The 288358-nt window shown below is 42.6% G+C and overlaps 6 protein-coding genes and 1 long non-coding RNA gene across 16 annotated transcripts; 2 read left to right on the top strand and 5 right to left on the bottom strand.

Moving 5' to 3' along the window:
- The first annotated feature begins 13510 nt into the window (after positions 1-13510).
- Positions 13511-32281, top strand: LOC127610728 (inactive pancreatic lipase-related protein 1-like). Its single transcript, XM_052081193.1, has 14 exons — positions 13511-13602; positions 13816-13905; positions 13999-14053; positions 15232-15383; positions 15503-15619; positions 16482-16616; positions 20318-20426; positions 20632-20751; positions 21890-22006; positions 23902-24020; positions 28770-28899; positions 30030-30144; positions 31582-31749; positions 32168-32281. The coding sequence occupies exons 3-14, from the start codon at positions 13999-14001 to the stop codon at positions 32235-32237; spliced, it is 1407 nt and encodes a 468-aa protein (XP_051937153.1). The 5' UTR covers positions 13511-13602; positions 13816-13905; the 3' UTR covers positions 32238-32281.
- An 18143-nt stretch (positions 32282-50424) lies between these two features.
- Positions 50425-124293, bottom strand: hspa12a (heat shock protein 12A). 7 transcript variants are annotated; one of them, XM_052081066.1, is made up of 13 exons: positions 123937-124284; positions 103649-103725; positions 98848-98975; positions 83394-83580; positions 81864-81968; positions 80808-80924; positions 75544-75715; positions 75419-75433; positions 71446-71535; positions 65627-65731; positions 65281-65539; positions 61651-61754; positions 50425-59265 (listed from the first exon to the last, which is right to left on the bottom strand). In XM_052081066.1, the coding sequence occupies exons 1-13, from the start codon at positions 123965-123967 to the stop codon at positions 58634-58636; spliced, it is 2022 nt and encodes a 673-aa protein (XP_051937026.1). In that variant the 5' UTR covers positions 123968-124284; the 3' UTR covers positions 50425-58633. The 7 variants fall into 7 exon arrangements, with proteins under 7 accessions (XP_051937026.1, XP_051937024.1, XP_051937023.1 ...); XM_052081064.1 differs by having other exon boundaries at positions 65281-65731; positions 98848-98972; positions 123937-124293; XM_052081063.1 differs by having other exon boundaries at positions 65281-65731; positions 123937-124288.
- Positions 86254-91718, bottom strand: LOC127610746 (uncharacterized). Its single transcript, XR_007965018.1, has 5 exons — positions 91644-91718; positions 91197-91268; positions 90303-90374; positions 89847-89924; positions 86254-86320 (listed from the first exon to the last, which is right to left on the bottom strand). It is a non-coding gene; the product is annotated as an uncharacterized LOC127610746 (long non-coding RNA).
- Positions 124294-148190: 23897 nt separating the features above from the next.
- On the top strand, positions 148191-185858 carry eno4 (enolase 4). Of its 2 annotated transcripts, XM_052081083.1 has the most exons (13): positions 148194-148489; positions 149163-149291; positions 156821-157005; positions 160068-160201; positions 163819-163985; positions 164302-164430; positions 167940-168008; positions 168529-168693; positions 168802-168927; positions 175605-175779; positions 176096-176157; positions 185018-185135; positions 185573-185858. In XM_052081083.1, the coding sequence occupies exons 1-13, from the start codon at positions 148328-148330 to the stop codon at positions 185629-185631; spliced, it is 1680 nt and encodes a 559-aa protein (XP_051937043.1). In that variant the 5' UTR covers positions 148194-148327; the 3' UTR covers positions 185632-185858. The 2 variants fall into 2 exon arrangements, 1 of the variants encoding a protein (XP_051937043.1); XR_007964989.1 differs by lacking the exon at positions 176096-176157 and having other exon boundaries at positions 148191-148489.
- Positions 185859-191612: 5754 nt separating this feature from the next.
- Positions 191613-225940, bottom strand: shtn1 (shootin 1). The gene is made up of 16 exons (XM_052081103.1): positions 225721-225940; positions 223236-223288; positions 221848-221908; positions 217224-217318; positions 212251-212413; positions 211760-211857; positions 209883-209964; positions 209618-209712; positions 209354-209500; positions 206810-206963; positions 204386-204509; positions 198296-198375; positions 197110-197210; positions 193026-193076; positions 192539-192659; positions 191613-192236 (listed from the first exon to the last, which is right to left on the bottom strand). Exons 1-15 carry the CDS (start codon positions 225773-225775, stop codon positions 192540-192542), a joined length of 1479 nt encoding a protein of 492 aa, XP_051937063.1. The 5' UTR covers positions 225776-225940; the 3' UTR covers positions 191613-192236; position 192539.
- On the bottom strand, positions 192221-287762 carry vax1 (ventral anterior homeobox 1). Of its 3 annotated transcripts, none has more exons than XR_007964998.1 (4): positions 286362-287762; positions 284922-285109; positions 278865-279509; positions 192221-192230 (listed from the first exon to the last, which is right to left on the bottom strand). XR_007964998.1 is itself a non-coding variant. In XM_052081155.1 (3 exons), exons 1-3 carry the CDS (start codon positions 286573-286575, stop codon positions 278979-278981), a joined length of 933 nt encoding a protein of 310 aa, XP_051937115.1. In that variant the 5' UTR covers positions 286576-287761; the 3' UTR covers positions 277654-278978. The 3 variants fall into 3 exon arrangements, 1 of the variants encoding a protein (XP_051937115.1); XR_007964997.1 differs by lacking the exon at positions 192221-192230 and adding an exon at positions 236896-236905; XM_052081155.1 differs by lacking the exon at positions 192221-192230 and having other exon boundaries at positions 277654-279509; positions 286362-287761.
- Positions 226505-265163, bottom strand: atp6v1ba (ATPase, H+ transporting, lysosomal, V1 subunit B, member a). Its single transcript, XM_052081099.1, has 14 exons — positions 264915-265163; positions 251479-251534; positions 251050-251148; positions 249133-249226; positions 245787-245864; positions 244877-245016; positions 238942-239043; positions 237678-237775; positions 237436-237559; positions 229920-230070; positions 229138-229220; positions 228948-229052; positions 227951-228080; positions 226505-227387 (listed from the first exon to the last, which is right to left on the bottom strand). Exons 1-14 carry the CDS (start codon positions 265018-265020, stop codon positions 227245-227247), a joined length of 1509 nt encoding a protein of 502 aa, XP_051937059.1. The 5' UTR covers positions 265021-265163; the 3' UTR covers positions 226505-227244.
- Positions 287763-288358: the final 596 nt, after the last annotated feature.

The following is a 288358-nucleotide window of genomic DNA, read 5'->3' as shown; positions in this document are numbered from 1 at the left end:
ATATGTCATTGAAACTTAAGCTGCAGTTTGCATCAGAACATCCTTCCAGAGTACATATACCTGTATTTGTAACATGACTAATCAAATCAGGCGGCCCGGTAGTCCAGAGGTTAGCACGTCTGCTTCACAGTGCAGAGGTGCCGGTTCGATTCCAGCTCCGTCCCCCCTGTGTGGAGTTTGCATGTTCTCCCCGGGCTAGCGTGGGTTTTCTATGGGTGCTCTGGTTTCCTCCCACATTCCAAAAACATGCATGGCAGGCTGATTGGACGCTCTAAATTGTCCCTATGTGTGAGTGTGGGCGTGGATGGTTGTTTGTCTCTGTGTGCCCTGCGATTGGCTGGAAACTGATTCAGGGTGTCCCCCGCCTACTGCCCGAAGACGGCTGGGATAGGCTCCAGCACCCCCCGCGACCCTAGTGAGGATCAAGCGGTTTGGAAAATGGATGGATGGATGGACTAATCAAATCTCATTCTTACAACACGAACACTTGCCGTTTATTTTGTTGATATATTCAGCGACACAAATATGAGTACATTTTGGGAAACAGATTTTGAGAAAGAAAATGGCTTTTGCAGGGTAACTATGATATTTTGCTATTCGTATGAATAGTTTTGAGAAATGCACTGTTTTCCAAATTTCAAGTGTGATCTAAGAAATGTACTAAAGCAACTGAGAAAAAGTGGAAGACAAATTCAAGACACCCCTAATGAGTTATAAATGAGAGTAAATCTTAATAAATAAATAAAAAATCAGAAATCATGAAGGGTTTGTAGCAAAATGAATACTGGCCACTCTCACCAAATACAATAAAATGAAAACAGGCTCCTCTAATTAATTTTAAACTTTTGTTTGTTTAAAATCAAACATATTGCTCATAATGCCCATTTATGTATTTTACATAGCTTGGCCAAAATGTAAAATAAATTGTAAAATGTATATTTTATATTAAACATGAGCGAGCTTGCATGGATGACAAAAAAATAAAAACACCCCAAACAATATTTTGATGAAAGGAGCTCTAAAACATAACAATTCAACAAAAACATTTTATTTTAACTCACTAATGTATACTGTCAAAGTGATCATTTTCACATATTTCATAAATGATGATACATTTATTCAACTTGTATTTTCCACCCTTGATTAAATACTTACTGGAGATCCAACTCAAATACTGGCAGTGGGTAGTTTCTCAATGCTGAATTGTGGTCGAAATCATCCCTAAGGCCCAGAAAGAAACTCGGTTTGTGGAGTGAGGTATGGCGGTCACACTATGTGCTCCTCACTGTTAAATGCCACATTCTAGGATCAATATTCCACCAGAGGGAATGGGTTTGCTGCTGTCTCCGTCTCAAAAGTCAATAAAGGAACACCGACATCTGAAGAAAAAAAACACACAGTAGTTCTAATGATTCCCTCAGAGGATGGTGTTAGGAACGAACTGAGTGTAAATATGAAAACCTGGACACCCTCATATGTACTTTGAGACGCTCCAATTGTTTATTCAACCTAAAAAAAAGCGTGCACTATTTAAAAATGCTGTGCAGTTAATGTATGCATTATAATTTGTACATACACAAAACAAACTTTTTTTTCTGGCAAACAGCCACATAAATAAACATGAGAATACTCGGACGTTGCACCGACGCGAACACCCACAGATACACACAGCTGCTTGCCAGCAGCCCACCAGACTCCGCATGCCTTTCTTGAAAACATTTTTTTGCCATGAGTAGACCACATTTTGGTGATGGTTTTGTGGCAAATCATTTTTACATGATTTCTAAATATATTATTTTAAATGGTCAAACTAAAAATGTACATGACATATGATATTGACACCACTTTGAATATGAGCCAGACAACATCATGTCAACACAGAGGTGACGACTTATAACTGAGATGTTTTACTGCAATCGGATCTGATGGAAGCCTCTTGGGGCATATCAAGGACAAGATCGTTTTTCACAAGTCACACCAGGCTGCTGTAACATTTCCCTCTGCAACGAGTCAACAGTACGGTATAGTACAGCTGACTGTCAAATTATTGGAGCACACTGGGAGTGGCATTTATAGAACTCCGTGGGCAGTGAACACAGTTTTCTGTCACACTTGCAGCTATTACCGGTAGTCTATTTTACAAATATACACACACCGCCAGCTTGTGTCATTATAAAGATAATGGACTTGACACATAAAGTACTGGTTAAAATATGAAACTGTTTATCGGATTTGTAAAATTGAACTCTTTCAGAAATGTTCCAGTGAACGGACGTTTAGTGGCTTTTTCCTTCACATGTACAATATTTCCATGGCTTGGTTTATTATAATTTCAGGAATTACATTCTGTTTGCATTTCATCACTTGCCATCCTTCATTTGACAGATTATTGTCTCAGAGGAGTTGGACTTTTACAATATAATTAGGATTCGAGCTGAAAACACCTTCACAGTCATTACTGTTGCAAACAAAGTGAAGCAAAGTCATTTTCTCCTGACTGTTTGTTCCTGCTAGGGTAGGGATTACAAAAAAATGTGAACAGGTTGATACTTGCTTTTCAAAGTTATTAACGAAACAAAGTGACTTTTGGAGATACTTTTTATGAACTGTTTGTTCAAGCTATTGAGTCTTAATTATGTCAGGAGCTACTTTAAGTTGGGGGTGGGGGGGCGATGAACATGTGACGATAAGAAGATGAAAAAGGCCTATTCATATTTCAGTTTAATTGCTTTGGACAAATCTAACATTGTCACAAAGTCCAATCATTTATTACACTTGGAAATGACAATATTAGTTATAATCTGTTCAATACTAGTCATAAATATAGCCAGAAAAGAGATTGGGGCTGATGGCTGGACCTTCACATTCAACATGTGAGCCTTCACCGGGTCTTTGAGTCTTGTCTGAATGTTCCCCACTATTCTGCCAAGCCATTGCAACTGTCGAAGTTGTTTTCACAACAGCAATGTATTATTTTAACGACATTTAACTACCGTACATTATTTCCTTTTCTCTAGTTATTCCCTAGTTTTTCTCAGCAAAAGTCGAAAAATCCTAAAAGTAAAGTAATTTGAAACTGTCATGATTTGGCTTGGGACCAAAAACACTGTAGGGCTCCCCCTACAGCTGCACACCTGTTGGTCGTTATGTAATTAGTAGTTGTATAAGAGGACTCCCGCCCGAACACCCAGCGTCGGGTCATTGTTGCTGTTGGCTACTGTCATGTTTGTTTGTTCAGTCATGTTTCGGTCATGTTTTTGTTATTGAGAGTTTTTAGTTTCTGCCATGGTTTTGTTTGTTACTTTGGATTCATTTTGTTCTTTGGACTTTGTTTTGGTTTTAGTTTTCTGTAGTGATGGGTCCATGAGGCCTCATGAGGCGTGTCGACACACTGACACACTGTGTTGATACTGTGCTGATACTGTGTCACTGACCACTGCCACCTGCTGGACCTTCAAGATCCCTGCAGCCAACCCACTTAACAGACTGAACTGAATGATACATTTATTTGTATATTGAACATATAAAGATACAATTCGGTAATAAATTGGCAAAAAGTGAAGGTAAGATATAAAAAAAGGAAAAGAAAATAGTCATCATCACAAATATGTGTTCAAAGGAGTAGAAAGAAGTAAAAAACCTACCCCGAGTCCTACCCCTTCTTATATATGAATTGATCATTTTTCAAAATAGGAAAGAAAATCTACATATCAACAAATGCTTTTACCCTTATGTATGCTGTACTTATACATTTTTACAACTTTAGGTTTGTACGGTATATACAGTACATACTCATTGGAGCACATGTATATGTCGATTTTCTCATATTCATAATGGATGCTACATTTCATTAATATATTAAATCTCATCAATGTATTTCTGATGTATTGCTATATTTCATGAGTGTATCGAATTTATCAGCTTAATTCTGATTTGTGTAGTTGTCTTGTACTACTCTCGAATTCATTTTTAATCTCAGCAAGAGAGTTACTCATTTTACTGGTCCATTTCAGAATCATTCCACAGATTTACACCTATTACAGATACACTCCTTTGCGTGATGTTTGTTCGTGTTTTGGATTTTTTTGTATAGGTTAGTACCCCTTAAATTATGACAACTTTCTCGAATTTTAAAAAGCTTCTGGATGTTTTGGCAAAGGAGGTTGTTGTGTGCTTTGTACATTAATTGAAGTCAACCAGGTCATTGTTTAATTTGATAAACAGTGGATGTGTGGGTTCTGTCTATTTGGAGCCAGTGATTGTTCCGATTGCTTTGTATTGTAGTTTTAAAACAGAGTGTGTTTTACTGGCATTTCCCCATATTTCCACACAATAGGTCAAATATGGAAGTAATAAAAGTATAATGTGTACAAGGATCTCTTATTCAGCACATCCTTAGTTTTTGGGAGGATCCCTATGGTTTGGGATATTTTTCTTTTACCTATTATGTAGCTGCCAGCACGGTTTTGCCTCTACAACTGTTCCAAGACATTTTCATAAGGTCATTCATCGATTTGCTGATGAAGTGTATACAATATCATTCACATCCATGCATTCATTTTGCAACATTCAATGTGTTCAAATAATTATTAAGATCATTTGAATGAGGATGCTTGTGGGCTTTGATTTCACATTTTTATTGAGAAAAATAAGATGCTCCAATGTTTTAAACTTCAGCCTGTTGCGTCTTTTACAAGCAATTTCTCCTGCTGTGGAGAACACACGCTCACAAGGGACGGATGAGGCTAGCGTACAAAGGAACTCCTTTGCGAGGTGGGAGAGGTTTGGGAAAGAAGTGTGTTGGTCCTTCCAGTACAGCTGCTTCCTGGAACCTTGATTGTCAAACATGGAGTGGAGAGTGAACCAATAATAATTACTGATTGTCAATTAATCATCAACATAGCAACCGTGAAAAGATGAGTGAACGTTTGTATACCTGGCGTAATACTGGGTGTATCGCGAACTTCATTCTCATGCTTGGCCCGATAATGCCTCTGCATGGTGGAGGTGCTTCTTTTAGTGTATGACAATTCGACTTGGCAAATTCGACATTTCACCTGTAATGAAATGTGAATAAGTAACTAAGAGTTACCTTGAAATGTATTCGGATTAGAATGGTACAACACATGTCAATAATCTGAGAGGCACTCGGCGAGTGCCTCTCGCCGAGATGCTCTCGGCGACAGAAGGCGATTTCAATAAATAAATAAATAAATAATACCTTATTCTCCAGGACATCAAAATGGTCCCACACGGCGTCTCTGCTCCATAATCGGCAAGGAAGGCAAGGCACGAACACGAAGTCTGCACTGACACGAACTTCGACAAGCGAGCGTGAGTGAGTGAGGTCTGGCTTGTTTCGGCAGGTGGCATTGTGTCGCCAAACGCACTTCCTTATAAACACTGTGCGGCGGGCTTTTGCTGCGTCAACGCCCTCTGCACTGAGTCGACGCCCCCTGGACTAAGTGGCGCAGCCTGGACTGTGCCAAGCAGCCGATGCAGTCTAAACTGCACCGGTGTAGTTCACGTGTCAATTAGCAGCCTGGACTGTGTCAACGCAGCCGATGTGTCAATTAGCAGCCTGGACTGTGTCAACGCAGCCGGTGTGTCAATTAGAAGCCTGGACTGTGTCAACGCAGCCGATGCAGTTCACGTGTCAATCACGTGACGTAATGAAGCAGCACATGCATCGACACGTGGTTTGCTCTGTGAGCCCGCGCGCATGTGTCAATGCATCGGTGTCGCTGGACCCATCACTAGTTTTCTGTTTTAATACAATTTGTCAAGTGCACCACCACCTCGCAAACGTCACAGAAACAGGCCAGAGTTAGAATGTCTCATGTTGCCTGCCTACACAAAAAATAGCCTCTAGTCAATATTTCAGAATGCTTCTCTGTAGTGTGTTCGGGATATATATATATATATATATATATATATATATATATATATATATATATATATATATATATATATATATATATATATATATATATATATTTCTCACAAAAGCTTCAACCAGATGGTCGAACAATAAGTGACAGGAAAACGAACAAAGAAAATACCTGTGTGTGTTCGAAAATATTTGTTTTTTTTCTTCCGTGTGGCCGACGAAATACATATTTAAATCTCTGGAAATATTTTGTCTTGACACCAACCATCCAACAAATGCATCATTTTACTTCTCTAATAAAAACACTTTTCATTCAATCCTTCAAATTGGCTGTCAGACAGGCCATAAGTGCTATCGTTTCACAAATACTTCTCGGATGTCTTTTTCTTCCTAGATCTCCACACACGTTCACACAACAACAACTAAGGTTACTCTGTAATTTCTTAAGGATTTGCCCAATGTATTGTGAGGCCTTAGGGCAGCACATGTAAACAAACTTCCACTTGCAGTGCTTTTCTCCTCTCACCATCTCAGCTTTGTCTTCCATTTCATTCCTCCCCCACATGCCCAGCTCAATTCAGGCCCAAAGCAGTCTGTGGTTCTACTCATCCTCCAACTGTAATACATTTGGAGGATTAAAATTCCTACAGTAAGCCTCAGCAGCACAGACCTAAACATACCAAGCTTTTCTGTGCTCACTCTCTTAGGACGCTTCAACTTGTGTGTTTGCTTTAAAACTTCTGCACCGTCCCAATACAGTAATCGTTCGCAGTATGAATGTGAGAAACGTACAAAAGGTGAGTTGGTGTCAATATAGTACAGCTAGTTCAGGTTCCATTTGTAAGAGATTGGACTGGTTCAGAATTGTACCTATGTTGATGTTAAAATAATTATTCCTTTCTTGTGTGATTTCCTTGCGGGATTTTCTGTTTTGGTACATTATTTTTTTATTTTCTTCGTGCCATTGAAGGTATCATTAATTTACCTTTTTCTGAGGTAGTCTTTGGCACGTTGTGAAACCTGATTGTATTCGTTTGGGAGTTTCAAGAAGATAATCAAGTGTATGCCTAAAAGACAACGCTATTGCTCTTTTCGTGTCTGAGCTACAACACATAGTGTAATGATTGTTAAGCTTTGAGTGTATTTTTCAGTTAAACTCTTGAAAAAGATTATATTACATGTACAAGCTATTCACTGTCGTAGCCCGCCGGGGGTGGGGTGAGGTGCAGTCCACTCCTGGAATCCGCTTGGACACCCACAGGTACCACTCCAGATAATTCAAATGTCACAGCAACTGTACCACGCAGATCATTACTTCCACAGCGTGTCAACTCGTTCAAATGAGTAATCAACATAACATCAACAGTGGTCTATTTTCTTTTAGAAGTAACAGCAAAAAATTGGGGGTTGGGGGGGTTGGGGGGGAGGTCGGTGGACAAGCGAAGTGGAAACAACACACATTACAGCCTAATGTATTGGAGTATGTCAAAAAAACTAGGAGTGGATCCCGGAAATAGCAGACACAGGAAAAGGTTTGTCAGAGAACAAAGGGGGTTTAATACAAACACAAAATACCTGTCCGGGCGAACATCAAAAAGCGCTGGTCAAAATAAAGACCAGGAAATAATTAAGGAAACAACAGAAAACGCTTGCGGAAAAAATAGCAAGAAGAATCTATAGGTGAACGAGATAATCTTACACGAGCGAATATAAAGACGCGCAATTACAGCCACAAGGCTTCAAGGCAACGAATGGATTTAGGAATAAGCGAGAGAATTGGCACGGCGTGGAATACTCCGGCAGTGAGTCGACTGCCAGAGCGCCCAAATAAAGCATGTGTAATTAGTCCCCAATGGGTGACAGGTGTGCAGGTGGCAAACAGGGCCTGCCCCCTGCTGGCAAACACGGGACGTGACAGTACCCCCCCTCAACGGACGCCTCGCGGCGGCCTACCCGGTTTGGACGGATGAGCTGCGTGGAAGTCGTGCAGAAGGGACGGATCAAGGATCCAGGAGCGGGGGACCCATTGCCGATCCTCCGGCCCGTAGTCCTCCCAGTCGACCAGATACTGGAACCCTTTTCCCCTGCGCCGAGAGTCCAGGATGGCCCAAACTGTGTACACCGGGTCACCATCGACGACCCGCGGAGGAGGGGCCGGAGTGGGAGACGGAGCCAAGGGACTGGACGCCACCGGTTTGAGCAGGGAGACGTGGAAGACGGGGTGAACATTCAGGGTGGCCGGCAGCCGGAGCTTGACCGTGACGGGGCTGACGATGGATTCGACCACGAACGGTCCGGTGAATCGGGGCCCCAGTTTTGCGGATGTGCCGACCAGGCGAAGGTCCTTCGTCGCCAGCCACACCTCCTGCCCCACCACGTAGGTAGGTGCCGGGCGCCAACGACGGTCCGCGATCTGCCGGTTCCGGGTCGCCGTGCGGGACAGTGCAGCTTGGGCCTCCTTCCACACGCGGTGGGCTCGCTTGAGGTGATGCTGTACAGATGGGACCTCCACCTGTCCCTCCTGGGACGGGAACAGCGGTGGTTGATACCCGTAGGCCGTCATGAAGGGGGACCTACCAGTGGCTGAAGAGACGAGGGTGTTGTGCGCATACTCCACCCAAGGTAAGTGGTCGACCCAGGAGGAGGGACTCTGGAGACACACACAGCGGAGGGCCGCCCCCAAATCCTGGTTGGCACGCTCGGCTTGTCCGTTAGACTGTGGGTGATATCCCGAGGTCAGACTGGACGTGGCCCCGAGGGACCGGCAGAACCGCTTCCAAACACGGGACACGAACTGGGGCCCCCGGTCTGATACAATGTCCAACGGGATGCCATGCAGACGGAAAACGTGTTTGATGAGGAGGTCGGCGGTCTCCAACGCCGACGGCAACTTGGACAGGGGAACAAAATGGACGGCCTTAGAGAATTGGTCCACGATTGTGAGAACGACGGACCGCCCACGGGATGGAGGAAGGCCCGTGACAAAGTCCAGGGCGATGTGGGACCAAGGTCGCGGAGGGATGGGTAAAGGCTGGAGAAGTCCCGCCGGAGGCCGACGTGAGGTCTTGCCGCAGGCGCAGGAGGAGCAGGTGTTGATGTAGTCCACCACATCCTTCCGGAGTTCCGGCCACCAGAACCGCTGAGGAATGAGATGCACAGTCCGGTTCACCCTAGGATGACAAGCCACCTTGGACCCGTGCCCCCACTGCAACACCCCCGAACGCAGTGGCGGGGGCACGAACAGCTTCCCCGCGGGACATTCCGCCGGGACTTGGATACCATCCTGAGCTTCTTGTATCCGCCGCTCAATCTCCCATCGTAGCGCTCCCACGATGCACTGGGCTGGGAGAATGGTCTCGGCGTCCGGTCCCTTTCCGCGGGGTCGTGGAGACGGGAAAGGGCGTCGGGCTTGGTGTTCTTGGATCCTGGAGAGTATGTGAGAATGAAATTGAATCGAGTCAATAGAAGGGCCCACCGGGCCTGACGGGAGTTTAGTCTCTTGGCAGAGCGGAGATATTCCAGGTTCTTATGGTCTGTATATACAGTGAATGGCTCTTTAGCCCCCTCGAGCCAGTGGCGCCATTCCTGCAAGGCGGCGACCACCGCCAGCAGTTCGCGGTTGCCCACATCGTAGTTTGACTCGGCTGCACTGAGTCGACGAGAGAAAAAGGTGCAGGGGTGCAGCTTCTGGTCGACCGGGGAACGCTGGGACAGCACCGCCCCCACTCCCGAATCCGAGGCGTCCACTTCTACAACGAAAGGGAGTTCAGGGTTAGGATGTTGCAGCAAGGGAGGATTAGTGAATACCGCTTTTAAACTAGCGAATGCTGAGTCCGCATCTGAGTCCCATCTGAAGGGGATTTTGGTGGATGTCAGACAAGTCAATGGGGAAAATGGCAATTTTTAATTTTTGTCCTGCAATTTCTACATTTTTGACCGATTCTAATCATTACAACTTCAAACTCTTCACCTTCTTGTATTGGCGTACACAATAACATTGCCATCTTGGCCAAAATATTAGATACAACTTGGTTTTGCTCCTCTGTTTCTAGCTTTCTTGCTTCCTGGTTTCCTTGTGTCCTTGCTTACCTCCTGCATCGCTTGTTTGTTTCCTTTCTTCCTTGTGTGGAGCATTTTAGTTTCCTAACTTTCTTGTTTCCTTGCCTTCTTCCTTTCTTGCTTTCTTGTTTCATTGCTTACTGTTTTCAATGTTTTAAAATAAAAGTCTAAATAAAAGTATTTTTACTTTTGACTTCAATTATATTTGTTTGGCTGATGCTGTTTGTAATTTAGTCAAATCTATTCACACATTTAAAACAAGGCCATTCCAAAGACCACAAATATTTTGTTTCACTAGTTGTTTGTAATAGAGCCGTTATCATGACACAGTGAACACTTTTGGATGCTGTGCAATTTAGGAAATGTAAAATAAAACAAGTCTGTTTATTTTTATTTCAAGCTTTTACAATGAGGAAATCACACACACACACGCATGCACGCACACACAAGCACACACACGCACACGCACACGCATGCACGCACATACAAGCACGCACACACACACACACACACACACACACACATACACACACACACACGCACACACACACACACACACACACATACACACACACACACACACACACACACCATCTCCAACCAAAGCCTGACACTTCTAATTGGCAGATATTTATCCAGGAGCTGAGAGGCATCGAGCTGTTTTCACATGGGATTAACCCCGGTCCAAATCTTAGCTCACTTCATTGAGAGCACCACAACACTCCAAAGGCATCATCTGGTCAAGGTTGGCCCCTGCTGGCCTGTTTATCTAGTATGACTCCCTCTCTGCTGATCTCCTGCAGATGTCGCGTTCATTGTTTGAAAGATATTAAAAAACATATAGCCTATATACGGTATATGTGGCTTATCTTTTGTACGTGATGTCAATGAGCATTGAAATAGATATGTAACGAATAGCGGTAAAGACACGTGTAAAAACAAAAATGTCAGCATTTTATTTTTATGTCTTCCCATGGTGGAACAGCCACGCTTAATGTCCTATTATAAAATGTTGGGTATTCAAAGTAGAGGCAAATATAGAGCCAATGGACTACATGAGCCCATGACATCAGTGAGGCCATCGTGCCACCCATATTGTTTCACTGCGTAAAAATTATCAGCAAAAGACCTTGTGTTAAATAATGTAGCGGTCAAAGGTGTACTGCTTATGTACAATTTACTCCACATGTAAGACAGAATTTTGAATTGTAGTTTTGTGTACATTTGCAAGTGCAAATCTTTGGAATAGAATAGAATACAACTTTATTGTCAAATGTGCTGTATATGTGTAACTTACAGCACAGATAAAATTTATTTCCTCTCAACATAAAACAAGAGGAGCCGCTGCGCAGGTCTGTGCCACCATCAACTAATTCAAATAGGCATGAATAATGTAATCAGTATTATTGAGAAGGGACCGGATGATATTTCTTTACTAGTATAGGATAGATAGTATGGTGGAGTAAAATTAAACAAACAAATAAACAACAACAACAACAACAACAACAAAACATCTAGCCTATATATCCAGGTATTTACATTTGCATTACAAAAAAAATCAGTCTTACTCGTAAAATATATCAACAACAACAAAAAAATTTCAAAGCGACCAAGACATTACACCTGAAATTGACTTGGCCAGTTAAAAACCTTTCAATGGTTTGTCAAGTATACAAAGAAACCTTCAACCTTGCCCTCTGGAGGTTGTTGCTGATGTGTGAAATCAGTAACAGTTGTTTTTGGGTCAATCTTGCCAGCTCTCACAATACGGTTGCTCTCAGCTGCGGCTGTTTTCTTTCATCTACTTGTTCTCTTTTTAACACGTTGATTACACAACTAACTAGTCTTAATGTAGTCTTCAAAAAAAAACTAATCCCAAAAAGAGAGAAGAGGCGATAAGTGTGATTTCTGTCAGCCACATGTTCCAGAGTTTTTGTTCATATGAAAGTGCAGTAGATGTTCCCACATTCAGTGGCCCTGGAATGACACCTATTGGGCATATTTGGAATGTACAAAAATCTGAAGTTCCAAGGTATTGAGCCATCTTTCACCAAGCTTCTTCTGTCATGAACAAGAAAAAAACCCTCAGTGAATTAGTCCCCCCCCCTCGCGTTTTACATTCGATACTATTATTATTATTATTGTTATTATTCTTCTTCTTATTGTTAGTGGCAGTGTGAAAGAAGAAGCTTTCGAGATATTTTCAATTTTAAAAAATCCTCCTTTTTCAATATTTCACGTCATTATGGTGGAGTGTTTTGAGTTCTGAGGAACTAAATTGCCAGGGATGGTTGTATGCCTATGATAAGAGTCACCCAGGGCAGACAGGTCCTAGATGAGGCACCCAAGAAATCACAGCTCTGAAACTCCCATGACATAAAGTCCATAATGTAATGGGATGGGGTGTAAGTTAGTTGCAAGGCATAGGTAACTTTCACATCCGTAGTTCGCAGACCTGAGGCACTGGACAGGGGCAGAGGAGCTCAGAGTGGTAAAGGGGGGCAAGGCCATTTAAAGATTTGAAAATGTAAAAAGAACTCTAAAAGTATTGTGAGCCAGTTGAAAGGACGCCCGAGTAGGAGATATGTCCCCGCTCTTCCGAGTACCAGTCAAGAGGCGAGCAGCAGAATTTTGGACCACCTGGAAACGCTTGATGGAGGAGTGTCTGACTCCAAAATAAAGTGCATAATTGTAATTCAGCCAAGATGTGACAACGGCATGAATTGCTGTTTTACAGTGCTGTTAAGAAAGCTTTACTCTAGCCAGCTGCCTAAGATGAAAGAAGCTGGATGTAACAACAACACCAATTTGCTGGTCCAATTTAAAATCACTGTCCAGTTTAAGACCCCAGTTTGAGACTGTTGGCTTTAGACATGAAGCCAGGAGTCCCAAGTTAACAGGATGGGTTGCAATGTTCCTTCTAATTTTTCATGCCTCTGAGATTCACACAAACATCCCGGAGCATTCCTTGGACCACGGTGAGCAGACATGCACACGGCGGTCAAACCCCCCATCACAACTGTTTAAAACCTGCGATCAAAACAAGCTAAGTGATTTAGTATGTTATGAAAAAATTCAAATGACCTTTATATCAAGACAGAACATAATTGAATGGACATTTATGAAACAAATAAAACTGCCCCGATTTTGTTACTTTTATTGAAGCACACTGGTTATTTTAAGCATACTTAATTAAGCTAGTCTGTAATAACTATGGGCGGTTAGCACGTCGGTTTCACAGTGCAGAGTTGAAGGGTTCGATTCTGGCGCCGGCATGTGTGGAGTTTGCATGTTCTCCCTGTGTCTGCCTGGGTTTTCTCCGGCACATCGGTTTCCTCCCACATTCCAAAAACATGCGTCGCAGGCTAATGGAACATGCGAAATTGTCCCTTAGGTGAGTGGGAGCACGGATACGGATGGTTGTTTGTCTCTGTGTGCTCAGCGATTGGCTGGCAACCAGTTCAGGGTGTCCCCCGCCTACAGCCCGAAGACAGCTGGGGTAGGCACCAGCACGCCGGTGACCTTCTGTGTTTGTAATTTCTTCTTGACTTATCTTAGAAGTACAAGCTCTTTGCTGGTTCTGTGAACTTGATGCTTGAGTCAATCAATCAATAACTGGAGATAAGAAGTTTGACTGTATACAAGCAAATAAGGTACGATGGCATACAGTGCATCCAAATTGATGCAATACTCTGTTACGTGCATTATTATGTACGTTTGTAGGTCGGGGGTGCTCACTACAGGTTTCTCCACTCCGCACTGATTACTGTGATCCAAAGTAGAAGGTTGAGACATGTATGAAGCCCATGAATAATTACGTTATATAAGTTGACACGTTTTTCTGCCATCTGCCCGTTTCCCACTAGCTCATGTGAACTAATGCATCTGGCTGCAACATTTAAAGCAGCCCAGACTGAAGACAGTGTTGTTTTGCAGTCTTCTTGCCTGACTTTACGGTAAATGAATTCCATTATTATGCATTGCTTCATCACTTACTTATTTTTTTTGTAAACAAATAACAAAATAATATCCTGTCAATTTAATGTCAGATGTCGCCATTGTGGAGTTTAAGTCTGCTCTGCTTACTTGCTGGTGCATCTTTTGGTAAGTTATCTCTTGATTTTACGAGCCAGAAACATATGATGTTTTTTATTTGTTTGTTTATAGTACAGGTGGATCTCAATAAGTTAGTGTTTTTTAAAGAATTTGAAAATGTGTTGATTCACTGCACATACATCAAAGGTAAAGAATGTTTTCTTTTTCAGACGACTTTTGAGATCGATTTATTATTTATTTATTTTTTTAATCATTGGATTATTATTATTTTATCATTGGACTGTTTGTAAACTTGCAACATTGTAGTTGTCTTTGGCTTTTGACTCAGCATGACTTAGATTTGTTCTTGATTTTACTGTTTGGTGCTTTCTACCGCCTTTATTACCGATTTGTCTTACTGTTTATTGTGCATGTTATCTATCTGAGCTCATCCGCCCCTACACACCTGCCCGGCGCCTCAGGTCTGTGGACCAGTCTTTGTTAGAAGTACCAAGAACTAAACTGAGGCTCAGAGGGGATCGAGCCTTTTCTGTTGCTGGTCCCTGTCTCTGGAATGACCTCCCACTGAACATTCAGCAAGCCTCCTCGCTGCCCATCTTTAAAGCCCTCCTCAAAACCCACTTGTATTCTTTGGCGTTCGACTCAGCATGATTTTACTGCTTGGTGCTTTCTACCGCCTTTATTACCATTTCGTCTTACTGTTTATTGTGTATGTTAAATCGCTCCATGTACAGCACTTTGTATGCAGCGATGGCTGTTTGAAAGTGCTCTATAAATACTGTTGACTTGACTTAATAATTTTCCTATCCTGTTTACACTCACTCGAACAATAATTAAACAGGCAACAAACAAATAGTTGACTGATTTCAAAACTAGTCAGCGATCAATTTATTTTTGTGTGTGTGTGTACAATAATAATACGATGTGATGATGAAAAGTTAATTGACTTTTTGTCGTCACGTCCCTCCGAGGGATGACGTAACTCCAAAGTGTCCCGCAACAAAAATGAGTTGACAGCTGTGTTGTAGATTATTCTACTTAGCAACTATTAAGTGATGTAGTCTTCCTTTTGACTGAAGTTGGCTGGAATAGGACTGTGCCCTGATAAACCAAAACAGACTGAGGGGTATAGAAAACGGATGGTTAGTTGGTCTACTGAGGGCCAGAAACGGACTCCCGCATGCTGTTAAATTTCTGATCTAGCTACTTGTGCTCCATATGTGTAGCTGCCGAGGTCTGTCTCGGTGAGCTTGGTTGCTTTAATGACCAGCCTCCATGGGGGGGAACCACCCAAAGACCTGCCAGTGTCCTCCCATGGGCTGCTGAGAAGTTAGGCACCCGCTTCCTTCTCTTCACCCAAAGAAACCGTTACTACCAGGCAAGGAGGGTGCTCCTCTTCATTTTTATTCCTTTCTCTTTTGACAATATGACAACATGATTCCTTTACCAAGTTACCAGCCCTAAAGCAGGTTGCTAAGCTGTCACTGAACCTTCCAGGAGATCAAGACTGACAATATCCATGCGTCAAACTATGGCGGTATGAGAAAGACTCGATTCATCATTCCTGGTTATCTGCATAAAGGAGATGAGGACTGGCCACAAGAGATGTGCAAGGTTAGAAAACTGCTCGAGTCACCCAGTTGGGCCTTGAATTTCACTGCATGTCACTCAGCTTAAATATATGCCGTTTGAAATTGAGTTTACATGAAAAAGTTGAAATATATTAGATGAGAATAAAGTCAAAACATTTTTACATAAAAATCTTGATAGGATGGGACATGAGCTTGATAATTAAACTAACCCACCATAGGGATTTCTTAAGAACACCATTAACATATTTATTTCATTTCCTAATGTTCTCTGAATTGAATTGAATGTGAAACTGTGTCATTATATTTTTTAAAAAAGCATGTTTTCCAAGGCTATTTTTATTCAAATAATTCTCCACAAATGTCCACAAAATCATATTTCAGTTGGCTATGTGCATAATTTGGCAGGTCTCGAGAGGAAAACAACAGCTGCTCAGAATGATGCACTTACCATTGTGATGGAATTCTACATCCATGTGTTTCAATTACGACTATTCCCATAACATATTGGCGTTTGGGGGAGGGATTATTCCTTTTCCTAAATAAAACTCGAGCAGTGTTCAAGTGAAAAGCTCGACTCTGCGTGTACAAACTCACTTTCCAAAACTGCCAAATCTGTATTCAGATTTTAAAATTAGATTCAGGTTTTTAAAACGGAAAATACAACACAAAGCAGCAGGAGTAAAGTGCACTTATGGAAATCTCATGATATGATGTGATTGTATCTACTGGTCTTTGAAGTATGAATCAGTGAAGTGGTGCATGCCTTTTAGGCAGACTCTGCAAAAAGTTTGGTTGTGTCGTTTCAGTGAAGCAACCCACTTCATACCTAAAAGTAAAATTTTAATATCGCTTGAGGAAAATGACAACTTCCTTCCAATATCCAGGTTATGCTGAAGTGGGAGAATGTGAACTGCATTGCTGTGGAGTGGAAAAAGGGTGTGGGGACTCAGTATGCCCAGGCTGCCAATAATGGCAGAGTGCTGGCTGCACAGGTGGCATTTATGATGACATTTCTCATGGTACATTCTCTGACCCTTCACACTCACAAACTGCACAAACTATTATTCTGGGAGATTATTTTTCATGAGAGATTTATGGGGAGATGTGAACATGAACTAAATGAATGAAACATTGGTAAAAGCACATGGCAAATATATTTTTGGAATAGTACGACAATGTCAGAAAAACAACTAAACTCATCAGCCATCGCTGAATACAAAGTGCTGTACATGGAGCAATTTAACCTATATAATAAACAGTAAAACAAATTGGTAATAAAGATGGTAGAAAGCACCGAAACAGTATATGCAATGAAAAAATAACATGAATCAAAACATGACTGGAGTCATCTAATCAAACCGAATCATTTCCATCCATCCATCCATTTTCACATCTGCTTATCCTTACGAGGGACGCGGCCGTGCTGGAGCCTAACCCAGCTGTCTTCGGGCAGTAGGCAGGGGACACTCTGAACTGGTTGCCAGCCAATCTCAGACCGCACATAGACAAACAACCATTCACACTCACAGTCACACAGAGGAACATTTTAGGGTATCGTATTTTCCGCACTATAAGGCGCACCGAAAAGTCTTCCATTTTCTTAAAAGCTCACGGGGGCGCCTTGTGTATGGTCATTATGGTAATATGTCAACCCCAAGATGGCTCCTTGCTGGAGACATGCTTACAATGTTATAACTTGCTGTTGGTTCAATGAACTGTGTTGCAGCTCCAGAAAAAGGAGAGTTGTGGTGTTGTTTTTTTTAAAACGCACACTTTATTAATGGTTTTTACAGTCTCAACAAATACAGGTACATCTTTGTCTGTCTCCGTTGCCTTCTCTTCTTCTGTTCGACTCGAGAGGCGTTCTTGACCGCCTCGGAAAAACGTTAATTGACTATTCCTTCAATGAAACTACGAAAATTTAAAATAATGCATCAACACAGAAATTCAAGCGAGGAAATCACAAAATAAATTTGATAGCCCCACTACAGAATTTATTTTGTGATTTCCTCGTTTGTGAAGACAGTACACAACAAAGGAATAAATAACAAACACTTCTGAGACAGTCCAGTCTACCCCATTTTACTGACATCTGATCGTTCTGTTGCCGCTACGCTCAAGGAAATGCCGAAATAAATTCTGTCGGGGGGGGGGGGCTATAGAATTCATTTTGTGATTTTCTGTTTTGATGCATTACTGTATTTTCCATTTTCATAGTTTCAGTGAAGTAATCGTTGATTTTCGTTTTTTGGAGGTGGTCATGAACGCCTCTCGAGTCTAACGAAGAAGAGAAGGCACGGAGACGACAAAGACAAAGACGTACCTGTAGCTCTATCTAGTGGATGCATTGTAGATTGCACAATATAGTCCAGTGCGTGCAATAAAAATAAAAAAATTACAAAATAGGCTTTTCATTGAAGGTGCGCCTCATAATCCAGTGCACATTTTAGTGCGGAAAATACGGTATTCAATTAACCTAGCATGCATGTTTTTGGAGTGTGGGAGGAAACTGGAGAAAGGCAGACTATACCCTGAAGTGGTCACCAGTCAGTCGCAAGGTTGGCAGGCTGATTGAACCCTCAAAGTTGTCTCTAGGTGTGAGTGTGAGTATGAATGGTGGTTTGTCTATGTGTTCCTTGCGATTAGCTGGCACTCAGTCCACGGTGTACCCCGCCTAAGCTCCAGGATGACCCTCGTGAGGATACAGCAGTTCAGATAACGTGTGTGTGTGTGTGTGTGTGTGTGTTTGTGTGTACGCGTGTGTGTGTGTGTGTGTGTGTGTGTACGCGTGTGTGTGTGTGCGTGTGTGTGTGTGTGTGTGTGTGTGTGTGTGTGTGTGTGTGTGTGGATAGTGTGCGTGTAAATAAATATATACACACATGCACACGCACACACATTACTCACAAAAAGTGAGGGAGATTTGGCTTTCAGGTGGCATTTCAGGACGAATATAAAATGCATTCAAATCTTTACAGGTAAACTTAAGTTGACCTTTTCTAAGCTTATGAATACATTGAATGTTCAACTGTTAAATGTTTCAGGAGATTTGCACAAGTTGCTGTTGTCTCTGTTCATGGAAAGATTCAAATTCAGGTGTTTGATCCTTGAATCAACCAATAAAAGTTGTGGTTCAACTAGAGCTGGTGTTTAAACAGTCGCCGTCACCCTGCTGTTCCCATTTTGACGTCATAAGACCAAGACGACACCTAACGATGGATCAACAGTACCTTGACATTGTGATGCTTCCAACAGGACATTCTCAGACGGAAGTGTCACAGAGTGCCATTAGCCGGTTGCAACAGAGATACCGAGAGACTGGAAGAGTCACAGAAAGATGTAGAAGTGGACATCCTTTGGCTACATCCCACGCTACATAGTGCACAATGCCCTGAAAAAAACGGATGATGAATGCAACTCAACTCCACGGTTGTGAGAGCACCGAAGTTTCACGTCAAACCATTCGAAACCATTTCCATCAGCGTGGTCTACGTGCTAGACGACCTGTAAAGGTACTTGACCACACCACCAGATGCAGGCGTCATCGTCTTGCATGGGCCAGGGAGCAGAGAGATGAGAAACCAGTGGCCCCTCGGTGCATTTCTCTGATGAAAGTTGATTCGACATTGAGTAGAAATGATGGGTGCCAACCATGTTGGAGATGTCAAAAAGAGCTCTATGCATCAGCTACTGTTGTCATCAGATGAGCTTTTGGTGGTGGCTTAATTACCATGTGGGCAGGTGTGTCCGGTCGGTAGAGAACAGGCCTACACTTTGTGAATGGTACAGTGACAAGCCCATACTACCCGAATAACATTATTAATCCAGTGATTGCACCCCGGCATGAACACCACAAGCCTAATTTCATCTTCATGGACAACAATGCTCTCGCTTAGCACAGTCACATCATCAGGGAACGGCTGTTGGACAATGGTATACCTCCAATGGAATGGCCTGCACTTTCTCCAGCCCTGAGTCCTATTGAAAACCTGTGGGATCCGCTGAGTCAGCATGTTGAGGCTCGAAACTCCGCACCCCAGAATCTCAATGACCCAATTGTTGCCCTTCAAGTAGAGTGGGATGCCATGCCTCAGCAGACAATAAGTCGACTTGTGAAAAGCATGAGACGTCATTGTCACACTGTAATTGATGCTGAATGGCACATGCCGAGTTATTGAGACAATGATTTTTTTTGTTATGGTACACCCACCATTGTTGTTAACTTTTGTTTCAATGAATTATTTGAGATGAGGAAATCATCAGTGCACCCTTCTACTAAAATGTCCTCCTTTCATAATATGATATCACTGTCGCATGAACTTTTTACATCTTCCATAAATGTCACCTGGAATCCAAATATCCCTAACTTTTTGTGGGTAGTGCGTGCATTTATATAAACCTATTATGACAAATAATGAATATACAGAATTCTATAAAATATTATATAAAACATTAGGACATTTCAGTATTTTGAACTTGGATGGCTGGATTTACCCACTTTTAACAGCAATTCTATTTCATCAAAATCAATTTGAGTTCTGCCAATTTACATCTTTATTTTCTACACTGTGCATACATTACACATGTATGCTGTCATAATGATCCCAAATTTGATTGCAAAACAAAACGTAGGGATTTTCAAGCATAAAGAAAGGTTCAACAACATTTTGTTGTCAACAGCTGGTGGTACAGTATGATTAACTTCAATATATTTCCTGGCCAGAGCAACTACAAGCAGACAGCGAATCAGTTCCAAATGATTGGTCATAGCCTTGGCGCTCATGTTGCTGGAGAAGTTGGGAGCAAAATCAGCGGCCTTGCACGCATCACCGGTAAACCCATCGCACACACAACCCCATTCTTAGCTTCTTTTTTTTTTAGGTCTATACATGCTCTGCATTTTGTTCATCTAAAAGGCAGTCCCTGTCCATGTTAAAATTATTTGGTAATACCAACATTTGTGAGTAAGAGAACCAGAGCAATGCCAGCGTGTGTCATGATCTGCTTTCTTTTTTTTTTTTTTTGGTCACTCCGCAGGACTGGACCCAACTGAGCCATACTTCCATGACACAGATGCAGCAGTGCGCCTGGACGCAACTGATGCCACCTTTGTAGATGTCATTCACACTGACGGACATCCTTTTGGCACAAAACTTGGTATCGAATTCATTGATAGAAATGATGAAAGTGGACATTGGGTTTATGGATTGGATAAATATGAATCTATTTACTCGCACAATGTGAGTACTTAATTTAGTGACGTCATTCCAGCTTTTTTGCGCAAGTTCAAACAGACTTTATATTGAATAAGAACCATACTCATAAGACAGTATTCATACATTAAGGAGTCCTAACTTCTGCCTCAACCAACAGGTTTGCGAGAGACACATTTGGTAGAGATGAGAATATGTTGTGATAGAAATCTGCACATTGCGATAGATTACCCGGTGGGATGGATATTATGTTTAATGATATGTAACACTTTAACAGTAAGGTCAGACAAGTTTAAATGTCCTTCCTAATCTTTAGAATGGTTTCACAGGGACTCTCAAGCTGAAGGTTCATGCTCCTAACTGTTTTTTTTGGAGACTCAGAAAAGCACAGACAGATGATCTGACTTCTAACATCGCTTCTTGTGATTTTTGTTTTTAGAGAGTATTTAGAGACTTCTTGTAGCCACAGCCTGAAAAATGGCAGTTTAAAAAAAATGATAGGAGTCATTGGATTTGAAATTGTCTTCCTTGACTTCTGTTATGTGCGGGATTTACTGCTCATGTCTTGATCCAAAGACATTTTTGATTCTTTTTAAATAAAAAAAAAAAAAACATATACAAAAAGAGCGGGCGGCCCGGTAGTCCAGTGGTTAGCACGTCGGCTTCACAGTGCAGAGGTACCGGGTTCGATTCCAGCTCCGGCCTCCCTGTGTGGAGTTTGCATGTTCTCCCCGGGCCTGCATGGGTTTTCTCCGGGTGCTCCGGTTTCCTCCCACATTCCAAAAATATGCATGGTAGGCTGATTGAACACTCTAAATTGTCCCTAGGTGTGAGTGTGAGTGCGGATGGTTATTCGCCTGTGTGTGCCCTGTGATTGGCTGGCAACCGATTCAGGGTGTCCCCCGCCTACTGCCCGGAGACGGCTGGGATGGGCTCCAGTACCCCCCGCGACCCTAGTGAGGATCAAGCGGTACGGAAGATGAATGAATGAATGAATGTACAAAAAGATGAATAATTACACTGCTCTAAAATGTAATTGATCTTAGTTTATGTATTCATTTTTTTTTTTTTCAAACGTGCAGGTCTTGGGATGTCCCAACCCATTGGCCATATTGACTTCTACCCCAACGGAGGAGAGCTGATGCCTGGCTGCAAAGCAAACAAAGGAAATCCAAAAGACCTGGATGCTATCTGGGAGGGTAAGTTGAACTGACATGCAAAACACAAAAATATTCGTAGGAGCTGGGAGCTTAATGGGCTCACTTGGAAGAAAATGATGAGTTTGTCTTTTCTTTTTCTTTTCTGTTTTTAAGCCAACAAATCATGTTCAATACTGTTTTGTACAGCTAATCCAACGGGTCCACAAAAGTACAACATTGAAGTTGTGACTTAAGACTCACAACATCAATTAATTATCGTTGCTGCAACGAGATGAGAAAATATTTTTTTAAAAAAGGGGGTGAGGGTTCTTATGTTTTGTGCTGAGTCAGTACCTTGGGCTGGGTGTTTCGTGTGTATCGACTTGTTCTTTGTTAGCCCCAATTCCTCACGTGTCCTAGGTACAACTGCCTCTCAATTAGTGCATCCAAATTAGTTCCTCACCAGAACCATCATCGATCCATTTCATTCGTGTCCACTATTCAATCGTATGTTAAGGAACTTCACCATACTTTGTTTTGATTCATTCATTTACAGTATTTATTTGGGCTGTACCAAGGCAGTGGGAATTTGGGAGTATTTACTCCAATCGTGCCATATTGTGTCGTGTGAACGCTGCGATAGTACTCGCTTGTCCCCCTCGTGATATTACTCGCTTGTCACCCTTGTGATAATACTCGTGTTTCCACCATGTGATAGTACTTGCTTGTCCTCCTCATGTTAATCCTCGCTTGTCCCCCCCGTTATTGCACTTGCTCGTCTCCCCCAGTGATAGCACCTTATTTTCTGCACTATCAGGAGCTTTGGATTCAAGGTGCACCTTCAATGAATGGCCTATTTTAAAACTGTTCATATATAGGGTGCACTGCAGTGTAAAGCGCAGAATAGAAGCTACCATAGTGGCTGCGGTTGCGCGATGCATCCACTAGATGGAGGTGTGCTAAAGGGAATACAATACAATCCAACAAACTTTATTTATTTTGAGCCTTCATAACCGCTGTAGCTGTAACAAAACCATGAGAACTAGTCACAAATAGACACTGCAAAACGACAAACACAAAAGTTCCGAAGACAATTTAAAAAAAAGGTACATAAACCTCGTGGGCTCATATCCACAAGGGGCTAAATATCCTTTGAAGTCTTGCTTGTCTCCTTTGTCCTTCATTCCATGTTTTATGTTATGTGTTGTGTTTATTATTTTATTTTATATTAACTGTTTTGTGAAGCGCTTTGTTACAGCTGCCGCTGTTGTGAAAGCGCTATATAAATCAGCATGTATTGTATTGTATTGTATTAAGTCAGTAGTTAATGATGCTTTTGGGGTTATCTTCGTTTCATCATGGCTGTGCAGAGCTCACAAAGTAGTTGTCTGTCTGAGTGTGCGTTGACGAATGCACATGACAATTAGTGTCAGGCAGAACTCTTTATGCTCCAACTGGTTCCTGCTAATAATCCCCACTACATGGCATAGGAACACTAACAGGGAATCAACTCAATGGGGAATATGAAGAGACTGTGACACCATATATTGCATAAATCGGATCAGATTATTGGGCGCACTGGCGGCTTTTGGGAAAATAGGATGCTTTTAAGTGCACCTTGTAGTGCGGAAAATATGGTACTCGTACCCAGCCCCACCCCGCTGATCGTACACGCTAGATACTCCAAACCATGGTAGTTGACCAACCACTATTTGCTCCTCCCCAACTCCCAGACTTGTGCTAGACTCTTCCTCAGTCGCCATCATGAGGAAGTGTCGTAACGCTGTGTCCCTCAGCTCCATCAATAGGCTTGACCTTTTCAGACAAGGATTTGGAATTTGCAATTGGTCATCATGTGCAGTCTTCAAACACTGTGAAAACCAAAAAGAAATAAACCGACTTACTCACTTACTTTTTTGCCCTCGCGGCGCTCTAATATATCTTTTCTCTGCCAGGTACGAACAGGTTTGATGCCTGCAATCATATCCGTGCCTACCAGTACTACGAGGAGAGTATTCTTAAATCTCAAGGCTTTGTTGGGTTCCCTTGCTCCGATGCAGCCACTTTCGCAGCTGTAAGTATTTTTACTCAAACTGACCCATTAAGGGATAACGCTTACCGACTGTTTCCAGGGGGTTCGCTGTTTATGGCACAGTTAGATTTTTAAAGCAGCAACCTAACCTGACCCAAATGTGTACAGACCATAAATCGGTGCACGCTTTGGTGCAGTAGTAAAATCATACCTACAGGAATTATCGGCATAAAAACTTGTAGATTATAAATGTAAAGCAAACAAATGAAAAGCAGTCAGTACAGTCTGTAGTCAACTGTGTGTGTTTTGTGCCACGTGCTGATATGTTCTTATGCCACAAAATGCCCTAGCAAGGGATCGGCATTAACCGAGCATGCCCAATACATTGTATCTTTTGTCATATCAAATGCTCAACAAAATAATCAATATATTTATTTAGTGCTTCTTCATCAATGACCACGAACTCTTCCACATATATATTACCTAAATCAAGTCCTTGTAGCACATGAATTGTTCTTGTAAAAGTTAATTTTATGTTTAGTACGGTATTTGCAAATCTGTGTAAAATATCTGCAAGCATCTACTTTTCTCCAACCACAGACAGTGAGCGTAGGACTTTATTGTTTTTTTTTACTTTCATTCCTTGTAACTTGAACTTTCAATATAGAAACATTAAAGTAATTACTAGATATTGTAATATGGGGTGATATCAGCTGCAGATGAGGATTTTTTTTTTACACTGGCCAAAGGTAATTGGTCACCTTATCATTACACCAAAGACAAATGAAAATAGAGGAAAGTTGAATAGGTTTGTGCTGCGATACCTAGTGCCCTGAGGCACAGCCATGCTGGAACTGAAAGAGTCCGCTCAGCAAACAATTGTCCAAAATGTCTTGGTATTCTTTTGGATGAAGCAAGATGTGGAAATTAAATGCATCTCCATACTTGGATTCATTCTGTGTCATTTTGGCTGCCCGTGTAAAAAGTGTGTCCGAGCTTTGTGAAAGAATTGGAGAAGAGTGGAAGGGTGGTATGTCCATCGCAGCGTGTTTATGGAGCCACCACCTGTTGCGGTAATGTGACACCGATACGGCTGTGAACAATTTATTTGCTTTTAGAAGTTGATTCGGTGAGGTTGGATTTTTGTTGCAGCAGAGGGGAGATATAAACAGGCTTCCTTTGTGTCTTCCATTGGGACAACTTGTATCTGCAGCTGTTGGTGATAATGGCACTTTATCCTGCCTTTGATCAAAGCCAGCATTGTGTATGCTCCATGTTATTCCTCGAAGCTGGGAGATGCTGGGCAAAACATATCCATTGGGTTCCCACACAGTTACTGTACATGCAATACATGGAGAAAATAAATTGATGACTTTGTCAGTTAGTGTTTGCAAAGAACATTCTTGTGCAGCACACCAAGACAGAAAGGCCCTTTTCTGCTTCAGCGGGGCTACGCCATATCCGTAAAGACGTTAATCGATGACTAACCCTACCTTTTAACTCACCTCACCATGTTCTTATAAAGTCAGCCCTGAGTGTAAATGCTTTTAAATCCAGGTTATAAATGATACTTCCCCTACCCCCGGAGCTGTGATTAAGGGGTAATAAAGCACTGTTCATTCTTTTGGTCATTTTTGGAAACTATCGTATTTTCTGCACTATAAGGGGCTTCAGTTCATAAGGCGCACCTTCAATGAATGGCCTATTTCAAAACTGTTTTCAAACTTAGGGTGCACTGTATTTCCAGGTGCATAGAAACTCAAATGTTAATATTAATAATAATAATAATAATAATACATTCATTTATAAGCGTCTTTCAAGACACTCAATGATACTTTACAACCGAAACAAGAACAATAAAACCATAGATACAATTATAAATAACAAAAGGAGAGATGAATTTAAACTGAATATGCGATTTTAAATCACAATTTTAATAAGATATCCTTTATCCTTTATTCGTCCCACAATGGGGAAATTTACAGTATACAACATACAGGAATATAAAGAGACTGTGTAACACCATGTATAAGGCGCATCGGATTATAGGGCGCACTGTCGGCTTTTGAGAAAACTAAATACTTATAGTGCGGAAAATAGATTACTTTTTATTTCTAGACTTTGCTTTTAAATGTCTTCAACACTTTTGTTTGCAAATGCTTTTAAATGTATTTTTGATGATGTGAAGTACATTGAAATCCCTTGTGTGAAATGTGCTCAATAAATAAAGCTGCCTTGCCTTATCTTTCCAGGGAAAATGTTTGTCACATTCCGGTTTTTCGGTCTGGCCAGCAGGTGGCAGGAGCGGTCTCCCTAGCACACCTGCTGGCAATCATTAATCAATAGAGACACTATTTAAGGACTCCTACGTTCTACACCTGTTGTGGGAGTATTGTTTATGGCATTGCTTACCTCGTTGCTCATTGACTAGTGGCTTTTGACCTCGTCGTGTTTTCGCGTGTAGTCTCGGTACCAAGTTTGTGTGTAAGTACCATTTTGTTTTGATGATCTGGCTTTTCTTGCGTGTACAAAGTGTTACATAGTTTTTCGTTCGTAGTTTGTGGCTTTACTTTCCTTTTCTTGCTCTTTTGTGCAAGCTCCTTTTGTTAGTCGTTTTTGATTTACCTCCTGGTCCTCATTGTGGACCAGCGCTTTATGTTCTCGCTTATTTTCGATTCGATTTGGACATTAAATTGTCTTTACATCGGAGACCTTGTTTTTGTCTACGTTTTTTGGATCCCCCTCCCTAACTCGGTTTACCCGAGTTCGTAACAGAATACTCCCACACCAAAATGGATCCTGTAGACATTAACAAGATCATGACCGCCTTGACCAGCCAGGGGCGATTAGTGGGCCAGCAACGACAGGAGCTCACGGAGCTCCGGGAGGCAGTCGCCGTCCTAGCCCAGCGGCTGGAAATATTGTGTTTTAATATTGATTTTAAATCACAATTTTAATAAGATATCCTTTATCCTTTATTCGCCCCACAATGGGGAAATTTACAGTATACAACATACAGGAATACAAAGACTGTGTAACACCATATATAAGGCGCATCGGATTATAGGGCGCACTGTCGGCTTTTGAGAAAACTAAATACTTATAGTGCGGAAAATGGATTACTTTTTATTTCTAGACTTTGCTTTTAAATGTCTTCAACACTTTTGTTTGCAAATGCTTTTAAATGTATTTTTGATGTGAAGTACATTGAAATCCCTTGTGTGAAATGTGCTCAATAAATAAAGCTGCCTTGCCTTATCTTTCCAGGGAAAATGTTTGTCACATTCCGGTTTTTCGGTCTGGCCAGCAGGTGGCAGGAGCGGTCTCCCTAGCACACCTGCTGGCAATCATTAATCAATAGAGACACTATTTAAGGACTCCTACGTTCTACACCTGTTGTGGGAGTATTGTTTATGGCATTGCTTACCTCGTTGCTCATTGACTAGTGGCTTTTGACCTCGTCGTGTTTTCGTGTGTAGTCTCAGTACCAAGTTTGTGTGTAAGTACCATTTTGTTTTGATGATCTGGCTTTTCTTGCGTGTACAAAGTGTTACATAGTTTTTCGTTCGTAGTTTGTGGCTTTACTTTCCTTTTCTTGCTCTTTTGTGCAAGCTCCTTTTGTTAGTCGTTTTTGATTTACCTCCTGGTCCTCATTGTGGACCAGCGCTTTATGTTCTCGCTTATTTTCGATTCGATTTGGACATTAAATTGTCTTTACATCGGAGACCTTGTTTTTGTCTACGTTTTTTGGATCCCCCTCCCTAACTCGGTTTACCCGAGTTCGTAACAATGTTTCCCGTGCGCTGATGACAATAGTGGCTGCAGTTGCACTATGCACCCACTAGACGGTGCTACGCTAAAGGGAATACAATACAATACAATACATCTTTATTTATATAGAGCAGGGGTCTCCAAAGTTGGTCCTCAAGTCCGCTGTCCTGCTTGCTTTGGAGCTCTCCCAGGAGTAACACACCTGATTCAAGTACCGTAATCAGGATCGTTCGAATGCTGCCTCAGAGCTGGCTGATGAGATGATCATCTGAATTAGGTGTGTTGTAACCGTGAGGGCTAGAAAACAGGCAGGACAGTGGCCCTCCAGCTGAACATGCCTGATATAGAGCCTTCACAACCGCTGCAGCTGAAACAAAACCGGTCCCAAACACGGTCATGAAACATATAAATACAAATGGCATTACAAAACAATAAATGAAAGACAAAAGCTATGAAAACAATTGATTCAATAAAAAGGCAGACAAACCTCATGGGCTCACATCCACAAGGGGCAGTCATGCTTGTCTCCTTCGTCCTTGGTTTAGTCAGTAGTTAACTATGATATTTGTATTATCTTTGTTTAATAATGACTGTACATAGCTCACAAAGTATTGGTAGTTGTCTGTTTGAGTGTGTGTTGGCGAAATCCCATGCCAATGAGTGTCGGACAGAAACCTTTTAGGTTATAATTGCTTCCTGCTAATAATCACCACTAGATGGCATATGAACACTAACAGGGAAACAACTCAATGGGGAATATAAAGAGACTGTGTAACACCATATATAAGGCGCATCGGATTATAGGGCGCACTGTCGGCTTTTGAGAAAACTAAATACTTTTAGGTGTGCCTTATAGTGCGGAAAATAGATTACTTTTTATTTCTAGACTTTGCTTTTAAATGTCTTCAACACTTTTGTTTGCAAATGCTTTTAAATGTATTTTTGATGATGTGAAGTACATTGAAATCCCTTGTGTGAAATGTGCTCAATAAATAAAGCTGCCTTGCCTTATCTTTCCAGGGAAAATGTTTCCCGTGCGCTGATGACAAATGCCCTCTGATGGGCCTTTATGCGGACAGGTTCCCCTTGACTAATACGACCTCACAGACAAAGTACTTCCTCAACACTGGCAATGCTAAACCCTTTGCACGTAAGTACCTTGGTGAACCCAGAATATATGACCATTGTAAAAAACTGGCAATGAGCATCCACACTCAAATGAGAATACAACATATTTGGTCCACAATAGCGATGCCTCAAATTTCATATCGCTTCAACCGACAACCACAACAATGAACTTTTTAATACCATTGTTAAGGTGTCATATATGCACTGATTGTTATTGTCGCTGTAACGGAAATGATGTCAGGATCATTTTGTTTTCATATATACTATAACAGGTATGTGTCGAATCCAAATGCAGTACTGTACACCAAACTATGGTTGGCAACATTTTTTTTATGTCAGCTTTGACAGTTCCAGAGGCAAACAGCTTAGTAGCTAAGCATTTCAATTTTAAGTTTAAATGACTTCAAGTAAGAGTCTCAAAGTTCAAGAATCCATAGGTAGCAGGACAGGGATATTGACGATGTGATATTTTTACAGCAGAATATAGTCACACTGAAAACGAAAAGTGCAAAAACAGAAGTTGTGTTTTTTTTCCCCCCAGAATGTGAAATATGAGCATGAACTTTTCAATCCGATGCACAATGTTAGTATCACGGGGGTTGACTTGTGGGTTTGAATCTGTGCTCCGGCCTTTCTGTGCGAAGTTTGCATGTTCTTCCACTTCCTGCATGGATTTTTCTCTGGGTACTCGGATTTCCTCCCACATTCCAAAAACATGCACTGAAGGTTGATTGATCACTCTAACTTGTCCTTAGGTGTGATTGTGAGTGTGAATGGGTTTTCATCTGTGTGATTGGTTGGCAACCAATTCAAGGTGTATCAAGTCAGCTGGGCTTGGCTCCAGCACACCTGCGATAATCGTGAGCATAAAGCGGTTGGTTCAAATAATGGATGGATGCACAATGTTACTTAAATGATCAGTGACTGACAACCATTTGACAGCCACAGCAGGTATGGGAAATCACTTTAAGGTGCTACGTCGTTTATTGGTTGTGCCAATGTTTTTTCATGACAAATGTTCTTTAAACATACATCATTAGAAAGGTGTCATAAAAATTGTCAATAGCATTGAGAAAAAGTAAAAAATTCACATTGACCTTGAAATTTTGAGATCATCTGAACACTTTTTTTTAAAAATGTATTTGTTACTAGGTTACAGCTACAATCTGAAGCTAACTTTGGATGGTCCCAGCTGGTCTAACCCTGGCTTCATGTATGTGGCTCTTGCCGGACAAAGCGGCAGCACAAAGGAATACAGACTTCACGTGTAAGGCATTTCAGAAAATTATGAACGCTCTCATCAGTTTTGTTTCAGGAAATCACAAACTGTCCCGAATTTCCTCCGGTCTGTGCTTTAAAAAGTAGGATTTTAAAATGGTCCAAGAAATGAATTCAGTTGGCTTGTTTCCAGTCGCGTTGCTTTGAGCCAAGCCTTCTTCCAGGTCGATTTGACTGTCAATATGCGACAATGCCATTGGCCAGTCTACAGTCTGGAGGAAGATCTCTGAAAACATTCAAAGCAATAAATCGATGAATCAATCAAACAAGATACTTTAGATACATTTGAGGAGGGACTTGCCCAAAGGACATGAATGGTGACTAATACCACACAAACACGGGATTTATTATTATTAAAACTGAAATGGAACACGATCCATTCCACAACACTGGTCAACTTCAGATTTGTTTGTATTTTGAAACTAATTAAAATGGAAATAAAAAACAATTAGTTCTCAACTCAACTGTATTTATCGAGCACTTTCAAACAGCCATTGCTGCATACAAAGTGCTGTACATGGAGCCATTTAACATATATACAACAATAAAGCAATAATCAGTAACAAAGATGGTAGTAGGCACCAAACAGTAAAACTGAGATCAAATCTGAGTCATTTGTTGATTCTAAATGTAATCTTTAATCTTTTGTACCTGCACGAGTAATGCCTGAAGTACTATCGGTAATTGTCACCAGTCACACAAATGTGAAGAACATATGCAGTTCAAAACATAAAAAAACAACACAACACTCCACTTTAACAAGTATTAAGACACCACTGGACTCTTCCTGGAGTTTTATAACAGTTTATATTCTCTGCATGTTGTTCTCCTCTTCACAGTCCGTGTTAAGACTGTGAAATGTTGCCCCCAAAAAAACAAAAAGACAGAGAACAAGCTAAATGTGCCAAATAATGCTTTACGTTCTTATACTGTAAGTTATGTGGAGAGAAAAAATGCAAAATGCAAATGTTGGTGCGGCTATATAAAGATTAAAATTACAGATTTGTATGATTTCAGGGGCTTCAGAGGTTCCACGGTCAAGACTTCACAGCCAGAGGAGAAGCTAGAGAGCAATAAAATATACATATATATTCTTAAATAAAATAATAATAATATTTTTTTGTATAAACCCGTTTGAACTGGCCGCTCGGTGATCAGTGCAGGAGGTTACATAGGACAGTTTTGTCACCACAATTTAAATCACAATATCTCCTCATTATGGCTACCTCTTGAACATTTCTGGGCAATATTATTATTGTATGCCACTTGCCATAAATAGGGTGAGCTGAAGCTTTTCCAAGCTGACTTTGGGGGGACACAAAGGTCAAAACGATTGTAGCAAGAAAAAAGACCCAGACAAAACTTAATATTGAGAATCAAAACAAAGTCCAACAATTCCTCAAATCCGTGTCCTTTCTGTTTTCAGGGGCACTATGAAGCCAGGAAAGGTCTACGAAGTGCATATTGACGCCGAGGTTGACGTAAGTCCCGTAAAGGAAGTCAAATTTCGGTGGAACAACCACATCCTCAACCCCTTGAATCCCAAATATGGAGCGTCGAAAGTGGAGTTGCTGAGGGCAAAAGACAAGAAAGTGTAAGAAAAACAAATGTGATTACTTGAAGAAGAGAAAACATCCCCACATTATCATATCACTTTACTTTCCCACGCGTGTGCCCACATCGCCACTTTTTCTTTAAACCTACAAAACAAAACAGATGATTGGATTCGAGTTCAACTGCTTTCTCCAAGTCAATATGCCGAAGTACTCTGTTTGGCCAGTTGATGGCAGCATTGGACTGTCATCAAAGGAGTGTACACGTATGTTGGAGGAAACAGGCACAACCCTCCTTGAATATTTAGTCAATTAAATGTATATGTTTTGGCATGTGAGTGCTCCCCTAATGAATATTTCTCTTCATTTTAAAGAATAAGGTTAAATACACTTACAACGTCAATGTCAATTTGAGTCTTTAAACATTGTATGTTAATGTCTGTTTTTGCTTTGTTTCAGCACTCTCTTCTGTGGAACACAAAACGTCGCAGAGAACGTGATTCAATCTGTGCTTCCATGCCAAGCGTAATCACGATTAACGCAAATGGCCTATCAATAAATATCATGAATTCAGTTTATTAACATTTTCTTCAAATTAATGTGGATGCCTGACAACATGATATCTTACGTATACATCTCACATGTTCAGTTTACACTGCACTGTATGTCTAATACTTCACACCACATACAGGACCAGACTGTTCATACTCAGGCATGCAATGAGAAATTCAGAGTGAAAGAGCCATGGGGGCGGGGCAGTGCCATGCTCAACGGTACCTCAACAATAACCAGCAAGCAGCTCAAAGAGGAAATCGAACGTGGGCCCTCTGACTCCACAACGCACGTCCTTACAGATGAGCGACTGCTGCCTGCAGATACAGCAGACGAAACCAAACCTTGTTCAAAATTGTAGCAATTGTATCCCACTGGTGGAATAAAAATTGGACACATGGGTGAATCCTGCAAAAGATTTAAAACCACAGATTTCTCCTGCTACTTTCCGTACTTCTGTTCTTAATCAGAGCACAACCTAAATGGGAACAGGACATTAGTTTGTAGTTTGTAATGACTTGCCATAGATTGCTTTCAAATTTCAACCAAGAATATAAGACGGGTAGAAAGTTCTTTGAGATATACTGTAATTACATATAGCCAACACTTTCTACATGAGTTCTGCATTTCACAGGGAGTCCATGCGGGGAAGCTATAAAAGTCACAATCTGAGCTTTCCTGTCATTTGATTAGACGATAACAATGGGCTACAGCCTAAAGGTCACAAAAAGATTTTCTTGATGTTGTACACGTGGTGTGGAGTGGAGAAAACACTTATGGATGTCTGACTTTGCAGCTTCCACGGTACACTTCTTTTTATTTATCCCCAAGAGTGTCAGATTTACGGAAAGTTGCGGACAGAATATAATTGGGCTCCAGAAACATGAACTTGGAAAGAATGAACAAACAAATTGGGGCCCCCGGTCTGAGACTTTGTCCAACAGGATCCCATGGATATGGAAAAGGTGGTTAAATGAGCAAGATTGGCGGTTTTTAAGACAGAAGCAAACTTGGAAAGAGCAATAAAATTAGTGCACTTGGAGAAACGGTCAACAATGGTAAGTATTACGGCCTTGCGAGGACAGAAGACCAGTCATGAAGCCCAGTGAGATGTGGGACCATTGTCGAGGTGGAGGTGGGAACGGCTTGGCGTGAATTGAGTCTTTGAGCTGTTCAGGTGTAGGCAAAGTTTTTATTATCTGTGTAAACAGTGAACGGTTCCTTGGTGCCCTCCAGCCAGTGTCTCCATTCCTGGAGTGCCATTATGATCTCTAACTGTTCTTTATTTACCCACGGAATGTGCTGGGGCCAGTTGTCAAGAGAAGAAAGCGCAGGGATGGAGTTTCTGGTTAACCAGGAAGCGCTGGGACAACACCTGGCGGATTGGCACATTATTTCTTTAAATTCTGAAATGCTCTGTCAGCACTAGAGTTCCAAGAGAATGGGATCTGAAATGATAATGCTTTCTGATTGTAATTCCTGATAAATCTACAATAGAAATTGGCCAATCCGAAGAATTGTTGTAGCTGCTTCTGTTTAGTGGTAGTAAGCCACTGCACCACCGCCTGAATCTTGGACTGATGCATGTCCCTCTTTGACATGCATCCGAGAAACTGAACTGATTTGACATGAAATTCACATTTATCCGCAGTTACAATTTCACATTCGCCGAATAAATCACAGTGTGGGATTGGGTCGGAGGCCCAGACATGACCTTTGGGGGGGGGGGGGGGGGGGGGAACTAAACAAAACACAAAATGACTGCGCAAAACCACATATTTGTGCAGACTATTTACTATTTTGTGCATGCACAGCCTTATTAGTTCGTGTGAACGAATTATGACTTTGTGGGCACAAAATATTTACAGCGTGCACATGACGTAGCTCTGATTCCTTATTGGACAAAAGGGTAAACAAATCAAGCGCACCTTCAAAGACTCGCTTCTCACTGACCTAATCAGTGCCTTCGAAGACCAAGAAATTATTGCATTTGACGTTTTTATTTTATACTAACATAAATCGTGATATTAAAAGAAAAAAATCATTTTGTATACATCCACATAACCATGATTATTCTCAGTGTGTAGCAGTTGCTGAACAATAAAATCCATCCCAGTGTCCAAATCGTACCTCCGCAATCTTGCTGTCAACAGTCTATTCAAATGACTTTCGGTGATAATGATTCCTTGAAATGCCAGGATTTTCATAATGTCCTTGTAACTCATCCCAAACCTAAAATAAAAATTGATCACGCTGTCCATTGCGCAGCTTTCCTTGGGGGAAAAAATGCGTTCGATTTTACAGTCAAGTGACCCGCAAGGAGCTAGGGCTATTTCCTATGCATGCGCTTGAACTCCTTCGTACGCACTTTTTTACGGCTGTGCACACGACGTAGTACGTATTTCCTCGTGCGAACATAATAGTAATAACGTATGCACAATTATTTGAACACTTTTTTTTGCTATGTCATGTCATTTTGCATTGTCTGAACGTGGCTAATATGTCATGCTAATTTACGTCGTCGATTAGAAGACATTTGGCAGAAGCATTTGTACAGTTTACAAGGTGGTACCGTATGTTTTGTAGTACGTGCAACTTTTTTCAATCACAAGTTTGAAATAAACAATGTCATCCAAAAATCTATATAATAACTGTCTCTGTTGTGTTATCAAAAAAGTAACTGCAGTCACACTCCAGGGGTTTTATTCTAGATCTCAAACTGCGGACATACTTGTTGTCACTGTCAAGGCCTGTCAAGACAGGAAAGGGTAAATATTACTCTTATTAATGCAGAGACATCATGTGCCATTTATGCAAACACAAAATCAACAGCAAATTACATGGTGAGATCACTGCTTTCACCTGCTCTTTGAATGCACAACGTGTCACATATATGTGCAATTCCAAAGTCTTGCGCTGGCACGTTTGTGAGCGCGTCTGCAATGCACTCATTAATCTGTCCGTGGCCTTTTGCTGGTTTAGGAAGTCCTGATTGTGCGTCATTGTTTTGGCTTCATTTATTTAAACGCACACCCTGTAATCACATTTGCAAATACACAGCTTTAAAAAGGCGAGCTGCCATTTTCATCATGGCACTAACAAAATCACTCCGAGCCGAGCCATCAGCGCTCACACAATACCAATCAGAGGAAGGAACTCCTTGCTTCCATGCTTCAAGTCCGACTACATTAATAATATTAATAAAACAGCAAAGTGAATGTGTGGGCTAAGAGGTGGCGTCGGCGGTGTCTTGAAATCCTCTAAAGACGTCCGTCTTTGTCTCACAGTCTTGTTTCTCTTTTCATTATTGGCTCATTGAAAGTGAGGGCTAATGACAAAATAGCAGACTAATTCCTGTAATTATGTGTGTTTGTCAGAGAAAATTTCCAAATGACAGCACTTCCTTTCTCCGCTCTTTAAGCCAGTAGCGTTGGGGGTGGCATTGTTACGAACAAAACATTTTATCGACTTGTCGTGAATTAGGTGAGGTAAAGATGTAGGTGCCAAAGGAAAAATGGCACCCGCAGGCAATGCTTGCACAACAAATGTAACCTTTGGCCGCTGAGCTGTTGGTGTCGTCTTCAAAAGAGGAAAAGAATATAAGAGATGCACAAGACATGGTGTATTCTGTTTATCCAACAATGAGGCCGTATCTAAGTTTGATTTCACTTCAAGGTATTGAAATGGCAAAAATTTCCATCCATCCATTTTCTGATCCACTTATCCTCATAAGGGTCGCGGGGCATGCTGGAGCCTATTCCTGCTGTCTTCGGGCAGTACGCGGGGGACACCCTGAACCGGTTGTCAGCCAATCGCAGGGCACACAGAGATGAACAACCATCCATGCTCATACTCACACCTAGGGACAATTTAGAGTTTTCCATAAACCTGCCACACGTTTGTGGAATGTGGGAGGAAACGGGAGTACCCGGCGAAAACCCACGCAGGCATGGGGAAAATGTGCAAACAGGAAGGCCGGGGCCAGAATCGAACCCTGCACCCCTGCACTGTGAGGCCGACACTCTAACCAGTCAACCACCGGGCCGGGGCAAAAATGTCAAAGACAAATATTTTTGACAAGCCATCAGATTAAAAAAATGTGAAAAACATTTACTGTTCACAATAGTTGTTGACAAACACTGGTTAGGTGGGGGTTCGGGTGGGGGGGGGTTATTTCCTCCTTGGGCCCGCAACAGACCACAAAATTGCCTCTGGCTGAAGTGACACCAAGTACAAGGAAAAGATATCTTGTATCCCAAGTCCGAATCATGTTTTTTCAACATATGCCATAAAGAGAGAGGTTGGTGACAAAAAAAGCCAATTTCAAGAAAAACTAGAAATTGAATGTTTTTGTTGAGAACAGGAGCACCATGACATATCGGTCATGACATGAGAAAGTTGCTCAAGAAGTCAGACGTCATTATGAGGGGTGTCACAATTCTCCATATCTTTGATTCGATTCAATTTTCGATTTTAGGGTCTCAATTCGATTTTAGTCCTTTCTTTTATCAATTCTTTTGACAGAACACAGGTCAATGTGTATGGCTTTTTTTTAATCGTCTACAATCATTGGTTTTATTAACTGAATGTTGTAATGCTGAATGTCCTCCATGTCGAGAGGAGCCAGATGAAGTGGCTTGGGCATCTGATTAGGATGCCTTATGGACACGTCCCTCATGTGGTGTTCCAGGCATGTTTCACCAGCAGGAGACCCCGGGGACGACCCAGGACACATTGGAGACACTATGTCTCACAGCTGGCCTGGGAACACATTGGGCTCTCCAGATGAAGTGGAAGATGTGGCTGGGGAGAGGAAAGTATGGGCTTCCCTGCTAAAGATGTTGCCCCTGCAACCTGACTCCGTATAATTGGTATAGAATGAATGGATGGATGGATGGATGATTGAGTTGTCTCAGTCTTCGTGACAGTTCAGTGAGTTTTAGCACTTAGTCTTAATTATTCTTGGTGCCATCATTAGTAGTGGCTGCTTGTGTACATTTTTATATGTATTGCAGACTACCTCAACATTTCGGGAGGTTAAACAAACATTCAATCCAGACAAATATTAATTCCCTGACCTTTGTCTTTTTTTTCTCCCAGACAATGAAGCCTTAAAAAGACAAAATGAGTCAGTCTCCCTGTTATAGATTTTCACTGGGTGGCCACAGTGCACTGAATCATGCAGTGATCAAAAGGAGAGAATAGATGTGGGAGAGCAGTAGAGTGAAGGACCCTTTGGAGAGTTCGGGTGCCGCCCGTTTACCGTAGCAACTGCTCTCTCTTGATGGCTATTTGAGGAAAATGGGCCATGCCTATGCGACCTCTTCACCCTGTCCACAGTCTGCTTCCACAAACACACACTCGTGCACATCCAAGCTAAAACCAACCTTGCCCTGTGACGGCTTGAGTGGCTCCTTAGTGCCACTTCGGTAAAAATAATACTCTTGATGCACAAATGTAATATGGTCATTCAGTGCATTCATGTGGTTAATTAGCAGTTTAGGAGTAGTACTTTGGTTTATTTTCAACAAAAGAAATATTACAGTTAAATACTGAATGTTGGATATAAAATACGATGGCAGAAATAAATTATGTTTATTGTACATGTGACAAAACAAGTAACAATTTTTTAAAAAATTGTGTGAAAAGTTCCACACGCAGACTAGGAGAAACAATCCTGAAAAACTGACCAAAAATAAAGAAAGAAACACAACACAAACTGCTTGAGTCGCAGGAATTATCCTCAATATATTTTTTTTAAAGAAGAGTGATAGGACAGCATTTTCAGACAGAAGAGGAATATTTGACCAGGACTGCTGGTAGTTGTCAACACGAGTAACTGATGCTCTCCCGGAAAAAATATTTTTTGCATTTACAGACACAGTAGTAGTTCAAACTATAATACAGCATACCTGTCAACTCATACGGTTTAGCCATAGTTCATACGGATTTTGTGGCGAATCGTACGTATATGGCCGTATCGCACAGATCATACGGATTCTGAAAATGTCCGTTTTTTGTCCCCCCCCCAGACAGGTAGTTCCGTTTGCTTTTGCCCAGAACGGTGCTCGTCTACTCAAATGTTTTCATTTCCAGAATACAACTCTGAACACAGTAATGCCACTAAGTAGAATGATGATTACACATTAACCAGACATTGTATTATGGAGAGCTACAATAAATATCATTGAAAATTTTATGGGTTTTTTTCTGTGCCGTTATTTTGACATAAAATGCTTTCCTATGTTATAAGGATTTTTTGCTCTTTATACGGATTTTTTTGGTAGTTTATACAGGTTGGCGCTCCGAAAAGTTGACAGGTATGATACAGTAATCCCTCGTTTATCGCAGTTAATGGGGACCAAAACCACCCGCGATAAACGAAAAGCCGTGAAGTAGCGACCAATTAACAAAAAAAAATTAATTAAAAAAAATTGCCCCACGTGTGCCTTTGCGCTTGAGCAGAGCGCACTAACACACACACACACACACACACACACACACACACACACACACACACACACACACACACACACACAGTATACAGTGATCCCTCGCTACTTCGCGGTTTGTTTATCATGGGTTCAGTGTATCGCGGATTTTTTCAAACATATTTTTTTAAAAATTAGAGCTGTCAAACGATTACAATATTTAATCTACCGTAATTAAAAATGCAACTGTCATAATTAACTCAAATGAACAAAAAAATTAATTGTGATTACTCACACATTTTTCATTTCTGAATTTCCTTTTACATTTTTTGTCCCATTTTTCCCCATTTTAATGCTCTCATCAACATGGAATCATGAATCAGTTTTCTATGTGCCAAATGCAAATATTTACTGAAATAACAATTTCGATTTTCAATTTTACATGAACATTTTTCACTTGGAGCAGTTATTCACACATAATCTCTCACACAATATTACTATCCATCATCAACAGTGAAAAAAATATTTTGTCACACAACAGCTGCTTTACAGCTTTTTTAATGAAATCAAAACAGAGCAATATAAAATTATAAAGTGCACATCTAAGGTAAACTAGTACTCAGCCTATAGTGGATTTAAACCATGGTTGCATACTTCGTTTTTCTCAAGTTTGCTTTGAACACAGCAGTCTGTTTCTGTATGTTTGTTGAAGAATAACGAGACACTCCGGACACCAGTGTTCATTATGTGCCACTGTATTCAAAACTGCCGGCCTTACAAAAAAGCGCACGCACTTCCCCCGTGCTGCTGGGGCAAACCATTCTGAAAGATGGAGGTTTCACTCCCCCTAATACAGTCAGGCTATGTTGATTATGTTGGTCCTTCTTGCGCGGAAGTCTCTCTACGGTTTCGTGTAGACCTCATTTCGAATGACTACACTTGGTTCGATGACAACACTGGAGATGTTTTATTTTCGCTAGGTCGCTACCACTGCAGCGCACTGTCACTGTCAGAGAACGCAGAGAAGCTCCACCCGCTCTATTTATATGGACACAGAACACTGTAACCTTCTACACAAAGTAGTTCCAAACAAGTAACAATCGCGTCAGTGGCATACATCGTATACCTGTATGATACAGAAAGAGAGAAGAACAGGTAACTTTGATCTTGTCAGTGGAGCAATCTGGCAACTTTTTAAAAGTAAACTTTAAGATAAGATAAGATATCTTTTATTCGTCCCACACTGGGGAAATTTACAGCCTCCAGCAGCAAGAATGTATGTAGAAAGAAGAAAGAAGAAAGAGGAAAAAAAACAACAAACATCTTTCAATTAAATGCAATATGAACACAAAATGCGTAAATCACAGTACTATTTACAATTTTCCTTTCCATTCATAAACTCTTTAAGTATCCGTTTTCGGTGTCTCGCGCTGCCATGGCTGGCAAAACAGACATGGGCGTGGACTTATACAGTATATGTGTATGTGTGTATATATATATATATATATATATATATATATATATATATATATATATATATATATATATATATATATATATATATATATATATATATATATATATATATATATATATATATTCATTCATTCATTATGAATGAATATATATACATATACATATATATATATATATATATGCTGCTTTGAACACAGCAGTCTGTTTCTGTATGTTTGTTGAAGAATAACGAGACACCGGACACCAGTGTTCATTATGTATTCATTATGTATATATATATATATATATACATATATAGCTATATGTTAGAGCTGTCAGTTTTGCCAGCCATGGCAGCGCGAGACACTGAAAACGGATACTTAAAGAGTTTATGAATGGAAAGTTTACTTTTAAAAAGTTGCCAGATTGCTCCACTGACAAGATCAAAGTTACCTGTTCTTCTCTCTCTGTGTATCATACAGGTATACGATGTATGCCATTGACGCGATTGTTACTTGTTTGGAACTATTTTGTGTGGAAGGTTACAGCGTTCCGTGTCCATATAAATAGAGCGGGTGGAGCTTCTCTGTGTTCGTCTGACAGTGACGGTGCGCAGAGGCGGTGACATACAACAAAAAGTTCAGCCGTGCAGTGGTAGCGACCTAACGAAAATAAAACGTCTCCAGTGTTGTCATCGAACCAAGTGTAGTCATCCGAAATGAGGTAGAAACAAAAACCGTAGAGAGACTTCCGCGCAAGAAGTACCAACATAATCAACATAGCCTGACTTTGTTAGGGGGAGTGAAACCCCCCTCTTTCAGAATAGTTTGCCCCAGCAGCACGGGGGAATGCTTGCGCTTGTTTGTACGGCCGGCAGTTTTGAATACAGTGGTACATAACGAACACTGGTGTCCGGGGTCTCGTTATTCTCCAACAAACATACAGAAACAGACTGCTGTGTTCAAAGCAAACTTGAGAAAAACGAACTATGCAACCATGGTTTAAATCCACTATAGGCTGAGTACTAGTTTACCTTAGATGTGCACTTTATAATGTTATATTGCGCTGTTTTGATTTCATTAAAAAAAGCTGTTAAAGCAGCTGTTGTGTGACAAAATATTTTTTTTCACTGTCCTTGATGGACAGTAATATTGTGTGAGAGATTATGTGTGAACAACTGCTCCAAGTGAAAAATGTTCATGTAAAATTGAAATTATTTCAGTAAATATTTGCATTTGGCACATAGAAAACTGATTCATGATTCCAAGTTGATGAGAGCATTAAAATGGGGGAAAAATAGGACAAAAAATGTAAAAGGAAATTCAGAAACGATAAAAAAATATGTGAGTATCCATCCATCCATCCATCATCTACCGCTTATCCGGGGCCGGGTCGCGGGGGCAACAGCTTTAGCAGGGAAGCCCAGACTTCCCTCTCCCTAGCTACTTCTTCCAGCTCTCCCCGGGGGATCCCGAGTCGTTCCCAGGCAAGCTGGGTGACATAGTCTCTCCAGCGTGTCCTGGGTCTTCCTCTGGGTCTCCTCCCGGTGGGACATGACCGGAACACCTCACCGGGGAGGCGCTCAGGAGGCATCCGAATCAGATGCCCAAGCCACCTCATCTGGCTCCTCTCAATGTGGAGGAGAAGCGGCTCGACTCTGAGCCCCTCCCGGATGACTGAGCTTCTCACCTTATCTCTAAGGGAGAGCCCGGACACCCTGCGGAGAAAACTCATTTCAGCCGCTTGTATCCGGGATCTCGTTCTTTCGGTCACGACCCATAGCTCGTGACCATAGGTGAGGGTTGGGACGTAGATCGACTGGTAAATTGAGAGCTTCGCCCTTTGGCTCAGCTCCTTCTTCACCACGACAGACCGATACAACGTCCGCATCACAGCAGACGCTGCACCGGTCCGCCTGTCGATCTCCCGCTCCCTCCTACCCCCACTCGTGAACAAGACCCCAAGATACTTGAACTCCTCCACTTGGGGTAAGATCTCCTCCCCGACCCGGAGGGGGCACTCCACCCTTTTCCGACTGAGGACCATGGTTTCAGATTTGGAGGTGCTGATTTTCATCCCAACCGCTTCACACTCGGCTGCGAAACGCTCCAGTGAGAGTTGGAGAGCCCCGTTTGAAGGAGCCAACAGCACCACATGATCTGCAAAAAGCAGGGATGTAATACTGAGGCCCCCAAAACGGACCCCCTCAACGCTTCGGCTGCGCCTAGAAATTCTGTCCATAAAGGTTATGAACAGAATCGGCGACAAAGGGCAGCCTTGGCGGAGTCCTACCCCCACTGGAAACGATTCCGACTTACTGCCGGCAATGCGAACCAAACTCTGACATCGGTGGTATAGTGACCGAACAGCCCGTATCAGGGGGTTCGGTACCCCATACCCACCAAGCACCCCCCACAGAACTCCCCGAGGGACACGGTCAAACGCCTTCTCCAAGTCCACAAAACACATGTAGACTGGTTGGGCGAATTCCCACATATCCTCAAGGACCCTGCTAAGGGTGTAGAGCTGGTCCACTGTTCCACGGCCGGGACGAAAACCACACTGCTCCTCCTCAATCTGAGGCTCGACTTCCTGACGGACCCTCCTCTCCAGCACCCCTGAATAGACCTTACCAGGGAGGCTGAGGAGTGTGATCCCTCTGTAGTTGGAACACACCCTCCGGTCACCCTTTTTAAAAAGAGGGACTACCACCCCGGTCTGCCAATCCAGAGGCACTCTCCCTGTTGACCACGCGATGTTGCAGAGGCGTGTCAACCAGGACAGCCCCACAACATCCAGAGCCTTGAGGAACTCCGGGCGGATCTCATCCACCCCTGGGGCCTTGCCACCGAGGAGCTTTTTAACAACATCGGTGACTTCAACCACAGAGATAGGAGAGCCCACCTCAGAGTCCCCAGGCTCTGCTTCCTCCAAGGAAGGCGTGTTGGTGGAGTTGAGGAGGTCTTCGAAGTACCCTGCCCACCGGTTCACAACGTCCCGAGTCGAAGTCAGCAGCGCCCCATCCCCACTGTACACAGTGTTAGTGGTGAGACGTCGGATGGTGGACCAGAATTTCCTCGAAGCCATCCGGAAGTCGGCTTCCATGGCCTCACCGAACTCCTATGAGGAGTATGTGAGTATGTGAGTAATCACGGTTAATTTTTTTGTTCATTTGAGTTAATTATGACAATTGCATTTTTAATTAGATTAAATATTTTAATCGTTTGACAGCTCTACTATATATATATATATTTATATATACACACACACTTAAATATATATATATATATCTTCATCTTCCGTACCGCTTGATCCTCACTAGGGTCGCGGGGGGTGCTGGAGCCCATCGCAGCCGTCTCCGGGCAGTAGGCGGGGGACACCCTGAATCGGTTGCCAGCCAATCGCAGGGCACACATAGACGAACAGCCATCCACACTCACACTCACACCTAGGGACAATTTAGAGTGTTCAATCAGCCTGCCACGCATATTTTGGGAATGTGGGAGGAAACCGGAGCACCCGGAGAAAACCCACGCAGGCCCGGGGAGAACATGCAAACTCCACACAGGGAGGCCGGAGCTGGAATCGAACCCGGTACCTCTGCACTGTGAAGCCGACGTGCTAACCACTGGACTACCGGGCCGCCCCCGGCTTTCTTCAGTTTATTGTAAATAGTTCTGTGCTTGCATACCTGCTGAAGCGTCGACTCAACAAGAAAGACGGATATAAACAATGATACTCTTAAGCTTGTCAAATCTGTATCTCCCAACCAGCTTGACAAAAAAAATGAAGGTGGGTTTTTCCAACCGTATTTAAATGATTCCATTGTATAATGCAAGCTTGTTTTGAATATTCCGATTCAAATGACTTTTTTTTAGGAACACAGTGGCCCCTAAATTTTAGGGCGCACATTGTAAATCTTCACATTTCCACTCATTTTTTTTTCCAAGATGGCACCCGAGTAGGCAGCCTTCGGCAAGTGCTCTTCAAGAGCCTTGCTTTTTTGTTCTTTTTTGGTGTTTTTGTCTTTTGTTTTGTCAACATGTTGTTTGTTGTTTCATTGCGTGGACCTGATATGGGCTGTTTTCAGCGTTTTTTGGCCACGACATTCATCAAAGGAGAAGTATCTGTGCTTGGTGGTTGTGCCTTCTCGGCAGCACGCCTGTACCAGCACAGATTTTGATTGGGAGGAATGTCGGCGCCATTGACTGTCGGTGCTGGACAGACCTGGGGCGCTTGTGTTTTTTGCGCCTGTAATGGGCAGCATTTTTCACAACCCCGTTTTGTTCAGTGGATATGTCGGCGTTGTTGGACAGTCGGCTGCTGAAGTTGAGGATGAGGAGAGAGGAGCGTTGGCGCAGAGCGCCGATGCGTATTTGGAACCGAGAGTCGCCGCTTGGAATTGAAATGGATTTCCATGGGACAGGAGAAGTGAACCAATCTCTTTTTTCGTCAATGGATGCTACAGCTTCTTGTTGACTTTCAAACTTAGCTTGTAGCCAACGTGCGCACATTTTGAGCATGACGTCTCTGATCCACTGGTTAAAGGACACTTTGATTCTCTCCTCTGTCATCTCAAACTGCTTCAAACAACAAAGCGTGTGACGGATAAGTGGTTAGGACTGCACGACTGTCCGTGTTTTATGTTATGTGTTGTGTTTACTATTTTACTTTGTTAACTTTGTTACAGCTGCTGCTGTTGTGAAAGCGCTATATAAATCAGCATGTATTGTATTGTATTGTATATATGTATGTATATATATATATATATATATATATATATATATATATATATATATACATATACATGGAGTACAGTACTGTATATGTATATGTATGTATGCTTATTCTAATAAGAGCCGCGTAGCGTGCTGGAGCCTATCCCAGCTGTCTACGGGCAGTTGGCGGGTAACTGGTTGCCCACCAATTGCTGGGCACACATAGACCAACACCCATCCGTCACACATATGGACAATTTCGAGTGTTCCATTAACCTGCCATGCATGTTTTTGGAATGTGGTACGAAATCGGAGTACCTGGAGAAAACCTACGCATGCACGGGGAGAACAAGTAATGAAATAAACTACATTAAATACAGCATGGAAATATCAGTTCTATTTCATAATTTGACTAAGTAAACGTTTTCCCGAAGTGAGATCCTGGCAAGTGACACACCCGGAAGTGTAAGATTACTTCAAGGACACCAATAGCAGTGCTCAATATGGAAAGTGTACAAAGCCAGTTCGACAGCTAGAGTTATTGATTGATTATAACATCTCCCTTTTTTGCAAATCAGGTTAAGAAAACAGGTCTTCTCGTCGAGTGCGTCGCCGAATAACACGATAACAGTAGCAAAGAGCAGTTAACGGGACAATCAACAATGCAGTTCAATGGCTGACTGGAGACTCGGCATGCTTTGAATAATAATACATTTTATTTATAAGCGCCTTTCAAGACACCCAAGGACACTTTATGATGTCATTCGCCGGAAATTGCCGAAAAAGAGCATTTTGTGATTGTTGTGATGGGTCTAACCATGAACCTGCGTGTGTCGCGTGAAAAAAAACCCCAAAGGTATGCTTAAAACACTTTTAGCCTTCAAAAATACTCAAAAGATGGTTGGCCAAGTTTACTTCAAACTTGACCTTTAAATCACTACAGATTCTTTTGTGGGGAGGGGATCAGGGGAGGTGGAGCTTTTACATAATTTTTTGATAATATAAGTGCCAAATTTCGGCCCATTCAAGTGTCCCTTTAAAATACATCCAAGCTCGTGCTACAATATTATGAAAATAAAAAAGCCTTTGGGCGGCCCAGTAGTCCAATGGTTAGCGTGCCGACCTCACTGAAGTACAAGGTTCAGTTCCAGTTCTGGCCTGCCTGTGTAGAGTTTGCATGTTCTCCCCGAGCCTGTGTGGGTTTTCTCCGGGCACGCCAGTTTCCTCTCACATTCCAAAAAAAAATGCATGGCAGGCGGATAGAACACTCAAAATTGTCCCTAGGTGTGAGTGTGAGCACTAATGGTTGTTCGTCTCTGTGTGCCCTGTGATCGGCTGGCAACCAGTTCAGGGTGTCCCCCGCCCCTGAAGATGGACCATTATGAGGATAAGTGGATTGGAAAATGGATGGATGGATTAAGAAATTATTTACTGTATTTTTTTTCTATGAGGCACTTCGGAGTGTAAGGCACACCTTAAATGAATGGCCTATTCGTCTTATAATCACTAGACTATAAGGCACTACAAGCTACAATAGTGGCTGGGGTTGCGTTATGCATCGACTTGACAGAGCTTTGCTAAAGGTAATGCAATACAATACAGCTTTATTTATATTGTGCTTTCATAACCAGTGTAGCTTTAACTAAGCACTTTGCAGACATTTAAAATACTACGTCCAAGAAATTCGAATATTGATTCATATATAATGCGCATTGGATACTAAGGCACACTGTCGTCTTTTGAGGAAAGTAAATGCTTTTAGTTGCGCCTAATTGTGCGGAAAATACAGTAGATATATAAAGGCCTAATATACATTATAAATTCATTTATTTTATCTAACGTGATATAACAATGTACCTTGTTCTTGAGTGACAATAAAGGTGCCTTTAAATAAGATGCACTTTCATTATCATTTCGACCCCCCCCCCCACAAGAGCTTATGCACATGTGATGAAGACTCTCCGTGACATCCACGAACAACCCAGGCTAAACTTTGAGTTGCTCCTCCTCAATGTACAAAAGCTCGCCTCCAAAGGCATCTATATGCCAATGTGACAGAGGGTCAACCAACTGCCACATCAGCACCGCAACAAGTTCACCATGACGTCCACTATGTACCTTCTGCAGGAATTATTATTGTTATTCTAATTATATTACTATACTCTAAACGTTATGTGGGTTATAAGAAAGGGGTAGGAGTAAATAACTTTTTTCTTCTTGCTACTCATTTTCGATTATGTTCAATGCAATTTTGTTTTAATATGATAATTTAATTTTCAGGTATGTTCCGTGCAGAATTTTCATTCATGACAGGGTTAAATGCGCTCATGAGTACAGTAGCACACATATCTTTAATAACACGAATGAAGTAAACGAAATAAAATCACGGCAAAATTAAGGCAGGTTAAAATAAAATTGAAGAAAAAGTTGCAAGTGGGCATGCGATCTTCAGCATTTCTGTACTGTAATTGATTTTTTATTTCTTCGAAGAACAGTGAACTCTGACAATACAATACAATACAATACATGCTGATATATATCTGACATTCAAAAGTAAAATTGTTTCAATTCAAGATATCACCTACTGCTTATGAAAAAAATGAGAATCGTTCCCCAATTATCACAGCATCATGTCTGAAGCTGATTTAAAGTCCAATGGCCTCGTATTGCAGCGTTACACACGCTTACTCTGTGCAGAAACAAATACTGGAAAAAAACTGACATTCTGCAGAAATCTCGCATGGTGGCAGTGTGGCATTACAAAACTTCCAAAGCAAGTGATGAAACAAAAACAACTTAACAAGCGTAGGGACGTACAAGCTTCAAATGCGTCTGAAAATCACCACAATAAATTCGTGGTGCTGATATCTTTTTTTTAAATGCTGAACATACATAACAAGTAACATTACACGGTGCTAATGAACAAAATGGTTCTGTGAACTGCACGGCTGCCTGTGAAAACCCCATCAATATTGAATTGGTGCTTCTTCATCCAGACGTAGTCGGGGACACTGCTTTAATATAAACTCATACTAAATTATGATTGCAAGTTGTTCATATTATTGGAGGCATTGCTGCAGGCTGTGGAATGTGAACCTGACCGTTTACATTTGGATTGAACTCCAATATGGCATGATGGACATTCAACATTTAAACTGCAGACATTTCCCCCTCTACTTTTTAATTCATCCATTTTGTAGACCACTTGTCCTTGAGCCTTGCCCTCTGCTGACTATAGGCCAGAGACTTGATACACCCAATCCCAGGTCGTTTTTTTTGACAATTTTTGATGCTAACAATCACACCTAAAGAGTCTTCAGTTAACCTAATATAGAAGGTTTTGAAATGATTCAAACCCAGAACTGCTAAACTGTGAGACAGATGTCTCACCACTAGTTGAGTGTGCTGCCTGTATTTAAATATAACATATTTGCATCTGCAGCATGGTGTGAATAAGAGTGTGAAAGGTTGTCTACGTCTTTTGTTTCCCGTGATTGACTGGCAATCGGACTAGGGTGTCGCGTCAGCCTTCCACCCTAAATTGGCTGGGGTAGGGCGTAGCTCACTAATGAGTTTATTAAACACAGTCCGAGTTAATTAAATGAATGGAGTATTACATTTTTATTTCATTTTACATAAAACAGTCCAGGCGGCCCGGTAGTCCAGTGGTTAGCATGTCGGCTTCACATTGCAGAGGTACCGGGTTCGATTCCAGCTCCGCCCTCCCTGTGTGGAGTTTGCATTTTTACCCCGGGCCTGTGTGGGTTTTCTCCGGGTACTCCGGATTCCTCCCACATTCCAAAAACATGCATGGCAGGATGATTGAACGCTCTAAATTGTCCCTAGGTGTGAGTGTGGGCGTGAATGGTTGTTCGTCTCTGTGTGCCCTGCGATTGGCTGACAACTGATTCAGGGTGTCCCCCGCTTACTGCCCGAAGACAGCAGGGATAGGCTCCAGCACCCCCCGCGACCCTAGTGAGGATCAAGCGGTTCGGAAAATGGATGGATAAAACAGTCCATAATGATATTTTAAAAAATCTGAATAAAAGACAAAGAAATGATGACTACTCAAGTATTCACAGCCTTTGCTAAATACTTGTTGATGCACAAGCTTAGCATGTGTATCTTTTGGGTAGTTTTGTTCGGTCCTCTTTGCAGCACCTCTCAAAGTCTGTCAGGTTGGGGAGCACTGGTGGCACAAGCCATAGTGAAAAAAATGATTAACAAGTTGCCATTTGACAATAGTCTTCTGAGTGACTTGGTGGTATTAGACTCAAGAAAGCGAGATGTGCTAGACTATCCTCATATTCTTTGGTTAAGTGATTACTCCAGACTTTGACCAGGAAGATATCAAGGATGAATGGGAAGATTACCAGCTAATACCTGATGATCTTCTCCCACAGAAAAGCCAGGATGGAAGACCTATTCATCCCATGACATTTTGGCCTGAAATATTCAAAATGAAGAATGGATGAGGACAAGATCGATTTCCACTCATGAAAAAGATTTATAAAGTTCTGCTCAGCCTTCTTCGTTAGCAATGGTGATAGCGAGAGGGTTTTCAATTCAACCTTGTGAGGAAAACCCATACGGAATATAGGAAGACCGTGGGATCGGATACTCTCACTCGTTATTGCAAATGAAATTGAATTGTGACAATTGCTGCTCAGAAGTGAAACCCTCCTTAGAGCAGATAAAGTCTGCCAAATCATGCACATCAGCGTACAATAAGCAGCACTGAGGGCACGGTGTGTGTTTTTGTGAATTGGAAAAAAGAACTGAAAGAAGTCTTTGAATTGATGTATTGCATTGCAAACTTTGTAATTTGAATAAAATACTTTATTTGTACAAATTATCCTTGTTATTTATATTACACTGGCTGCGCGGTGCATGTTGTAAGGGTTTTTGTTGCTTTGTAAGGGGAATCGTTATCATTTATAAGGGCAGCTATTAGCCGAGGTTGACAGGTATGTGGTGCAGACATTTTCAGATCCCTCCGGAGATATTCAATCAAGTTCAAGTCTGGGCTCTGGCTGGGCCACTTAAATATATATACATAGTGTAGTTGCCCTGGAAACCTGAAGGTATTCTATTTGATATCTTGGCTGCATGCTTAGTGTTGTTATCCTACTGAAAAAAGCAGCAGCTTTGAGATGAGCCCTGGCGGTTCCGAATTTTTTGCATTTTCTGATGATGGAGGCCCGTGTACTTAATGGGACCGACGAAGCAGCAGAAATGCTTCTGTGTCCTTCCCCAGATCCGTCGGTGCCTTGAGATAATCCTGTCTTGGAGCTCTACAGGCAATTCCTTTGACTTGATGCTTAGTTTGTGCTCTGACAAACTGCCAGCTGTGGGCCCTAACAAACTATGGACGGGTGTGTGTCTAAAGTTTCCAGTCAAGTGAATTAGATGAACTCCAATTAAGATGTAGAAACATGATAAAGTGGTTCAATAATAAAGTGTGTCTAATATTCTGAACGGTAACGCTCTGCATGACTATTCTGATTTGTCGTTAGCATTTTCTCCACCAAAAATAAAGACAACAAAGCAGAAACAAACGTTCTTTGAAATCCACATTTTTATTCATGGGAATCTGACAGTGAAAGCTGTACTTATTCATGTGGTTAGAATACACTTTATGTGAAATTGGCGGACGAAGATGTGAAGCAATTCAAGATACAAATAAAATAAACCTCATCCATTGAAAAATGAACAACAAAAACTACATTCAGGAGTGAGGGAGAAGATCCGAAGTGGAGCCCACCTCAAGTGTTTGTCTTACTGTAAAACACAAAAAATACAAGGTTGTATTTTGATTGGATTTCCACTTAAGTCTTAAACTCAGCAACCAACAAATTGCTGTTCGGCGAAGCAACTAGTGTTTGGATTAAAACAAACTAAAGGGCTCTTAGTGTGAAAGCATCCAATAAACTGCCTATAGAAATTGTGTTAGTGCATTATTCCATTTCACAGTTACCTGTGTGAGCCCGCATCTTGAAAAAAAAAAAAGGTAATAGCTTATATCAGTACGGTATACAGTGATGTGGTGGCCAGCTCACAGCTTCCTCCACACCTCCATGTCCAGTAGCATTGAACCTTGGTTGTTGTGCGACTGCGGTCAACTTGTACAGTTTTGATCTTTTAGGACACATGCAAAACGTGCGGAAAGGTGATCTAATAAGAGCCACGCTTGCGCTGCCTGCTACTTGAAAGCACGACCGGCTAGAATTGGCATTTCAAATCATCATAAAGCGAACCGGACAATAACACAGAAGCACAACATGAGTAATAACAACACTACAAGGTTGCTGACTGACATCAGGCGTTTGCTGTAATTCACAGTTGTTGTTTATTTTTATTATTTTTTTGGGGGGGGGGTCTTTTTTTTTTTTTTTTTTTAGGTTTTGTGTGCCAATGTGTGATCCACAACCCTGCTCAATATCACAATAGAGAAAAACAGCGGTAGTAGTATCCAACCGTTTCTGTGCTCTGCATCCCTTGAATACCTTGAATATAGTCTATACCAGTGGTCCCCAAATTCAGTCCGTTTGGGACCGGGCCTCACAGAGACAAACCTGCGAGCCGTGAACAAATTTGCGTCGTCAGACGTGGCGTAAATGTGCACGACTCAGGCCAATCGGAGTCCTCCTTCGAAACATTTGGTTATGAAAGTTGAAATAAACCGAATAAAAGCCAGTAAATGAAAGAATAAGCACAACAGAGAATGTAATAGTTACAAATTGATGTAACGCACATCGAAACGCGCAGCTGATCGGCTGCCGTGATTTCTTAAGATGAAGCTATTTTGACAAGAGAAATTCCCCCTTGCAGGAAGCTGTTGTGCGTGCTATGTCGACAAAAACAAGACAGTTTTTTGCACTGCCAAACCCGTTGAATCGTTTGAACAAGTGACCAAATGGAAAACATGAAAATGCGAAGAAGAGTTTTCCTGCAGACGTAACCATAAGCAGTTTAATCACTAATAATGCAGCAATGAACCCTGTAACCCATTGCAAGTAGCGACGATGCTATAACATCGTAGGTAGGATCGTAGCTTCGAAAATGATTGTTTACATTATAGGGCATATTTATTGTTCCTAATTGGCCCATTTCTCCGTAGTTCACTGTGTTATTTTATTTTGCATTTGTTGTGCAGTAGACTAACACCGTTTGAAATGAATGAACGTTCATAAAATGTTGAATTATTCTGTGATTATCATTGTTGTCAATACCAATGCTTAAAAATTGGCAACTTGGAAGCAATGGAAAAAAAATGGTGGTACTAACCAGTCCGTGATACAAAAAAAAAAAAAAGGTTGGGGACCACTGGGTAATATATTATATAATAATATACAAGGTAATTCAAACTAAATATATCACATAAAATCTGTGCATTTATGAAAACAGCCATGTATTAAAATAGGACCATTGGTCGCGAGTTGATTCGTGAGATGACTTTCATGCTGGCACATTATTTCATAGATTGCGTTGTATTGTGTACTGCAGTAATTGTTGTCCATCATGATGATACTGGCCCAAGACTTTCATGTAAAACAGAAAGAAAATTGTACACTTGACTTGTCTACACACTAAACGTCTAGAGACAGCACACTGGATGTGTGGAATTGTAAACGGTGACAAGACATAATGCGCAATTAATCAAGCTTTAAGAATTTGGCCAGTTTGCCAGAATTCTTTGGTCATGGCGTCGTGAAGAAACTGAGGCAAAGTAAAGAACCAGTGTTATTCTGTTCAGAACAACACTTTTAACATATTAACAACATATTAAGACAATTCTGAAAGATTCTCTCGTCCCTTTGGAAACAAATTTTAAGAACCCAAGTGAGGCTGAAGTAAAATAAAATGTTTACATATAGTTGTATTCAGTGTTAAGTTCAGCATCAATTACGACAGAAATAGTTACATTCCATCTTATCAAGTACAACACTATGAATGACAGACTGACAACCTGTGTACTATATTTTAAAACGCCCCCTTCCCAACTCCCATCAAAAAACAAACAAACTGCAAATGTCAACTTTTCAAGGCACAGATTCCCGGGTTAAAAATGGAGGCAACGGATGTTGTATTACCGTACAACATCCAGCATTTTGTGTCAGCTAAGTAGTAACGCAGTTGCAGAAACAAACTGAAGCCGCGCTTGCTGACAGTTTCCAGTCACCCGCAAGCGCTCTAGAAGATTTTCAAATTTGTGTGCCAAACACCGCAAAAACATACATTTCCCTTAAAATCAAACTTCGGACATTTTGACAAATGTAAAACGATGAAATGTGAAGAACTGCAGCATCAGTGTTTGGGACACTAAAAATTGAAGTCATTTATTGACTGACTATTAAGATATTAGGAATGGACGTATAAATGGATGAGTTTAGAATTTAGAATTCTCTCGACGTGGAATTCATTTTTCAATAATTGCATGATGATGCACTGGAAGCAAAATGGAATGCACCATTTGGGTGGAACTAGTTAAGGTGCTAACATGACTAGCTAAGGCCTCCTTAGAATCGATTACAAGAAACTGTTACTCCTGTTGATGTCCCGAATTTCACTTCTGTGGATCACTAAAACTTTCTCTTATCTTCACACAGTGGTAAAAAGAGATATCTTTCTATCGATATCCTTAAATCTAAGGTCTCCAATGTGAATTACATTTCTCAAACATCATGACGTGTGACTGGATATTTTTTGCTGATTGTACAGTATTTGAAATTTAAGAATGGATTCCCTCAGAATTCTTCCAACAGGAAACAACGACAACAAGTCGGTCACCATAACCTATAGCTTAATTTGAATGGACAGTACAGAGCAATTAGACCACTTCTCATCTATTGTAGTACTGAACATTTACTTTCTCAGGCAGCACACATTAATGATGGCCCCAAACCATTTAGAAGAGGTAGGACACTGACAACATGCAAGCTGGCAGAGTGGTGTGACATGTTAGACATAATGGAAGGGTAATGAATGAATGACCTGTTTGTCTGGCAAAAATGTGCCATGCTGTCTCTCGTGCTGTGCTGGATGACGTGCTGACTATGAAAAGTGAAAACACACGCATAAAACGACTGCGGCTAAGGCTATCAATTCGATGCAAAAAAATCTGTACAATATTTAAATACTGTATCTACAGAAATAAAAAAAATATTACTGTTTGTCACACAAAGGCTCTGCACATCCAAGTGGGCAAGCAACATTTCATCTAATAAGTGTAAGCATTACAACCGAGGCAACACTAAATAGGATCTAACGGTGGTACTTCCTTGCAGCATGTTTGACATATATTGGACGCACCGCATTATAAGACGCAATCTACAATGCATCCACAAGACTTATTTCATAAAGCAGCGACACAGTTCACTTAACCAACAGCAAGTTATAACATTGACTCGTCAACATTGAACTCTCTTGCCACTGCTCTATTTCCGTGTTCAACTGTGTAACCCATCGCCTTAAGTTTGAACTCTGCGTTGTCAGCATGTCTCGAGCAAGGAGCCATTTTGGGGTTGAAATGACCATACACAAGGCGCATCGGATTTTAAGGCGCGCTGTGAGCCTTTAAGAAAATGGAAGGATTTTGGGTGCGCCTTTTAGTGCGGAAAATACGGTAGATTTAAACACAAGATGCAATGTTGCTTCACAGATTCAATGAGTGGATGTAAGCAACCAACATAGCCAGTGATCACATGAGTACATCTGTGTACCTGATGGATGCAGCCTTTGTCCCTTTCAAGCCTATCTGAGGGAATCCTCAAATCGCCTAGTCGTGATGAATACACGCTTCCAACACCCCCAACATCAGCTAGTCACCTGGTACTCGAACGATGGGCGGACGACTAACCAGATTGACTACATACTGGTTCGGTTGGGCGAGTTCAGTCCTCGACGCACGGGCGTACCGTGGAGCAGACACGGGAGGCAAGAGCGGCTACGACCACGTGTTTGTGCGTGCTACCCTTCGCATCAGACTTAAAGTTAATCGCCCTTCAAAACGCACCACGCGGATTGATGTCGTGAAATTGAAGCTGGATGGAGGGAAGAATTTTCAAGTGGAGGTCCAAAACCGCTTCGCTCAACTACAACCGGCTTCCAATGAGCCAGAGCAGAAGTGGCGGGAACTCAAATCTACCGTCATTGCAGCTGCACGCTCACACCTCATCTCCACCAAACGCCAGAACCGTGACTGGATCACTGCAAACACTCTGGCCCTTGCAGAACGATCCAGGCTTGCGCGAGTAACGGGAGCAGCCAACTTTCGCGAACTACGGCGACTTACCACTCGGGCGATTCGGGCAGATCGAAATGCCTATTGGTGCGACTTTGCCGAAGAAACTGAGAGGGCCGCCGCTGCGGGAGATACCCGCAAGCTTTATCAGTTGGTAAAGAAGGCGAGCAGGAAATCCGCTGGAGTCAGCGAAACAATCTGCACAGTGAACGGTTCTGTGATAACCTCCCTAGAGGAACGGCTGCAACGTTGGCGCGAACACTTCGAAGTCCTACTCAATCACCCACCACCAGTGTTGGCGCCTGTGCTTCCTGCAATTGATGAGGAGTACGACTGCAGCTCGGACCCACCTACGGTAGACGAAATTCGAGACGTCCTGCTTCAGCTCAGGAATAATAAAGCCCCAGGTGAAGACGGCATCCCGGCGGAAGTTTACAAAAGCGATATTGACGTCTTCGCAGCGTGGCTTCGTCGCGTCTACAACGCCGTATGGACGTCCGAGACAATCTCGGATGACTGGAGCGAAGCAGTGTTAATACCCCTTTTCAAGAAGGGAGACAAGAAGCTGTGCGCCAACTACAGAGGCATTAGCCTTCTCGATGTGGCTGCAAAAGCATTCGTCGTCCTTCTGCTGAAACGCTTCCAGATGGCCCGTGACCACCGGACTCGCCCAACTCAGGGTGGCTTTCGCCCCGGAAGGGGATGTGTAGACCAGATTTTTAGCCTGCGTCGCACCTTGGAGCAACGATGGGCCTACCAACAACCAACAGTCGTGTGCTTCATCGACTTTGCCGCAGCATTTGATTCAGTTGACCGGGGTGTGTTGTGGATGATCATGAAGGCTGACGGGATCCCTGTGAAACTGCTTCGGCTCATCCAGGGGTACTACCGGTCAACCCGAGTCCGAGTGCGGGCCTACGGCAGCGAATCAGAAACCTTTGAGGTGCGGTCGGGTGTCCGACAAGGCTGCGCACTCTCGCCAACCTTATTCAACTATGCCATCGACCACATCCTCAACACTGCTCTCCATGGCTTTGAGGGTGTGAGGGTCGGCCGAGATGTCGCAGTGTCGGACCTGGCATACGCAGATGACATCGCTCTACTTGGAAACACGTTCGAGGAAGTTGAAAACGCGCTGATGAAAATCCATCGAACGGCCCTGACCGTTGGAATGCGCATCAACGCCTCGAAGACCAAGATCATGTCCTCCCTCACTAACCCAGCTGACCAACGGTCGCTGTCACTGGAGGGCGTGACCCTGGAAAACGTTGATTCCTTCACATATCTCGGTTGCTCTGTGGTTCCGTCAGGGCAAGGAGAAGCAGAAGTCGTGCATCGCATCGGGGCTGCCAGATCCGCCTTCGTGCGCCTACAACGCCATCTGTGGGGTCGGCGCGAGATCTCGGCAGTGACAAAGGGGCGTGTCTACCAGGCGATCGTGCGGACCATCCTGCTTTATGGCTGTGAGACCTGGCCTATGAGAGTGGCTGACCAGCGCAAGCTGGAAGTCTTTGATAACGATTGCGTCCGCCATATTCTCCGCCGCCGCCGATCGGACCGGGTCCCCACTGCTGACCTTCGTCGCTGCCTGCACCTTAGCCCCTTACGCTCTCTCTCCTGCAACGCCGACTCCGTTGGTTCGGGCATGCGGCACGCCACCAGGAGGGCGAGTTGATCAGGGATGTTCTCATTCCTGCTCCTTTGCCAGTCTGGCGCAAGCGGCGTGGTGGACAAGTCAAGACCTGGGCCACCACGATGAAAGAAGACCTCTCGTATCTTTCCGGCCCCTTGGTGGTGGGTCTGAGACGGTGGAACCAGGACTGGCTGAAGCTGTCGGTTGACCTGGCACAGGATCGCCGCGCTTGGGCCGCCATGATCAGGGATGTCGTGCGCGCAAATGAAGAAGCCGGTTCAACCCGCCCAGGGTGAAGGCCGTTGCAAACAACAACAAAATCCAGGTTTTTGAAGAGTTGGAGAAAGAGGAGGTTATTGGAAATTCATCGGGATTGGAAGAACGGTAAGCTATATCGGCTGCAGGTGTTAGGCTAGCGTTATTGTTTGCAATTCGATGCTGTGCCTTGCTGTAAATTGGGCATGATGGCATTACCGACTTGGTCCATGCATTCCTACGAGCACTGATAGCACATGTCATAGTGGGTGCGTGTCCTGCATTGTCATTGCTAAGTTGTTGTTGCATTATTGTTGTTGTTGTTGCGTTATTGGCCTCTCCGCACATTATGTCTGCAAGCATTGTTAGTTGCAAACCATGACCAAGGATTCCATCCATGCACTGATAAAGTTTGGATGTTTTCGTATATGATTCTATTCATATATGAGTACAATATTTTTGAATCAAATGTTTTCATTAACAATGGACAGTTATTAATTGATTAGCCTCCCCTTTTTGCAAATCCGGTAGACAAAACAGGTCTTAAGTGCTTGGAAGAAAGAATGCTCGTCCACACCGGGGTGGAATGTATTATATTTTCTGGTCCATTTAGATGCCCTAGTCTTTTCTTTTGGCTACTCAAACAACTGTTCGCTTGAATGTGAACTGTGCATTTGACAGAATATCTCGATAACAATGGCAAAGAGCAGTTAATGGGACAATCAACGATGCGGGACAATGGCTGACTGACAACTCGGTAGTCTGTGAATGACGTCATTTGCCGGAGATTGCCGAACAAAAGCATTTTCGTTGTTAAGCACGTTGCTGTGGGTCTAAAAAAAAACTAACATAAGTATTACTCAAAAGATGCTTGGCCAAGTTTACTTCACACTTGACCTCTTAAGGCTATTTTCCATGTCTCAATTAATTCTTCATTGTGGAACACTTTCATGGTTTTTTGGGGGGGTCGGGGGGGGGGGGGGGCTGGCAGGTAAAAGCATGAGTGTCATGCTACTTTGGGTTAATTTGCCATTTCATGCAGACGGTACAGTTGGATTCCCCGCCAGTTCCTCCAACCCTGCATTTGGCGTGTTCAACAAATAATGACGGTGGCTGAAGTGATGCCTGATGGCATGTGCTGACCGTCAACTACATTTGGTGAGAGTTGAACGGACGGACCCATACGCAATCAAGACTCTCATCCAAATCCAATATCAACTAAACCTAAATGTGTAATTCAGAAGAGAACTAAGATGTACACTTGACACCAAGCTTAATTATAAGTTCCTCTTTTCAGCTTCTTTCACATAAAGCTATTTTGCAGAGCACATATACCAGAGGTACATTCAGAGCATCGGCAATATTTTCAATGCAATTAATCCACATCGAGTTTGGTTTTTTTTTTTGTTGTCTTTGAGACCTTGTGTCATGATATCGTTCAGCTAATAAGAGAACAAGCATTAACAGTACATTTTAGTGGGCTGTTAAAACGCCGCTGGATAATAATGGTTGAAGTGATTGGACTGATTTAATCTTACGATACCCCGAAAATCCTCAATTGTGAACATTTGAAATATTCTACTCGTGGGTATGTGCAGCTGAGCTGTGCCATTTCCAAAGAGCTCTCTGCCTCCTACCTCAATGGCTGAGGAAGTCAATACTGGCCTTGACCGTGCGGCCGGTGGACACGTCCACCGCCATGGCCCGAATCTCGGTGTCACCAAATTGCATGAGTGTCTGGATCTCACGGCGTGTCGCCGCGCTTTCCGTGCCACTGACATCCAAGCGAAGTGAGCCGCACTTCTTGACGCCCGACTCGCTGATGAAGCCCACTTTTTCCTTCTCGGTGCAGTAGACGTGGATGACGATGACCTGCTGCGAGGGCTTGGCCGGCGTGTAGCTACGCTTGACCATCTCGCCGAGCGCTACCGACTGGTCGGCGGCGATGAACGTGTCAAAGACGTCGGTGCACCAGCGCGTTCCGTCCTTCACCAGCAGCTTCTCGGGAGGATGCTTGCCCTCTACAAAGCGATTGAGGACACCGACGCCGTACGTAAGCGGCGAGCGGCGGACTTTGATGATGCTGGGGTCCAAACCGAACAAAACTGCGCCCTTCAGGATCGTGAGGCCGACATCGTGGGGGATAATGATGCGACTGCGGCCCTCTAGCATGTTCTGAACGGCCTGCTGTAGCAAAGCTGATTCGGCGAAACCCCCGACGAGGAAAAGGAACTTGATGTCGCTCACCTCAGGTTTCTCAAAGAGCTCATCTACAGGGGAATACAAAATCAAACATTATTTTTATCATGAATAAATGCAGCTCGCTTCCCTGCGTGACGTGTACGAAAAATCCATCTGGATGAGAACAAAACAATAATTGGCAGTTTTTTTTCTTAAGTTAAACATATACTAAATGACAAAGTCGTGCAAAACAGTCAAATGTTCTGACTGAAATAAATACTGTATTGGCCTGAATATGAGACGGCCCTGATTATAAGACGACCCCCTCTTTTTCAAGACTCAAGTTTGAAAAAAGACTTTTTGAACACCAAATTCATTTTTATACAGAAAATAATTACAGTGCATCTGAAACAAATGATTATAACAAGGTATTTGAGAGAAAAAGCATGTTCGTTTGCGTCATTCAAATCTAAAGTGCAATCACATTCGTAAATGAATGGCTTCTGGTGTTTGAAATGTAAATTACATCATAACTTCTCCTCAGCTGCCGGGTAACCTGGGCGATCTTCGACCCACTTTTCTCCAGATTGTCACTACGTATCTCCATTTTCTGTTATCTCTTCCGTTATTTTCTTCTATTTTCCTTCTTACCTCTATTTTTTATTTTTCTTCTTCGGCTACCACTATTTTTATTTTTCGTGGCAGGGGTTCACTTTGGCTTGGGGAGTCAAGTTCAGCATTCGCGTCAATGTATCTGGCGCCATCTAGCGTCCTGAATGGGTATAATGTCTAGACCTCGAATATAAGACGACCCCCACCTTTTCAGTCTTCTTTCAATGCAAAAATCACCGTCTTACATTCGGGCCAATACGGTATTGTGTGTACAAGTTTAAGGGACCTAAAATGAAGTTATTTAATTCATTAGAGATTTTTATACATATTCCGATTAGTCAATCGGAATATTATTCTGACAAATATCATAGTCACCATTGGCTTCAGAAAATCCATATCAATCGGGTCATAATTACATTTTTAAAGTTTAGGCACTTGTAAGTTTTGCATGGCTATCATGAGGCAGGAAATTAACGACAAGCTGTGTTTATTGTGAAGGTAAAAAATGATTCTTTTTTACCCATCCGCAAACAATGTTTACATTCTGTCAGTTGCTTTGATGTCAAAAGAAAAACAGATTTCATTACATTTTTTTGCTTTGAGTTTCGGCCGAGTTTTGTGCGATTGAGTTGAACGCCCCCACTCAATGGAGTGTTGAGGCAGCGGTACTGTGTATGCGTGTCTCACTGAAGCAGCATGTCCCCTGATGTCTGTGTTGAGCTGGTAAATTGTTTTTGTTTATTGTGATGTCAAATCATCATCATTATATTGACAAAATAATTACATCTGGACAGCCAAGATATAGATTTATCGATTCTTTCTATACTACTACTACTACTATTACTGCTGCTGCTACTAGTCAGGCTGAACAATTTTGAAAAATAGTCTCATTACCAGATTTTGCCCTGCAACATTGCCATTGCAATTTAGTCTGCCATTATTTCTTCCAGGTCCTCTTTGTATGTATTTGTTTATTTTTTGTAACAAACATAAAACAAATTAATCTCTGTTATCATGGGTCCAGACTAATATTTTTACAAGACGCACAGTAAGCCTTGAACTTCAAATTTTAGGGGCACTGGAAGAAAATTTTGGGGCGCACACTGGAAAGTAAATATTTAAATTTCCCTCCGTTCTCAACAAAAAAAATTGCAAATTCTTGTGTATATGTAAATGTGTGTTTTTTTCCGATCATTTTTTTTTTAACCGGTAGATTTATTGGTCACACAAGTGCAAGATCAAAAATGTATTCATCAGCTGAAATTTAAGAGAGAACATTTCAAAGGGGCAGTCTGGAGCCCGATTACAATAAGCAATATCAAATTTATTATTCAGAAATGCTTTCGTCCTATAGTTTATCTTACATTAAAAGAAAGGGAAAAGAACCACAGATGATTATAAAAGACAGTTTATTTATCTAATTCGATCAAAACTGTTAAATTATTCAACAATTAGACATGCCGTCTTTTCTGGGCTCACTACGACAACGGCAAAATTCTAGCAAACAAGTGTGGCGTAAACACAAATTAGTAAATTGGGAATCAGATTACGGTTAAACAAGAATGCATACAAATCTGTGACTTTATCCACTTTTCACGTTTCATGACACAGATATGTAAAAATGAGAAAAAGTTCATAAAATGACCGGAATTAATCTGTTTTTTCCCCTCCCCAAATTATTATATGAATTCTGTTAATTACTAAAACCAACCGTTACTCCACTGGTCATAAGCTTTTGTCAGCTATTATTAACAGAAGCTTGTAACAAACATCAAACTAATACATCGGAAAACACAAATGTTGTCAAACGACCAACCCTGCGAACAGATTTATTTCATGCGTGTGTTTCAAGTGTAGCTTACTGAGGTGTTGAATGATATGGTCGATGGTGGGCTTGAAAAGGGAATTCATAGCATCGGGACTCATTCTCAGCATCCCCTGCGATGACCATTTCACAAAATCCACGCTGTAGAGAAAAGTGGTCAATATCATGAAAGAATCCCTATGAATACGTTATCATTGCACGATTAATAGTCTCAGGCAAGATTACATCGAAGAGAACGGTCCAAACAATGACAAACGAGTGTTCTTGTTCAAACTAATGGAAGAACATTGACTTCATTTTGATGACCTTAATATATTCATATTATATATATATTAATATATAATATATATATATAGGGAGGGCTCAATCAATGCAACTAATATTGTCCAAACTATAAGGCACACCTAAAAGTATAATCTGATGCGCCTTGTATATGGATCAATAATCTGATTTCTTGGACATAATGTTCTGTAAAGTGCTTTCTTACAGCTGCAGCGTTGTGAAAGTGTTATATGAATAAAGCTGTATTGTATTGGATTCCTTTTAATGTAGCTCCACCTAGTGCAGGGGTCACCAAACTACGGCCCACGGGCACATTTGACCCGGCCCTCTAACACTCCCGTTGTCCTCGGGTCAAAATGACCCGTCACAGTGTTAAAAACGCACCAAAACCCCCCTAAATGATAATTTTTTAACTTGAAAATTTATGACTTTTCCTAGATTGTCCCCAACTGCAGAAAAATTTTAATGTTTTTATTCACATTTGCATGGAACCTGTACAAAAAAATGTACAAAGGTGGTCTTCGGGGCAAAATGACCCATGAAGCAAATAGGGTTGAAATCAAGGTCACAAAGATATTTACACACCATAGAATGTTTCAGTGTTTTAGTTGTGTCTCAGATCAATTAGTAGAACACGTGAACAAGACGGTAGCAGACATAAATAAGACAAGATAGGTGGCGTTCTAGTAGATGGCAGAGCTCTTTTTTTGTGGATTTCAAGGGGCTATAAAGAGACAGAGTTGTTTAGTTATTATTTATTTCCTGTTTTTTCTGTGAAGAACTCAGAGAGGGTTATTTAGTTATTATTTATTTCATTAATAGTGTTATTATTTGTTTCTTGACTTTTTTTTCTGTAAAGAACCGGGAAAGGGTTATTTGGTTATGTGTGGCTTTGTGGGAAACATTACATTTTTTAAGCTCCCCTACGATCGTTGATGTTACAAACTGACACCGCCCCCCCCCCATCAGAGAAGGGAAGTTATGTGGCCCTCACAGGAAAAAGTTTGGGGACCCCTGACCTAGTGGATGCATAATGCAACCTCAGCCACTATTGTAGCTCCTATTCTATGCGCCTTATAATGCAGTGCACCCTATATATAAAAACAGTTTTAAAATAGGCCATTCATTGAATGCTGAAGCACCGTATAGTGCGGAAAGTACGGTACATAAGTCTTAATAATATAAATACTCGGTGGTCCAGATAAAAGAGTATCTCAAAACAATATTTTACCCATCTCAGCACAGACATGTCATTGTAGCATGTACTGTATTGACTCACTGCAACTTTATTTATGCTTGTGTCTGGCAAAATGCATGCATGTACAAGTACTCATGTGTCCAGGTGATGTGTATAGAGACAACGTGGGCGCATTTACATCAGCCTCTTTGTGTGCTATCCGATAAGTGCAGATCAATATCCATATTTTCTAATTCAATGGGTCTGTTAAATCGTAGCTCTTGAAGCAATCAAAACAATTAGAACTATAATCCCCTGTGCTTGATATTATGTGCATTATGGTCATGTACGAGAGCGTGGGCAGGAAACAAAAGACATGCTTGCCTCTTCCATCAGAGAACCATTCAAGTCTCTTGTTTCAGCCTTTGGAAGGTCTCTGAAAGACTTGCATGAGGGGATTACTAAAATATCCAGATAGGAGACAAGGCAGTTCAGTTCTGCACAATGAGTGGCTTCCTCCTCTCATTACTGCAAGGGGAAATCGGTCTTTATAAATACTGTATCATGTCTATCCAAAAAAAATACAAATACAAATGAAAAGAAAACGAAGAGAAAAGGTTTGTGCATTAGCTTATCATTTAAAAGTGAGAAGCATTTTATCTGTTGTTTTGGCCTGACTTTAGACTGAATAAATATGTACTTGTGCTGATGCACAAAGAAACATTGAGAAACAATGAATATCCAAGGACCGTATTTTCCGCACTATACAGCGCACATTTTCTGCTTGGCTCTCCCCTCACCCTTCCCTGCTCGCCACTCAGTCTATGTGCTGTCCTTGTCTGACTTTCCTAGCCTCCTGGCGTACTTTCATCCTAAAACAAACCATGGAATTGGTTGGCTGGTCTCTCGATGCCATCTACAAAATTTTCTTGATGAGAAGAGCAGGCAGTGGGAAGCCTACTTGCCCATCGGGGACATTTGCACCCTCGATCCCTCGTGGAAGTGGAGAATTTTGTGCCTGTCAATACTGCCTCAACTGTCTGTTGAGGATGTTGAAGACATCTACATTATCGGCCTTCTGATAGCAGGTATGCTGCTGCTTGGTGTTAGCAGTTTCCTGATTTATCGCAAAATTCAACCGATGGGAGCGGCTTTATTGGAAGTGAAGAAGCTGCCGGTCTTTACGGATGGCACGGCGCGGATGGCCAACACTTGGACCCAAGCGGTGACTGATGCGCAAATGGATGCGGTTTTGGAGCATCATTGCAAGATGGATAACAACTTTGAGAAGTTGGGATCCGCGCTCAGGAAAAGAAATCGCAGATTTGGCTGATCAGCGCCATTGAAGAGACACATGCCACGGACTCAAAGCTGTCTGGAATTGTTGGCAACCCTTCCCAAAACATCTGCTATCTTGATCTTTCCCCTGGAAGAACGTACGCATGGAACCTAGTGCCCTACCACCACCCCCTGCTTCTCGGCCATAGACTGATAAGCCAGGACTGTCTCCATGAGAAGAACCTTTTATGACATTGCCCCTGCACTCCGCCTGACAATGGGAGTTGGTGTAGTGGAGTGCACTCCACTACACCAACTCCCATCGTCCATCCATCCATCCATTTGCTTATCCGCTTTATCCTCACAAGGGTCGCGGGGCATGCTGTAGCCTGTCCCAGTGTGACATTAAAAATTATAAACATATTTACTAAGGTCTGCACTGCTATGCCAGTGGTGTTACAAACTCCCACAGTTAGAAACACGAGCAAATAAACAGATAAGATCTGACATACTGTATATCTATTTATTACCAAATATAGATGCAGCAAATTCACTCAGACACTACTAATGGGCTGAGTTCACACTGACAATCTTTTTTCACAGATCAAATGTTTTGGATCTGTTGGCTGCACATTTACCCTCGATGTTCATGAAAAATGTGGGACAGGACAGGCTCTATCCTCCTCTCGGCAGTGATTCCCAATCCCTCTGTCCATTTTCATTTATAGAACTGAAACGGTCACGTTCTTCCACTAGATTGCACAAGGTACAGTTCACCTGTTTATTCACCTCTTGCAATTCATACGTCAGAATAGCTCAGTTTTATATACAACTCCATATTTCACACCAGGTATATTTGTAAGTAAATTGAGACAAGAACATAATTTCAGTGTCTCAAAGGTTGGGGGACACTGTTCTTGGTGCACTTACTTGCTTTTACGCAGGGCGTGTTCAACACTGTGGCCCCTGAACTTCTTGTAGTAGTCGATGAATGAGAAGGGCAAGTTAATATTGAGGGGGTTTGCCCTGCCTGGTGCTGCTGCCCGCTTCCGTGATTCAAAGGCAATCATGAGGTCCACCCAAGCAGCTGGCCGCTTTATTTTGAACTGGTCAATGAAATCCTGGCCAAAAATCTGACACAACAGCTTTTCAAATTCATAGTCAATTCCAAGAGACCCGTATGGTCCACCTAAAGTAGGAAAATGAGTGAGCTGATTGAAAAGCCAGAAGAAAAACATAGAGGAGAATATACAATAAAAAAATAGCAACATATTACCAGAAGCTTTGTACAGCTCTTTCAGATGTCCTTCTGGGAGACGGATTTGATGGACAGTCAGGTCCACTGTCCCCCCGCCACAGTCCACCACCACATATCGGTCACCTGCATAAAAGGGGCCATAATAGTGTTTTGGAGAGATCAGGTAGAGAGAACAGGTAATTTCAGCTGACACAGTTGGGATAGCTAAACCCTGATCAACAATAGACAAAACGGATTGTTGTAAAGCACCCTTATTATGTAAATTGCTTCATCCACATGCATGTATGTTGTATCCTGCATAGGGTTTTGATTCTATTCTCAAATAATCTAGTTCTTTTGTCATACAGTGGACCCTATTCACGGGGGAGAAGAAGAAGTGAATAACAAAAATCCACATATAATTAATGGCCACTAAAAGACATTGGGAAAAAGAAAAAACAAATAAAACCATCCATCCATCCATCCATCATCTACCGCAGGGGTGTCCAAACTTTTTGCCAAGGGGGCCAGATTTTATGTGGTAAAATGTCGGGGGGCCGACCTTGGCTGACATTCTTTACATTGAACAACAATATTGTTCAACAAATTTCAGTAAGCCAGTCTGTTTCACATTTCCATTTTTATTTTAATTTCAACAATCTTAAGAATTTCTTTTGGTTCATTTGAAACAGGTATATCACATGCAACTGCTTATTCACTTGACTTTTTCTTAAACAGAAGTCTCCTGAGTGCAAATTGATTGATTTGAAACATAAAATGTGTCACCATGACTTTTCAATAGTCACAAAACCTTTGACTCGAACAACAGGGAAATGAACAAGCAATACACATATCCACAACTGCAAGGATCATTTGAAATATGACATATCAGTCAATATAAACACGGAGTGATGTCTTGTTAACTCGTGAGTGATGCCCTCTAGTGTCTAAATGCTATTACTCATTTAGTGAATGCTATTACTCATTTAGCCACTAGAGGGAAGCAGTACTCTATGAAACATCACTCACCAGTCTACGAGACCTCAGTCAATGCAACACGTGTTCCATTGCGCCCAACCTGCGGGCCAGACGGCACTGATTTTATGACAGGGGCCGAGGGCCGGATGAAATTCGACCGCGGGCCGGATTTGGCCCGCGGGCCGGACTTTGGACAAGCATGATCTACCGCTTATCCGGGGCCGGGGTGCGGGGGCAACAGCTTTAGCAGGGAAGCCCAGACTTCCCTCTCCTTAGCTACTTCTTCCAGCTCTCCCCGGGGGATCCCGAGTCGTTCCCAGGCAAGCTGGGTGACATAGTCTCTCCAGCGTGTCCTGGGTCTTCCTTGGGGTCTCCTCCCGGAGGGACATGACCGGAACACCTCACCGGGGAGGCGCTCAGGGGGCATCCGAAACAGATGCCCAAGCCACCTCATCTGGCTCCTCTCGACTCTGAGCCCCTCCCGGATGACTGAGCTTTTCACCTTATCTCTAAGGGAGAGCCCGGACACCCTGCGGAGAAAACTCATTTCGGCCGCTTGTATCCGGGATCTCGTTCTTTCGGTCACGACCCATTGCTCGTGGCCATAGGTGAGGGTTGAGACGTAGATCGACCGGTAAATTGAGAGCTTCGCCCTTTGGCTCAGCTCCTTCTTCACCACGACAGACCGATACAACGTCCGCATCACAGCAGACGCTGCACCGATCCGCCTGTCGATCTCCCGCTCCCTCCTACCCCCACTCGTGAACAAGATACTTGAACTCCTCCACTTGGGGTAAGATCTCCTCCCCGACCCGGAGGGGGCACTCCACCCTTTTCCGACTGAGGACCATGGTTTCAGATTTGGAGGTGCTGATTCTCATCCCAACCGCTTCACACTCGGCTGCGAAACGCTCCAGTGAGAGTTGGAGAGCCCCGTTTGAAGGAGCCAACAGCACCACATCATCTGCAAAAAGCAGGGATGCAATACTGAGGCCCCCAAAACGGAGCCCCTCAACGCTTCGGCTGTGCCTAGAAATTCTGTCCATAAAGGTTATGAACAGAATCGGCGACAAAGGGCAGCCTTGGCGGAGTCCTACCCCCACTGGAAACGATTCCGACTTACTGCGAACCAAACTCTGACATCGGTGGTATAGTGACCGAATAGCCCGTATCAGGGGGTTCGGTACCCCAAACCCACGAAGCACCCCCCACAGAACTCCCAGAGGGACACGGTCAAACGCCTTCTCCAAGTCCACAAAACACATGTAGACTGGTTGGGCGAATTCCCACATACCCTCAAGGACCCTGCTAAGGGTGTAGAGCTGGTCCACTGTTCCACGGCCGGGACGAAAACCACACTGCTCCTCCTCAATCTGAGGCTCGACTTCCTGACGGACCCTCCTCTCCTGCACTCCTGAATAGACCTTACCAGGGAGGCTGAGGAGTGTGATCCCTCTGTAGTTGGAACACACCCTCCGGTCCCCCTTTTTAAAAAGAGGGACTACCACCCCGGTCTGCCAATCCAGAGGCACTCTCCCTGTTGACCACGCGATGTTGCAGAGGCGTGTCAAACAGGACAGCCCCACAACATCCAGAGCCTTGAGGAACTCCGGGCGGATCTCATACACCCCTGGGGCCTTGCCACCGAGGAGCTTTTTAACCACATCGGTGACTTCAGCCACAGAGATAGGAGAGCCCACCTCAGAGTCCCCGGGCTCTGCTTCCTCCAAGGAAGACGTGTTGGTGGAGTTGAGGAGGTCTTCGAAGTACTCTGCCCACCGGTTCACAACGTCCCGAGTCGAAGTCAGCAGCGCCCCATCCCCACTGTACACAATGTTAGTGGTGCACTGCTTCCCCCTCCTGAGACGTCGGATGGTGGACCAGAATTTCCTCGAAGCCGTCCGGAAGTCCATGGCCTCACTGAACTCTTCCCACGCTCGGGTTTTTGCCTCGGCGACCACCAAAGCCGCGGTCCGCTTGGCCAGTCGATACCCGTCAGCTGCCTCTGGGGTCCCACAGGCCATAAAGGCTCGATAGGACTCCTTCTTCAGCTTGACGGCATCCCTTACTGCTGGTGTCCACCAGCGAGTACGGGGGTTGCCGCCACGACAGGCACCAACCACCTTACGGCCACAACTCAGATTGGCCGCCTCAACAATAGAGGCACGGAACATGGTCCACTCGGGCTCAATGTCCCCCGACTCCCCCGGAACATGGGAAAAGCTCTGTCGGAGGTGGGAGTTGAAACTCCTTCTGACAGGGGATTCCGCCAGACGCTCCCAACAAACGCTCACTATACGTTTGGGTCTGCCAGGACGGACCGGCATCTTCCCCCACCATCGGAGCCTACTCACCACCAGGTGGTGATCAGTTGACAGCTCCGCCCCTCTCTTCACCCGAGTGTCCAGAACATGCGGCCGCAAATCCGATGATACAACTACAAAGTCGATCATCGAATTGCGGCCTAGGGTGTCCTGGTGCCAAGTGCACATATGGACACCCTTATGCTTGAAAAAGGTGTTCGTTATGGACAATCCGTGACGAGCACAGAAGTCCAAGAACAAAACACCACTCGGGTTCTGATCGGGGGGGCCGTTCCTCCCAATCACGCCCCTCCAGGTCTCACTGTCATTACCCACGTGAGCATTGAAGTCCCCCAGCAGAACAAGCGAGTCCCCAGCAGGAGTACTCTCCAGCACACCCTACAAGGACTGCAAAAAGGGTGGGTATGCTGAGCTGCTGTTTGGTGCATATGAACAAACAACAGTCAGGACACGTCCACCCACCCGAAGGCGGAGGGAGGCAACCCTCTCGTTTACCGGTGTGAACCCCAATGTACAGGCACTGAGCCGGGGGCAATGAGTATGCCCACACCTGCTGTGCGCCTCTCACCGTGAGCAACTCCAGAGTGGAAGAGAGTCCAACCCCTCTCGAGAGAACTGGTACCAGAACCCAGGCTGTGTGTGGAGGCAAGTCCGACTATATCCAGTCGGAAATTCTCTGCCTCACACACCAGCTCGGGCTCCTTCCCTGCCAGAGAGGTGACATTCCATGTCCCAAGAGCTAGCTTCTGCAGCCGAGGATCGGACCACCAGGGTCCTTTGGGACCACGTGGACCAAGGATCCTTTGGCTGCCGCCCAGCTCACATTGCACCCGACCGCTTTGGCCCCTCTCATGGGTGGTGAGCCCATGGGAAGGGGGACCCACGTTGCCTTTTCGGGCTGTGCCCGGCCGGGCCCCATGGGTGTAGGCCCGGCCACCAGGCGCTTGCCAACGAGCCCCACCTCCAGGCCTGGCTCCAGAGGGGGGCGGTGACCCGCGTCCGGGCAAGGGAAACCTAGATCCATTTATTGTATCCATCGTTGGGGTCTTTGAGCCGTGCTTTGTCTGGCCCCTCACCTAGAACCTGTTTGCCATGGGTGACCCTGCCAGGGGCATAAAGCCCCAGACAACTTAGCTTCTAGGATCATTGGGACACACAAACCCCTCCACCACGGTAAGGTGACGACTCACAAATAAAACCAATCCCCCCCAATTTTTTTTTAAATGTGGACAAACATTTCCACATAAACAGAGGGGTTGAACTGGAAGGGAATCACCCTCCTTTTTTCCAAAAAACATTTTGGATTTTTTTTTTCCAAAATGGAACAAACCATTTCAAATAATTGGAAAAAAATCTGTGGGTATGCAGGCGTCCACTGCACTGTAATTCCGAACGATTGAGCGGACCTGTTAATTCGCTGTACTAAATCCATCCAAGAAAAATGCAGCAGACTATGAGCTGCAGGTCTTAATAATATTAAATGGGATATTGACACAGAAAGATTGGTTTTAATTTTGAATTAACTCACACACAGGAATTTCGCTACACCAGGGTAGCCCCGTTAGACATCCGCATAGCCTCAGTTAAGCATTTTATTTGATATTCTATTGGTCAAGCCTGTGAGAGAAAAAAGATCCAAGAGTCGTGCCCGCACGCAGAGTGTAAATGCCTCTCCAAAAGGATTTTTTTCCCCTCTGTCGTCATGTATTACACAATCTCCTGATTTGCTGGTATCCACAATCCTTAAAGTAAAGTACTATCCACGTTGTAATTTGATAGACTGGGATGACTTGCTATTTGTTGCTATGCTCAGACCCATACTGTTGATGTAAAGAGAAGTTATTTCGCCTCGCTAACAGTTTTGGATATAATCATTTTTGTTGCTAACCAAGAATCATGAGGGCCCATGAAGGAACAAGGAAACAACCGAAAATAAAATCAAATATGCGTCATGTCATGTTTTGAATTTGAGTGGTTTCCCCAGATGAAGTCAGGTGTCGCCACAGAGTCATTTTAAATTGTTCTCTGCTCAGACACGCGCTGTAAGGATCGCGGACGACCGACGCACATCTGACTTTTCTTCTTTTCATTGTTGTGACGTAAAACACAAATAGGACGGTACCTCGCTAGCTCGCGGGCTACAATTTGGCGTTGCCGCCACTTCCTGTTGTGAGGTCAAGCCTTCTGAGATTTGAAACACCATTTTGTTCTCGTGAACGCGTACATTTGAGGCTTGAAGGGATATATTGGCAGCCTGACGAGTGTAAAAATAAATAAGCTGCATCACTGTTTAAGCTGCAGGGTGCAAAGCGTGGGGAAAAAAAGTAGCGGCTTACTGTTCGGAAATGAAAGGAGTTGTAATTTGCATTGACGGATGTTTCAGAGCATCGTGGTTGTACAAATTGTCAAAGCCATTTTACGATTCAATACAAATCGTAAGTCAGTCAGTCAGTGTCTACTCAAGGTCAGACTGCAGTCGAGCAAACAGCAAGAGTTATTCTCAAGCAAAAGAAGGAAAAGAGTCACAGGCAGGTAAAAAAAAAAAAGAGACGCTACCTTCTTCCAGCTCCGACCAAAGCTCCCCTACGACATTTTCCACCAAGAAGGTGCGACTTTGCCGGTTGCGCCTGACATGCTCCTTGTTGGCTGGTTGTTAACAGGAAAGAGAGTTTTAGTCAGTGTGATAAAGAATGCAAACCTCTGCTTTGTGCTACTGCAGTGTGTGGTTCACTTAGTGTGAGAGACAAGGTGGTTGGGATGCGCATGAAACATACATCATATTCATTCAAAAAGAACAGAACAAAAGCTACGAAATATGGAATTCATTGAACAAAAATAGAAAAGCACTATTCTGTTTTTGTTGCGATTTGACATCAACTGAACTTAAAAATCAAGAAAGACGACACAAACGGCATAAAGTACAGTACATACTGTCATCCTCTCAAATGTAGATCTGCCTAAATCTGAATTCCTGAGGAGTTCTCCGTCGTTACGACACTCAAACCAACTCACAGATATGACGTATCAGGATGCTGATTAAACAGCATGGTTATTGTATAGGTACACTCTCAGGATATTCGTGTTGCATTTACATTTTTATTCGGGATCGAAAAACTTGCTGTCCTGGTTCTAAAATGGGGATCCTTTGAATATGGTTGCTACGATTGCAAATACGCAAAGCAGAAATTAGAAAGTAACATATAAATACATTCATTTATTTAATAGACATATTCAGACAAATATTAGTCCCTCCACTTTCTACATTGCATATCCCGTGAGGCTATAAACTCTGCTGGCTGGCTTAGAGTAGTTGACGTTTACTCTGGTCTGACCATAAAGTAGTTGACCCTGGTCTGTCCACTGGGGGATAGTGCTCAAGAATTCAACAGCAAATTCAACTTTTGCCAGCTACCTATAAGACAGCTACTCAGCAGACGTGTCCAGCTCCGGGCCTGGAGGGCCACTGTCCTGTCTGTTTTCCAGCTTTCCTGCTTGCAACACACCTGATTCAGATGATCAGCTCACCAGCCAGCTCTGAAGCAGCATTAGAACGATCCTGGTGATTTGAATCAGGTGTGTTACTCCTGGGAGAGCTGGAAAACAGGCAGGACAGCGGCCCTTGAGGACTGACTTTGGACACCCCTGAGCTACTATATGTGAACCGCTACATTGACATTGGCCTTCCAAGATAGTTCTTTCGTCTTTCCTAAAAGAATGACCATTGGACTTTATTTTGGGGCACAACATTGTCTTTGTCGTCTTCCTCACCATCAAGATGATGAATTATGAAAAATGATTTTTAACTGCTTGAATACAAATAGTTGGGTCACTAGAGTGCCTGCCCATCAATTAAATGTGAAATGAAACAACAAAGTACATCTTTTATTAACTATTTTGGGAAAAGTGTCGCCTTACATAATACCTTTTGGCTCCTCACCAACACCAATTTCACTCATGAGGTGACAGAGCTGGCTGGGTGACGATATACCATTTTCAAGCAGGTAAACGGAAGCACTATCATGGCAAAGAAAAAAGGGATGCAGAGCTGCGGTGTTAGCACCTATTAGCATTAGACACTGACAAAAATACAAAAATGTACTTGACTTGACAATGTTTGAATGTTTGGTGAATTGTTCTGGGCTATATTTGTGTTTGTTGGTGTGTCCACCGCATGTGCCACATGCACGGGTCAGCTCCATTAATTGTCAAGTATAATTTTGTGGTTTGGTGACAAAGTCTATACAAAGAAGTTCTTTTGTCTTCGGACTCTAGGCTGTTTGAAAACAAACAGCTGTTCACCGAGTCGCTACGGCCTCCGTTGTACTGAATGTCATACCAAAAGTCAGAGGGGCATATGCTGGATCTAATTATTTCCAAAGTTTCAATATCACGGAGGTTGTGGTGACCAGTATTACCCCAATTAAGACCAAAGTTTTGCCAGTGATGAAAAAGGTGCCATGGAGAAATGCTCTGCTAGTTAAAGCTCAAAGAAGAGTATGTAGACAAGCAGAGTGCCAGTCACTCCTGATTCATTACAACACATGCAAAAACAGTCTTCACATCTCCACAACCACAAACTGAAAAATAGGAGTCAATAATTCTTCTCAGGGGTTATCAATGGAAACAGTAAAAATGCCCATCCATTGTTTTCTGTTGTAGACAGACTGACAAATCCCACAGAATCAGTACCTTTGAAAATGCTGTCCAACAAGTAATGCAACAACTTTGCAGCCAGATAAAAATATTCCAGATAATACAAAATGTAAATGGCTCCGCATTATCACTTGTGCCATTTGATTTTCCAGTTACTCTTGAACATTTTAACCTTTTAGACTACACAACTTTGAAAGAAATAGTTTTCAAGTTAGGACAACATCTCAATGTTCTGCGTTCACAATTTTTCATGAAGGATTTGATTGTATAGCTGCAAAGGTATAAGTCATATTGAATAATTCTCTTCAATCATGGCAGGTACCAAAAAATTGAAGCAACATAACCACTTTTAAAAAAGCCTTCAAAGATAAGTAAATACAGGGCCATCTCAAATGTTTCGATTTTTGGGAAAAATCATCAAAACGGTTGTTTTTAAAAAAAATTCACAGTTTTATGATGCAAAAGAATCTCTTAAATGCATTTCATTCGAAATTTCGACCGCACCACAGCACTGAGACTGCACTTATTAAAGTCTCAAATTACATACATCTGAATAACACTTTCAAAGCCACCGTCTTGGTATTGCTTGATCTCATTGGTGCATTTGACATAGTTGATCATAACATACCGCTCAACAAGCTAAAACAGTGGGTTGCACTTAATGGCACTGTGTTAGATTGGTTCAAATCTTACTTGAAAGATAGGAACTACTTTGTCTCAATTGGTAGTCATGAGTTTGAATGAGTAAAGATCACATCGGGGTTCCGCCAGGCTCCATTCTTGGAGCACTTCTATTTAACTTCTATATGGTGAAACCAGCTCAGATTATGGAGCGCCACAACATCTCATCATACTTTTGCAGATGACATGACATTTTACATTTCACTGTCATCCCTTGACAATAGTCCCTTACTTTCATCAAGTGTATTCATCAAATCACTAATTGGATGGGCCCACGAACCCATGACCTCTACACCATGAGAAAGACGTGCTAAGCAGCCGGCCACCGTGCCTCTGTTACAGATGTCTTCAAGCTTTATTTTTACATTTACACAACTGCATGGGGGGGGGGGGGTCGTTTATCAAAAACAATTTTTTGTTGCTGTTTCACCCGATGGCTACTGCCTCTTGAAGTTTGAAGCCGATGTTGTTAGTTTTCACATTTAATGATGATGTGATGAGTGAAAAAAGTGAAGCCGATGTGTAATGAAGCATGCATTAAGCATGTTGAAAACTTTGCTATATATGCTTTTTTTATGGCTCTACACCTGTTTAAGCCAGTGTGATAAGAATGAGGCACTGTTTAAATACATGTCCATTTACATTGTCGTAACCTCCTTGTACCCCGAACTCTTGCATGACTGTACTGTCCCCGTACATTCAGTGAGAAATTGTGAAATGCTTTGCATAGCAATATCTAGAATAGTAGAAGTCACTTCACCGTACCTCCCTAAATTAGAACCTCAATTAAATTGTCATATTATTTGACAAAGAAAACAAAGAATTATTTTTTTACTTGATGAAACGTCCTCGTAAGTGGACGCCAGGCCCTTATTGTCCAAAATTTAACATTATAGTCTTGAAAGCCAAAGACGTCATGTCCACACACATGGACGCACAGGTCCCAGGATTAAGGGTGAACAAATACATTGTGTGTAGCAATGTGATACGAATAGACAAACCATATTGTCTTTATTGTTCAGTCCTTCTCTTAAACTGATATTTAAAATAACCCCTCGCTTATAGTTAAACGCAGAAAATAACTGGGTGGGAATTTGGGGCAAAATAAATTCAAATATGATGTGGAATGTGGAAACAAAATCTATATTTAAATGACATGCATCTATTACAATACATTGTAAAAAGATTTGTTTACCATGGCTCGGAGAAGCTACAAGGGAATTAACATACAGCAGAAAAAGACATTTTTGATGAAAACATGAGTCACTGTATAGAAAAAGATGCGGTCGTACTCTTAAATAACTGTTTCATGGAACGTACCTTGAGTCATTGTATTTCCAACATTGTCTGTGGGACTGAAATCATTCTGAGTGGTCTGGATACTCAAGTCCACCATCTGGTGGAGGCGGAGTTTACGGCAGTAGATCGATGCAGCCTCAGGTTCCAGCGCAATGACAAGCTGCTCAGGGTTGTCACGGGACACCAAACCAGACTAGATGAAGGGAAAATGACATTTTTGGAATCAAATTAATTGATTCCAAAAAAAAGATTAATCTTCATCTCAGTTTGTTGAACACAAATCCAGCGAATTAGGGACACATGGAAAACACTGAATCTGCCAAAGTTATAACAATCTAATGTAATCACCCTGGTCTATTTCAAAGAACACTGATTTTCACACACAACCTCTTCCAGGGTTGTGAAAAAAAGACAATTACATGCAACCTCACAAAGCACAAATTTAAAATGGTTTCTTGAATATGCTTATAAATGTAAAGTAATGCTGCCAACAGTGACAAGATCCTGATCCAATACAGCACTTTGACAATGTGATGGAAAGGAAGAGTTTCATTCTGGTTGTGCAGCTCAGAAACTGGCACCAATCAAGTGATCCTATCATAAAATCAATATGATCTAAAAAAAAGTTTCAACCACCTTGTTAAATTTTTCATGCGAAATCAAGGCATTTTTAAATACAATAACAGAATCTGAAATAGAATCCAACGCCAAGTCACAGAACCACTGCCCCCCCCCCAAAAAAAACCCAACCACGCTTCCTTCGCCAACTCACTCATCAACGCACCGCCCAAAAACATCATTGTCCATCAGATGAAAAATCATATGTGATTAAAATGGTAAATGGAATGCACTATAAATCAGTTGAAGAAACCATCTTTTTTTGCATTATAAGGCACTTTCAATGAATGGCCTATTTTAAATGAGTTTTCACATATGGGGCACACCGCATTATAAGGCACAGAGAATAGAAGCAACAACAGTTGTTGCGGTTGCATTATGCACCCATTATATGGAGCTACGGTAAAGGGAATACAATATACTACAATTCAATACAGCTTTATTTATATAGCGCTTTCACAAATACGGCAGCTGTAACAAAGCGCTTCATAGAACATTTAATATACTACGTCCAAGAAATCAGAATATTGATCCATATATAGAGCGCATCGGATTAGACGCCGCCCTGTCGGCTTTTGAGAACATGGAATGCTTTTAGGTGCCACTTATAGTGCAGAAAATATCGTATATACATCATACGGTTTAGGCCCAAAGAAATTTACATGCACATACACACATATACATTCCATATACACCTATTTGTCAATAAATTGAACTATTGAGTACAGCGGAAGCATGGTGGTAGCTGCCTACAGCTGTTTTAACTCCTAAAATGCTAACACGTTTCATTGAAGTTCATAGAATCCGCCAAAAGATGAAAGAAGAGGCAGTAAACAAAGAAAAAAATAGTAACAATGACCCAATGTGCAGCTCAACATGCAGCTGATGGCCATTCTTGTCTTTGATCAGCAGTACATGTTCAGGCAGGTCCTTCTTTTTGAATACTTTTGCAGGATACCAAACCAAAAAAAACCCTAAAACACAAATACATAGTTACTTCTGGCTGAACTTGACAGCAGTGAGATAAGAGGAATTTTTTTGTGCAACTTTAAAGGCATTTTAAAAAATATTTATTGTATTCCACATTTTCACTGTAATACTGTATCTGAAAATCATCTCAACTCGATCCAGCCAGTAAATAGAAACAGTACACTCTAATAGGTAAATAGAAACTGTTAAATTACAGCTTAAAAAAACTACACTTGTTCTGCCGTTTCAAATAATCCACCGGATAAAATGATCTTTTATTTCAAGTGGCCAAAATAAAAGAGGTTCAGTAGATTATTAAAAAAAAGGGGGCTGTGGATTACGTCACGACCCCCAGGCGAGAGACAGTTGTGGATCCCTCCCTCTGTCCTCCATGACCGAAGCTCAGTGCCAGTGCTGAGTCACTGCAGATGCCCAACCCATCCACTGCTCATTTTCTCTCCACTGCATTCAGTTTCTCTGTCAGCTCACCCAGATACACAACTGATAAGACCTAAGAGACCCTCCCCTTCCTTCCTGTGTCTGCGCTCATGAAATCATCCACATTCCCTCTCTGTTTTCATGCCGATTTTAGCCCGCACACACATACACACGCAGGAAACATGTAATCACAACAAAAGGATGACATCACTGTGGAAAGCCGGCATACTCTTATGTATCAGTCCAATCAGTATCCAAAAATTCAAAGACAGTCTGGAGACTATTTCCAGATGAACAGCAGTGCAGCCAACTGCTGAAGCCATCTGGAAAATAGGAGAAGGATCTGAACGATAAAGCAGAAGGCTCATTCGAATCATCATAGCAATGATGAGGCATTCAATGTACAGGAAGATGTTGCATTTGGATTACATGGCCACTCATACTGTAATGCGCAAGATCTAATTTCTGTTCATTCCTATTTTAACACGAGAAAAGATAGTGGAAATGTCATGTTAGTGTTTCCCAAATGAATACAACTGGATGCATTTACGACACCACACGACGCAGGTCTGGGTAGATCTACGCTACGATTTTGACACATAAGGAAGGTCTAGGCCATTTTCCCAGCAGGGTATTTATGAAGTTAATACTGGAAAATAATAACAATACATTTTATTTCTAAGCACCTTTCAAAACACTCAAGTACACTTTACAATCAAAACAAGAACAATAAAACCACAAAAAATTATAAATAATAAACGAAGTTAAATAGGGCTTGACTCATAATCTCTGCTCGAGTTTATCCCAGAGTTATTTCATGGTTTTGGAGGTTAGCAGACCAAGTCAAGTAAAAATGTAAATTGTCATACTTTATTGATACAGTTTATATATATAAGCAGTTGAAAATGTTACATACATTAAACACTCTCCGGTGCTTTCATTTGATCATCGTTCAGCAAATAACACCACAACACTGCTTAATATTCAACTGCACGTGCAAAAGAGAACATTTTTTTTAAAGCTATATAAGCATTGTTATATGAAATAAACTCTGCAAAGAATATCATTTTTTTTACCCAATTCCTTAAGTTTATTTAATTTTTGCCCTTGATCCTCCATTGCAATCCATCACATTCTGGATATTTTCTGTTGCCTCGCTGCAGCCTCATTTCACACTGCAGACTGCCACGCCCAAGTGAGTCACACATTAATGGTCTCGAGGGACAAGCTTGAGCCATTTTCATTGCTCGTTTATCTCAGGGGTGGGTAAACGTTTTGAGCTCAAGAGCCACATTAGAATGTTAAAATGGACAGATGAGCCAGATCATTCATAGAGGTAGAAATATATAATAGAGGTCATCATAATTAATGAAATAATTCCTTCTATTTTTATTTGGTCCATAATTCATATAATTATTGATTCAAACGCATTTGAAAAAAAGGAATATGTATTCTATGCTGGTTATTGTTTATTTATTTTTTATTCAGTCAAAAAAAAGCAGCACGGTGGGCCGGCTGGTTAGAAATAATGCACTAAGAGTTTAAATATGGACTCTGGCCATCCGGTGTGGATTTTACGTGTTCTTTCCATGCCTGGGTGTCCTCCCAAATTTTGAATATATGCAAGGTTCGATAAAAGAAAGGATTCCATTGTCCAGGAGTGTGATTGGCTTTTGAATTTGTGCCCTGCACAATTAGCCGGCGACCAGTTCGGGGAGTACCCACCTACTTGCCCCAAGTCAGCTGGGATAAACTCCAGCACACCCGTGACCCTAGTAAGCATAAGCAGTATAGAAAATGAATGGACTTCATAAAAAATCAAATCCATTAACCAATAATTTAATAAATGAACATTTTAAAAACGATTAAATATGTGCTGCAGGAACATGAGCCTCTGGGTGTGGCCCCTCCTGTATTTAAAGATCAGTATTAATTGTTTTGATTGCGTCTTGGACCATTGAATAGCATTTGTCTAATTCTGTGTGTCTGTTAAATCATGAATCTTGAAACAATCGATTCGAAACTACCTGTGGGAATCCCACGAGCGATTCATTCATTTGAGAATATGCATGCAAGAATTAAGCAAGAAAAGACATACTGTGATAAGCACAGCTCTGCATCACACATGCACAGGACACATTGAAGGCTCCTATTTCAACCACGGAAAGTACTCTTCGTAAAGCGGGAGCCTGTCTCTGCTCACTTGAAGGACTGATCACCATTCAATCACAATGATAACACAAAAATAATTTTTTATCCAAATCACCCACGATCACACGAACGCTGAATTTATAGTGGTGAATGTACACAGATATTACTGTTCTCCATTATGACATGCTCCACTATGACCTGTTGTAATATCGGTATTGGTAGATGGTGTCCTTTGTGATGTTGAATAATTATTACTATTCATGTACAGAATATAAATTACCGTATTTTACGGATAATAAGGAGCACTTAGAATCCTTTCATTCTATTAAACATTTACGGTTTGCCTTGTAATGCCGTATCCCCTATTGCAGGGGTGTAAACCTCATTTCTGTCCTGGACCACTTCGGAGTTACGTTTTCCCTCGGAGGGCCATTGAAACCGTAAACATTTTTAATTGTCTCATCGCATTATTGTTTGTACACAACAAATTATTGGATAACTACTTTTTATTACAATTACACTTGTCAAAAATTATTTATTATAATAATAATTGTTATTATTGTATTATTATTTTTATTATTTTATGAAATATGCAGGTAAACTTTTCTAGATAAATTATTTGAGATGATTCTAAATTTGACCTCATTTTTACTCAAGCACATTAGGTTTTCACAATAATTATTATAATCGACAGGATTGCATCATATTTAGGTTCAGCAGCAGCTGTCATTTTTTCTGAAATGCTATAAATTACTCATAGTAAAATCTGCACTGCACAAGCATTTATAAGTCAAACTTAAAAAACAAAAAATAAAAATATCTCAAAAACCTGATGTGCGAGGAAAAGAATTAAAGACTTTTTTTTTAAATCAGCCTAAAAAATAAGTTAAGAGACACAAAGCAATCTTTGACTAAAACTTGCTGGTGACCAGTGTTATTGAAATAATGATTCGTGAGTAGCTCTAAAATGCTCTAAAAATGTGCAGCTAATCCATGTGAAGGGTATCGTAATTGGCAGCATAAAATGCTGATGGGAAGACCCCTAATATAATTGCATGTGATACTGTCATCGATGCACGAATAATAGAAGGTGGAGACCCTTAGCTCACCTTATAAGCAGCTTCCCTCATGAATTGCTTTGCAGGCATTTTCCAGATGGCAGGAACAGTGATGACCCATCTCACATCATTATTGTCAAACTCGCCACCTGTCTGATCACTCAGCTCCTGCAAGATGAAAACAAACACACTCTGTGGACTCCATGTATTCTATGTACATGAATGCATGTACAGTACAGTATTTATGTATGGAATTATAAGTATGGTTGCATACATCATATACAATATAGACATATCTCACAGTCCTTTTTATTAACCTATAATGTGAATGATTTAGGGTTTTTGTTAATCCATGAATAGGAATACATTTCCCAAAATGCACTCCCTGTTCATGTAAGAAATAATGCACAGCACGGGTGCCCAACCTTTTTTGACCAAAGATCTACTTTTCGATCAGCCAACCTCCCGCGATCGACCCGTTACCATGCACGAACTTACACTCGCATGCCCTGATGAGAATGTGCCATAACGGACCCTAAGATGAACGAAACTGAAAATTAAAGTAGACACAAAGGTTTTTGAGTTTTTGAAAAGCAAATCACTGCCTACCTTAGTTGAGACCCGACGCGGAGGTATGGAACGCACTTTTGCAGCACGTTGACATCGTAGCTCACGTGTAAAATGCTTCTCCCAGCACTCCAAATTCCCATTCTTTCCCAGTGCCCTCTGTGAATTGTACATGCTGCAATTCCAGACTACTGCCAGCTAACAATTTTGGTTGATGCAGGTCACACGCCACCAAAGGTTAACAGTGATCTACTTTTTTATTTTATTTTGTTCTGTAATATACTTTTTGCGAAAGTGAGATTCAATGGATGCTCAGGGTGCAGTGTGCACTAGCACAAAAATATATCATATTAATAACACGCACACAGACACAAATGTTTTGAGTTGTTTTTTTTTCCTTTCCATCTACACCCTTCGCGATCGACATGGGACCAGTTTGCGAACTACAGGTCGATCGCGATCGACGTATTGGGCACCCCTGATGTCGACAATGTACGGAAATACAGTATATACTGTTGATCATCAATACTGGGACATTACCTTTAGTGCTTGCTCCTTAAAAAAAGCCAGTGCATAGGCAAAGATATCCAAAGCTTTCACACGCTTCCCATTGGCTGCCTGGAGATCCGTGTTGATGGACAGATTCTGTTTGTGGAGGATGATGGCAACATATTAGAATCAGCTTTATCAACAATAACTACAAAACAAATGCGACAATGATCGATTCAATCTTTTTTTCATTGTTTAGTTGGTTCATAGGTAGGCTTATTTGCTCATAATAAACTTTTATTACATCCTTATTTCTACAATCAGCTTTGTCCATTCCTTTTCTATTTTCCTTTTACTTTTTTATTGCTGCCACCCTTTTCCACATGTGTCGACAGCATCCTCTTGACTCGAGGGGTGTTCATACGGCACACATTTGCTCCGGTGCTGCACCGATGTATTTTGTTGCGATATATCTTACACCGGAGCAAATTTTGTGGAGCGTTCACATGCACAAAGCCGCCGAGCGTGCTCGCACCGGTGCAGCCCAACTTGGGTTCACACGGCAGTTTCTGCAGCGGAGCAAAACGAAGAGCTGTCGTGTTGGTTCTTTTTAAAACATACACAACTCAAGCACCCACTGTAAATGCACGTCGTTCTCCTTCTCGGTCTCTGTGCCTTCTGCTCAAGAGGCATTCAATGACCGCCCCCGAAAATGTAAATCAACGATGACTTCAATGACACTCAAAAAAGCAAACATATGATGCGCCAAACAGAACATCAAGAGAGGCAATCACAAAATAAATTCTATGGGAGTGGGGGGGGGGGTTGTGAACACACAACAGAGGAACAAACTACACAAACAACTCAGAGACAGTCCAGTCTCCTACAAAAGGAAAGATGATGTTTGGGGACTATCCACCCCACACCCCCGGTTCTAGTTGAGATGGTATAACCCATGAGGCAAGGTGTCACTTGCTACTATTGCCAGTTGCCATTCTATCTATTCTAATAAAGCACCAGTCAAATGCCATCATGTCTTGTGTCGTTTTTAGACAAACAGATGACGGAAGTACAACAGAGAGCACGAACGTTGGCAACGCATTCTAGCCATAGGTAATCAACTCTTCTCATGCGTAGCGAGGCTACTCCCCGCAAGCCCGCAAGCGAGTATTTGCTCCGGAGCAAATTTAACCCACCTCAGGGAGGTGGTTTAAATATTTAAGCAAACAAAACAAACAAAAACAAAAACTGTTATGTACATGTATGAAGTGAGAATGTTGTTGTGAGTACACTTTGCATCACCTACCTGGGAGGAGGGATACCGAAAAAATTAGGATGAAATTCTTTTATGAAAAGACCACCTAAATGTTGCACGTGCAACACGTGCATCAAACTTTATGCATGTACAACAATAAACCACCGGTGAAGATTCATTTGGTGCTTGACAGCAGTGTCACAAGAACAAGTACTAGTCAGGCAACAAGATGAACATTTTACATTTTTCCAAACAGTTTATATGATACATGTGTTTGGAGTGTTATGTTGCTGAAGTTGATGTGTGAGAGTCAGCAGGATTCTTACCGCTGTGGTATGGAGCTTCATTTTGAATTTCTCCAGGTAGAGCCAGTGCTTGGACTCACTAGGGTCTAGGTCATGATAAAAGTCACGTGCTGCATAGCCAAAACTGTGGAACTTTCTGTCTGGGGTCAGCAAGATTGTGGTTGGTGTCTTCTGGTTGGATACGCCAGGATCGCCACCCTCCCAACGCCTAGGGAAATTAGGTCATCATAATAATGTATAGCAGGGGTGCCCAAACTTTTTGGACCAAAGATCTACTTTTCGATCAACCAACCTCCCACGATCGGCCCTTACCGGCACACACACACACACACACACGCATACGTGTTTTGGTGCATTTTCAGGACGTCCGTTTGTTCACCCGACATATGGGTACATGCCTTTCCCGTGGTCCTACAGGCTCCAAAAAAATATGGTAACCATGAAAAAAAATCGGGAAGACAGCCATCTACTCAGATTTTGGCTAGGACGTAATTTTTTTTTGATTTATGACAAAACTACTACATATGAGGACATTGACAGGTTTTTGTGTATTATGGAGACAGTCACCTCAAACACACTACCATTTCATGTTTTTGTGAATTTTGAGCCCCCTGGATACACATCATTTTCAAGTATATATGACTTATGAAGACCAGCTAAGAGTAAAGTGTGTATTTTTAAATTGACTCATGTTACATACCAACAGTATATGTTAGGCACATGTGTCCAATTGTCATGCTCAGGCATGGGGAGAACTCTACAAAGGAAGGATGCCCAGATTCAAACATTCAAATATCAATTGCTGAACTGTGAGGCGAATGTGCCAAACAGTCGTTATACCCGTCATCCCTCAAATATTCACATTAATAATACAAGATAGTAAAATAAGCTGTGAAGAAGAAGAGACGGTTAAATATGTGGTGAGGCCACTTTCTTATTTTTTAATTGCTGACAATATGAAATTATGAACACAGAAAACATGCCACCTCCTCTCCATGACACAAAGCACTGCAATAGATGAGGGTTGTTTGAACTGAAGAAGATTATGTCAAAATGTGAATACTGCGATGAAGAATTTTTAATGAATCTGGCCATATATTGTGCCATGTGTGTAGCAACTTCTTTAGCTACCGTTAGACAAAAGCAACTTTTCAAAAAGTATTGAAATTCTTGAAATAGGATGAATTCAAATGTTTTAGGGTTTTTCCAAAATATCACCTCAAACCTAATAAGCCTATCTTTTGTGAGAAGTTTGTATATCGTACGTACGTTTATATACAGCAGGAGTGTCCAAGGTCGGTCCTCAAGGGCCGCTGTCTTTTTGTTTTCCAGCTCTCCCAGGATGTTCTAATGCTGCATCAGAGCTGACTGATGAACTGATCATCTGAAACAGGTGTGATGCAGCCGGGAGAGCTGGAAAACAGGCACGACAGTGGCTCTCCAGGCCCAGATCGGAACATGCCTGATATACAGTATAATTTACATGTTCATACATCTTCAAGGATTTTCCAAATTGCTCTTGAAGATCATGAAACAACAAACGTGAAACACAGTATCCAACAACAAATATGAAATCCATAATTGACCATCCCACCCTAAATGCACCATTGCTATTGCTTTAGTTAACTTGAACTGAAATGTACCCAGACGTGCTCGCATTTCAATGGACTAGCCATTCATTTCCCTTTTTAATGCAGTTATATCCTGTTGTGGATGTAGTTTTTGATGGACACCCAGCCTCTGTCGTTCAGAGCTGCTGGCTCTGCGTGGAGACAGGACTCACAGCTCGTTTTACCTGAAACTTTATGGCTTGTTATGAAATCAAACATATGTCGCTCAACAGCCTTCACTTCATAATCTGTCCACGTGCGTCTCTTATTCCCACCTGTAAAAGAAGGCATTATTTTCTTAAAAATGGAAAAATAAAATAATCAAAATAAGATATTCCAGGAAATAATGAGAATTTTGAAAATTTGAGAATTTTGAGAATTTATCTCTCATTCCATTCATGGTCTCCAGAGGGTTCAGTCAGGTCACTTGGTGTCTGGAACATAACATTACGGTGTCAAAATATTCAGCATTCTTCATTCTGACCAGTTAAGAAATGAATAAACATTAATTATCATTGAACATTGCTCACGGGAGAGTTTGGGATGAATATACCACACTATAGAAAGTTAACACTGTTCAGTTCTGTGGAACAGCAATATGGGGACGTTCGAACACAGGCTCTCCAGAGTTAGGTTAAGACAAAAGTCATGTCACCTGAAACACACTCAGGTTTTTCAGGTCTGAAGAAATATGAGGACATGACGACTGAAATCATGGAGAGTCCATGTTTCTGATTTATAACTTCTCCTGTGTTTGTCAAAGAAAGCTGAAAACTCAAACCTAGTATATAATGATAAGACGTAGTAACCTGTTGTAAGGAAGAAGTGGATCTTCCACTCCTTTCTTGATCTTCAAAAGGTTTCATCAGGATCGGAACACTTGGTGTCTGCAACATAGCAACAGTGCAGTGTCAGAAATATTCAAATTTATTCATCCTGATTAGTTAATAAATGAATAACCATTGTTATTCATTGAACATCGCTCACAGGAGGGTTTGGGATTAATATAAGACACTATAGAAAGTTAACACTGTTCAGCTCTGTGTAACAGCAATATGGGGACATTCGAACACAGGCTCTCCAGAGTTAAGTCCAGACAAAAATCATATCACCTGAAACACACTCAGGTTTTTCAGGTCTGAAGAAATATGAGGACATGACGACTGAAATTATGGAGAGTCTATGTTTCTGACTTATAACTTCTCCTGTGTTTGTCAAAGAAAGCTGAAAACCCAAACCTAGTATATCATGACAAGAAGTAGTAACCTGTTGTAAGGATGAAGTGTATCTATCATTCCATTCATGGTCTCCAGAGGGTTCAGTCAGGTCACTCGGTGTCTGCAACATAACATTACGGTGTCAAAATATTCAGCATTCTTCATTTTGACCAGTTAAGAAATGAATAAATATTAATTATCATTGAACATTGCTCACGGGAGAGTTCGGGATGAATATACCACACTATAGAAAGTTAACACTGTTCAGTTCTGTGGAACAGCAATATGGGGACATTCGAACACAGGCTCTCCAGAGTTAGGTTAAGACAAAAGTCATGTCACCTGAAACACACTCAGGTTTTTCAGGTCTGAAGAAATATGAGGACATGACGACTGAAATTATGGAGAGTCTATGTTTCTGACTTATAACTTCTCCTGTGTTTGTCAAAGAAAGCTGAAAACTCAAACCTAGTATATCATGATAAGAAGTAGTAACCTGTTGTAAGAATGAAGTGGATCTCTCATTCCATTCATGGTCTCCAGAGGGTTCAGTCAGGTCACTTGGTGTCTGCAACATAACATTACGGTGTCAAAATACTCAGCATTTTTCATTTTGACCAGTTAAGAAATGAATAAACATTAATTATCATTGAACATTGCTCACGGGAGAGTTTGGGATGAATATACCACACTATAGAAAGTTAACACTGTTCAGTTCTGTGGAACAGCAATATGGGGACATTCGAACACAGGCTCTCCAGAGTTAGGTTAAGACAAAAGTCATGTCACCTGAAACACACTCAGGTTTTTCAGGTCTGAAGAAATATGAGGACATGACGACTGAAATCATGGAGAGTCCATGTTTCTGATTTATAACTTCTCCTGTGTTTGTCAAAGAAAGCTGAAAACTCAAACCTAGTATATAATGATAAGACGTAGTAACCTGTTGTAAGGAAGAAGTGGATCTTCCACTCCTTTCTTGATCTTCAAAAGGTTTCATCAGGATCGGAACACTTGGTGTCTGCAACATAGCAACAGTGCAGTGTCAGAAATATTCAAATTTATTCATCCTGATTAGTTAATAAATGAATAACCATTGTTATTCATTGAACATCGCTCACAGGAGGGTTTGGGATTAATATAAGACACTATAGAAAGTTAACACTGTTCAGCTCTGTGTAACAGCAATATGGGGACATTCGAACACAGGCTCTCCAGAGTTAAGTCCAGACAAAAATCATATCACCTGAAACACACTCAGGTTTTTCAGGTCTGAAGAAATATGAGGACATGACGACTGAAATTATGGAGAGTCTATGTTTCTGACTTATAACTTCTCCTGTGTTTGTCAAAGAAAGCTGAAAACTCAAACCTAGTATATCATGACAAGAAGTAGTAACCTGTTGTAAGGATGAAGTGGATCTCTCATTCCATTCATGGTCTCCAGAGGGTTCAGTCAGGTCACTCGGGGTCTGCAACATAACATTACGGTGTCAAAATATTCAGCATTCTTCATTTTGACCAGTTAAGAAATGAATAAATATTAATTATCATTGAACATTGCTCACGGGAGAGTTCGGGATGAATATACCACACTATAGAAAGTTAACACTGTTCAGTTCTGTGGAACAGCAATATGGGGACATTCGAACACAGGCTCTCCAGAGTTAGGTTAAGACAAAAGTCATGTCACCTGAAACACACTCAGGTTTTTCAGGTCTGAAGAAATATGAGGACATGACGACTGAAATCATGGAGAGTCCATGTTTCTGATTTATAACTTCTCCTGTGTTTGTCAAAGAAAGCTGAAAACTCAAACCTAGTATATAATGATAAGACGTAGTAACCTGTTGTAAGGAAGAAGTGGATCTTCCACTCCTTTCTTGATCTTCAAAAGGTTTCATCAGGATCGGAACACTTGGTGTCTGCAACATAGCAACAGTGCAGTGTCAGAAATATTCAAATTTATTCATCCTGATTAGTTAATAAATGAATAAACATTGTTATTCATTGAACATCGCTCACACGAGGGTTTGGGATTAATATAAGACACTATAGAAAGTTAACACTGTTCAGCTCTGTGGAACAGCAATATGGGGACATTCGAACACAGGCTCTCCAGAGTTAAGTCCAGACAAAAATCATATCACCTGAAACACACTCCGGTTTTTCAGGTCTAAAGAAATATGAGGACATGACGACTGAAATCATGGAGAGTCCATGTTTCTGATTTATAACTTCTTCTGTGTTTGTCAAAGAAAGCTGAAAACTCAAACCTAGTATATCATGACAAGAAGTAGTAACCTGTTGTAAGGATGAAGTGTATCTATCATTCCATTCATGGTCTCCAGAGGGTTCAGTCAGGTCACTTGGTGTCTGCAACGTAACATTACGGTGTCAAAATATTCAGCATTCTTCATTTTGACCAGTTAAGAAATGAATAAATATTAATTATCATTGAACATTGCTCACGGGAGAGTTTGGGAATGAATATACCACACTATAGAAAGTTAACACTGTTCAGTTCTGTGGAACAGCAATATGGGGACATTCGAACACAGGCTCTCCAGAGTTAGGTTAAGACAAAAGTCATGTCACCTGAAACACACTCAGGTTTTTCAGGTCTGAAGAAATATGAGGACATGACGACTGAAATTATGGAGAGTCTATGTTTCTGACTTATAACTTCTCCTGTGTTTGTCAAAGAAAGCTGAAAACTCAAACCTAGTATATCATGATAAGAAGTAGTAACCTGTTGTAAGAATGAAGTGGATCTCTCACTCCATTCATGGTCTCCAGAGGGTTCAGTCAGGTCACTTGGTGTCTGCAACATAACATTACGGTGTCAACATATTCAGCATTCTTCATTCTGACCAGTTAAGAAATGAATAAATATTAATTATCATTGAACATTGCTCACGGGAGAGTTTGGGATGAATATACCACACTATAGAAAGTTAACACTGTTCAGTTCTGTGGAACAGCAATATGGGGACATTCGAACACAGGCTCTCCAGAGTTAGGTTAAGACAAAAGTCATGTCACCTGAAACACACTCAGGTTTTTCAGGTCTGAAGAAATATGAGGACATGACGACTGAAATCATGGAGAGTCCATGTTTCTGATTTATAACTTCTCCTGTGTTTGTCAAAGAAAGCTGAAAACTCAAACCTAGTATATCATGATTAGAAGTAGTAACCTGTTGTAAGGATGAAGTGGATCTCTCACTCCATTCTTGTTCTCCAGAGGGTTCAGTCAGGTCACTTGGTGTCTGCAACATAACATTACGGTGTCAAAATACTCAGCATTTTTCATTTTGACCAGTTAAGAAATGAATAAATATTAATTATCATTGAACATTGCTCACGGGAGAGTTTGGGATGAATATACCACACTATAGAAAGTTAACACTGTTCAGTTCTGTGGTACAGCAATATGGGGACATTCGAACACAGGCTCTCCAGATGTTAGGTTAAGGCAAAAGTCATGTCACCTGAAACACACTCGGGTTTTTCAGGTCTAAAGAAATATGAGGACATGACGACTGAAATCATGGAGAGTCCATGTTTCTGATTTATAACTTCTCCTGTGTTTGTCAAAGAACATTGAAAATTCAAACCTAGTATATCATGATAACAAGTAGTAACCTGTTGTAAGGATGAAGTGGATCTCTCACTCCATTCTTGGTTTCCAGAGGGTTCAGTCAGGTACCTGTCACTTGATGTCTGCAACATAACAACATTACGGTGTCAAAAGTTTCAGCATTCTTCATTCTGACCAGTTAAGAAATGAATACATATTAATTATCATTGAACATTGCTCACGGGAGAGTTTGGGATGAATATACCACACTATAGAAAGTTAACACTGTTCAGTTCTGTGGAACAGCAATATGGGGACATTCGAACACAGGCTCTCCAGAGTTAGGTTAAGACAAAAGTCATGTCACCTGAAACACACTCAGGTTTTTCAGGTCTGAAGAAATATGAGGACATGACGACTGAAATCATGGAGAGTCTATGTTTCTGATTTAGAACTTCTCCTGTGTTTGTCAAAGAAAGCTGAAAACTCAAACCTAGTATATCATGATAAGAAGTAGTAACCTGTTGAAAGGATGAAGTGGATCTCTCACTCCATTCATGGTCTCCAGAGGGTTCAGTCAGGTCCCTTGGTGTCTGCAACATAACATTACGGTGTCAAAATATTCAGCATTCTTCATTCTGACCAGTTAAGAAATGAATAAATATTAATTATCATTGAACATTGCTCACAGGAGAGTTTGGGAATAATGTACCACACTATAGAAAGTTAACACTGTTCTTCTCTGTGGAACAGCATTATGGGGACATTTAGACACAGCCTCTCCAGAGTTAGGTTAATACAAAAGTCATGACACCTGAAACACACTCAGGTTTTTCAGGTCTAAAGAAATATGAGGACATGACGACTGAAATCATGGAGAGTCCATGTTTCTGATTTATAACTTCTCCTGTGTTTGTCAAAGAAAGCTGAAAACTCAAACCTAGTATATCATGATAAGAAGTAGTAACCTGTTGTAAGAATGAAGTGGATCTCTCACTCCATTCATGGTCTCCAGAGGGTTCAGTCAGGTCACTTGGTGTCTGCAACATAACATTACGGTGTCAACATATTCAGCATTCTTCATTCTGACCAGTTAAGAAATGAATAAATATTAATTATCATTGAACATTGCTCACGGGAGAGTTCGGGATGAATATACCACACTATAGAAAGTTAACACTGTTCAGTTCTGTGGAACAGCAATATGGGGACATTCGAACACAGGCTCTCCAGAGTTAGGTTAAGACAAAAGTCATGTCACCTGAAACACACTCAGGTTTTTCAGGTCTGAAGAAATATGAGGACATGACGACTGAAATTATGGAGAGTCTATGTTTCTGACTTATAACTTCTCCTGTGTTTGTCAAAGAAAGCTGAAAACTCAAACCTAGTATATCATGACAAGAAGTAGTAACCTGTTGTAAGGATGAAGTGTATCTATCATTCCATTCATGGTCTCCAGAGGGTTCAGTCAGGTCACTCGGTGTCTGCAACATAACATTACGGTGTCAAAATATTCAGCATTCTTCATTTTGACCAGTTAAGAAATGAATAAATATTAATTATCATTGAACATTGCTCACGGGAGAGTTCGGGATGAATATACCACACTATAGAAAGTTAACACTGTTCAGTTCTGTGGAACAGCAATATGGGGACATTCGAACACAGGCTCTCCAGAGTTAGGTTAAGACAAAAGTCATGTCACCTGAAACACACTCAGGTTTTTCAGGTCTGAAGAAATATGAGGACATGACGACTGAAATTATGGAGAGTCTATGTTTCTGACTTATAACTTCTCCTGTGTTTGTCAAAGAAAGCTGAAAACTCAAACCTAGTATATCATGATAAGAAGTAGTAACCTGTTGTAAGAATGAAGTGGATCTCTCATTCCATTCATGGTCTCCAGAGGGTTCAGTCAGGTCACTTGGTGTCTGCAACATAACATTACGGTGTCAAAATATTCAGCATTCTTCATTCTGACCATTTAAGAAATGAATAAACATTAATTATCATTGAACATTGCTCACGGAAGAGTTTGGGATGAATATACCACACTATAGAAAGTTAACACTGTTCAGTTCTGTGGTACAGCAATATGGGGACATTCGAACGCAGGCTCACCAGATGTTAGGTTAAGGCAAAAGTCATGTCACCTGAAACACACTCTGGTTTTTCAGGTCTAAAGAAATATGAGGAAATGACGACTGAAATCATGGAGAGTCCATGTTTCTGATTTATAACTTCTGTGTTTGTCAAAGAAAGCTGAAAACTCAAACCTAGTATATCATGATAAGAAGTAGTAACCTGTTGTAAGGATGAAGTGGATCTCTCACTCCCTTCTTGGTCTCCAGAAGGTTCAGTCAAGATCCCGTCACTTGGTGTCTGCAACATAACACCATTACGGTGCCATTACGGGACATTCGAACACAGGCTCTCCAGTGTTAGGTCCAGACAAAAGTCATTTCCCCTGATCACACTCAGGTTTTTCAGCAACATTACAGTATCAGAAATATTCTACAGTAACTGGGAAGTATGAGGGCATGACTGAAATCATGAAAATCAACATTATAGCAACCATAGAGTGTCAGAAATATGTCGTAGTTACATGACTTTTGAATAAATTAAACTTCATACACAGCACAAGCCGGCTCTTTGTGGTAGTTACCACTGTACAGCTCTTATAGCTAACAATTTCAGGACAACAGACATGACTGAGTTCAAATAATAAAGACAACACCCGAAACATACTCTTTCAGACTAAAACAATGTAATGACTGAAAAATAATTCCGGTGACCATTCGTTGTTTTCAACTAAGTAGAGACTTTTGATGGGCAGTACAAATTGCTGATAAAAATGTGGATTTGTCAAACAGCTACCACAGCCTTCTTCAATCAGGTGAAATAAGCATTATGAAGGAAGTTTAAAGGCATCTAATTTTCCTCGACTATTACGGATGTATGCGTTTTTATGAATTGTGATATTTGGTGAAGCACAATATTTTAACAGAAGCCGAATAATTTCTATTTCTACTTTTTCATTCCAAGATATTCCTAGTTCTACATGGCAATATAATATTCTCAATAATTGAATGATAATGGCTGCTAAACATTTTCTTCAAAAGTACTTCAATTATTTTTGCTCCAATATGATCAATGGCATAAAAAATATGCTGTTTACTGTGACAGTTTTGGGGTAAATACAATGTACGAATAAAATCTGTCACTGTGACAGGCTTTGGTTGCAGCTCTTGTCATATGCTTGCGGTAGCCATAAGAATTAGATAGCAGGTAGATTGATAGCATACCTTTATAATCATTGATCCACTGGGCTTTCAAACAAGGCTTGTTGACTCCAGATAAAAGGAGCAGCCTCAGATTCAGGGCTCAGTCTGGTTCTTCTTTGTGACATTATCACCACCAGTAAACATCTACAATGGAAAGTGAGAAGAAGTCAGCCAGACAAGCAAGCACAATATTATGGCAGCACTTATTTTGGCTCAAAAAGTACTGAGCCAAAGGAATATTATTTTCTTCCTCAAAAATACAAAAATTCATTTCATCAAACATTTGCTGGTCAGACTAATAGATTCGGGCAAACCATTTGTCAGGCAGATAACAATGTAAAATTAAAATAGAGTAACACAATATTGTCTTGACCAAATGTACCAACAAAGCTGAATTCTGCTATAATTTCATTGCAAACGTTTGTTTGTTTTTTTCATTGAAACGGTGTACAATTGAATCAGCACAAGAATAAACAGTGTAAATACACCGGGCTTAGCGTAAATGCTAGAAGTGCCTGGCCCACTTTCATTAGGCTACCTGTACTAACTAATTTAAATTAACTGCAATCGAATAAAACAAATACTGCACTGAAATAAACATATGGTACCAAAACCAAGTTCCACAGACTGTGTTGTTAAAGATTTAGAAAAGTTTTCCAGAACCTTGCCTGCAGGACATGTCCACATTACTTTTACTGGAAGCTTATTAGCATGCTAACGATCGAGCTAGCTAGCTAGCTAGCTGTCTTATTGAATGATATTACCTTTGGTGGGCACTGTTAAACACGGTTATATTGAACAACTTCTATGTTACGGTAAGATAAATGAAAAGGAATTGCTTACCCGATGGTCATCCACGCGTGGTCGTGTTTGAGAGTAGGATTGTCTGGCTGCTTCACATGTTGGATTTTGTGTGACTGCTAATTGATGTGACTTATCAGGACGAGGGCGGGGAAAATGTGTGAGTCAGTCCGAAAAAGATGACATTTGAGGTCCTGCACAATGACGTCACTGAAAGTGTGTTAAAAGTGTGTTAAGTACCGAAGTTGGCCACTAGTTTTCCAAATGAAAAGTGAGTCGAAAGTTAAACACACTTAAACACACAATTTCTGAAAATTGTGCTCTTTCAGGACATCACTTATTTTTGGTGTGGGAGTATCCTCGTGAGCTCTAGAGTAGTGTAGACTGCGTGGAAATATGAGGACGCGAAAAATGTCCTCATTTTTCCACAGGTCCTCATTGTGAAGGTGTGTTATCATAAAATTGTCCTGAGATGTCATGAATACAAACGCACACACACACACACACACACACACACACACACACACACACACACATGCACGCACGCACGCATGCACGCCATGATGAGAAACAGCCTGAAACTGAGGCATGCGATGCACTTTTGCAGCCTGTTAACTATTGTAGCTCACATGTACCATTTTAAAGTGCTTCCCTGGGCTCTCCTAGATTCCTATTCTTTGCCCGTGCCCTTGGTGAATTGTACACGAAGCAAACTCTGAATGAGAATAATGACGATAAAAGATATAGCGCAACAGCTCTGATCACAAGCTGCAATTGCAGACTGCTGAGCGCGAACAACTTCCGGTGACGTAATCACGCGCCACTGTAAGTTCAAGATTTACCTGCTTTATTTTATTTTTTAAATATTTTTTGGGTGAAAATGAGACTGAAAGGATGATTAGGGTGCAGCATACATTAACACAAGAAATATATTACTTACATGGACAAAGACACACAAAAGGTTGTTTGTCTTTTTTTCTCCTCTATGCTCCTCGGATCTACTTGGGACCTGTCTTATATCTACCTGTCGATCAGGATCGACGTTATGGGCACCCCTAATGTACAGGATGTGTCATCAATTAATATACCGTAATTTCCAGACTATAAACTGCGACTTTCAACTCTGCGCGTTATTTAATAAAGTGGCCTATTGAAAGATTTTTCTAATGGCCGCCGGGACGCGCCCAAGCATAAAAGGTAAGAGTGATTTATGATGTTGATTTATGTGTCGAGGAAGACACTATTTTCAGACGGGCATGAGAGGGCGCATTTCACCTGTGTTTTGGGCTGCACTGCATCCACCAAGGGTTTTTTTTGGGGGGGGGGGGTTTGTTTGTTTGTTTTTTTAACCAGCCCTTTGAGTGCTGTTTTACAAAATAACTGCCACCGTGTTACAGGCACTATTTGGAAAAAAAAGTTAAGGTATGTCATGAAAACTTTGAAAACATTTTCTGTGTTCCTTCTTTTTCTTGGTAAATATATCATGTTACAATGTGGGCACCTGCGGCTTATAGACAGGTGCGGCTTATGTGTGTACAAAATTGTTTTTCATTTAAAAATGTAATGGGTGCGGTTGATAATCAAGTGCGCTGTATATTCCGGAAATTGCACGTTATCTGTATGAGTCCTTTTGGAAGCATTAGCTTCTTATATGATAATTTCTTGGGTTAAAGTCCAACTCTCTTTCAAACACAACAATACTTTTCCCGCTATAAATGGGAGACATTGACACCTGCTGGTATAAAATAGTTACAATGCATAGTGAGTAGGCACTCCATCCAACTTCCTGTTTCTGATAATAGTCATGTTACAACAAGCTCTTTTTATGGTAAGATTTCTGGATGAGTGGAGGTCTCCTACAATTAGTGTCAACTCACTTTTCTGAGCCTACTTGAGACCTAGCGTTGGGTGGTATTCAAATTCTAACAGTTGTAAAGTCCACTTATTACACTGCGATGTAGGGTAATGCCTTCACAAATTTTAGACTTGCAGTGATCCCTCACTTATCACGGTTAATGGGGACCGGGGCCCATCCGCAATAAGTGAAAAACCGCGAAGGAGGTTTGACTTCCCCCCCTTGGAATTTTTGTATGTGGGTAGCAGTATGTTTAAAATATGTAAACAATGATTATAAGACACTTTACATATTTGAGACAAAGACTACCGCAGTACATGTAATTACTTAAATCTTTAATCATAAAACTTTATATAGTAATTAACATTCATCAGCATTGCCTTCTGCCCCAAAATACGGTAGTTTAAAAGCCGCAGCGCTCAGTGAGCTTCGCTTTTCTCCCTCCCCCAAGTGTCAGGGAAGATTGAGATTAAAAATTCTCGCTCTTCAGATGTGTTATTGGAGGTTTCTCTTACTTTACGCTCTTGACGGTGTAGCCGCCGTTAGCCTCCAGCTAGCTCCTGGCCAGCTATCCCCGCACAGCCGATGTGCTTTTGATGAGACATTTAATCGGTATTGATGAGGAGGCAAAGAGAGGTGCTGATTTTTTCGTACAAGCCCAATCATTCTTTCTCCCTTTCTCACCCCCCCCCCCCCCACACTGCTCCCCTGCGCACGTAGCAAACACAACAGAAAAAAAGTATGCCAGAAAGAGACAGGCAAACGAGAGTTAACAGCATGACGAGACACACCGATCAGAGAGTCAACAGCGTGACGAGACACAAGTGAAGGTACTGGGCATGGCTGCAAAGATGCACGGCCAATCACCTCACAGGATAAATCCACTCCTGCTGTCATTGGTCGACGTCATCCCGGGAACCAACTTGGGCATTGTTTTTCTGAACACAGTACTTGGGAGGGGGGGGGCACACACGATGTTGTGAAGCTGCGATAAATGAAGCGCGATATAGCGAGGGATCACTGTATTTTGTAACTAGTGCTGACCACCAAGAGTCTTTATAGTGTAGGGCGGACTCGTAGCCGAAATACAAGTTCGATGTTTGTTAAATTGAGACTTTCCAGTCACGGCAAAATAACCACTCTGTCCTCGCTTCGCTCTTAACTTGTTGAATTCTTTGGTGATTTTGATGCAAATTGGTTTGTTACAAACATCAACTATGGATCTATGATACAAGTGGTCTCATTTTATAAGGTGTCATTTCAACATGGCAGCCACTCAATGACGGCTTTATCTATCAACAATTACGTACTCCCAATATCTGTGTGCTGACGGCTGCCTGCCTGAAATGTAAATATTTTGGTTCCATTTTCTAAACGATTGTCAGCCCACGTAGCATTTCATAATGTGTTGCACAAGTTTTTGTTGCACTGTTGGTGTTGGAACTAAACCACAAAAGAGACTCCAAATTCCCCCCATTTTTTGGGCGACCAATGCGCTTGAGTCACGTGCTGCGAACTGCTGGGCTGCCATGTGACTAATAGAACGTCATTCCAAAAAAAATTACACAAAACATGATTGCCTTCCTTTAGTTTTAAATAGTTATAATAACATTAACCCTCTGCGATTGGCTGGCAACTGGTTCAGGATGTCCCCTGCTTACTGCCCGAAGATGGCTGAGATAGGCTCCAGCAACCCCCACGCCCTGATGTTATATTATTAGGTCTTTATGTACTGCAGATTTTTTTTTTTCGATTACAGCGTTGAAAGTGGCAGCATTGCTATTTGTAGACACCGCGGGATACTGTACAACCATAATACTGCCCAACTCGATTAGGAGTTAAATTGAAAGTACCATAGTAATCCCTCGTTTATCGCGGTTAATGGGGACCAAAACCACCCGCGATAAACGAAAATCCGCAAAGTAGAAACCAACATATATAATTTTTTAAAGTCATTCATTAAGTCCACAAATGGTCCGCGACAAGCTGCGAAAGTCAGCAAAACAACAGCCAGTCACATCGAGCAACAGATACAGTACTGTACTTCATGTATATGAATTTTTCATTTTAATTTTTTATTTTTTTTAATGAATATGTTTGAAAAAACCCGCGATGCACTGAAGCCGCGATAAACAAACCGCATAATAGTGAGGGATCACTGTAAGTGGAATCAAGAATGAAATGGCTGAAATGCTATACCCATTCGAGTTAAAAAATAATTCAGTACTGAGTTTTTTCAGGAGGGCAACAGACAGGAAAGCCTTATAGAAACCTATGCAAGGCTATGTACTGTACACAAATACTGTAAAAAGGGCAAAGATTAATTAATTTATCCTCCAAACTGCTTATGTTCCCTAGGGTTATTGGCGTGCTGGAGCCTTTCCCAGCTGTAACCAGGCAGTAGGTGGGGTACCCCATGAACTGGTCACCAGGCAGGTGCAGGGCACAGATAATCAACCAAACACACTCACTTTCACAACTACGGAAAATTTGAAAGTCTTCAATTAACCAGACGGTACAGAAAATTGATGAATGGATGGGTGTGCTATCGTCTCTAAAATTTCAACCCTCCTTTGATAAACTGAGCTTTACCCTTGGACGAAACTTCTACCGTATTTTCCACACTAAAAGGTGCATTGGATTATGAGGCGCACATTCAATGAATGGCCTATTTTGTAATTTTTTTTTGTACATGGGGCGCACCGCATCATAAAATGCAATCTACAATGCATTCACTAGATGGAACTACGCTCAAGGAAACACCAACAGAACAATCAGATGTCAGTAAGACTTATTTAATAAAGTAGCGACACAGTTCACTTAAACAACAGCAAGTTATAACATTGATTTGTTAACGTTGAACTCACTTGCCACTGCTTTATTTCCATGTTCAACTGCTTAACCGATCACTTTAAGTTTGAACTCTGCGTTGTCAGCATGTCTTGAGCAAGGAGCCATTTTGGGGTCAAAATATTATCATAATGACCATACACTGTGCGCTTCTAAGAAAATGGAAGGCTTTTAGGGGCGCCTTTTAGTGCGGAAAATACGGTACTTGAAAATGCGTCACTTCAAGATCAAGTGGTTGTTAAACTACGCCTTCATAAAAATGACATGACGTACCTCATGGTGTGAATGCACTCAGGCTCCTTTGTGAATGCATAAGCATAGCCGCTTGATGTTGTGCCAAAGTCAATGGCTACCACGACCACAAAGGCCATTCCTGATGGAACCTGGTCTGTGTCATTCTGCTGCATAAACAGAACATTGACATGGAGGAGAGTTAGTGCATGAGTGCAATGCTTTTGAGCTTTTGTAAACTCGCAGACATCCACAATAGCTACAAGTTTAAAGCGTGGAAATATAACAGAGTAAAAAAAAAAAGACCAACATAACCAAAAGAAAGACAGAAAACTCAAAAATCACACAGAATTCAACGCAAAACATCAGCATACAGCAGTATATAGTGAGAATTCAACTCAGGGAGAATCTGTTTTCTGTTTTTTGGGGATGGCATCACTGTTGAGCATTAGTCGTGCCGCACATGGTCCATGGATTGGTTGGTACAAAAATTTCAGCATATGTTCCAGATTTTGATGCATTACATAAATTAAACCAACATCAACACAACGCCATCCCGAAATCATATTCAAACCCTAATTTAGGATGCTAAGAAATTGTTACTTCATTAAAGACCCATTGCATGATACGGCACAAGTCTCCAGCATTTGCTGCCAGAAGCTAGCCGCGAGCCAACAGCAAGTAATCCGATGGCTGCTGCTTTGCTTTCTTTCTTTTCTTCGTTTTCAAGGATGTGGACATGGGCTGAAATTTACCGTTTTTTAACGACCATTTGGCGCACCATGTTGTTGGGTGCAGTGTCAGTAAGGGGTGCTATTTCTGTATTTGACACATACACAAAACACACTGTATTATTGGGCGTAGCCAGGCATGGTAAAACATACCCCAGCTTAAACTTTCGGCATGCATGCACGCACGCTAAAAACATGTTTTTAAAAAGGCAACGGAAGCAAAACTGAGTTCGGTTGTACTTTATGTTGCCATTTTACAATGTACTCACCCGACTGGACCTGCTAGGGACGTGCCTTTAGCGTCCTCTTACACGCCCACCCTTCACACATTGGCGGACTTCCACATGCCTGTCGTCACTCACTCCGCCTTTTCTCTATATAAACAGCGTGTCGGCCAGATGTGCTCTCAGTCAGGCTTTGGAACTCGGCGCATACACTAGACGTTCCGCATTATAAGGCGTCCTGTCCATTTTGGAGAAAATTTAAGACTTTTAATGGCGCCTTATGGTCGTGAAAATACGGTAATTACCTCTCCATGTTTGAAGAGAGAAAAAAATTGCACTTTGAGGTCTTTTTCAGCCACGGTCCATACATGGAATCACATGTTTGAGTGTCATACTCATTGTGTGACAGATTGGGAACCATTGCGATTCATAACATCAATTTGCCTGGAGCATTCTTCCTTCTGCGTTTACTGATACAAACAATATACACCATCAAAGAGTAGTTTTATCCATCCATCCATTTTTCACCGCTTATCCGGGGTCGGGTCGCGGGGGCAGCAGCTTTAGGAGGGAAGCCCAGACTTCCCTCTACCCATCCACTTCTTCAAGCTCTTCCTGGCGGATCCCGAGGCGTTCACAGGCCAGCTGGGTGACACTCGTGAACAAGACCCCAAGATACTTAAACTCCTCCACTTGGGGCAAGATCTCCTCCCCGACCCGGAGAGGGCACTCCACCCTTTTCCGACTGAGGACCATGGTTTCAGATTTGGAGGTGCTGATCATCACCCCAACCGCTTCACACTCAGCTGCGAAACGCTCCAATGAGAGTTGGAGAGTCCTGCTTGAAGGAGCCAACAGTACCACATCATCTGCAAAAAGCAGAGATGCAATACTGAGGCCACCAAAACGGATCCCCTCAACGCTTCGGCTGCGCCTAGAAATTCTGCCCATAAAGGTTATGAACAGAATCGTCGACAAAGGGCAGCCTTGGCAGAGTCCAACCATCACTGGAAATGATTCCGACTTATTGCCGGCAATGCAAACCAAACTCTGACATCGGCAGTATCGGGACCGAACAGCCCGTATCAGGGGCTCGGTACACCATACTCCCGAAGCACCCCCCACAGAACTCCCCGACGGACACGGTCAAACGCCTTCTCCAAGTCCACAAAAAACATGTAGACTGGTTGGGCAAGTTCCCACGTAACCTCGAGGACCCTGCTAAGGGTGTAGAGCTGGTCCACAGTTCCACGGCCAGGACGAAAACCACACTGCTCCTCCTCAATCTGAGGCTTGACTTCCTGATGGACCCTCCTCTCCAGCACCCCTGAATAGACCTTACCAGGGAGGCTGAGGAGTGTGATCCCTCTGTAGTTGGAACACACCCTCCGGTACCCCTTTTTAAAAAGAGGGACTACCACCCCGGTCTGCCAATCCAGAGGCACTCTCCCTGTTGACCACGCGATGTTGCAGAGGCGTGTTAACCAGGACAGCCCCACAACATCCAGAGCCTTGAGGAACTCCGGGCGGATCTCATCCACCCCTGGGGCCTTGCCACCGAGGAGCTTTTTAACCACATCGAGCAGAATTTCCTCGAAGTCGTTCGGAAGTCGGCTGCCATGGCCGCCGAAGGTGCGTTCCGCTTAGCCAGTCAATACCCGGCAGCTGCCTCTGGGGTCCCACGGGCCATGAAGGCCCGATAGGACTCCTTCTTCAGCTTGACGGCATCCCTTACTGCTGATGTCCACCAGCGAGTACAGGGGTTGCCGCCACGACAGACACCAACCACCTAACGGCCACAACTCAGATTGGCCGCCTCAACAATAGAGGCGGGGAGCATGGTCCATTCGGACTCAATGTCCCCCCCCGTCCCCCGGGACATGGGAAAAGCTCTGCCGGAGGTGGGAGTTGAAACTTTTTCTGACAGGGGATTCCGCCAGACGCTCCCAACAAACCCTCACAATATATTTGGGTCTGCCAGGACGGATCGGCATCTTCCCCCACCATCGGAGCCTACTCACCACCAGGTGGTGATCAGTTGACAGCTCCGCCCCTCTCTTCACCCGAGTATCCAAAACATGCGGCCGCAAATCTGATGATACAAACACAAAGTCAATCATCGAACTGTGGACTACGGTGTCCTGGTGCACATATGGACACCCTTATGTTTGAAAAGGTGTTGGTTTTGGACAATCCATGACGAGCACAGAATTCCAATAACAAAACACCACTCGAGTTCTGATTGGGGGGGGGGGGGGCAGTTCCTCCCAATCACACCCTTCCAAGTCTCACTGTCATTGCGCATGTGAGCATTGAAGTCCCCCAGCAGAACAAGGGAGTCCCAAGCCGGAATACTCTCCAGCACACCCTCCAAGGACTCCAAAAAGGGTGGATACGCTGAGCTGCTGTTTGGTGCATATGCACAAACAACGGTCAGGACCAGTCCCCCCACCCGAAGGCTGAGGGAGGCAACCCTCTCGTCTCCCAGTTTAAACCCCAATGTACAGGCACTGAGCCGGGGGCTAATGAGTATGCCCACACCTGCTCTGCGCCTCTCACCGTGAGCAACTCCAGAGTGGAAGAGAGTCCAACCCCTCTCAAGAGAACTGGTACCAGAACCCAGGCTATGTGTGGAGGCAAGTCCGACTTTATCCAGTCGGAACTTCTCTACTTCGCACATGATCTCGGGCTCCTTCCCTGCAAGAGAGGTGACATTCCACGTCCCTAGAGCTAGCTTCTGCAGCCGAGGATCGGACCGCCAGGGTCCCCGCCTTTGGCTGCCGCCCAGCTCACACTGCACCCGACCCCTTTGGCTCCTCCCATTGGTGGTGAGCCCATGAGAAGGGGGACCCATGTTGCCTCTTCGGGCACCAGGCGCTCGCCATCGAGCCCCATCTCCATGCCTGGCTCCAGAGGGAGGTCTCGGTGACAAGGGAAAATGAAGTCCATTTGTTTTGTCCATCGTGAGGGATCTTTTGAGCCATGCTTTGTCTGGTCCCTCACCTAGAACCTGTTAGCCATGGGTGACCCTACCAGGGGCAAAAAGCCCCAGATAACTTAGCTCCGAGGATCATTGGGACACACAAACCCCTCCACCACGGTAAGGTGACGGCTCACGGAGAGGGAGTAGTTTTATGACAGTTAAATATGTTAAAATATTACTTGAAAACAAAATCAGTACATTTAACATTTTATGGTGGCAGCAATTTGACAGTCACTTATTTCAGTTTTTATGGAAAAAAATAATTTCTGAAAAGCGCAGAGGTTGAAAATTGGATTATGGTTGTGATTGAATTGCCTTTACTTTCGTGCATGCATTTTTTTACTTTGACCTTCATCACATAACATCATAAAGTCCACATCTTTCACTATTAACATAAAATGTTATACATAATTCACTTTATTTAATTTCTCTACTGCAGGGGTGTCAAACTCATTTTGGTCGCGGTTATTGTAGTTTCAGTTTCCCTTGGAGGGCCGTTATGAGTTTTGGGAAACCATATACATATTTAATCCCCTACACATATTACATACACAGCACACAACAAATTGATGACTAACTAGTTTTATAATCAGAGGTCCAGGAAAAATAACTGTTATTGTGGATTACATATGACAATTTGAAAGTTTGGTTCAGACTTTAGCAAGCATCATTGAACTTGACATGCTTGATTTGGTTTCGCGGGCCACATAAAATGATGTGGGGGGCCAGATTTGGCCCCCGGGCCTTGACTTTGACACCAGTGCTCTACTGGGTTGTTCAAAGCAAAGTTTCCACCCTAATATCATCGGTCCAAAACAGTTTCTCCAAGACGGCTTCAGGATGGAACGATTTAATGTCACAAACAGCTATGATGGTGATGAAATTTTTTAGAATAGAGGAATTGCCTGAATGTGTGTCGGAGACAGCGGTGTGATTCCAGGATCGCCGAGACTCTTTGCTGGAGATGGGTTTGCCATTTCATCTGTAGAAAAAGAAAGGGAAACATGAACACACTTCAATATCTCAACAAGCATCTTTTTTCATGAGCCAACTATAAGATAAAGTAGAACCTCTATCGTCAATCATCCCTGATGTCACACAATTTGGTTTTTGAGCAAAATTGCGAAAGTCTCTTAAACAAGAAAAGGACCAACCTGAACAAGCTCAAAGAGAAGACAAATATTTAGAACAAACATACCGCAGTCCATTTGACGATTTTGCCACTCTATTTTTGAAACTTTTCTTACCCTTTTAGCAACAGCTCTCCCCCAAAAAACAACTAGATCTTTTAATTTGTGCTCCGAAACAGACATTTTTGGAATAATTTTCACATTGTTTTGAGATTGAAAAAAAATTGCAGCCCAGTGGAAGGAAATCATGTTGTCGATCTTGCTTCACATTGCTCAAGACCCATTCATTTTTGTTGAAAAACAGTGTTTTATGGACATTTTGGAAACGTCTTCTTTCCAAGGTCACCTTCCCTTGTGTACAACTCAAAATGAGAGCTGGAGGCGGTGTGGTGTTACTGTTTACAACAGACATATGGACTCCCCGAGCCATACACCTTGAAGGCTTGTTTTATTAAGTTAAATTGTTGAACATTTGAAATGTTGGTTTCTGAAGGATGATTCTGATTTCTCGGTTCGGATCAGGAGATGGAAGTGCTCCAAGTACGTTCATCAGCAAGTGCAAGCAGACCTCCATGGACATATGATGTTAAGTTCATTCATTCATTCATCTTCCGAGCCGCTTGATCCTCATTAGGGTCGCGGGGGGTGCTGGAGCCTATCCCAGCTGTCTCCGGGCAGTAGGCGGGGGACACCCTGAATCGGTTGCCAGCCAATCGCAGGGCACACAGAAACGAACAACCATTCGCACTCACATCCACACCTAGGGACAATTTAGAGAGCTCAATCAGCCTGCCACGCATGTTTTTTGGAATGTGGGAGGAAACCGGAGCACCCGGAGAAAACCCACGCAGGCTCAGGGAGAACATGCAAACTCCACACAGGGAGGCCGGAGCTGGAATCGAACCCGGTACCTCTGCACTGTGAAGCCGACGTGCTAACCACTGGACTACTGGGCCGCTGATGTTAAGTTGTTAAGTTCAAAAATTGTTGAAAAAAGTATTGGTTGAAAAAAAGATAACGGACCTCGTTTGAGCTCAAGCTTCAAGTTTTCACGCCTTGTCTATTGAAACATCAGCAAAGGTCATTTGTACCCTCCTTAAAAAAAAAAAAAGACATGACATTTGAATTGAATGGAAGTGCATCTCCATACATATATCATTACTTTTATTTGTCTGTCTTAAGAGCCGAAAGTGTACTGTGAATGCACACAATAATAATAATTTTGTCTGATTTATTATAAGAACCTTGTGGAATTGTCTCCCAGTAGGGCATCATGTTATCCAATACAATCCAATCCTTTTATCTACCTCACTCATCTTTCTTCTTGTCCACCCCTATGGAGAGGATGAGTGGTCTGAAGTCCCATAGTACACTTTGCCAAGCAATTACAGAGCCAAATTACAGACCACCTGTGGCGACACCCTGTCTAGTCACAATCCAATATGTTTTCCTGTAGCAATCGCAGTCAACTCCCAAAGTCACCTTTACAACCTCTAGTTTTTATTCCCCAAAATGAATCATAAAAGGGACATCATGACTGGAGAATTACTTTAATCGCTTTTCATTCTTACATGAAGTGGATGAAACAAAATGGACTGCACGAATTCTACAAAAAAAGAACTTAATTGCGTATACCTGTCTAGCATAACTGGAGCAGATGTCAGGGCCTGCAAGGCTTTCACTGAGAAGCACTGACTCATAGTTAAGATTAACATTCTAATATATATTGCATGAAAGGTTATTGCCAAAAATTTATTATCTTTGTTTTGTCCAATCAGATCCAATTCTTTATGTGCTACGCTGTCAGACAAATCTTATCAGGGTTTTCAGAAGTAGTAGGGTGAAGTATCTGAAAGCAGTGATTCCCAAAAAGGGTCCTGTGGCACCGACAAATGATACATGATAAGAATGACACTATATATATATATATATATATATATATATATATATATATATATATATATATATGTGTGTGTGTGTGTGTGTGTGTGTATCTCAGTGATTTATAGCAGAGCATTAATGGTGGCCCAACGGCCCGGGGACACTAGGCTACTGTGCTGGGCGACTACCCACCTTTCGACCCTGGCCTGATGGGGCCACTAAAAATTTCAGGCACGGTCGCCAATAGTGGTTCAAAAGTTTTTTTCTAGGGCTGAGGCTATCAAATGTTTTGGGATCCGGATAAATAATTGAGTATTGGGATCCAAATAAGCTTGATTAAAGAACAATTATGAACATGGAAGCAGCAAACTGTATTTTATTCTCTACAAAGCAATTCTCGTGAAGTTGAGACGTTATGTTCAATCAAAATATGTCAAATAGCCTCTGTTTTTTGTATGGCTGACGGTATCTGGGCCGCCAGCACGGTGTTTTGCCGGGGTGTTCTCCAGCTCAGGACAACTCAAATACAGCCGGATCGAGCTCTTAAACCTGCGGTTGTATGGACTTCTGTAGTCTTCTAGCGTGCTGGAAGACATTCCCGTGGAATTACAGCGGCAATCCACGCCAACGCTGAACCGTCTCAGGTGGATCAGGAAGCGGGGCAGGAGAGGTGGCGTTCGGCAGCGGGTGTGGAGAGCTGTCAAACTTCCACTCCCGCCCATGCTGCTCTGCAATCCACAATCACTCAAGAACAAACTGGATGAGCTGCGCACCCAGGCAAGAGCAAGCTTCGAATATTGTGAGTCTGGCTTGCTGGTGTTCACCGAGACCTGGTTTGACAATTTTGTTGACTGGTATAACGAGCACCATTCAAGCATAAATGTGGAAAAAACTGAGGAAATGGTGTTTGACCCTAAATCAATTGGTAACCACAGCCCCATCTCTATTAATAGCATGAACATCAGGCAGGTCTCCTCTTACACATACTTGGGGATTTATATAGATTGCGGGCTTAACTGGCAGACACATGTCAAGTCAAGTCAAATCAACAGTATTTATAGAGCACTTTCAAACAGCCATTGCTGCATACAAAGTGCTGTACATGCAGCGATTTAACATGCACAATAAACAGTAAGACAAATCTGGAATAAAGGCAGTAGAAAGCACCAAACAGTAAAATCATGAACAAATCTAAGTCATGCTGAGTCGAACGCCAAAGAATACAAGTGAGTTTTGAAGAGGGCTTTAAAGATGGGCAGCGAGGAGGCTTGCCGAATGTTCAGTGGGAGGTCATTCCAGAGAGAGGGACAAGCAACAGAAAAGGCTCGATCCCCTCTGAGCCTCAGTTTAGTTCTTGGTACTTCTAACAAAGACTGGTCCACAGACCTGAGGCGCCGGGCAGGTGTGTAGGGGCGGATGAGCTCAGAGAGGTAAGGTGGCGCGAGATTATTCAGATATGTGAAAACAAAGATCTTGAAAATAACTCTCAAATGAATGGGGAGCCAGTGAAGGGATGCCAGAGTAGGAGTTATATGCTCCCTCTTACGAGTACCAGTCAAGAGGCGAGCAGCGGCATTCTGGACCAGCTGAAGGCGCTTAATGGAGGACTGGCTGACTCCAAAGTAAAGGGCATTGCAGTAATCGAGCCGGGATGTGACAAAGGCATGAATTACTGTCTCAAAGTGTTCATGGGAGAGGAGAGGTTTTATTTTGGCCAGCTGTCTAAGGTGAAAGAAGCTGGATTTAACAATGGCACCAATTTGCCGATCAAGTTTGAAATCACTGTCCAGTTTAAGGCCCAAGTTTGAGACCGTTGATTTCAGATAAGGAGACAGGGGGCCCAAGTCTACAGGATGGAATGTACAAAGGCCACTGCGACCAAACAATATCACCTCTGTCTTCTTTTCGTTGAATTTCAAGAAATTTGTGCCATCCAGGTTTTGATTTCTTCCAGACAGGATAGGAGTGGCCTTAATGAGAAGGCGTCTTTCTTGCTCAGTGGGACATAGATCTGGCAGTCATCTGCATAGCAGTGGAAGGGAATACCATGTTTCCTTAAGATGGAACCCAATGGGAGCAGATACAGCGAGAACAGCAGAGGCCCCACAATTGAGAACCGGTGGAACACCACATGACAGGGGAGCAGTGCGTGACTCAGAGCAGCCAAGGCTGACACAAAAGGTCGTGTCAGCTAGATAGGACCTAAACCACTCAAGAGCACTGCCGCCAATGCCCACCAAGTGCTGCAAACGAGTCAGCATACTGTGATCCACTGTATCAAATGCTGCAGTTAAGTCCAATAAAACCAGACACACGTGGTCTCCAGAGTAATTTGCCAGGAGCATGTCATTAGAAACGCGTAACAGGGCTGACTCCGTGCTATGCATCATCTTGAAACCTGACTGGAAGACCTCCAAGAAGTTATGTTCATCCAAGAAAAGTTACAACTGCATGTGCACCACTTTTTCCAGAATTTTGGAAATGAAAAGCAGTTTGGGAATGGGCCTTTAACTTGACAGCACATCTGGATCAAGACCAGGTTTCTTGATCAAGGGTTGGACCACAGCATGTTTAAACTGTTGGGGAACTACACCAGAAGAAAGGCTGCTGTTGATGATATCCAAGACCGATGCACCAACACTCGGGAGAACCTCCTGAAAGAAGCGTGGGGCAAGAGAGTCGCAAGGGGAGCCAGATGGCTTCGTCTGGCGAACTACATCCTCCAAAAGCGCCAAGGACACAGTTTCAAAAGAATTTAGTACAGCTGAACATGGAACATGTACAGAGGTCTCAGATGCAGTATTTGAGAGTCCTAGTTGTAGAGACCTTATCAATGAAAAACTGAAGGAATCTGTTGCACATCTCGGGTGAAGAATCCGAGCAAGTAGGCAGAGGGGGTTTGAGTACAGAATCTATCGTTTTAAATAGTGCGCGTGGGTTGTGACGGTTAGCTAGAATAAGGTCCGACAGATATTCTCTTTTGGCCTCTTTTACTGTGAGCTGGTAGTTACGCCAGCAGTATCAAAAGTCTGTTCGAAGATCCATCAGCGCCTTCATTTTTTGCGACGTCTCAGTATTTTTGGAGTTGGCAGAAGCATTCTGTTGATCTTTTATAGAGCAATCATCAAGTCAGTCCTGCGCTTCGGAATAACCAGTTGGTTTGGGAACCTAACTGTTAAATCTAAGGCTCAAATAACAAGCTTGTGGCTCCATAGTAAATGAGCCATGACTAGGTTGGCCTCCCTGCAGTCCTGACTTGTCTCCCATTGAAAATGGGTGGCGCATTATGAAGCATAAAAGAGAGGGGGAAAGAAGGCTTTAACAATTAATGTCCTCAGGTCCCAAGTTTAGTGAAAGTTGTTCACAGAATAGGTGATGTAAAACAGTGGCAAAAATTCTCGGTTAATGATTTTGTGTGAAAAACAATAATGATTATCTGTTCGAACATGAAATATAGTGTCTTTGTAGTGTATTCAATAAAATATAGGTTCACAAGTCCGGCGGTCGCTGGTATATTAAGATATTTTGTGATGTTTTCTTTAATCAATGTATATCTTCTCAGTGAAAAACTCTTGAACCTGCTTTGAGATGATTGCATGACTTGGTAACTTGCTTGCCTAAGCAACTTCAGAGATGGACTCTGGAGCCTGCTTTGACGACTTCAGAGATAAACTATTGAGCCTGCTTTGACGACTTCATATCTGCTTTGCTTGAATTGTCGAAACTTGATTGTGATCAATGCCACTTGGTTACACAACAAACAGTGTGGCGTAGGGAGGGATGAGAATGGCCACTCACCCCTCCCGATGCAAACACTTTAGAGGATAAAAGGAGGGGAGCGATGCTCCTCAGCAGAGTCTGCTGTGGGTAGCGTACGGACGCCCAGCGAGTATCGAAGCTCACTCTGCTGAGGATGTTGGCTCTCCATCCTACTGGCATACGGTAAGAGTATATCATCTTTAGCTTCATACAGCTTGTTTGAACTGTGTTATCATTTCTGTGTGGGACCAATAAAGTGCCTATTGTTAGTAGCCAGAAGTGTCTTGTCGTTATTTCTGAGTGCCTATCTCTGACGATCCTTTATAAAACTTGATATTCTTTCAAATTGAGTATCAGAAGTGTTTCAAAACAGTCGCTCACTATGTTGATGTTTGCCTTGGACATTTTCGAAGGATAGTTAAAAGCCGAAAAAAGCACACGTCCTTGGATCAGTTCTTTACAAAACGTCTATTTACATGGAAAACGCGTCTCTACTTACAAAATTTTGTAGTTGAGAAATTTCTTCCAGAACCAATTAATTTTGTGAGTAGAGGTACCACTGTATACAGAACCTATTTTCTTATAGGTTGAGCTTATTGCTCTCTTTGTTGTGACCGCGTGAATGTGCAGCACATATCCAAACTCTACTCTATAGAAATTGAGCCCAGTTAGTACTCTTGGCAGCATGGTGGCAGGGTGTGGTCGTCTCCCCACCTCAGGGTTGTGGGTTCGACTCTTGGGACGATGTCAAAGTGTACTTGAGCAAAATACTGAACTCTAATTTTCTCCCAGTGGTACTGTCGGTTCCGTGTATGGCAGCAGCATCACATTAGCATGTCAATAAATGTGAGGCCTTGTGAAGCGCTTTGGGCACCATACAATATGGTGTCTATAAGGTGCGAAGGAAGTGCATCCCGTTTACCATTACCGTTTTGTTTGTGTTTTAGGATGAACATTATATGCTTGGTTTGGTCTTGACCAAGAGCTATTTCACCTTTTGGAGACATCTGTCTAAGACATTCAACAAAGATGATTGCATGATGATGACAGCAACGATGATGACATAGCAGCAAAAGAATGATTATTTTGCAAGTTGTTCTTTTCTTTATTGATTTTCGAGTGAGCTCGATCATTCTTTTGATGTGACAGAAAAGCCCGGAGCTGTCCTTTATAGCTCATGGACAGTTTCACACTGTGCTTGTTAATCTGGAAAACAATCAGACTTTGAAGTTGACCTTGATTTGATCCAGGTCTCGAACTGAATGTACAAATCAGCATTTTTGAATATGGATAATAGCAGTGTGGTTGAGAAAATAGCGCCTACTAAGATTGTGATAGGAGTGAGAGCAAGCAAAGCCTCCATTCTGGTAAAAACAAAATACAATACAATACATTCTGACTTATATAGCGCTTTCACAACAGCGGCAGCTGTAACAAAGCACTTTACATCAAGTAAAATAATAAACACAACACATAACATAAAACACGGACAGTCGTGCAGTTCTAACCACTTTTCCATAACACGCTTTGTTGTTTGAAGCAGTTTGAGATGAAAGAGGAGAGAATCAAAGTGTCCTTTAACCAGTGGATCAGAGACGTCATGCTCAAAATGTGCACACGTCGGCTACAAGCTAAGTTTCAATGTCAACAAGAAGCTGTAGCATCCATTGACGAAAAAAAGAGATTGGTTCACTTCTCCTGTCCCATGGAAATCCATTTCAATTCCAAGCGGCGACTCACGGTTCCAAATACGCATCGGCGCTCTGCACCAACGCTCCTCTCTCCTCGTCCTCAACTTCAGCAGCCATCCATCCAGCCGCACCAACGCCGACTGTACAACAGCGCCGACATAGCCACTGAACAAAACGGGGTTGTGAAAAATGCTGCCCATTACTGGCGCAAAAAACACAAGCGCCCCAGGTCTGTCCAGCACCGACAGTCAATGGCGCCGACATTCCTCCCAATCAAAATCTGTGCTGGTAAAGGCGTGCTGCCGAGAACGCGCAACCACCAAGCACAGATACTGCTTCTTTGACGAATGTCGTGGCCAAAAAGCGCTGAAAGGAGGAGGAGACTTATTAAATTGTATAAGCGTAGAAAACTGAGGTGTCACACAAAGACTTCAAAGAACCATGTTCATTCTACATCAGAGGATTGCATTCAAATGAGTTTGGCCAGTAAATCTGCTGTTTCTTTAAACCATCTGATGTCCCTTTTTATTCATGCCCTGCAGAAAAACAGGCAATACCCCAAGACCCTCCCTCTCATTGCCTCACGCTGACAAACTTGGCCATAAGCCCAGACACACAGAGCAGGGAAACAGCCTGACAACGGCAGTCATGACACAATGACAAACCCTTCAGAGGCCCTATGCTCTAAAACACAGGTGCCCATTACGTCGATCCTGATCTACTGGTAGATCTAAGATAGGTCCCAAGTAGATCCGAGGAGTGTCGAGGAAAAAAAAAACAAACAACCCTTTGTGTGTCTTTGTACATGTTAGAATTGTTTTTGTGTGTTAATGTACGCTGCACCCTAATCATCCTATCAGTCTCATTTTCACAAAAAAATAATAATTAAAAAAAAAAAAAAGCAGGTAAAAAATTTACGGTGGCACGTGATTACGTCACCGGAAGCTGTTAACGCTCAGCAGTCTGCAATTGCAGCTTGTGATCAGAGCTGTTGCGCTCTATCTTTTATTGTCATTATTCTCATTCCGAGTTTGCTTCGTGTACAACTCACCGAGGGCACGGGCAAAGAATAGGAATCTTGGAGGGCCCAGGGAAGCACTTTAAAACAGTATGTGTGAGCTACGATAGTTAACAGGCTGCAAAAGTGCATCGCATGCCTCAGTTTCAGGCTGTTTATCATCATGGCATGCCTGTGTGTGTGTGTGTGTGTGTGTGTGTGTGTGTGTGTGTGTGTGTGTGTGTGTGTGTGTGTGTGTGTGTGTGTGTGTGTGTGTGTGTGTGTGTGTGTGTGTGCGCACGTGTGCGTGCGTGCCGGTACGGGTAGATCCCTGGAGGTTAGTTGATCGAAAAGTTGATCTTTGGTCCAAAAAGTTTGGGCACCCCTGCTCTAAAAAGACTGCAGAATACCTCATTTCCTTCCCATACTAAATATTGCTAATTGTGGAAAAGTATAAATGTATTTTCAATATATTCTACAATAAAATTGTTGGGAAGCAGAAATTCAACCACTGTAACTGTAACGGTCGTGGGTCCACATACAGTACCAAAAGTTACCTGTTTATTCAACACAGCAGCACACGCTGACGAATTTGAGTACCGTATTTTCACGACTATAAGGCGCCATTAAGTCTAAAATTTTCTCCAAAATGGACAGGACGCCTTATAATGCGGAGCGTCGTTTATATGAGCTGAGTTCCAAAATCTGGCTGAAACCCGACACGCTGTTTATATAGAGAAAAGGCGGAAGTGAGGTCGACCAATCAGTGAAGCGCGTCCGTGCACTTGTATGTAAATATATGGAGAGAGAGAAAATGTGTACGTGAGTGACGACACGCACGCATGCGGAGAAGAGGTCGGCCAATCAGTGAAGTGCGGAGAAGAGGTCGGCCAATCAGTGAAGCGCGCCAGTGCACTTATATGTAAATTATGGAGAGAGAGAAAATGTGTACGTGAGTGACGACACGCACGCATGCGGAGAAGAGGTCGGCCAATCAGTGAAGTGCGGAGAAGAGGTCGGCCAATCAGTGAACCGCGTCCGTGCACATATATGTAAATATATGAAGAGAGGTGGACGTGAGTGAGGACAGGCACGCAGGGCGTGGGTCCGGCAATGAGTGAAGGGTGGGCGTGTAAGTGGACGCTAAAGGCACGCCTCTAGCAGGTACCAGCACCTGTATAAAATGTGAGTATGTGCATTATTGCAAAACAACTTCGGTTTTGGTTTCCAAGAACCCCCGAAAATGAATTCCACAAAGAGACACGCCTACGAAGCGCAATTCAAACTCCAAGCCATCGGTTATGCAGTGAAACATGGGAATCGAGCAGCCGCCAGAGAATTTAATGTCAACGAATCCATGGTTCGCAAATGGAGGAAGCAGGAGAAGGAGCTTCGCCAAGTCAAAAAGACGAAGCGGAGTTTCCGTGGAAATAAGGCGAGGTGGCCCGAGTTGGAAGACCAACTGGAGCGGTGGATTCTTGATCAAAGGAGCCACATGACGACGAGAGTGACTCTGACAATGAGAAGGAACCCGGCGGTTTGGATGGGTTACCGATACTTGCACAATTGTTCAATTCGGACACAGAAGATGACGACTTTGATGGCTTTCTGAGTGATGATTGAGCAAAAAACGTGAGTATCTTGTAAATAAAATACACCCGAACTCAGTTCTGCTTTCGTTGCCTTTTTAAAAACGTGTTTTAGCTTCGAGCTTCAGTGTATGCTTCAAGCTAACGTGTTAGCGAACGTGTTAGCATGCATGCATGCCGTATGTTTAAGCGTATGTTTTACCACTGTAAAACTGCGCCTATTAGTACAGTGCGTCCTGTGTATGTGTAAAATACAGAAATGTCACCCATTAATGAGACTGCGCCCAACCGTACGGTGCGTCGCATAGTCGTGAAAATACGGTACATACCCCCTGCTAGTCATCAACCCCACAATGCTATGTGCAACTGCATAGATGTCACACTTGAAACGGGTCTCAAGATTTATTTTGACATCTTATGCATAAAACAGTAGAAAACATGAGATTATGATGTAAGGGTACCTTCAAATACTGACATATTTGCATGACACGCACGAGCCCACAGCAGCCAGGGGGAACTGATCAATGTCTGTGTGAATGTGTATTGGAAGCATGAGTGAAAGCTGATATTGACAAAGCCATTCTCCAAGAAATGAACCAAACTCAGCACAATTCTGATTTCGATACGCTTGGGAGGGAGTTTCGCCAAAGATAAATTGAAGCGTTTTATTACTCAACTCCTCTGAGATTGTCAGCTGATGCAAAGTTGTTGACGTCAGTCATTTTTCCAGAGCTGATTGAGCGTGTAGCAACTATAACTGGGCACTTCAGCTGGATCGGTTCATAAATCCACAGCTTGGTTCGTATATCCTTTTTGTGCTCACGGTTTTCATTTCTGTTTGGTATGTGTTAAGTCTTAGAAAAAATTATTTCTTGTATAGTTAGGTTAAAGGTGTTACTATTATCAATTACCATATTTTGCACAAAATAAGGCGCTTCAGAGTATACGTTTTGTTAAGCGCTTGGTTACAGCTGCAGCTGTTGTGAACACGCTTTATAAATCAGCATGTATTGTATTTTATTGTATTGTATAAGGCGCCCCTTCAATGAATGACCAATTTTAAAACGGTTTTCATGTACAGGGTGCACTGCATTATAAGGCGCATAGATTAGAAGCTACAATAGTGTCTGCGGTTGTTTAATGCGTCTATTATATGGAGCTACTCTAAAGGGAATACAATACAATACAATTCAATACAATACAATACAGCTTTATTTATCTAGAGCCCTGGCTGCGGTTGTGTTCACTTCACAATGGCTGCAGCTGTAACAAAGCGCTTTACAGAACATTGAAAATACTACATCCAAGAAATTAGATTTGTATTGATCCATATGTAGCTCCCTCAGGATGTAGCATGAAGCACGACAGGAAGTCCATAAAAATACAGGGTTTATTTCTTGGCAACCCATGAGAATTGGTCAGAAACACTAACATGAAACATATAAATACAAATGAAATTACAAAACAATAAGGGGAAAGACAAAAGTTAGGAAGATAATTGATTCAACAAAAAGGCACACAAACTTGGGCTCACACCCACAAGGGCCTTAATATCGTTAGATGTCTTGCTTGTCTCCTTCTTCCTTCGTTTAGTCTGTAGTTAACGATGCTTCTGGTTTTATCTTCATTTCTTAATGGCTACGCAGAGCTCACAAAGTACTTTTTTTGTTTGAGTGTGTTTGGCAAATGCACACGTCAATTAGTGTCTGGCATCTTTTACGTTACAATTGGTTCCTGCTAATAATCACCACTAATAGGCAGAGGAATACTAACAGGGAAACAACGCAATAGGGAATATAAAGAGACTGTAACACCATATATAAGGTGCATCGGATTATAAGGCACACTCTTGGGTTTTGAGGAAAATGAATGTTTTTAGGTGCACCTTACAGTGCGGAAAATACGGACGTGTTTCTGTAATATTATTTAAAACATTTTTGGTGTTGTTCTATCAATGTCTGTGGCATATAGTGTCTGGCAGAACAAATAAATGTTCTTCAGTTGGATGACAAAAGGTACACCCACCCTGTGTATACAACTGTTGCCATTCATACAAGAGAAAAAGTCATGAATCTTTGCAAATACAGTAAATATTCTCTAGTACGGACTCGTGTTTGCGCTGTCCAATTTGTCCTCATAACAGAAATTCCTCATTTGGGAAATGAGCATGGTACATGTCCTTTATGAACCTGCAAGTATGTTAACAAAATGCACGTGTAACAACACAATCAATAAAATACAAAAATATGCTGTCCAAAAACTGTTTATATAACAAAAACTGCAATACAGGTGTATCCCAAAAACATCACAACAGTAAAATATTCATTCAGCTTCCGAACCGCTTGATCCTCACTAGGGTCGCGGGGGGTGCTGGAGCCTATCCCAGCTGTCTCTGGGCAGTAGGCGGGGGACACCCCGAATTGGTTGCCAGCCAATCACAGGGCACACAGAGGCGAATAAACTTCCACGCTCACACTCACTCCTAGAAACAATTTAGAGTGTTCAATCAGCCGGCCACGCATGATTTTTTTGGGGAACGTGGGAGGAAACCGGAGAACATGCAAACTCCACACAAGGAGGCCGGAGCCGGAATTGAACCCAGTACCTCTGCACTGTGAAGCCGACGTGCTAACCACTGTACTACCGGGTCGCCACAGTAAAATACGTACAGACCGATGTTTATTAAAAAGTGATTTAACCCTTTCAGGGACAGGTTACTACAGTGGACAGCTCATCATGTTAACAGGTTACAGGATGCATGAACGTGTTAATGTGAATATCAGGACATATGGGATTTTGATTTGACTGATTTTATTTTTTTTCACTAGTTTTTAATTTTAATTTTCTAATTACACCAAGCTATACCAAGGCATAATATATATATTGTATAATACTTAACATTTAGGTTTAACAAAACTGAGCTAACATGTTGGTTTGGAGCTCGGTAATTGTTTCAGTTTTTCCACATATCAGCTTTGAAAATTAATTTCCCAATGTGTGAGACTGCTAGTTGATTTAGCACAGTTGAGGGCAGAGGTCAGGTGCCCAACCTTTTTTGCATCGCAAACTGCCTTCACGTATTTTGTGTAACCATCAAACACACGGCATAACTAGAGAGAAGGGGTGTTCACACGGCACACATTTGCATCCGTGCTGCACCGACGTATTTTGTTGTGATATATCTTACACTGGTGTAAATTTTGTGGAGCGTTCACACATAAAATGCTGCTTACTAAAGAGAAGCATGTTAACCCCGGGTCCTGCCCCACTTGCGTTCACACGGTAATTTCTGCGGACGTGCAATATTATACTATCATAAGGAAATAAAACATGCGCATGCGTAACGTGTACTTCCTTTTTACAACAGAGCACGAAAGCAATGCATTCAATACCCGTATGTAATCAACTCTTCTCATGCGTAGCGAGTCTACCCCTGTAGCATTCACACATCCCATTTTATATCGGTGCTGCCTCGCAAACTAGCATTTACTCTGGAGTAAATTTTTAAACCACCTCCTGAGTAGGGTTAAAATTGCTCCGGTTTAAGCTGTTTTCAGAGGCTACACCGGTGTAACTTTGTATGTGTGAACGCTCCACGGGGGGCAGCACCGGTGCTACACCGCAGTAAAAGTTGCCGCGTGAACACCCCTATAGATGATCGTCTCATAGGCAGTGTGACATGATTCTGTTCTTGAGTGTCTCTAGCAGGTGCCAGAGGAGGGTCTTCCCTCCAGCGCGCACTCCTGCTGCTGATGTTTCATCAGTTAGCCATGTATTTAATGACTGCGTAATTATCAAGTCTCCATTGGATTATTGACCTTGTTTCCCGGTCATGCTCAAGTGTTGTTTTCGAGACCTCTCGATCTCATCACTGTTGTTTTTGCTCTATAGTCCCTCGTTAGTAAGGAGTGAAATTATTTTGGTCCTTTGAGCTTGCTTTTGTTTTGTTTTTTGTGTCAGGATTTTCTTTATGATTCGGATGTGGGTGCGAATAGGGATGTGATTCTCAGCACTGAGGACGATTCGATACACATCTCGATGCACTACCAGCGATGCGATACTTAAACGATACATGGAATTTTCTGGTGACACGATGCGATACGTTTCACCGTCTTCACGATGTGATACGACGCGATACACATTTAGTTCAAATAAATGCGATCCGATATGATACTGTGCAATTTGTTGTGGTATTGTGCAATTAAACGATGCAAATACGCAAAGAAAAACGTTTAAAAAAAGATTTTCAGTATTCAGTATGGTATTGCAAAAAGTAGACCACTTTATTCCTTATAAACAGTAGAACGTGTAAAACAACTTATTTAAGCCCTTTCACAATTGGGTTTTGTGCAAAGAAAATGGAAACAATTTGGCACCTGAGACTCACAGCTGTTGCTGTAGTGTAAACACAAACAGACTACTCACTGAGTGTCTTATATGAAGTATCCATCTCCATAGGACAGAAAAAAATACAATTGAAACAATGTGGCATTCACAGCCTCAAAGCTGCTGTGTGTATTGTAGCGTACATAGACCACTCTCACTGAGTGTCAAAATGAAATGTCCAAAAGAGTCATCCATACATAGTTTTTCCTTGCGCAGTCACAGTGAGCTGCAAGGGGACCCCCAAAATAAGAGGCGATTTTTTTCTGATCCTGACCTGGTTTGCCAAGAGTTTCTCCGGTGTCCAACGAGGAACTGGACGAGGAGGCTGGGGAGGGGGCGGGAAACTTGTCGGTGATGTGGTGCCATCGTTTAAGTGGTCTGCATATTTGTGGCAGTAGCCGTTGTATGGCTTCGTAGTGCGACATTCTTTGCAAATTACGGAGCTTTTATCAATCTTTCCGTCTTTCTTTTCGAAGCCGTAGTATTTCCAAACATAAGATCTGAATGTTGCGGAAGCATTAAATACAGTAGTTTCCTCGCTGCTGCTTGCGCGAACTCCATCATGTTTCGCTAGTTGTGTACTGCACTGTCTGACTCACAGCTTCCGTCCGTATTCAACACAAAATAATGATGGTGCATTCATTGCGCCTAGGAAAGAGCAGAAAGGTGATGTTTAACATGAACTAAACGGCGCTTGAATCGGATTTTACCGATACCCACCAATGCATCGTGATGAATCTAGATTTCACGCGTCAATTGCGTCATACCCAGAGAATGAGCTGATGCACTCGCGTCGCGCATGTGTGCATCGATGCATCGATTAATATCGATTCGTTTCCACACCCTTAGGTGTGAATGGTCGTATGTCTCTATATCTGCCTTGTGACTAGCTGGCAACCAGCTCGTTGGATGGAGTAATAAGAACCTGTCAAAGAAGAAACTTCACTGTTTGCATGGACCATATGGAAAAAATAATTTCAGTATCGTGAATTGTTAGGTTTACATTTTTCAGCAAATTTTGTTCCAATGAGCTCTGCTTTCATTCCATTGTTGATGGTTCTGAAAACATGATGCAGCTGAATATTTAAGTCACACTAAAAGATATACCTTAAAAGAGAACATTTTAATTGCATTCTGATGCAATCTTAAATGTGCATCACCATTCAATAGGGGAACAGAATCGATGGGAATTAGAATTAATTAGCTAAGAAAACATTGAGCTTCCTTATTTTGCTGCATGGGAAAAAAATATTTCTTTCATTCGATGGATAGATGTCATTTCTTTAGGTATGTTAAATATGACAGTAATGTCAATTCTATGTTCTATATTGGCTATATTCAACACCCATATCGCATACCACGTTTTCACAATACCTTGAAGCTCTAATGCATACAGCAAACTGATTTTGTAGTTTGATACATACATGTCAAACATGTCACCAACTTGTTTTTATTTATCTTATAAAACAGCGGGAAACATTTGTATAATGATGGAAGGGTACCTTTAATTTATTGACAAAGTACAAATCACTAAAATCCTTTTGCAGTGTCCTGTTTTCTCAAGTGGGCAGAGCGCTATAGCAATTCATGTTTGATCACCTGAAACAATGTTTTGGCGGTGACGGTAGCCACGTCTATGAACACCTTTTGAGATTGGTGGGTTGATTAACCCATTTAATCCCAAATTTTTCCCAGACATTCAAGATCAGGTGTCATTGGTAGCCCTTTTAAGTCATCAGTAATAAAAAAAATTTAGAGCCCTGTAAATTAAATCATTGTTGTCCTTCACAAATGTGACCGGTGGGATTAAATGGGTTACCTTTTAATGAAGATAAATATCTTTCTTAGTGGTAATAAGGTGCCATTTTGCAAGGAACACATTCATGGCACACAAAATGACATTTTGTGGGCAGATTAAACGAATGGCTAAAATCTAAGGCATCTTACCGAATATGTTATGTGTGGGAAATACCAGTACTTGTACCGCACACCCCTCCTACACCCACCTGTTTACAAGAAAAATTGACTAACCTTTGCACCAACAACCCAAAGACTCAAGTGTTGATCCTTGTTAACTTGTTCCAAATCAAAGGTTGAACCTCTGAAGCAATTATAACATAAGACATTAAATTCTTCCTGTTTTAGAAACTACTGTCACTTTTGCACTTAATTTGCCTCTCACAAATGTAACTTCTGAGAATAAAAGACAAAAAGCAAAGATTTATTTGCCTCACCCTTTCAGACAGAACTCACTGAAATGGGGCATTTCCACATGCGAAACACAGCAATTTGGATTTTCCACATTAAGATATTTGCATTTATGCCAATGTCAGTCAATCACTTCAACACAAGCAGGAGTGTTTAGTGTCTTTCAAGTGCTGAAGTTCACACTTTCCTGACACACTGACGACATCCCACCAATGTTATGTCTCTGATACGTCCTTGGAAGATGGAAAAAAAATCTGCTTGTCTATGTCAATCCGCCAATCGCATATCAGTACCTTACACATAGGCCAAGCCGATAAAAAGCCAGTGTGTAAGGGCTACTGATGTTGAAAAGACAATCCCGTAACAAATCATCTGACTGTGATGTTATTTCACATCATGGTGGAACATCCTGTATCAAGTTATTGCAGCTGAGTTTAGCTGTTAGGGACTCAAAGCTAAGAGCAGGTAGTGCTTCGATGGTGGAGGAAACCTCTGTGGGCTTGGGAGCAGTGCTGTATTCAGGTCACATTGGAAATAATCACAAGATGGAACGAGTTTTGAAAGAGGACTTTTACAGTTCTTCTTTTGCTCGCTGCCACAACAACTGAAAGCTTGTAGTAACATCTGCTCCCTTCTGACATTGTTAAGACCCAAGGTACTCGTTTGTATTTCTTCAACCCAGCATAGATTTTCACATTGGCCTGATAATCGTCTCTCATCACTACAGGACATCAGGTCACAGGCCAAATGGTATTCACGATGCATTGCATAGGAGTGTTGCCAAGCTGTGGGATGTTACTAGCACTATACTCAATACCCAAAAGTGTTGGCACTAATATGGAGTTGATCTACATTTACTGTACTGGAAGGCCAGTTCTGTCCTGGGTTGCTCCCTTGACACTCTGGAGGAGGTGGGCAACAGAAGGATGCTAACTAAGCTAAAAGCTATGATGGCCAGTCCCTTCCCACCCCCTCCAGCCCGCCCTGACAGCACTTGGTAGCTCCTTCAGCCAGAGACTGTTACACCCGCGCTGCAAGAAGGAGAGATACCGACGCTCGTTCCTACCGACTCCTGTCAGGCTGATGAATAAAAAATAACAATCATAATAATAATAATAATTAAAGTATGTGAAGGAAAATTGTAAATAGTACTGAGATGTATCCATTGTGTTCATATTGAATTTAATTGAAAGATGTTTGTTGTTTTTTTTTTTTCTCTTTCTCCTTTCTTCTTTCTACATACATTCTTGCTGCTGGAGGCTGTAAATTTCCCCAGTGTGGGACGAATAAAGGATATCTTATCTTATCTTATTTTTCAGTCATGCCAACTTCTACTTTTGGAGTGAGCCTTCCATTTTTTGTCAACGCGCCCAAACTACATCTGTCAGGTTGATAAATGACACTGGACATGAATTTTTGCTCTCCATGCCAAAAAGTGTTGAGTTACCTCAACTCAACTCAAGTGTATTTATAGAGCACTTGAAAACGACCACCGCTGTATAGAAAGTGCTGTACATGGAGCAAATATCATATAAACAATAATAAACAAGAAATTAATAACGAAGACAGTAGAAAGCATGAAAAGAGTAAAAATAAAATCAAGTCTGAGTCATGCTGAGGATACAAAAGAGTTTTGAGACGAGTTTTAAAGATGTCCAAATTTACTTCCACAAACACTCCATTTGATGTCTTTTGTGAGTGTCACTGAACGTTGTGCTTTGTGTGCATTTGTGTCACATCACAGACATGTTCCGTTGACATTTGTTTTTATAATGTCAACGAGTTGATCAAAACATCATATTTAACAAAAAAATCTGAATCGGGCAGCACATCCTGCAGTGTGAACGTAGCCTTGGATCTCGTCTATATGATTGTGACATCTAGCAGCCAGGATGACATAGAAATGTCATCTTCTGCACCTCGCCCAATATTCTGCAGACTGTTTTGATTTCCACGGAGGGCTTTTAAATCAGCAGTAAATTCCGTAATTGTAGAATCAGGGATTCCTGGAGGGATGAGCTAGTCCACCAGCTGATAGGCAGTCAGCTTGACAGCTAACAGTGGCATGGAAGATTCCAATGCAGGTCTGACTGGCAGAAGCCATTCCTTGTGGGGAAGACACCAGAGAATATAGGGCGGTACACTTCCCAAGATGCAGAGAAAGGTCCAGATCGCTTTTGGCAGTGTTTAACAGTTTGACAGTAAATCCATCAGTCCATCCATACCCTGTACCACGTACAGTATCTTCACAAGGGCTGCAGGTGAGCTGGTGCCTGTCCTGGCTGACTTTGGGGGAGAGATGGGGTACACCATGGGCGAGACACCAGCCAACCGCAGGGTACAATAAGTGCCAAACGAAGGGGGGAAAAAACTATAAAACTGGAAAATTCGGGCATTCCATTTGTCGCTGAGTTCAAAACCTCATAAAATATCTAATGAGAAATACTGTATCTAGTAATTACTATTTTTCTGGTATCAATTGAAAATTTGAGGTGTACCACTATATGCAATGTGCATTAACACACCCATTTAATACTGTACAATTGGTTGCCTGTTAAATGTTTACAACACAGTGCAGTACGATGATAATATCAGGCTTTAACTACAGTACTGTTTGTCTCAAAAGCAGTTCTTTACATTGGAATGCCGCAGTTGTTTTAAAACACAGGTGTCAAAGTCAAGGCCTGGGGGCCAGATCTGGCTTGCCACATCATTTTATGTGGCCCGTAAAAGCAAGTCAAGCGTGTCAAGTTCCATGATGCCTGCTGAAGTCTGAGCCAAAATGCCAAACTGTCATATGTAATCCACATGTAATCCACACCAACAGTCATTATACTGCACTTCTGATTTTAAAATTACTTATTCATCAATTTGTTGTGTGCTGTGTATGTAATATGTGGAGGTGATTAAACATTTATATGGTTTCCCAAAATTCATAACGGTCATCCAAGGAAAACCGTAACTACAATGTGGCCCGTGAAAAAAACGAGTTTAACACCGCTGTTTTAAAATGCGGTTTAACCTGACTCACTAAAGTGCTGTTTTATCAATAAACTTCCAAGAATAATTCAGATTGTGAAGGTTCGAGTGGCGTTGTGGCCCGCCCTCCGCAGCCAAGCCTGAAACATTGCGCTACCTGAGGACACGGTGCAGATTTTTTTGCTGCAGTGCCTCAACTGTGGTGGGATGGGCCGTGATCCATCTCAGTACCGTTATGAAGCGCTAGGTGTTAATATTAAACGCTTATAAATTACACAATATGGCAAACATAATTGTAAAATGATGATTAAGTTTTAATTGTCGCCATGTTGCCTGCAGTCACGATGCGCTCAGCCCGAGAGGTGAGGTCCACACACACTGCGGTTCCCTTGAACAGACCGAGGCAAAGGCGAAAGCGACCCCTCGGTCGAAAATATTTTCCGGAGCTTACACTCGCCAACATAGGTTGTTTTGAAGGGGAAATCACCTTTTAGCACTTTGAACGCCACAACAACGCGAAATGTACCCGCGCCGCGCTCCGAACGATGACTAAAGTGTGATAAATTCACCTACCTATTAATATGTTGTCTTCTTTCGTCGTCATCGAGCCTCCTAGTTTCTCCTCCTCCCGCGCCTTCTCCCCGATGCAGCTACACCAATCAATGGTCTTGTTTTAGTGGGATAACCCGGCCAGAGGTAAAAAAATATGTATATATATAATGATAACAACACCGAGGGGGAAGGCGAAGCTATTTTTTGACTAGTAGTTGAAACTTCACTTCGCTTTGCACCGCCCTGCGTTCGCGAAAATAAAGCACATGGAGAAAAGGAGAGGCAGGAGGTCTCTGAAGTGAGTGAAGTGGAGGGGAGGGAGGCAGCGAGCACAGAGGATGTTGGGACCCCACATTGCTGCAGCTGCTCTCAACGCCCCGCCCATCACATTCTCGACTGTCCTGGTCTGGAATACAGTACGTGCTGTTCACGATGCTGCAGCTTGGCGCAGGACATCCTGCAGGATGCTCTGCTGTCCTCCAGACAAATGTATGCACGTGTTGATGAAGGCCGCCACCATAATACCACCATCGTTGATCAAAGAAATATATCCTGCGAATAGATGCAAGGAACGTCGTCAGACCCCCATGAGCATTTTTTGCACAATTGTATGCAACACTCTGTGAAATGCAAAAAAAAAAAAAAGTGTTAGCAGATTATACATTTGTTATTGCAGGAGTTGTATTATTAGGAGGAAATTTTGCATGCATCCATCCATTTTCTAATCCATTTAGCGTACTGTAGCCTATGCCAAATGTCTTCAGACAGTAGGCTGGGTACACCCTTAACTGACTGCCAGCCAATCGCAGGACAGACACAGTCGGCCAACCAGTTATGGTCACAATCACACCTAGGAACAATTTAGAGTGTTCCATTAACCTGCTGTGCAAGTTTTACGAAATGTGGGTGGAAAATGGGGTACCTGGCAAAAAACCAAACTCCACACAGGAAGGCCGGAGCCAGAAATCAACACCCAAAAAACATCTTTCAAGAATAAGTTCTATGCAGTCCCTCGAGTCTAAACATATCATTCTGTTTAATATTGCATTTTTGAAATATGAGCTCAGCAGAAAAATCCACCTCTTTTTAGCCATCTCAGCGGGTGGCCATTTTGTACCATTCTGTCAAATGTAAATGAGATCACCGTGGCTTTGGGCTCAGGGAACGTCCAATCATAGTTCACCCATTTTCTGAAGCTGAGCCATGATTGGTGTTACAAGTACAAACGTGATGTTATTTTCTGTCAACAGCAGGTGGCAAAATGTGAGTTAGACAAATGCGGGTGGATTTTAGTGTTTAACTCATATTCCACAAATACAATATTAATCAGAATGCTGTTTTCCAGTAGTAGCACTGCATAGAACTGATAAATGATAAATCAAATTTTGGGGTTGATTTCCCCTTTAAAACAAAAAGCAAAGATCACTGGATTTGAAAAACTGTACATTATTGTTAAAATTGTCACAATTGATTTCGGTGAAAATGTGGCATGGTTTAAGTTTGACACTGCGTGTTTTGTCGATTGTCTGCAATAGCCATGGTAACTGCAACAGACAGCAAAACTTTTACGTACGGTATATTTGATCTAGTGGAATTTAAAAAGGCACGATTAATGTATAAAGCATGACATAACTTGCTGCAGGTCAATATCCAAATTATGTTTTCAGAGAAATAGGGTGGCCATAGTTTAAGGGGAATATACAACTTAAAGGGCAAAGTCAAGTCAAAAATGTTCTTCACACTAATATGTTCTCTGCAGCACCATTCTAGACACAGCAGTCTGATTTGTAGTGAGGAATATGAATTAAGCAGCAAAATACCTGTACACCCATTTTTATCCATCTCAGGGGGCTGTCGTTGCCACTGAAAATGACATCACAGTGCCTAAGTGCAAAGGTAATGAACATTAGGAGCCGGCTCACCTGTTTTCTGGATTCAGTCATGTGACATTCGCAAAGCTAATCATTTTCTTGCGAAAAACATACCAAAATTGCTAATTGTCTTGATGTTTCAAATATTTTTGGGGACGCCAAACCCTATTTTACATTTAATTGAGCAATAGTACATTCTTTGTTTTACGATTTCTGAACTCGTTATTTATTGATCAATTTAATGTCTGTATTTTATATGATGAGGCCTGCCACAGGAGATGCTATGCCAGTTCTACACGGCAGTCATCGAATCAATCCTGTGTTCTTCCATCACGGTTTGGTTTGGGGCCACCACAAAAAAGGACAAAATCCGACTTCAACGCACAGTTAGGACGGCAGAAAAAATCATTGGCACAGCCCTACCCACTCTTGAGGACTTGCACACTGCAAGAATGAAGACAAGGGCACGGAAAATCCTCCTGGATCCCCCGCACCTTGCCCAACACCTTTTCCAGCTACTCCCCTCAGGCAGGCGCTACAGATTCATGCGCACCAAATCCAGCAGACAATTAAACAGCTTCTTCCCTCTAGCCATTAACTCCCTAAACAGTCACCATACCCGTCAACTCATAGACATAGTTCATACGGATTTTGTGGTGAATCTTACGTATATGGCCGTATCGCACAAATTATATGGATTCTGAAAATTTCCAAATGATTTGGAGTTGGTGAAAAAAGTAACACAGGAATACAACTCCGAACACAGTAATGCTACTAAGTAGAATGATGATTAGACATTAACCAGACATTGTATTATGGAGATGTACAATAAATATTATTGAACATTTTGTGGGGGGGTTTCTGCCGTTATTTTGACATAAAAAATGCTTTGGTATGTTATAAGGATTTTTTGCTCTTTATAAGGATTTTTTGGGATAGTTTATACAGGTTGGCGCTCCGAAAAGATGACAGGTATGAGTCATGACATAGTGACTCTTCTTGTACAACAAATACTCCTACTGGTCACTCTAAAATGGTTCAATGATTTTCCGCACCAACTGTACAAACTGTCATTGTATTGTATTCTACCACTGTTCACTTTAGCTCTGCTTGATGCTTTGCACATTTTCTCACAGTTGTCACTGGGTGGTAACACTGCACTACGGTTCACTTACATTACGAAATGTCCTTCCATACTTATTTGTCATGTCCTTATTTACGATGATACTAATGCAACGTGTTATACCGAAGACAAATTCCTTGTGTGTTCTACGTACTTGGCTAATAAAGATGATTCTGATTCTGATTATACATTTATGTGGTTTCACAGTTGTAATGGGCCGCTGAAGGTCCCCATTACAACACGTGGCCTGGGACAACAATGAGCTTGACACACATGCTCCAAATTGTCCTTTGGTTTGAATGGGAATGGCTGTTTGTTGTTTGAGCCCTGCAGATGGCTGGCGATCAGTCCAACTAATGAGGGCAAGCAGTATATATATGGAAGGCACCACTCTATTGTCTTGTTGCCAATGGCAGAGCAGTTGGAAGAAAAATAACTTGTTATGGCACAGATTCATCCAAAAGGGCCAGGAGACAACGGGATGAAGATAACCAAATACGGCAAAAAGAAAAAAATGAACACACCATGTCCTCCACCCATCATACCAATTTTGCCCATGATCATTACATAGGCCCAGCCTAAAAGTCACACTCCTTCTCAAAATTGACCCCAGATGTCAAAGTCCAAACCATACACGAAAACAAAGGAACCCATAACATCTATTTTTGGAACATGAGAGAATGCAAGTTTGAATAGGTAGATTTTGAGCTGGGTTTTGAATGTGGGAAGAGAGTCAATATTACGGATGTTGGGTGGAAGTGAGTTGCAGAGTTTGGGGGCAGAGCGGCTGAAGGTTCTGCACCCCATTGTGCTGAGATGGGCAGGGGGTACATAGAGGTGGAGGGAGGATGAGGACCTGAGTGAACGAGAGGGAATGGAAATTCAAAGAAGATCTGTCAGGTGGGGGAGGGGGGTTATGGATGGCTTTGAATGTATAGAGAAGTATTTTGAAATTGATTGAAGTTTGACAGGGAGCCAGTGGAACTGTCGGAGGATGGGGGTGATGTGATGAAAGGAGGGGGGTCTCGTGATGATCCGGGCTGCTGATTTGTGATGGACACCGAAAAGTAGTGAATTGCAATAGTTGATCCGGGAGGTGATGAGACTGTGAACAAGGATAGCAGTGGTGTGAGGAGTGAGAGAGGGACGGAGACGGTTGATATTACGGAGGTGGAAATATGCGGACCGCATAATGTTATTGATGTGGGAGTGGAAAGAGAACCCAGGCTCTTAACCTGAAGGGAAGGAGCTACAGTGGAACGATCAAATGTGAAGGAAAAACTGTCGACTTTATGTAGGGTGGATTTGGTACTGACGAGGAGAAGTTCTGTTTTATTGCTGGTTAGCTTGAGGAAGTTATGGGTGAACCAAGATTGGATTTCTGAGAGACAGTGAGAGAGGGAGGAGGATGGCAGGGAGGCATCGGGTTTGCTGGAGAGGTAGAGCTGGGTGTCATCCGCAAAGCAGTGAAAGTGTATACCAAATTACCACATTGTAGCAAGTCATGCCACTGAATTCAGAAGAATGGTGTCAGTTTCTGGTACTCATTTTTAGGGACTGTTTTCACAGGAACATGAACCAGTTGTTGTGGCCACGGTTACAACAGCAATAGTGTTTTGGAGACTGATTCATAACTCGTGACTACACGTGCCCCTGTCTAAACAATGGGAAAAAAATCAGTTTGTATGTGCTTCAACATCAGTTGGTGGGCATGCATGAAGTACCTGTCATGCATAATGCAATGTTTTGAAGAATATTTTAACTCTTTGTAAATGGAGAACCTTCGGACAATGCTATTGTCTGGATGTGAAATGCTTCAAAAACACAAAGTAACCGTGACAGCTGCGAAGCTCTGGGCACATCCAAGCCACTATAAAATAATCAGCGCGGCCAAAAAAAAAACCCACAATGCTACCCCATAAAAAAAGCACCTAGCCAAGTTAATTGTAAAGCGATGCATTGTCTCATGTGCTATTAATGGAGTTCCTCTTCAGATGTTGCTCGACTCAGTTGCTGAGGTGACCATGGTAGAGACAGCATGGATGGAAAAGACACTCCCCAATTTTCAAATCCAGCCCCTTGATTCTATTCTTCTGGATGAGCCACTGGCGATTGCTGCAGCAAATGGTACGGATGCCCCCATAGATGGTTGGCAGATGTTTAATTCGATGCTTGTAGCAAGAACTATGGTGGGATCACCATACAAGCACCACTGTTAATGAGCAAGGAGTGTTTTAGCTGCCTTCATTTCTGAAGTAATGTCCATCCGTCCATCCATCCACCCATTCATCCATTCATCCATCCATTTTCTACCGCTTATCTGGGGTTGGGTCACGGGGGCAGCAGCTTGAGCAGTGAAGCCCAGACTTCCCTCTCCCCAGCCACTTGTTCCAGCTCTTCCTGTGGTATCCCGATGCGTTCCCAGGCCAGCTGGGATACATAGTCTCTCCAGTGTGTCCTGGGTCATCCCCGGGGCCTCCTAGCGGTGGGACATGCCCGGAACACCTCACCAGGGAGGCGTACAGGAGGCATCCTAATCAGATGCCCGAGCCACCTCATATCACGCCTCTCGATGTGAAGGAGAAGTGGCTCAACTTTGAGCCCCTCCCGGATGAGCGAGGTTATCACTTTATCTCGAAGGGAGAGCCGGAGCACCCTGCAGAGAAAACTCATGTCGGCCGCTTGTATCCGGGATCTCTCGAGGCATTTTATGCTTTGTTTGTTTTTTGTTTTTTTTAATTGCTTGTATACAAATGTTTGGGTTTGGAGTGCCATGCTGCCCACCTATCAAGTCTAAAATTAGACAACGAAGAAGGCTGCAACTTTTGATAGCTACAACCTATACTTGTGCCCCACTCCTAACTGACACCAACAATTTGTGGTGGACGTTGATGCCTCTGATGTCATGGTGGGGGAAAATGTTCTGCTTTTGATCAAAAGTTGTTTCCACTGTTCTCTGTGCTACACCCCTGCTGAGAAAAAAACTATCACACTATGACAAAGCAGGTTGGCAGCTGGGTCATGAAATCTTTCAGCCAATGTGGTTAAACACTGCAAAAATCTTGTTGCCATATTTAAGCGTAGTTAGCCCCAACATTGGATGTTGATGTATCGCCAGTTCTCCTCTCATGCATGCTATGTGCGCCCCCTCACGCACACACATGGCAGAGACGTAGCCTAAATAATGCAAAACACACAACACTTTGGAGAAGATATATTTGGTTCGATGGCTAACTGCACATTGTGCTGGTAAAAATTGGCCTGGCCGATAATTGGTCTGTCCTTTTTTTCAAGGTCTTCATTTTAGGGGCAAAATACACAAATTATGTTGTAAACAGCAATGCAAAACTGCTTTATTTTGAGCCTTGCAACATGTGAGTATAAAAGTGGTTGAAAGGGGAAACTAAATGTTAAATAATGTTATTACTAGTTTCATTAACTGTTCTAAATGCTTCACTTGTTATATAACAATCCAAAGAATTTTCAGGAAATAGATATATAAAGAAATTGAAATTTTTATTGATGAGGAAAAAATGAAAACATCAATCCATCCATCCATTTCATTTTCTGCCGCTTATTTGGGGTTGGATCGCAGCGGCAACGGCTTTAGCAAGGAAGCCCAGACTTCTCTCTCCCCAGAGAATTATTTCAGCTCGTCACGGAGCATCCCAAGGTAATCTCTCCAGCGCATACTGGGTCGACCCCAGGTCCTCTTGCCGGTGGGACGTGCCCAGAACACCTCACCAGGGAAGCACCTAGTAGGCATCCTAATCAGATGTCCAAGCCACCTCATCTGGTTTCTCTCAACGTGGAGGAGAAGCAGCTTGACTCTGAGCACCTCACAGATGATCGACTTCTCACCTTATCTCTAAAATAGAGCCCGGGCACCCTGTGGAGGAAACTAATTTCGGACACTTGTATCTGGATCCCATTCTTTTGGTCAAGACCTACAGCTCGTGAACATAGGTGAGGGTAGGAACATAGATTGACCGGTAAATCAAGAGCTCATCATCATCATCATTTATTAGCTATATATGTATACACATAACAGAATTCAACAGGTGCGGACGCATGCATAAATTGCTAGGATCAAACATTACATTACTGGACTAGTCAATGCTTAAAATGCTTAAAACACGCTGTGCTTAAATCTTTGTTCAGAAGACGGACTGCATTAGGGAAAAAACTTTCGCGATGGCGACTAGTTTTACCAAGTATCGATCTGTATCTTCTACCGGATGGAAGTTCTTCAAAAAATTCGTTAGCAGGATGAGAGTCATCTTGTGTGATTGAATGAGCTCTCCGCAGTGAACATAAATCTCGTCCAAAGACGTTACATCATGACCGATAATTCTGGAAGCGGTTTTAACGACTTGCTCGAGCAAGCGCCGGTCGTCGACCGTTGCACGACCAAACCAGACCGTGATCGAGAGCGATAAAACGCTCTTGATCACCGCCCGGTAGAATTTGGTCAGAATGCGCTGGCCGACCCCGAAGCTCCTCAAGCGTCGCAGAAAGAACATGCGTTGCTGAGCTTTTGCTACACAGTGGCCGACATGCGCCGACCAGGTCAAGTCACTAGAGATGTGAATTCCCAGGAACTTGAAGGTTTCAACGATTTCGACGTCCGTGCCGTTGATAACCATCGGCTCTAGAGGAGCCAAGGGTTTCTTCGGATTGTCCTGACGGAAGTCGACGATTACTTCCTTCGTCTTCGAGACATTGAGCTCGAGATTGTTCTCGGTGCACCACATCACCAGTTCGTCGACGTGGCGGCGGTAGTCGCGCTCACTGGCCACAATGAACCCAGCGACGGTGATGTCGTCGGCAAATTTAAAGAAGTGACAATCAGTAAATGAGGCCACGCAATCATGTGTCATCAGGGAATACAGAAGGGGAGACAGGCAGCATCCCTGTGGAGCGCCTGTACTCAGAATTAGTTCACTGGACACTGAGGAGCCGACTTTAACAACCTGCGGTCTCAGACAAAGAAAGTCATAAATCCAGTGACACAAGTTCAGCGGAAGTCCTAAATTTAGAAGTTTTGTAAAAAGCTTGGACGGAAGAATTGTGTTGAAGGCGGAACTAAAGTCTATGAAAAGAAGTCGGCAGTAGGTCGGAGTACTCTTGTCAAGATGTCGGTACACTTTCTCAAGCGCTATAGACACAGCGTCATCTACTGACCGGTTCGCCTTGTAGGCAAACTGGTACGGGTCCATAGAACGAGGTAGTAACGACTGGAGAACATCCTTCACTAGGCGTTCGAAAGACTTCATGACATTTGAAGTCAGAGCCACTGGGCGGAAGTCGTTTAGAGTAGTTATCGGCGAGCGTTTTGGTACGGGAATGATGACAGATGCTTTGAAAAGTGCAGGAACTTTGCAAAGACGAAGTGACCAGTTGAAGATTTCTGTGTAGATTCCACCGAGTTGCTGTGCGCACATCTTAAGGAGACGGTTCGAGACTTTGTCGGGACCCGTCGCTTTATAGACGTTTGCGCGTTTAAACTGCTTCACTGTGTCAGTAGTAGAAATCTTCAGACGATCAGGATCTTCGGGTTCATCGCTGGTATTAGGCTTTGGCATTGACTTTTCAAACCGGCTGTAGAACCTGTTCAGCTCATCAGGTAGAGTTGGGTCGTCAGGATCAGAGTTCTTGTTGCCGCCAGACTTGTACGGCGCTATTTTCCGCACTCCCCGCCAGAGGTCGCGACTATTTGGAGACTCGAGGGAATCCTCGAGTTTCCTGGCGTAGTCGCGTTTGGCGGTTTTGACGGCGGACTTGAACCGATACTTTGATGCTTTGTATGCGGCCGCATCTCCAGACTGAAAGGCTGTTTGACGAGCACGTGATTCGCGCCTGAGGGCACCGCCAAACCAGGGTTTCTGATTTGGATAAGCGGTCACTTCCTTGATGGGGACGCATAAATCCTCGCAGAATGTGACGTAATCAGTCACCGCCTCGGTACACTCATCCAGGGTCGCATTTTCTAGGAACACATCCCAGCGCCCTTTTGGCTCAGCTCTTCACTACGACAAACAGAAGTCTGCATCACAGAAGATGCTGCACTGATCGGCCGTCGATCTCCACTCTATGATGATTATTGACTAAGCCTGACACAACCAAAAGTCCTCCTGCCAAAGAAATATCTGAATTCCCTCATGTGGTTTTGATGCAAGATATTCATATAGGTGTCGTCTCTGACGGTGAAGCATGCTAACATCAATTCAGTATGTTAGCATAGTTCTCTGTCATCTTTTATGACCTCCTGGTCCTTGTAACTCATCTACATATACGCCCAAAGTGCCCTTGTTAGCCCCACCACTGATCTAAACCTCTTTTAAGTTCATGTATGAGTTCCACTTTTTTTCATTCCATCTGCCATGGGTAATTTGAATAATTTATGGTTAAAATCCATGAATCTATTTTTGTACATCTCCCCCAAAAAAATTCTGCCACAGACCCGACCATTCCACTCTGTTATCAGCCCGTTGGACCTTCTTATTCTCGCCCCGCAGTAACAGTCATGCCATCTCTCTGATAGGTTGAAGAGGAGAATGATTGGAAAGCGGTACGTTCTCAGAAACCGAAGCATAATTGGAATTTGATTAATAATTCTTAGGATGTGGGCTCTTAGACTTTTTTCTTTTTTTCCATTCTCTGAACTCTGGGGACTAATATTTCCTTTTTTAAAAATACATGAATGGCACATAGATGACCTCCGTCAACAAAAGTAACTTTTTCTTTTGGAAACAGTGGCCTCTATTGACACAAGGTGTTAATCGCAAAATACCCTTTGAAAATTCACCTCAAGAGCAACAAATGGAGAGCAGAAAGAAAGCACCTGAGCAAGGTTTTGAGGAGAAGTGAAAGAGTATCCTGAATTTTATAAGAATTATAAGCATGCGTAAACACTACTTCTGGGAGACAGTTACTTGGTAAGGTTTATTTGACCCGCAGGCCATAATAATAATAATAGTAACAACAACAACAACTAATGCTAAAGCTAGAGTACATTATTTTGTTGATGTTGCTAGAAGTCAAGTACAAAAACAAAAATCGGAAGTACCGAAGTCAGTGACAGCACTAATATTTTCCACTCAGACTTGCATATTAATTTTTAGCATTTTTTTCGGCCAATATTTGGCCGTGTAGAGAGCCCGATTTTCTGACAATTATATAAAGCATATACTCATTACAATTTCTTATTAACTTGAAAATACTTATTATTAAATAACATTTCTCAAATATTTAAAAGCAAGACCGTTTAACAAAAGAATGAACAAAAATGTTCAAATATCGTTTTTAATTTGAATCTGTTTCATAGACTGATTTTATGTCAAATTTAAAACGTTTTATTCCCCCCCTTTACTTGTAAATTAAGGTTCTTCAGAGGAAAAACGTGTTACTTTCCTGTCATTTTCTTCAATGAGCGTCAAAAATCTCTTCATCCAAGTAAGGATTAATGCCCGCAAAAAAAGTCCTCCTTGATCAGACCTCTTCCTAATAAATGTTTTGAGTATTTTTAATGGCAGAATGATCTTTCCACTTCTGTTGGAGCTGACACAGCGGGCTCAAGCTGGAGTAACTTTGTCACCTCTGGTACAGTCTTTATTAAATACTTTTCAGCCTAACCTGAGAAGCTGTCCGGAAGTTTTACCTATCATTTGTCAGTTATACAGTGCAACGACCATCACCATCCAGTTTTAGTCAAAGAAACCTTAGATTGATAAGTGGCAACAGAGAGGAGCAGCATCAACATGTGCTCATGCTCCCCCTTCAGTGTGGCTGCCACAGCACCTCGAAGGACGCCTCCTACCACAGTGTGGAGGCAGAGTCTTGTCACTTGATCTGCGTTTTTTAGGTGGATCAGCAAGAACAAATATGGAACCAAATGACATTTCCGGAAAAGTTCCAGACAGAAATGGGAATATACAATCATAGACACAGATAAGAAGTTTTGACAAAAATATATTTCCTACAAAACGAAAAGTGCAACAAAGGACATTGGGAACAAAAACCAGGAAAAGGAGAGAACAAACAGAAAACGCTTGCAAAAGATAAGGAATGGGAAAAACATAAATAGCTTGTCAACACAAAGAACAAGAAAATCCAATGCACGAGAATACCTAACAAGAAAATACTTACATGAACAACATTATGAACTAGCTGGTGAAAAGCTATGAGGAAAAAAATGTCAAGAACGTCGATAAAATTAAAGCACTTGGGAGTTGTGAGCAATAATAATAATCCGACAGCCAGTTATCGGTGTGGCATGTTTTTTTTAAGGCAGCTCGGTAACGAGGATGATTCGTGTCAGGTGTGGCTCAAGAGGGAACGCTCACTCTCCAGCTGCAGACTGAATAAAGCTTCACCCTTTTTAACGAACCTTGCGTGAGTAAAAAAGGTCAAATGTCATTTAAATTATTTTTTTTTTAATTGATGGTGGGCCCCAAATGACCCCACTCCTGGTAGACACTGTTCAGTTTTGTTCCCAATAACACAGTGCTGTCACTGCATTTGTCCAAAACATTGTTAGAGTGGTGAGAAGTACGATTATCCCCACATTTTTTAGCTAAGGTTTTTATTGTACCCCAACGGTACAATTACAACTTAGCACGTCTGCCTCACAGTGTAGAGGTGCAGGGTTCGATTCCGCCTCTGGCCTTCCTGTGTGCATTAAGAGTGTGGAAAATAATCGATATTAATCGATACATCGATGCGCACGTCCGCGATCCGAGTGCATCGGCTCATTCACTGGGTATGACGCGATTGACGGGTGAAATCGCGATTCATCACGATGCATTGATGGGTATCGGTGAAATCGCGATTCATCACGATGCATTAATGGGTATCGGTAAAATCCGGTTCAATCGCCGTTTTATTCATGTTAAACGTCACATATCTGCCCTTTCCTAGGCGCAATGAATGCACCATCATTGCTTTGCGTTTGGTGTTGAATACGGACGGTAGCCGTGCGTCACATACAGTCCAGTACACTACGAGCGAAACATTATGGAAGTTAGCGCACGCAGCAGCAAGGAAACTACTATATTTAATGCAGCCGCAACATTCAAATCTTATGTTTGGAAATACTACGGCTTCGAAAAGAAAGACGGAAAGCTTGATAAAACCTCCGTAATTTGCAAGGAATGTCGCACTAAGAAGCCATACAACGGCAGCACCACAAATATGCAGACCCACTTAAACCGATGGCACCAGATCACCGACAAGTTTCCCTCCCGCTTCCCCGCCCAGTTCCTCGTCGGACACCGGAGAAACTCTTGGTAAACCAGGTCAGGATCAGAAAAAAAATCGCCTCTTATTTTGGGAGTCCCCTTGCAACTCACTGTGACCGCGCAATGGCTATAACTAAGGCCACTGCTTATTTCATATGCAGAGACCTCCAGCCTTAGCGTGGTGGACAACGAGGGTTTCAGACAGCTCGTGCACGTTTTGGAACCCAGGTATAAAATACCAGACAGGTCTGTTCACTTACAAACATATTCCCGATATGTACAACAAAGTGAGAAGTGAGATTACTGTGTCGCTGAACAGTGCGATAAGAGTTGCACTTACAGTGGATGGGTGGACATCTTGCGCTATAGATTCATATACATATATATATTATTATTATATTTCATATAAGACACTCAGTGAGAATAGTCTGTTTGTGTTTACACTATAGCAACAGCTGTGAGTCTCAGGTGCCAAATTGTTTACATTTTCTTTGCACAAAACCCAATTGTGAAAGGGCTTAAATAAGTTGTTTTACAAGTTCTACTCTTTATAAGGAATAAAGCGGTATCCTTTTTGTAATACCATACTGAATTCCATCTTTTTAAAAGCTTTTTTTCTTTGCTTATTTGCATCATGTTTAATTGCACAATATCGCAACAAATTGCATTGTATCGTATCGGATCGCATTGATTTGAACTTAATGTGTATCGAATCGTATCGCATCGTGACGACGGTGAAACGTATCGCCAGAAAATTCCATGTATCGTTTAAGTATCGCATCGCTGGCAGTGGATCGTGATGTGTATCGAATCGTCCTCAGTGCTGAGATTCACATGCACACTGTGCATGTTATCCCCAAGCCTGTGTGGGTTTTCTTCTGGTACTTCGGTTTCCTCCGACATTCCAGAAAAAAACATGCATGGCGGGTTAATGGAACACTCTAAATTGTCCTTTGGTGTGAGTGTCAACGCGAATGGTTGTTTGTCCATGTGTGATCGGCTGGCAACCAGTTTATGGTGTAACCCGCCAACTGCCAAAAGACAGTTGGGATAGGAACCAGCACCCCCTCGTGAGTATAAGCTGATCATAGAAAATGGATGGACGGATGAATGTCTTTGTGATAGAGCTCACCCATTTTTGCACTGGCACTGGCTGACAATCAAATGCAAGATGTACTGTAGCACTACCTGTCACCAGTCAATAGCAGAGCATATATACAATGTACAGACACTTCCCTACACATTCACACATGGGCAATTTGAGATCTTCAATGAACGTAATAAATTAAACAGAGTGGGGGCTAGGTGGTGGTGGTGGTGGTGGGGGGGGGGGGGCAGTGCATTCGAAAAAAGCCACACATGCAACCTCCTCAAAGAAGGGCCTGAGTCGAGATTCAAACCAAGAAACTCTTGACTGTGAGGCAAACGTGATTAACACCACTTCATAATTCTACAATACAAAAATGCATTTGTACAAATATAGGCTTCCACCTAAATATACATAACATAATCTACAGTATGATGTCTCTCAGGCAGAAAGTTGCAAATACCCGGAAACCTAATCCAGGGAATGAAACCGTTGCAATGGGATTCTTATTGTAATACTGTATATTAATCACATCCATAACATACATCCATTAACTTAGAATTGATGCATCTCTAAAAGCAGGCTTTTCATTTTTGGTCAGATCTTGAGAAGGCTGTCCTTGCTTTTATTCCATCAAGGGTTGATTATTGTAACACACTGAATTTAAGGTTGAGGCAAAAAGCCATCTCACAGCTACTACAAATGCTGTAGGTTTTCTATTACCAAAGAAGAACATAGGACAGATCATATCTGTCCCAATTAGGCCACTCTTCACTGGTTACATTCTACATTCAATCTTACGATTGATTTTAGGACATTAGGTAAAACCACATTTCATGGCTCTGCTACATTACTCCACTATGAGACAGGATCCAGCCTCATATCCTCAGTCTGACACTTAACACATGGCCATGCTTTGAGTTTCTCATTTAGAAAAAGTACTTTTTTTCTCTTTATCTCCCCCCCCCCCCCCATCTTTTTGTCTGGGTGGAGTATTTATTGAGTAATTATGAACAGTTCCAACAACCAGTCAGTGTTAGCACAAAACCTTCAGAGAGACAGACCTCTGAGAAAAAGAAAAAAAATGTCAGCAAACGCCTACTAGAAAAGCTGGAATTTATTAGAGGTTAGTGGAATACATTTTAAAAGGTGGAAGGAAGTGTGCTGACTCCTATTTAACGTGAGCTTGAATATGATTTTGTTATTCTGAACACAGCCCCATGCCTCATGCACCCACATTTTCTCAGTTGTTTAAACAGTTTACAAAGTATCATTCCTTGTGAAAATTGTTTCGATGTTTTCGTTTCCTTCAATCGAGTTGTATGTGTTTTAGGTCACATTAATGGTGAAAAAATTATACACACTGCATAACTGCAAAAACGTGTGCAGCTGAAAACTCAATTGTTAGTTTTTTCTTTGCACATTGAACCCATTAAACTAGATGATGGCAGCCAGTACTTTCAGCAAGTCTTCGGTCAACAAGCGGCATCCTGGTTAACACCTCCACCTCACAGTGGTGAGGTCATGGCTTCAATTCCAGGCCCCGGGCTTCCTGTGTCAAATTACCCCTGTTCATCCCGTACCTGCATGGGTTTCTCCAGGTACTCTTGCTCCCACATTACAAAAACATGCATGAGAGGTTAATTGAATACTCTAAACCCCAAGAGTTCAGTGAATCGGTCTCAGGGGTTTGACGGACCCTCCATGGAGATTAAGACACACCCAACTCAAAATGTCAATTAGTTATGACACACCCACTGCAGATGATCACATAACATTGTTTGTCCAATCAGTGCTGTGGGAAATTTAGTTCACTCAGTCGTCAACGCGTCACTGTAGTGATAGTACATTTGGTGATTTTTAAAAAATACATGCTAACTACAGTGTAACCTCAGAAATAAGACCACCTATGTTTCTGCTCAAGGTGGTCTTATTTTCGGGGTGGTCTGATTTCTGAAGTGGCATGCAGTAATGATATTGCAGAAGTAATGTGGCTCACATGCAACAATATACTGTAGCGTCATGTACACACAATGAGTAATAAATGATGGATTGTAGATGTATTTATTATATTATAGATCTACATATTATAGATGTCCTCTCCGTGAGCCGTCACCTTACCGTGGTGGAGGGGTTTGTGTGTCCCAATGATCCTAGGAGCTAAGTTGTCTGGGGCTTTATGCCCCTGGCAGGGTCACCCATGGCAAACAGGTCCTAGGTGAGGGACCAGACAAAGCACGACTCACAAAAGCCCCTTATGAAAAATAAAATCGATGGTACTCAGTTTCCCTTGCCCGGACACGGGTCACCGGGGCCCCCCTCTGGAGCCAGGCCTGGAGGTGGGGCTCGTTGGCGAGCGCCTGGTGGCCGGGCCTACACCCATGGGGCCCGGCCGGGCTCAGCCCGAAGAGACAACGTGGGTCCCCCTTCTCATGGTCTCACCACCCGTGGGAGGGGTCAAAGGGGTCAGGTGCAATGCGAGCTGGGCGGCAGCCAAAGGCGGGGACCCTGGCGGTCCGATCCTCGGCTGCAGAAGCTAGCTCTTGGGACATGGAATGTCACCTCTCTGGCAGGGAAGGAGCCCGAACTGGTGTGTGAGGCAGAGAAGTTCCGACTGGATATAGTCGGACTTGCCTCCACACACAGCCTAGGTTCTGGTACCAGTCCTCTCGAGAGGGGTTGGACTCTCTTTCACTCTGGAGTTGCTCACGGTGAGAGGCGCAGAGCAGGTGTGGGCATACTTATTGCCCCCCGGCTCAGTGCCTGTACATTGGGGTTCACACCGGTGGACGAGAGGGTTGCATCCCTCCGCCTGCGGGTGGGGGGACGGGTCCTGACTGTTGTTTGTGCATATGGACCAAACAGCAGCTCAGCATACCCACCCTTTTTGGAGTCCTTGGAGGGTGTGCTGGAGAGTACTCCTGCTGGGGACTCCCTTGTTCTACTGGGGGACTTCAATGCTCACGTGGGCAATGACAGTGAGACCTGGAGGGGCGTGATTGGGAGGAACGGCCCCCCCGATCAGAACTCGAGTGGTGTTTTGTTATTGGACTTCTGTGCTCGTCACTGACTGTCCATAACGAACACCTTGTTCAAACATAAGGGTGTCCACATGTGCACTTGGCACCAGGCGATGATCGACCTTGTGGTCGTGTCATCGGATTTGCGGCCGCATGTTCTGGACACTCGGGTAAAGAGAGGGGCGGAGCTGTCAACTGATCACCACCTGGTGGTGAGTAGGCTCCGATGGTGGGGGAAGATGCCGGTCCGTCCTGGCAGACCCAAACGTATTGTGAGGGTTTGTTGGGAGCGTCTGGCGGAATCCCCTGTCAGAAGGAGTTTCAACTCCCACCTCCGACAGAGCTTTTCCCATGTTCCGGGGGAGACGGGGGACATTGAGTCCGAGTGGACCGTGTTCCGTGCCTCTATTGTTGAGGCGGCCAATCTGAGTTGTGGCCGTAAGGTGGTTGGTGCCTGTCGTGGCGGCAACCCTCGTACTCGCTGGTGGACCCCAGCAGTAAGGGATGCCGTCAAGCTGAAGAAGGAGTCTTATCGAGCCTTTATGGCCTGTGGGACCCCAGAGGCAGCTGACGGGTACCGACTGGCCAAGCGGAACGCAGCTTTGCTGGTCGCCGAGGCAAAAACCCGAGCATGGGAAGAGTTCGGTGAGGCCATGGAAGCCGACTTCCGGATGGCTTCGAGGAAATTCTGGTCCACCATCCGACGTCTCAGGAGGGGGGAACCGTGTGCCCCACTAACACTGTGTACAGTGGGGATGGGGCGCTGGTGACTTCGACTCGGGACGTTGTGAACCGGTGGGCAGAGTACTTCGAAGACCTCCTCAACTCCACCAACATGCCTTCCTTGGAGGAAGCTGAGCCTGGGGACTCTGAGGTGGGCTCTCCTATCTCTGTGGTTGAATTCACCGATGTGGTTAAAAAGCTCCTCGGTGGCAAGGCCCCAGGGGTGGATGAGATCCGCCCAGAGTTCTTCAAGGTTCTGGATGTTGTGGGGCTGTCCTGGTTGACACGCTTCTGCAACATCGCGTGGTCAACGGGGAGAGTGCCTCTGGATTGGCAGACCGGGGTGGTAGTCCCTCTTTTTAAAAAGGGGGAGCGGAGGGTGTTTTCCAACTACAGAGGGATCACACTCCTCAGCCTCCCTGGTAAGGTCTATTCAGGGGTGCTGGAGAGGAGGGTCCGTCAGGAAGTCGAGCCTCAGATTGAGGAGGAGCAGTGTGGTTTTCGTCCCGGCCGTGGAACAGTGGACCAGCTCTACACCCTTAGCAGGGTTCTCGAGGGTATGTGGGAATTCGCCCAACCAGTCTACATGTGTTTTGTGGACTTGGAGAAGGCGTTTGACCGTGTGCCTCGGGGAGTTCTGTGGGGGGTGCTTCGTGGGTATGGAGTACCGAACCCCCTGATACGGGCTGTTCGGTCACTATACCACCGATGTCAGAGTTTGGTTCGCATTGCCGGCAGTAAGTCGGAATCGTTTCCAGTGAGGGTAGGACTCCGCCAAGGCTGCCCTTTGTCACCGATTCTGTTCATAACCTTCATGGACAGAATCTCTAGGCGCAGCCGAAGCGTTGAGGGGGTCCGTTTTGGTGGCCTCAGTATTGCATCCCTGCTTTTTGCAGATGATGTGGTGCTGTTGGCTCCTTCAAACAGGGCTCTCCAACTCTCACTGGAGCGTTTCGCACCCGAGTGTGAAGCGGTTGGGATGAAAATCAGCACCTCCAAATCTGAAACCATGGTCCTCAGTCGGAAAAGGGTGGAGTGCCCCCTCCGGGTCGGGGGGGAGATCTTGCCCCAAGTGGAGGAGTTTAAGTATCTTGGGGTCTTGTTCACGAGTGAGGGCAGGAGGGAGCGAGAGATCGACAGGCGGATCGGTGCAGTGTCTGCTGTGATGCGGACGTTGTATCGGTCTGTCGTGGTGAAGAAGGAGCTGAGCCAAAGGGCGAAGCTCTCAATTTACCGGTCGATCTACGTTCCAACCCTCATCTATGGTCACGAGCTATGGGTCGTGACCGAAAGAACGAGATCCCGGATACAAGCGGCCGAAATGAGTTTTCTCCGCAGGGTGTCCGGGCTCTCCCTTAGAGATAAGGTGAGAAGCTCGGTCATCCGGCAGGGGCTCAGAGTCGAGCCGCTTCTCCTCCACATCGAGGGGAGCCAGATGAGGTGGCTTGGGCATCTGATTCGGATGCCTCCTGAACGCCTCCCTGGTGAGGTGTTCCGGGCATGTCCCACCGGGAGGAGACCCCGAGGAAGACCCAGGACACGCTGGAGAGACTATGTCACCCAGCTGGCCTGGGAACGTCTCGGGATCCCCCGGGGAGAGCTGGAAGAAGTAGCTAGGGAGAGGGACGTCTGGGCTTCCCTGCTAAAGCTGTTGCCCCCGCGACCCGGTCCCGGATAAGCGGTAGAAGATGGATGGATGGATGGATATTATAGATGTCACAGGGATCATACCCTCTTGTGAGTTGAGGTAGCCGCTGTTTCCAAGCATGGACTGTCTCAGGATCTACGCTGGCTCGCTCTCCTGACAGCTTAGCGCCTCCAATGTTGTGCCTTGTTTTGAAACGATCCAGCCAACCGTTGGACGCTTTAAAGACTTCGTCCTTTTTAAGCTCCTTCGTGTATTCTCGTGCCTGTTCCTGGATCATCTGTCCGCTGATAGGGATATTCTGGCTGCGCGCTTTCTGAAACCATCGCCAAGTTAGCTCGTCCACGTCGTCGTAGTCACTTCGGTAGCACAGGCGTTTTCTAGAAGAGCTAGCGTTTGCTTGGTATGCATCTAGCAGCTCGCGTTTCTTCTTCAAAATGGTTTGGATTTGAGTTTTTCCAACTCCAAACCGCTCAGCCAATGTTCGCTGGCTCGATTCTGGCTGCTCACTGGCTCGAATAACTTCAATTTTCTGTTGTAGGGTCAAATCAATTCTCTTCTTGCTTGCTGCCATTTTCACAACCGGGCCGCAATTATGAGGCAATAGCTTCCTGGGACCGGATATCGCGGTCGCAATTCTGAATTCCGGGGTGGTCTCCTTTCTGGGGTTTCAATACAATACAATACAATACATAGGCGTTCTATTTGGGACTGTACAAAACCGGTCGTATTTTTAAGGTGGTCGTTTAAATGAAGTGGTCGCATAGCGGGGTTTCACTGTATTGTCGAGCAAAAAAAGAAAGTGGTCGTACGAATATATACAACATGGATTCACATGCATCAGGGACCGTGATGGGAATCATGGTTTGTCATGCCAAGTTGAGCAACTCAAAACTGAAGGAACACTCATTCACGAATGAAGGGTTCTGTGAATGTGCATATGAGCTGATTGGATTCGGTACCTCCAACAAGGTTAAGAACTTCGAAAGTGTCCCTCAGTGTGATTGTGAGTGTGAATGTTTGTTCGTCTATGTGTGCTCTGCGATTGGCTGGCAACAAAGCGGTTTAGAATTCGGATGGATTTTTTTATATATATATATATATATATATATATATATATATATATATATATATATATATATATATATATATATATATATATATATATATAGTGTTAAAGGGCAGAGGAAAGCCGTTGTAGTGGATGTAGCGATCCCAAGTGATGGAAACATCAGAAAGAAGGAACAGGAGAAACTCGAGAAATACCAAGGGCTGGAAGGTAAAGGTGACAGTCGTGCCTGTGGTGGTCGGAGCACTCGGGGCAGTGACCCCCAAACTAGAAGAGTGGTTGTAAAGATCCCGGGAACAACATCGGACATCTCAGTCCAGAAATGTGCAGTGCTGGGAACAGCAAGGATACTGCGCAGAACCCTCAAGCTTCCTGGCCTCTGGGAGAGGACCCGAGCGGAGTGAGGGATGAACCGCACCCGAGGGGGGGTGAGACGAGGATTTACACACACACACACACACACACACACACACACACACGCACACCCACAAACACTTATTCAGTAACATTGAGCGGTTCGAGTTGTCCCTGTCGCACCACCCATCGAAAGTGATTCTTCTGCTGATACCAGTTTGAAACCACAGTGTCAAGAAAAGCAATGTTCCCATTGAAAGCACACCTGGCCAAGTTTGAAAACATGACTAGGATATTTTAATTAGGTGCAATTAGAGATGGTGACCATACATCGACCAAGAAAGCGCCCCCGCCTGCTCTTTAGACTGGAAAGAGAAAAAAAGATGCACTAATTAGCCCGAAGGCTACTTTTATTCATGTGACCTGTTGAGACCCCACACAAGCTGTTTCATGTCACAGCCAATCCACCAATGGGAATTCATTTAAGAGAGGGGCTCCGTGTTGACGTAAACAGACGCCGTCACTTTCACACAAACGAGATGAGTTCTGTGTATGAGGCTTGAACGAGCAGTACGTACAAAAATTGCAACAGGTGACTGTCCTTTAAGCACTAAAAATGTGCGTGGTTCCAAGACAGTGCAACCTAAGTACTTTATTGTCCACATTTTCCTCATTAATTCAGTTGATAGATTTTTTATGCCCCTTCAAGTAACCCTGGCACCAAACTTCAATTTAAAGATTTGGGTAACATTTTAAGGAATTGAACATACTTTGTCGGGAATACATGCAATCGGAAGACTACCGGAAATCTGTCAGGGGTGACCCCACCTCCCTCTTACACGATGGAAACCACCGCTTTAAACAGACATTCAGTGTTACTCTTCAGCGATAAATTAGCTACCAACACTTTTCATCCAGCCCAATTTCATGTGCCATTTATGTCAATTAGACCAGAGTGGCCTGGCTACATTTTCATGTCAGTTCCAGCAGCATTTTTTTAAAGTGTGTAGACACCCTGCTGTTGTAACCTTCGGTCCTCTGCACCCCCCCCCCCCAAAAAAAAGTATAAAATAATGTCCCTATTTTAGCCATCTTATATGACAAGAGAATGTCCACGAGAAGGCTGTAGTTCACCATTATTGGCACTTTGTAACTCAAAAGGGTTTGTGGTCTTTTAATGTTTCTTAAGGTTATGCTCAAACTGTTGCTCCAGGTGAGATCATTCTGCTCTGGTATGCCTGTATTATTAAAAGGGGGATGATTGCCCTTTTGAATCATCTTTCTTTTTAATGTATGTATTTCTTTTCTAAAGACACAACAATGAGTGTGTCAAGGAAAATAAAAACTCCAAGCGAACAACCAGCATGTTGCAAAAGGAAGCTATTCTTTTTCATCCAGGCGGAGGTGACAACTCAGTACATATGAGAAAACAATTTAAGAATAGCGTGCTTGCGAACACACAAATAATTGCAGTTATTTTAATTTTATTCTATTTTTTTTGTGTCTGTCCTATTTTGATTCCCATTTAGTCACATTCAGTATATTGTGGTTAAAAAAAATTCAGCCCTGTCAAAATTAACTAATGAATGTGCGAAATTCTGAGTATCTTCTAAATGCTGCTCGGTTGCAGGTGTAAATAACGGCCTCCAACTGGCACAAGTGATGGGATTTTAAAATTAAAAAACGTCTAAGGAGAGCCGTGTGGAAAAAATAACATTCTCTTGATAATGTTAATTTCTCTGGATTTGCGTATCAACTACATGTTGATTATATATTCATTTGCCCAGTCGTTTATTTATTAATTTTTTGTTCCGGAGTCTGTGTCCCCAAGGGAACCCTTCGGTTGAATTGAGCTGTATCCAAGGTTATGACAATCATTTGGTTCATTAAAATAAGCATACCAACACATCAACCTCTGGGTCTCATTAATCCTTTGCAAAAAAACAAAAGAGTACAATACATGCTTGAAAACACTTTTGTGACTTTGCTATGATGGAATTATGTCAAACGGTTATTTATGAATCTTTATGTAATATGCGAGTCAATGTTGTATCGATTGCTGTGATCGGAACATATTTGGGAGAGTGTCACTGTAAAAGAGTTACAAGGTTGCACGGAAACTCATGTTAGTTGACCTGCATTATGAAGGAAATGTGTGTGTGTGTGTGTGTGCGTGCGTGTGTGTGTGTGTGTGTGTGTGTGTGTGTGTGTGTGTGTGTGTGTGTGTGTGTGTGTGTGTGTGTGTGTGTGTGTGTGGATGTCCTCTAAATACATAAAGCTCTGCTTCAGTTGCCTCAAGTTAGGTTTTATTGTTTTGTATATATAACACTTGCTGTGAAATAGTGTTGGAAAAATATATCATCAATAATTATTTTTCCAGATATAGGCATCGGTGTTTGATATACTTTAGTCAAAAACATTTAGTCAATATTTATATTTTGCTGTTAATCAAATAGCACATGCTTAAACGATTGTGTGCATATTCGTTCCATCAAATAAACATACGTAATAAATTCATTTAAATCAAGTGAGGCAAAGTTCTAAAATTCACATTGTTGTTTCTGCATTTCAAAACACAGACATTTTTAAGTTCAAATGATATAATGATAATGCGCGGATCAAACTCTGAGGAAACGTTGAGTGGAAATGAGATTAGCAATAGGAAAACAAAGTAAAAGCGTGCAGCATATACTGAAAAAATGGTGTGTTGAAATTACTTCATTAAGTGTTTGCAGAAAAGTCTGGATCCAGATACATTTTTAAATTGATGTATAATCCACTTTCAAAATGTATCTGGCTCCACAGGATTTTTATTTTGTACATTCAACAAAAATTTCAGTGTATTTAAAAAAATGTGGGGATGATGTGTGTCATATTATTTGACATATTTTTACTGTCTGTTTCAGAAAAAAATTAACAAGTAAAATTGGTGGCCTACATTGTTGATAAATAGCATTTGTTAGACCAACACCATTTTTTTGACATTGACTCCTCGTGTAGGATAGGCTGTTTATGTTTGGATGCAAGGATGCGAAAATATTTCCATTTCAAAACAATGCCGAGCCCAAAGGTTTGTTGGGCTTTTGTGAACCAATCACAAACAGAATTACTTACAACACAAGGATTCAGACATCACCCCACCGAAAGAGTGTATATAGCCGTTTTCTAATACAGATGACATTTCATGTCATCCATTTTAAATGTCCATGTGAACAACACTTTTCATTCATCTGTGAAATTTACTTAGCTTGTTTTCACCATAAAAATGTTGTTGAATTTGCTCATTTAATTGATTAACGACAGCAAAGCTACAAAATAACATTTATGTCATTTTGTCGAGTGGTTGCACAAAATAAAATAATCTGAATCCAGATACATTTTAAAGTAGATGTATCGTCTACTGGAGTGGTCTGGCTGGGTACATTTTTATGTCAGTTGCAGCAGCATTTTTTTTCTCAGTATAATAATAATAATAATAATAATAATAATAATACATTTTATTTATAAGCGCCTTTCAAGACACCCAAGGACACTTTACAATAACAAAAACAATTAAACACAACACGGGTTGATTTGTAGACTATACACGTTGAATTTACTACATACATCGATTTAAAAATGTATGTAATGGAGCGAGATGATTTTATTTTGTGCAACCACCTGGCGAACTCAAATTCAACATCGGGTTTGTTTCCGGTGTATCATCAGTGTTTAGAGCATACGATATTTATTAATCTAGTTCTAATCAGTGATGCAGTAATTCACTGCGTCAAATAGCAATTTATATTCCAATCGCACTTGACAAATGACAGACGAACGCTAATGGGACCATGCGTATGTAATTTTATTTCGACGCCAATGGAGCTATTGGAGGTTACTGGGACAAGTATTCACGGCTATCACTGAGGATAATGTATTTTTTTTCACTGACGCTAAAGTTGCGTTGAACTTCGATAAAGTCAAAGAGGGATTTCATCCATGTGATGAGTGAGGAGTCGAAGCCGCATGTTGCGACTATCTGTGATTTAATTCAATTACTTATACGGGAACTCGACTCTTAGAGACTGTTTCAATTCCATGGGTACATTGAGCGTACTGCGTAGTGCGCTTCAACGTGTTTTTTTTTAAATAAATCTTTTTGATGAGGATGTCACAAAGGGAACGCGAAAGAGCATTGCGAGACACTTCCTATTTCCGCGTCTCCTACTGTCACCCAAACGTGCCGCTCCCATGGTAACGAAAAAACTGCAGTTTGACTGAGGACCACACGACAGCCGTACAATGTCTGCTTTCGTCAACTGTCTTTCTGAAGAAGACCAGGAGTTCTACGAAATCAAAAACGCAGCTGCGGAGTTTTACCGGGCGAACAGAGTGCCCGAGGAGCTTGAGAAAGCCCTGGGAGAGCTTTTCTTCCAGAACCCCGAGGACGTCCACGGTTACCTGGTGCATTAAACTTTACTTCCTGATATTTAGCATACGTAGACAGTATTCAGCCAACCTTATTTTATGTACGCACTTTTCTTTTATTGTTAATTCGGTGACGTACAAAACGAGCTACAACGGTATGTTTACGTGAATTTACAGGCGGCGAAGGCCTATTTATGTAGCCTATACATTCTGATTTTCTGTGCGTAATGCATATTTAAGAGAACAGTCCACAGAAATTACTGTCGCTGTATTTGACGTAAAATGTTTAAAAAATATTAGGTATAGCAATCACTTGAACGGGACCTTAATATTTCAAGTTCATACAATACCTTAATCCCCTTTTGTTTTTACAGGTTAGACATATTTTAGTGCTTTCTACATGCGTTGTCCTCGGGGAGGACGTTAAGCATATCGTGGTAGAAGTGAGAAAATTTTAAATCACAATTTTAGAACCATGATACTTAAATAATTCCACAGCCACGATAAAATTCACACTTTATTCCAACACCATCATTGCCCACAACAACAACAAAATCTGATTAGTTTATCACGCATCTTTCTTTACTATTTACAGTATGTTCATTATTTGCATCTATGTGTTCTGTGCATGCATTTTCTATTTGTATTTGCTGTACTCTTCCTGAATATTCATATTTGAATGAGTTTTCCCCAATCACTGACTCCCTAGGCAAACTATTTCACAAACCGCTCATCGCAACCACTTATCAGCCGATTGAATGGAAAGGAGGTCTATGATTCAAGAGGGCAACTGTGTGCTGAGGCTGAAGTGTTTTGCATCATCTGCAATAAGGAAAAGGTAAAACTCAATAAATAAGACACAATGCCTTAAAATATTGCACCCCATCCCGATTTCCGAGTCTTTGCATATTTCTCAAATTTAAATGTTCAGTTTATCACGCTAGTTTTTATACTTCACAAAGATAACCTAAGTTCAGTTATTATAAAGTGCAGTTTCGCAATGATCGCAAAAAAACCCTCAGAACCTTTTGGCCCAATGTTGATAAAATAATTGCTCCCTGAACCTAATGTATAGTAACTGCTTCTTCCACCCTTGGCCGCAATCATTTAAATCAAGAGTCCTTTGCATCCATGTGGAAGGATTCTACTCCAAAACTTCTCTTTTTTTTGTTGTTGTTGTTTTTTTTTTTGTTTTAAGCCACTTAGTGGTCGATTTGCGGGTGAGCTCTAGGTCATTCTCCTGCAGCCTAATCCACCAGCACTTGAGATTGAGGGGGAGAGGGTGGGGGGGGGGGGGGGGGATTGACGTCCAGCCATTTGTCTGTAATATTTCCTAGTAGACAAGAGAAATAACTGCTCATTTCATCACAGCAATTTATCCAGGACTTGAAATAGCAAACCAACTATCATACTACCACAACCATATTTGACTGGTGGCATGGTGTTCAGTAGAGATGGGTGTGTAAATTTGGTCGGTCTGCCACCTGTTTGTCATCGTCGGACCATCATTATTTTAACCACGCTTCCATCAAAGCTAAATTACAATTAGTCACCACTATTTTAGAAGGTCAGACCTTGATTGATTGATTGATTGATTGATTGATTTGATTTTTAAAGGATTTTAGATTCTTCTTCTTTGGGGACGTGGCACAAGGATGCACATTTCTTCACACGCCAGTTTACATGGGCATATACTTTGAGCCCGATTAGAAATAAAACACAGGAGTGCAAGTACAATTTATGTGCCAATGAACATGTGCCAGCAGGTGGTGTTTTGAACCCGAGGTTTTGCTTCATTCTTTCACGTGAAGGGTTCAAGTTCTCTGGTGTATGTTTTATTATTATTATTATTATTTGTATTTTTGTTTTTGACGTTTATGATTTCTTGCAGCCAATTGGGAGTTGTAAACAAGCCGTTTTGTTTCACGACTTTAACGAAGAATCAAACACTAGTAGCTGGGTTTACTGGAGCTATGTATTTGGATTCGAATATATCCGAGTGACGTAACTAGTTTTAATTTTATCAGCGATTTTTAAATTAAGTCTCAGGTTTTGTTTTAATCGCGCCTGTTCGATTAAAAAACAAAATCATATTTAGTCAACCTCAGCCTGTTTTTTCAAGTTTTACTTGAAGTAGAGCATTTTAGCCTTTATTTTGATCAAAGAAAACATCATTTTATTCGTCTGGTTTTAGTCAGCCAAAACTGTGAACATTTGACCCTTTTACATTTTTTTTGTGCACCGATAATGTTGAACATTTCCATCTGATCAAAAATGATTTCACAGAACATTTTCTTTCATCTTTTTGGTGAAAAACAACACAATTTTAATGAATACATCCAGAAATTGAGCATTTTTTGTCAAAGTTTGCATATTTATTCTATTTCGATATAGTCCGTTTCAAACTCATACTAAAATCATAACTATGCCATTTTATGCAAAAATAATTGCAGGCATTTTTATGTTCGTACACATTTATTTCGATTAATACTGATGCCAATTCAAATCAAATGTCCCTGTGATGGTTCTGTGAAGACAAGCATTTTACCAAATAAATACATCGGATTGCAAACTCCTGTCCCGGTTATGTGGTTACCCTGCTATGGGAAGTCATTTGAAGTAAGTTTGGCTGGCTTTTCGGTGTGCTTTCAGCTGAATATGATTACCGTCGAACCTCGTTACAACGTACTTTGAGGAACATAATGCATCTGTACATTATAATGATAGTTTGTCAACATTTCCAATAAAATAGCCATCAACTACAATTTCTGATAAAGTATGAACATTTATTGATGTAAAAACATGACCATGTAATGCAGTATAATCATGTTTAGCAAAAGAAAAGTGTCTTCTCCAGTTTAATCGTTGACTTTGCCAATTCGTAGTCTCTGATGAGCTTTGTCTGGGAGACTCTTTCGAAAGTAGACAATTTCCGCCTTCGTAGGCAGCGAGATTTACTCCCATAGACGATGCAACAGCTTTGATCGCAAGCTGCACTTACAGACTCCTGATCGTGAACAACTTCCGGTGATGCAGGTCATGCGCAACCGTAGTTTAAAGGTGATTTTTTAAAAATAGTATTTGTGAAAGTGAGACTCATAGGATGCTACGGGTGCAGTGTGCACTAACACAAAAATACATCATATGAGACACACAAATGTTTTTGGTTGGGTTTTTTTTTTCTCTCAACACCCCTCGCGATTGACTTGGGACCAGTCCGCGAGCTACCGGTCGATCACGATCGACGTATTGGGCACCCTTGCTCTAAATTGTCCCGAGGTGTCATTTGGAGTGCAAATACATGTAGTGTTTTGTTTTTGTGTGCCCTGCAATTGGCTGGCAACCAGTTCAGGGTCTACTCCACTTACTGCTCATAGATGGCTGGGATAGGCTCCAGCATACCCACGATAAATCAGTTCAGAAAATGGAGGCATGTACGTTGAGGAACATTGTCCTTTCAACTGTTCGACTATTTTCACACAAAGTTGTTCACAAAGTCGTGAACATGTCTCTTTCCTTGTGAATGACTGAGAAATTCATGCAAGCTCCTTCTATAGCTCCTTTTATACCCAATCATGGCGCCCACCTGTTCCCAGTGAGCCTGCTCAGCTGTGGGATGTTCCAAACAAGTGTTTGATGAGCTTTTATCAGTCTTTTTTGCCAACGGTCCGCGCTTTTTTGGAATATGTTGCAGCCATACAATTCTTATGTGCATTGCTAAAAACAAAGTTTATCAGTTTAATTATTTAACATTTTGTCTTCGTAGGGTATTCAATTGAATCTAGGTTGAACATGATGTGCAAATCATTGATTTTTATTGATGTTCAACACAGCGTCCCAACTTCATTTTAATTGGGTTTGTACGGTACGAGTTACTGCTATTGTTTGGTGCGTTGAAATGTTTTTATGGATGTTTGGAAGCCCTGCTGTGTCAGTGGTCATTGAACGCACCACGAGTCTGAGAACTGCCGAACACGAGTGAGAAGAATACTTGCTTTCCGGAAAGTTCCATGCAGCTATTGATTGTAAAATAAAAGCACTTTTTTTTTTTCCAAACCTTAAATGAATACAAGCAAGTCAAGTCCCACCACTTTGAGTCAATGTGTGCGCGGTCTCGAGGCACGGGATACAATTTTTTCCAGGGGTAACTTTTGGCACAACAGCTGATTACCCGAGAAGGAGGAGGCGACAGACAGGATTTGAGAAGGACATACCGCATTGCCCCGAATATAAGACGGCCCTGATTATAAGACAACCCCCTTTTTTTCAAGACTCAAATTTCAAAAAATACTTTTTCAACACCAAATTATTATTTTTTTTACATAAAATAATTACAGTACATCTGAAACAAATGATTTTAACAATGTATTTGAGAGAAAAAGCTTGTTATTTTGCCTCATTCAAATCTCAATATCTGAACATTTAAATCCGTAAACTAAAGTGCAATCACATTTGTAAATGAATGGCTTCTGGTGTTTGAAATGTAAATTACATCATAACTTCTACTCATCTGCCGGTTACCCTGGCCGATCTTCGACCCACTTTTCTCCAGATTGTCGCTACATTTCTCTATTTTCTGTTATCTCTTCTCTTTTCTTTCTTACCGCTATTTTTTATTTTTCTTCTTTGTGCTACCTTTATTTGTAATTTTATTCTTCGTGACAGCGGTTTACTTTGGCATGGGGAGTCAAGTTCAGCATTTGCGTCAATGATATCTGGCGTCATCTAGCGTTGTGAATGGGTATAACGTCTAGACCCCGAATATAAGACGATCCCCGCTTTTTCAGTCTTACTGTATTTCAATATTTCAATGCAAAAAACACCATCTTAAATTCGGGTCAATACGGTAGATTTTACCCCAGTCTTTATTTAAATAACAATATTTTCAATCTCATCTTCCTTAGTCCATGAAACTGCACTCAGTTGTTGTTTAGTAATGGAGGTTTAGTCTCGTCTAGTTTTCATCCAGTGAAAATGCCTTAACGAAAACATTTTCATTTCGTTTTCGCGAACAGCCCAGTGTGTCATGATATACAATACAATACATGCTGATTTATATAGCGCTTTCACAACAGCGGCAGCTGTAACAAAGCGCTTTACAAAACAGTGAACATAAAGTAAAATAATAAACACAACACATAACATAAAACACGGACAGTCGTGCAGTCCTAACCACTTTTCCGTCACACGCTTTGTTGTTTGAAGCGGTTTGAGATGAAAGAGGAGAGAATCAAAGTGTCCTTTAACCAGTGGATCAGAGACGTCATGCTCAAAACGTGCACACGTCGGCTACAAGCTAAGTGTCAAAGTCAACAAGAAGCTGTAGCATTCATTGACGGAAAAAGAGATTGGTTCACTTCTCCTGTCCCATGGAAATCCATTTCAATTCCAAGCGGCGACTCACGGTTCCAAATACGCATCGGCGCTCTTCGCCAACGCTCCTCTCTCCTCATCCTCAACTTCAGCAGCCATCCATCCAGCCGCACCAACGCCAACTGTCCAACAGCGCTGACATAGCCACTGAACAAATCGGGGTTGTGAAAAATGCTGCCCATTACTGGCGCAAAAAACACAAGCGCCCCAGGTCTGTCCAGCACCGACAGTCAATGGCGCCGACATTCCTCCCAATCAAAATCTGTGCTGGTACAGGCGTGCTGCCGAGAAGGCGCAACCACCAAGCACAGATACTGCTCCTTTGACGAATGTCGTGGCCAAAAAGGGCTGAAAACAGTCCATATCAGGTCCACACAATGAAACAACAAACAACATGTGACAAAACAAAAGACAAAAACAGCAAAAAAGAACAAAAAAGCAAGGCTCTTGAAGAGCACTTGCCGAAGGCTGCCTACTCGGGCGCCATCTTGGAAATATATATATATATATATATATATATATATATATATGTGTATATGTATATATATTATATAATATATATGTATATATATGAGCACTCCATGAGCGCCTAGCAGTACAAATGAACCAGCTGCTGAGGGATGGGACTCACCCAGAATGGCTAACCGCAGGGCGAACGATCCTGATCATGAAGGATCCCTCGAAGGGTGCAGTTCCATCCAACTATCGGCCAATAACCTGTCTCTCCACAACATGGAAGCTCATGTCAGGCATCATTGCGGCTAAGATAAGTGGACACATGGATCAATACATGAGCGAAGCACAGAAGGGCATTGGTAGAGACACCAGAGGAGCCAAACATCAGCTCCTGGTTGACAGAACAGTCGCACAAGACTGCAGGTCCCGACGTACCAACCTGTGCACAGCTTGGATTGATTACAAGAAAGCCTATGACTCGATGCCACATACATGGATCACTGAATGCTTGGAGTTGTATAAGGTGAACAGGACCCTAAGAGCCTTCATTGCAAACTCGATGAGGATGTGGAAAACCACACTTGAAGCCAATGGCAAGCCACTTACCCAAGTGTCCATCAAATGTGGCATATACCAAGGTGATGCACTCTCCCCACTGCTGTTCTGCATAGGACTGAACCCCCTAAGCCAAGTAATCACCAAGACAGGCTATGGATACCGCCTCAGAAATGGAGCTACAATCAGTCACCTCCTCTACATGGATGACATAAAGCTGTATGCTAAGAGCGAAAGGGACATAGATTCCCTGATCCACACAACCAGGATCTACAGCAGCGACATCGGGATGTCATTCGGGCTTGAGAAATGTAGTCGGATGGTGACTCGGAGAGGAAAGGTAGTCCGCACTGATGGGGTCTCACTCCCAGAAGGAACAATAGCAGACATTGAGGACAGCTACAAGTACCTTGGTATACCACAAGCCAATGGCAACCTCGAACTGGCAACAAGGAAAGCGGCTACGGCCAAATATCTCCAGCGAGTGAGGCAAGTCCTAAGAAGCCAGCTCAATGGCAAGAATAAGACCCGGGCAATAAACAGCTATGCCCTGCCAGTGATCAGATACCCTGCAGGAATAATAAGGTGGCCAAAGGAAGAGATTCAGACCACGGACGTTAAGACCCGAAAGCTCCTAACCATGCATGGAGGGTTCCATCCCAAATCCAGCACCCTGAGACTGTACGCAAGCCGAAAGGAAGGAGGCCGGGGACTAGTGAGTGTGAGAGCCACTGTCCAGGATGAAACATCCAAGCTCCATGAATACATCAAGGAGAAGGCTCCAACGGATGACGTACTCAGAGAATGTCTCAGACAATGGGGAACAGAAGATGAGGCGCTGAAAGAGGGACCATCATGGGAGGACAAGCCCCTACACGGGATGTACCACCGGACCATAACTGAAGTGGCTGATCTCAAGAAGTCCTGTCAGTGGCTAGAGAGGGCTGGCCTGAAGGACAGCACAGAGGCACTCATCCTGGCTGCTCAGGAACAGGCCTTGAGCACCAGAGCCATCGAGGCCCAGATATACCACACCAGACAAGACCCAAGGTGTAGGTTGTGCAAAGAGGCACCTGAGACGATCCAACACATAACTGCAGGGTGTAAGATGCTGGCAGGGAAAGCCTACATGGAACGCCATAACCAGGTGGCTGGCATAGTCTACCGAAACATCTGTGCGGAGTATGGACTGGAAACCCCAAGGTCAAAATGGGAAACACCTCCGAAGGTGGTGGAGAATGACAGAGCGAAGATCCTGTGGGACTTCCAGATCCAGACTGACAAGATGGTAATGGCGAACCAACCAGATATCGTGATCATAGATAAAGGGCAGAGGAAAGCCGTTGTAGTGGATGTAGCGGTCCCAAGTGATGGAAACATCAGGAAGAAGGAACATGAGAAACTCGAGAAATACCAAGGGCTCAGAGAGGAGCTGGAGAGAGCCTGGAAGGTAAAGGTGACAGTCGTGCCTGTGGTAGTCGGAGCACTCGGGGCAGTGACCCCCAAACTAGATGAGTGGTTGCAACAGATCCCTGGAACAACATCGGACATCTCAGTCCAGAAATGTGCAGTGCTGGGAACAGCAAGGATACTGCGCAGAACCCTCAAGCTTCCTGGCCTCTGGTAGAGGACCCGAGCTGAATGAGGGACGGACACCACCCGAGGGGTGAGATGAGGATTTTTTTTTTTTGTATATATATATATATATATATATATATATATATATATATATATATATATATATGTAACAACTCACCAGGTCGAAATAGACACAAAGTACATAATTTTCACCAGAGCATTTTATAATTTGGTCAAATTAGTTTATTTTATTTCATCTTGTTTAAATGAAAGTTACTGTCAAAATAAAAAAAATCTTGATGCAATAAACACATTTTCAGTGCTTTTATGGGTTTAAAGCCTAAAAATGGGTAGGTACGGACCTTAACAACTAGAGTTCAAAGGACTAATTTTATTTATTTCTAGAGGACGTCCTCTGCCGCCATTTCAAGCCATCTTGGGCAAAAGGAGACTTTCTCAAACTGGCAAGCAAAAAGTGAGGAGAGAGCGCACCATGTCATGACTGCTGTCCAGTGGATAGCTGAACCTCTGAATCTCATGCTGAAAGGACAGACCCCTTGCGACCAATCAGAAGTTGACCAGAAACTCAGGTAGAATACAGCTGTTGTCCGTCTGTCAAGTTACATCTGCAATGCCACTTTCAGTTCAAAAATGGCTTGCTTATCAGTGCTGTTTTAAACTTTTAACAATCATTTTGTTTAAAAGCAAAAAAGAGCCACCATTTAAAAACTGAATGTACCATTTGTCCAGTCTCATAAAAATCCAGTTTACGTGGCTGTTTAAAATGACCTAGTATTTTTTCCCCATATGCATTTTTAACTGTTTTACAGAGATCATGGAGTTCAAAACAAGAAAGTGCAAATCCTACTCACAAATCGATAATATGCACTTTGGGTTTAAGCACCAGAACACTATTGTGTGGAAGCAATTGGCCAAAATTAAATGCTAGCAGGCGGCCCGGTAGTCCAGTGGTTAGCACGTCGGCTTCACAGTGCAGAGGACATTGCACTGTGACATTCGATTCCAGCTCCGTCCTCCCTGTGTGGAGTTTGCATGTTCTTCCCGGGCCTGCGTGGGTTTTCTCTGGGTGCTCCTCCCACATTCCCAAAACATGCGTGGCAGGCTGATTGAACACTCTAAATTGTCCCTCGGTGTGAGTGTGAGCGTGGATGGTTGTTCGTCTCTGTGTGCCCTGTGATTGGCTGGCAACCGATTCAGGGTGTCCCCCGCCTACTGACCGGAGACAGCTGGGATAGGCTCCCGCACCCCCTAGTGAGGATCAAGCGGTTCGGAAGATGAATGAATGAATGAATGATAAATGCTAGCATTTAAAAAAGGATCTTACACACATATTACAATTGTTCTGTTAAAGGAAGAAAAACCCACACAAGTCACTGCAGTAATGAATCAAAAACAACAACAATTACATTTGCGAAAATCAGGCGTTGCTTGGCATTCCAACAGAATATTTTCAAACAGAAAACTATGAAAGAACCCTGGACAAAATGTTGGTACCCTTAACTCTCTGCACATCTCAAATCAAATAACTTCTTTAAATCTCTGAACCACTTATTGTGCGCAAAACCCCTCCGGCTATCTGTGGTTTGCCTTCTCTAGATGTCATTTAGATTCTTCCATAGATGTTGAAAAACATTCACAGTTGATCAGAAACTTTTTTTGAATCGTACAAAGTTTTGTTCTTAGACATTCTTGAGTGTTTCTAGCTATCGGGTAACATTTGTGGCGAGATTAACATATTCATTTGATTGTTAGAAATGAGATGCAAAATAACGTTCATGTAGTATAAATTAATCGAAAATTTGAGTAATTTCTTCAAGAACGTCAACAGATCCGTTAAGCGTATGCATACTATAGTTTTAATAATTCAGGGGCAGTTTAAGGGGCTCAGTAACCATCGCTACATCTGAGTATTGAAACCAGTATTTTGTAAAAACTGTTTTTGTGGCAGCACGGTGGTCGACTGATAAGTACACCGGCCTCACAGTAGAGGTGCAGGGTTCGATTCCAGCTCCCTCCTTCCTGCGTGGACTTTGCATGTTATGCCCCATGCCTGCGTGGGTTTTCTCTGGGTACTCTGGTTTCCTCCCACATTCCAAAGACATGCAACTCTAGGTTAATTGGACACCATTTCCGATTCGTTTTATCCTCACAAGGGTCGCGGGGGGTGCTGGAGCCTATCCCAGCTGTCTTTGGGCAGTAAGTGGGGGACACCCTGAACCGGTGGCCAGCCAAGTGCTGCACTCGCTCGTCTTTGAGTGGAACCAATATAAGTAAGTGATGGGAGACCGCACCTCAGAACAGCCTTCATTGATCATTGACAGATTGAACCAGCTGCTGCAGAATGATCACAGATTGATTGTGCGAATAACAGCTGAGGATATCTGCCTCAACAAGGAGTCACCTTGGTGTAGGAGATGGGGATGCAAGTGGGTGTCAAGCTGGTGCCCAATTATTTTATCGGACAGCCAGAAGACATACTGGGTCAATGTTTGTCAACTTGCTTGAGATGACCAGACAAGACATCAACAATCTCCTGTTGTGTGACAAAACACGATACCATGGTGCTACACAAAAGCCTACAAAAAAAGCACGGAAAGAAATTAACGCAATTGTAGCAGAATAATGGTGAGATACTGTGGAACACGATGACATATTGTAAGTAATCAGCAATGGTAAGCCATTGATTAGGGTACCTAGTAGAATTAAATGGACATGGCAGCATGTAGAGGCGTAGATCTTTTTGGACAAAAAATATTTCTATACCGTATATAACATCCAAATGCAGGCCTGACAGACCACGATTGACATTGAATCTCTTCCACAATGTTGTTTCCAATGTTACATTTCATAAATTGGTGACATAAGAATAATTTCCCTCAGATTCACGACAAAGTATAAAAGGCCTTTTTACACTTCCCGCGCTCACACGGGTGACATCGGCCGCATTGCAACACGCGCCTTGGTGTCACGCGGCACCTCGGTGGCCGCTCTGCAACACCTGCCTTGCACACGCAACAAATTGCCGCCACGCGTAGGATGTCGCGTGCATCATCTCACGATTGTTCACCGCTTAGTCACATACTGTGATGAAAGCTACCGGAATTGGCTATAAAATGCAAAGGAAATTCCACCCTGTGGTGTCTTTGCCAAATATCAGCCGAAGCGACACCAAAGATTTGCAGTGAAACTGCAGCACATTTTCAAAACGATGCGTGTATGTTGGCCGCGAGTAAAAAGGCAAACCGCACCGTGACATTGCTGCAGTGACATCTGTATTATGAGTCTCCGCTGGCCAAGAAGGCATCTTCAAGCATTTGGATTCAATGTTGTCAGTCACTTCTGAAATTAAAAGCAAACCAAAAAAAAAAAAAACGCAAAAGAGAAACATTCCTATTCCTCTGTCATTTCACGCCAGCACACCTGCAGAGCTCTTTCCTGGTTGCACTGTATCTCTTTCTGTTCCTAAACTGATTTCTTTTTTGACCCCGGGTCCCAATTTACACATGAAAGACTAAATGCAGAATGTGATCACTACATGGTTTGTGAGGGTGAATTGTAAAATGTTCAATGTGAAAGCAAAACAAAAATAACCGGCTTTGTGGTCATTCTTTCATATCTGTACATCGCACAGCAATTTCTTCATGGCCCGCCAGCAGGAGGAGAAAGAAATGAAGGAAAAGGAGGAGAGTCCTTCTTCTGGTGAACAGGAGGTTGAAATACCGTCCCCGCCACCTGAAAAGAAGAAAGAAAAGAAGGCTGATAAAAGTAATGAATAGTTTTCACATTTTGGTCACCTTATACTGTATAGCTGACAGGACATGCTAGAATATGTTAGGCACTTCAAAAAAACTATTTAGTATTTGTATTATTTTGCCAATCCTAGTCGCAACCCTCATTTGCATCAAAATCAGGGCGGTCGGAGGCGCAGTAGACACAAGAAGCTATCTTCGTGCCTGACATTGCAGAAACAGAAATAGACTCGCTATGGTCCATGCATGACATTGGCAGGTAAAATGCGAGCTCTCCCCTTGCTGATGATACAGGCGCAATTGGAGCTATCAAGACACGGATCATGCTTCTGTATTTATTAATAAAATACCACGACATCCATCACACACATTCATGAAGTTCTGCCTGTACCTCGATCACGAAAATTGCATGAGACCACTTGGTCTATCACTCCTCTTAGCCAGCCCAAAATTTAGTCTACTTTTTGTCACCAAATTTGCACATGCGCTTATGGGCAGGACAGAAATGCGGCGAGACAGAGCGTGAACTAGACCATTGTCGGCAAGTGCGTCCTGCTTTCTTTTACCAAACTCTCAGATAAATCAAGGATGAGGCAACTCTGTGCGATGGAACGCACAGATAGATGCAATACATCCCCAAACACACCAGACCAGACTTGACCTGGCATGAAAATGAAGTTATGCCATACCAAACTTGGGCCCTTGGTCACAGATATTGTAGTATAGAGTACAATAGTATACGTCAGGGATGGGCGACTTAAATGCTGGATGGTCGGGCAAGGCGCCATGATTTTATTTTTTATTCTCTCCTGGGACAAGGCCGGGGTGGGGTTGCTTGACCGATATGAATGGGGTCTGAAAAAAAAATCTATTTTCATGACTTTCATTTTTTTGCCTAAAGTTGTGTTTATCTATTAGCTACACCAAAAGATCGGTGATTGGCTCATTTCACTGTCAATCAAAACAACATTCCTCACTCAGACAGATCATCCAATCATCATGCAGAGAAACTGAGCGTGCGGGCCAGCCCATAAACGCCCACTGTCTATAGACGCCAAGAGACGCTGAGCGTCCAATGGGCGGGACAAAACCAGCATTTATCCAATGACTCGTCTCGTTTCAATGCATTAGAACAGACGTCACCAACGCGGTGCCCGCGGGCACCAGGTCGCCCGTAAGGACTAGATGAGTCGCCCGCAGGCCTGTTCTAAAAATAGATCAAATAGCAGCACTTACCAGTGAGCTGCCTCTATTTTTTATTATTATTTTTTTTGCTATTGTTGTTTAAATCAGACTTGCATGTAACTTACAAATGACAACATATATATAAAAACACTTAAAATTTAAAATGTTTTTTGTGTTTAATATAAATGAACTCTGACCTAGTATAGTTCATAGCGTTTGTTGCGCTCATACAAACAAGCTAGCAGACAAACAAGCTAGCAGACGCAACGAAACTGAGGAGAAGAGTTACCCCAAAAAATGGCAGAAAAAAGAAAGAAAACATATCATTTTCACGACGAATGGGAGGGAGAGTTTTTTTTTACCACTGTGAAAGGATCCTGCGTGTGTCTCATTTGCGGGGCAACTGTGGCGGTAGCAAAGCGGCACAATGTGGAGAGACATTTCACTACGTGTCACACAAGTTACCACGCTAACTACCCACCGGGCAGCGCACTGCGAGCAGAGAAAGCCCGTGAGTTAAAGGCTGCTTTGTGCAAACGGCAGTCTTTTTTCACTAGACCGGTTAAAAACTCCCAAAAAGCAACCGAAGCCTCGTTTAGAGCTACGCAATTCTTGATTAAGAAAAAGAAGGCATTTACAGACGGGGATGTTGTCAAAGAAGTAATGATGATGACCTTGCATTTTTAACGGACATTACTGGGAAACTGAACAGTTTGAACTGTGAGCTGCAAGGCAAAGGTAAGACTGTTGCCGATATGATAAGTGCTTTAAATGCATTTAAAGCTAAGATGAGCCTTTTCTCTGTGCATTTACAGAGAAAAAAAGTGCTGCACTTTCCCTCTGTGCAGATGGTGCTGAAAGACAATGCTTCTGCATCTGAGGCTTTTGACAAAGTTGCAGAAAAGTACTCTCAGGTCATAAACAGAGTTGGTCAAGAGTTTGAGAACAGGTTTTGTGACCTGGATCAGCTTGAGCCATGTGTGTCGTTCATTTCTAACCCTTTCATGAACGTGGACATATCATGTATTGCTGAGCAGTTAAGTGCAACATTCAGCCTGGATGCTGAACAGGTGGAGATTGAAATTGTAACACTGCAAAATGACCTCCACCTCAAAGCCCATCAGGCTGCACCAAACTTTTGGTGCCTTCTTGACATAGAAAAGTACAGTGGTGTATGCGCAGCAGCTATGAAGGTTGCGAGCCTGTTTGGTTCAACTTATCTTTGTGAATCAGCCTTTTCTGACATGAACTTCATCAAAAACAAACACAGAACACGCCTCACTGATGCACATCTGCAAGACTCACTCAGAGTTGCAGTGTCAAGTTACACACCAGAGTACAACACACTGGTTAACAGCATGCAATGCCAGGCTTCCCACTAATTGACATAGAAACAGATAACAGATTTGGTGTCCAGTTCAAAGTGTGACATGATTTATTTAAAAATTTGAGAGTTGATTTTTGTATTTTACATGAGTTATTATTTGTACAAACATGGTGCAAAGTAATTCATGATTTGTTAAAAAATGTTAGTGGCTAGCTAGTTAAAATGGGATATTGTGATTTCATAATACTGTTGTAGAAGTGATCATTTTCAAATGTTTGAAAAATATAAAAATAAAGTGTTGCATATTGATATTTATCTGTTTCTATATATTTGTTGTGAGAAATCATTAACATGATCAGTGTTTCCACAAAGATAAATATCATTAATTATTAATAATAACATAGAGTTAAAGGTAAATTGAGCAAATTGGCTATTTCTGGCAAATTATTTAAGTGTGTATCAAACTGGTAGCCCTTCACATTAATCAGTGCCCAAGAAGTAGCTCTTGGTTTCAAAAAGGTTGGTGACCCCTGCATTAGAACAACCTACACTCAGCTCTCGAGATGCCCAGCGTCCGCGCTGTCGACGCTCACCATCCACATAGGTTAAAGCACAGTGAAGCTGCGGGAATGAATGAGAAGAGAGTCACGTCATAACCACTAATACGAAGCTGATTCGGAACAAAAGTTGAGCGCGTTGTCGCGCATATTTAGTAAATGACTTGTACACACAATTGTATGTACGCACATTTATTTGATCATTTGTCTTTTGACATTTTAGGGGAAGCTGAGCTTCCCTTGCAGTCTTAGAGTAATCACCTCTGATGTATAGATATGTACACATCACACAAAAAGTTAGAGATATTTGGCTTTCAGGTGAAATGTGTGGAAAATGTTCCCGCTACAGTGATATATATCATTAATGTAGGACATTTAATAGAAGGATGTAGTGGGGATTTCCTCATTTCAAAACAATTCATTGAAACAACAATGGTGGGTACACCACCACAACAAAAAGACATCTCAATAACTTGTCATGTCATTGAGTACCAATTACAGCTTGATGCAACTTTCAGTGTCCTGGCTACTAACGCTGTTTATTTCGGACATTTTTCTTCACAGAAAAAAAAGGCGCTTCAGAGAAGCCATTTTGTCCGGCAGAGCCACCTGAACCAGTGCTACCGGGGTGCTTGGCCATTGGCTCAGTGTCTCTTGCGGTGGCCAAGAGTGGGGCTGAGATCAAGGGCATTCCTCTCTACAAATACATCCGTAACCTAAAGAACCCAGAGGTGAGAGCCTATTGCATAAATTGGCGTCTAATATTAAAATATTTGCCCAAATATGTTTTTTCCCCCCAAAAGAAAACAAAGCGCTGTGTGTTGTGTGTTGGGGTAAAATGTTTAACTGCGATGAAAGTCTTTTTGATGGTCTGTGTGTTTTAACTCCTGTAAACCATCCCAAACTGTGTTGTTCGTTTGCTGTCCCAATGGCATTGATGACAGCACACACATTTATCACAACACCTACTGTTTTTTTTTTATTTAAATTTTTACTGAAGATCAACTTTATTTTGCATGTAAAAATGTCTTCAATATTTGTGCACAGGATCAAGATGGATTTCACATTCCTATCTCCCTGGTAACTTTATTAAGCTGTGGGAAGATGTCTCCCGGAAAACTCAACTTGCTTGAAGAGGTCATACTGATCCCCAATGCAGGACAACAAGTCAAACAAGTACTCAACGCTCCAACCACTCACATAGTTGCCAAGTGTTTTCTCTCTTTGGCTGTCTTGTGAGAGAAGCCAGTTTTCTATTAAGGGGCACCGTTTACCCCAGAGCTAAATAAGCTTGGCGGGCCACCATACTTTTCTCGGATGGATGGATAGATGGCAAACGCTATGACATTGCTGAAATACAAATGACCATGGTTTGTTGAAGTGCAGCTATGATGAGTTATAATGAATTACAATTTTTTTTTTTTGGTCCTTGAAAATGTTTTCACATGAAAATGACCACGAGCACTAAGATGTTTGTGGTCCCGCATTTATTATGTGTGTGTACATGGACAAGTTTGTGTGCATGAGCATTCTCGAATAGGTCACTGCTAAGTAAAAAAATAAAGTTCTGGTAAATAAAATTCTGTGCGTGACTTAGTTGTTGAGGCATTAATATTAAATACAGTATACATTCAGTGAAACACTCCCACGTGCAATGTGTCCATTCCTGCCAGAATTTTTAAATTTGGAAAATTAAGATACATTTTTCAAAATGCAGGGTGGCACGGTGGACTCTTGTTTAGCACGTCTGCCTCACAGTGCAGAGGTGCAGGGTTTGATTCTGGCTCCAGCCTACGTGTGTGGAATTTGCATGTTCTCCCCGTGCCTGCGTGGGTTTTCTCCGGATATAAGCTCCAGCACGCCCGTGACCCTTGTGAGGATTAGTGCCTCAGATAATGGATGGATGGATTTTCAGAATGGAAGCAGGAAAGGAAGGAAATAAGACTATACTCTATGTAGCCAATACTCTATGTAGTGTATATGTTGTGGTGGATGAGCGCGTCCAGGAGCACGGAATCAGTCTACGTTACCAAACTGAAGGGTCGCTCTTCAACCTCAGCCGTTTGAGGAGCAAGCGGGGGACTATGGTCACGACCGTCAGCGAACTCCAGTACGCTGATGACAATGCTGCGGTCTCTAACTCCTCCGGGGGCCTCTAGCTCATCGCGGACGGCTTCGCCGTGGCGTATAGGACCTTTGGCCTCTCCGTCAACACCAAAAAGACAAAGACCCTCCACCTGAACCATCATCCACCCCAAATCACCATAGACGACGAACCCATCGAGCAGGTCTCAGCGTTCCCTTACCTGGGTAGCATTATCCAGCAGGACGCCGGCCTCACGGAGGACCTCACTCACCGTATCCAGGCAGCCCACACAGCCTTTGGACGCCTCGGTCGTCGGGTCTTCAGGAATCACGCCATTTCCACCAACACGAAGATCATGGTGTATAAGTCTGTCGTCCTCCCGACCCTTCTCTATGGCGCAGAATGTTGGACCCTCTATCGGAGCAGCATCAAGAGGCTCGAGAGGTTCCACCAAGGATGACTCCGATCTCTCCTCAACGTTTCCTGGGAGGAGAGATTGACTAATAATGAGATCCTCACCTGGGCTGGCCTCACGAGTATCGAGGCCATGATCACCTTGGCCCAACTGCGGTGGGCCGGCCACGTGCAGCGGATGAGCGACAACCGTCTCCCGAAGCAGCTCTTCTACGCGGAGTTGCTGGAGGGCACCCGTCCCCGCGGAGCCCCGAAAAGACGATTCAAAGACCAGCTAAAGGGTCATCTTCAGCGGTGCCGGATTCCCCCGGCACACTGGGCTGACCTGGCCGCGGATCGGGTGGCCTGGCGTGGGGCTGTCCTGGGTGGGGTCCGGGTCTTCGAGACTCGACGCGTCGCTGCGGAGGAGGACCGGCGAGCGCGGAGTAAGGAGAGGGCCCTGCAACCGCCCGGCCCCCCAACCCACTTCTGTCAATCCTGCGGGCGGGGTTTTCGGGGAAGACTGGGCCTCCACAGTCATCGGAGACACAAACACCAGGAGCCGTCGCCCTGTCCTGGGGGCCGCATTCCTCGATAACGAGGGCCTTCACCGACTGGATATGTTGTGTTCGTATTTGGTGAATGTTGTTAAAAAAACAGTAACAGAGACTGAGTCTTTTTTTTTTATTCTATTAATTTTTTATTTATTCATTCATTCATTCATCTTCCGAGCCGCTTGATCCTCACTACGGTCGCGGGGGTGCTTGAGCCTATCCCAGCTGTCTTTGGGCAGTAGGCGGGGGACACCCTGAATCGGTTGCCAGCCAATCGCAGGGCACACAGAAACGAACAACCATTCGCACTCACACTCACACTCACACCTAGGGACAATTTAGAGTGTTCAATCAGCCTGCCACGCATGTTTTTGGAATGTGGGAGGAAACCGGAGCACCTGGAGAAAACCCACGCAGGCCCGGGGAGAACATGCAAACCCCACACAGGGAGGCCGGAGTTGGAATCGAACCCGGTACCTCTGCACTGTGAAGCCGACGTGCTAACCACTGGACTACCGGGCCACCCTTTATTTATTTATTTTATTCAATATATTTTATTGTTCTACACTTCAGTGCAAATGCTTCATATCCTTGAGAATTGAAATTGCATTAAAAAAGTTGTACTGTACCATTTCAACTCTTGCTCCGTTTGCTAAATGCCAAGCTAGTAGCTGATTAGCAATCGTGCTATTCAACAAATTTGTTACCTTGAGTTCTTTTTGGAGAATAGACAGTCCATACCACCCTCTCCCCTCCATCGGGGAACAAATGGGTCTATACATTTTTTTCCCCCCTGAGGACAAAAACAAGGCACATTTGTAGAAGTCCTCCTTTAACATGACGACAGCTGCTTCTCCCACCTCCCACGACGAACCCGCGCCGAAAAACGGAATCTTGTCAGAAGCATTCAATGATTGGGCAGGGTCTGGTCAGTGACAAACTCGTGTGACATCTTGGCAGGTCAAAAATACAGAACTATATTCATCGGTTTAGTCTGACCGTTGTGAACGCCAAAAAAGTCGTGTAGTTTGACAAGGCCATTAGAGGCAGGCAGCACTCTCAAAGACAGGACATGCGGGTGTGTTTTATATTTGTAGGGCGACCTCCTTTGATATTTGATGATGTGTAGCACGAAGCAGAAGACAGGCTTTTTTTTTCCCTTGAAGTTACGCATCACGGAGCCTCGGGTGGGACGGCTGACCTCCCACTTTCCAAAAACATGCATGGCATGGTAATGCAACACTCGAAATTGTCGCTAGGTGTGAGTGTAAGCACTGAAGTTTGTTCATCTGTGTGTGTCCTGCGATTGGCTGGCAACTGGTTCAGGGTTTCCCCATCTGCTGCCCAAAGACGGCTGGGATAGACTCCAGCAACCCCCAGCGACCCTTGTGAGGATAGAGCGGATCGGAAAATGAATGGATGGATGGATGGATCTTTTGGATAAAAGATTAAATGTTTTTAACCACCAAAATGGTTACAGCTGCCATAACTATGACTTGAATGACCAACCGTTGTTGTTTTGAATTTGACAAAGTCATGGCTATTTTGTCCCATCTATTTGATCCATTTTGTGTCAAGTGTTTTTCAGAGTTCAAACAATCATTCACTCATTTCTACTCGTGTCATGCTAAACTGTGACCTCCTTTTAACAGATCATCACAATGACAACACAGTTACAGAAGGAAATGATGAGAATATTGAGCGCTTCATCAAAAGCTGGGGTGAGAGACATTTCCATCTATTGGTCAAAAGAACAGAAGCGAAAGAAGACCGTGGCACATTTCCTAAGTGTCGGAACAATGGTCTGACAAGTTTTATGAGAGAACAGTATGTGAAAAGATGTTCTGGTTGCGCATTTCCTTTCAAAAAATGATAATATGCATTGAGGTTTTGCAACTAGTCTTTCAAATTAATTCAAACACGAAGCCCTGGACTTTTATTGAAAAGATTTTTCAACCATTCACAGTGACAAACAGAATGTTAACAATGGAAATTGTGAGTGGCACATTCAACTGCCATAACCTTGCAGTCCCAACTGCATATTTTATTCATCATAACCGCAAATAAACCACACATTTATTGTCAGTCCAATACAGCTGATTTTTCTTTTTTTTATACACAGATCTATACAAACAGATTTCAAATAAAGGCAAATGTATTTAGTCCATATAGTATGTATTTTAATGCCTTAGTAGATGTGGGAAATCAAATTCATAAGATGGACATTGTGTTTGCTATAAGGTCACCCAGGCCATTCTGAGCGAGAATGGTGTGCTTCCTATGAGCTATGATCGTCCGGAACAAGCTCTCGATCTGATCTCCGAAGCCTGCAATAACCTTGCATTAGCACTCGGAACGGAGATTCATCTGGCACTGAGCTGTGCTGGCCCCGACCTCATGGACTATGTAAGTGCATCATCAAGTAAGTTTGAATAAGCCATCCACGCTCATAAAAAGGAAATACAAGTGCTGAGAACTACAATGCTTTTCTGTTTTTCTCTGTCTCCGTTTCAGACCAAAGAAAAGTATGAGATTGCAACAGGAGGTTTTAAGTCTGCAGACGAACTGGTGACGATGTATCAAAACCTTGTCAGCAAATATACTGCGGTGGTCGCTTTAATCGACCCATTCAGGAGGGAGGTATGTGTCTTTTTTTTCTTTTTAACTTGTCCCGGAGTTATGAAAAAAAAGTCACTCAAGGGTTGAAGGACAAATGTTAATCATTTAAACTGAGTAACAAGACCTCAGAACTTGACAACAGTCAAAATGACGGTTCTGTGAGTTCTCGTGTGACCAAACGGGGCCCTTGTAGGGTTGATGGCTGGACGACATCAGCAGGAACAGGTGGCTATACGCGTTATTAACAGGGCAAAAAGGTGCGGGCATCAAAAGGCCTCTGGGCACTGACATCCCTGTTCTACAGACTATAAAACATTGAGGAGGCTACATTTCGCATTGGGTATCTTGAATGAGTGCAGGGAACACTGAAATCTCAAGAATGAGGGCCAAGAACATCACAGGCACATTGTGATCATGAGGGCTGTGCGGGAATCAGTGGTGACTCTGAAATGGCAATTTGTTTTTTGTTTGTTTGTTGACATATAACAGCGCTAAATGGAAGTAACTGTTCATAGCTTTGAATGCTGACCAGTTATTTTGCGGATAAGCGAAGTTGCCTGCTCATGCACGAGTCTGCACACTGTGGAGCTGCTCAAAAACTGACCTTCACCATCTCCCAACAAGATAAAATGAGAGTGCAAGATGCGGAGAGGGAGAAGGCTCCCTTGATAGATCTGTGAACGATGCCTCTCCATGTTTTTTAATTCAAATAAATCTCATTATTTTTTTCGTGCGACTACTTGTCTTGGCTTCCCTGGACAAGACAACTCGAACCGAGTTGCGTATTGGCTGTTGAAAAGAAACGCAAAATCAGAATTACAATCGAGTCAGAATGGGTCATACAGTGAAACTCCTCTACGACGAAATAATGTTTGCGGCAGGAAACTTTTCCCAACAGGGTTTTTTTCACTGTAGCAAATTTGATCTCAGATGTAAGCACACACACACACACACACAAACATATGTGTACACGCACACACAAACATATGTGCACTCTATTTTTATTCCAATAGTGCATGAGCACACACTTATTTGACACTTCATATTGTCAGCGTAGAAAGAAAAAAAGGGAAAGAAATTGCGAAATTTACGATCAGCATTCACTTTCACTTACATCAATTTCTTGGATAATGTCTTTTATTTTGTTTACACCGTCTTTCATTTTGATCACTTTTACCCTCTCTTCCAGCATCAGAGCTCTTCTTGTCTTAGCTGCTTGACATCCAGAGGTCTGTTTTGTAGCCATTTTAGCAATGCAACATCCATGCTCGTCTGAATCTAACAATAACAAATACTTCCTGGACCTGGTGGCTTTTCTTTCCACCATCTCACTGTCTCTTACTCGAACTCCCCTCGATCGCCACCCAAGACAGCGTTGCTCAGCTAATGTCATGCAATGAACTTTTAAGCCAGCCACGGGACGCTTTGTAGTCCTCGATGGCCATAGTTAGCTCTCGAAGGCTAAAAACCTTACACTAACTGGAGCGCTTCTCTCTCATGAGCGCACCACTTAGCAGTTTTTAGCATGATAACAAGTAAAGCATTCGAGGAAACGTTCGTTTATTTGAATGTCTGTTGAGCCATAAGCAATTTAGTTGGTTTAATTTGGTTGCTGTTGCCGTTTCCGAACGAAGCAGTAGAGGTTGCTGTTGTCGTTGTAGTGAATGTCTTTGCGAAGCTGGAGCAGAGAAAATGATTTCGTATAAAGCAACAGGGTTTTTTTTCATCATATGGTGGGGCAGGAGAATGGGAATGGTGTTAATGCATGAATATTTTTTCACATTAGGGGGTATTTTCACCCATGTAGGTTTCGTTCTAGAGGTGTTTCACTGTAGCACTCTGTGGTCCGATTGGAATGGTGGGTGGCGCTTACGTCGCCCGACATGTGACATATCTATGTGGTGGGAGCACATGCGTGAAAGCTAATTTATGGTACACGGATGCTGGATAGTCATTACCTGTGTATGGGAATTTGTGGCTGGCTAATGAGCATTAAATTAAACTATTAATCTAGTCAACATATCAATGCTTTTGTCGTTGCTTTGCTGTTGGTTTCCCAGACCGTCCTAGCAACAAATGAAAGATTGAAAATCTAAGATCTAAGAGACCAACCTGCATAGCCCTAGTTAAACGAGGTTAGTACAGCACAATGGTGGTGGATTTAAAATAGGACAAAAACATACAAGGTTTTGCTGTTGGCCAGGGCACAGAAATCCTGGTTCATCCTGATAACAGTCGATTATATTAAACTAAAAAGGAATATCTTTCCATGGGTTGATATACAGTCTTCATGCCGGTCTAGACTACAATCCTGTGCATTTGAATGAGATAAATGAATATTAATGTGTAACATGTCCCCTCCGAGAGTCGTCACCTTACCTGGTTGGAGGGGTTTGTGTGTCCCAATGATCCTAGGAGCTAAGTTGTCTGGGGCTTTATGCCCCCGGCAGGGTCACCTATGGCAAAACAGGTTCTAGGTGAGGGGCTCAAACACCCCTTATGATGAGTAAAATATATGGACCAAGGTTTCCCTTGCCCGGACTCGGGTCACCGGGGCCCCCCTCTGGAGCCAGGCCTGGAGGTGGGGCTCGTTGGCAAGCGCCTGGTGGCCGGGCCTACACCCATGGGGCCCGGCCGGGCACAGCCCGAAGAGGCAACATGGGTCCCCCTTCCCATGGGCTCACCACCCATGAGAGGGGCCAAAGGGGTTGGGTGCAATGTGAGCTGGGCGGCAGCCAAAGGCGGGGACCCTGGCAGTCCGATCCTCGGCTGCAGAAGCTAGCTCTTGGGACATGGAATGTCACCTCTCTGGCAGGGAAGGAGCCCTAGCTGGTGTGTGAGGCAGAGAATTTCCGACTGGATCCGACTGGCAAGTCGGACTTGCCTCCACACACAGCCTGGGTTCTGGTACCAGTTCTCTCAAGAGGGGTTGGACTCTCTTCCACTCTGGAGTTGCTCACGGTGAGAGTTGGGGTTCACACCGGTAAACGAGAGGGTTGCCTCCCTCCGCGTTCGGGTGGGTGGACGGGTCCTGACTGTTGTTTGTGGATATGCACCAAACAGCAGTTCAGCATACACACCCTTTTTGGAGTCCTTGGAGAGGGTGTGCTGGAGAGTACTCCGGCTGGGGACTCGCTTGTTCTGCTGGGGGACTTGAATGCTCAGGGGGGCAATGACAGTGAGACCTGGAGGGGCGTGATTGGAGCAACGGCCCCCCCGATCAGAACTCGAGTGGTGTTTTGTTATTGGACTTCTGTGCTCGCCACGGATTGTCCATAACGAACACCTTGTTCAAGCATAAAGGTGTCCATATGTGCACTTGGCACCAGGATAGCCTAGGCCGCAGTTCGATGATCGACTTTGTAGTTGTATCATCGGATTTGCGACCGCATGTTCTGGACACTCGGGTGAAGAGAGGGGCGGAGCTGTCAACTGATCACCACCTGGTGGGGTGGTGAGTAGGTTCCGGTGGTGGGGGAAGATGCCGGTACGTCCTGGCAGACCCAAACGTATTGTGAGGGTTTGTTGGGAGCGTCTGGCGGAATCCCCTGTCAGAAGGAGTTTCAACTCCCACCTCCGACAGAGCTTTTCCCATGTTCCGGGGGAGGCGGGGGACATTGAGCCAGAGTGGACCATGTTCCGTGCCTCTATTGTTGAGGCGGCCAATCTGAGTTGTGGCCGTAAGGTGGTTGGTGCCTGTCGTGGCGGCAACCCCCGTACTCGCTGGTGGACACCAGCAGTAAGGGATGCCGTCAAGCTGAAGAAGGAGTCCTATCGAGCCTTTATGGCCTGTAGGACCCCAGAGGCAGCTGATGGGTATAGACTGGCCAAGCGGAACGCAGCTTCAGTGGTCGCCGAGGCAAAAACCCGAGCGTGGGAAGAGTTTGGTGAGACCATGGAAGCCGACTTCCGGACGGCTTCGAAGAAATTCTGGTCCACCATCCGACGTCTCAGGAGGGGGAAGCAGTGCACCACTAACACTGTGTACAGTGGGGATGGGGCGCTGCTGACTTCGACTCGGGACGTTGTGAACCGGTGGGCAGAGTACTTCGAAGACCTCCTCAACTCCACCAACACGTCTTCCTTGGAGGAAGCAGAGCCTGGGGACTCTGAGGTGGGCTCTCCTATCTCTGTGGCTGAAGTCACCGATGTGGTTAAAAAGCTCCTCGGTGGCAAGGCCCCAGGGGTGGATGAGATCCGCCCGGAGTTCATCAAGGCTCTGGATGTTGTGGGGCTGTCCTGGTTGACACGCCTCTGCAACATCGCGTGGTCAACAGGGAGAGTGCCTCTGGATTGGCAGACCGGGGTGGTAGTCCCTCTTTTTAAAAAGGGGGACCGGAGGGTGTGTTCCAACTACAGAGGGATCATACTCCTCAGCCTCCCTGGTAAGGTCTATTCAGGGGTGCTGGACAGGAGGGTTCGTCAGGAAGTCGAGCCTCAGATTGAGGAGGAGCAGTGTGGTTTTCGTCCCAGCCGTGGAACAGTGGACCAGCTCTACACCCTTAGCAGGGTCCTCGAGGGTATGTGGGAATTCGCCCCACCAGTCTACATGCGTTTTGTGGACTTGGAGAAGGCGTTTGACCGTGTCCCTCGGGGAGTTCTGTGGTGTGTGCTTCGAGGGTATGGGGTACCGAACCCCCTGATACGGGCTGTTCGGTCACTATATCACCAATGTCAGAGTTTGGTTCGCATTGCCAGCAGTAAGTCGGAATCGTTTCCAGTGGGGGTAGGACTCCGCCAAGGCTGCCCTTTGTCGCCGATTCTGTTCATAACCTTTATGGACAGAATTTCTAGACGCAGTCGAAGCGTTGAGGGGGTCCGTTTTGGGGGCCTCAGTATTGCATACCTGCTTTTTGCAGATGGTGTGGTGCTGTTGGCTCCTTCAAACAGGGCTCTCCAACTCTCACTGGAGCGTTTCGCAGCCGAGTGTGAAGCGGTTGAGATGAAGATCAGCACCTCCAACTCTGAAACCATGGTCCTCAGTCGGAAAAGGGTGGAGTGCCCCCTCCGGGTCGGGGAGGAGATCTTGCCCCAAGTGGAGGAGTTCAAGTATCTTGGGGTCTTGTTCACGAGTGGGGGCAGGAGGGAGCGGGAGATCGACAGGCGGATCGGTGCAGCGTCTGCTGTGATTCAGACGTTGTATCGGTCTGTCATGGTGAAGAAGGAGCTGAGCCAAAGGGCGAAGCTCTCAATTTACCGGTCGATCTACGTTCCAACCCTCATCTATGGTCACGAGCTATGGGTCGTGACCGAAAGAACGAGATCCCGGTTACAAGCGGCCGAAATGAGTTTTCTCCGCAGGGTGTCCGGGCTCTCCCTTAGAGATAGGGTGAGAAGCTCGGTCATCCGGGAGGGGCTCAGAGTCGAGCCGCTTCGCCTCCACATCGAGAGGAGCCAGATGAGGTGGCTTGGCCACCTGATTCGGATGCCTCCTGAACGCCTCCCCGGTGAGGTGTTCCGGTCATGTCCCACCGGGAGGAGACCCCGAGGAAGACCCAGGACACGCGCGAGATATATATCTGTTGGATTGGGATGGGGTTTTTTTTTTGGTTGTTTGTTTTTTTCTGGAAAAGTTCAAGATGTGAGTCGCTTCCAATGTAATTCCGGATCATTAAAATGATCACCGTATTGGAATAATAAAATTAAAAATATCGGTAGCACGAAGAAGAAAAATAAAAGATAGCGGTAAGAAAGAAAAGAAGAAATTAATAGAGGAGATAACAGAAAATGGAGAAACGTAGCGGCAATTTGGAGAAAAGTCGGTCAAAGATCGACCAGGTCAACCGGCAGCTGAGGAGAAGTTATGATGTAATTTACATTTCAAAAACCAGAAGCCATTCAGTTACAAATGTGATTGCACTTTAGTTTACATATTTAAATCTTCATATATCAAGATTTGAATGAGACAAAATACAATTTTTTCTCTCAAATATATTGTTATAATCATGTGTTTCAGATGTACTGCAATTATTTTCTGAATAAAAATTAATTTGGTGTTCAAAATGTCTTGTTTCAAACTTGAGTCTTGAAAAAGAGGGGTCGTCTTATAATCAGGGCCGTCTTATATTCGGGCCAATACGGGAGTTAGAATGGAGATTTTAGGCGTGAGTCTGAGTTCTACTGATCATGAAATCACAATGACCTTGACCTGAGTACATTGTAGGATACTGATGTTTGTGTCACCTAAAATATATAGGTGACACCTAAAAAAAGTGCTCATGGGACTGAGTGGGGTTGAAGCAGCCTCTTTGTCTACTTATGACTCATACTGACTCTGATACAGGTACTCGGGAGCAAAATGTACTGCCCGGTGTCAAAAAGCTTAGGCTCAGTCACAGGTCTTGAGTCCTTGCAACAGAATGAAGACCCCAAACTAAAAGCTCAAAACCAACAAGTGCAAAGAACTAAACATTGAATTCTCTGAAGTAAGTGGCCTTGTACGAGCTCTGATCTAAATACTATTCAAGGAGCTGAAAGTTGCAGTCTGTGGAATATTCCCTTCAGATCAGAAGAGGACATGCAGAAAAATCATGGAGAGTTACAGAAATCGTTTTGAGTGCAGTGATTCCCCAACAATACATTTCGTTTCTGTTGGGCCGCATAGAAAGCAACGCCTGATTATCGTGAGTTAAATGTATGTAGCGGCTATATGAAAAATGCTGTGCTTTTTGTCCGCTTGTGTTTATGGACTTTGCAAGGACAGAGAACAGTGGGAGAAACTGAGCACTGTGATTGGACAATCGTGCGTGCTGCTCTCTGATGCTACCTACAAGCCACAAGCTACGCCTCTTCCTGGAGTCACAGGTCATTTCCTAAAACACATCAATGAGATGACTGTCAGCGACTTGATCCGCATCACATCCGAGCAACAAGGTAGCGCATCTATGCACTGCAGAAGGACACACACACGGATGCTGATCTAAGAATTATTTTTCATTCATTGCAAAATTCTTTTGTCTTTTGTTGTATGTTTGATTTGTAGTTCTGTACAACACTCAGTTTGTTTGTTTTTTAAACAGCTTACCCAAATTAGCTATTTGTCAAGAACCGCGGCAAGTAAACAAGCTTTCTTAAATAAAATGTATACCATAGACAAGTACATACAAATGCATTCAAGTTAATGTTTGACATTTATTTTTTTGTTCTGAATTTTAACAAAAACGTCTTTCTGTACATGTGTCTCATGCAGGTACACTTCTATTGGGGAAATCTAGCAATGAGTCCTGTGATGACAATTCTCTGTCAGACATAGTGAGTTTTGTTTTTTGTTGTGTGTGTGTGTGTGTGTGCGTTTCCAGCTTCAACAAAACTGAGTGTGTTGATTTAGATATGTCCATGTTGCTATTGTCATCACTGTTAACTCATTTAATGCCAAAACGTCAAAAATAAAATTGCAAAAACTTGATCATTTAATGTCAAAACTTAAGTTTTGGGTGTTTTTTAAAATAATGAATAAAGGGATTTGTGCACTTTCTCAGTCAGTATCGAGGCTGTGAGAATTATTTCAGTAAGATAAATCACCCTAAATGGCAGGGAGTGGCTTTGATCAAATCTTGGTGCACTCTGTGTGAATGGGTGCAGCGTGTGTTACGGCGATCATACAGCGCGAGGTGGCGTGCGGAAGCAGTGGAGTTGAGAACATAGATAAATACCGACAACTAACTCTACAACACAGCTTTTTCAAATAAAAAAAAAAGAAGATGAAGTCCCTTCGTCATCCTTGACGAACACACACACATGCACACGCACGCATAAAGTTATTATATAAAATAATAAACTATTATTTTGCAATCCAAGTGACCTTTTTTGTGTTTATGTTGTTATTTAGGAGGAAAGCATTGTTGCAATGAGGGATCACAAATGCAAAAGAACCCCAGCATGAAAACGAAAGTTCTGTTCGAAATACAGTACATTCTTTCACAAAACGCTTCTTTTCCCAGACTTTTTCTCGAAAACGAGTATTTTCAAGAAACTTACCAATGTACAACTGCTGTTTAGAATAATAATAACAACAATAATACATTTTATTTGTGGGCGGCTTTCTAAGAACTCAAGGACACCTTACAGCAAGCAGTTAAAAAACACAAATACAATGTTAAAAACAACATCAAATAAAATAAAACAAAATAGAGACCATGGATTTATGGTTAGAGTAAATAAGCTTGTCTAAACAGATTTGAAATGTGTTAATGAGTCTGAGTTACGAAGGTCAGCGGGGAGTGTGTTCCAGAGTTGGGGAGCAGAGCGACTGAAGGCTCTTGTCTCCAATGGTGACAAGGTGAGGAGGAGAGAGGAGGAAGAGCGAAGAGAGCGGGCAGGTGTAGGAATATGGATGAGGTCAGACAGGTATGGAGGGGCAAGGTTATGGATGGCTTTGAATGTAAGGAGCAGAATTTTATATTGAATGCGGTGTAAAATGGGGAGCCAGTGGAGATGTTGGAAGACAGGTGTAATATGGTTTATGGATGGTGTGAGCGTTATAATGCGAGCGGCTGAATTTTGGACCAGCTGAAGCTTATGGAGGGTTTTTTGAGGGAACCCGAGCAGGAGGGAGTTACAGTAGTCAAGTCGGGAGGTGAGGAGGGTATGAACAAGTATAGCAGTGGAGTGAGGGGTGAGAGAAGAGCGGAGCTGATGAATGTTTCGAAGATGATAATCTGCAGAACAAGTGATGTTGTTGATATGTGAGGTGAAGGAGAGGGTGCTATCAAGGATGACGCCCAGACTCTTGACCTGAAGGGAGGGGGACATGGAGGAGCTGTCACAGGGAATAGAGAAATTGTTTTTGGTTTATATAGAATGGTAAATGTTCGAAATTTGCTTTTACCTATTGAAAGAAGAGGATTGATGCTTCCTTTTGGTAGGTTCCATTGTAGTGACTTCTATATATATAATTCACCACCAACTGCAAACGTGTGAATGCAATGTTGCATATGCATGTCAGAGAGTTCACGATTTGGTAACGGGGTAGAAATAATTGCAGTCCCTTTAAGGACCGCCATGTTTATCTGCTGGTTTCTATAGAAACCGACTTTCGGCGGGTCTCGGTTGGCGCGGGAAGTTTTGCTGCTGTTTGTGCTAATAAAAAATGACACACTCTCTCTGAGTGTGAACGTGAGAAATTGTCAGTTTCGTCGCGTTGCTACAATTTCCACACTGGTGACCCTCGACGTTTTTTGCTGGACGATTCCAGACCGCGAAGATGTCCGTGAACGCTGTTTCGCTCAAGCTCCCCGAGTTTTGGGAATCATCTGCGTCTGCTTGGTTCGCTCAGACTGAGGCCCAGTTCGCCCTACGCGACATCACTGCGGACACTACGAGATACTACTACGCTGTTTCCGCGCTGGGCGGTTCGACGGCGTCCAGGGTCGTGAGTTTCCTCAAATCTCCTCCGACAGAAGGACGATATGACGCGCTGAAGGCTCACTTATTAAAAACCTTTGAACTTTCCGACGCTGAACGGGCCGACAAACTTTTTTCTCTCCACGGCCTGGGGGACGGCAAGCCCTCCGAATTAATGGATCGTATGCTCGAGCTGCTAGGCGAGCACAAACCGGACTTTCTTTTTCTTCACCTTTTTCTGCGCCAGTTACCCACCCAGTTGAGGGCAGCTTTGGCTAACACCGCTATCACTGACTGTAGAGAGCTCGCTGCGGAGACTGATACATTTTTCCTGGCCGGCCGGCAACACTGTGCAGCGGCTCTCCTCCCCGTGACTGCCGCTAGTGCCTCCAATAATTACGCACTCGTCGCGGCGGCTGTCCCTCAACCGCGGCAGGCTACTGGTTTATGTTTTTACCACGCCAAGTTCGGACCGAAGTCTAAGACGCCGTGCTCGTTCGGCGGGCTGGGAAACGCCGCGGCCGGCGCTCATTAGTGGCCATGAGCGTCGGCAACGTTGGCGGGCTGCTTTTCATCTGCGACTCTATCTCTGGACGGCGTTTCCTCTGCGACACAGGGGCACAGCGCAGCATTTTGCCCGCATCGCAGATCGACATGGTAGCTGACAGCCACGGCCCTCCTTTGGAAGCTGCGAATGGGAGCCCCATTCGCACCTACGGCATGAGGTTCGTGGAACTGTGCTTCGGTGGGCAGCGCTTTAGTTGGAACTTTGTTACAGCGCGTGTCGATGTACCTCTTTTGGGGGCGGATTTTTTGTGCGCTCATGGACTTTTGGTGGATTTGAAAAACCAACGCTTAATAGACGCTGCCACTTTCTGTTCTTACGCGTGCACACTCGGACCGCCCGATGTTATCCGCCTCTCCAGCATAGTCCCCCTCACTGACGTTTTCCACCGCCTGCTTGCCGAATTCCCTGCACTCACACAGCCCACCTTCACTTCGGCGGCTGCCAGGCACGGGGTGGAACACCACATCGCCACCACGGGCCCACCGGTCTACACCCGAGCGCGGCACCGGAACCCGGCCAAGCTGGCTGTGGCCAAGACGGAGTTCGACAACATGGAGCGCCTGGGAATTGTCCGCCACTCGAACAGCCCTTGAGCCTCTCCTCTCCACATGGTCCCTAAACCCGGCGGCGGCTGCCGCCCTTGTGGAGATTATCGACAGCTCAACGACGCTACTACGTCCGACCGCTACCCTGTACCGCACATCCAGGATTTCTCAGCTCACCTAGCCGGCACGGTGATTTTCTCCAAGGTCGACCTCGTGAGGGGCTACCATCAGGTTCCCGTTCACCCCCCCCGACATCCCTAAAACGGCAATGATCACACCTTTTGGATTGCTCGAGTTTCTACGCATGCCGTTTGGGCTTAAGAACGCTGCTCAGACCTTCCAACGCCTGATGGACTCTGTGCTGCGGGACCTTCCCTTTGTTTTCGTGTACCTTGACGACATCCTGGTAGCAAGTTCTTCCACGTCAGACCACATGTCACACCTCCGAACCCTTGTTCAACGGCTCAGTCAACACGGACTTATCATCAACCCTCCGAAGTGCCAGTTTGGCCTCTCCACCATAGACTTCTTGGGGCACAGGGTCACGGAGGCAGGCGCAGTTCCTCTCCCGTCCAAGGTGGAGGCCGTCACAGCGTTCCCACGCCCAGTCACCGTGAAATCCCTGCAGGAATTTCTTGGCATGGTGAACTTCTATCATCGTTTCATCCCGGGAGCGGCTCGCACTATGCGGCTTCTATATGAGGCCCTTAAAGGCAAGAAGCCCAAACACACTGTTGACTGGACTGAAAGCAGGGTCAGGGCTTTTATGGACATCAAAGCAGCTTTGGCACAGGCTACGATGCTGGCACATCCCTCCTTTTCTGCCCTCGTGGCACTGACCACGGATGCTTCGGACTATGCGGTGGGGGCGGTGTTTGAACAATGGATGGACGGTACCTGGCAGCCTCTTGCTTTTTTCAGTAGGCAGTTACGCCCCCCTAAGCGAAAGTACAGTACTTTCGACCGTGAACTGCTTGGGATGTACCTCGCCATCCGCCATTTTCGACACATGCTGGAAGGCCGCCGGTTTACAGTTTACGTCGACCACAAACCGTTGACCTTCGCCATGTCCAAGGCAGCAGAACCATGGTCCGCCCGACAGCAACGCCAGCTGTCCTATGTCTCCGAATTTACTACAGACATTCAACACGTGGCGGGGAAAGACAACTGTGTTGCTGACTGCCTCTCCAGAGCCATAGCTGGAGCGGTCCACCTGGGTCTCGACTAGTGCAGTATTGCGAAGGACCAGGTTTCCGACACTACAGTACAGCAGTGCCGGTCGTCCACTACAGGTTTGCAGCTGAGGAACATGGTTTTTGGCAGCTCCGGCACCACTTTGCTCTGTGTCGTCTCCACAGGCACACCTCGGCCTGTGGTTCCCTTGAGCTGTCGACGGACGGTTTTCGATGCTGTCCATGGACTCTCTCACCCAGGGACCAAGGCCTCTCAAAGACTGGTGGCAGCCAAGTTCGTGTGGCACGGCCTGAGGAAGGATGTCAGAGATTGGGCTCGTGCCTGCATGGAGTGCCAGCGGGCCAAGGTGCACCGCCACACCAAGGCCCCTTTGGAACACTTTTCGACCATGTCAACGTCGACCTGGTTGGCCCTCTGCCCCCTTCTCGGGGGTGCACTCACCTGTTAATTATGGTCGACCGCACCACACATTGGGCGGAGGTCGCCCCGCTCTCGTCCATTACATCAGTCGACGTGGCACGAGCGTTTATTGGCACCTGGATATCCCGTTTTGGCACCCCTTCGGATATTTCCTCGGATCGCGGCGTGCAGTTCACTTCTGAGCTTTGGACTGCAGTGGCAGACGGCTTAGGGGTGAAGTTGCACCGCACCACAGCGTATCACCCGCAGGGCAGCGGCCTTTGCGAACGTTTCCACCGGTCGATGAAGGCTGCTCTTCGTGCCACTTTGAAGGATGGCAACTGGATTGACAGACTCCCGTGGGTCATGCTGGGCATCAGGACGGCGCCTAAGGAGGATCTCCGGTCTTCCTCTGCGGAGCTGGTTTATGGCCAGCCTCTGCGGGTACCTGGAGATTTTGTGCCGACTGCTTCGACTCCTTGGTCGGCCACATCACAACGCTCCACCCACTTGGACAATGCCAGGCTCTTTTCCCCGCTGCCCACTTCTTGCCACGGTGTACCAGGTTCTCACATGCCCAAGGACCTCCTGTCAGTTGGTTATATGTTCATTCGCGTTGATGGGCACAGAGGGCCCTTGCGCCCTCCTTATGAGGGCCCCTTCCGAGTTTTGGAGGCGGGACAGAAACATTTTGTCATTGACATGGGGGGTAAACCCGAGCGGGTCTCGGTGGACCGCCTTAAGCCGGCTCACTTGGACTTGGCCGGGCCGGTTGGAGTGGCTCGCCCGCCGAGGCGAGGTCGTCCTCCTACCGGAAGCTTGTCTCCTGGCCTTCTCCCCTCTGACCCTTTCCCCGTGACTTCCCCGTCTTCGGTTTCTCCTGTTCCTCCGCGACCGCCCCTGCGGATGCGCTTCCTCTCTCCCCCGTACGGCGTAGCCGTTACGGCCGCCGGATTCGTCCCCCGCGACTTGAACTTTAGAGTGTCTGTTTTTGTTGGGTTGAATTCTGGGGGTCGTGTGTAGTGACTTCTATATATATAATTCACCACCAACTGCAAACGTGTGAATGCATGTCAGAGAGTTCACGATTTGGTAACGGGGTAGAAATAATTGCAGTCCCTTTAAGGACCGCCATGTTTATCTGCTGGTTTCTATGGAAACCGACTTTCGGCGGATCTCGGTTGGCGCGGGAAGTTTTGCTACTGTTTGTGCTAATAAAAAATGACACACTCTCTCTGAGTGCGAACGTGAGAAATTGTCGCTTTCTTCGCGTTGCTACAATTTCCACACCATGCTTTTATAGCTAGAGAAGTAAACTTTCTGAAGGTCTTCAAAAATTTGTCAAAATGGTAAAAAATATCATCGGCTCTCCCAATTTGAGAAAAACAACTGGCATTAAATGAGTTAATGGTTTACACTAACATAGGCCTGTTCGGCTCACGGTCTATACAGACAAAAATGTTGATTGCAACGCACACTTGCTATGCTATTTGAGAAATGACCGTATTGCCCCGAGTATAAGACGGCCCTGATTATAAGATGACCCCCTCTTTTTGAAGACTCAAGTTTGAAAAAATATTTTTTGAACACCAAATAAATTTTTATACAGAAAATAATTACAGTGCATCTGAAACAAATGAATCTAACAATATATTTGAGAGAAAAAGCATGTTACTTTGCCTCATTCAAATCTGAAGTGCAATCACATTCGTAAGTGAATGGCTTCTGGTTTTTGAAATGTAAATTACATCATAACTTCTCCTTAGCTGCCGGTTAACCTGGCCGATATTCAACCCACTTTTCCCCAGATTGTTGCTACGTTTCTTCATTTTCTGTCGTCTATTCTATTATTTTCTTCTCTTTTCATCCTTACCGCTATGTTTTATTTTTCTTCTTTGTGCTTCCGCTCTTTTAATTTTTATTCTTCGTGGCAGGGGTTCACTTTGGCCTGAAGAGTCAAGTTCAGCATTCGCTTCAATGATATTTGGCACCATCTAGCGTCGTGAATGGATATAATGTCTAGACCCCGAATATAAGACGACCCCCACTTTTTCAGTCTTATTTCAATGCAAAAAACACAGTCTTATATTCGGGCTAATACGGTAATTGTTAGGCATTGCACAAATATATTTTACTTATCTAACACAAAGGAGCCTTCCAAAGAGGTTTAAACAATACAATACAATACAATACATGCTGATTTATATAGCACTTTCACAACAGCGGCAGCTGTAACAACACACTTAACAAAACAGTTAAAATAAAATAATAAAGCTAAATGAGAGTTCCTTACACAGAAGCACTCGTACATACAGGCATGTGTTCTTTCTCTGAAACCCTAGAAAGGTGATAAATATGGGGTGGTGGGGGCTATACTTGTCATTTCAAAGCACACCTGCATGCAAAAGAGATTATTCCAAAGAGACAGGTTTGCAGTGAATGGAGATATTTTGCCATCCTCTCTCAAGTGAAACATTACAAACGGCAACATTTAATCAGTGTGGATATGTTTGACAAATGGCTTACGTGAAGCATGCAGCAATCATGTGTTCCACTGATTGCCGCACTCCCATGTCCAGGAAGGTGGTGGACCATTTGAAGTTACATCGCTTTCATGGCTTTGGGCACACTTTCTGATTGTGCTGACCCATTTGTTTGCCCCATTCAGGCTTATCTGCTATTAGTAAGCTGTCATGCTAGCATGCGACTATCAACAGCAGTCATGAAGTAACAGCCACATACATTGTAAAGTGCCGCTAAAGGATGTCATGGTTAAGTGGTCTTGCAAATTTGCTGGCTTCCAACATAGTATCAGATAGACGTGCTCGATTCCCAAATGCGTAGTGATTACTTGTGTAAAAAATACTTTGGTTAAACTTAAATCAATTATTAAACTCCTTCTGTAAAGGTATAAAATACATACTCCAAAACTGGTAAGCCTCTTAAAATAAGTTATATTTTGACAAAAATAATTTCTTTGCCCTAAACATCTCCTCAGGATGCTGGCCAGCTCCACTCCATCGCATGTGAAGCAGATCATTTGTTTGTAACCCTGAAATTAAATTATTAATACATATACCGGATTTTCCGCATGATAAGGCGCTCCAGAGTATAAGGCGCACCTTCGATGAATGGCCCATTTTAAAACAGTTTTCATATACAGGGCTGACCCCATTATTAGGCGCATAGAAAAGAAGCTAGAATAATGGCTGCGGTTACGTTAGGCATCCACTAGATGGAGGTATGCTGAATGGAATACAATACAATACTGCTTCATTAATGTAGAGCTTTCACAAGAACTGCAGTTCTAACAAAGTGCTTTACAGAATATTTAAACTACTAAATCCACGAAATCTGATTATTGATTCAGGCGCATCGGATTATAAGGTGCACTGTCAGCTTGAGAAAATTGAATGCTTTTAGATGTGTCTTACAGTGTGGAAAATATGGTAATCAAATCAGGATTCGTTTTGCATGTTTTCTGAAAAAAGTGAAAAGAATGACTGTATGAGGGTGATCAAATGCAAAAGTACAAATGTATCCTTATTGTGAAATATTACAACTACTATTATGATAACGTGGCACAATGACAAAAAACAAAGCTCTTTGCGGTTCCGTCTTTTGCTGCAAAGTGTCGTCATCTGCAGACGTTAAAAAAAGTTAGGAAACTATTTTGACAAAGAACAAAATACTGTACAGAGAGCTGGGTTAAAATGTAGTAAAAGAAACACCCAAGTACAGATCCCTGAAAAATGTACTCCGTTGAAGGAACGCGATTTTACTTCAGACACTGGCACCGATGAAGCTTTCCATCTAATTAGCTACTCGCTGGAAGCCGCATCAGCTGCGTGAACATGAACTGCAGGCACAGGAAAGTCCCGCTTTGGTGAATGGCGCAGGCCAATAAATGTGTTACACCTCTGATGCCAAAGGCAGTGTGGAAGGGATGACAGACACATATATACACACACACACACACACACACACACACACAGCCTAATTGTCTCTCTCCCTTTGGTGCCGTCAGACAGATTTTTTTTTCTGACCCTCTCTTGTCTTTCAGGCGGTGGGTCTGGGTCTGGACTATGTCAAACTGGGAGGTCTGACCAGTGCCGAGACGATGACTAAATACAACAGGCTGCTTTCTATTGAGGAAGAACTGTCTCAACAGGGGATCCTGGGTATGTTTCTTTTAGTCTCTCTCGCTCTCGTCTGAGAGTAGGCTGGACAAAGGCCCAAAGCAAAAGAGGAAGTCTCTCTCTCTCTTTCTTCTCTCATGTGTGAAAGAAACCAGTGTGTGTGCAAAGATGAAATCTCTTACCTTGGATCTGTTAATTGGCTGCCTAATGACATGCGAGGACAAATGCTTTCCTTGTCTGTCAACACCCCCCCCCCCATAAATAAATAAATAAATAAAATACATCGAAGGGGTGGGGCTAGCGGGGAGAATAGAAAATGAGGACCTGCTTGTGAGATCATTCCAGACAGAAAAAGCGTATGCAAAATGTTGTGGCTTGATCCTAGAAGACAAAGTCTCCGAGATCATTTGAGCCGTACCGTGAGTTGTATTTATTTTTTTAGTCCATTCACTTTATTTCATGATTCGTCTCATTGGCAGTCCCGAAGGACCAACATTCCCTGCCGCTGTTCCATGAAACGGAGGAGGAGGAAGTCTGAACGGGACCATTTTCTGGTCCTATGCCACCATAGCACACACATTTCTTGTGCTTCCTTCAATTAACCACTTTCTGTCGACTGCTTTCAACAGTAACTCATCACATTTACTACTTTTGCGTCTTTTCTCAGGGTTACGCATACCATACAACAATGTACTAGCTGTGCCATTGATATATTTTAACAGCTTAGTACATTTAGCCCAATAATACATCCATCCATCCATCATCTACCGCTTATCCGGGGCCGGGTCGCGGGGACAACGGCTTTAGCGGGGAAGCCCAGACTTCCCTCTCCCTAGCTACTTCTTCCAGCTCTCCCCGGGGGATCCCGAGTCGTTCCCAGGCAAGCTGGGTGACATAGTCTCTCCAGCGTGTCCTGGGTCTTCCTCTGGGTCTCCTCCCGGTGGGACATGACCGGAACACCTCACCAGGGAGGCGCTCAGGAGGCATCCGAATCAGATGCCCAAGCCACCTCATCTGGCTCCTCTCGATGTGGAGGAGAAGCGGCTCGACTCTGAGCCCCTCCCGGATGACTGAGCTTCTCACCTTATCTCTAAGGGAGAGCCCGGACATCCTGCGGAGAAAACTCATTTCAGCCGCTTGTATCCGGGATCTCGTTCTTTCGGTCACGACCCATAGCTCGTGACCATAGATGAGGGTTGGGACGTAGATCGACCGGTAAATTGAGAGCTTCGCCCTTTGGCTCAGCTCCTTCTTCACCACGACAGACCGATACAACGTCCGCATCACAGCAGACGCTGCACCGATCCGCCTGTCGATCTCCCGCTCCCTCCTACCCCCACTCGTGAACAAGACCCCAAGATACTTGAACTCCTCCACTTGGGGTAAGATCTCCTCCCCGACCCGGAGGGGGCACTCCACCCTTTTCCGACTGAGGACCATGGTTTCAGATTTGGAGGTGCTGAATTTCATCCCAACCGCTTCACACTCGGCTGTGAAACGCTCCAGTGAGAGTTGGAGAGCCCTGTTTGAAGGAGCCAACAGCACCACATCATCTGCAAAAAGCAGGGATGCAATACTGCGGCCCCCAAAACGGACCCCATCAACGCTTCGGCTGCGCCTAGAAATTCTGTCCATAAAGGTTATGAACAGAATCGGCGACAAAGGGCAGCCTTGGCGGAGTCCTACCCCCACTGGAAACGATTCCGACTTACTGCCGGCAATGCGAACCAAACTCTGACATCGGTGGTATAGTGACCGAACAGCCCATATCAGGGGGTTCGGTACCCCATACCCACGAAGCACCCCCCACAGAACTCCCCGAGGGACACGGTCAAACGCCTTCTCCAAGTCCACAAAACACATGTAGACTGGTCGGGCGAATTCCCACATACCCTCAAGGACCCTGCTAAGGGTGTAGAGCTGGTCCACTGTTCCACGGCCGGGACGAAAACCACACTGCTCCTCCTCGATCTGAGGCTCGACTTCCCGACGGACCCTCCTCTCCAGCACCCCTGAATAGACCTTACCAGGGAGGCTGAGGAGTGTGATCCCTCTGTAGTTGGAACACACCCTCCGGTCCCCCTTTTTAAAAAGAGGGACTACCACCCCGGTCTGCCAATCCAGAGGCACTCTCCCTGTTGACCACGCGATGTTGCAGAGGCGTGTCAACCAGGACAGCCCCACAACATCCAGAGCCTTGAGGAACTCCGGGCGGATCTCATCCACCCCTGCGGCCTTGCCACCGAGGAGCTTTTTAACCACATCGGTGACTTCAACCACAGAGATAGGAGAGCCCACCTCAGAGTCCCCAGGCTCTGCTTCCTCCAAGGAAGGCGTGTTGGTGGAGTTGAGGAGGTCTTCGAAGTACTCTGCCCACCGGTTCACAACGTCCCGAGTCGAAGTCAGCAGCGCCCCATCCCCACTGTACACAGTGTTAGTGGTGCACTGCTTCCCCCTCCTGAGACGTCGGATGGTGGACCAGAATTTCCTCGAAGCCGTCCGGAAGTCGGCTTCCATGGCCTCACCGAACTCTTCCCACGCTCCGGTTTTTGCCTCGGCGACCACCGAAGCCGCGGTCCGCTTGGCCAGTCGATACCCGTCAGCTGCCTCTGGGGTCCCACAGGCCATAAAGGCTCGATAGGACTCCTTCTTCAGCTTGACGGCATCCCTTACTGCTGGTGTCCACCAGCGAGTACGGGGGTTGCCGCCACGACAGGCACCAACCACCTTACGGCCACAACTCAGATTGGCCGCCTCAACAATAGAGGCACGGAACACGGTCCACTCGGGCTCAATGTCCCCCACCTCCCCCGGAACATGGGAAAAACTCTGTCGGAGGTGGGAGTTGAAACTCCTTCTGACAGGAGATTCCGCCAGACGCTCCCAACAAACCCTCACTATACGTTTGGGTCTGCCAGGACGGACCGGCATCTTCCCCCACCGTCGGAGCCTACTCACCACCAGGTGGTGATCAGTTGACAGCTCCGCCCCTCTCTTCACCCGAGTGTCCAGAACATGCGGCCGCAAATCCGATGATACAACAACAAAGTCGATCATCGAACTGCGACCTAGGGTGTCCTGGTGCCAAGTGGACATATGGACACCCTTATGTTTGAACAAGGTGTTCGTTATGGACAATCCGTGACGAGCACAGAAGTCCAATAACAAAACACCACTCGGGTTCAGATCGGGGGGGCCGTTCCTCCCAATCACGCCCCTCCAGGTCTCACTGTCATTGCCCACGTGAGCATTGAAGTCCCCCAGCAGAACAAGGGAGTCCCCAGCAGGAGTACTCTCCAGCACACCCTCCAAGGACTCCAAAAAGGGTGGGTATGCTGAACTGCTGTTTTGTGCATATGCACAAACAACAGTCAGGACCCGTCCACCCACCCGAAGGCGGAGGGAGGCAACCCTCTCGTCTACCGGTGTGAACCCCAATGTACAGGCACTGAGCCGGGGGGCAATGAGTATGCCCACCTGCTCTGCGCCTCTCACCGTGAGCAACTCCAGAGTGGAAGAGAGTCCAACCCCGCTCGAGAGAACTGGTACCAGAACCCAGGCTGTGTGTGGAGGCAAGTCCGACTATATCCAGTCGGAAATTCTCTGCCTCACACACCAGCTCGGGCTCCTTCCCTGCCAGAGAGGTGACATTCCATGTCCCAAGAGCTAGCTTCTGCAGCCGAGGATCGGACCGCCAGGATCCCCGCCTTTGGCTGCCGCCCAGCTCACATAGCACCCGGCCCCTTTGGCCCCTCTCATGGGTGGTGAGCCCATGTGAAGGGGGGCCCACGTTGCCTCTTCGGGATGTGCCCGACCGGGCCCCATGGGTGTAGGCCCGGCCACCAGGCGCTTGCCAACGAGCCCCACCTCCAGGCCTGGCTCCAGAGGGGGGCCCCGGTGACCCGCGTCCGGGCAAGGGAAACCTAGATCCATTTATTTCATTCATCATAGGGGTCTTTGAGCCGTGCTTTGTCTGGCCCCTCACCTAGAACCTGTTTGCCATGGGTGACCCTGCCAGGGGCATAAAGCCCCAGACAACTTAGCTTCTAGGATCATTGGGACACACAAACCCCTCCACCACGGTAAGGTGACGACTCTCGGAGGGGCCCAATAATACAATGTCATTATTTTTCTTTTCATCAATGTACAAGTAAGAGAGGCTATTTGTGGTGGTGTTGATGTTTCAAATATTATCATGCTGTGATAAAACTCCTGTGTGTTGTGATTTTCTGTCGGAGAGGGACCATTGTTTCACTGTTACGGTCACTATTTTGGTCCTTTTGATCAACTACTTTTGTTTTCTTTGCTTTGCTTCTGAAAGTCGTTACCTGTTGTGTTGACTTGAGCTGCCTTGGGTGTGAAATGTGCTCTATAAATAAAGCTGCCTTGCCTTGCCGAGCGAAAAAAAAATCAATCAGCAGCTTGCCTGACTCCACCAATGCCTCACAATATATATACACAGAGAAATGAATCTACAAGCCAGCTGAGGTCGACTGATGGGGCACATCTCAATATATGTTGGATCATATCAGTCTTCTGCAAAAGAGCCCGTTATTCACATACACAATCCACCGTGTCGTTTTACAAAGCATTTTATACTTATGCTTATTTTGACACTCGCATGACAGTTGAGAATGTTATTCACAGAATTGCGGTTCAGAAAATTGCTTTTCATTGTGGCAAGTTTTATCCCAAAACAAATTCTTGCACGTACCATGCCTGCATTTTCCTGTGAGGGAAAACGTTTTGAATTCCGACCAAATTGGGAGGCTGACTGGTGCCGTTGAATGGATTGTGTTGGATCTCAGAGGTGGCGCTGTCATTATTTTCTGAAAGGCAAGCCCCAAAATTGAGCGTTTTTTCTGATGGCAATGCAATATGCTATGTGTCATTACATCCACTGTCGCAAACAAATGTTAGTTCCAGCGCAGGGGATCAAATCACAGGAGTCAAATTGGGTTTAAATTGAGCTACGAGAACGACAACAAAACAGCACTTTCTCTCTGCGGTTAAAAAGGAAGTCAAATCGATATAAACTTGATCGTTTTTCCTTGTGCTTGTCTTCGAGTGGGTCGCAACACCAACGCTGCCGTCGGACCAAATTCACATATCCTTTCACATTCTACCTCGATATGCTGTTTGGTTTGTTTGTGGAGTCTCTACAAATTACTTCCCGTTTCGGTAAGGACTATTGTTTGGACTAAATCTGTTCAATCAAGTCTGAGCGAGACCTCTTCTGCAGAGTTTGTTTCATTGGAAAATATAGAGCGGCTTCTTTGAAACCATTTGAGGGGTGAATCTGCTTTGGAAAGGAGAGGACTTACAACAACAATGGCATTTCCTCCCCACTGTGTTAAGGGGACGGCAGGATGGAAATTGCACCACAGTGTTAAACGAAGCCGTAAAACCTTAATAAGCAAAAGTGTCCAATACATGACGGACAGGGCACACGAGTGTTTCAGGCATTCAACATGAGGATGTGTCTGGGAAATCTGGACAGGTGTCGAGCTGAAACAACACAATAGCAAGCGTTGCATAATAACTTGCACAGCCATTGTTGGGCTTCAATTCAATCATAACAAAACAACTAATTGGTTGGAATGAACTATTTTGAATCTTGGCACTTATACAGAAAGGAACTGAAAATGAATGAAAATGTAGATGTACACCCACCAGATGGTAAATTCAATTTAATCAAAAATACATAACCAGAAAGAGTGCCAATATAATTGATGATCACCAGTAGGCATGCGCATGACAGTGCTGAACGGTCGCCTCTGTTTCACTGAGGTCACTTTCCAACCAGCTTTCCTTATTTACCATTGAAAAAAATCTGGTATCAAAATGGGATTGTGTGCATGTGTGTAGCAATAATAATAATAATAATAATTAATTTTATTTATAAGCGCCTTTCAAGACACCCAAGGACACTTTACAATAACAAAAAGCACAAAACAATACAATACGGTGTGTGTGTGACAAAAGGACTTTTGACTTGGATCTTCATCTTACATTAGAGTCTGTCCAAGTGTACTTGTCCAATATCCCACTCCTAATCGCACTTACTTGAGTTTACTGACTGCACCACTGCACATTTGGAAGAACTGAAACAATAAGTGGTACATTTAATTCTGTTTAAGTGCGAAGTGTGTCAGGGGATAATACAGGATTTGTACATGGTATTCTCGCCGCTCAGGCCCAGCCCAGATGAATGAGGAAGTGTGCCACCAGCGCAACAACTGATTGAGTGAAAAACATTACAAAAACTGACTCGGAGTAGACTGACGGGAAAACCTAAAAAAAATTGGAGCCAGTCTGAATTTAGAGGATGCTATGGAGTTCGGGGCATAAATAGGCCAGGCTGAACCTGATGCTTGGTGTCCTAAGTCAGCTGGAATTGGCTCAAGCGCACCAGGACTTTAAGAAGATGTACGATGTAGAAAATAAATGGATGACGTTGTCACAGATAAAGACAAAACGAAAGCGCCCTCATTCAAGTCAGTGAGGGGCAGTGACGACTCACCTGGGAAGCTTTTATTTGTCAACATAACTTTGAGGAACATGATTGTCAGCCAGTGGCACGGTAGGTGACCGCTTACCATGGTAAGAGAATTTCTCTTCACACAAAAAACACGTCTCAACACAAGAAAAAAAAAGCTTTTGAATGTCCTTCTCACAGGTTCGGGATTTCTCTGGAATTGAATCGGATGCCACAAACAGAAATGAATAAGAGCTTACAAAAAAGATTTATGAAAGAAAAATGCAAGACTGACAAAGTACAACGAAAGTCGCTGGTAACCAAGAACCAAAAGAAAACGGGACACACAGAAAGCGCTTGCAACATGCAAGGAAAAATAACGCAAAGCCACTTGCCACTCAGGCCAAGGAAATCTCATTACATGATCAAGATACAATGGAGATTAACACAATTACAAAGATACTACTAAATTGAGCAAAGGCAATACCAGAACAAGAGAACTATGAGGCATGAAGTTTCTCGAATAATCAAACGCTTGGTAGGAGAGTCGTGAGCAAGGCTGTGTAATCTGTAGTCGAGTAGTCGGCGTGGCAGTTCTTTTGAAGGCAGATGATGATAACGCGGAAAAAGTGCAGCACTAGGAACGCCCTCCGATCTCGCTTGAACTGAAACACAAAACAACACAGAACCATGAGAGTCTATTTACACATGCGCGTTATTTAAAACAAATTCTTCAGTGTAAATATCCCACATTACAAAGTGGACACCTGCAGTTTATACTCCAGTGCAGCCTATCCAGTATATGTACACGATCGTTTTAAAATTTAGTGGGTGCGGCTTGTATGCAATAATTTGGAAATTACGGTAGTCTTTCTCATCATTTATTTTCTGTCAGGAAAACTTCTCAAAAACAGACAAATAATGAAAATAAATGTAAGCTGTCATGTAAATACAGTACCGATAATACCCTAAGAGTTATTTGTTGCCTCCAGTGCATCGCGGCGTCTCATCAAGATTTTCAGCAGTTCGCCATCCGGTGATGATGACGACACTTGTGTCGGTGAGGAAACACTTGTGTCAAGATTCCCCTGAAAGATTAAAACAAAAATACAGACACTTCAACTGAAATTCATAAAGCTACGGAGCAAATAAATGCAATTGTGTTACAGTTACTACATTTTTTTCCCCTACATTATAATGTGTACAGATTCATCGGGCTGCGTCCTACTAAGGCCAAATTTGAGGGTCACATGACGGTTATGCTGTCCACAGAGGCTACATGAGCAGGAGTGTTCAAAGGACCCAGTCTGCGAAGGGTCATTGAGAGGACGCGGTCTATGAATTTGGATGCAGCTTTTTTTTGTACTTCTGTCCAATGACAGTGGGAGGTTGTCACACTGATGGGCAAACACAATAAAAACTCCACACTATAAGTATTTCACAAACTCCATTACCATGATGGCTTTAAGTTCCTGGAAGGCCAAATTAGAGGGTTTCTTCGCCATCTAATAAAAGGAAAATGATAAAAGAGAAGCAAAATATAAATACGATACTCATGCCCCGTGCCACACATTGAGTCTTAAATGCACCTCCAATTACAAATTGACAAAGCTTAGCATGGAAGCATTTTACAAGCAAATGTCTGTGATAACAAAGAAAGTCAATAGACCATTTCCTATTTTCAAGACAATTACTTCATATACAGTAGCAGTTCCCAATTATTGTGCTGAAGCAATACATTCAAAGATACCTCGCCGGTAGAGCACATACACACCTGCAGACCGATATAAAAACGCTAATTAGCAGTCAATTACAGGGTTGTGAAGAAGTATTCATGAACTTAGAATTTGTTTTTTTCACAACACATCCAGTAACATTCTGAACCGCTTATCCTTACTACGGTCGTTCATGGACAAATTGGTTCAGAACACACGTTGATGCAGTTAACACATGCATGCACACAAACACAACAATGTGAAAGTACTGTATTTGCACTATAAGGCGCTTCGGACTATAAAGGGCACATTCAATGAATGGCCTTTTTTAAAACTGTTTTCATATATTGGGCGCACTACATTCTAAGGCACATAGAATAAAAGCTAGAATAGTGGCTGCATTTGTGCGATCCATCAACTAGATGGAGCTACGCTAAAGGGAATAATATACAACACAATACAACTTAATTTATAGTGAGCCTCAAAGTATTAGCTCACAAAGTAGTTGTCTGTTTGAGTGTGTGTTTGCGAATGCATATATGTCAATTAGTGTCAGGCAGAACCCTTTGAGGTTACGATTGATTCCTGCTAATAGTCATCACTAGATGGCATAAGAAGACACTAACAGGGAAACAACTAAATGGGTAATATAAAGAGTGTGAGACCATTTATAAAACGCATCGCATTATTGGGAAAATTTGGGGGAAAATTGGGAAAAACGCTTTTTGGTGCGCCTTATAGACAATTTGATTTATTAGTGCTGTCAAGAGATTAAAAAATGGTGAGATCAATTAATTTTGAAGTATAATTACTTGATAAAATTAATCTATTTTAATCTCATCTAAAAATTGCTGAGAACAAGCCCTATTTTGGTTTTAAATTCATTACATGATTGAGCATTGAGGCAGATCAAAAGATTCACATTGCAAAAAAGTGGAATTATAAAGTATTTAATATTTAGCATTAAAGTATTTAATTTTTAAAGATAATCTTTAATAGTCTCACAATGGAGAAATTCCCACTCCACAGCAGCAAAGTTATGAGAGGAAGAAGTAGAAGAACAAAATACAACAGACTTGAAAAGATGCAGTCGAAGCAATTTATCTTCTGCTGTATTTGAGACTAATCCCAAATCCCACCTGCAACCTTTAGTTTAGACTACCAGGTGGAATATCACTGTTTTGTTTTTGTAAATCTCCAAATAACTACAAAATAAAAATAAAAGAGAACACCAGGTCCAGAAAAAGTGCTCAGGTTAACATATCAAAAACTTCTGAGCAATTCATGCACTGAACACGGAACTTGCTTCAGATAATAAATAAAAGCACAGTGCTTTAAGTTAGCACTTCAGAAATAACACATAACAAAATAAAGTGCTTGAAATAGATATCAAGAACTTCTGATAGGCTACAGAGGACAAAACAGCTATGCAGACTTCATGCTTTGTAAGCAAGGCTACCTCTATTGCTTTCGGTGCTAACGTTAGTCGTGGCTGCACTCGCGACTGGGTGCTTTGAATTGATGTAGGAGGCTAATCTTGAGCTGCTTCGGTCATAAGACCACCGTAAATCTTTCTTTCTTTATTTATTATTTTATCTGTGTTTTACTATTGGTCTTGGTTGTACAGTGTCGTTGAGTGTTATGAAAGGCGCTTACAAATGTGATATATTATTATTATTATAAGCAAACTCCTTAAAAATTAGTTACAACACTGTACCTCTATCAATAGTGCCATTAGGGCTTTTTTGGAATGTAACTTTTCCATTCATTGGGCCGAGAACTCTCACATGCGCCTCCATTTTCACCTCTCCTATCCTCACCGCCGCTTATTTAGCCCGCCCAACTCTAATGGGAGCCAATCGGCTTATGCTAAACAAGCCCACACATAATGACAGCCAATCAATGTCGACTTCAGGCTGTGACTGACAGTTGTTTCCCTACCCTCAACAACTCGAACACAGGAAGCCAACACATAAAAAGGGATACAGTATTAGAAAAAGGTAACCAATCCACCAACAGAAACAATAAAGTTAGATATTAAAATATAGATTAACAAAATCGAAAATCCTAACGCGCTACATATGCTGTAATTAATTTATCACAATTAACACGATAATATGTCACTTCTATAATTTATTGCTTATTTTGTTAATGTTGATGGTTGTCAGTAAATTCTAAAAAAAACACGACACTTTCCACATCCTTTGCATTGATTGTTTTTCTTTTAAAAAATGCTTCGTTTTTACTCAACCCATTGTAATATTATTATCATATCATTATCGAGATATCTGGCAAAAATATTGAATTTTTGCCAAATCGTACAACCCTACTGAGCACATTAACTCAGTGGACAAAAAACAAAACAAAAACATACAGTAAGGTTTACGCGTGAGGAGGTCAAAGCCAAGAAGTTGCTTTTATTTTGGAGTTTGATGATGACAGCTGCCTCCAAAGTGTTGGTTTCAGAAATCCCCCCGCTCCCCGCCCCGACACTGACTAATGACACAGCTGTGTACCTGCACCTCAAAGAGAAATATCAATCTTGAGGACAAAATATAGATATTCTGGACAGAGAAGACAAATGGTTTGAAAGAGGAGTGAGAGAGGCTGTCTATAAGGTTGAGAAACCAACACTAAACAGAGGAGGGAGGACTTACAACACCACTTATCTCCCACACACAATGCCACCTTTGCCTCCCTTCCAAAGACATTCTATTATTTAGCTTCTAACAAATAACAAACAAACCACATAGCCACTTTTGGCCTTCAGGTGCCACCACAAACCATTATCACAACCAAAACGAATATTACAGATGATGATTCCGCCCAAATTACTGTTGTTGGAAGACGCAGAAGCCTCTCCTCCATGCATCTTAACGACAATCATTTTGCAACCCAGAAGAGTGATACCATTTGTGTTGGGGGCAGGACTCGAACTTAGGGGATAAATAATCGTGTCTCTACACCAACATTGAGGCTCCAGCCGTTCAATTTTGGTGGGCGGATGGATCCAAGTAAGAGAATATCGATAGCGATATTGGTATTGATATTGGCGGACATCGCTGTTGGCAGATGGAAATAAGTTTTTGTTTCGCTCCTGTATGATATTGCTGCAGGGTTCTTTGAAAGGTAACTGACAACCACACTTTGTTACACCTACCCATCTTTCGTTTCGATATTGTGCCTCATCTGAGCGGTGCCCAGTTAATGAGCAGGTAGGCTTCGCACGCCTGTGTGGCTTTATTTTGAGAGCCAACATTGGTAAGAAGGGACGAGAATATTATGGAAACACTAAAGATTGATTGAATCGAACAAGGAATAAGTCACCTGTTAGAAATCAGTGAACGAACTGCAAAAGCGGAGAGGGGAGAGAAATCCCTCACCGACTGGATTCAACAGAGCCAGACCTCCGATGAAGAGGCAGAGTTCATTCTGAGAAGTCTTTCAGTCCAACAGACAGTTTCAAGGTAAATAACAGTTGTGAAAGTAGTATTTTAGATGTGTTCAGCATTAATTGTAATCAATTCAATGCCCCGAGGACAAAATGAATGTAAATATTCACATTATAATTATGATTATTATGTTACACATTATATACATGGAGTGGGAGTGTTGTGGGCTGTAGACAGGAAAATATGTCAAATTTGCAACTGGAGAGATGTTCATCTGCTTCCTGGCTCTGACCCTATCAGCTGATGCAATTACAATGAATTTAAAATTCCACTGCAAGGATAATAAAGTTACTGTGTCAGGTACGTGTGTCATAACGCATCACAGTAATCAAATGATTAAATCTTAATACAAAAACAATGATATTAATAACCTGTCCCCTGTTAGTAGGTCTCTGCGTGAGAGGCCGAAGCTGAACCCCTTTCTTGATCCTGTTCATCATTTCCTCGACGGCCTGCTGCTTCACATCCACTTCTATAAAACACACACACACGCGCGCACACACACACGCACGCACGCACGCACGCACGCACGCACACACACACACACACACACACGCACACGCACACAGACGGAATCATGTCACTAAACAAACCGATTTTGATTACATATACACAATTAGCAAACACTTGAAACACCAATTATTTTTGATGATATTGAAGGAACTTCGCGTTTGAGTTTTATTGGACTGATATTGATTATGGAGCCAAAGAATGAGAAAAGTCATAGTGAGAATACGTTCCCTCAATTTATGAAAATCTCTACGCTCAAGTTTTGCACACCGGTATGAAGAAGAACACACACACCATTTACTTGAAACTGAAAGAAGCCCTCACAAGACATTTACTCGTTTCTCCAAGCAGCTGAAGTGTAGCTTGTGTGTTAGCTTTTAGAAGCTAACCAGAATACTGTACAAGTGGCGAAATCCAAACTGCAGTACACGTTAGCACTAGCAGCTAGCACCTCTGCATTGGTTGCAACACACCTGATTCAAATGAACAGGTTCAATGTCAGATTTTCGCAGAGCTTGCTGATGATCTGTTCATTTGAATCAGGTGTGTTGTAACAGGGAGACTTGAAAAACATGCAGGACAGCGGCCCTCCAGGAACTAAGTTTGAGACCCCTGCGTTAGCGCTAGCAGCTAGCACCTCTGCATTGGCAAACACCACGAGGAATGTCACAGTTTCACAGTGTGCCAGCCGCAGCTGTCTGGGCTACCTTTTTCCGAACAGTCGGGTCTGCTCATAATTAATTCATTAATTTACAGCGCTACTTTGAATGGATGGTGAAGGATCCATGTATTTATCTTCTAAGATTTAGGCACACGCCAGCCAAAAATGGTATGCTAACAACAGTCAGGAAGATGTAGTGGAGTGAAGCCTCTGCCAGTCAATGACAGTCATATGGTTGAAATCACCCTCCTTCATATTCGATTCATTTATACAATTATACTATTTTACTTTGCTTACATTCTTGCTAAAAATCAGTCGTGTGCTTTTATGCTTAAACAAGAGAAAAGCTTTTGAGTAATCAATAAACCATTTGCAATTTATTTTACCTGCTCTCTTGTCAGAATTGTGGACCACAAGTGGAATATCGCTGCTGTTTTGTCTTTTTCTGATCAATGACAGCAGCGAGCTATGGAGTGAACACAAATCAAGAACAGTTTTTTAAAAGTCTGCATTCAAAAGCTGCCACAGATGTTCATTTTTTTTTTCACTTTGAAAAGTGAAAATCTAACTACAAATGCAAGGTTTTGTGGGAGAAAAAAAACCATCAACAAAGGTACATCCTTTCGATAATGTTTGCACCACAATGTGACCAATGGACTGCAGATGAAAAAGAAATTCGATCATTTTGAGAGGGGGGAAAAATAAAATGGTTGTTCACGTCTGCACACCCTCTTATAATTAGGTATGTGGCCATTTGGAATGAATCAATTACATTATTACTCATGTTAAATGAGAATCAGTATACAGCTGGCACCATTTAAACTGCCTCTCACTAAAGCAAAACAATTTCGATGTTTTAGTAGGTTTTTCCTGAGACTGAGACTGACTGCAATATTTTTGGAATTGTTCATCATCCCACCCCACCTTACATATCCATATAAGGTGGAGGGAATGATGAACAGTTCCAAATGCCACTCAGTGTTAGAACAAAACCTTTAGGTTCGTGTGTGTGTGTGTGTCTCTCTCCCTCTCTCTGCACACACACACACACACACACACACACACACACACACACACACACACACACACACACACACACACATATATATTAGAGCTGTCAAACAATCAAATTATTTAATTGAATTAAAAACGCAAATGTCATAATTAACTCAAAATTAATTGTGATTACTCACACATTTTTTATTGTTTCTGAATTTCCTTTTATATTTTTTGTCCTATTTTTTCCCCGTTTTAAAGCTCTCATCAACATGGAATCATGGATCAGTTTTCTCTGTACAAAAGGCAAATTACAATGAACATTTTTCATTGCTAAAGTGTGAGTTGCTACGCATTGCCGAGCGGAAAGAAGGAGCAGCAACAGCAAAGTCAACATTTCTCTCGTGTGAAGCTTTCCCACATTTGAAAGTAAAGAACAGAGCGAAACATGGTGGCAGCGCGTGTGTGTGTAGAAAGAATTGAACAATTGTGGCAAGTACCGTAATCCATCAAAAACGCTGCGTTCCCTCTCGTTGCCAGAGTCACTCTCATTGCCATGTGGCTCCACAGAAATGATGCCGGCTTTGCCAAAAACTCGAACAACAGTGCAAGCAGACACGTTCGTCCAAGCAGCCACAATCCATTTGCAAATTGTGGCGTAACTCGCCCAGCGCTGCCTCACTCTTTGTAAAGTTGTTTTGCCATCAATCATCCATTGTTCCCATGCCATTCGCAACTTTACTTTAAATGCCCGGTTGATGCCGATGTCCAGCGGTTGGAGTTCTTTAGTCAAGCCTCTGGGAATAACGGCAAGCTCAGAGTTCATTTGCTTGACTTGGTTTTTCACCGCTGCTGTGAGATAGGCACGCATGCCAAAAGCATAACCGATGGCTTGAAGTTTGAACTGAGCTTCGTAGGCGTGTCTCTTTGTCGAATTTATTTTCGGGGGTTCTTAGAAACCAAAACCGAAGTTGTTTTGCAACAATGCACATTGCCACACTCTATACAGGTGTTGGTACCGGCTTGCTGCGTCCCTTTAGCGTCCACTTACAAACCCACCCTTCATTCATTGCCGGACTGCTCCCCAGCATGCCCTTCCTCTCTCACGTCTGCCTTCTCTCTCTCTCTCTCCCTCTCCATATATGTATATATACACGCCCACCCTTCCCTGATTGGCCGACTTCTTTCCCGCATGCCTGGCCACAGTCACTTCCACTTTTTCTCTATATAAACAGCGTGTCGGCTGTCAGTCAGATTTTGGAACTCAGCGCATACAAAAGACGCTCCGCACCATAAGGCGTCCTGTCCATTTTGGAGAAAATTTAACACTTTTAATGGCGCCTTGTAGTCGTGAAAATACGGTACTGGAAAGGCATATGGGAGAAGGAGGTTGCACATAACAGCAGTGCACAATGGCTGGTGACACAGAGGAGCACAGCAACCTCCCTGAACAGAACCCAGTTACCATAACAGTGGCAGACATACAAGAAAGAGTCTCAGATATGAAGAACTGGACAGCACCAGGCCCGGACATGGTCCACACCTACTGGCTAAAGAAACTCACAGCACTCCATGAGCGCCTAGCAGCACAAATGAACCAGCTGCTGAGGGATGGGACTCACCCAGGATGGCTAACCGAAGGGCGAACGATCCTGATCATGAAGGATCCCTCAAAGGGTGCAGTCCCATCCAACTATCGGCCAATAACCTGTCTCTCCACAACATGGAAGCTCATGTCAGGCATCATTGCGGCTAAGATAAGTGGGCACGTGGATCAATACATGACCAAAGCACAGAAGGTAGAGATACCAGAGGAGCCAAACATCAGCTCCTGGTTGACAGACAGTCGCACAAGACTGCAGGTCCCGATGTACCAACCTGTGCACAGCCTGGATTGATTACAAGAAAGCCTATGACTCGATGCCACATACACGGATCACTGAATGCTTGGAGTTGTATAAGGTGAACAGGACCCTAAGAGCCTTCGTTGCGAACTCGATGAGGATGTGGAAAACCACACTTGAAGCCAATGGCAAGCCACTAACCCAACTGTCCATCAAATGTGGCATATTCCAAGGTGATGCACTTTCCCCACTGCTGTTCTGCATAGGACTGAACCCCCTAAGCCAAGTAATCACCAAGACAGGCTATGGATACCGCCTCAGAAATGGAGCTACAATCAGTCACCTCCTCTACATGGATGACATAAAGCTGTATGCTAAGAGCGAAAGGGACATAGATTCCCTGATCCACACAACCAGGATCTACAGCAGCGACATCGGGATGTCATTCGGGCTTGAGAAATGTAGTCGGATGGTGACTAAGAGAGGAAAGGTAGTCCGCACTGAAGGGGTCTCACTCCCTGAAGGAACAATAGCAGAGATTGAGGACAGCTACAAGTACCTGGGTATACCACAAGCCAATGGCAACCTCGAACTGGCAACAAGGAAAGCGGCTACGGCCAAATACCTCCAGCGAGTGAGGCAAGTCCTAAGAAGCCAGCTCAATGGCAAGAATAAGAACCGGGCAATAAACAGCTATGCCCTGCCAGTGATCAGATACCCTGCAAGAATAATAAGGTGGCCAAAGGAAGAGATTCAGACCACGGACATTAAGACCCGAAAGCTCCTAACCATGCATGGAGGGTTCCATCCCAAATCCAGCACCCTGAGACTGTACGCAAGCCGAAAGGAAGGAAGCCGGGGACTAGTGAGTGTGAGAGCCACTGTCCAGGATGAAACATCCAAGCTCCATGAATACATCAAGGAGAAGGCTGGATGACGTACTCAGAGAATGCCTCAGACAATGGGGAACAGAGGCGCTGGAAGAGGGACCATTATGGGAGGACGAGGCCCTACACGGGATGTACCACCGGACCATAACTGAAGTGGCCGATCTCAAGAAGTCCTATCAGTGGCTAGAGAGGGCTGGCCTGAAGGACAGCACAGAGGCACTCATCCTGGCTGCTCAGGAGCAAGCCCTGAGCACCAGAGCCATTGAGGCCCAGATATACCACACCAGACAAGACCCAAGGTGTAGGTTGTGCAAAGAGGCACCTGAGACGACCCAACACATAACTGCAGGGTGTAAGATGCTGGCAGGGAAAGCCTACATAGAACGCCATAACCAGGTGGCTAGCATAGTCTACCGAAACATCTGTGTGGAGAATGGACTGGAAACCCCAAGGTCAAAATGGGAAACACCTCAGAAGGTGGTGGAGAATGACAGAGCGAAGATTATGTGGGACTTCCAGATCCAGACTGACAAGATGGTAATGGCGAACCAACCAGCTATCGTGATCATAGATAAAGGGCAGAGGAAAGCCGTTGTAGTGGACGTAGCGGTCCCAAGTGATGGAAACATCAGAAAGAAGGAACATGAGAAACTCAAGAAATACCAAGGGCTCAGAGAGGAGCTGGGGAGAGCCTGGAAGGTAAAGGTGACAGTCGTGCCTGTGGTGGTCGAAGTGCTTGGTGCAGTGACCCCCAAACTAGATGAGTGGTTGTAGCAGATCGGACATCTCAGTCCAGAAATGTGCAGTGCTGGGAACAGCAAGGATACTGCGCAGAACCCTCAAGCTTCCTGGCCTCTGGTAGAGGACCCGAGCTGAGTGAGGGACGAACACCACCCGAGGGGGGGTGAGACGAGGAATATTTTTTTTATACAGAGAGAGAGAGCGAGAGAGAGAGAGACACACACACACACACACATACATATCACACACACACGCATACATATGTTAAGGGTCCCAATACATGTATCTGTATTGAATTGTTCATTACACTAGTCACGTTTTGGTGCGCACTGCATTCAACAATGCAGTTTTTTTTTTTTAACTCCAGCCCACTAATGTAATTGACCGGTAACACTGATTATTCCAAACATTAAAAAAGAAAGAAAAATCACGCGTCAAATTGTCAACACGTAGACGAGCAAAATACTTGGTATTTGTTTGACAACATGCCACAGTCGCAGACGTGGAATTGTTGTGCGCGGCATCCCGCTACAGAGCGATTTCTTTTTGTGCCTCTTTCATAAAAACAATTTCATCTCTGAGTAGAGAATCGGGAGAATCAGGATCATGGAATTTCTCAGCCGACGGAAGAGGAGGAGGGAGCACGGCCAGGGTCCCTCATAATTGATCGATGAAAACTTGCTCTGAAGTGGTCCTATCTCCACGGCAAATGTATTGTTAAAAGTCTCCAGCTGACTTATTCACCAACACAAGAGTCGCTCATGAAATTTTTTATGTGTCAAAATGATGGTGACATCATCGCGGGTCCCTCTCCCCGTGCGAATAGCGTGTCTCGACTGTATTGAATGCTTGCCAAATGATTTTGTTCCCTTCTCCTGACTGATACATTTGAACAATGAGATCCCTCTGATGCTGTGATTCTCTGCCGGGGCCATGGCTTGTACTGTAAGATGCGAGTCATCATCTAAAACAGGAGTGCTCATTAGGTAGCTCCTGATCTACCGGTTGATCTAAGACAGGTCCCAAGTAGATCCAAGGAGTGTCGAGGAGGAAAAAAAAACACAAAAAACCCAACCATTTGTGTCTCTTTGTACATGTTAGTAATATATATTTTTGTGTTAATGTATGTTGCACCCGAATCATCCTATCAGTCTCATTTTCACAAATAAATAAAGCAGGTAAATCTTGAATTTACGGTGGCGCGTGATTACGTCACCGGAGGTTGTTTGCGCTCAGCAGTCTGCAATTGCAGCTTGTAATCAGAGCTGTTGCGCTCTATCTTTTATCGTCATTATTCTCATTCCGAGTTTGCTTCGTGTACAATTTACCGAGGGCATGGGCAAAGAATAGGAATCTAGGAGGGCCCAGGGAAGCACTTTAAAACTGTACGTGTGAGCTACGATAGTTAACAGGCTGCAAAAGTGCATCGCATGCCTCAGTTTCAGGCTGTTTCTCATCATGGCGTGCATGTGTGCGTGTGTGTGCGCGTGCGTGCCGGTAAGGGTAGATCCCGGGAGGTTAGTTGATCGAAAAGTAGATCTTCGGTCCAAAAAGTTTGGGCACCCCTGATCTAAAAACTTCGGGAAAAGCCAACAAGAACGGTTGAATGTTATTCACGGTCAATCCGTGGGCTTTAAATTGAAGCAGGTGTGTGCAGTGTGCAGAATTTGAATGTGATTGTTTCATTCCGAAGCCTGCCACATCTCCAGTTACAAAGGAAATATATCCTGGTCTCATTTTTTTACATCATAAAAACCTGCCTTTTGAACACCAGTGTGCAGACTTTTTCTATCACCAGGGATCATCTGATATCAGATGATATCATCTGATATCAGATGATATCATCTGATATCAGATGATATCATCTGATATATCATACCATATGATATCATATATCATGGACTGTATATCGTATATCTGTCTGCTGACATCAAACAGATGTGTCAAATTGTTGTTTTTCAGATATAATTAAAATTTCGAACCACGAAGGGCAGAAGAAGGTTACCTGAGTGGGTTGAACGCTGCTAAAGTTGGAAGAGGTGGTGGTGGTGGTGGCGGTGGTGGACATGGCGGCACTGGAAGATGTGATGGATTGGGAGCCGTGTCCAATTTCTTTTGAAGTTCTTGAACTGACCAATGCAATGACAACATGATTTAGGGACTTGTCATTGGTAGTTAACCTTTCCCAAGCAGGTGTTCATCATTGATCCTGTTGTTAAAACCATGAAGCTTTTGCAATCAAAAAGATGATCATGTCTACACACCTGCTCAAGAACAGAAATTCCAAAAAGAAGCAGGCTGCCTTGGTTTCAATCAGGGCTCACCAACATGATGCCCACCAGTATCGAGTAGCCCCCATGGACCACATTAGTAGCTCACTGGACTCACCAGTGATGAGACTTTGTGATTTTTGAGGAATGTTGGAGAAATGATTATTTGACAATGGAAACACTGAGATTTATAGAAATAAAGAAATGAAGTGTTGCATACGATATGATATGTATGTATGTATAATTCCTAATTTACTCTTTGAAGGACAGCAGTTACTACAGTGGACAGCTTATCATGTTATCACAGGGGTCCCCAAACTACGGTCCGCGGGCACATTTGACCCGGACCTCTAACCCTCCTGTTGTCCTTGGGTCAAAATAACCCGTCACTGTGTTAAAAACACCCCCAAAAAACCCTAAATGATCATTTTTGAACTTGCAATTTTATGACTTTTCCTAGATTGTCCCCAACTGCAGAAAAATTGAAATGTTTTTATTCACATTTCCATGGAAGCTGTACAAAAAAAGTAAAAAGGTGGTCTTCGGGGCAAAATGACCCATGACGCAAATAGGGTTGATGATAGCGTTCTCGTAGATGGCAGTACTCTTTTTTTGTGGATTTCAAGGGGCTATAAAGAGAGAGAGTTGTTTAGTTCTTATTTATTTCCTGTTTTTTCTGTGAAGAACTCAGAGAGGGTTATTTATGTCATTAATAGTTTTATTATTTGTTTCCTGACTTTTTTTCTGTAAAGAACCTGGTTCTTATTTGGTTATGTGTGGCTTTCTGAGAAACAATACATTTTTTAAGCTCCCCTACGATCGTTGATGTTACAAACTGACACCGGCCCCCCATCAGAGAAGGGAAAAGTTACGTGGCCCTCACAGGAAAAAGTTTGTGTTATCAGGTTACAGGGTGCATGAAAGGGTTAATTTGAAGAATCACTAACATGATTAGTGTCTTCACATCAATGATTATCAACCAATCTTAACTCAATTTGTGACTTCCATCCATCCATCCATTTTCTGATCCGATTTATCTTCACAAGGGTGACTTGTGTGTCACAAAATGAAAAACTAAGGACAGAGCAGTGTTTGTGCTTTTCGTTTTGCAAACACTGTGAGTGGTTTTAGGACAGACATGAATAGTTTTAGAAATTGTGCTACAAGCATCAACGTCAGTTTGAGCCTCCAGAAAAAAAACAGCCAGCAAATTTGTTATTTCAGAAGTGTGCATTTACACTGCGGAAGCCCATCGCATTAATTTGTACCAAAGAGGTAGCCATCACATCAAAAAAGGTTGGTGACCCCTGTTTCGATTCACCATGCCGCAAGGAAATACTGCCATGCAAATAAACAAATAAATAAACAACTCAATTGTTGTTGCTTTGTGTATATGCAAAAATTACGGTCATTTTCCATCTGATAATTAGATGTTAATAATGTGAAGTTAATTGAGGCACCTGAAACCGCAATGGGATCATCTGACCCCGCAAGGCTTGCAACCATCAGAAGACAATCTACAGCTTGTTGTGCTATATCTGGCTAAAACTGTTCAGATGTAAAAGACAGACTTTCTCAAAACCCCGCATGCTTGAATTTATTTGTGTCCACATGTGCAGCACTTAGTATTTCAAGACCATAATTAAAAATCCAAACAGCAATACTAATATAAAACAAGAGGTACGAAGCTCGACCCTTGCAAATTCCAGTGATTCCATCCCTCCATCCATTTTCCAAGCCGCTTATCCTCACGAGGGTTCCGAGCGTGCTGGAGCTGAACCCAGCTGTCATCGGGCGGTAGGCACACTGAACTGGTGGCCAGCCAATCGCAATCGCAGGGCAGACATACACAAACAACCATTCACACACACAATCACACCGAGGGACAATTTAGAGTGTTCCATTCACCTACCATGTTGGTTTATGGAATGTGGGAGGTAACCCGAGTACCCGGAGAAAACCCACGCAAACTTCACAGAGGAAGGCCGGAGCCTGGAATCAAACCCACCATCTCTCTACTGTGAGGCCGACATGCTGACCAGTCGACCACCAGGCCGCCTCAATCCCTCCATACTCGGTTGTGCTTTTACTCGTATGGGACGTGTTCATGTTACTTGTCACAATGCAGCTTGTTTTCATGGTTGCCAGTACGTTCTTACCTGTAAACCTCAGATCCTTGACCTCCGCTTGGGCCTTGGAGCACTCATCACTGTACTCCCTCTTCTCTTCCTCTACAAGCTCAAGTTTACACCTCAAGGCTGTCAGCTCCTTTAGCGTCTCACAGCTACTGAATTTGTCTTCCAGTTTCTTTATCTGAACGCATACACATACACACACACACACACAAACATAAACATTTAGTTGCGACTAGATTTTTCCCATCGTATCGATCTTTCACAACACAAACAACTTGATAAGGATCCCGGTCAGTCGAATTGGGGAAAAAAATTACAAAAAAGAACGGTTTCAATTCTATTTCTTGCGTCAGCTCCTGCAGTGGTAATTGGTGGTAAGTAGTCATCCTGGGTGGATGCCAGCTGACATTCAGTTGCCTGCTCTCCAACCCCTTGTCCGTAACCTTTTCCAAGTTCCAATTGTTCATCAAACGAGGAGTATGTTCACCTTCTGTACGGCACCGACAGAGATCAGGGATCCCACTCAGCTCTAATTGTTTTACATCTGAGCCAGTGGAGATGGGAGCTGGTTCGAGGCCAAGCTTCTGGCTTTCTTTACTGAGCATGTTCTTCAATGCTTTCCTCTATGTGCAAAATGTTTTGTTAACACTGAGGTTATGTTTTCACTCATGCGTGTTAGTGTGTTAGCTGTTATTATTCTATCTGACAAAAGAATGACACACACTAAAATACGAATATAAATGAAGGACCAGTAGCGACTCAAGGTACTCGAGGTTACTGGGGTGGCAAGAGGTTCAGTTGCAAGCGCGGAGGTTATAAAATCCTCACACACACACACACGCACACACACACACGCACACACACACATGCACACACACACACACACACACACACACACACACACACACACACACACACACACACACACACACACACACACACACACACACACACACACACACACACACACACACACACACACTTCAATTTCAGGTTTCATTTTCTGCATTCCCTGGCAGCTTTTATGCATGTCACATGAATAAAATGGCTTACTGTTTAGCACTAACTGGAGCGACTGGTCAGGAAGGCCAGTTCTGTCCTGGGTTGCTCCCTTGACCCTCTGGAGGAGGTGGGCAACAGAAGGATGCTAACTAAGCTAAAAGCTATGATGGCCAGTCCCTCCCACGCCCTCCAGCCCGCCCTGACAGCACTTGGTAGCTCCTTCAGCCAGAGACTGTTACACCCGCGCTGCAAGAAGGAGAGATACCGACGCTCGTTCCTACCGACTGCTGTCAGGCTGATGAATAAAAAATAACAATCATAATAATAATAATAATTAAATGATGTGAAGTAAAATTGTAAATAGTACTGCGATTTATCCATTGTGTTCATATTGTATTTAATTGAAAGATGTTTGTTGTTTTTTTTTTCTCTTTCTCCTTTCTTCTTTCTACATACATTCTTGCTGCTGGAGGCTGTAAATTTCCCCAGTGTGGGACGAATAAAGGATATCTTATCTTATTTTAACTCAGTCAGTCCTTGTCAGTTATGCAATAATAATTCTCAACAAATGCTGCCACAAACGATTATTTTGTGAGTCAACTTGTCACTGAAAGCGGTTGCAATTAGTCTGAGATCATATGTAAATTTCAGCATATCGCACCAGCAAGCAGCTGCTTTGACAAAGTACCGTATTTTCTGCACTATAAGGCGCACCTTCAATGAATGGCCTATTTTAAAACTGTTGTTTTAAAATGCTGATTACCTAGCCACTGAGGTAATCAGCCATACATCCATCCATTTTCTGAACCGCTTTATCCTCACGAGGGTCGTGGGTGTGCTGGGACATGTTGGAGCCTATCCCAGCTGTCATCGGGCAGTAGGTGGTGGACACTCTGAACCGGTTGCCAGCCAATCACAGGGCACACAGAGATGAACAACCATCTGCGCTTACACTCACACCTTGGGACAACATAGAGCAGTGGTCACCAACATGGTGCCCGCGGGCACCAGGTAGCCCGTGAAGACCACTTGAGTAGCCCGCCAGTGCCTGGACATTGTGATTTGCTAGTAGAAATTATGATTTAAAAATGCAAACATTGGCAGTACTGTGAGACATTTCGAAACACGATCAAAGTCTGACAATTTAAATCATCAAGTATTAAAAATAACCCATCCTCATATTATTGAAGGTATTTTGGACAAATATGTTATTTCAGACGTGTATCAATTTGGTAGCCCTTCACACAATCGGTACACATGAAGTTGCTCTCACCCTCAAAAATGTTGGTGACACCTGACATAGAGTGTTTAATCACCCAGCCATGCATTTCTTTAGAATGTGGGAGGAAACCGGAGTACCCGGAGATAACCCTCGCTTGTGCTTGGAGAACATGCAAACCCACGACCTCCGCACTGTGAGGTCGACGCGCTAAACACTTGACCACCGGGCTGCCCGCTATCAAAACCCATCTGACACGGACTTTTAGTGCTTTAGAGTTTTAAGTATGTCAAGATTCAGTTTTCCCCACTCTTGCTTTTTTTGTATCCCAAGTCTAGCAGTTCTACCTGGCTCTGGTGCTCCAGCTTCAAGGTTTCCATATCCTTGGTCAGCGATGTAACCTGATTGAGCGCCTCCTGTAGAGCGTGGCTCGGTGTGGTGCTCTGAATCAGAATCTGGCTCTGTCTCTTCAGCATCTTTTGCTCAACAACCATCTGAAACAACCACCCCATCCCCCATTGGGAATGTAGTTCAAAGACAGAGTCGCAAGCGGCATATAACACATGATGAACATCTTACAATGATAACACTGAAATTGTAATATAACTCACAGCTCTGGCGAAGGTCTCTGCCCCCTCTCTCAAGTCCCGCTCCAGGTTCAAGTTGTCCTGTAAGGTTTCAAACTCCTCCACAGCGAGTTTAGACACTGGACATAATTCCCATATATTGTTAAACTAGCGAGATGTACCGTACATGAATAATTATCCAGTCAACAACAAATACTATTATTGTGAGCCAAATTTGTCTTTTTCAAATTAAAAAAAAAAAAGAAGTTTTTTTTCCCTGTAATTTAATCCCTCCCGTCTCACTCTTCACCTCGGTGATATTTTCTCAGTAGTTTCTTTTGCTGCACTGTTTCGGCCATTAAAACAGCATTAGCGCGTTTTTCTTGCAGCAGCTGCAAATAGAAAAGAGAATGAAAAAGAAGGTTGGATTTACAGCAAACAAGAAAGGGTCAGGTCAGGGGCAGGGCAGTCAATCAGTGGTTAGCACCGCAGCGGTAATCCATTTGTCGTCCGTCAGTCAAGTTCAAGAGGAATGTGAATGCGAAATACAACATTGATAATATGAGACAGGGATATGAAATAGTTCAGATTTTAATTACAGGTATCTACATGTGGATCAGAAACACAACTGAAGAGACTTTTTCTTTTTTCCTTTTGGCTGACTTAGTATTGGAAAAGTTACTCAAAATAGCTTGAAATGAATAAAACAAATCATTTTGATCTGGAACCCACTTACATCACCTAACTTTGCGTTAATCTTAAGTGATGCCTTCTCAAATTTTGTGTTGTTTTTTTGAAGTCTCACTCCCATTAGTCACCTCTTTAGCAAGTTGAACACATACTTGATAGGGTTTACTGTAAGTCTGGATATTGACTTCCCAATGTTCCCGCCTTGCCCTGAAATGCGGTGCGTTTTGGGTAATCATTTTACTAAAGAATCTACTAACGAGTTCAGTTGCAACTTTTTATTTTAATTATCTTTAAAAATGTTTCAAATGTATTTTGCTGCTGTCATGATGTGGTACATCAATGAACTTTTGTTAGCCCGTCCCAGAAGAAGCCATGACATAACCTCCACTGAATTGCAAAGATGACCTTGTACGTTTAGGAACATTAGCAGAAGCTTTTTAGCCTTCACCATCTTTTTCTCAGTACTCATTGACAATTTCCACCCTGGCCTTCCCCATTCTTCATACTAATGAATGGTTTGCAACAATAGTTTCGTACTTTTGTTCAAGTGAATGAGCTTTACTTCTGCTCTCTGGAGGTTATTGCTGATGTCACGAACAGGTTTGAAGGGTCTTTACAAATAGTTGACATCAACAGCGATTGTTTTCCTCGCTCGACAGTATCTGTTTGATGTATGTGACAATACATCCGTGGTCTATTTCTTTGACAGTCCATTTTAAAAGTTTGTACTGTATTGTCTGTAGACAGGACTCGCATGTGGATGTGCACACCAATACGCGCATGCTTGAACTGAGTAGGCATTGTATGTCATTCCATCCACAGTTAGGATTTCATGAAGTAAAAGGCAGCCATATCCAGAACCTTGCTCAACACACTCGTAATGCAAACAGGATAAAGTCGAAAAAGCAACTTTTTGATGATCTTTATATCCGAGGTAATGCCATTTTATTTGCCTTGCTTTACTTATCGTGTACTTCTCTCATGCACTTGCTAGGTACCATTCAGAGCCAACATTGTCTTTGGGTAGTAGGCGGGGGACACCCTGAGCTGGTTGCCAACCAATCGCAGGGCACACATAAACAAAACAACCATTTGTGCACACAATCCCACCTAGGGGCAATTTTGGAGTGCCCAATCAACCTGCCATGCATGATTTTGGAATGTGGGAGGCAAACTGGAATATTCGTCACAATTCTTTTTACTTAGGCTTGTTCTTGCTTATATTACCAATGTGCATTTTATTTCTTTTATTTTAATTTCTCAGCCACGTTGCTTTCTTGCTAAGGTGTGAAAATAATAAACTGCAAGAATTTAATGCTCTAATCTCAAGACATGATTCTGACCATCCCAAAAGATACCGTGTCGCTCTGCAACTGATGTTGATTGGTTCAATTTGTTGTCTACGCGAATAACGCAGAGTAGGTCCGCACCCCAAAAATTTGCCAATAGGGTATGCGAATGCCTAACCACGAAAATGCCCACAGTCGACGCACTCACTTCTTGCCTGGTTCCCTCAAGTTGTTCTTTCAGCATTGCAAGATTTTCACAAAGGTGATCTTTCTCTCTCAGCGTCAACTGCAATTGACTTTGCAGCTCTGAAAACAAAAACAAATACTGTACTCTTAAAAATGAGACTTGATCCAGACAATATGCCGGCGCCAGTGATGTACCGATTCAACCTGAATGAAGAATTGTGCATGTCTTTTGCACCTTAAGCAGCATAACTGCAGTTGCATATATGGCTGATATTTTATATTTGATATCACATTCTGGACTGTGCATAGTCCATTTTTTAAATTTTATTTTGTGCATGCAAATACTTCATGTTTTTTCAACTTTTTCCCTCCAAATTTGGCTGCTGTAAATTGTGAATTGCTCCATTGTGAGACAAATTAAGGTTTTCTTATGTTATCTTTTTGTGTGTCTATGTTGAAAACTAAAAACAATGCGGTTACCATCATAATGTAATCTTGAGAGAAATTTTGTACCTGAGATTTGGGTCTGGCACGTGGTTGACAAGCAGTTGGCAACATTCAACTCGTCACTGTCTTCAACTTTATCCTCGAGGTTTATCTCGCTGATGGTCGCTGGGCTAAGTTGAGACAGCAACATCATGCTTTGGCGTTTCAGAGCATGGTTCTGTTTGTTCAACTGCAGGGATGAAGTGCAGAAAAAAGAAAGATGAAAGCTATAAACTTCAAAGTATGCGGTTTCACGTTGGCAAATTAGATAGAAAGTAACATATTTTCCGCACTATAAGGCACACCTAAAATGTTCTCAAAAGCCGAGCGTGTGCCTTATAATCCGTTGCGCCTTATATATGAATCAATATTCTGATTTCTTGGACGTAGTATTTTAAATGTTCTGTCAAGCGCCTTGTTACAGCTGGAGCGGTTGTGAACATTCTCTAGAAATAAAGCTGTATTATATTTTATTGTATTCCATTGGCGTAGCTCCATCTAGTGGATACATAACGCAACTGCAGCCACGATTTTACATTCTATGTGCCTTCTCATGCAGTGCACCCTATATATGAAAACAGTTTTAAAATAGGCCATTCATTGAAGGTATCCCTTATACTCTGAAGCGCCTTATACTGCAGAAAATATTTAATAATATTCACCACACTGAATAATTCTCACTGATGTGGGAGGGTTCATTATGTAAAATACTAACAGGATATTAAACTGGTGATCAACAGCTGGTTATCATAAAGTTTAAAAAAAAGAAGAAAAGTCATTTACAGTAATCTCTCGTTTATCGGGGGTAATGGGGACCAAAACCACCATCATAAACAAAAATCCGCGAAGTAGCGACAAATTAACATATACATTAAAAAAAAAAGCCCCACGTGGGCCTTTGCCTTGAGCAGAGCGCACTAACACAAACACACATGCACACACAAATGGACCAGCATCCCACTGCGTGAAGCAGACGTGTTTATGATTAGTCAATTAAGGATGATTAGACAATTAAGGATGGAAGAGACCTGCTTTTGTTCTTATAAGCATCCTCTCTCTCTTTCTCTCTCTCTCAGCCACACACACACATACACACAGACACGTGCACGCACACACTAGCAGCATCTAACAACACTTTTAATTTAATAACACAATTAAAGATCAAAGAGTAACCCACGTGTAAGACAGAAAGAAGATGCGCAGTCAATCAACATGGCTTTACATCTTCTCAAACCCCCCCCCCCAACCCACATGTACTGCATATGTTACTCTATGTGACTCATCGTTGCTTTGCTGACTTTCACTGCTTCTCTTACACATTTTTTTTAAATGTTATCTTATGAATATGTTTGAAAAAATCCGTGATACACTGAAGCCGCAATAAACGAACCGCGAAATGGCGAGGGATCACTGGATACTTGCTGCCAACCAAAAAGTCGGACAATTATTCAAATGGTAAAAAGCCCCTCATGCGGTCGTTCAACCTCTATGGACAGAACATGATTAAGAGATATGTGGAGATATTTTACTGCGTACTATATGATGATACCTTTTCAAGGACTAAAATGCATGGTGACAGTCAGTGGCAATAATAATGTCACCTGTGACCCTGAGCGTTTTGGACTGTGAGAATCTGGATCGAATTGCGTAATATGATGACTTGATGAACTAATTGTAGGTCTCTGGTTTCTGGAAACATGACAAGAATAAATGTCACCTTCAGTAATTTGTGTTTTTAGTGGACCACAGTACTATTTAGTAAGCACTGTTTTCATTTAATACAACATAAAGTTGATACATGAAACAAGGTGCGACCATGGACAACATTGAAACACAAAGCCAATGTCACTTAGACATAACGGAACTCATATTCAAATGTTCAAATGTGTGAAGTGGCAGTCAGTTTGTATTTACAATCAGGAAAATGGAGCAAGAAAATAAGGTAGCCGCGCAACTAACAGGGCAGTTGAGCTGTTTCTTCTTTTCTTTTGCCCTGCAATCAGTTATAATGGCAGAGCACATGCAAAGGCTATGATCAGGCGTGGAAAAACATAAATCAGAAGAGGACTATGTAGATGAAGAAATAGGCAGAATCTCTCCTTCTATGTATATTTTTAGTTATTCATATTTTATTCATATATTTTTAAGTTATTCATCAACCATTTCTGAACCTTTTGAACCGTATTTTCAGATTGAACCATTCAACATGAGGCTGGTGTATTACATTGCCATATTCAACAAGTTCAATCATCAGGACAACCGTGTAAAAATCAGAAGCCCATTCCAAATAAAAACATAAACATATCATATAGTGCAGATGAATTCAATTTATAATGCTGGTTTCTGAAGAAAGAAAAGGAAATAGTTGGGAAAAAAATGAAGATGGGAAAGAACAGACAAAAATGAATATTTCACGGCACCCTCGTGAAACAAGCTTGAAGGCCTTTTTCTCGAAAACTTTCTTTGCAATTATCGGGATATAGAGCATAGAATAACATTTATATAATGCTCTTTAACAGATGCAAAATGAACATTGGGAACTCTATGACCAGATATAGCGAGCCTTTATCGCAATGTTTAGAAAATTGAATCTGAGGCATTTCAACACATCCAGCATACCATCACTGAACACACACACACACACACACAAATGTCAAAATAGACTTCAATTTGTATATCCATCCATCCATCCATCCATCCATTTTCTAGTCTGCTTATCCTCACAAGGGTCGCGCGTGTTGTGAAACATATCCCAGCTGTCTTCGGCAGTAGGCAGGGGACACCCTGAACCGGTTGCCAGCCAATCGCATGGCACACACACAGACTAACAACCATTCGTGCTCACAATCACACCAAGGCACAATTTAGAGTGTTCAATCAGCCTGCCATGCATGTTTTTGAAACGTGGGAGGGAACCGGAGTACCCAGAGAAAACCCCCCACCAGGCACGGGGAGAACATATAAACTACAAAGGAAAGCCGGAGCCTGGAATCGAACTCAAGTCCTCTGCCCTGTGACACTGTGAGGTGGATGTGCTCGCCAGTCGCGCGCCGCGTCGCCCTTGTCCTAAACAAATTAATATAATCGAAAATGCAAATTACTCCCAGATTCCGGGGGGAAAATTTTTTTAGCTTGATTGTGAAAAATTGACCATCCAACCCAAGTGTCGCTTGCAATAATAATTGCTCGAGTAAATTTTATTGAGAACAAAAAAAAAAAAACCTCAGAGAAAAGAATGTTTAATAAAAGTTTTAAAAATACCAAATAGTACCCATTTTCTCTTGTCCCACCACAGTAACGACCAAACTGAATTGGAAATGAAACTGTTAAAATGAAATTCTAATGTCTTTTCTTTTTTTAAATTCATGGCTGTCTCTTGTAACTGCAGGAAAATTAGTTTGAATAAACATAAGATTTCATGTAAGAACCCTGTGACCATAAAACCTTTTTAGCATGGTAGAAGAAAAGGAAAGCAGTGAATCCCATGAGTACGCTGGACTCGAAATCATCAACAGTTGACCAAAAGAATAGATCGAGCAAGGTTATGTACTCTCTTCTATTTTAACCTTTTCATGAAATAGTTAGCCTTGATTAACTCTTACTCCCACCCTGTTATGCATGTGATCAGAATAAGACATTACTTTTTAAATGACCATGTTTTCTGCACTGTAAGGTGCACCTAAAAGCATTCAATTTTCCCAAAAGCCAACAGTGCGCCGTATAATCCGATGCGCCTTATGTATGTTACACAGTCTCTTTATATTCCCCATTGAGTTGTTTCCCTGTTAGTGTTCCTCTGACATCTGGTGGTGATTATGAGCAGGAATTGTAATTAAAAGGGTACTACTACCCACACTAATTCACATGCGCATTCGCCAACACACCCTAAAACAGACTTATGAAACAAAGTTAGTACCAAAAGCATAGTTAACTCCTGACCAAAAGAAGGAAGAAGGAGACAAGACATTGAAGGATATTTAGCCCCTTGTGGATGTGAGCCCACCAGTGCACCTTTTTGTTGAAGCCGTAGTCTTCCTAACTTTTGTCTTTCATTTATTGTTTTGTCATGCCATTTGTATTGATATGTTTCATGTCCGTGTTTGAGACCAGTTCTCACGACTTTGTTCCAGCTGCAGCGATTGTGAAGGCTCGATATAAATAACGCTGTATTATATTCCCCTTAGCGTAGCTCCATCTAGTTGATGCATAGCGCAAATGCAGTCGCTATTTTAGCTTCTATCCTGTGTGCCTTATTAATGCGGTGCGCCCTATATATGAAAACTGTTTTAAAATAGGCCATTCATTGAAGGGGCGCCTTATACTTCGAAGCGCCTTATTGTGCGAAAATACAGTACTTCAGTTTATAGAGCTCTGATTGAGCATTATCCTCTCAAGATCCTGCAAGAAGTCGTAATGATCTCAGTCTCTCTCAGGAAACATAAAAGTCTAGTTAGACCATCACTAAACTCAGAAATGGGATGAAAATAAAAAGTTCCAGGACAATGGGGAAGATTTAGGAAGGCAGTCAATATTCACAATCAATTTTTCCACAGACTACAACTTGACAAAATTTGTTTGAATCTGGCAACCTGGGGCTTTTGTCCAGGAATTGAATGAGAAATTATGATATAAAAAGCTGCAAACTACTATGTCTAGACTGCATCACTCTCAAATAATAACTCACAGTTAAGCGAGGACTCCAAAATTGTGCTCTGAATCAAAAGAATACAATGCAATTCAGTAGACACAAGGAGAGGACAAGAACCATTTGGGCACAAACCGCTTTTGCGTTTGTCCAAGTCATCAAATTACTGTGAAATTACACTGGATTTGGTGCAATGTTTGCTAGACAAATGTTCATACCTAGTGATCCTTTTTTTCTCCCCACATTGTTTTTGTCACATTTGTTTGTCATTCTAAACAATGACGGACAACGTGGGGTTAGGGGGGAAAAAACAGGTGTTGTAGTCATTGGGATCAAATGCTATGTAGAAGTGCACCTTGGAGGCCAGGGCTTCAGCGCTTCCTCTGCACGTCCTCTCGATCTCCAGTTGCTCCTGAATGGTGTTGATCTCTTCAATGACCATCGTAGAAACTAAGGAGGAGAAAGAAGGAGAAACAAATTGATCAAGCACAAGCGCTGAATGATGATGTGTGATATCCTCATGTACAGTGGTTTGAATAGCATATTTTGGGAAAACACTCATTAAAGTAAGGGCCATTTCAATGAATGCCTTTAAAATCCGTCAGAGTTGAAAGGAACATAAAGGGTGCAGCAACTTTTTTCAACTGTTTTGACCCTCCACTCATTTCCCCCACAAAATGATTCTCCAAAAAGCTTTGAAACCACTTTAGACAAGACAGAATTTGAAATGGAGGATGAGATGTTAAAAAAAAAAGAGCAAACAGTTTGTGTTTGTGACGATGACAGTTACAGACGTTTTTCATTTGAATAAATTTCACCCGTGCTCGTGTATTCAGCACTTCTCCAGCCAAAACACATATTATGTTTGACTTCCATGTTAATAGAGGCTGCCTCACTGTGCCAAGCAGCTGCATATTAGGAGCTATTACGTGATTTCATAGCTCTTAGAAAATTGCTCCTATTCACAACAAAACGGCTGGAGGTGGGGTGGCAGGGTTGGTGAGGAGTAGCTGGAGGACGGGACAAAAAGCCCCCTAACACACAATCATGCCTTTTCAATTGGCGATGGCAAGGTTGATGACAACATGACCATTGTGTTATAATGATAACACCACAAAGGCATCTGCCCCCGTCATCACAGTGGCTGCAGATACAATTTAATTCACCGTTCTGTTGGCGGTGCTGATACCATTATGCGGCCCATCGGCATAGGGGTAATCACTGTCTTTCCTGAGAGGAGAATGAATAAAGACAGCCAGAAAAAGAGAGAAGAAAACAGATGGAGTGATGATGATGGTGATAAAGGGGGATGCCAAAACTCACAATTAAGACTGCCATATTTGATGTGTCAGAGGGGGCCGAGTGGGCCCCTGCTGACTTTCATCACTTCGACACTGCTGTTTGTTTATCATCGCTGGCAGTAATCACAATTAACAAGTCATTAAGTTCAAGGTGTCCATTGGAAGATTTATCGGCGTGCCCGGGGCATGAACGGTGACAGGAAGATCGCGTCGAAAGCGAGGCAGAGAATATAAAAACTGGCAGCTAAGTGCTATTGAAGGCTGATGTGAAGGGCGGAAGGAATAGATGGGGATCGTGGTGTTCATCAAGGTCTTAATTAGGTGGCAGTGGCGGGGGGTTGCCTATAGTCACGGAACGAGGGCTTATTTTTTTTCCGGGCTCAGCCCTAATGTTTAATTAGTTAAGTGGGAGGGCAATTTGTTAGGGGTGCTCTAGAGCAAGGGTCCCCAACCGCCGGGCCGCGGACCGCGACCGGGTCACTTGGTGACAGGTTGCACAGAAAGAATAAATAACTTACATCTGAAAGATGTTTTATTTTGAAAAATTACCAGGTTCTCTGTTATGTCAGTTGACAGTATGTCACTCTTGACGCAGGTGAATGGCACGCTTCTCGGTCATGTGATAGGTTACCACATAAACAAAAACAAACGTCTTTGAAATTTTTTTTCGGGAAGGGGAAAAGGCCCAGCCAGGATACAGAAGAGGAGCAAACGACTTCCAAAAAAGACAAGGCTACATTACTAGACAGTATCAGAAGTCCTATTTCAAATACGGCTTTATCTCAACGGGAGATTCACACGCACCAAGCCTACTCTGCATTATAAACGGCAATGGTGAATCGTATTTTTCATGCACTTTTTATTTGCGGCGTATCTTATTTTGAAGGCACGTTTAAATGTTACCACGGTGACCAAGAAATTTTGCGGCCAGATAGGATGTTCCTCGTGTCATGATTCGTGTTTATTATTTTGTCTCGAAAATACCACACTTTTCATGCATGTCATATCATATTATATTGTTGTATCTATCTGGCCTAAAGATAAGATAAGAAAACCTTTATTAGTCTCGCAATGAAGAAATTCCAAATTCACAGCAGCAAAGTTATAAAAGGAAGAAGTAGAACAACAAAATATAGGAGCTGCTGAAAAGGCAGCCACTCTCGCGGCGCCATTTTGAAGTCAAAATAACAAAAATAACAAAAAGGCCGGTCCCTGAAAATATTGTCTGACATGAAACCGGTTCATGGGGCAAAAAAGGTTGGGCACCTCTGCTCGAGAATGGTGGTGATTGTGAAACCATAACAATGTTTCTTTTAAATATCATGAGATTTTGCAGTCTCTCACCAGTTAGTAGTTGTCAGATTTGTTTGACGCCAACATTTCCACATTTGTTGTCAAGGCACAGATTAATGAGTGGCATTGTCTCTACTTTGGTCCTTGATGCAATGAATTCTGCCATGTGCGCAATCACAGGAAATCAGACTTTCTAATGTTTTTAATGTACTGTATGACATGGTATAGCCAACAAAAAAGTCCATAGAGCAGGCTACCATTATGCTTATTTGGAGTGCTATTTACTTGAGATTCTTTTGTTTTACGGGTAAATCGAAAGCTCCGTCTTCACGACTGTCATGTTTCGGTTTGTGACCAACAGGTGGCACTTTGGGGCTTTTCCCTGCAGCTGCACACCTGTTGGTCGTTATGTAATTAGTGCTTTAAAAGGACTCCCAGCCCGAGCACTCACTGTCGGGTCATTGTTGCTGTTGGCTACTGTCATGTTTTTGTTCCTGTTAGTTGTAGAGGAGGTGGAGCTGTCAATTTCCTTTCGGCCCTCATCGGACGCATGTTCTTTTATTTCTCTATAAGGTCGAAGAAGACACAACACGACATCGTCTTTTCTGAAGTTTATCACAACGCAACACGAATCGATTCGGGCTCCTGAGTGTCTCAGATTTCATCAGGAAGCCTAGAAAAAAAATGCAGTCATGAGAATATATATAGGGACAATATGATAATGAGAGGCGGGCAGTTACGACTCCATGCAAATCCTGGAAACAAAGGAATGTACATGTCATCTGGAAAAAGTTGGGAGTGGTGAGGTGAGACCAGACCGCCACTACCCACTATTGTCTTCGGTCTGATCTGTGATGTGATGGCAGGAACACAGATGCTCGAGATAACAGTTACTCTTTTGATGTCACACAATGTCCTCTGGAGGGGGCCCTAAAAGTAGTGGGGGTGAAGGGGCACTGAAGGTGATTGTAATCACAGTGAGCAGTAAATACCTGCAACAGCATTCGACATTCTTTGTTTTCGTGTTTGAACAGAACCAACAACAGAGAGGGGCTAAATAAAATCACAGTAAGGAATACATTCCGTAAGATTATTTTTTTGCCACAGCCATGGTTTTGGTTTGTTACTTTCGAATCTTTTTGTTTTTGTTTGTTTTTTGTTTGTTCAGGATTCATTTTCTGTGTTTTAATACAACTCGTCAAGTTCACCCTGCTCCTCCGTCTTGCCTGCTTTTTGGGGTCCGCCACCACCACCTCGCTACGTGACTACGAGATGCCGATACAAAGTTCGCATCACTGCAGATGCTGCACCGATCCACCTGTCAGTCTGCGGCTTATGTTACACATACAGTATATTTGACAATAAAGTTTATCCAATCCAGTCCTCCCCTCACTTGTGAACAAGACCCCATTATCTTTGAACTCATCCAATTGGGGCAGGATCTCATTCCCGACCTGAAGAGGGCACCCCACCCTTTTCCGACTCAGGACTATGGTCTCAAATTTGGAGATACAGTATTGATTATTCAGATGCACTTTCTAGCCCTTGCATGGTTGGAGGGGGTGGACAAAGCACCGTTGCTAAAGGATGATCTCACACACAGGTGTGTATGCATCATAGTTATGACATCTTTTCGAGGCAGTTGTTCCCTCTGTCTGTTATAGATAAATGCTGCCTGGAATAAGATAAGATAAGATATCCTTTATTCGTCCCACACTGGGGAAATTTACAATGACAGAAAAGAAAAAAATGAACCACGAAGTCAGAACAGTAAAATAATAATAATAATTCAGCATTGTATAACGAAGTCATGACAAACGTAAATGAAGTAACTGTACCTGAGTTGCAAACAGTGAGACTGCCTAGCCAGCTGAGAAAGTGGAGCGGTGGGAGTGCATGTTTAAAGGCTTTTCTAAAGCCACTTGTTCTCTCGAGCGAATTTTGTTCAGGTTCGTCTTCTTACAATTGATTCAATACTCGAATTAAAATACAACTGGCAAGCATCGTTGAGGTTGCGGTAGCGACGGCCCGAGCAGAAGGCAATTGCAGCGATTGGTGGGAGTGATATCAGATTGCTACGGCAGAAATGTCTGCCGTATGGTGTGTGTGTGTGTGTGTGTGTGTGTGTGTGTGTGTGTGTGTGTGTGTGTCTTTGAGTTGGTCATTTATAAAGTAGGACACAAGTAAAAAAAAGTGGTATACAGGGTGCACACACATAATGGCGATTGACATTTAATGTTTCTATGATTGTGATAGACCAAAATGTCAATCATGATTACATTTCAAATGATTGCCTTGCCGTAATACAAAGTACACACTCCCAATCAGACAAACTGGATGTACTTTTATAAAATAATTTGCAGATATGTATTTAAAATAACTTACCTTGTTGAAACGCATCGAGCCTCTTAATTGCCTCATCTCGTTCCTCCTCCAGTATCTTTCGCTAAGGGAGGCAAACATACAGTTTGAATGCTGTTTTGTTCCTTTGGGCCAAACCAAACCCCTGATTGGGGTTATACATACAATTTATTTATTTTTTTTACTGTTTTGTCTTGGTCCACTCATGAATTATCCGATCCGCTTATCCTCACAAGGGTCGCAGGACATACAGGAGCCTATCCCAGATGTCTTAGGATAGTAGGCAGAGGACACAGAGCTGGTTGCCAGCCAATCGCAAGGCACACATACACAAACAACCAGCTGTGCTCCCACCTCAGGACAATGTAAAGATTTCAATCGACCTACCACGCATGTTTTTGGAATGTAGGACGAAATCGGAGTACCCGGAGAAAATCCACAAAGGCACGTGACGAACATGCAAACTCCACACAGCACCTCTGCGCTGTCAGGTGGACGTGCTAACCAGTCGTCCATCATAATGCCCTTTTACATATAAATAATAATTATGATGACCATTAATATTCCTTAAAAAAAATAAACAAATAAATGCTGTGTTATATTTCATCATACAATGCTCTCTCTTTTTATTTATTCGTTTTACATTTTTGCGATCATTTTATAATGTTCTGTTGCCAATTTGTTTCATGGGTTACCAGAGTGTAGGCCATTCCTCGCCCAAAGTGAAGTGGCAGGGGTAGATGAAAAACGACATGATGAACATTTTTTGGAGTTTGAGCATGATTTCCAATTTTGGGAGCATCTGGACAGACAACGAAAAGGTGACAGCGGTATTCCCTTGACCGGGCCTATAAATGAATAGAGTACATTTCATTTGTAATCGCATAGGAAAACAGTATCATGACCAGATTAGAGAGAAAAATATAGAAAGTAGTCTCGATATGACAATGAATCTACAGTATGTGCAAAATATAAATTGTTTACTGCAATGCACCACGGTTCCCCTGATAGATGACACATCAGAATAGTTTTGCCCCTCACTCATTTCCTCGTCATCGCAGAATTGTTTGAGCTGTCTCTATTCCTTGTACAGTTGTATGCAACTCAGCCCATTATGTCGATGTTCCAAACACACTAGATACATTTGAACACCAGACATTGCATTTTCTTCAAATGTATATTGATAAAACATACAAGAGCTCTTAACCCTTTCATGCACCAATAATGATAAAATGACAACATGACAAGCTGTCCACTGTAGTAATCACTGACCCTGAAAGGGTTTGTAGGGTAAGGAAATGACCTGGATGAATGAGAATGTAAACTCATAAGATGATCTGCTTCCACAGCTATGACTGTGTCAATAAGGACCTGGTCATGGCGTGGACTATGTCATTTTAAATTATATTTACCTCCTTAGTTGCAGCTTCATGTCTCCTTTGCAGGCCTTCATATTCCTGGATAGCTGTGGGAAGCAAAGGATGCCAGCCATCCATGGTCAAATCAAAACCCACAAAAAAACAAAAGAGTCAAAGCTCCCCCTCACTTTCCGATTCGTATATTGAGAAGAGGGGAACTTTGAAAACATGTGATATCTTCTCACGCGCTGACTAATTCCTCTCGTGTTACTTGAGTGGAACAGTGGAAGGCTGAAGGAAAAAAAAACTATAAGAAAGCCATTTCCTCAATAATATAAATATACACCTACTGTACATGTTTTACAGTTCCCAAATCATACGGAACTAATCCCTCACATCAGGCTGAAACTTCTGCTGTCACAATTTGGTAGATTTGATGTTTTTTCAGAAATCTATACTTTTGGTTAGTAAGCACGTGTGGGTGTTCTTTTTTTTAATGAATTATGGCTTGCTCTCTTTGATGTTGCAATGTTAATGGTTGAAAAAAATTGATGTTTTGGTGGTCTCCTGAAAAGTGATGATTTTGGAGTACTGACAGGATTTTGTCAGTAACACTGAAGATATTCAAGAATCATAAAACACTGTATTTCCTAAAATAGGGAGCACTACACTGTTGAGTCCTTGCAACTTTCAAAAATTGCAACGCGGCGCTCACCGGAATACACGCCACAGTCTCACGGGACATCCTGCATCCGTAGTTGAGGGCGGGCGAGGAGGGGATGCCAATGCAGGGCGTCTCGGCCTCACTGTAGAAAGTGTGCTTCGAATGGTGCACTAGCTTGTGGCAACCCTTCCACCCAAACGCCGGCGTGACAATTTAATTGGTTTAATTGGTTCTTCCTTTGGTAGCTTTCGTTTGCCCCTTCTTGTTGTGGCACCCGAGTCCACACGACTTTCTACCATACCAAAGTGTGGCGTTTCCTCATATTAACGCCATGTTTTCTATCCAAAATTATGTTGTTTGCATTTGGCACAGGGCATTATGGGATGCATAACGCAACCATCCAGACCTCTGTTGTGTTTTGTACTTTATTCATTAGTTTTTGAATATTATTTTGGTCTGAGCATGTACTGCGAGTGCAAGAGTGCAGTACGTGTGCTCCTTGGTGAAGTGTAGTTTTCATCATGTTGGTGCAATTCGATTCGAATATATTTTTTCATTCATAGAAAATGATTGAAAAATGCATTCTTGTTTTTATAAAATATATAGTGTGCCAACTTTCTGGCCATTCTATTTGTGAACATTGATGAAATGGCATAATATGGGTGCTGTTCCGTTTGTCAATGTTGAAAAATTTGCATCTTAGTACGGGAGGGTGGCTTGTATTTGATGGTTTGCCCAGAAATGTATTGCTGCATTCGAGGTAGGTGGAAAATTGGAGTTAAACCACTCAGATTGTCCCAGTTTCGACCTCAAAATTTTCAAGGTGAATGTAAAAAACAAAGTTTGCTGATTCTGATAAATTGTTTATTGTTTGGGTTCATCACAACCCATTTTGACCCCAACCTTTCTTCATAATTGTCCATAATATATTTACAAAAATTAATATTTTATCTGGCGGCCCGGTAGCCAAGTGGTTAGCACGTCGGCTTCACAGTGCAGAGGTACCGGGTTCGATTCCAGCTCCGGCCTCCCTGTGTGGAGTTTGCATGTTCTGCGTGGGTTTTCTCCGGGTGCTCCGGTTTCCTCCCACATTCCAAAAACATGCGTGGCAGGCTGATTGAACACTCTAAATTGTCCCTAGGTGTGAGTGTGAGTGCGAATGGTTGTTCGTTTCTGTGTGCCCTGCGATTGGCTGGCAACCGATTCAGGGTGTCCCCCGCCTACTGCCCGAGGACAGCTGGGATAGGCTCCAGCACCCCCCGCGACCCTAGTGAGGATCAAGCGGTACGGAAGATGAATGAATGAATGAATGAATGAATGAATATTTTATCTTCAAAGGGGGTGAACGGGGGTGGGTTTGTTTTGTTTTTCAACAGCGTCACCCAGAAAGCCCAGTAAGAAGGGGCGATCACGTGTACTTTACATCGTCGGGAATGGCAGGATTCGACTTCCCACCTTCCGCGAACGCAGCATTCGTTTTGAATAGGGGGCCGAGCCGACCACAGCACTGGTGTTGAATACATTGTAATTCATTTGAAAAAGGTATTCTTAGTTAAGTTCAAATGCCCCTGTAATTGCGTTTCAGGCTTGTAAATGATTATTTTCACAGGCCAAGCGCATACTGAATGTCACAAGGTGGACTCTCATTCCAAAGTACAGTATGTTGCAGAAAAACTCCTCAAGCCGGTTCTCCTTTTAGGAATGTAAAAGCAACACACAGTACGCACATATAATCATATAATGGACACAAATGTGTAAGCTGAAGTAGTTTTTGTCATCAACAACGTCAGGATACGATTTAAGCAAGAGACTTTGCGAGGTGCTATACAAAATAGGTTTTTTTTCTCAAAAGCGTAAACTATTTGACACGCCTACCTTGGTTTGTCAATTCGGCAATGGTGTTCTTTTTATCAAACTCTTCGGAAGCCATACGTCTTTTATCTAGCAGTAAGTGAACGTCGTGACACAAATGTACACTTTCAATCAGTGGCACAATCTAGTCCACGCACGAGCGCCGCAGTTCAAAGTATTGTCAGTATTTCACACACACACAAACACGCATGCGCAAGCACACAACATACTAGTGTTTAATGCAACAAGTAAGATAATATATCCTTTATTTGTCCCACGATGGACAAATAAAGGATATCACCATTTAAGCAAACGTATTGATTAAAGTGTGATTCTCAAGCTACTAGCTGTGAAGAAATGTTCCATTTCGTTTAATTCAGAAAGTGAAACTCAAACATTAAGTTTTGGCTGCACAGGGTAAATGAACATCCAATAATTCATCAAGTCGCGATAGATCACATGAAAAAAAATCTACATTTTTGAGAGAAATTTGGTAGGGCTGTGCCTTAATTCACTGTCTTTGACAGTGATATACATGTCAATGCATGTTAACTAAGAGGGCTGGCAGCGTATGAGTTAAAAAAAAATCAGCTTCATTGGCTGAGTCAGTCAGCTGGATATATTCAACACAGAGGCAAAAGTATTTTCTGTGTTTAAAAAAAGCCAATTTTGTCCCATAAAATGCAAACGAGGTTTGGCTTCAACTACCAAAGAATTGAGGTGATAAAATGGGGAAACAGTATAAAGCAATGTGGAAAAAGGGCTAACATGCTGAGGTTTCCATAGATCAGCAAAGGATGGAGATAAATTGTACTCATAATTTAATTTATTTCTGTTCACCAACTCAAAAAAACCATTGTGATTGCACAACAAATAATTGATTTTTCTGACTACTAGGAATGTTCAATATACTTATACGTTTAGAACACAAACCAAACAACAAAACACTAACAATGTAAACATCCACGATATAGTTAGTATGAGGGCCCAAGAGAGTTGAAGTACAGCATGACTACCACCTGCCTTTCATGAATACGGTTCACACTGATGGCTTTGAGTGTTCATTTGATTGATGAATCAGTGCTGAGGATACCATTCAGCTTAAATCACATATGGAACATTCTTCAACGAGAAATGCTTTGTGACAGTGGACAGTACATAATTTTTTTTTTTTAATGTGGCAAATCCAACAGTAACATATGAAATACGGGCTTGACTAAAGGTTTACTGATATGATCACATTTCTTTGTCATAAATACAACCACAGATACTTTTCATATACCACATACTTTGCAGAAGGATACACTAACAGTACACAGACATCAATTTACTACTGTGATCTTGTGTTGCGAGAGAAGGGTATTTTAGGGACATAGGTATCATGGAAGGTGACTTTGGGGCAAGGAAGTAAGCTTTGGGATCAGGGGTGCTCAACAACATTCATCGCCATGCTACAATGGAGAAGGGAGAAGACTGCTGGCATCATAGAGGGAGGAGGATGGTTGTAAGATGAGATGACAAAGAACCACAAAATTCATTTTTGGCGCCTCAGTGTCGAGCAGCAGACTCCCTGGGATAAAATTCGGCCAACGTGCTCTGAGGAATCCTCTTCAGCATTTCCTTAGGGAAGATTCGGAGCAGCTGCCAGCCGATGTCCAAGGTTTCGTACACCGTCCTGTTGTCGTATGGGCCTGAGTCACACAGAAATGTCAAAATGCCACACATTAAAACTGTATAGCTAAAAAGAGTCAAACAGGTGGGGTGGGGGTCAGGTAAGATGGTGTGAGTACATGTTTTCATTCTTCCTCCGAAGGCATGGATGCCCAACCTACATTTTCCAGTCGTATTGCCGAGCTTTCATCACACAAAATGTATGATGAGTCTCTCAGTAACCAACCCTGTCTCCATGAAAAAAATGTTCAAACATCAAAGCTCTTATCCCGTTTCAATTTTGCAGAAAATTGTTATTTGCTTATTATGTGTATGTACAGAAATGGATGTCCATGTGGAAAATGTTTGAGCAATAAGGAGATGTACGTTTTCTATACAGGATAACACCAGGATTCGTAACCGAAGGTAAAAGACATTTTCAGAAGAACGTTTTTGTAGACTTTATAGATGTTAAAAAAAATATACAGGTGTATGTCAGGAAAAAAATACAAGTAATTCAACGTTTACTGCCGTATTACCACGGTTCTTAACGCATGAACAGAACACCTTAAGTAGGGGCTTCATTTGTTCAGAACCCACTCACCCTGGGCAATGAAGTTCTTCTCAAATTTCTGTAGAAACTCAAGGTAGAGCAGGTCATCAGAAGTGAGGGCTTCTTCTCCCACAACAGCCTTCATAGCCTGAACATCCTTTCCGATAGCATAGCAGGCATACTAAAAATGGTCGAGGATATGAAAAGAGTTCAAAGTTATCAGACTGCGGAAAAAAGGACTAGAATGTGTTTATGAAGGAAAAGAAAACAAGTATGCTGTCAATTCCTTCTCATGTTTTAACTCAGAGCTTGAGCCCACTCTTTAAATCTTTTGAAACGATTTCTCGGGACTGGAAAGAACCAAGGAAAAAGCAACAAAATTACCGAGCTGTATAATACAGCAAGAGTTGTCTGTCAAGCAAGGTTTAGTTAGCAACGAAATGCACACCAAAAAAACCCAACATACCCCTGTATGTATATGTATTTTTTTCCTCAAGATGATGCTCGTCCCTGAAATGTTACTAGACTTAGAAAAAGACTATTGTAAACTAGACTAATGTATTTTACTTATTTTTACTTATAAGTCACAGTTTTTGTCATAGTTTGACTGGTGGGGCGATTTATACTTATTAAAACATTATTATATTATTTTACAGGCGATTTTCACGTTAAACAGTAAGCGGGCGCTCTCCGCCTATGTCGATGAGTCAATAAGTCTGACATAAGCCAAGTAGAAGAGGAAACGCCGCATATTCTACCTCCGGAGTAAGCAGAGTTGTTTATTAAAAGTGACAGAGGATGAAGATTTCATTATTTTGCATATTATCATATTATTTTCATCATTTATTTTTTCTTTTTGTATTTTTATTTGCCTTTCAAGGTGACATGTCCTTGATGTTGGATTTGTTCAAATAAATTTATACTTATGCTCCAGTGCAACTTGTATATGTTTCTTTTTCTTATTTATTTAGCATTTTATGGCTGGTGCGACCCGTACTGCAAAGCGACCTATAATCCGAAAATTACAGTACAAATGAACTTGTGTTACCAGCTGGTTTGAGACATCAGCGTGGTCCTTCCTGGTCATACCCTCTCCAATGGCTGACTTCATCAGACGGGACAAAGAGGGCAAAACATTGATGGGTGGGTAAATCTGAAACAAGCATATTTGGAAGATGAATGAAAGAAATTTGATTACAGTTGAAAAACACTGACTTCAGGGCATCTGGCCAACCGACCTGACGGTTGTGCAGCTGCCTGTCCACATACACCTGACCCTCAGTGATGTATCCCGTCAGATCAGGAATCGGATGGGTGATGTCTACCGGGAAGGGGGGAGAAGAGATCATTTATTTATGTTTCAACAATGGAATAAATGAACAAGCTAGACATTTTATTGTGTTAATTTCCCGTTCATAGTGAAATGAAGACTTAAAAAACGGGTTCGAAAATCATTTCAGAGCTGGCTTTTCAACAAAGCCAAATTTAGAACATAAAAGTGCATAAATCACCTTTCTAGCAGCCATTTCTACCACCTTCACTCCAAATCAAGCGCCTGAGAATCGCTAGGAAAACCAGCAGTGTTCAAGTAAAGGTTAACACACTCCCCCACTTGCAATGCTGTAATGGGGTATGAGTGTGCACTACATGATGCGGTTGCTATGGTAACTTCAGGCATCAGCGATAGCCTGTAAGCCCATTTCTAATGCTTACCTTTTTTTTGTGCGATGACAGATCATTGGTTCAATTGCCAAAACGAGCAACCCACATGACATCGACTTTCTAGGGAAAATGATTGTGACCCTCACCCAAAAAAACTGAATGGCCAAAGATATCCGCAGACACACTCCACCAGACCCTTCTAGAAATGATTCCCAGAAGAGTGAAACGTATAATAGCTGTAAATGGGGGTGGGGTCCTCCATATTGTCTGACATTTTCAATCAATGGACAGGAACCAATATTCCGGTGAGATTGCCCATAAAGAATATCGGGCTTTGTTGAAGGACTGCGATTCTTACCGTCATTGGGCATTGTGAGAATGGGGATCTGGGTGATCGAGCCATTCCTGCCCTCAACTCGCCCAGCACGTTCATAAATGGTGGCCAAGTCAGTGTACATGTAACCGGGGAAACCTCGGCGGCCAGGCACCTCTTCTCTGGCAGCAGACACCTACAGTGTGGATAAAAGGGTAGGTGGGAAGTAAGAAGGCCACATGAAAACAATTTTCCAATTTCAGACCACTACATTTTAGTCCCAAGGCCAGAAAGACAAAATGAAATGTAATGGGAAATTCTCAAGATGACTGCAGCGCCAGTAAGGTTCCAGGTTGAGTTACTGAATAACCTGAAGGTTGCATTGAACTAAGAAAGGTTTGCCTGTTTTTAGTTAGATGTGATCCCGCAGATGTGAGAAAGTACCATACTGCTCCATGCGTCGTTGCTCCACAACAGCAGCAAAATCAAAGAAATTTTATCAGCAGATGCTAACGGAATTAGCATGTAGCTGGAATTATCATGGTTAAGATAAGATAAGATATGCTTTATTTGTCCCACAATGGGGACAATGGGGAAATTTACAGCCTCCAGCAGCAAGAATGTATGTAGAAAGAAGAAGAGAAAAAAAAACAACAACAACAAACATAAACAGGGATATGAGCTGCTGGAGAGGCAGCCACTCAGGGGGCGCCATCAGTATTGGACACATGATTTTCTGTGGACAAATCAACAGGAGGTAATCAGCTCTTTGCTACAACATAATTGCTATTGGAACAAAAACATGCAGTACCCCAAGTTGTTTTGCTGTCTTAAAACGAAGTATTGCGTTGCCTTCCCCATTCTTTGATTAATTGGCAAGTGCACACTGTCGTGCTGGTATGAGGCAGTTAGCGGGGTGGAATGACGCATCCACTCATGGATGTCCAACATAAATTTCAAGTAACCAAAAATAGTAACATATTTTCTCATCTTAAAATGTTCAACTTAATTTTAGAGGTGAAATATTAGTAGAACAATAACTCTATAAAATAGGGAAAATTAAGCGTCTCTTTTTAGTTGGAACCATCTGACCTTTATCAACAGCCAAGCTTTACAAGCTCCTGCTACATCCTGCTTTTTTTTCTCTGTTAAACCTTCTCTTTTCTTTCTTTGGCTGCTTCTTGGAAAGTCAGATCCTTGCTATTCACCCTTTTGTATCCCCATCATAATGCTTTTATGTTGTGCAGTTTGCTTTTCAATACACTCGTAGCAGAATTCCAGGTTTTAATGTTGCATTTGTGATTAACCCAACCTTGACCCATGTCGTCTACACAGCTAAGAGGCGAATTGCTTGACATGTAGTTCAGCACATAAAAAGAGCCTTGAGAAAAATAGCAGATTCCTATTCAGCCGTGGAAAGGTTGAGTCTTCAATTGACACATGTATTTAGCCCTATTCCCCAACATCAACCTGTAACTCTGGCAATAAATGGCTTGGATTTACATTCCCCTTTGCTTTGAATTCACTTGACTTTGGAATAAAAAAAATAAAATAAAGTCTTTTGAGGGCGGGGGGTTCTTTTTTTTTTACGAGGTCAACCAACAGAATGGCAACATGTGCCCTCCGATTATTTGCCTGTGCTTTAAAAAATTGGCATCACTTGACCCTGCAACAGTAACTGTAGTGTAGACTTGCAGCTTTAATTTAAGAAATGTTTCTCAGCCGGTTGACTTCAGTCGCTCATTGACAGCAAATGATTTTCTGCCTATGAAATACACACAATGTTTGTTTACAATCACGTCAATTTTTTTTCCCCATCCACTTTCTATACTTGCCCCTGTCAGTTTTGAGAAATTGACAACATTATTGTGCCAAAAAAAAGGGTGTGAAACAGTGTGAGAGAAGAAAACATGTACCGTGCTGCTTGTTGGTGGGTGGGAATGGGATTGTGTTAAATATTATTGTAAGAGGAAGCTCGGGGATGTAGGGCCAGATATGGTTATACAATTTGGCTCAGATATGGGCCTTATGTGGCTCACATTGTGGATCCCAGATATGGGCCACTAAAGGACTGTCATTCATTGAGGTATGTGGGCCGAGTGTACTTGCAGTGTCTGGCCCAGAGCAGGGCCACACCAATTTTGCTCACTGAGTGAGTGCATTAAGAGTACCATATTTTCTGCATTATAAGGCACTTCGGATTATAAGGTGCACCTTCAATGAATGGCCTATTGTAAAACTGTTTTCATTTATAGGGCGCACTGCATTCGAAGAAGCATGGAATAGAAGCTACAATAGTGGGTTTGAACATCTCATTTACAATGGCTTTGCAGGCGGCAAGTATAAATTGCTCTGCTACTTTTTTTATTCAGCCACAAGTTCAGCGACATGGTAGCTTGCTTTCAGGGCTCTCTCGTTTACCTTTGTGGTTTTTCTCATGCACGTTGCTTGTTTCTCCATGTGTTCACGCTAAATATCCTGAGAAGTCTTGCTTGTCTACTTTTTGCTTGGTTTAGTCAGTAGTTAACTATGCTTTTGTTATTATCTTCGCTTCATAATGGATGTGCAGGGCTCATAAAGTAGTTGTCCGTTTGAGTGTGTTGGCAAGTGCACCTGTCAATTGGTGTCGGGCAGAATCCTTATAGGTTACAATGGATTCCCAATAATAACAATAATCACGACAAGATGCCATTGGAACAATAACAGGGAAACAACTCAATTGGCAATATAAAGAGAATTACAGTCTTTTTATATTAGGCACATTGGATTATAGAGCGCACTGTCGGCTTTTGAGAAAATTGAATGCTTTTAGGTATGCTTTATAGTGCTGGAAATATGTTAGTTGCCCTTTTACCGAATACAGTCAAAAGTAAAGATACAAATATCCCCGTTGAGAGCTCAAAATAAAGCATCTTATAGTGACTAATACAAACTGCAATTTTGCTGGAGTTCTCAAATGAACCCCAGAGGTTGCTGTTTGGTGGTAATTGCACCTCTCTGCAAAATAGGGCATGCTGGCCTAATCTGGCCTATCCACAACCTTTGACCGGTTTTCCATTGCTGAACAACACATTTTGGGGAATTTGATTGCTAACACTTGTATCGCAACAAAGTCACGTTCTGTAGCTCATATATGTTCCTATTGACCTTGGTAAACTGTAAACAGTTTTCCAGGTTTATTTTGCAAATCCAAAATTAGGGTTTTGAGACAGTTGCTGAAAGCATATCCATCACAGCTTAATCTAGTAGTAGGCGGGGGCTGCACTACAAAAGAGTAAGACCAACTGGCCTGTTTGAACAATTTTTTCAACAAATGAGAACACCGCACCAAATACCGGTAATACAATCCAGGTAAGGTGAAATTATAGATCGGCTTTACTGTACGTGTCTGAAGACAATTGAAAACTGGGATATGCAAAGATTGGATGTAGTAGCCCCTCCGTGAGTCGTCACCTTACCGTGGTGGAGGGGTTTGTGTGTCCCAATGATCCTAGAAGCTAAGTTGTCTGGGGCTTTATGCCCCTGGCAGGGTCACCCATGGCAAACAGGTTCTAGGTGAGGGGCCAGACAAAGCACGGCTCAAAGACCCCAATGATGATTGAAATAAATGGATCTAGGTTTCCCTTGCCCGGACGCGGGTCACCGGGGCCCCCCCTCTGGAGCCAGGCCTGGAGGTGGGGCTCGTTGGCAGGCGCCTGGTGGCCGGGCCTACACCCATGGGGCGTGGCCGGGCACAGCCCGAAGAGGCAACGTGGGTCCCCCTTCCCATGGGCTCACCACCCATGAGAGGGGCCAAAGGGGTCGGGTGCAATGTGAGCTAGGCGGCAGCCAAAGGCGGGGACCCTGGCGGTCCGATCATCGGCTGCAGAAGCTAGCTCTTGGGACATGGAATGTCACCTCTCTGGCAGGGAAGGAGCCCGAGCTGGTGTGTGAGGCAGAGAATTTCCGACTGGATATAGTCGGACTTGCCTCCACACACAGCCTGGGTTCTGGTACCAGTTCTCTCGAGAGGGGTTGGACTCTCTTCCACTCTGGAGTTCCTCACGGTGAGAGGCGCAGAGCAGGTGTGGGCATACTCATTGCCCCCCGGCTCAGTGCCTGTACATTGGGGTTCACACCGGTAGACGAGAGGGTTGCCTCCCTCCGCCTTCGGGTGGGTGGACGGGTCCTGACTGTTGTTTGTGCATATGCACCAAACAGCAGCTCAGCATACCCACCCTTTTTGGAGTCCTTGGAGGGTGTGCTGGAGAGTACTCCTGCTGGGGACTCCCTTGTTCTGCTGGGGGACTTCAATGCTCACGTGGACAATGACAGTGATACCTGGAGGGGCGTGATTGGGAGGAACGGCCCCCCCGATCAGAACCCGAGTGGTGTTTTGTTATTGGACTTCTGTGCTCGTCACGGATTGTCCATAACGAACACCTTGTTCAAACATAAGGGTGTCCATATGTGCACTTGGCACCAGGACACCCTAGGCCGCAGTTCGATGATCGACTTTGTAGTTGTATCATCGGATTTGCGGCCGCATGTTATGGACACTCGGGTGAAGAGAGGAGCGGAGCTGTCAACTGATGGTGGGGGAAGATGCCCGTCCGTCCTGGCAGACCCAAACGTATAGTAAGGGTTTGTTGGGAGCGTCTGCCGGAATCCCCTGTCAGAAGGAGTTTCAACTCCCACCTCCGACAGAGCTTTTCCCATGTTCCGGAGGAGGCGGGGGACATTGAGCCCGAGTGGACCATGTTCCGTGCCTCTATTGTTGAGGCGGCCAATCCGAGTTGTGGCCGTAAGGTGGTTGGTACCTGTCGTGGCGGCAATCCCCGTACTCGCTGGTGGACACCAGCAGTAAGGGATGCCGTCAAGCTGAAGAAGGAGTCCTATCGAGCCTTTATGGCCTATGGGACCCCAGAGGCAGCTGACGGGTATCGACTGGCCAAGCGGACCGCGGCTTCGGTGGTCGCCGAGGCAAAAACCAGAGCGTGGGAAGAGTTCGGTGAGGCCATGGAAGCCGACTTCCGGACGGCTTCGAGGAAATTCTGGTCCACCATCCGACGTCTCAGGAGGGGGAAGCAGTGCACCACTAACACTGTGTACAGTGGGGATGGGGCGCTGCTGACTTCGACTCGGGACGTTGTGAACCGGTGGGCAGAGTACTTCGAAGACCTCCTCAACTCCACCAACACGTCTTCCTTGGAGGAAGCAGAGCCCGGGGACTCTGAGGTGGGCTCTCCTATCTCTGTGGCTGAAGTCACCGATGTGGTTAAAAAGCTCCTCGGTGGCAAGGCCCCAGGGGTGGATGAGATCCGCCCGGAGTTCCTCAAGGCTCTGGATGTTGTGGGGCTGTCCTGGTTGACACGCCTCTGCAACATCGCGTGGTCAACAGGGAGAGTGCCTCTGGATTGGCAGACCGGGGTGGTAAGGGATCACACTCCTCAGCCTCCCTGGTAAGGTCTATTCAGGGGTGCTGGAGAGGAGGGTCCGTCAGGAAGTCAAGCCTCAGATTGAGGAGGAGCAGTGTGGTTTTCGTCCTGGCCGTGGAACAGTGGACCAGCTCTACACCCTTAGCAGGGTCCTTGAGGGTATGTGAGAATTCGCCCAACCAGTCTACATGTGTTTTGTGGACTTGGAAAAGGCGTTTGCCCGTGTCCCTCGGGGAGTTCTGTGGGCGGTGCTTCGTGGTTATGGAGTACCGAACCCCCTGATACGGGCTGTTCGGTCACTATACCACCGATGTCAGAGTTTGGTTCGCATTGCCGGCAGTAAGTCGGAATCGTTTCCAGTGGGGGTAGGACTGCGCCAAGGCTGCCCTATGTTGCAGATTCTGTTCATAACCTTTATGGACAGAATTTCTAGGCGCAGCCGAAGCGTTGAGGGGGTCCGTTTTGGGGGCCTCAGTATTGCATCCCTTTTTTTTGCAGATGATGTGGTGCTGTTGGCTCCTTCAAACGGGGCTCTCCAACTCTCACTGGAGCGTTTCGCAGCCGAGTGGAAGCGGTTGGGATGAAAATCAGCACCTCCAAATCTGAAACCATGGTCCTCAGTCGGAAAAGGGTGGAGTGCCCCCTCCGGGTCAGGGAGGAGATCTTACCTTAAGTGGAGGAGTTCAAGTATCTTGTTCACGAGTGGGGGTAGGAGGGAGCGGGAGATCGACAGGCGGATCGGTGCAGCGTCTGCTGTGATGCGGACGTTGTATCGGTCTGTCGTGGTGAAGAAGGAGCTGAGCCAAAGGGCGAAGCTCTCAATTTACCGGTCGATCTACGTCCCAACCCTCACCTATGATCACGAGCTATGGGTCGTGACCGAAAGAACGAGATCCCGGATACAAGCGGCTGAAAAGAGTTTTCTCCGCAGGGTGTCCGGGCTCTCCCTTAGAGATAAGGTGAGAAGCTCAGTCATCCGGGAGGGGCTCAGAGTCGAGCCGCTTCTCCTCCACATCGAGAGGAGCCAGATGAGGTGGCTTGGGCATCTGATTCGGATGCCTCCTGAGCGCCTCCCCGGTGAGGTGTTCCGGTCATGTCCCACCGCAAGGAGACCCCGAGGAAGACCCAGGACACGCCGGAGAGACTGTCACCCAGCTTGCCTGGGAACGACTCGGGATCCCCCGGGGAGAGCTGGAAGAAGTAGCTAGGGAGAGGGAAGTCTGGGCTTCCCTGCTAAAGGTGTTGCCCCCGCGACCCGGCCCCGGATAAGCGGTAGATGGATGGATGGATGGATGTAGTAGTTAATGGTGGAGATATTGCGTAAAATAGTTTTTCACCATTTCTGTTCTCCTGATTTTGCGGGCCTAGTAAAACAGAGCTGAGTGACGCACTTGGGCCTCGAGCATGAGGTGCCACTCCCCCACTGTTGAAGAACTTGTGCTCAGACCAAACACAAAACATCATATTGCCCCACCTGTCTGACATGAGTTTGTTCATGGGTTTGCTTTGAGCGGGGAAGGGGAGAGAGTCTTCCTTCTCCAACGACAGAAAACAAAAATTTGAACATTGCTCGTTTAACCTGCTTCTCTCTTGCTCTCTCACTCTCCGATCTCTCTCGACCGCAGCACTGAAGCGGATTCACACTTTGTATCAAGATTTGTCATTTTGGTCTGAAAAAGTCACTTATTTTAGGAATACAAAAAACAAGTCACTTATTTTAGGATTGAAGTGGAAAGTTATTAAATTTTGAAGGTGAGGCTACTAAAATGGTATCACATAATGTAAGCTCTCTTACCGTTTTTATCGTCCAAGCATACAAGAGCTACCTACAGCAGTGGTACTTTGATTGACAGTTAACGTTTGGATGGGGCGTGATTTCAGCACATTCAGTGGACACGCCTTAAGTAAGAGAACAAAGACAACTGCTTGACTTGTCATGATTTTCATGCCTCATTTTAATATGCTTCATGATATTTATCAATTTTTTTGTCATTTGGCAGGGCTGTCCCTCTGATATATAGCATTACTTTTGCTTCACGTGTCTTTAACGGCTCTATATCAAACAATGAATTAAGACTACAAATTCAGCAACATAAACAATAAATTCAGCATACGGTATTAGTGAGGTGGTGTAGTTCTGTTACCTCTCTCAGAGCCTCAGCATAGGAACTCATATCGGTGAGGATGACCAGGACGTGTTTCTCACACTGGTAGGCCAGATATTCTGCTGTAGTCAATGCCAGGCGAGGAGTAATGATACGTTCAATCCTAATTGGTCACAGAAAAGAGGGGAAAAAAAGTTTAAGAGCCCATGTAATGTTTCATTGTACAAACCACTAATATGAAGAGAGGAAATCCAATCCAATCAGGTCTGAGTGAATCTTACGTGGGATCATTGGCCAGATTCAAGAAAAGGCAAACATTATCCATTGAACCATTTTCTTCAAAATCAGATTTGAAGAAACGAGCAGTTTCCATGTTGACCTGGGGGAGAGATGTAGAAACATTATGTCGGTGACACTCCATAACTGAAATTGCTGTCATCAGGTGGAAGACTCGTACCTCTAAAATCATCACTTTAAGAGCCCCCAGCCCCCCAAAAAATTATAATTTGTAATATAATATAAATAATTATAATTTGGGGTTTTTTTGGTACTTTTAGGAGATTCTATGGGCTGCTTAAACATGAATGGTGGGCAACAAATGGCCCCTAAGCCATCATTTGGAAGCCAATGCCTAAATTGATGAATAAATAAAATCTCTACTCCTTTTTTGAAAAGTATCAACTGACAGCAAAGCGAAATATGCAACAAAAACAAATGTATTTTTTTATTTGTGTAAACGGGCTGCAAATTTTACAAAAAAAATATATATAAAAAACAGCGAACTGCTCAGAGAATGTCTCATAATACCGGATTTAACATAGTAATATTAACATCAGCAAATCATACAATGGTGGTTACATGATCTTATACTATGCGGCACATGTCAAGCCTTCAATTATTTGTTTAATGATAGACAGTGCCATTCGTTGGTGGATTAAGTCGAAGCAGCAGTTTGTTTTCGACTAATTCATCATACACGACATTCGGTCAGGAAAAATGTGACATGTCACAATTCAGGAAACATGGAAACCTCTGATGAATGAGATTAAAATAAGGTGTTCTGCAGTCAAGGAAGCATTTCTTTGGATTCCCCCACCTCAAAAGAAGTGTAACTGTAACCTCTTCAACTTCTGTTGAGGTTATTTGCAAACTCCCCTGTTGAAATAATCCCAGTAGGATGTGACTTAGTCAAGTGGGGGTTGAAAGTATTCAGCAAGTGAAGCAAATTGGGAGTTTGGTAAAGGTCAAACCTGTCACAAAAGCTATGCAGGAGGGGACGCTGAAGGGGAGAGAATTTGATACTGCCAGGATGACAGTGTTAAGGGTCTCTTGAATTAGTAACCTCTACATGGCAGGAGGATATGCTCAGAGGTGCAGAAGTAACAAGAACGACAAAGGTTAAATCACCTAATGAATAAAAGACTGAAAAGCAGGGTGAGAAAAAAGGAGGCTGCCTGTCATTTCAGGGTTAAGAGGTGGATTAGCATCACAGATGTGCACAACAGAAAAAACACCTCGGATGGATGCTTGAATTTCCCTGCTTACCCCCATGGCTGCAAACACAATGGCAAAGTTTTCCGAGCTGTAGTCCATCACATCCTTGGATTTCTGCACCAAGCCGGCTTGCCGACAGATCTGGGCTGCAATCTTAACAGAGACAGTAAATGGGTTTAGAGCGCACAAATTATTAACAATTCTTTCCAAAATCAAATATTACAACTTGTGTACAAAGCTGAGTCACAGGTACTCTAATATGTATGGACTAACTTTGGGGTGGGGGGGGGCCCTATAAAACAAAAATATGATTAGAATGTAAAATAAATGATTAGGCACCATATTTTCCAGACTTAGCTGTATGAAATCATAATTTGTGACATGAGTAAGTAGATGCGCTTTATTTTGATTCTTAATATCATCATGTCAAACATTGCAAACGTCAGAGTTAATGCCAAACGAGGGGTACAATTAGCTACCAGGAACCAATAGACGGCGTGGAGGTGTGAAATGACGCACAGCCGAGAACCCTGGTGTGTGCGCAGTCCATTAATCCCTGGTAACTGTATACCTCGAAGGGCATTAACCCACTCATACATCACTGGCTAACAAAAATGAAACCAATTCATCATTTCTGAGTTTTACTAAAATATTTTTCATCCCTCGAAAGACCTGAGTCCTTGAATAAGAAATATTCTTCCAATTCCCATAACTTTCTTAATGAAATGTGAATGCTTTTCAGTAGACCAGCAAATACATTTTCGTGTTTGAGAGTGTTAAATAACAACCTCGGACAAGATGTTAAAATCTGCATTTATTATCACACATTAGTTATATTTATAAGCGATGATTGATGCAAGGTTTCAAAGCCTGTAATACTGTACTCTTGGCAGTCTTTATTGACTGGACGGTGGAATAACATTGTCACAGGGCATCATTCCAAAGATCAACGCTCAAGTCTTCAGTTTGTAGAAAGTGTTTCTACGACTGAATCACGTATTTGGTTATTTTCCTTTCAGTTAATTGCATGCTCCTCACCTGCAAGTTGATTTAAATCTTACAGCTATCCCACCGTGCCGTTTCTGACGCTAAATTTTTCATTCAATTCTTCAGCACCATTCCCGTCATCAGAGGTGTTGTGATCACCAAATAATGTGAATGAGTAAATCACTCATTGTTTTAAATTTGCAAATTGTTGTCCTCTGAGTACTTCACATGGACCTGTGCTTTAATTTGAAATGATATACTGCGTTTTCCACACTATAAATCACTTTTTTTTTTCATAGTTTGACCGGGGGGGGGGGGGGGGGTGCAACTTATACCATGGAGCAGTTTATGAGTGAAATTATGAACACATTATTATATAATTTCACATTATTTTCATATAAAACCACAAGAAGGCGTTCTAGGCCTGTGTTGAAAATTTGCTGATGAGTCTGATATAATGACATAGAAGAGGAAGCGCCACAACTTCTACCTCTACCTCCAGAGTTGGCGGAGTTGTTATACACTGACACTGAGGATGAAGATTTCATTGGATAAAGTGATTTAGAGTGACATTGATGGTTTGGTCAACTTGTTAGCAAGTTCTTTACGCCATAGTTATCTGAATAACTCTTAATATGTTACGTGAACATACCAGGCACCTTCTAAATTTGTTGTTTACGTGTCACGTAACGTTAGCATATCGTAGACTTATTCAGCCTGTTCTTTTCTATTTCATTTTTATTTTAAACTGGCTTTTAAGATGGCATGTATGTTCATGGTGTTGAATTTTATCAAATAAATTTCCGCCAAAAATTTGACTTATATTTGTTTTTTTATTCTTTATTATACATTTTATGACTGGTGCGATTTATATTTTGGAGCAATTAATAATCCAGAAAATAGTCATACTTTTTTGAAACTACTGATACTTGCGATGTTCATTATCAGCTGATACCGTACACTGATGTCATTTCTGAAGCCAATCAGAGTCATGTAATAACACTGCACTCTCACACAAACATTGTACCAGTATTTCCAAGCGCCTGGGGGGGTGTAACCACAGGATCAATCCGAATTATTTTTTACACTTTTTTTTGTATTACCAAATAGATCTGTAGTAAGAGTCTTGCAAACATGAATATTTCCACCCATCTTCAAGACCTGGAAACCTATGAAATCAATTTCCACACTCGTGAATGAACCGTGTGCAATTGCCGTTTACGGCAGGTGTGGTGTTTGAGACCACTGGAGTAGAAAGTCAAGAGTAAGTAGCCTGCCACTCCTTTGTCGAAGGAGTGTTGCACGAGTGAAGAGGAATTTCATGCTTTTCGCTTAATGTGTGTTGATCCGGCCCGACACCTCAATGCACCCTGGGAGTAGGCACCTGGTCCATGTAGAGCAAACCCCCCACATGAATGACCTATGTGACCTGTACTTAATTAAATAACCAGCCAGGTTTTCACACCATCCAGATGGCACGACAAGTGGGTCATCATTATGAGGGCGACACAAGCCGTGTTTGTTTGACCGATTCTACAGTAGGGCCCTTTTGATCAGACACTTATCAAGTGCTAATGATATTAGGGATGACAGCTGCATTGGTGCTTATAATTCAATAATAATTAAAGAAACCGATGCTATTGTGTTCTCGCTGTTACAGATTTATTTACCTTTGATACTTTGTTTTTTTACTTTATATACCTTAAAATTTAACAGAATAGTAATGATACACCAAATGCATTGGAATGGAAGTACTGTATTTTTCAGACTATTAAGTTACCGGTACACTTTTTTCATACTTTGGCTGGCTCTGCAACGTATATTAAGATGTTACTGTATATTAATATTAGAGCATTTGACTGGCACCAAATTCCTGTTTCCTAATCGTGTTGACTTTCTTTTGGCGGTTGACAAATACTTTTGGTCTATTACTGCCGGTGGCCACCTTCTGGCAGGAAAGTACCAAATAGTGGGTGCTAAATTGTGTGTTTGAGGTTACACATCCGGTACACTGTTGACAGGTGTGTTGTGCGTGATCTATTTAGATTGCAATATCTTTTTAAGATCCCAAAAGATCAAGTTTTAGCAGGAAGTGACAAACATCTTACGAAGTAAGGGCATAACAAATCAATCGCTCCGAGAATTTTGAGTAGATTGGCAACCACATAAAGCCATGTTTTGTTTCATTTGGATGCATCTGCTCATCCCGCTGCACATAAAACTTGGGACAACAAACCCAAAAAACTACTCCGGGAGCACGAAATGTCACAGCTAAGCTCAAATCAAATGATCCAGATGTGAGAAAATGCAGGGTTGGAAGAAGTTTTGTTTTACGTGACATAGAAGAACATCAATAATTTAGCCCTAGGGCGAACTACTATGATATGCAAACTCATCATCGCAATTTGTCTCTGGTTTGAAAAATCCCATTGTGCGTGCCTAATTAATCTGTATGGATGTAGCCTTCCCAGATCTTGCTAAATTAACTTTGCAGTCATTTTTGGCAGAGACATTCCTGGGTGCACCTGGCTAATACATCTAGTTTCGTGAGCAATCAAGTTTGTAGCAATTTTGCACTTAATTGGAACAGCTTCAAATAAAATAATACATGTTATTCTCAAAGACCAAGGACATTCTGGCTCTGTGGAATGTGTGGCAAACTAAGCCAAACACTGCCCAAAAAATAGCACTGAATACCTTGCTTCCATTTCCAATATCCTATCTTTGTAAAGCTGTATTTAATGCAATAATGGCAACCAAAATATTTGTTTCTATTCTATTCCCGTCCCCTAAAATTACTGCTTTACTTTAAATGAAAAAAGTTGTGGATCGCTGTGGATAATACAAAACCAATTCCAGTGAAGTTGGTACACTATGTTAAAAATAAATAAAAACAAAAACTGGTTAACTGAGAATAGGTGGGTGCCATAATTGGGTATGAAGGAGATTCCCTGAATTGCTCATTCACTAACAAAGATGGGGCAGGGTTCAGCCTGCACTGCATCAAAAAAGGACAAATGCATTTTAGGATAATCACCACATGAGCTCAGGAACAGTTCAGAAAACTATGTTAACGTACACATCAATGAAGGCACCATAAACGCTGAAAGGTACATGCAGATTTTGGGGATACCTATGCTGCCATCGAAGCAATGTCTTTGACATGAACCTGCCAGTTTATTTCAGCAGGACAATGCAAAACCACATCCTGCATGTGTTACAACAGCGCGGCTTCATAATAAAGGACTATGGGTACTAGATTGGGCTGCCTGCAGTCCAGACCTGACTCCCATTGAAAATGTACGATTATTTATAAAGGGTACAATACGACAACGGAAACCCCAGACAGTTGAACAGCTGAAGCTGTACATAAAGGATGAATGGGAGAGAATTCCACTTCCTACAAATGGTGTCCTCAATTCCCAAATGTTTACTAAATTTCCCTAAAAGAAATTATGCCGCACAGTGGTAAACATGACCCTATCCTAACGTTTTGCAGCCATAAAATTCAAAGTTAATGATTATTTGCTCAAAAAAAGTTTTCTGTCTAAGGGAGGATGAAGACCACCCCCCCCCCCATCTCAAGATGTTCGCGTTCCCGTCAAGTGACTCTCGAGGGCACAGCAAAAGTTGATTTTTTTTTTTTGGTTCGTGAACAGATGATTAAAAAACTTTCATGTGCATGCAAGTTTGAGAAAAATATAACGTTACAAGATACCAAAAGTATGTTTGATGCTTCGTTCCACGTCTCATGTTCCTCAACTGGCATTATCTAGATTAATTAAGGAGGAAAGGAGTTACTGCTTTGAGTTATAGTGTGTTATTTTCTTCAGTATTATTTGATTGATTGAACATATTTATATTCACTTTATTATGCACTAAGTATAATTTTACAATAAACCATCAAATATGTAGCCATGATTAACTTCACTTGTGTTTCAAATTTTAATCATTTGATGGGTTTGGCAAATCCTCCCTAGCCCCACATGAGACTGCGTAAGAGGCCTGGTTTGAACTCGCAGCCTATAAAAGTCGAAGCCATTTCCTCATTCCTTCTTCTTCTCTTTTGTTCCTGCTTCCTCTTTTGTCTCTCTCAATTGCTGTTTTTTTCCGTTGGGCAGATGACAGGCATCTTTTGGCCACGTGCACGAGGCTTTGGGTTCCCCTTTTTCCCAAGCCGCCATGTGCCTTTCTTTCAACAATTTTTTTTCTCCCTCTTTGATGGTGCGCCCAGTGTTCTCTGGCCTTGTGTGTTTGCCTCGCATGGACAAAACCATCCTAAAATCAGGTCAGATCAGCAGAGACTACACTCGTGCTCTGCTGCCAACCCAAGAAACTTGTCGGCCAAACCAGGCACACAGAACTCTCTAGTGCACCTTCGAAGAAGGCTGGAGATTTCAACAATCAAATGCACCGCACCCACCAGTCTAAGTTTTGCGTCACTAAGTGTCACGCAAAACCACCTTTTTTTTCCATTTTCCTCTCTTTTACTTTTTCTTTTCATTTTTTTTTCTTCCAACTTGGCCAGCTCAATTGCAGACGCGAATTATGACAAACTCCTCTCCTCACAGCTTATTCATTCAGAAGAATATCACTGAGTGCAAATTACTTGTGATCGATTTCCAGGTAATGAGCATCGGAAAAGAACCAGTTCAAATGTGGTACCCATTCCTATTTGAAATTATTCAGTTGTACCGTACGTTTTGCCCACGCAAGTTCAAAGACTTTGTTTGAAATAATTTGGCCACAACACCTGATTTGCATTACACTGTACTTAATTTCTCGGAAATTGTATTTAGAATTATTTTTGTCAGGTTCAAGTTTGAACATTGGGGTGTTTTCTTTCTTTAAAGCTGTCCTCAAATCGTGGAGATCTATAGTCATGGGTCAGAGTGCGGGGGTGGGAAATAATTATTTCTTCCTTTGTAACACAATGACTGAGGGGCACAGTTTTAAGGGAAGACTAATAAACAGCCTACAAGTGTACATGTGGTCTCACTTCATTGTGGGGTAACCCAGCGGCAGAGAAAATGGGGATCTTCTGTCCTCTGGCAATACTGTTCATGCCATCAATAGCAGAGATGCCAGTCTGGATCATTTCTTCAGGGTAGATGCGGCACTGAGGGTTGATAGGCTGACCTGGATAGTAAACACACAGCTTTGCTTTAATTTGCTCTATAACAGAGGCACGCTTGGTCACATGGTGCAGACAGTATCCACAGTTTAGTACGGTGCAAAGTGATAACACCATATGAGGAGATGAATGTGGACTTTCCTGAAATTTCCTGAAAATACAAATGCGATCACCGAAGGTGCGAATTCTTGCTTGGGGCGTCTGGGGGTATGCCCCCCTTGGAAAATGTCTGAAAAAAATGGATGGCTGTGGTGCATTCTGGCGATATTCGTGAACAAAATTCTGACAAAAATTGAAAGTAAAATTTCTACTTTTTTATTTCTTACTCCTGATAAGAATGGAAAGTAATGCGATTCAGTTCTGCGATTTAAACATGTTTTGATTTTTTTTAAAGAAATTCATCTCTAGTAATTACTATTAACGTTCAAGTCTCAAACTTGTTACGTCGCGTTGTACTGATACACTCGACCAGATTGCTTACTATCTGATAGATAAAGATCTAGTAATACTAATAGTATAATGAGTTGCCTTTAATATTTGGAGATATATATCACATTTTATATATATATGATTTTAACTGACTTACCAGATTTGTCGACCTTAGTCGGACAAAAAAAATCCCCGTTCAAGTCCTTTTCCTCAAGCCATGACCACTTGTACGTGTTCCTAACACTCACGTCTATTGCACGCATGTCAGCTTGCCTGACTACCTGTTTGAACATTGCGTTGAGGCTGTCGGAAAAAATAAAATACACATGATAAAAAGAGTAGGTACCCATAATGTCCAAATAGTCTTCAGCCAGAACACTAGGTCCACGGTCGATTGGTTTGCCTGAGCCGTTGAACACCCGCCCTGAAAGAGAAGGGATTCTATTTTCAGCTACTAGAAAATTGAGACTGTTGGATCAACTAACTCGTTTATTGGCATAGAAGGAATATTCTAATTTCACGTTAGACACTAAACAGTTGAGAGTGGCTCTTATGAGTGAACGAGTAGTAACAAGCATAGAAATTCTGACTTCATGGACATGATTAATGATACTTGAAAAACAAAAGTAGGCTTACTTTTTCTTCTTTTTTTTAAACTGCAATTCAAATGTGTTACCTTGTATAATTGTGAGATAATCACATTTATTGAGAATAGAGCATCATGGATAATAAGAGAAAACGACTTAAAACTTTGACTGTTATTTTGCAACAGTTTTATAAGTAGATGTGAAATACACTAGGAAAAAGAATATTAAATTGCTATCAACAACCATTTGAACTAGGGGGCATATTAAGTAGATGGTGCGCGACCAGCACACGAAGGGATTGCCGGTGACTCTCGTTGCATTAATTCAATCAGTGACAGCCCTCCCAGTTTTATGCCATTGATAAAAATATCAATATGTATCGTGAGAGACACGTAATCGATACCAGTACAAAATGCTTTTGATAAAAAGTCAGAACGCAAACCCCGACTCCGGCATTCTATGTGTTGTCGACAGTACATACTCACCTCCAAACATGAAAAAGAAGTAGCTTAACCAAAAAAGATGAAGGAGCTAAACCAACAAAGTGTGGCGTAGTCACACAGAACGAGAATGTGGTGTAACTTTGTTCAATGAAAGACCAGTTGCAATCAGATTATTTTGTACATACAGTGCTGTGAAATTGTATTTGCCCCCTTCATAATTTCGGTGTTCTTTGCATATTTATCACAAAGGTTTCAGTTAATCAAACCAATTTTAATGTTAGAGACTTCCCAAGGAAATCAAAATATATTTTCTAAATGCCAATTTAATTTATTGAAGCACCAAAAAAAATCCCAAACAACTAGTCCCGATGTGAAAGAGTAATTGCCCTCCAGTTAAATCACAAAGTAACTGACAGCTTTAGGAAAGATGAGTTCAATTTCACAGGCAACACATTTGTTGAATCAGGAAATCACCTAAATAGAATCTGTCAGATAAGGTGAAGTAGGATACAAGATCTCAAACAAAACGCAACATGCCACGATCCTAAAAAATTAAAAAAGAAATTGGAAAAAAAAGTTATTCACATCTATCAGCCAGGAAAAGGTTACAAAGCCATTTCCAAGACTTTGGAGCATACCACTGGTCACAGCCATTATCCACAAATGGATAAAACTTGGAACAGGGGCAAATATTCCAAACATTCGTCAGCTAAAATTACTCCAAGAGTTTGATGACGACTCATCATTGCAAAAGAACCTGGAACAATACCCTAATAACTCGCTGGCCTCAGTTCAGGTCAGTGTTCACGACTCTAACATAAGAAAGACACTGGTCTTAAACACTGCTGTCCAAAAAGAACACAAAGGCTCATTTCACATTTGCAAGACTTTTGGAAAAACATTCTGTGGACTGATGAGTCAAAATGTTAACGTTTTGGAAGGTGTGCGGCCCATTACATCCGGGGTAAATATAGAACACCATTTGATAAAAAGAACATCATGCAGACAGTGAAGCATGGTGGTGGCAGTGTGATGATCTTTGGCTACTTTGCTACTTCAGGACCAGGACAACTTGCTGAGATTGAGGGGACAATGAGTTCAGCTGTTTACCAGAAAGTCCTGAAGGTCAATGTGCGACAATCAGTTTGCGCCCTCAAACTCAAGCGCGCTTGGATCATGCGACAGGAAAACACACCAGCAAGTCCACCTCAAAATGTTTTTTAAAAAAATCTAAATTAATATTTGGGAGTGGCCAAGTCAAAGTCTGGATTTGAATCCAATTGAGAGGCTGTGGTATGACCTGAAATGGGCAATTCATGCAAGAAAACACTCCAATATGAAGTGAAGCAAGTTTGCATGTTTTCCCCGGGCCTGTGTGGGTTTTCTCCGGGTACTCCGGTTTCCTCCCACATTCCAAAAACATGCATGGCAGGCTGATTGAACTCTCTAAATTGTCCCTGTGAATGTGAGCGTGGATGGTTGTTCGTCTCTGTGTGCCCTGCGATTGGCTGGCAACCGATTCAGGGTGTCCCCCGCCTACTGCCCGAAGACAGCTGGGATAGGCTCCAGGACCCCCCGCGACCCTCGTGAGGATCAAGCGGTTCGGAAAATGGATGGATGGATGATTTCAGTTATCGCTGCCAAAGTTGGCACAACCCATTATTAAGTTCAGGGCGCAATTACTTTTTCACAAAAGGGACAAGTAGGTTTGGATTTTTTATTTTTTTTTTTGTGAGTCTGAATACATGAAACAGGCATTTAGAAACAATGCTTTGCATTTCCTTGGGTTGTCTCTGTGTGTTATTAAAATTGGTTTAATAAACTGGGATCTGTGTGTGACAAATAGGTACAGAACACAGAAATCAGGAAGGAGGCAAATATACTTTTTCACGGCACTGTACTAACCCGATGAAAGAGCTCTGGATGGTTTCGCAGTAAAGGAGTTTGTCTTTAGTCTTAGATGTGCTATTGCACCAGTATTAGCCCAGTACGACCCGCGTCAAGTCATGATCATAGAAGTAAAATATGGACTATGGCAATCATGAGCCCGCTAAAAATATAAAGTAATCCTAAAGTTTTAATTCACTACACTTACGTTGTTTGAAAATTGAATGAAGGTTAAAAAAAAAAAAGAAAGAAAATCAACAATACTGCTTTGGTGCAGCGTCTTCCGCAAACATGCATTTATAGTGTGCTGCTGTCTGAGCACATTTGATTACACAACATTAAAAGGTACCCAAAATATTTTCCCCAATTTTAAATGGGTTTAAAAAAAATCTAATTGTCAAAATTGACTGATATGAAATATTTATTGTTGATGGTTTTCATAGTTGTGCTGACCTCTTTTTAAGGGGTAAGGATTATATATTCAAATAAAATTACCTTAATTCACCCCCCCAAAAAAAAATATCTATACATATCGACAAGGAACAGTAGGAAATACTTATATCATGATAACGTTTCAGTCATATTGCCCAGCCCTAATTCTAAGTATATTTCAACATGAATTAAGTCAGAAAATCATTTGGACTCTGTCATTTTATAAGGATCTCACATGCGGAAAATGTGTTGGGCCCCCTGGTTTATTATATGACAGCAGACGAACTGAATTGGCAACCTAACATAATGATGTGTGGCTAAATTTATACCATGGTCCTCATACCAAGCATATCCTCAGAAACTGGTGTACGCAGGATATCCCCAGTAAACTCGCAGGCTGTCTTCTTGGCGTCAATGCCTGATGTTCCCTCAAACACCTGAGCAAACGCAAAATAAAATATTATCAGCACACCTTGTCCAACATATATTGCAGCTCAACAGTAAGCTCTGTAGAAGCCTGAAACGATCATGAACAATTGAATTCAGGTGTTGGACTGTTCACTGGACTTTTAACTGAAGGTTCAAAATGTTTTTGTTTTTTTTTGTTTGTTTCCTGATTTATGCACACGTCTGTCCAGTCATTAAAATAGTCTAAAAAAACAAACAACTGAAATAGGTGAGAGAATAGTTTCAAAGGAAATCAATGTGTACAGTGGTGCCCATCTTTAAAGCCCTCCTCAAAACCAACTTGTATTCTTTGGCGTTCGACTCAGCATGATTTTACTGCTTGGTGCTTTCTACCGCCTTTATTACCATTTCGTCTTACTTTTTACTGTGTATGTTAAATGGCTCCATGTACAGCACTTTGTAGGCAGCAATGGCTGTTTGAAAGTGCTCTATAAATACTGTTGACTTGACTTGGTGTTTCACCACCTAACCTGTATGAGAAATGACCTTTGAGAAAAGCTCCTCTGATTAAAATAAGTCCCCATATAAAAGTAATGTTATTTTAAGGAGGGTTGAGATGAGGGGGATGATTTGCTTTTAAAACCCGGGTGCTGGGTTAGTTAACCAATACACGGTTAAGAAAAATATACAGTGGTGCGAAAAGTTGGCCGATCAACCCTAAACTGTAGTTCAACGGTCCTGATGTTATACAATTTGGATCTCAATCAACATATGAGAAAAGTTGTAATATTAAAAGATGACTTATGGTTTGGCCTTAGAAGCACTGCATAGAAATGTAAACAAAGTATGTTTTTGCTTGTCCACTCCACTCTGAAGTTTGACTTGTTGAACACCAAACGATACACGGGAGTTGACAATGACAGCGCTAGAATCAATTATAGATGAGCAGATGACCACGAGACGCTGACCATTTTTCGGGAATACCGCCGGTCATGGGAATCCCGTGGGATTCCCCCGTGATGGGAGTCACCTTTACATTTAATCACAGAAATGAGACGCTAAAGGATAAAAAGTTCACAAGAGCAGACGGGAGGGGGATTACTCAGTCGGTAGGACTGTCATGATAATTACTATGGTGACTATCGCTCAATGGGAAAAAATACGATAGTTTTTTTTATACTTGATAAATGGTGATTTAAATGCACATTTGTTTACATACGTCATCAACATTAATCCGCGCTGCCTGTCTCGCTCTCCTGCCGTCGGTCGTCTTGCTCGCTACTGTGCAAGGCAGGGCACTCACATGCATGCATGCATTCACATTCGGGGTGGAACAGCTTTTGAAAGCCATTTAAACAACTCGGTTCGACTGTATACATTCAATTCACAGGGATTTATTAAAAAGCAGTCAGCAGTAAGTAACTGTTCAATAAATGGGTATGTTGCAATTTTTGTTTTTTGTATGTAGATGACCTCTGCGATGGGAGCAGTACAGGAGTGGGAGTCATGCTGAATGGGAGCAGGACGCAATGGGAGTCATTTTTACCAGGACGTGACAGGATTGATTGTTTGATTATTTATTTATTTTCCTGTGGTCCAGGAGAGGATGAGATTTATTTTGTGAGAGTGGAATGAGACGGTACTGAAATATAACTCGTCTCACCCTCTAATGACCACCTACTGTGACAGAGGCAGCCGAAGTTAAATCATTAATACAGCAACCAAACTGTGGCAATAGCTCAAATAAATTAATAAACGTAAATAAACTGCATGTGTTAAAAGAAAACCTAACATTGATGGTTTGATTGGACAAAAGACAACTCAAAACACATGGTGGTGAACGGTGTCTCACCTGAACAACTGCCTTGCTACCGATCACCTCAAGGACTTGACCACTCCTTTTCGTGCCATCAGGCAAAGTCAGGTGAACAATTTCAGCATACCTGGGGAACTAGTTGAAACGGATGAAACAGAGTTACCATCGAAAAAAACAGAATTGTTTTGAATAATTACTTCAAGCAAGCACACAGAAGCATTATGCATGCTTTTAAAAATGCAGTTAAAATATTTCCAAAAATTGAGCATTTTAGGAACAAGTACTTGATTTAACACAGAATGTAAATGAATCAGTACTGTTGTCACGAGATTAACAGATTCTGATTCTCAAAACAAATAATACAGTATGAGCCATAAAAAGTGCAGAGGAAGAAGAGAAGTGAATTTTTATTTTCGTCAAAATCTTATCTGAATGAAATGTATAAAAAAGTTTTAGTCGCCTCACCTTGACATTATCCAGAATCACTAAGGGCCCATTCACTCCTGACACTGTCGAATAAGCTGAAAGACAAAACATTTTCAAAATAGAGTTAGTTATCTGATTTAGTACGGGGGGAAGGGGGGCTACATGGCAGTCAACCAAAGACAATATCATTATTACTGTATTCCAATTTTCACTTCTTGTTGAAAGCAACCAATCGACTTAGAAACAAGCGTACTTCTTAACATGCAATAATTGCGCTGAATAAATCAAGATGACCTTTAATTCTCAGATTCTCACAGCTTTCTGCTCCCGGTCCAAATGTCAAAGACAGGAAAATGTCATGAAAATGTATACAATTCACTTGGCCAATAATTACATTGCGACAAGGCAAGCTCTGACCATCTTCATAAAAGATCTCTCAATACAGCGTGTCATCATAAAAGAAGGTGAAAGAAAATCACCAATAAATTACCGTAATTTCCACACTATAGGGCGCACCAAAAAGTCTTCCATTTACTTAAAAGCTCACAGAGCGCCTTAAAATCCGGTACGTCTTGTGTATGGTCATTACAGTAATATGTCGACCCCCAAGACGGCTCCTTGCTCAGGGAGGGGTGTAACTGTTATTAGTGTTATTGCCTCAACATGGCTACGCTCGTGAAAGCAAAACAACAAACTCAAACGCGTGTTCGTTCAATGTTGTCAACTAATATCCGGATTAATTTTAGGCAATTTTTCCTCAATTTTCCGGGGGAAATTTCATGAAAATTTGAAAATCTGGAATTCCAGGAAAATCCAGAAAATAATTAATTATTTTAAACCAGTTGTCAGTGTTCATTTATACCATCTTGATAACAACAGTGGAGCCAAGCACAGGACTTTAAGACACACACACAATCCAACCTGCTCAGATATATATATATATATATATATATATATATATTAGAGCTGTCAAACGATTAAAATATATAATCTGATTAAAAATGCAACTGTCATAATTAACTCAAATGGACTAAAAAATTATTCGTGATTACTCACACATTTTTTATTGTTTCTGAATTTCCTTTTACATTTTTTGTGCTATTTTTCACCCATTTTAATGCTCTCATCAACATGGAATCATGAATCAGTTTTCTATGTGCCAAATGCAAATATTTACCGAAATAACAATTTTGATTTTCAATTTCACATGAACATTTTTTACTTGGAGCAGTTATTCACACATAATCTCTCACACAATATTACTGTCCATCAACAACAGTGAAAACAATATTTTGTCACACAACAGCTGCTTTGACAGCTTTTTTTATAAAATCAAAACAGAGCAATATAACATTATAAAGTGCACATATAAGGTAAACTAGTACTCAGCCTATAGTAGATTTAAACCATGGTTACATACTTCGTTTTTCTCAAGTTTACTGTGAACACAGCAGTTTGTTTCTGTATGTTTGTTGAAGAATAACGAGACACCCCACACCAGTGTTCATTATGTGCCGCTGTATTCAAAACTGCCCGCCGTACAAAAAAGCGCACGCACTTCTCCCGTGCTGCTGGGGCAAACCATTCTGAAAGGGGGAGGGGGGTCACTCCCCCTAATACAGTCAGGCTATGTTGATTGTGTTGGTCCTTCTTGTGCGGAAGTCTCTCTACAGTTTTTGTGTAGACCTCATTTCGAATGACAACACTGGAGACGTTTTATTTTCGCTAGGTTGCTACCACTGTCAGACAAACACAGAGAAGCTCCACCCACTCGATTTATATGGACGCAGAACACTGTAACCTTCCACACAAAATAGTTCCAAACAAGTAACATCCGCTTGTGACGTGTGCCGCGTTACTCTCGCGAGAAAAAAATGAATCCCGTTAAAATTCATTTAAATTAATGCCAATAAAACGCGCTAAACTGACAGCCCCAATATACCGTATTTTCACGACTATAAGGCGCCATTAAAAGTCTTAAATTTTCTCCAAAATGGACAGGACGCCTTATGGTGCGGAGCGTCCTTTATATGCGCTGAGTTCCAAAATCTGACTGACAGCCGACACGCTGTTTATATAGAGAAAAGGCGGAAGTGACTGTGGCCAGGCATGCGGGAAAGAAGTCGGCCAATCAGGGAAGGGTGGGCGTGTATATATACATATATGGAGAGGGAGAGAGAGAGAGAGGGAGAGAGAGGACAGGCAAGCTAGTCCGCCAATGGTGAAGGGTGGGTGTGTAAGTGGACGCCTCAAGCCAGTACCAACACTTGTATAGAGTGTGGCAATGTGCATTGTTGCAAAACAACTCCGGTTTTGGTTTCTAAGAACCCCTGAAAATAAATTCGACAAAAAGACACGCCTACGAAGCTCAGTTCAAACTTAAAGCCACCGGTTATGCTTTTGGCATGCGTGCCCATCTCACAGCAGCGGTGAAAAAAATGAGTCAAGCAAATGAACTCAAATAAGCTTGCCGTTATTCCTGGAGGCTTGACTAAAGAACTCCAACCGCTGGACATTGGCATCAACTGGGCGTTCAAAGTAAAGTTGCAAACGGCATGGGAACAATGGATGATCGGTGGCAAACACAACTTTACAAAGAGTGAGAGGCAGCGCTTGGCGAGTTACGCCACAATACGCAACAACGAGAGGGAACGCGGCGTTTTTGATGGATTACGGTACTTGCACAATTATAGATTATATAGATATATATATATATATTTTTAACCTAACAACAGTTCAACCACACATACCCTTTTGCAGCAACAGAAAGTCCCGTAAAATTTCAAGCATTGTTTGCTGACCCTTTCTTCATATGAATGCTATGGATGCTGTGTTTTTTTAAAAGAAATAATAACCACACTTAGACCCAACAAATTGCCAGAAAATTTCAAAAGAGATACATACAGCTACAGTATTTCCTGATGGATGATGATGATAGAAATAGTAATGCTGGGGAAATTGGTCCACATAATTATATAGAAACCTCACAATCTGTACATCTACAGCATCTTAATAGCAGATCCAGTAATAGCCTGCCAAAGAGGTGAATTAAATTAAGACAGTTGACTCAAATATGCTTTTTCACATTCACTACAGCCATCATTCTTCACTCCCCTTTAAAAGTATAGAATCGGTGTGGCTATTTCCATTACATTTGCTGTACACTGAAGATATTTGGGTTTGACACCAAAATAATGTATAAACAACAAACAGTAAAACAAATTAATAAAGACAGAAAACAAAAACACAACAGTAAAACTAAAACCAAATACAAAGTCAAAAGCCAAAGAATAAAAATTAGTTTTAAGACGAGTTTTCAAGATGGGCACCGAGGTGACTTGTCGAACGTTTAGCAGGAGGTCTTCCCAAAGAGAGGGGACCGGCAATGGAAAAGTCTCTATCCCCTAAAAGACTGCGTAGTCCTTGGTACCTGTAGGAGTGTCTGGTCTACAGATCTGAGGCACCCAGATGGTGCGTAGGGGGTGAATGAGCTCAGAGAGGTAAGGTAGGACGAGACCATTTAAACATTTGTAAACAAAAAAATAGTATCTCAAAAATGTACAGGGAGTCAGGAAGAGACGCCAGAGTAATAGTTATGTGCTCCCTCTTACGAGGACCAGTTAAGAGGTGAGCAGCATTTGATTAATATTGAATTATTTACCTGAAGTTATCCATCTCAGGGGACATCCATCACTTAGACATGTCAGGAATGGCGGTACTAGCAGCAAAATTTCATCAACATTTAGCATAGCATATTAATTGTCTTTGTGAACTTGGACATACCTGAAAGAAATTCAAGCTGCAATATAATGACAATATTAGAAGAGCATAAGTTTGGTGGGGCAAGATGCTGCGATTCACACCGTTGATGATGGGACGAAATCGGAAAATAATCGTTTGTGGCAGCCCTAGTCTTGATCCATGTTATGTGTTGCGGCAAGTAGCTCACCCAATCATTAAGTATTGTTTAACCAACATGAGCATGTGGTCTGTTCAGCAGTCTTCCACAGCCAATGTTACGGTGGAGTGCGGCATTGGTTTCTGCAACATTACAAGATAGATCCTTGTCTGTCCCTCCCTCTTACTACCTTTTGTGAAGCATCTTCTTTGGTCTGCCTTTTTGCATCTCTCTCTCTTTTGAATTATCAAATTATTTCATCAATGCAATATGAGTGTTTAAGTAAACCACTAAAACCAATGAATTTAGTGTAGTCTGCCAAAAAATCTTAAATTACTTCTTATCCTTGTGAAGAATGAATAAATAAGTAAATAAATAAAAATCACTGGTTGTTCAAGTGTTTTTAAGATTGATTTCTTTTAAGTCCTTGTGGCATGGCTGGTGGCAATAAGCCCATGTGCAGGTGTGTGTGTGTGTGTGTGTTACTTTTGAATATGTGGTTGTACCTTTCCCATATAATAGAAAAATATCACCAAGGCACTTCTTTGTAGGCCATTATGTGCCGTTGCAGCAAAAAAAAGTGAAGGTAGTTTGCTCTCACTTCATAACAATCACCATTACTCAATCAACTACATGTTCATGAGTTGTGAAGTAGCAACAATTCCCATTAGGTTTCAAAAACTTTTTCCACCCCTCTTTTCTACTTCAGCTCAAGTGCAGCGGTCTGTTGGCTTGGCAGGCAACCACAGTGTGGGTCACCCTGCAGTCTGTTCAACTGCCAAGGCCTTTGTGAACAAAGATGTTAATTGGTCCTAATCTGCCACTAGAGGCTGTTATGGTAGCCTGACCTCGCACCCTGAAGGACACCTTGGTGTGAAATACTGAAGAGGCCATTCAAGTGCCAGAGAAAAGAGGCGCATAGCATTCCAACACAATTCGATTTTCCAGCTAAAAAGGGGTATGGGGGGGGGGGGGGGGGCTGAAGCTGGGATGACGATGGGGCGCCGGTGTTCAAACAATAAATGAGTGCAACAAAGCAGTGGCTGCTGTGATGTGTAGCTTCAAATTCACGTCTTAGCCTCAACTACAAGGGATTCCCACAGCCCCAATGAAAGTGGGAATGCTAATTGCCTCAAAAATCCGCACTCATCCACACCTTATCCCCCCAACACACATTAACCATCATGACGTTCAGTACATGTCCTCTGACTCACTGCACATTGTTTGTTTTGATGTTGGCAAATGATTTCATGGTCGATTGTTTTACATGAGTAGCGCTCGAGCGTGGTGACTGCTTTGAAGTCACTGTTTTTGTAGAAATGTCCCCCCGTACCTCTTGAATTATCGTGGTCGTGCACAAAGAAACAAATATTTGAAAGCATAAAGATGCACGAAAACACAAACTTCGCATGCTGATAAGGCCTGGCCAAAAATTGCCATCCATGATTTATTTATTTATTTATTTTTTACTATTTAGCGATCCCAAAAGAAGTTTAATGGATTCCTGTATGTTTCAACAAGGGCTACAAAAAAATCGGGGGCATGTTTAGCACCCCAAGATGTACAAAAAAAGTCAGTAGACGGCAAGACATATCATAAAAAGTAAACAGAAAAATCTCGAGTTTGACATCTATATATATATATTGCGCGTCGTCCCGCACGCGGTCTGTCCTTCCGTCTGTCCCTTTTCAAAACGTACCTACTTCACCGCGCCGCCACTGCGCCGCTCAGGCAGTGGCTCACTACGATCGCGCGGGCATCTTAGCGAAAAAATGTTGTCTACCCACAAGCATTGCAATGAAATTGTTAGATATTTAGTAGAGCTAAACATCTCTTTATTTTCGCGATAAGCAATGAAGATGAACAAAAAGTTGAACCAAGCAACAACACTTTTGTGGGCCGAAGGCCCACCTTACCAGCCTTCCGCAGGAACTAGCTGATGAGCCGCCCGGAGGGCGGCGAACCACCACCTTACCAGCCTTCCGCAGGAACTAGCTGATGAACCAGCTAGTTGTATATAACAGTGGCGGGACATCAATTTGGGCATTACTTCCCTCGCCACCAAGTCGGAAATGTTTGTACATGGTACAACCCCCCCCCCCCCAAAACTTCATATGTATATTAGCCACGACCCGAAGACATCTAAATGTCAATGTTTTGTTCGAAATATAGTGCAACCTAGTGGCGAATAGAAATGTCATCTATTACACTTGAATGTACTTCGCCGAGCACGTTGGATTGGATTGGATAAGCTTTATTGTCAAATGTCCTGTATGTGAAACATACAGAACAGATGAAATTTCTTCCCTCTCAACATAAAACAAGAGGAGCCACTGCAGGTGTCCCGTTGAACGTATACAAATAAAATTGTGTCATAATAGCCTGAATTTCATGTTTATGCGTTATAACAATTATTCGGTGTGTTTCCAACGACCTATTTCGATTCACATTTTTAATTGCGAAAATAAACCAGAGTGGTAGTGCTAGGGAAAAAAAGGTCTCACATTGGAAAAAACAGGTGGTGATTTTACACACTTAGATGGTGTGGATTTTTCAGTGTATCGATAAAAAGAGGATATGGAAACAGGTTTGTAAACTTATGAAAACAGGACTGGATACACATTTCAGGTTGTGACCGTATATTATGTAATGTCATCACAAAAAAAAATAAAAATAAAAACAGCCGCGGTGGCCCGGTGGTCCAGTGGTTAGCGTGTTCAATTCCAGCTCCAGTCTTCCTGTGTGGAGTTTGGATTTTCTCCCTGAGCCTGCGTGGGTTTTCTCTGGGTACTCCGGTTTCCTCCCACATTCCAAAAACAGGGATGGCAGGCTGATTGAACACTCAAAATTGTCCCGAGGTGTGAGTGTGAGTGTGAGCGCAGATGGTTGTACGTCTCTACGTGCCCTGCGATTGGCTGGGAACCAGTTCAGGATGTCCCCCGCCTACTGTCCGAAGACAGCTAGGGTAGGATCTCGCACCCCCCGCGACCCTTGTGAGGATAAAACGGATCAGAAAATGGATGGATGGAAACACAGCTGCGGACTATAAAAGTGGGGTAATGCTTGGGGAGGACGAAGAACGTGATTTACTGTATTTCTAGAATTAATAAAACATTAACACAGGAATGCATCTGCATCCCCATAAAGAGAGAGTGACTCAGTCTCCTTATGTCTGACAGTATTGTTTACATAAACAGTCTTCTTTGCCACCTTCTTTTTATGATAGTTTGGTATGCAGTGAATGCTGACAGAACTGTGACCAAACTATGAGACCTCGATCAGGAATCTGTCCATACGATCACTTTGTTGACAGTCAGGATGGTGTGCTAACTTCCGGTAGCTAGTCTAAACACAAAGCGATAACACTGATAGCATCAAACCGTTATAGACTGACTATCTCCTTGAATGAAATCAAGCAAACGCAAATGACATTATCTTTCCAAGTGCACCAGTTATAACTTTGAGGCAGTTTGGAATTGAGTCTACAGTACATCCATTTCTTTGAATGGATTATTATATTTTGACCTGCGTCCGGTATTTTAACTAACAAGGTCATTTCAGAGACAATCAATTTATATCACAGAACAAGTCAAAGGTGTCATTTCCACACTCTGCTTTTCATTTTGGCCATTTAACCCCTTGTTGTGACTGTCAGATCAGATCAATTTAGAACAGGTATCAATGCAGGAGGGATAGAACACCGGTTCTTGCTGGACGCTGACCATTTATTTCTCTACATATGCAATGCTCAGACTTCAATTCCACCTGGGCGTGGCTTGTTACACCAATATGGCAGATTTTTGGGCTACATGTTGAATCTCGATAACAGTGAGTTGTTGTCTTGACAGATTTGAAATTAGGAACGTCAACTTGCCTTTGAAAATGAATATGCGCAGCTTTTGCGAATATCCGTAATTTAAAATCTAAGTTGCTATAGGATCATCATTTAGTTGCTCCATGTACAGCACTTTGTACGCAGCGATGGCTGTTTGAATGTGCTCTATAAATACAGTTGAGAGGTTAAGAACCACTGCTTCAAATAATGAATAATCCCACACAAATGGATGTATATCCAGGTAATATAACAACAATACTCAAAGACGCCATGCATTATGTCCTCTGTAAACTAATGACCAAAAAGGTTGTTTCCTCTGCAGTTTTGGGCTTCAACAAAGGTCGTCGGGGCTTTCCCGCTTATTGCCGCTGATTTTGGATCATGATGGACTGAGTATTTGAGATGGAAAAGTCAGAGATGGTGGCAACGCTGTCCCAAACTGGTCAGATGTGTAACAAAAAAGTTCAGGGTGCTCCCTGGGTCATCAGCATTCATTTATTTATTCATCCTCCGAAACACTTTATCCTCATTAGGGTGGCGGGGGGTGCTGGAGCCTATCCCAGCTGTCTTCGGGCAGGAGGCGGGGGACACCCTGAACCGGTCGCACGGCACACAGAGACAAACAACCATCTGCGCTCACACTCACACCTAAGGACAATTTGGAGTGTTCAATCAGTCTGCCATGCATGTTTTTGGAATGTGGGAGGAAACCGGAGGACCCAGAGAAAACCCACGCAAGCACGGGGAGAATATGCAAACTCTACACAGGGAGGCCGGAGCTGGAATTGAACCCGGTACCTCTGCACTGTGAAGCCGACGTACTCACCACTCGTCTCCCGGGCCGCCTGGGTCATCATCATAATCAAAAATCTGAATCATCTTTATTGGCCAAGTATGTAGAACACACAGGGAATTTGTCTCCGGTAAAACACGCTGCATTACTATCATCGTAAACAACAAAATCATTGAACCATTTCAGAGTGACCAGTAGCAGTATTTGTAGTACAAGAAGATATAATTTCAGGATCAAAGAAAACTTAAGTAAATAGCTTCCTACAGTAAGTAACGTTTTGCCAAATTTCCAAAATCACTTAAATATTAAACTTTCACTTATCTTTGTTTTAACGTCAAACTACAACAAAAGCTGCAGAGAGTTCCCAGAGTCAGCGGGATCTGTTATAACGTTAACTGAAAATTTAAATGGTTCCCTTCATTATTTCAATTGATTTTTTAATCAGTCGTCAGATTTTTAAAAAGACAGATGCCGATATTTGTCAATATGCCGAATATTGCCGTTGACAATACTTGCTCTTTCCCTACTTTGGAATAAAAAAAATTGCAAACATGTTGTTTCAGTTCTAATTCACCGCAATTATCATCATGGAAACACAGCGTTTGATGCTTTAATAAAAGCAACTACTAATCCCCAGTTGAAACAAAGAGATTTATAATCACCACTGTCAAACATGACTAAAAAACACGAAAGGAAGTTGAATAATGGAATCGGGGATTTCTGTAGGCAAGTAATAAGTAGACTGTTCAAGTAGATTGCTTCCTGTTCTTGCTTGACACAAATAAGACAGACAGATGCCAACAAAAGAGGCAACCCTTTCCCTGTTACTGAAAAAGCGAGTTGCTTCAGGCTAATTAGAATACAAATTAGGTAACTTTTATAGAATTACAGACTTTATAGAAAAGACTTTGGTAGTGACAGATGAGGCTTTAAATAGTCACGACATTATTACCACAAATTAAGTCTTCACAAAAGCCGTACTGTGACTTGCTCTATGTCTTTTCATTGCACTTCATGTCAGAATGCACCACTAAAAACAAAGACCAACATTTCATGGACTAATAGCTTTTGTCCTGTTTGACATGAGAGACAAAGGCCGCCAGAAAGAAAAGATGTTGTATGATGGAAAATGTCTTCATTTGTTTATTTTGTTCTAGCTCAGAATAGGTTTGAACCTTGGCATCTCAGAGAGCTCTGACAAGTCAAGAAAAATGTCACAAAAAGCATCTTGCCAATGATCTTATGAACTCTTTAACACATGCCCACATCAATGCCTTAAGTATTGAAATGTCTTCTTCAGTCAACATTTACATAATTTGCTCAATAGTAGCAGGCCATTCCACTTCTTGTTTGCAGCTGGCAAAAACGACAAATGCAGCGTCATTAATTCAAACACTTTATTTAATGGATGGTTAATGCTAATCTGCAAGAATATTCATTCCAATTGTTTGAACTTCCGCAAAGTTGAGGATACAAAGTTCAAAAGCCAGCATCTGTGCTGGTATGGGGCTGTGTTCGTGCCAATGGTATATGTAATTTACAAGTCTGTGAAGGCACCGTTATGCTGCCATCCAAGCAATGTCTTTTTCATGAAGCCCCTGCTTATTTCAGCGTGGCTTTGTAATCAGAGTGCGGGCACTTGACTGGCCTGCCTGCAGTCCTGACTTGTCTCACATCGCATTATGAAGCATAAAATAAAACAACGGAAACCCCGGATTGTTGAAGAGCTGAAGCTGTACATCAAGCAAGAATGTGAAAGTTTTCCACCTACAAATCTTGAAACATTAGTTACCTCGATTACCAAACATTTATTGAAGGTGATGTCACACAGTGGTAAACATGCCCATTTCTAGCTTTTTTGGAATGTGTTGCAGCCATAAAAACCTAAATTAATGATTATTTGCTAAAAACAATCAAGTGTATCAGTTTGGATATCATTGAATATATTCTTTTTGTAGTGTTTTCAATTCGCTACAGTTTGAAGATGATGAGCAATTCATTGTTTTCTGCTGTTTTTATGGATAACACAACATCCCAACTTCTTTGGTATTGGGTTTGCATAATGTGTGCAGATACAACAATTTAGCACATGCAATGCGAGGAATTACACCTAATATGAATTGTGATGGTTGATTTTACATCTTTAAATACCACCATATTTCGTTTTATTTCTGAAAGGTGCAAACAGCACAAACAGCAGTCCCAGCATAAAGCAGGCCAAATTAGAACCGATGGGTACATAAGGGATTATTTGTAGCCAATCCCAAGAAGCAGTCATGTCAACACTGCCACCAACAGCGTTTGCAATCAAGCTTAAGTGAACATGCATTTTAGAACCAGTTTTTCTGTAATTTTAATATATCAATCACAAAGAACATACTTACACTCGGTCAAGCCAGACCTGGCTGAAATTCTTTACTGTTTTTAAAGAGTACAAGGTTTGATTGTTTATCTTGTGTGCCCTCACTTGCAATGTTAAATTCTCCTTTATTCTATGCATAAAGGTGGTGGTTGTCATTAAGTATCCATTTTCGGTGTCTCGCGCTGCTGTGGCTGGCAAAACAGACATGGGCATGGACCTGTGCAGCGCACTTGTTGTTTTGTTTCTAGTTTATTTATAGAGCAACGTAACATCCGCCGGGACGTGTGCCGCGTTAATCTCGCATTAAAATTCATTTAAATTAATGCTGATAACGCGCTAAACTGACAACTCTAACATATACTGTGTATATATATATATATATATATATATATATATATATATATATATATATATTTTTATTTTTTTTTAAATAAACGCACACACACAAACTACCATCAAAAACAATGTTACCAATTCAAACAGTATCAAGATACAAAAACAGCTAACACTTGGGGTGTGCGCCTCTCAAAATAAAAGGCAATTTGATATATGGAGTGCTGTATTATTTAAGGGTGGTCATATTTTAAAGTAAAATGATTGAATTAAGTTCGATTTAGTGCGGTGTATATTCAAGTAAGTATGCCACGTCTAAGTTCGAAAGGGGAGGATGCCATTAGTCTCTTGTTGTCATTTTACAAGATGAATTGACTTTCAGTACTGGAAATGTGACATTTATTTCCAAGCCCAAATTATTAGAGTTATTTAAATTCAGAGAAACAAACAAACCTGCAATATCAAACTGATTAATAGCAATTTAGAACTTCTTGATCGGCTCATCGGCTGGTTCAAGCTGCAATGAGATGATTCATTTACCTGTGTGCGGACACACTCGCATCTTTTAAATCAAACCCCATTTTACAATTCCACTCGGTTTGCATGACAGTTCCCTTCCCAATACAATCGCCAAAAGCCACACAACAAATGGATCATCACACTATCCACAGCAACAGTGGCATCTACCTTAACAGGTTTTTTTCTTGCCTTTAAAATTGAGAGTTGGCTGTTCCTATCCAGACAGATTGACATTGTTTAACACAAGCTAAAGCTCCAACTGTGCTGATTGAGTGATTGATGTCCCTCTACGTCAGGTGTCACCAACATTTTTGAGGGTGAGAGCAACTTCATGTGTACCGATTGTGTGAAGGGCTACCAAATTGATACACGTCTGAAATAACATATTTGTCCAAAATACCTTCAATAATATGAGGATGGGTTATTTTTAATACTTGATGATTTAAATTATCAGACTTTGATCGTGTTTCGAAATGTCCCACAGTACTGCCAATGTTTGCATTTTTAAATCATAATTTCTACTAGCAAATCACAATGTCCAGGCACTGGCGGGCTACTCAAGTGGTCTTCACGGGCTACCTGGTGCCCGCGGGCACCATGTTGGTGACCACTGCTCTACGTATTTTGTGCCATCTGATGCTGAACTAATACAAAGCAACGACCACACTTGGCGAGTCTACCAGCAATTTCTACGGCAGAAGTGCAAGCATAATGTCACTCAAAGCGACATATTCCCTCAAATGATGAAGTAAGTGCATGGTACTTGTTACACATACTGTACTCATCATGGTGACTTCACGTTCAGAAAGCACATTTAGGATCCGCTACTGTAGAGGTCGTGAGGCAGTCGGCACGCCCTGTTAACCAACATTGACTTTAGCCCGCAGTATTTGTCCATTTTCAGTTTTGTTTAGATGGTCACGTGACCTCGCGCTCCGGGTGCCGTAACACTCGTGATCGTGTCACATGACACATTACTGTCATCATTCGGTCTTCACCAAGCCAACGACGTTCTCCCGAGTTTCCCTGATAGTGTGCCAGCTACTGTTGTAACATTTTAACAGGAAAGGTACAACAGAAGCAGCGTTGCAACGCCTATAATCGAATAACGAAAGAAGTCTCCTCAACGGTGACTTAACCGCAACACCGAAGGCTTACAGCTATGACATAACCTTAAATCGCAGGCCAAAGACAGTAGTCCCGACATCACTAAAATATTCGCACGACATTAATAAATCTGAATACAATGACCTAAGTGAGTGGCATCAATTCATTGAATAGAAGCCACGCAACGAATACAGCTTGCCAAAGTACGACACGCTGTCCACCCTTAGCAATAGCTTGCAATGTAGCTTAGCCGATTTGTTCCTTGATATGAATAATAATAATAATAATAATAATAACGAATCCCGATTTTGTCAAAAAACAAACACACATAGGCACCAACCAGATATACCCAAGACAAACGTGTGTTATTTTATTATTGAGCCCTTAGTATTGTTGACGGCAACGTATTCGCTTATTTAATCATTATTTCAGGCTGCACATATGATCAGCAGCAGTAAATCCCCTTTAGTTTCGACCCACACAACTTGTAATCCAGTCCTAAAGTCAACATTGTAACAACCTCGGGAGAGATGAACATATTTATTTTCTTCTGTATATCTTCAAGCCAAATGTATCGTGACACCAGTGTTAGCCTAAAGCTAAAGTAGCAGCTCGTCAAGGTACGTACTTAGCCTTGGTTGAGAGATGTAATTTCTGGTCACGGCTTGAGTGTGGGTCCTCGCTGCTGCTGACAGGCCGTTGTCCATCGCCCTGTTTGCCACCAGTGTTGCCATTGTTGGGAAAATGTACGGCAAGTTGAGAATGGGGAACGGTCTTCTGTGAGTTAGCTAACTGGTGCTGCACAACATAGATGACAGCGGAGTGCTGGTCATATGACTGTCTGACTGAGCTGATGACGGCATCAGGCACCCGACTGAGCGGTCACAGTTTATGCGCGTCATCGAGTCTGAAAGATTTCGTGTGCGGTTTGTTCATTCGAGTGTTTAATAGTATGTAACCCAAATGAATCAGAAAATGCGTACAGAATACGACCATTTCCAAAGAAACCGTCAAGATCTTGTTTGCCTCCTATTTTCAACATAAAACAGACTTAGTTTCACAATTGTTAAAATAAATCCTTGTCACATGGACTACAGGCTAAGGGAATTTGTTTTTCAGAAAAAATTGTATTCAATACACTTCAGGAAAAAGCCTCTCGCTCTCGCTCGCTCACTCTCAACCCCCCCCCCAAATTGTGCAAATACCAGATAAAGTTAAACTTCTAAGCAGTCTCCCTTTCTCCCCCCTCCATTGAGTCGGTCCCGGTATAAAGAAGTCAGATCAAATCTACATTGCTAGTTAATTTTAGTTATTGTAAAGCAGAAAGGCATCATCTAAATTATTTTAAAAACAATGCGGTTTTACCACAGGAGGAGAGCTAATGTATGCAGATTTCCTTTTGTAATCCATCCATCCATTTTCCGATCCGCTTTATCCTCGCGGGGGGTGCTGGAGCCTATCCCAGCCATCTTCGGCAGTAGACGGGGGACACCCTGAACTGGTTGCCAGCCAATCGCAGGACACACAGAGACAAACAACCATCCCCGCTCACACTCACACATAGGGACAATTTAGAGCAGGCATGTCCAAAGTCCGGCCCGCGGGCCAGATCCGGCCCGCGGTCGAATTTCATCCGGCCCTCGGCCCCCGTCATAAAATCAGTGCCGTCTGGCCCGCAGGTTGGGCGTAATGGAACACGTGTCGCATTGACTGAGGTCTCGTAGACTGGTGAGTGATGTTTCATAGAGTACTGCTTCCCTCTAGTGGCTAAATGAGTAATAGCATTCACTAAATGAGTACAGGTAATAGCATTTAGACACTAGAGGGCATCACTCACGAGTTAACAAGACATCACTCCGTGTTTATATTGACTGATATGTCATATTTCAAATTCCTGTTTCAAATGAACCAAAAGAAATTCTTAAGATTGTTGAAATTAAAATAAAAATGGAAATGTGAAACAGACTGGCTTACTAAAATTTGTTGAACAATATTGTTGTTCAATGTAAAGAATGTCAGCCACGGTCGGCCCCCCGACATTTTACCACATAAAATCTGGCCCCCTTGGCAAAAAGTTTGGACACCCCTGATTTAGAGTGTTCAATCAGCCTGCCACGCATGTTTTTGGAATGTGGAGGAAACCCGGAGAAAACCCATACAGGCCTGGGGAGAACATGCAAACTCCACACAGGGAGGCCAGAGCTGGAATTGAACCTCTGCACTGGGAGGTCGACGTGCTAACCTAACCAATGGATCACCGGGCCACCTCCTTTTGTAATGTTCAAATTAATTAAATTAGTTTTGTTTGTCTTTAAGGCAATTTCTTGTGCCATTAACATTTTCAAATTGTGTAAATTTTCAAAAATAATTTTAAAAAATCTAATCTTCTCTTTCTCTCTCTCTCTCTCTCTCTCTCTCTCTCTCTCTCTCTCTCTCTCTCTCTCTCTCTCTCTCTCTCTCTCTCCCTCTCCCTTAGGTGGACTCATTCCCACACTGAAAAAAAAGGATCCTTTGACTTTACTTAATTCAAACATGTTTATCGGTTGCACATGATTAAAATGTGGTAAACCTGTGTAATATTCCTGTTTTCCTCCAAAAAATATATGTATTTGTTGAACACATTTTAATTATGTCCAACCAAAAATAAGGTGTTTTTTTTTTCTTCTGTGCAGCTGAACTTGAGCAGATGGCAGCGTTGACCAATGTCTGGTCCCAATGGTCAATGAAGGCAATTTAAGATTTAAGAAGCATGTTTTGGGTCGCAAGAAGAAACCGCAATACCTGAAGAAAACCCATGCAAGAAATGGAACATACAAACACGAACGATTGGGGTGGAAGGTGGTCTCCAAGTGCCCATGTCACATACAGTATCTGTGATCTCCTTGGCCAACTCTACCAGTACATCATCTGCCCATGGAGGTCTACTTGCAGTTTCTTCTCAATGTATTTCCACCAAATCAGTTTTTTTCTTCCGCCATGTCAAGGACTGCGGCTCTCACCCGACAATCTTAAAGGGAATGTAAAGAACTACTGTGATTGATGAAAAATCAAGTCGGCTGTTCTCACACCAACAACAATGCAAAACACCCTGTTTTTAACTGTGCTAAGGGTGCGTGCATCTATGAAAATATCAACACATTGTCTAACCTGCCTTCATGCAGAGTTGGACAGCTGGTCTCGCTAAACTTGCTATGCGCCCCAGAGAGTGAGCTCAGATTTGGACCGATTCCTCTTGTCAGTGAGGCAGACAGACCGCCGTGCTGCCATTTAATAAGAGTAAAAATATACACTGTCTGCGAGTGGCTGGCAATCAATTCAGGGTGGCCCCCGCCTACGGCCCGAATACAGCTGGGAGAGGCTCCAGCACGCCCCACGGCCCTTTTTGCGCCTCATAAGCGGATTAGAAAATGGATGGAGGGATATATGCACAGTGTATAATATTAGTTGTTCAAATTCTTACGTCTGTGCAATTAAAATTGACAGTGCTGTACAGTATACAGTATCCCCGCATATTATTTTCTTTGTTCTCCTATAATTTGCTTGTATTGTATCATGTTATGACATACAGTATCTTAAGTTGTACACTGATTGACTTTTTTAATGCTTTTGTTTTAAGTTGTTCTTCTATGCTGAATGTGTTACAGTATTCGTTCGTCACCTTATATCATATTAGGTACGTCTAACATTGTCTGTACAATAGCTTGTAAGTGTGTGTTTGAAGATATTTGACCCATGACCCTTACCCAACAAGCACATCTGCAGTCACGCATCACAGAGACACATGCATAGATGTAATGGCAGTGGAAAAAAATCACTAGAAAACTGAAGCGGAAAGCACTGCCGGTTTGAGGCTGATGGTAGTCCCATGAGAGCTCATTCAAACGTTTCAGGTGGCGTGTAAAAAATAGAAAATTAATGCAACTGAAGGACATCTGCCTACACAAGTTTTGCCCTCATTTTATAAATACCCGTTGTCTCCACTCTTTTATGATGAGATCAAAGGGATTTGATCTCCCGCGATGTGTAAACTATATTTTACATTTGCACTTCAGCAGTTGAGCACTGTTCTTACACAAACTGTATAAATTAGCGCTGTCAAGCAATTAAATTGTTTTTAACAATTTACAACTCCATCCTTCCGGCCTTTTTCGACCACTTATTCTGGGTTATGTTGCGGGAACAGCAGTTTTAGCAGGAAAGCCCAGACTTTGCTCTCACCAGCTACTTCTTCCAAGGCTTCGTCCAGTGCTTGACTGATCGTCGGCGTTCCTCCCAATCACGCTCTTCCAGGTCTCATGGTCATTGCCGACAGTAGCACTGAAGTCCCCCAGCAGAATGAGGGAGTCCCCAGGGAGCTCTCTTGCACACAGTCTGAGGACTCCATAAAGAGTGGATACTCTGAGCTGGCGTTTGGTGGAAAGCCACAAACAACAGTCCTCGCATCTTAGGGCTGAGGGAGCCTCCCTCAGGGAGGCTACCATTTTGTCGACTGGAATGGACCCAGACGTGCAGGATCCAAGCCCCCTTTCGACCTATTATATCTGTGTAGACTGTAGAGTCTAGCAAAATATCAAATGAAGGAAAACTCTACAAATGTGCACAGGTGGACAGCACTAGACTTGGGCTCGGCACGATCATAAGTTAAGTGAGTTAGTTTGGAAAGGAAAAACTTGATTTGTACCCGGTACATCTGCACTGTGAAGTCTATGTGCTAACCACTGGACTACCGGGCCGCCCGGGTGCGAGTCCATTTTTTAAAATAAATGTGGCAACACTGTCTACTAACTGACCTACAGTAACCCAGCATGACCAGCCCTGCTGGAAGCTGGTGACACCAGCACGCCTGCTACTGGTCACCAGCTATCACCAGCTCCCGGCTGGACCCCAGCAACATGCTGGTCCAGACCCTGGGCGGCTGTGGCTGCAAATTAGCATAGCGGCTAGTTAGCTCATAGCAAGTGTGGTGAAACACATTCCCTCGCTCACCTTGAGCAGTGATTTACATAAACTGGTGGCACCTAAGACACAACTAACTATTTATGGCCACTGCATTTGAAGCCCCCACCGCTCCTCAGCCATCAAATAAACCCATTTGAACAGGCGGAATCACCACAGAAGTCTTAATTTGATGAAAACAACCTTAATATTGAACTTCCATCCATCCATCCATTTTCTGAACCGCTTTATCCTCACAAGGGTTGCGGGGGGTGTTGGAGCCTATCCCAGTTGTCTTAGGGCAGGGGTCGGCAACACGCGGCTCCAGGGCCGCATGCGGCTATTTAGCGACATCTAGTGGCTTCCGGGAGCTTTATAAAAAATGTTTGAAAATGGAAAAAGATTTTGATAGTAGGCTAATATACAGTAGCTCAAATAGATATAGATACATGTTGCAGCTCCGAAAAAGGAGCGCGGTGGTGTTGTATTTTTTAAAACGTACACTTTATTTATGCTTTTAACAGCCACGGCAATTGCAGACACGTCTGCGTCTGACTTTGTGCCTTCTCTCTTCTCATTCGACTCGACAACCTCAGAAAAATGGAAATTCATGATCAGTTCACTGACACAAAGAAAAGCGAAAATAATGCACCAAAACAAAAAAAATAAAGCGAGGAAATCACAAAATAAATTCAATGGGGGCGTTTGTGAACACACAACAAAGGAATGAATAACATAAACAATTCTGAGACAGTCCAGTCTCCTACATACATACAGCATGTGTTTCCTTCATTGTAAGTTTTATAGAAGGCTTTTAATTTCTTGCGGCTCCAGACATATTTGTTTGTTGTTTTTTTTGGTCCTATATGGCTCTTTCAACATTATGGGTTGCTGAGCCCTGTCTAGGGCATTAGGCACACCGGTTGCCAGTCAAGACACACAGAGACGAACAACCATCCACGCTCACACTCACCCCTAGGGACAATCTGGAGCAGTGTTTTTTCAAGCCAAGGGATTTCTTTCGTTGAAAAAATCCCGCGGCACACCACTACCCAAAAATGTTAAATAAGCTTATTTTAACAATTAAGTGTTATATTGTTACTATAAGTGTTTATTAAACATTGAAAAATAATATTATAACACATTGAATAGGAATCAAAACAACATCAATCCAGTATTTGGTGCATTCATTTTAATGGCAAGTAAAATATAGTCAAGTAGAACTTTAACTCAGATGTTTTTCTGTGTGACAGCCAGTTCTTTTTCTCGCGGTCGTTTGTGCTCTCGGGCAATATTGTACCAATCCCTTTTCCCATCTTTGGTCTTTGTATAATTCCAACATCATTCAAATCTTTTCTGCTAAATGTGTCGCCTGAGGTAGTCCAGCTTCCACTTAGTTCATATTTTTTCATTGGAAAATTTGCTTTCAACTTTAGCTTTGCTGCATGTTTTGCAGAGCAGACCTTTCTCACTCGAAAAACAAAGTATCTCACCCTGTTTCACTGCTTGTTCTTCTATTTGCACATACTCCGACAGCCATTCCAACTCAAAAGAACCGCAGTTCATTCTTATTTTGGTTTGAGGAGTCGATGTATCACATTCACTTACGACTGACTCATCGTTTCGCCAAGGATTTGCACTAGCGTCACGTATCGCCGCACCGTTATTGTTATGGAATGGAAGATATGCGCAAGTAATGTCAATGACGTGATTGATTGTATAGCGTCATTGCATCGTTTCGTGTGATTGGACATATCGGATAATTACCCACTGCACACCTGACAATATTTCCCGGCACACTTGAAAAAAACGTGGGAGGAAACCTGCCACTCACTGAATTACACAGCAAATTGATGCAGATAAAAAGCCGTAGTCAAGTTATTGATCGAATTAATTTGCTGTGCGTTCACTGCGCTGGATAGGTTTTCTTGTGCGCTGAGAGTGTGCAACCAGCTTAGAGGGAACATTGGTGCCGTTGCATCTCCGGTAAACGTAAATCTTAATGAAAGATACCTTTCGTTGCATTGCCTGGCACCGGAAACTGTGCTTATCTCGAAGCAGAAGGCAATTAGGTAGCTGCTGCCCCCCTGCCGGTATCAAAGAGTACTACACGATTACAATGTCAGGCGATAGACAGCACAGGCAGACATATCGGATAATTACCCACTGCACACCTGACAATATTTCCTGGCACACTTGAAAAAAACGTGGGAGGAAACCAGAGTACACGGAGAAAACCCACGCAGGCACGGGGAGAACATGCAAACTCCACACAGGAAGGCCAGAGCTGTGGTCAAACCCACAACCTCTGTGCACTGTCAGGTCGACGCGCTAACCAGTCGACCACTGGGCCGCCCTAATATTGAACTTGCACAGCGAAATAAATGACATATTTAAAAAAAAAAGAAGAATCTTCAAATATTTACAAAAGGCCAGGCCGCTTATCTGTGGACACGCACCCCTACCACTCACTAGTGATTCAACACAAATAACTTTTAAGAAAACGATGTGATAAATTGATTTTCTTTTTCAAGATAAATCACATCTCTTTTTGCACTTCTGTGCAGTCTGTGCTTCATCACTTCCCAATTGTAGTAGGTAGGGGAGGAAAAAAATGAGCGGTTATAGGAAAGAATCATTGCAATGTGATGATTGGTCACTTTCACTCTGGCATCTGCAAGGACTCATTTCACACATATGCACTCAATAACTGAATAGATGGTCTTTGACATGTTTGAAAACATCATCTACCGGGTCCACTCATTATTAACAGAAGATCCTGCAGGTCACAGAACACACCTGACAAGGCATATCAAACAAAGGACTGCCAAATTACAGTGTTTAAATCTTATGATTAACTGATACAAACAATTTAACAATGAACAGTTTGTCATCTACAATGACTGATATGTTTGGAAATGAATATAATTGCTCGGCCTCACATTGAAACCCAAGTTTCCTTGACATGTCAAATTCAATCAACCGGTACGCTGTAGGTCAAAATGATTCAAATTAAAGTGACACATTTGTATGACAAGGCTGATATTTCCATGTAAACAAATCCCACCTTGAACGAAAACAAATTTAAAATGCTCAACCTTCAATAATAAATGCCTTGGCACACCAAATGGATTTCAGCCACCCAACCAGGATTATAATTTGGGGAAGGGAAGTCCCTTTAAAAATGTTTTCCTTTGACGGCGGTTTTAAAACATTCTCTGTCTCATCTATGCAGCAGGAGGCTCAACGGCCGACAGGTTAGCATATCCGCCTCACAGGACAGAGCTAAAAATTGAGTACTCAAATTATCCCGAGGTGTGAGTGTGAATGCAATTGGCTGGCAACCGGTTCAGGGTGTACACATTCTACTGCCCCAAGACAGCTGGGATAGCCTCCAGCATGCCTCGCGATCCTCGTGAGTAGAAGCATTTTGGATAATGGATTGATAGATCTGTGCAGCAGTAGCTGATCTATAGTACTATTCTGCATACTGACCACTGACAAAAATGGGGTGTTGAATTTAATCAGTTTTATTCTGTCAGGTGGTTGAACGCCATGTGCCCGCGTCAGTTTTTCTCTGGGTACTCCGGTTTCCTCCCACATTCCAAAAACATGCATGGCAGGTTATTGGAACACTACAAATTGTCCCTAGGTGTGATTGCGAGCGTGAATGTTTGTTCATCTATCAGTGCCCTGCAATTGGCTGGCGAACCAGTTCAGGGTGTAAAGAAGTCTGCAGGTTCCTGAGTCGGGGTCAACAACGTGGTGCCCGCAGGCACCAGAAAGCCCTCAAGGGTTCCATGAGTAGCCCGCAGGCCTGTTCCAAAAATAGCTCACCAGTGATGAGACACTGTGACGCTCGAGGAATATTGTAAAAGCGATCATTTCGAAATGTGAACACTGGCAGATATTTATAAAAAAAGTGTGGCCAATTGATTCTTTTTCTATTTCACAATTATTGTGAGAAATCCCTAATGTGATCAGGGTCTTTTCAGAAATGAAAATCATGACTCATTAATTACAACATGTATCGGTAGTTCGAGCAAATTTATTTCAAAAGCCCACACGATCAAACTGGAACCCCCTCTGCATTTATCAGTCGCCAAGAGGAGCTCTTAATTTCAAAAAGGTTGGTGACCCCTGTTCTTGAATGTTTTTTGGGCTCCACTGCTCTGGAATGCCCTATCCAAGGAAATTAGAGTTGTTACCTGAGTAGAAATGTGTAAAACCCAACTTGAGGCTCATTTGTACATGCTTGGACTGAACTGAACTAAATGGTGGCCTGTTGATTGACGCTTCTTCTGTTTGTCCTTCCCGCACCTCCCTCATCTGGAGAGGGGGCAAGGCGATGATGAACCAATTGGATGTAGCTGTACGGCTTCTGCTCTGACAAAATCTGCACCAACTGAGATGAACAAGGGGTGGATCACCTACTCGGAGGAGGTGCTATGAAGATTTCTTCATTAACCAATCGGGGCTGGGTTTCGAGGTGGAACCATATCTCAGAAGTCTTGTCGGTCTTGTCTTCTTGTTTCATCTTGATCAATGGAATATTACATAATTTTAATGAACATATACCACAAGATTGTGTCAAATGTTGCCAACTTGACATCGGCTGCATCCTGGATGGGGGATTGCCCCATCCGCGGCCCCTTCTCATGGTTTCTCTTTTTTTTTGTTTTGTGTTTTGATTCCTCCACCCCTCCCTGCCTTGCCGTGGCCCAGTGGTCCAGTAGTTAGCGCGTTGACCTCACAGTGCAGAGGTCGTGAGTTCAATCCCGGCTCCGGCCTTCTTGTGCGGAGTTTGCATGTTCTCCCCGGGTGCCCGGGCCTGTGTGGGTTTTCTTCGGGTACTCCCGTTTTCTCCCACATTCCAAAAACATGCTATGGCAGGCTCATTGTACACTCAAAATTGTCCCTTGGTGTGAGTGTGAGCGCGGATGGGTGTTCGTCTCTTTGTGACCTGCGATTGGCTGGCAACCGGTTCAGGGTGTCCCCCGCCTACTGCCAAACACAGCTGGGATAGGTGCTGTGACTCGCGGCTTTCACATGAACTCTGACTGTAAATTTCCCCATTGTGGGACAAATAAAGGATATCTTATCTTATCTTATCTTATCTTATAAAGCAGTTCAGAAAATGGATGGATGGATGTTTCCTTGCCCTCCTGATCAGGGTTGTTAATTGTGCATGTTTGTCAACTGTGGGCATGTGAAGCTTTTTGAGACTTTTTGTGATTAAGAGCTATATAAAAATGTTTGACTTGATTTGAAATGACAAAAGTTTTGAGACTTGTCTGCGTGCTGTTTGGCATATTACAATGGGCTGTTTTGTGAGGGTGCAGTAATGACTTTTTATGAGCAACTTAACCTAATAGCCCATTTTTGCTCAAACACCTCCTTATTGTTAAAAGATTAAAGATATCCTTTATTTGGCCCGCAATGGGGAAATTTACAGTCAGAGTTCATGTGAAAGCCGCGAGTCACAGCACCCCAAACAATATTCCAAGTGGTTGTCATTCAAATATTTGTTGGTCTCCATGGCTGTGACTTACCCATCACCTGAACCACCAATTTCGCACTTCTTAATCAATTTGAAGTTCTGAACATGAAAGACTGGCATTTTCAAATCATATATACAGGTATATAATTTTATGAATATCTAAGTTTGAACTAGCTTTTCTCATATATCCTTTGTGAGTTCTTTTGCTTTGTCAATAGGCTCCAGCACCCCCCGTGACCCTTGTGAGGATAAAGCGGATCGGAAAATGGATGGATGGTTTGGTGACTTTTAATATGTTGCTGTTGTTTTCAATAATCATCGATTTGACTGGATGCCTTAGAAAAACCTTATGGCACATCAACGACCAAGGACATAGCATCGGAAAGGACCAATCTCGCCATTTCAGTTTCATCTGTTTCACCAACTTAAGAAGCTCACAGTTCATTCATCTTCCAAGCCGCTTGATCCTCACTAGGGTCGCGGGGGTGCTGGAGCCTATCCCAGCTGTCTTCGGGCAGTAGGCGGGGGACACCCTGAATCGGTTGCCAGCCAATCGCAGGGCACACAGAAACGAACAACCATTCGCACTCACACTCACACTCACACCTAGGGACAATTTAGAGCGTTCAATCAGCCTGCCACGCATGTCTTTGGAATGTGGGAGGAAACCGGAGGAAACCCACGCAGGCCCGGGGAGAACATGCAAACTCCACACAGGGAGGCCGGAGCTGGAATCGAACCCAGTACCTCTGCACTGTGAAGCCGACGTGCTAACCACTGGACTACCGGGCCGCCCAAGCTCACAGTTGAAGGACATATATCATTCAGAATAAGCAAAACATAATGGCTGCTAGTTTCATGTAAAAACTGTTAGTTTTGATATTTGCATGTATTTTTAGTTATTTGCGACCCTCAGTTCAGATAATGGATGGATTTTTATTTATGAATCGTAATTCTGTTATTCTTAAGCAACAGTCTTTTTGTTTCATTCCCGACTCAAGCTATTTCATTTTATACCTTAAAATGAAAAGAGAAATAATTGTATTCGTTTTTCTACTCAATATTCATTTATTTATTCATGGAATCACCATCCCTAAAAATTTTGAGGCCACACCACAAAGCTCAGGTACAAACTCAAGCCATCAAAGCAATACTTTACAATGGCTTTCTGTTTTCAAATCCAAAAGTTGAACAATCTCTACAGCAATTCCACTTGTTTGATTACCCGGTACTTCATGAGATTCATTATTTTGAAAAAAGCAGGACAATAAAGCCATGCAACATGTTTTTTTCCCCTAAACACGTGAAGACAAAAGGAGCTTCCTTGAAATATTTTGCAGTGCAATGACATTAGGATTACTGTTGCTGGAGGCGTGTTAGTTCGTTAGCACTGAAACCCAAGGCACGACAAAGACCCACCACCCAGAAAAAAAAAAGCAGTCACAGAAAAAAACAAGACAGGATGTGACCCCTCTTTCGCCGACGTGAGCTTGAATACTCTGAGGACCATGTGACGAGAGAAAATGTGTTGGTGGTCTGCTCCTATGACAGCCTCGAGGACCCCCACCCTAAAATACACACACACACACACACACACTCTTACAAAAAACACATTTCTTCATCCTAATTAGACTTAGGGTGAAGAAAGAGAATAGATGGGGGTGGGGGGAGGGACTTTGGAGTGTTGTTGGAGGGGTGTTAGGAAGTATAAATGCGACCTCCACTCCCCAGTCTTTCTCCAGGGGGGGATTCCCAAGACAGATGCTGTAGAAACAAATGATTTTCTTTTTTTCTAAACCCAGAAGTGTGAGCCCTAATACTTTCCTCCTCACTAAAGTCCCATTTTTTTCCCTCTAGTACTTCTCAGCTATGTTTCTATAGCCTATTATACAAGTTCACTTTACCTGCTTCATTGTATCTTGTAATGTCTTTAAAATGTAAAGATGAGTGTTATGTAACGGACTGGATACATTCATTCTGTCTCTTATAATTGAAATTGTTGGTTCCTTTATCTCAGACGAGTTTGCTGTGATAATTTGAATCAGTATGTTTTTACTGAATGATCGAGTAGCAAATTAACACAGTAAAACATTTGCAATATACAATGGAGAGCATGTTGCACTACTGGCAAAATTCAACATTTATTTTTACACACACACACGCACACACACACACACACACATTTCTCTGTGATGACTACCAGTGTCATCTAAAATTCTTTTCTTGATACTCGACCCTTTTGAATAATTTTGTAGAGGTAATGGATTACATGCTGGACAATGTGTTCTCAATGTAGCTGGCCGGCTCGGCGACCATCTCGGTATTTCAGAAAGAAATTTGTTGTTTCCCCAAGTCAGTCAATTGATTACACACGCACACAGTAAGTTTTGTCGGAAAGATTCCCATGTTGAGCGACCTTATTCTTAAGAATTACATCAATTTTCATCATACATATGCATGAGCTGGAATGGAGTATAATAATTAATTGGATGCAGCAGTAACTGGGTTGATGAGGACTATGAGAGCAAAGGTGAAGCCCAAAATGTAGGGAACTTGAACTGGTGGTTAAAGAAATACTGCTTTCTGGGCAATGTCAACGCGACATTCAACAAGTTGCCAAATGTATTATGTCTACATTCGGGGGATAAAAACACTGATAGCATTACAGTATGCAGTAAGGGTAAAAACAATAAGAGTAGCAATCTTTTTCATTGAATTGACATTAATATCAGGATATTGGAAAAGAGCAAACCATGTCAACAGCCGTTATTCAAATGTATCAAATTAATGAAACAAGGCAGTTGTCACATTATTTATAAACCTCTTATTTAAATATCTGACATTTTAAAGAGGACCTGCTTTGGGATAACGGTTATGAGTGTGGTCTTTTTGCGCACTGAGAGACTGAAAAAAAAAAAATCGTGTGTCATACTTATCAAACCACCATGTATTAGATATATATAAAACAGTCACGGAATGTATCAATAAACTTGATTCATGGGAAGATGAAGTAAAGAAACAATGCAAAGCATGTCGCCAAAGAGTATACATGATATACAGTCTATATATATCCACATTTGGACCGCACATTTGACAAACCTCACAACACAGCACTAAATAGCTTTGAACTGATCACGCAATCCGTTCCGTACATTTATTCATCCTTGATTTACCAGATATACTAATATAATAATTACAAAATTGAATAATTTACAATAAAATGACAATTTTAAAACATACAACTCTCATTTGCAGTATTTTTATAGCACAAACATTTCAACCTTTCTCCAAGTGTGTCTGCCTTAATGGCCGCGGATTTCACAAAGGAGCTAAAGGGATTTCTTTAGCTGATAACCTTGAGGCTGATAAACCTTTTCCTATTTTGGTGATCATCACATGAAATAATATTACACAGTCAAGAAATATCTTTTTATGCTGGCCTCCTTTTGTCATGTCATGTCATAACCCTACAGCACACTGCTGGTGAAAAGCTAAGCTTTTCTAAAGGACGATACAGCAAAAGTCATAATGGTAGCAAAATCACAGACAAGAAAAATGATCAAAAGTAAAGGTTGGGTACTGCAAGTTGAGGACAAAAACCACCACAGACGCTGAATAAAAATATTCCAGTCTTCAATAAACCATTGAGAAGACAATGAGCAGTTGTGCTGAATGACCACTACATCTCTTGAATGTTTATGTTGAAGCCAAGTTTCTCACAAATGAATATACAAGACAGCTCAAAACCAGGTGACTGTGACACGTGTCATCTGACATACAGTACTGCTACACAAAACAGCTTCTTTCTCTACAACTACTCACGTCTTGTGTCTTGTTTGAACTACCCAATACATTAAATAATATTACACAGTCAATATCTTTTTATGCTGGCCTCCTTTTGTCATGTCATGTCATAACCCTATGCACTGTGCGGGCCCCCCCCCCCCCCAACCTTGAAAGAATATTTGAAGTTGATTAACGTAGAGCGTTTTCTGAAAGATCTTCAAATTATCCCTTTAAGAATTGCCTCTCAAAATCACCCCTCCATTAACATTTTACAGACAACATTTCCACAACCAAATCTGTCTATACGAGATGAGTGTGTGGAGGTCTTGATATGTTTCTCGTTTACCAGACAATCACTAAACTCGATGACACAGACAGATGAGACAGTGACTAAAATAAAGACAGGTTCAGCCAAATAACAACCCAAAAACTCCACAGGAAAAAAACATACTTCCACATCAATAGACAGCATCAGTCTAGAATCTTCTTGTCCATGGATTCTTTGCCGTTGGTCCGTGAGTAAGGTTCAAAAGCAGAAGAGCTCAGATAGCGGGCAGAGAGTTCTTGCAGATTGCCGGCCAATGAACTAGCCATGGTCAGCGGGTTTGACGACATGCGGTTGGTGACACCGCCAAGTAAGGAGGGCATGGGGAAGCTAAACAAGCCGTGAGCCGCCGCAGAGCTCTGCAGGCCTGGCACCGTCCCGGAGTTGGTGACAGCGGGTAGAGTTGGGCTGCCACCAGCGGCTCCACTGCTACCTCCGATGCTGCTGGTGTTGTTGCCCATGTTAATGGAGGCGGGCCGGAGGGTTGAGCCCAAAGTGCCGCTACCACAGTGGGGCAAGATGCCTGGTAGGCCCGTGGGTGTGAGCAGCCGACCCTGCTCCAACAGTCTGAGGACACTGCAGGTCGCTGCCGTCTCCGAAACTACTGAGCGAAGTTCTGAGTCCTTCCCCTGGTCCTTTTTCTGCTTTGTGCGCCGGTTCTGGAACCAAACCTTTACCTGTAGACAAAGACACATGGAGGAAATAAAAGTGTATTTTTCAAATAGGCACAAGATTGCGTAAGACTATAGACCCCAAACTCAGTATCATTCAGGAGCCACATACTGCCTACCGGTAATTAAATGTCAAGCAAGCCGGACCAGTACAAGTCATAGCATAATTACCTATGAACAACAATAAGTGCATGTTTTTCCATTTCGTTTTGTGCAAAGTACAAGTACACTAGGAACATTTTTATATGAATGAAACATCCTTTTACAAAACATCAACAATGTGCCATACAAAAATAATAAACTACAGTTACTAAAAAAAATCTAACTAAATGAATACAAATAATAAATCCTTGTCCTGTTTTGACCATTCATTCCCTCTCTGCTTTCTTTTCATCTTCTTTCATTCACTTCTTCCTTTTATTTTCTCCCTCATGTCTTTCCTTACATCCTTCTTTGCTTCCTTCCTCCTCCCTTTCTTTGTCAACACAAGGCACAGTTGAGCAACGTGTGCCATGTCAGTGCTCCAACATTTTTACACATTTGTCAGTGCTCTCATCAACTGCAACAACAACAAAAAATGCAAGAAATGTCTTCACTATGTGTTTTAAAGTATTGATTGTCTGACTGATGTTGTTAAAAAGCTTGTCGCTTCTCGGGACCCACGAATTCTGCAGCTTTCTGCATGCCTATTTTAACGCACGCACGGTAGGAATACAGCTTTGATGCTGATGCTATTTCATTAGCAATCACATCGGTGGCTTTTACTGCTGCGTCATTAACCTCTTGGCTTCGGATGAAAACCGACTGCTGCTTCAAAATACATAAAGATAAATCAAATCAAAACAAAAAAAAAACCCAGACTGCTTTTTCCTCAGACCACTAACAATTCATTTATCTTCTCACTTCTAATGTCCCAGCAAGCGGTCGTATTTTTTTCACCGTGAGTCTCCAGTGGCGCCACTTCATGTTCCTTCTGACACTTGGTGATTAGACTCACCTTTGTGAATAACTGAGAACCGGTCCATTTTCTTAGAAAACAATGCACTCACCATCCACTTTTCTCTTGTTTGACAAAGACATTTTGGCTAAAGAGGGTAGACTACACCGTAATTAGCAGAAGGCGCACTGGCATCATCTGTTTTCAACTGCACTTCAGTGACTGCTTCTTCTGCTACAATAACAATGTGCCTCTCTAGTCTCTCCTGCGACTAAAACAGTGTACCCCTAATGGATAATTTAGGAATTACATTTTTTTAAAATCAATTAAAAAAAGGCATTCTGAAATTGCTGCCAATCAAAAACAATGCGATTGTGAAGGACACAGTGATCACGTGCCAGATGCATATTGTCACTTTCAGCCATTGTCAAAACCGCTTATTCTAAAGCCTATCCCAGCTGGCTGTGGGCAGAGGGCAGACTAAAGACCTGAACTGGTCGCTAGCCAGTAACAAGGCAATGCATATTGCCACTCACCTAAACTAATGATGCACTCCTAAAACACTTTTTCAGATCACAAAACACAAAAAAACAGAACTAAATTCTAATTAGATTATATTTACCGGTATTTTCAATCCAGGAGAAGAAATGAATTATATGTTTAAGGATGTAGCACATTTTAGAAGAGGTGCTCAGCATCCCTAGGAGATGTCTAAGGTAAAAAAAAGTTCACAATATATAACCTAGGTCATTATATTATTTTAAGAGGCTAACTAACCCATCACACTAACAATTGCAATCTGTTTTTGGTCATTTATTTTCATAAACATGGATTCCACACATCTCACTATAAAGCCAGTCAAGCCTTGACATTTCGCACGGATAATCAGTGACGAAAGGAAATGATAATCATAAAAAAACAACAACAAAATAAATTCTTAGTCAATTCAAATAATGTATTTCAGTTGTCTATTATTGTAAATGTAATCATAATGACGATTACATTTTGACTTACTGACCCAGATTTAAAAAAAGGTTAATCACAGAGTTGTTGAATTCATGAATTGTCATCACATGGAAATTAGATTGAGAGTTTTGTTTTCACACCATACAGAGAAACAGACGACACATGCCGAAGCATGCAAGGAGAGACGTTGCTGGTGCTGTGCCCATGAGCTGAGAGCGGTTGTTCAGGGCCTTGCTTAAGGGTACGACAACAGCCCTCTTCCGATGTCTTCCTAAGGCGTATTTTTATCATTGCTTTGTTTGTAAGCAACTTATTTGCTGATGATGCACGAGCAGAGTTAACATGATATTTATGAACTATATTGAAATGGATAACATGAATTTGAATGAACTGTGTAGCGATGTAATGTGAAACATTCATTTCAGGTACAATATTATGAAAGATAGAGTAAATATGTATAGCGTAGAATATTCGGGGGTCATTTGAGCTTAATCATTTTGATTCAGCTAATAACCAACCTTTGGGTCATTCTTACTCCTTTGAAGCACACAGCAGAGCGCTGCGCAAATCATGGCAGTTGCTCCACAGCCATGCTGATTAAATACCAAATTAACTTGCGTATTGTGAAGATCATGAAAGGTGTTTTCCCAGAGCATTGCTAATTAATTCATTTCTCAATGTGACACAAAGCTTTTTTTTTGCCGGTGATCAGCAAAATCCCGGGTAACATTCAATCGAATTATATTTCAAGGTTGCGTTAATCAGGTAGTGTCATGTACATACAGGTGGATGTTCGGTATGCCAACACAGGAAACATGCAAGAAAGGCCGACACAAACACTGTAGGATGTAGTCAATTCCTAAATATCGGGAAATGGTTTGTCCATCAAACGAGATCTCAGACAAGACAGATCAATTATCTTTGAGTTAAAATGAAATATTTGGCTTTCCAGTTGTGACACAAGTTAGTCAGAAATAGCGAGATAATCTGTCAAAGTGTTGTCTAGTCCATCTTGTTGACAAATGTGTCAAAGAGTATGTACCCCAGAACTCATTTGGCAACCATTTACATTTTCTTGGATCCTGGAGAGTACCCTTTGGGCATTTTCAGATATTCTGTAAACCTTTTAGGGAAATAAATATTATAATATTTGTAAATCTATTTAGCGTGATGGGGCAGGTGAATTTATCTTTAATTTGTTGATACACTGTGTTTAAAACTATTTATTTTCTTTCCACTTGTACTGAATTGTAGACACTTTGTTTGTTTTGGTGTGGTTTTATTGAATAATGAAGTCACATCATAATCATTTTCATAAATCTAATTTAAAGAAATATTATGGAAGCGTATGCTTTTGTAAACGTAAGTTTAAAAAAATCATTGATTGATAGGTTATACAAATGACTCAGAAAGTAATGTGCATTCATTATAATGTGCTCAGCAAGAATGTAAATGAAGTTCCGTAACAATTCAAAGAAAATCATTATTTTCAATTTGTTCTTCCAATTTCGCGCATTAAATCCCATTCACTGGTGGTGTGTCATTTCATGCTCATTTGTCAAAATTAATCTGTTTATCTCAATTAACTGCAGCAATAACTCAATATTTTTTCAAATTCAGTACCACTGAATCAAAGACAGGTCTCTGGGTAGGGTGGTGGGGGGGATTCTAATGACTCTGTAGGTCCTTTATTTGTTATTCTGACGGAGCTTCTGTTCACTTTTCGTAACTACTTACTCCCAAGCCAAACGGATTTTACCGTTGCATTGCACTGACCAAATTGTTTGAACCATTTGATGTAAACAATGCTCTCTTGATAATAAAAGACCCCACTGCTCATACCATCAGAGCATTTTTTTTAATCCTGGAGAAGCTGAGAAATAAAAATGATTGATTATTATAGCAGCATGTGATTTTGATGAAACAAAGCAAAATTTAATCAATGTCAAAATCTTGTTTTGGGCCTCGAATTCATGTTTTCGCGAAAAGGTTGACATGTAAACCTCTGCAAAAAGTCAACCGCCTTCAGCCACGCTGAAAAGCACGTTTTCATTGCACAATTTAATTCGCAACTACGATGAAAACGTGGTCACGGTTAGCCGATTTTGACTAAATGGACAACTTTCGCATTATTGTGAAAGTTACCAAAGCCTCGAAACGGACTCTCATGATTCCTTCTAGTCTAAATCCAACAGCGTTACGGCTTGACCTGCTTTGAAATATGGTGTCAAACTCAAGAGTGCAAACGCAGTTCATCCATGACGCATGAACTCTAGCTGACCCCTCACACATACGTATAAGAGAGACTGTCCGCAATCTTTTCCATAGCGACTTGCATCATTGCTGCCTGTAGTCGCAATCGAGCACATTATAAGCTCTATGTAATCTTTATTTGGATTAAGTGTTAAAATGTAATCTGGTCTAACCTTTCCATACATTACGTATCTATATAGATGTTGACAAGAAATATATATATATATATATACAGGTATATTTTGTTAAAGATTTTTTTCTTTTGAGTCTTTAATCTTGAAATTGTAAGGTTATATTGTATAACATTATGAGGTCGTAGAATGAACGAAATACAATTATTTTTCCATCTAGACTGTTCTTGAGAAAAAAATTGGTCAATGTTCCATTCTTAAAAAGTGCTTAAGCGTACTTTTATAAAGAGCGGTTCATCTGTAAAGTCCGTTGCACTCATGGGAACCATTGATTCACAAGTGAGTGGCAGTTACATTTATGTAGTTCGAAATTCTAGCTTTGTCAAAGTTGTTTCGCTAAATACTATTTTCAGACTAAGTCCAATTTTAAACATGAATCAAATAAAACACGACGTGCCAAATATATCGAGAAGTGTTAAAATCTATTTTTGACCTTGTAGTGAGGACAAGGTAAATTAAATTGAAATGAATACCACACCTTCACTCTTTGTACTTGAAATTATTGGAAATACAATCAAGGTTTGAAAACTCTTGCTTTGTATTCTCATCGTCTTGAACGGTATGCCAATGATCGCCCTCCCAGTTCAAATTCTGAATTTCCAAACATTTCAACGAGTGGGTTAATGAGGCTGAACACAGCAACACAGTACCAATAAAAGGATTACTATGGCGCCTTTCTCATCATTTATTTATTACTGTGTTGCTTCATGTTGATTTAAATGCTCACGTGTTCATTGAACACAGATGAAAATAAATTACTGTCAAGCTCGTGACAGTTTTCAACCTCATCACCCCCCCCCCCTCACACACACACATACATATCAAAGCGCTAGCTAGTCAAGAAATATTGTCACAATTTGCCTTGCCTTTTAAATTTAGCATTGCACTGTTAAAAAAATAATAAATCCAAACAAAGCCCAGGAGACCCCCACATTGATTGAAATTAATTTGTTTTCACACAATAAATGACATGATTCCATGGTTATTATTTTAAGAACAAACTAAAGAAAGAAGGTAAGGATAATTCATGATATTGAAGACTGAGAAAGACGGTGAAAATGAGTCACTTACCTGAGTTTCAGACAGATTGAGCTGACGGGCCAATTCTGTTCGCTCCCTTCCCACAACATACTGACACCTCTGAAACTCCATCTCTAACCTGTAGAGTTGCTCTGCAGTGAAAGAGGTGCGGGTTCTTTTGGGCCGGTCCAAATCCAAACCCTTGGGTAGGATAATCTCTCTGATGGAGCCTTTTGCATCTACAACAATGACAACAAAGCTGACTCACACGGTGTGCTGCATAGTGGGAGATACAGAGAAGCAGAGCTCCAAGTAATACTGCAGGATTATAAACATTATTGCTAAAATAGTCAGATAGGAATGGTTATTCGAAATGATAATGATTTCAAGCCTTGCCATTTACTTTCCGAATCAAATACTTTTATCGTCAATAAGCACATCAAATCTTACTGTATGGAATGGCGAAGCAGCAAGCTAAGATGACGCTGATTATAAAACACAGAAACTGTGCAAATACGTAAAGTCAGAGGTTGCACGGCGTTAAAGAAATTGAGGGACTAAATCATTGATTAATAAATTAACTTCAATGTGCGCAAATTATTCCAATGTTCTTTTTCATGTAATACCACCTTTCTTTATTACATTTGGAAAAATGTCCAGTAAATAATCCAAATTGAAATCGAATGTACCGCAAAAGTTGTCCCCTTTCTTGCTGAATTGAAGTAACTCTTTCCACCATTAAATTTTTCAAGCGCAGGAGAATTAACTGAAATTCAGGAAATACCATCATTGTTTTTTTTTTATTTATTGAGTAAAATTAATTATCCCTAATAAAATACTATATTACCATAATCGCATTGGCCTTTAATGTATAATAATAATTGAATGAAAATAATTTGCATCAGTACATGATGACTAAGGTGCAACACAAGAATATAAACTCGAAATTCAACAACAATTCTTCCATACTCAGTGAGTTTTCTTTGGCCAAAAGATATTTTAAAAACATATGAACAAATGTTAACATATTTAATTTTTTTCCTTCTCCTTCCAAGATTCAAACAGTTGTTAAGATACACAATTAGAAATTAGCATTGAATTAACAGATTCGCCCCCAAAATACGTAGTGATGGCAATGAGGAATACATCCGTTTCAGAAACGGTTTCATATTTGCAAATAACTGTAACTTTAGTCTTTGCAATTATTGCTTTTCTAGTAACTGTTAAAATTCACTCCAATTAGTCCATGACTGTGCTTTTTGAAAAAATAACGTTTGGCCTAATAAGGCTACCTTATTGTAATTTCAGATTAAGCCATTTGTCATTCAACAAAAATAAAAAAGAGAAAGAAGTACATAATAAATGAAAAAAGTAATAATAATAATAATAATAATAATAATAATAATAATAAAAATCAGGTCATGATTGTTGTCTCACAACAGTTACTACATTTTTTAGTTCCGGTCGTTCACGCAAAAGAACAAGATTTACCTCGCACAAGTATTCTCCGACAGTAGTCCGGGTCTGCGGCGCTCCCCCTGTTTTTCTCGCAGTTTTCCACAGTCCCAGAGGAGGAAAAAGAGCCGTGTTGCTCCTTTAGAAAGCTTTTGGACAAACTGCCCTGTGAGTCCTTTCCATCTTTGCCCTCCTTAAGTCCATTCTTCAGCACCATTGCTTCTGTCTCTTGGTTGTACCTGACCTCCATGCTCAGTTCTTAGACCTGCAGCTTGGCCGCCTCTTTTTCCTTCTTCCTTTGTCCCGGTTTAAAAAAAAAAAAAAAAAAGAGAAGGAAATTCAAGAGAACACAGCGCAACAGATCATCTGACCACTATGGGTTTAGTTTCGAAACAGCACCTTGCAGCAAGGTAGCATCAGCTATCTAATGGTGAAAGACTTCTGCCACCCAGCCAAGGAAACCCTATTTTCACTGACCAACTCCCTTGCCCAATGATCTTGGACGTCTCAATGAAACTCGATGATAATTCAATGCGCCTCTTTCCTCGTTACGAAGACATCAGGCTGATAAATGAGCGACACATAATCAGCCCTCGCTGTTTCAACTGATTGCCGTAATTTTGCTGCCTCCACATTTGCGTAACCTCGTGAATACTCAAAATTGTTTGGGGGGGAAATCGACCAGGTTTTGATGGTTCCCGTCCGTTTGTTGACAGCCCAGGGAATCAAGCGAAATGATTGGTCTTGCCTCGCAACCAAGCCTCCCCGAAACCTCACATGAACATAGTCAGTCACAGGGATGTGACTACTCCAGAGCCACCTAAAGTTCCCGATTGTTTCATTCTTTCAGCCACCACAACCCGAGAAGGCATTTTCTTCCTCAACTTTTCACTGCGCATCTGATTGCCGTCGAATGTCTGTGAACTTTGATCCTATTTCTCTTCGGCTCCGCTGCCATTCAAGGTTGTCCTGTAATGCTCACATCTGCCGCTATTGTAGGCAAGAGATGCAGGGAATTTGCCAGTGGTAAAGGACAGACAGAGAAAAAGGAAGAGAGAGGAAAACACTTTCGGATTAAATCCATATTACATTGGATATATGAAGACCCGTGACGGCGAGATTTCTGTTAAAAGCTTTTAGCTGTCCTGTTTCTTTTTTTTTTTTCTTTTTCTTGTTTTTTGTTGTTGTTTTTTTTGCTAGCCAGACAAAACAACCCAGCAAAGTCTTGTTCACTGCGTCCTCCTGAAAGCAAATGACTGAAGCCCACAAACTGACTTCAGCTCTCATGATCTTAACCTACACATTCGCAAAATGCAAAAAAAAAAAAAAAAAAAAAGGGGGGAACAAAACTTGTCATTAGTGGTTCGGCTCCCTGCACTTTCTCACACATGCATACCCCTGGAATGGTCCCTACCCCTCTGCACCGCTCGCCTTCCAGCCCACTAACCACCCACCCCAGCACCAACTCTTAGCTATTTTAATTGTCGGTGCAACAATATCTCTGAACACAGCAGTGGTCAGTAATCCAATAAGACCATTGATTAGGCTACAAAGATTCAATTCAATCCAGTGGCGCAGTGCAAGGAACATTCTCTGGTCCTTCTTGTCACCTTAGCTGGCCAGAAGCCCCCTTCAAGCTGCCCCCCTCCCTGAGTGCCATTCATTTCTTTATGGGAAACAGACAGGGAAAGGAGTGAAAGATGGCAATTATCTAATTGGACTATTAACAGACAATTCTGTGAGTGTGCCTGCCCGGCAGCAGTCTCAGGGTGGCTTTAAGGGCTGCATGTTGAACTAACTTTATTCACTGAATGTTTGAGGGGCTTCTGCTTGGAGTGGGGCAGGATCCATTGTTTGAGAAAGGTAAAAAGGAGGCTAAAAGGCCGCTGCTATGGGGAACCGGGGGCTTCTCAAGCTGCAGAGAACAGCCTCAGCCTGGGAAACAGATCGAGGATACAGCGTCTTGGCCTCTCAGCGACACACAATCACAGAGGAGGGCTAAAGACGAGTGTTCGGCTTCTGCATTAAAAAAA

Source organism: Hippocampus zosterae, chromosome 11 (assembly GCF_025434085.1).
Source record: "Hippocampus zosterae strain Florida chromosome 11, ASM2543408v3, whole genome shotgun sequence".
Classification (NCBI taxonomy): domain Eukaryota; kingdom Metazoa; phylum Chordata; class Actinopteri; order Syngnathiformes; family Syngnathidae; genus Hippocampus; species Hippocampus zosterae.
Note: the sequence above shows the minus strand (reverse complement) of the source record. Positions and strands in the feature narration are given on the sequence as shown.

Bases quoted from the DNA above. Each gene is read 5' to 3' on its own strand.
- shtn1 (XM_052081103.1), bottom strand. From the start codon at position 225,775: ATGGCTTCCGAAGAGTTTGATAAAAAGAACACCATTGCCGAATTGACA. The intron at 209,501-209,617 runs GTGAGTTATATT...TGGTTGTTTCAG, and splicing joins CAGAGACCTTCGCCAGAGCT to ATGGTTGTTGAGCAAAAGAT. The intron at 197,211-198,295 runs GTAAAATAAATT...TGTGTTTTATAG, and splicing joins CAATTCTGACAAGAGAGCAG to AAGTGGATGTGAAGCAGCAG.
- vax1 (XM_052081155.1), bottom strand. From the start codon at position 286,575: ATGGAGGTCAGGTACAACCAAGAGACAGAAGCAATGGTGCTGAAGAAT. The intron at 285,110-286,361 runs GTAAATCTTGTT...TCATTGTTGTAG, and splicing joins TCGGAGAATACTTGTGCGAG to ATGCAAAAGGCTCCATCAGA. The intron at 279,510-284,921 runs GTAAGTGACTCA...CTTTGTCTACAG, and splicing joins TCAATCTGTCTGAAACTCAG to GTAAAGGTTTGGTTCCAGAA.
- eno4 (XM_052081083.1), top strand. From the start codon at position 148,328: ATGTCTGCTTTCGTCAACTGTCTTTCTGAAGAAGACCAGGAGTTCTAC. The intron at 164,431-167,939 runs GTACTCAACGCT...TCCTTTTAACAG, and splicing joins CAGGACAACAAGTCAAACAA to ATCATCACAATGACAACACA. The intron at 175,780-176,095 runs GTAGCGCATCTA...TGTCTCATGCAG, and splicing joins CATCACATCCGAGCAACAAG to GTACACTTCTATTGGGGAAA.
- hspa12a (XM_052081063.1), bottom strand. From the start codon at position 123,967: ATGACGACGAAAGAAGACAACATATTAATAG. The intron at 103,726-123,936 runs GTAGGTGAATTT...CTTTTTCTACAG, and splicing joins AGAAGACAACATATTAATAG to ATGAAATGGCAAACCCATCT. The intron at 81,969-83,393 runs GTAAGAATCCTG...CTCCACAAACAG, and splicing joins TGAAGCTCCATACCACAGCG to AATCTGTCCATCAACACGGA.
- atp6v1ba (XM_052081099.1), bottom strand. From the start codon at position 265,020: ATGGCAACACTGGTGGCAAACAGGGCGATGGACAACGGCCTGTCAGCA. The intron at 249,227-251,049 runs GTGAGACACCGT...GCGTTTGCTCAG, and splicing joins GTAGCAAGGCAGTTGTTCAG to GTGTTTGAGGGAACATCAGG. The intron at 245,017-245,786 runs GTACCTACTCTT...TTTACTATCCAG, and splicing joins AGACTATTTGGACATTATGG to GTCAGCCTATCAACCCTCAG.
- LOC127610728 (XM_052081193.1), top strand. From the start codon at position 13,999: ATGTCGCCATTGTGGAGTTTAAGTCTGCTCTGCTTACTTGCTGGTGCA. The intron at 14,054-15,231 runs GTAAGTTATCTC...CCATATGTGTAG, and splicing joins ACTTGCTGGTGCATCTTTTG to CTGCCGAGGTCTGTCTCGGT. The intron at 16,617-20,317 runs GTACATTCTCTG...TTTCCTGGCCAG, and splicing joins TTATGATGACATTTCTCATG to AGCAACTACAAGCAGACAGC.